This window comes from Manacus vitellinus, unplaced genomic scaffold, assembly GCF_001715985.3.
Source record: "Manacus vitellinus isolate BGI_N305 unplaced genomic scaffold, ASM171598v3 scaffold_4_pilon, whole genome shotgun sequence".
NCBI classification, from domain to species: Eukaryota; Metazoa; Chordata; class Aves; order Passeriformes; family Pipridae; genus Manacus; species Manacus vitellinus.
The window spans coordinates 22,183,600-22,471,957 of NW_021940604.1; the positions used below are offsets into that span (position 1 = coordinate 22,183,600).

Below are 288,358 nucleotides of genomic sequence, written 5' to 3' on the forward strand. Positions count from 1 at the left end.
TAATTTCAGTATTTACTTTATAAATAACATTACTAACTCTTTCCATATATATGCGAATTTTACAAGTAAAATAATAGATTTTTCTTAAATGATCACATTGTTTTAAATTTATTTACATCTTTAAGTGTGAAGCACTGCTAAAAGTAAATAATGTCAGCTGTAGAAATCTGGCAGTTTTTAAAAGAATATGTATTTTAGCATTTATGTGGTTCTTTTTTGAAATGCTGATACACAGTACAGCTCTGATGTATAGTGCATTGAAGTATTGGAAAATAGTTGTGTATCACTCAGAAATAAATACTATCAGGGCAGAAGCAAAATTCATAAACTCAGAGTTTATCAGAATATTTTGGTATCAATTTAGTGGCTCTTTAAATATAAGCCACCTAATTCTATTTAAATCTCAAACCACAGTATTTTAATCTCAAAGGGCAGTGTATCAAATTTTTGATTTTTTAGTAGCATATCTGTTACAAGCAACTTAACGGCAGAAGTGCTATGGGAGAGCAGCCTGGCATACTTCAGGGAAGGAATCAGTGTTGTGAATTGTTTTTCAGTAGGCTCCTGGCTTTGAGGACATGCTTGGTTTTTTTTCTAGACATTCTATAAATGTTTAGAATTCTATAAATATAAAATTCTAATATATATAAATTCTGTAATTCTATTAAACTGGTAGTAGTTCAGAAGTTTAGCTGAACTAATGCTAAAGAGAGATTTTACATTTTGCTATAGCAAAAAAGATGGCATTTGTTGGATAGAAACCAAAACAGCCTAACAGCTCCTTGTGGTCTGTATGCTTTTGGATACTATGAAAACGGGAGACTCATTCAACTTTAAAATCAGGACATTCAGCCCACTGTGTGACTTATAAGGTAAAGGTAGTAAATCCCAGTTTAAGGGGCAGATTGCTGTCTCTAGCCTTGAAGCTAGAGGAACTTGGTGACTTGAGTATAAATGTAATCAAAGTTAAGGACAAGGAGAACATGAAAATTTGGTCATGATCTCCACTTGTAATATGTTAAGTGGAGAATAACACCATTGTCAATTCATTCATTAGAATTTCTACCCCCAAAGGCAAATAAAGAAAAAGACTCTTAAATTAAATTGCATAGTAGATCACTTTTCCTTGTGCATCTCCACTCAAAAAAGGTTGGATTTGGGTGTATCTCCCTCTCAAGAATCTGTGCCGGTGGGCTGAGCCCCAATTGCTCTCCATACTCCTTTTCTAATTTTCTTAGGCCCTTAATTAAATTTATGGGTTATTTAGTTAGTAGTTCAGTTTTAAATTAGTATGTTCAAGGCTTAATAATCCATCATAAGGGCATGATATTGCATATTTTGTGTATAAAAAGAGAAATCTGGACAAAATGTCATTTGTTAAACAATGTGGTGGTTTTGTTGAGACAGCAGATTCAGTGCTTGATGCTGCTGGTTCTTAACAGGCTGCATGGGGCTCCATGGTTCTACATGCTGCATTTAAAGCAGCTTCTAAGTCCTCTTAAAATGATTGCACTAATGTTTACATCTGCTTTTTGTTTACCTGTGGTAGTTAAGCTACGTACATTCTCTCCAAAAAGAGCTTGAGCTGTTTCAACTCAATTTTTTAAAACAGTATTTCAGAAAATTTCTATTTCATATGTGGAGGACAAGCCCAAAGGAGAATATTGTGTGATCTACAGAAGTAGTCTCTCTCAGCAACTATTAAACCTGCAGTGACCAGTCAGAAGTACTCTAATGGCAGAGAAACCTAATATGTGTGCAATTCTAATCGTTGTTGAAGTGGATAATAATTAAAAAGATGAAAAAAATAAAGTAAACATAAGATTTAAGATTGCAGTGTCTTTGGGAACTGAATCAACAAGTCTTTAGCTTAAGAGAATTTTCAACAGCACTACCTCCTCCCAATTAATTATCTTTAAGTGGAAACTTACTCATAAGATATTCATTCAATAGTGTTGTTCTTTCCTCCCTGCACTTTTCAAGTTGCTGGGTAAGATTTTGAAAAGAGAAAGAGAATTGTGGGCAACTGATTCCATTGCTTTGTATATAATTTCCCCTAGTTATTTAGTTCTGCAAGGAGTCACAGCTGTAAGTTCATGGCCTTGAAAGATGTCAAGATCAAATTCTGCAGAAAGCATTAAGAGAGTGAGCTTTTAAAAGGAATATGTTATTTATTTGTTTGCCGCCTTCACCTTTATTTACCAGTATTTTTTGCCCTAGAACCTAATCATAAATTACATATTTGAGTGAGTGTACATGAATAAAAAAAAAAAATCTAGTAACTTTTTTCCTTCTGATGAGGTAAAATGTAGTATTAAATATATTTGAAAGGTTAAAAGTAGCAACTTTCTGTCAGTATGCTGATGTGCTCCATACTTGACTTTTACTACAGACTGGGGATTGCAGTTTAATGAGAGGCTTACCTAGAGGTAAAATGTTATTTAGTATATTGATTACAGATGTGTTATTGTATCGCATTAGAGTTTGTTGTTGATTACAAGTAAAAATGGACTGACATCTCTTTTTCAAAACCAAATGTACAAACGATTGGCAATTCAGCTTTCTGACAGATAATTGTAACTTAAGTGGAAAATATTGTTGTATACAGAAGGTTAGACTGGCTGATATGTCTTTTCATACAATCAAAACAACAGTCACAATAAAAATAAACAGGCATTTGTTTAGATTGTTGAATGAATGTTTAAATTAAATTGTGACTATCTCAGCATTTAAGGAAATTATTTAAGACCCCATTTTTTATTCATTCAATAAACACAAGTGGTGTAGCAGATGGACTTCAGACAAATATATTCCTATGAAATTTAGGATGTTGGCGTATACAAAGATTTTGGTGCTAGTTAGGAATTAAGCAACTGGAAGCTTAAATTTAACATCAAGTCAAATTTAGCATCAAGTGAAATGCCTGCAGCTTTTCCATCTCCTCCTTCAGCCCCTTGTCTCTTCTCACACCTGAATTCATAAACACATCCAATTTGTCTGACCCGTCCTCTTGCTGTGCCAGTTTGTCAATCAGCCAAAGCTGAATGGCTGGATGACCAGCCAGGTTTTCACGTATCCCTACACTGAGGTGGTGAGCCAGGAGGGTGTCTGTCTCTTAGCCAGCTGGCAAACTAAACAAGCGGCTTTGTGAGCCAAACCGTGCACAGCCCAGGATTATGCTGTGCTTGCAACGTGGGATTTACCTGATCCCTACATGTAGCCAAGTTGTATCTGTGTCGTGATTCTCAGTTGTTTTGTGTGCCACATCCTTTCATTTCCTGAGTAACGTTGTCCTAAGGTAGTCAGTTGTTTGGAATAATGGTATGCTTTTTAGGGAACACCTGTTACTGGATATCAGCACAGGAAATGCGGCTTGAAATTCTACAGTGTATGTTTTCTGTGAAGACCTTTACTGTGTATATTAGGTTTAGAAAGTAATTATGCTTATTGTTGTTATGATTGATTATCCTCAGGTGTGTTACCCCTTGTACATGTTTACAAAAAGTGGAGTTTTAAGCAAGAAAATGGAAATTATGAACTAGACTGGCTGTAATTTGCTCATTGAAGAGATTAAGGAATGCTAATAGTTTAGATAGCAGTGTACTCTGTGAGCATTTTAATATTAAACCGAAGAACTGTATTTATTTATTGGAATAAATTAATTTACTTAATTGTCTTCAGAATGCGCACAGGTTCAGAGGAAAGTATACTAAGTTTTAGCTTTTGTTGGAAAAGTCTCCAATAAGTGACAGTTAAAAAACTTGCAGGATTGTCAAGCACCTCTGAACAAGTACATTTGGTGTGATTTGTATAACAAATAACCCAAAGGAAAAGTAGCTGAAGTATAAAAGAATCTAAGACTTAAGTTTTAAATGAGGTAAACCACAGTGAAATTTTGCCAGCAAATAACAACTTGTAATTCATGACAGGTACAAAATATATAGGGTTATTTATGAATGCAAAAATACCTACAGAAATTGAGATGCCCAGCTGACATTCATACATTATAATACTTCTTTCATGCTCTTAAAAAGACTTCTGAGCAGCTAATTAAAGGTATTAAAAAGAATAAAAGACACTGTGATGAATTAGAACCTAAGGGTAAAAAGGAAAAAACTTCTCCAGGAATACACAACCTTGCCAACTGCAATAAACTTCAAAAGCCAAGCTGAGAATCAGATAAGTCCTGTCTTTAGCCTCACAATGGATGCTGTCAGTATGCTTAGGTAAGAAGACAGAACACTGCAGAATTGCAAGCCCTCCAGAAAAAAGTCCTGCCTTCTGCCCCTTTTTGATCATAGAAGAGAAATCCAGGTCTCTGCGTGTGTGTGTGTACATATGTGTAAAAATGCAGTTTTCAACTTAAACAAATATTTTCAAAAAATTGTTGCCAAAGACCCTAGTGATATGGAGGGGGTGGGGGAAAAGATGTCTTCTCATTTTGCGTAAAGGGACACTACTATCAACCTGTTTCTATAAAATAAACATAATTATTTATAGATAAAATGCATGTGCTGAAAATACTCTCTTTGCTAGTATGTCTTAAAACTGTTTTCAGTATTGTTTGTGATTTTTAAAAAAAAGAACCCAAACCAGTGGAAAGATCTGCTGCTTTATCTAATGGAAGTCTAATGCTGGCTGCAAAGTTAGCTTTGAGATACACTTGGACTTCAGAGATGTAGTAACCGAAGATCAGGGAGGGAAAGAAATATGAGACTAAATAGGTATACTGTTTCCAGAATTAAAAGTGCAAAGCTTATCAGTTGTGGTCACTTTTCCATTAATCTTTATCTAAATTTTAATGATTTTGAAATAGAAAAAGATATGTGGGGTTTAACAGGAGTAGGTAAAATATTTGAAACCACTGTTTAATCTGTTGTGTTCATGTGTTGTTTTCCTTCGAGTCTTACATAAAGATAATTGATTATTCCTAACTAATGTGTTAAAAAAGTCAGTGGTTTGCCTAAATTAAACAGAGAAGTCTTCTCAGTTAAACAGATTAAAAAACATCATTTGACTAGTTTCATGTGTTGGAACATAGAATAGCCTCCCATTAAAACTCATTGATCTCACTAGCATAAGTGGTTTGGCATCTCAGTGGGCCTTTAGTGGAACTGCTGCATACATGCAAGGAATGCAAAGTTTGGCTTGCTGATGGCATAAAGATAAAATCCATACTGAGAGAGAGAGAGTAGTTTTTAGTACAAAAAGGATTGTGAAATGGAGTTGGTAAATGTTATTAGGTACTTCTGAACTATCAGAGGGAATTTTATAGTTACAGTAAGCAATTTGTTGAACTACTTAGAGACAGAGTTCTGATATCTATCCAGGTGAGAAAAATGTCCTGTGAAGCCAAAAAGAGGATAATGTGGTAGAACATTACAAACATGTTTTTCACGTAGTCTGACAGTACTTTGCCATGGTAGTAGTGCTAGATGAATTTATATTTGCTGTAAAATGCCTAAGATGTAAGTAGTAATGCTTAATATTTATTTTTTAACCAACATTAAGCAATTCCAGATTAATCCAAATCAAATATATTTGGGATTTTTCTTTTAAATGGCAATATCCCTTTTCAGTGTCACTGCAGGACATTACAATGAGAAAAGCTTTCCGGAGTTCCACAATTCAAGATCAACAGCTGTTTGACCGCAAAACTCTGCCTATTCCTTTGCAAGAAACTTATGATATTTGTGAACAGCCTCCTCCACTTAACATTCTCACCCCTTACAGGTTGGTAACATAAAATTAATCAAAACCAATTTCTGGCTTATTTTATGTAATAGAGTGGCTATATCCACGCACCTTGCTCATGGTGAGTAGCACTTGAATATTTAAGGAGCCAGACTAGAAAATTGTGAAGCTGCTGGAGGAATGAAGGCAGCAGAAGACATTATAAGCATTAAAACTTTACTCCATTTTACTAAAATTTTAATGCAGTGTAACAATGTTAAGAAAAAGCCATTTTTATTCCCTGTATTTAGTAAACTGTGTAATGTTCTTGGATGAGAAGTGAAGAAAATAAACAGTTAAATATGTAGAAAGAAAGGTCTTTAATGGAAATCAGTTGATTAGAACCTGGTGCTATTAACACCAAGGTTGTGGGTTTGATCCCTGTATGGCCATTCATTAAGAGTAGGACTTGCGGGTCTCTTCCAACTCAGAATATTCTGTGATGCTGTGAATGTTGTTCACTGTCCCAGAGTCAGTTTGAATCAGTAGCTGAACACAAGCAGCCACACAATTTTGCTCAATATTTTAAGAGAAAGATTTGAGTCATTGGAGCGGGAGTTTTCTGATTTATGATACTCTTTATTTGTCTACAGCTTGCATTCAAGTTACCTTTCTAAAATTAGGACCTTGGATGCCAGGAAAGACAGTAAAGACTGATGGCACAGGAGGTCAATGATCATCTCTTTTATGTTCCTCAGTAAAATATTTCAGAGTCTGAGATACTGAGTGTTCCTTAATATGCCTTTCTTTTGTCTTAATATTTGGATTCAGATGTTGTCAAATAAATACCATGCCCATTTTGTGTCATTGTATTTCAGGGATGATGGAAAAGAGGGTTTGAAGTTCTATACCAATCCTTCATATTTCTTTGATCTGTGGAAGGAAAAAATGTTGCAGGACACCGAGGACAAAAGAAAGGAAAAGAGGAAGCAGAAGGTATGTATGTTAACTTTATAGAGCTTCTGGTTGTTTTTTCCTGAAAGGGCTTTGCTTGCAGATATGGTACTTGAATAACAATCTAAACTTTACAGAGTCATCTTTATTCAACTAAAACTACTTGTAGTAATTCAATTCCATCAACTTTAACGAATAACTAAATAGTAATAATAATAATAGGAGGAGGAGGAGTAAAATAATATAGAAGAATCTAAAGCTTTCATGTTTTAGTCTTAGTAAAAGCAACATCAGGTTTGTCAAAACTTTGAAGTATACTAACAATGACTCAACGAAGAGGAATACACCAAGAATAAAGAATTTTACTTGAATATTTATTTGTAATAAAAGTTTTTTACAATCTTACAGGTGAAAAGGCTTGAATGACGTTCCAATAGATATATTTACTCTAAATTAGAAAGCAAGTAGTAGGAAAAAAGCACTTTGCTTATAATTTTCTTTAAATTGAACAAGCGCTTTTGCGAAAGGTAGTGCTTTTTTGTTTCACCATTATTCTGTGTATTTCATACATAATAGAGAGAGTAAATATGTGCGAAATTCATAACTTTATTTCAGACTTAGAATAAAAAGCTACTTATACAGTTATTTTTCTCTGTATTATTCAGCTACTTATCCACTAGACTGAAGTTTCTGGCTCTTACAAGTCTTTGGTTTACATATCTTTAGCCTGAAAGTAAATTTTTCTTGCACTTGAATTGGGATTGTTTTCCATTATTTGGTGGCTGATGTTTATATGCAACTAGTTAAAAAACACTGTCTAAGTTGTCAATTTTGTTTGCACAACTCTCCTACAGCAGAAAAATCTGGATCGTCCTCACGAACCGGAAAAAGTGCCAAGGGCACCTCATGACAGACGGAGAGAGTGGCAGAAGTTAGCCCAAGGTCCAGAACTTGCAGAAGATGATGCTAACCTCTTACATAAACACATTGAAGTTGCAAATGGCCCAGCTTCACATTTTGAATCAAGGTTCCTTGATTTATTCTTTCTATCCTTTATTATGTATATCCGAACTGCACAGCGAACATGCTTGAGAAATGGTCAGTGATGAGATGCTACTGCTATTCTTGAAATGCACTGGAAATCATTGACTTAGCTTAATCAAAACTCAGTTTTTAAATACTTAGTGTGTTCTTAAAGGAGTAGTTATTATGTTATTTTCAAGAGTAGCGTGAATCCTCATGGTATCCGTGGGGATATTGTTGTCATCTGCAGCTTGAAGAAGATGTGGTGTCACTGCTGCAAGCTTACACCCACGTGCAGCACTACATTCCTCTGGTCTTGACCTATAGAATCCCTATTATTCCAGTCTCTTGATTTTTCTTAAGCAGACACTGCCAAGACTATATGTTGGGTGTGATAGGAACAAATGTCCACTTGGAACTCAAATGAGAATGCTGAGCTTCTCTTTACTCTTGAACAAGTCCAAGATTTGATTGACATTTCTGGTTATAGCCTATTACAAAATCCAACCTGTTGAATTCTCATTTCACAGCACGTATTTGCTGGTGGCTAAAAGTATCATTTCACATGGGAAACACCTGCTGTGTTTATGCTTCTGGTGTTTGTGCAAAACCAAGTCCATTTTACCAGCCAGGAAACATCTGATAGCAAAGAGGGCTGATGATTAATATTAGGAGATTTGGGGTATGGTTTTCCTGGGTTTTTTTGTTTGTTTTGTTTTTTTAAATTCGAAAGTATTCATTGTCCTCCAGAAAAGTTAAATTTTTTCCCCCGTCCTTCTCTTGCCCAAAGTGCACTGTAAGAGAGTATTTTGTTTAGCTTTGTAAGGCCTTCAAACAAATTCAGTAGTGATGGTGAATAATACCCTCTAGGAGAGGGTGTTTGCTGTCTGAAAAATGGAAAAACCTGCTCATTGAAAACTTAGTTCAGAATGTGAAAATGGTTTCAGTGCATTTCACTCAGTTGGGGTACAGCTTAAGTTATGGTGCTTAGCATATCTCTAGGAACAGCTGTATAGTATCTCTGTAAAGTGCTGTGTCAAGTCATTGGCAGAAACATCTGCTTTCCTTCTGCCCTTCTGTTGTGTTGTACGTTGGATTCCACTTCAGACACACTTGTTGGTGGTATCCTTTTATATCCAGGATCCTGCCCTAAACCTTGATTATCTCATTACCAGTAATGCAATTCTGAATAACACTGAAGTGGTTGGGAGCACTGCATGTGCAGAGCATGTTGTTCAGATACAGAATAGCACTGGGCTTTGGAATAATGGAGTAGAAACTTCACCCCTTAGGAATTTAATAGGCTTAAATACTACAGTGCAGTATGTGGAAATGTAGAGTATTGCTCTACTTATTGGAAAATGTTCTGCAAACACTTTTGTGAATTTAATAGAGATTAAAAAAAAATATGTAATTGAGTAGTTAATTAAAATTTCCTGATTGAGTCCTTGAGGTGTATCTAAAGTTGTCATTAACAACTAAGTTGAATCATCTTTATTTATTGCTACTACTCAATAACAGATATTTATCAAATCTTATGTCTATTAAAGTAGTGAGATCTCTGTATGTATTGGAATATAGATCCTCTGACAGAAGTTTAGCTAAATTATTCAGTTGTAAATTCGACCATTCTAACATCGATGGATGTTTCATGATTTATAAAAGAGTAGTAGTTCTGATTGCATTGCTATCACTATATAATGTGACTAATAAACACTAAGGTCACACACATGCTGTAGAAACTATGTGATATACCTGTCATAATCAAACCCTTGAACTGCCAGAAGCAATGACAGAGAAAGTGGGATGAATTACTGAAAAGCCATGATGTACAATACATGCAACCCTAGTGCAGAGAAGATACTTGTATTCAGAAATCAAACCAAAGTATAGAACAGTAGCTGAGGGCACCAATACTTACTGAAGGCTAAATTGGATCATTTTTCACTGTTTTTCTACAGATCTCAAGCATATGTGGACCATATGGATGGATCATATTCACTTTCTGCATTACCCTATAGCCAGATGTCTGAACTTCTGAACAGAGCTGAGGAGCGAGTGTTGGTCAGACCACACGAACCACCGCCGCCACCTCCAATGCATGGAGCAGGAGATGTGAAACCTGTGCCTCCTTGTGTTAGGTACAAAGCAGTCAAGCAAGTTTATTGAGGCGTTTTAGTTTTCCAGCTCTCATCGTTTGTATGATTTCCATGCTGCCCAAGCAGTACACATGTCCTGGGGGCTGTGCCGTTCCACAGCCCCGACGTGTCTGCAGCATCAAGGGCACACAGGAGCTGGACAGAAGGCCAGCATCTAAATCCTGTAGGGTGCCATTGTGGAGTTAGGCCTCATCTTGCCATTAATACTGCAGTTGTGTTGCCTTCGGAGTTAAATGGCAGGACAAATAACTGTATGGAAAATGTTCCTGTGAAATATGTTGGCATCTCAGGACGTAGCTTTGGAGTTTTGGAAATTTGTACAACTGAACTGTGTTTCAGCGTACATGAAAGGAAGAATATATCACAGTAAGACAGTCACCTGTCAAAGCTATATATTCATCCTATTTGCTAAATTGCAAGTGCTTCCTCCCACCACCCCGAAGTGATTTTATTTTCTATATCTCTGCCTTTCCAGAAGTGGATGCGTATTTAGAATATTTTCTAGAGTGAGGCTTTGGTTGTCACTCCCCTGTTGTTTTAAACCCAAAATCTTATATTATGCTCGAGTACATACAAGTTGGAATAGAGGATGGTTAATTCAAATACAGTTGTTACATGAGCAAGATGGTAGTCTCTTGAAAAGAATGACTTTATACTGTTTAGGGGATCATAGACAAAAATGCATAACTCTTTAGATTAATTTTCCACAACAGCTGAAAGAAATACTCTGTGGTCTTTCAGGAAAGTAATTTTACTGTTTCCTTCTGTTTTCTTCAGTTCACCTATGCATTGCACCTATGCATTCACCTAGCATCCTATGCATTCACCTAGCATATAACGGTACCTCTCTGTACATAGAGTTGATGACCTTTGATATTAGCCTCACTCATTTTGCTGTCACGCTTTAAACATGTATTTCAAATCTGACTTGTCCTCGTTGGTACTGTTTTGTTTTGTTTTTAAAGTTCTGTGAATCAAAGCAGTTAATCAACTGCTAGTTCCCTTACTTCAGAAAAATAATTTGGATCTACTTAGGGACGACAGGGAAGAATTATACTAGTATAGGAAACCTTTGATAAAGATGCAGGTTTGTGTAAGAACACAAATTTGGTTAGTAGCTGAACGTGAGCAGAGGTCTGTTGGAAAACTGATTCATACCCCATACTGCAAATTATATTTCCTTGTATGTGAGATATGAATGAATACCTTGAAATCATCACAGTACATAATGCTCTTTAATGCCCGGGGTTCAGTGTTCTTAAGTTGCAGAAGTGAATCTGTTGCTATTTTTTCCACTCTCTAATGACTTTGTTCTGTTATTGGATGTTGCAGTTCTACTCCTGGCTTGGTAGAAAATCGTCCTCAGTCACCAGCAACAGGCAGAACACCAGTGTTTGTGAGCCCCACTCCTCCTCCTCCACCACCACCACCTCTTCCATCTGCTTTGTCAACTTCATCATTAAGAGCTGCAATGACTTCCACCCCTCCACCCCCAGTCCCACCCCCACCACCCCCTCCCACAGCTGCTCTGCAGGCCCCAGCTGTGCCACCTCCACCAGCTCCTCTCCAGATAGCTCCTGGAGTTCTACATCCAGCTCCACCTCCAGTTGCTCCTCCCATAGCACAACCCTCTCCCCCTGTCACTAGAGCTGCCCAAGTGTGTGAAACTGTACCTGTTCACCCAGTTCCTCCACAAGCTGAAGTACAGGGACTTCCTCCACCACCCCCACCTCCTCCCTTGCCACCTCCGGGCATTCGACCCTCCTCCCCTGTCACAGTTGCAAACCTTTCTCACCCTCCTCCCGTTCTTCACCCTCCTCCCACAACCATTGTTCCTGGCCCCCATGCACCCCTAATGCCTCCATCTCCACCATCCCAAGTTATTCCTGCTCCTGAACCCAAACGCCATCCTTCAACTCTTCCTGTCATCAGTGATGCTAGAAGCGTTCTGCTGGAAGCAATACGGAAAGGTAATGTTTGGCTATTAAGGGGCAAAAAGAACTGTCTCAGAAACTTGCTAAATACACATTAGCCTTGAGAGATTGGATATTTCACATGTGTAAGAAATTAAAGGAATGCCTCCTAAATCTGTTCCTGACTTCTATTCTCTACAGCATATGCATTGCAAAGTAGACAGATTTTTTTTAATTTGTAATTGCACTTATCAGATGTTTAGTTTGGATGGCATAACTGATTATTTGTGGAAGTTAATTTAAAAAAAAAAGAGTACATCTGTTTGTCAATGATGTGTGGAGATTATCTTTTCATTTCTGTTTGCTTGAAAATGTAGTTGTTTCTGATAACCTACAGATTGTGTAGGAGACAAAAACATTGTTTTTCCTCAGACTATTAGATAAAAGCAGAAAAGATTGGCATTGGAATTTTGATCGTATGTCACTGTATGACAACAACATATAAATGACATTCAGAAATTGTTGCTGAAGACTTAAAGCTGTTTAGTATCTAATCTCAACACGTCTCAGCGCAGCAGTGAAGCAGCCTTTGCATTGCAAGGTGCCCACTGGCAGAGTGCAAGTGAACAGTGGAGCTGCAGGGCAGTGTTTTACTGATGAGGAGCTCTGTGCAAGCTGTACCTTTCAGCTTAACATGCCCATGGCCAGAAAAATCCCCACTGCACCATGAGTGCTGCTGCCTGATGGTGGAGTATGTGTCAACAACAGTTGAGTACAACAGGGGTGAATGAACATTTGTAGAGAATGTCAGCAAAAAAAAAAAAAACAACTAAGAAAGGAGAGCCTGCTGGTTTAATTTACGTGACTGCTTAAAACACTTCTGACCAAGTCATACCCAAGAAACAACAGCTTGAGTTACCACTGCTTAAATTCAACCTCAGGTCCTGTGCTTGGGTTATCTGCCAGTTGACAATGGGGAATATTAAGTATAGGATGTAGGTCATATTTAGTCTGTGTCAGTCTGGGATGTTGTGAGTGCAAAACCAAAATATATGATGTCTGTCGTGTCAGTAACTAAGTTAGTGGATTTAACTTTCTCGTACTGTTGGTATGTATTAGTTCTCCATTGTGTTTGATCTTTAAGTAATACGTTATCTCAAAACAGACCATTACATGATGAAAACTGGGTTACAAGAGGTCCTGTCTTGTTGGGATCCTCAAAATAGCTCTAACTCTTAATTGAGATCATGAAGAGGGAGTATAAAAAGTGTATGGAAATGCAAATAGCAAAATGGCTTAATCACTTAAAGAGGTACTAAAAATGTAGGTGTATTTTTAATGGGAAATCAGAACCACAATATTATAGCAGAAGGGCTCTTGATCTGGTCTGCCACTGCAATTCTGACATTCCCCTCTTAAAAAACTTGACGAAAGAGTTTCTATCTGAGGAGGACAGTGTCCTCAGTCTTCGTTTTTGCTTGCGAAGCATTTTATGAATCATGACCTAAATGTCTTTACAGTGATAAAGGAGGAGAATAACATGTTTGTGATTTGGTGTTCTTTAGGTATTCAGCTACGCAAAGTTGAAGAGCAACGTGAACAAGAAGCTAAACACGAGCGCATTGAGAATGATGTTGCTACTATACTCTCTCGTCGCATTGCTGTGGAATACAGTGATTCAGAAGATGATTCAGAATTTGATGAAGTAGATTGGCTGGAGTAAAATTATTACATTGCTGTACACTGCAAAATTGAATGCTAATGTCCATTGTGGTGCTTGTTCTTTGGAAGTTTGATGGTCATTTCTAGTGTTTTTTGTATTCTTTTCTTTACATTATTAATCCATGTTTTTCTACTTTTCGGTTTACAAAAAGCTCCTAGTGCATCTTTGAAACTAAATGTTTTACAGTGGCTTTTCTTACACATCTTTTTTGAAGGAACATACTTTGTTCCAATAGACCACTAAGTATTAAGCATGGGCAGCTGTTGGTAGAGTAGCAGTTTAAATTTTTTGGCATATCTTAACTGTGCACTTTGTGAATTTTAAGTTGATGAAGGCAACTGAGATTGACATTCCAAGGGCAACTGTATGTACTAATGAGCCTTATTCCAGTTCTGATAGTGTTTTAAAAGATTAAACCTAGCTGTCAAGATATCACTGCCTCGATTACACCTGTACACTAAAAGTACATATAGTTAGCAGCACTGAACACACTGAAAAGAAAATGGATCTTTGGGGGGGGGTTATTATTGTTTTATTGTTGTTTTTAAATAATTATGGCCTTATTTGAATGTTTAGAGTTTCCCCTTCCCTTCTTCCCTCCCAGGTACATATTGTGTGGTACTATTTTTGCCTGCATAATTACAAGTTTAATTTTTCTTTTCCTTGTGAAATCTTTTGACTTAAACATGCTGTGTAACTTATGTAACTGTTAAAATAACAGTTTGATTTAATAAATGGTTCATTTTAAATGGTCCTGGGTGTTGCTTTTTCAATGAAGCCTGCTTTTCACTGGTATACCTGAGGGATCCTTGGATTTCAAGTGTTTAATCTGTGGGCTACAAAGTTACAGTAAATATTCTTCATCTAACAAGAAAACTATCAATAAATGATATCTATATGCACATCTACACAAAAAAAAATCTGAAATCTTACTGCGATCTTAGTTTTTAAAAAAGTACAAATACAGAATGGGGAGCTTGTGGCCTTAGGGTTGTTTTTTAAAAAAAAGCCACACTTTAGCATCAGTGTATCTTGAGGAGATGCAGCAGTCAAAATTATGGTTAATGAAAGATAAGAAAGAATATGGGTCAGTTTTTAAGTGCTATCTAGCAGTGTAGTGCATGTTGTGCAGGGCTTTCATTTTTCTCTTCCCTGGAATAACTCCTTCAAATCTGAGCACATGGTCGAAAGCCTATTGAGAAGGGAAACGTGAGAGAGTGCAAGAGCACTCTTGTCCTGTGATCTTGTTCCTGAAAGGTGGAACTGTATAATAGAAGAAAATAAGTTTGGAATGTCAGAATGAGATTTCTGAAGGTGGAACATTAGGTGTTCTACAGGCTACAGAACAAGTTACAGGGACATGTGATTGTTAGCCTGCTCTTGGGACTGGGCAAAACTCCAGAGGCATAGACTGGGGTAGGAATAGTGTACAGCAACCCTTCCAACTTTGCTGTCACCATCTCAGCCTCCACTGCAATTTTTTAACATGGCCTGCTATGCTCAAGACTTTATCCACTGCAACAATGTTGTGTTTGTGGGAGAAAAAAATCACTGTTTGTGAATCTGCATCTTTACAACTGTGGATCCCATTCTCTATACACTGTTCTCTTTGATAGTTGTCTTCACAGTAACACCATCTGGTTTGTTCTTCCATTCTCTGTTAACTTTCAAAGTGCATGTTCTTCTTAATGGCTCATTGTAATGTTAAAGAAAAGATGTTAGAAGCACTGCTGAATGAGCATTTGACCTGTCTAGGTGTTTCCTTGGATCTCAGTAATCCTACAGGCCAAATCCGGTCCAGTAACTAAATGCGAGAGATCTCATTTACACAGCTTTAAAGGATTGAGATCTTCAAGCCAAAGTGCACTATATGCACCTGCAGCTACCCTGTAAGCAGGCGGCTAAAGGAAAGCTTGTCTCTAAATTCCGTGTGTAGGTAGTTCTGCCATTCACAAAATTACTTTTCAACCGGCATTTGTACATGTTCCTTACTGAAAGCCTCTACACTCTTAATTTTTCTGGCGGATAATAGAGACAGTGCCCTATGTGGTCATTTAAATGGAGGAGCAGCATTCCTGTGCCGAGGCAGTAACTGTTGAAATTAGAGGATCTCCTCACTATCAGACTTGCACTGGGGTGTGCTCTGAGTGCATCCAGGAGCTGTGAACTGGGTATAACTTGCCCAAAGTAAAGAAGAAAGAAATTAAAGAAAAAAAAAAGGCCCTTACATGACTGCAGCTATCACATATCAGACTTGAAGGTATAAAAAAAATCCTTATTGGCAAATGGTTCATATTTGACCTGCTTTGCTGTCCTGGTGATTAATAATATCCCTTCCAAGCTGGTACTCAGGGCAGACAGAGCACTCATTTAATATGACACAGTCACACAAAGTAATGAACCTTGTCTGAGAAAAGTCAAGAGTTAAATTCAGTTAACATTTCAAAGGCGGGATTCTTGGCCTTCTGCCACTGCTACAGCTTTCTGCCATAGCAACTAGTCTCCAGATAGCAATGGCATGATTCACTAGTAGTGAGAGGTGATTGCTGAACTTGAATATTTGCATTTATAGGTCGACTCTGAATGATGCATTTGCAATCTCAGTGATTTGTGTCCCTTTTACTGTGGTCTCCAACTGCCCTTCTCATTTGGTGGAATGCTGTGCAGTGAGCTGCTGGGCTATTCGTGCCTGTGATTAGATGTGTAATAGATTATTGATTGCTTTGTCTTGTAAGGTACTAAATCAAGTCTTCTGTATTGAACTGTTTACAGAGTCTGTTGTTTACTTCTGTACATTTACAGCAGCTGGTTAAAACCAAGGCTAAAAGTCTGCCACAAAAACAATGTGTCAGTAATGTACCATATAAGTGAAGAGAAACCTTTGTTCATCTTCACGCCTTTCTCAAACTAATCTGGGACAGTTAAAAATTATCTACCTCTCCTACTGAGAAATTGGGGGGTCGGGGATGGAAAGGACAACATGAAAAGCAAAGAAAGAAGAAACAAAAGTTACTTGGTGGCAGAACCAGAGCAGAAGACTGGAGATGTGCAAAATTGGTCACTCAGGGGTTTTATCAAAAGATAAAACAGTAACAATGCAACCATCATGAACAGACCAAAAATAAATAGGTAAATGGAAGAGAACAGGGGCTAAAGAAACAAAAATTACAAGGAGACATAATTCTGGTTCTTTTTTTAGTGTTGTGTTGTGAACAGTAACCATTAAATACTAGATATCATTAAGGGATTATGTTATCTCCCAGTAAATTAGGATTTAAAAAGCAGGAAGCATATTAAAATGACCTTTAGTCAATAAAATTATCCTTTACTGCACGTGGCACGGGCGCACTCCTCAGCATTCAGGTGGACGCTGACACACCATCTCCTGTCTGATGCACAGACATGTTCTTCAAAAGATGCTGTGGTACCTGAGTGTGCAAACCTGATAGCCCCAGATGCATTGCAACAGGTTTTCTTCAGGATACTGGGACCATCTTGGCTTGGGTGCAGATGCCACCCCTGAAATGCATCCCCACGGGATTTACCTGGAGGTCATGAGCCCTTGACCAGCTCCGAGGATGCAAACAGGAACACAGTCTGCAGTGGGCTGTCACATCTGTCTCCCCAGCCCATGGATTGCCACAGGGAGGGGGTGTCCTCAGTAGCTTCAGAGCATAGTGTAGAAACTCTTGCTTGACAGCGGGGCACAGCTCACAGCAGCATACCCACAGCAGTGCAGGGTTATGCTAGCAACCAGAGCTCTGAAATCCAGCATTTCCACAAACCAGAGCAGTTCCAAAAGGAGACACGGAGGCAAAGTGGCAGCACAGGCTCTGCTCCCCAGGGCTGCATCAGCAAAAGATCTGACAGAAATTCGACTCGAGCTCCATCAAGTGTCTGCTCTGTCTCTTCAGCTACAGGCCAGAATGAGTTTCAATCTTACCAATTCTCTTTTGCAAGTGGTAACATTAAACACCAGGAGAGGAATCACAACCAGAGGCTGGGGCAGCAATAGTCATCTCCCTTTTTGGAGCCACTCTGCCGATTTTCCCCTTTCCCTCCCTCCTGACTACTTTTCACTCTTGAGTGATTCTCAGGGGTGGTAGCCTGCCCATGGGAAACTTTTCACACACTCTTTGTGGCTGCAGCTGGGACAGACCTTGCTGATTCCTAGACTACTTCTTGGATATATCACCACCCCTTGGTAGATGTTAGTTCCCTCCATCCGCCCCTTGAGCTGCTTGGGACAGCTCTCCCTTCCCTGATTCAGCCATAATGAGCTGGGTCAGGTTTAACTACTTAAAAAGCAGGTTCCCATCAGCTTGGGAACCTGCTTTTTTGCCAGCATGTATGCAGGGAGTGCTCCTGTGAGTGACTGACTTGGCTGTCAGGTCTGAGGGCTTAATGAATGCCTGGCAGCACACCACCAGGCAGCTGTGGAGGAGCAGGCAAGGGATGGGAACCTCATCCCCATCCCAGCTGCTGCTAGAAGAGGTTACATGGACAAGCCTCAGGAAATGGGCCCTGAGGTAGAGAGCAGACCCTGTGAGGCTGGAGCTGTGCACCCCATTCCACTCTGTTGGAGTGACAGACCCAATACTGCACAGCCCATGCTTTTTCTTTAATACATGCCTGCTGCAAGCAGACATCTTTCCCCCTGCTAATTCCTTTACCTGGAGAATGGATTCTGCCACACTAGTCATCACTTGTGCTCCCCAACTGCCAGCAGCCCCTGACAGCAGCATCAGTGACAGCCTCAGAAAATTGCACCCATGCCATTTCTTCTTATTTTTACAGTATTTGTAGGCTCCAGGCAGTGGCTCCAGCTACCTTCCTTTTGGCAGCTGGGAACATTTGGGTATAGATTAGAGCAGGTATCAAGCATCTCTTGACAAATAAGGCTGAATATTCCTATTCTTATGTTTCTTTCTGTGGTGGTTCAATAGCTTCACTTTCAGACACAGAACAGCTGAGGGCCCCCTACAGACAGGTTGTTTCCATTTTCCCACTCCCCCGTTTTAAATCCTTTAACATCAGAGGGTTATTTACTGCAAAACTTGTGATGTTTTCTTACAACTCCATGGTAGTGTCACTTCAAGAAAAACTTACTTCAGTGGGATTTTATGCTGTGTTTTACCGACTTCTACTCCTCTGTGTGGCATTTCCCTCATCACAATTTTAAAATCTCAGATCTCCTTCCCAATCCACCCCAAATGCTCCTGCTGAGCAAGGATCCATGCCAAGTGTTATATTACCACAGCTTAATTTTACACCCCAGTACCAGCGAGAAATAACTCCAGCAAATTGCCCAAGACTTCTAACCTCATGAAAAAGCAGCTCATAGCCCAGGTCATAGCATGCTGATGTAGTTTAGCAATTTCTTCTCATGCCAAGCAAACACCATAGGCTGGATTTTTCCCACTTGCATTTTGGCAAAGCCAAAACCAGTTTGTAAGCATCGCCAGCAGGACACATGGCCAGCACAGCCCCACGCAGGGATGTAGGAGGCCATCACACAGCCTGGGCTAGAAGTTGCCCTCCCTCACTACACCCCAGAGAAGGATGCATCTTCTGGGTTTTAAAAGCACAAAGAAGTTAGCAATGCTCCCAAACAGGACAGGTGTTCCCCATAGGCCTGCATCGTTTGCTGGTCAATAGGTTTTCTGGAAGTAATTCAGCTGCGGTTAATTAGAGGAAAACATTAGGATAACTCCTTGTATACTTTGTTCTCTCCAGGGGAATTTTTGGTGCCAATGATTCATCTTCAGATGAATCAGAGATAGAAATCAGCAACTCAGCCCCTGTCCCCACAGCAGAGACAGCCTGGTTCTGGGACCAATCAAATGTATCTGGGTTTCCCAAGCAGCTCCTGCAACTCACTGTCTGTAGATCTCTCTGATGGAGATCTCTAAGGTCACATGGAAGAGTTACCACCCTAAATCTCAGGGATTTTCAGGACAGGTTTGGATGCCCCTTCGGGTTTTGAAACCTTCCAGTGACTTGCCACATCTCTGCAGCTTGCAAAATCCCAGGATGTGAGGGTCTCCAGAGGAACCTGCAAGTGTGGGGTACAGCCAGCCCTGTCCCCACAGTTGTGGTAATGCTGACTTCACAGCCTCTGCAACCAGGAGATATTTTTGGGAACATGTGGACTGAAGCTCTGCCCCAGTGGTGGCCACTGTGCCCTCTGCCACAAGGACTGAGAAGATCCCACAAGGGCAGGCTGAAGGGGCTCTCATGGCTGCAGCCACACATGACCATCACCCTGCATTTGTGCTACACAAAATTCCTGCTGGAGCACTCTGCCATTATCCACATCAACTCACAGTGTAGATCGGTCAGTGACACCTGTCAGATGTTTAACAGACATCTGCTGGCAAGGTAGCCTCCCCTCCCAACACACAAGGGAGTGATTACTTTTTCAGGTTTCTCTGTTTTTAATAGTCCTTATATTCCCCATAAATTTCATTAGCTGGATTTATGTGGTCACTAAACTGCTTGATACGGTATTATAGTCACAGCAGGAAATTATTTGCTATTCTGGTGAAAATGAGCATTTCCTAGTTTTGTCAGTGCAGGGAATTATATTATCAGGGAAATAATAACCAGCTGAACTGAAGGATGGTTTGATTCGTGGTAATTACTGATTATATGCAGATTACTTTATGGCTTTAATTCTTTGGTCTCCCACTGTTTGCTTGCTAAACCTCTAAAATAGAAAAGGCAGTGAGCACATGTGAGTCTTATTTGTAAGGCGAATTACAGAAGCTAATTTGTTGATTAATGTGAAAGGAAGCAGAGCTCTGCACAGACCAGGACAGCGGCGGGAAGGAGTCGGCAGGGAGCTGCACTTGCATCCATCTTCAGCTGCAGCCACTTCTGTGCTGCTCTTGAGCACCTGGTTCTCATTCCCAAGGTTGCAGCCCTCACCTGAGCTTGTGGCAGGTTTTACTCAAGCTGAAGGTGGCTCTTTGCTTCTCCAGTCCATAGCCCCCCAAGTCTGTCCGCTTTCTGTTTTCACTGCTGCTCATCAGCTGGAGATAAGAGGATGTATCAATTCATTTGTGCTCAGTATGCCTCAAAACATTTCTTCCAATTCAGTGCAACAACAAGGCCCTTGCAAACCTTCACTTTTAACTAGCACTATGTGTTATAACATCAGAAGCCGGTTAGCAAACTACAGGCTGCTTTTGACAGAAAGCTATCCAAAAATAGAGTGCCGCATCACCACCACTTCCCAGCCACTCCAGCCTTTCCAAAACAACTTTCCTATTCTTATTACCTACAGCAAACCTTCAGCAGGCTTGCAATCCCCAGGGATGCAAACAGCCTTTTGATTTTATATATTATTCTTAGCATCGCTGGAGCAAAATTTCAGCCCCTGCTGTCTGTGTAATGGAGAGATGGAGAGTGAAACCCTGCTCCCTCTGTCTCTGGCTGCCTTCCTAGCTAGGTAGCATGGCCATTCCCATTCTGCCCAGGGCAGCATGCTGACTGCATGCTGCATTTATTCTTAAAATACATAGCTACACCCTCTTAAATAAAAAGCATAAGCTGGGATTTGCATCCAAAATTATCAGCCCGTGTTGGAGCAAGCTCAGAGGCATAGCTATGTGCTCCATAGTGGCTGGGTGCATTTGTCTGGGCTCTGACATGCATGCCAGCTGGGATCTTTCAGCTGTGAGCACTTTATCTAATAGATGAATGGGAGAAAGAGGTAAGGAGCTGTAATTGCCAGCCCAAAAGACAGCCCTCTGTGTCAGGCATGCCTGCCTGCACCCCTGGGGATGACAGTGCAGAGGAGCAGGGTCAAGTAGCAGCTGCCAAATCCACCAAGGAGGAATGGCACTTGCAGCCCGTGTGGATGCTGTCCTCATCGCAACAAGGTGCAGGACCAAATCTGGGCTCTGGGATGAAGGATTGGCACCACCAGCACCCTTTTGGGAGCCTTCAGAAGAGTACCCTGTCCCCTAGGTTAGTACCAGCCATGATGGTTTCCCCAGCCCAGCTATGGGGCAATGTGGTTCCTTCTTAGAATAACAGAACCATAGAGTGGTTCTATTACAGTGGTTTGGAAGGGACCTTAAAGATCATCTAGTTCCAGTTCCCCTACAATGGGCAGAGACACCTTCTGCTAGACCAAGTTGCTCAAGGTCCCATCCAACCTGGCCTTGAACACTTCTTGGAATGGGGCAGCCACATCTTCCCTAGGCAACCAGTTTCAGTGCCTCACCACCCTCACAGTGAAGAATTTCTTCCTTATATATAATCTGTACCTACCCTCTTTCAGTTTGAAGTCATTACCCTTGGCCTAAGTCCACATTACTTCTGTCCTCAAGTTCATGTTACCTCCCTCGTTAGCAGAGTCCCCTCCTGGATGCAAAATGGGATCCTCTCCTGTTCATGAGCTCCCCAGCACATGAAACACTCTGACTCTGCGCCCTGCTTGCTGCAATGGACTCCACTGGAGGGACAGTGTCTTCAGAAGTCATCCCCATTCCTGCCATAATGTCAACAGGGTATTTCAGCCTTTCTATTTTGGGCAGGTGGATCCACTAGCAGACTTTTGTCTGCCTGCAGGCTGGCCACGCTTTTGATTTCTGAACTTTTCCTTCTCCCTTTGTCAATCATAAGTCTTTAGAAGAACGATACATGCCACTTTGTGCTGATCAGTAACAGCTATTCATTTCCCCCCTTATTTCTCTTATTTCACGGCAAGAATAATAATTAAACAGCGATCATCATGAAATAAATATGTCTAAAAGCTGTTTGCTGCGGAAAGGTTGCTTCTTCCCTGTCTGCCCCTGTTGTTTTACTAACACCTACCATCAGATAACGTTTGATCGACCACCGCAAATTAGCGGGATGCAGATGACGGCTCGCCTCTGCGCTGTTTCTGCCTGGAGACGGCGTGTGCAGTTTTGCTTTATCACGTAGCTGGCTGCCCCCGGGGCTAACCATAAACCACTTCAGATCGTGTCGCAAACCTCCTGGGTGACGGCGTTTCACGCGCACCGAATAAACCCCCCGAATTCCTGCCCGGAGGAGCCGGGCGCGAGGCCGCGCCGGGGATGTGCATCAGGAGGTGGCAGCATTTATCCGTCGCGCTGAGCCCGGCTCGGGCCGGGGGACGGGAACAGCCCCTTGCCCAGCCACGGTGCTCTGTTCGAGAGAAAAGCAGCAGTTTTTAATCAGTTTGCTTTCAAGGCTCAAGTTTGGCATACTTTCCTTTTACTACTTATTCCGTTTTTAGCTCTCCCCTCTCCCCTCCCTCCCCTCCCCTCCCTCCCCTCCCCTCCCCCTCCCCTTCCCTCCCTCCTCCCCCCTCTCGACCCTCTCCGACCCCTCCCGACCGCTCCCCTCCCTCGCCCTCCCCTCTCCTCCCCTCTCCTCTCCTCCTCTCTCCTCTCCTCTCCTCTCCCCCGCCCCAGCAAGGATGAGCATCAAAGGAGAGTGATCTCAGGTCAACTGTGTAACCCGTGGGAAGCTCACTGCAGGACCAGGGCCTCCACCTGCTCAAGGGGATGCGGACTGTGGTGGGGCTCCCCACATCCTCCTGCTCCCCAGGGAAAAAGTCCTGCAGAAGCCCTGTGAAAGCCTCCAGAGTGATTGAGAAATCCCTCTCCTTTGGTCATCTCGGAAAGGGAAGATGGCACTGCTACTGCTCTGTGAGCAGCTCTGTGCCACAGGTGGCACAAAACCCTTCCTTTACAGCAGGCAGCAGCCTGATGCAGCAGCAATGCCTGTCTGCTCCTCCCTGATGCAGAACTATTGCTCCTCTGGGTGATTTGATCAATCAGTTCATGTTATATCAGCTGCACAAAATGCTCTGAAAACCCAAAGCATTTCCTTGCCCTCATTGTGCTAGACTCTGACTCCTGCAGACCACAGATCAGTTGAGATCCAAGGGAGTTTGAGAGCTCTTTAAAAAAAAACACCCAGATGACTTTGGATAACCCAAGTTCTCATTCCAAAAAGAGCCACGGTGCTTCAGAGCCCAGGAGGTCACCCAGAAGTGCCTGTGCCATTTCTGCCACTGGGGCATAGCTGGGTCAAGAATATATCCCCTTGTTTGTAGAAAGTTCTTGAGTGGAAAAACACTCTGCTATGGGAAGGGGCATGAGCAGCCATTCTGCTAACCCACAGCCAAGGTCCAGCATTGGTGGGCACTGGCCAAAGTCACTGGTAGTCCTCAAGCACTACCAAAAAAAAAAAGAAAACAACCTCATCGCTTAATTCAAGAATCTGCCAGGACATTTACAAAGGCCTTCTCAAAAAAACTGTGGCTGTGACCCTTTCCACAGACCTAGTCCAGCACTGTTAATCTCTAGGGTTTGGGTATAGGAAGGCAGGCGGGACAATGGGACGTTTAAAGGTACAAGAGCAGCACAGAGCCAGAGGACACACATTGTTGTAAACCAGTCATAAACTGGCTGTGGGGGATGCTGGTTCCAGTAGAACAGCAGCACAATCCTCAGGCACTGGAAAAGGCACCGGGAATTTGCCCAAATGCTAATTACTAAATAAACCAAATTGGCCAGAAATGGCAGAAGGCATGTAATGTAGGGTAAAAGAGCTGTTGCCTAGGAATGAGCAAAGCACCACTTCTACACACCTATTTCTCTGCACTGAGATGGTGTTTCTGCAGGGGCCCCTACCTGTTAGAAAGCTGTGATCTTCACAGCGTAACTGGGGAAACACAGGGGAATTAAGGAAGGTATAATTTCTAATATGTTGACATCAGTTTTTACAAATAAAGATAGAGGTTCTGTCTCACTGTCAAGTGACATAATTGACAGTAGTGCATTTGTTAATTTGTTACATTGTGGTGTTGCTGTATGGGACTTTACTTACACATCCTCACCATGATGTGTTTGTGGGGTACCAGGGCACACCAGATCCCTGTTGGTGTGCCCTGTGCCTCTGTACCCCTCTAAAACCAACACCTTTCCAAACTGAACCCTTCCTCCAGGGCTGACTCGGGAGAAGGAACTGAGGGGAAATGTCCATTGACTCTCCCCCTTTTCTGTTTTCTTTTCCAGCATTATTTTTGGCAGGGAGCTGGTGGTACAGCCTGGCCCCAGCAATCTCCCTGGCACAGCTCTGACAGCACTGGCACTCAGTGTGTCTCTAGATGGCTTCAGTCTTGAGCAAAAGCATGCAGGATGCTTCTCTCACTTGAAGGCCCAGGCCCAGGACCCTGGTTGTAGTCCCCTGGTGACTTCATGCTGCGTAAACATTTCCTCCTTGATGTGGAACCAAACACCCCAATGGACCAAATGCTCTAACACCAGCATCTGCACAGGCTTGGTGGTGTCCCGTATCCAAATACTGTCTGTGTTGGCTGCAATGACACCAATTATTAGGCAATGCCAAGGCAAGGTGAACCCTTCCAGCTCTCAGGTACTACACAGCAGTACAAGTCCCCAAGGCTTAGAAAGTCACTTTTTTCCCAATGAGTTTCCCTGGGCTTTCCGCACCCTGTATGACCCCTGAGCGCTGTCTGGGGTCAACCACCAGAGCTGTCACCACAGGCCACGGCTGCTGTGCTGGAGCACTGTGGTCCCAGTGACAAACCCTTCTTTGTTTGCATGAAGATGGTGGCGTGGTTCATACGACTAGTGGAGATTGGAGCTAGTTGAGGCTGCTCAGGGATTTTGGTCTCCATACAGACCAAGAAACCAAAGTAGGAGCTTGGTGTGTTGCCTCTGCAATCTGGCATTTCCTCGAGGAACAGGATTCAGTGGGGCAGCCCAGAGAAGGCAGGTCACTGTGCTGGGGCCTCTGAGGAGTTCTTCCCCACCACAGCTAGCACTTTTGGACACCCCATCCAGGTTGTGCCTAGAGCTGGCACTGGGTCTGGCTGTCTCACCTGCTGTGGCAGTTTGTCTAGTCCTGGTGATTTGTCAGGTCAGGCAGCAGGAGACATTCCTCACCAAGCCCCCCAGGGCTCCCTTTTGGGGGCATCCCCTCTGTACCAGGGCTGTGAACAATTACACACACCTGCCAACCCTCAAGTTGTTTTATGGTGTACTGGATCATTACCATCACATACATGTTTGTATCAGGGCAGCAGAGAATTAGGTCCTGGCCCCTGCTGCATTAAACACCACACAACCTACTTGAAGATGTCCAAAGCTGAGCTCACAGTTCCTGTTTTAAGCATTTATAAGGAACAGCTTGAGAAGTGGTTTTGATTCTTCTATGGAAATGCTGAAAAGCAGGAAAGCATAGTTTGACTTAAAAAAATTGAGTAGTCAAGAAAACTAAAGGCTACAAATGAATTTTTGAAAATCCATTTTGTCTGTAACCATGAGCACTGCAAGAAAATGCATATATTTTATCACGTGTTGGAGGACAGATGGGCTGCCACAGGGCCATTTCCCAGGAACATCACTCAGGTTAAAATGAGCATCCTACAGGCAAGCATACCATGAAACCCCCAGGCTTTCACCCATTGCTGCTGCATTCACCTCCTAATGCACGCCCAGGGCTGGGGAGGAGCAGCCTGCACAGAGTGGCTATTTCCACTACTGGGAAGGAGAGGAGGAATGGTAGGGATGACACCAAGACTTCTTTGTGTCTCAGATTTGCAGGACAAGCCCCGACCTCCATCTGAGCAGAGCTGCTTGTCCATGGTGTCCAGCTCACAGAGGCACTTCTCTGTGGAGAACCAGCAGAATAAGCTATTTCACAAAAGGAAACCACTGAATGTGTAAATCCAGAGCCTGCTGTCTCACAAGAGCATCCATGTGCATGTGGGGTGGTGTTGCTCCCTGGTTTGTGCCTCTCCTGCCCCTTTCAGTGACCCTGGGCAAGTGGAACAGGGCTGAGCTGCTGCACAAGGCAACATGGCTTCAGCCAAGAAGCTAGACTGCTCAGGAATAAATGTGGCTGGCAAGGCAAACATGAGTCTCTTTAAATTAAGCAACTGATCCCCCTCTCATAAATGTTTTCATTCAAACAGCAGGGCTGTACCTTTATTAGTGACCGGATATTGAGGTATCAGTGCCCATGATTTCGGCAACTTAAGTGTAGAATCTCCTTTTACAGGCTGCAATAAATCAGGCTGGTGATGTTGACTAAATTACTAGTTTTCTTTTGGCTCATTGTCTGTGGATCAGCTATCGCTGCTAACTGCACATATTCCTGCATCATATACCTTCCTAATGGGAATATTTTTAATACTATGGAATGAAAATGCTCTAAGAGTCTTCCCTCTCCTTCTCCTCTAGGCAAAACTGACATGAAGAGCCAGCTATAAAACAACATTAACTCTTCTTGCAAGCACATGGCTGTACTAAATATCTGTACTAACCTGATGTTCACAGAAAAGCAAATACTCTGGGAGAATATCAACAAGGGTAACACATTTTATTTGGCAGTCAATCCCACATGTCTGCTATGTGCTTTGCTACGACCATTTTAAAGCTGGTTCTCAGAACCCCTGGGTGTGCACAGCGGAGACAGTACAAAGAGAGTGTTACAGGTGTGCACTGCCAAAAATGAAAGACCGATGAGTCAAGTCCATAACCCTAACCCAAACCCAGGCCATGGAGCAGGACCATGTACGAGGGACTTCGACAACCTACTCATCATTGAGGAAGTAACATCTGTAGTCCTGTGGCAAACCCTGCTGTGAATCTTGTATCCAGGTGCACCCACAGCAGAAATATCCTTTTCAGGTAACAACCATGTCTGTGCAGGCACTTGCTGCTGCATGCTGCCTTGCCAGCCCCAGAAACAAACATCTCCATGCCCCTTCACACCATTCCCACTGCCCAAGGTGTGTTCTTTTTCTTCATTCATTCCTTCAGTTCTTGCATGTCTTTGCTCACTGTGTCCATGGCACAGTCTTGGGGCTCACATATCCTTGGAAAGATGCATCCAAGTGACGCTGGTTATAGCGAACTTGCTCTGTAACACAGATCTTCAAAGCCATAGAAAGGTTTTCAGCCAACAATTACTTAGGATAGTGAATGACTAGAGTTTCTGTATGCCATGATCAGTGCACCATGCAGCTCTATGGGCTTAAGACAACATCTGGTCCCTGATCCTTATTCAAAATGTGTCCTCTCAGCATCCCTGGAAGGGTCTAGAAAACTGAACTCTTGTCTTTTTTTGTAGCTAATAAAGTTTGACTAATTCAAACTCAGCAGCATGATTACCTGAACAAGTTTTCTCTCTCCAGGTTTTTTACAAGGTTCTTTGTAGAAAGTTACTGTAATTTAGATAAATGTCTGCTGCAGTCACCAAGCCTATAGCTTTGACAAAGGCAGCTATTGATTTTGTCTGATGTGATCTATCCCATAAGAACACACACAGCTTCTCACTCATCAGCTTATCTGCTACATTATTACTTATCGATTCCCCTATTTGCTTTTATTTACCAGATGTAGAAGTTGCTTCAAGAAGACGCTTTGCTTTACTCCAGTTTTCTCAACAAAACTTGGCCAAAGTTTGTCGCAGGGATGGCATTGTTTTCTGCTACTTTCCACAGGTTGTCTGAATGGCCTGAGCAAAAAGGAAACTGGGTGATTCCTCAAGATCCCTCTTACCCTGGCCTTTCTGCCAAAGTCATAAGGCCTGTCTTCTGAGGCTGCAGACACTGACTTGTGCACATATGCACATACACACCTACCTTAGTTCTGCTGTCAAACATCATTGTGTTACAATTACCATTAACTAAAATTGATGTCTCTGTCCTAGTGACATGGACTAGAATTTGACCCCTTTTGTTTATCCACATTGTTATGATTTAATTTGCAGGCTCTATAGTGCTATCTCAGTTGCTGCAGAGCATACAGCAGACATGAGCATCTCAAGGAGGTTTCCTTCCACCCCCTGCTATTTTGGGTAGCACCAGCCCCCACTCACTTTGCCTGGCAAGCAATCACTCATACCACATCAGTGGGAAGGGTTCAGGTCAGGGGCCGGCAATCTGGTGTTAGGAGCTTGCAGTGATTCAGTAACCCTTCCCTCCCATAATTTGTAGATAACCTGGAATAAAGAACATTTTATAGAAAACACTTTACCTGGGACACTTTTCCCAGACTGCTATTTGTTTGTCACTAGTTTCCAAACCCATCTTTAGCTAAAATGATTTACTCCATAATATTTTTGCATGGCATCTCAATGAAATAGAGCACTTTGGCTGGTACCTGCAGGTACAGCTATCCTCAGAAGACTCCAGTCATTTCTCTATAACATCATGGAGGTCAGCTGGGTGCAATAATTATAGGAAGTGTACCAAAGCACCTCCTATGGTGAGGAATGATTTGTAGCACTCCCTCCTGGAAATGGGCTTGCACAGAAGGAGTGCAACAAAAACCCCCTTGATTTAAAAAGATGTGTATATACGTACATACAGACAAACTCAGAGTTTAATGTTTGTTTAAGGAGATGCTGACACTGTGCAGGAAATATTCAGGGGGAAAGGCCTTCCATATGTATTCATAAATATTGTATGAACTGGGAGAAGAATTGCTGGCCCTTGAAAGCCAGCAATACATAACAAGGTATTCACAAAGTCTGGACTAAACAGAAGGCAGAGCACTGTAGCATCTGCAGCACCTGACTACCTGCTACTCACGTATTTGCAAACACCAAATTAAAGAAGTACATGTAACTGTAACAGCGACATACTAAAACAGCAGTGGTAGAGACCACATAAGTTTATTCATCTGGTCACTCTGTCTGAAGACGGGGTCATTATTCCTGTGCTGTTGCAGATGGATGTTTGCAACTTGCTGTGAGAGGTGTCCAGTTATGAAGTTCCCACAACCCCCCTGCAAAGATTGTTCCAGTGTACTTTGTTTCTGGCAATTTTCTGGTGTCAAGCCTGACTCTTTCTTGCTGTCATTTAATCTCATCATTCATCGTTCTACAAAACATGGATGCTAGATGCACCAGATTTTCTTTTATTTTTACAGCAGCTTTCACATACTGAAGGATCTCCCCTGAGCCTTCACAAATGGTGAAAAGCTGTTGATCAAGCTCAGCTCAAGATACTCCTCCATGAGTTTGCTACATGACTGTTCGCTCCCTATCCTGGATTTGCACTGCTGATTTTCCTGCTGAGTTGCTGTGCTTACCTCTAATAGACTACCTATTGGGTTTTTTTCAGACTCTCCTTCACACTTGATAAGACTGTGTTGAACACCAAGCCAGTCCTCCAAGGTAACTGCAGCCCCTCCCAGATGTCTGACAGCCGCCCACTGAGTAAGTACTGTCCCTGCTCCGTCACCCAAATAATTTATGAAAAAATTGAATCACAGTTTGTCTGAGACAGGCACCTGTGACTCAGTACATCCTCCACTCTGGCAGCACACTCCAGTGAGTGCTCTCATAGGGGGCTTTACAAAGAAATTTCACCCAAATGAAGCTCTCCTCCCTTGCTTTTGAGAGGTTACACAGAAGTAGTGGGGATTGAGTTAGGCTTTCTTCTTCACTGTAGCTATGAAGGACATTTTCATAAAGCAACTGTCATATTTGTGGAAAGAAAAATAAATACAAATAAGGCAGAAACAAGCAATAATAAGGCTCTCAGGCACTGTAGATTCCCTAGTCACGCTGCCTACATCAGCTCCAGGTAAGACCTCGACAATTAAATCCAGGGAAGGAGTAATATAAACCATAGAGGTTTTTGCTGTATCTGTCTACAAAGGAACATCTTCAAAAGTTAGAAACCTCCACTGTTGGGCCATGGCATAAAGAAGCTTGCAGAAAGACAACACCTCTCTGATGGATGGAGTGTGCAAACAGCTCATGGGAAATGCAGCTCGACGAGAAACCGCACCGAGCAATAGTTCTTCTTTCGCCTTTACTTGGGGTGAACCAGGGGTATGAACCTGGTTAACCACAGCACAGCAAGCACATCATAGCCAATCGATAGCCCGAAGTGCTGGAACAGCCGAGAAATTGTTGCTATGGATTTATATAGGGTTATACATTTTAAAGGGAGGCCATCTGAGAGTAATCTTGAGAAGCAGGAACAGCTTCTGTACGGAAACAAAGAGAGGTGATACCAGGACAGGCAAAGTTATAAACATCATATTAAGGCTTTTGGGAACAGGGTAAACACAAGAAGATGTAAAAGCTGCCTTAGGTTGTTTAAAAGACATTTTTATTGCTTGTAGATGAAATGTGTAAGGACATAAATGTGTATTTCTCAGTCTCAGTTTCTGATTAGGAAAGCCAGTAAACTCCAGACAGTGACTGGAACCTCTCTGAGAGGCAGCAAGATAGAGTTGGGAGGAAGGTCTCCAAGTGGCACAGCATTACCACCTGCCCCAGACTTGGAGTTTGTGTAATCCAAGTGGGAGAGAAAAGATGCACACTTCCCCGGGGGAGCCTCAGTCAGGCTTGCAGCGGAGCTGGAAGCTGCAGCTCCCTGAGCTTGGTTGCCCTCCCCATCTTACCCAGTTTGCCCCCTCCCCTCTGCTTCAGCCAGGCTTGCCTGTCCATATTAAAAGGGAGCCATTACCAGAAGAGCTGCCGCAGGGTAAGAATGTTTACTTCCATCAAAGGGTCTGATTGACCTCTCTGATGTGTGTAAAAGCAGCTTGGTTTGTATTTTTAGAACAACCTGAATGCACCTGCATATTGGCTGTGCTCTGTCAGTGGGACTACACCACTGCACCCACTGTTCTGCTCCTCCCTTGGTGCCTGGAAAAAATGATCCACAGGTCATTGCTCTGCCTATTGCACTCCAAAGGCAAGTCTTGAAGATGTCCTTCAGGTAGTCCAATGGCATGACATGCCATTTAGGACTATCCTGGCCATAAAACAGCACATATTAGAGAGGTGGGCTAAGCCTTCAGTGCTCACTCTGAAGCCCTTAGTAGTGTAATATACTGGGTAAGTTGAAAAATGCCACTCTTGTTGTGTCTTTTCACTTCTCATGAAGTTGTAGGTGACTTTCAAAAAGCAGAGAATAAACTCCACCAGTCACAGATGCTTCTCTGGAGCGCTGTGAGACAAGCAAGCTGCAGGTCTGATGGATCCAGTCATTTTTCCCTGGAGAATAACTGGAGAAATAGAAAGAGCCACATATCTTGGCAGGCACATGGGATAGGCAACTGGTTGGGCAGAAAATCAGTTCTGCTGCCTGCATGATAGAGAGGCTGGAAGTGTTCAAGGCCAGGTTGGGTAGGGCTTGGAGCAACCTGATCTAGTGAAAGGTGCCCCTGCCCATGGCAGGGGAATTGGAACTAGATGATCTTTAAAGTCCCTTCCAGCCCAAACCATTCTATGGTTTTGTGATTCTATGATTTTTGTTTGCATCACTGCCAGACTGGCCCATAGACCTCTATTATCTGTAGTATTTCTGGGTGCAGCAAGAGCAGAACTGGCACAGACATAACACTGTCCCCCTTGGAGCAATCCCCTCCAAGGCGACATCCATCCAACTCCTCACATGTGAAACCCCTACGAGGGAAGCCACAGCAGCACCATGTGAAAAGAAAGGAAAATGGAGATGTGTTTGAGGAAAGGCAGCTCATACCAAGAGCAGGAAACATACCACTGTCACAGGGTCTTCAAGGAAGAGAGAAGGAAAAGCCACCTCTGGGACAGAAAGGAAGGTGAAAAGGGTGTCAGGGTAAGAATACAGAGGAATGGGAATAACAGATGCATATGGATGTTGTCAAAATGGGAACTGGAGACTTGCATCCTATCTATGTTTTATATGCAAATACCTTGTTCCAGGACAAAAATTACTTTTCTGATGTTCTTTGGTAGCTCCCAACCAAATGCTACCTCATTTTCTCATGTCCTCATTTTCTGCGCTGCAGAAGAGGAGGATCACAAGGCACAGATTTTCATGCAGGTATTCAGCTCTCACCTGCTACTACATAGGTATGCTTTGCATAGCAACATGAGACACCTTCCATGCCTTGCACTGTCCAGGGTTGTGTTGTACTCATGAGAATTGGGAAGCACCCCCAGCACTGAGTGCCACCAACACACGCCTCAGTTTGTAGCAGGGATAAAGTGGGGAGGGGTGTCAGGGAACTCATGCCCTGCTTAGTACTGATTAAGGCACCAGGAATCACCAGAGAGGTGGAAGCAGTCACATAGCTTGCCATTCAAAGGGGATAAGCAACCAGCTGGGCAGAAAATAAGTTCTGCATTATAGAAAAGCTGGACTGACATCACCAGCTCAAGTATCAGAGACATTCAGCATGTTTCTGTCTTCTCAGATAAAGTGGCAAGTGCTCATTTCAGACCAAGCGTGGCAGGATGGGAGAATATTATTAGGAAGCTGTTATGGATCTGACCAATACTATGGACACTGTGATTAGATACAAGGTCCCAGTTTTAATGACAGCAAAGGCAGAGACAGAGCCTTTTCTAACTCCTAAAAATGTCCAGTGAAAGAAGAAAATGTTCTGGTTGACACAATTAGAGCTGTGTGCTGCTAACGTAGCGGTGGGTTTCAGGAGGCCAGCTGGCAGCAGGGCATTTACCTTAACATAGCTGGGAGTGTTGTTGGGATTTACAGAGTCTTTATTTCCTGCAAACACGTCTGGTGTGGAACTAACGCTGTGACAGCAACTGCAGCAGAGTATTCTAATCTTTTCAATTTCATTCAAAATAAAAATAATGCAATTAGCTGTTCTCATTCATGAATAGGCAGTATCTGATTACTCTTAGAGCTCATTATTACAGTGTTACAAGTAAGGCCTCATACAATGGACTTCTCTGCAAATGCCTGTCTCCCACGTGACGGCCTTTGTCTGTCACGGAGCAGCTCAGACCCCTGGGAGAAAGGAGTCCATCTTCAGCTGCATCAAGTAGGGGATCCACTCAAAGTCTTGGGTTTATGCTTGGTGCACAGATCACACTTCATGCCCAAACTCTCCCTGCGAAAGGTTTTCTGATGCATTTATTCTGACAGCATAATTCAATACAATTTATTATTATTTTCTTTGGGCCTTTTACAGAACCGCAAGCATACAGAAAGGGGGAGCCCTTAACTTATTTGTCTCCCATTTTCTTTATTTGCCACTGAATAATGACATTTAAAACAAAATACACCCCTGCTTGGAAAAATGATAAACTCTTTAGGAAAACCTAACTTCCTACTGACTAACAAAAATTAGCCACAGAATCAGAAGTCAGAGACTGATACTGGAATACATCATGGTCCCCGTATTTACTGACACATTGATTTTCCCACAGAAAAGATTTCTTTTGACAACATCTTAATACTACCTAGGTGTACTTCTTTTATAAAAAGTGACAAATTGTATCTATCTGCAGGTATACAGTTACCTTATCTCACTGCTATGCAAAGGATAACATGTCACAGAAGGTGCTGGTTAAAATAAATAATTAAGTCATTCAAAGAGTGTCGTAGATCTAATTACTTTTTATTGGAGACTAAATATTTGTTTAAACAATCTACATGTAGGAGAATGTTTCCAGAAACTCTCTTTCGGCCTTGGTTTTAGATGTAATTATTAATATGCATATGGAAATATGCATAACACCACCATCTTGGTGGTGATAAAATGAGCACTGATCCACACAAAACATGCCTTATCTCAAAAAAGACAGAAGGTTCAAGCTAATTTTTAAATCCTTTTTTCCAATCCATTCCTGAAAAATCTCAGTCTTTCAATTAAGCTACAAAATAAAGCAACTACACAACAAGCAGGCCACTTGGAGAAAACCTTCCCTGGAAAAACAACTTTTTTTAAATTAGCCCGGAGCTAGACAGTGAGCAGCATGGAAAACAAAACAAAACAAAACAAAACAAAACAACAAAACCCAAACAACAATAACAAAAACCCCACCAAACCCAAACAAAAACAAACAAAAAAACCCCACTCCTGCACTAAAATATTCCCCTAGCTCAGAATTTCTTTCCTTTCCCAAGAGACAATTCACCTCCTCCTGACCCCATCCATCCCCTGTACCTGAATCATTGCAGCCAGTTCATCCCTGCTAGGGAAATAAGTGTTTCCAACAGTGCTGATAAACATCCACTGCATAAAACCCCTCTCCCTGCCAGTATCCTGGACTCAGCCCCTTTCTCTGCTGGAGCAAATCTAAGCCTGTGGAACATAGGCCAGTGCAGAGACAAAAGGTCTGGATCATTTTTATTCAATGTGGTATCCCTGTGCTTTCCTAGCAAGCGAAGCCATGTGGAAAACACAGGTGTAAGGACACAAACTCCCTCAATCCCCACCAAGTGTAGGGGGACAAAGCAGTTTCTGGGCTGCTTGGGCAAAGCAGCCTATGTGTGTGCTCCTGCCTGGTTATAAGGGCACAAAGGATAAAATTGTAAAGCAGCTGAGTGATTTGGTACTTGTAGGTCCAATCAGCAAGCAAGATAGCCGAGACATCCACCTTTAGGAATACTGGTGATTAAATCCTTCTGGTAATTTTGATCCTAAACATCTAATTCGCACTTTTAAGTGCTGACAATCTTAATAAAATATGCCATGGTATAGCTTTTACTCCAGTCTTGCCTGGGTAGAAAAAGCCTGTGCCACAGAGGAAGATGTGAGGGACAGTGCAAGGATGCTCTTCCCCAACACCTTGTGTCAGGGGCACAGAGACAGCACCAAATGGAAAAGATAAATTGTCTTGTAGGTAGCCATCAAGTCTGGCCTTGCAGCTAGAGGTTTAATTGTGTTCAAAAACAGGGCAAAAGGTGAATCTGGACTATGTTTTATCCCTTTACTGGCTGAACGATCGGTTGGGCAGCTCTGCCTGCACTTGCAGTTGTCTGCTTGAGGTGTCCAGGATCGATGATAACTCAGACAATGCCACAGTGAAGAAATATTTTTGATCTTTTGTCTTGTGTGCAGCACCAACCCATTGCTGGAAGGGTACGCTGCAGCCAGCTGATGCATCCAAGGTACCTGCCAGAGGAGCTGTTCCCACAACGTGAGTCATAGTGTGAACCACTGTGCTCTTTCCCTTATGCAAATACTAGCACATTTATCTTTTCTCTTGCCCTTTCTCTCCCACCACTTCTGTTATGATGCCAAAAAAGTAGAATCATAAAAAAAGGGTGGGAATCTGCTGAAAAATACCCATCACTATTGGACTTTGCTGCAACATGTGGAGCCTGCACAGGGACCTCACCGTTGCTTCACCTCCTTCTGCCTTCTGTCACTTCTTTGCAGCCGACAGAGCTGACACGAGCAGACCTGCCTCTGCTGAACCGGCTGCCACCTCTACTGTCAGCACTGAGTCAGCGCTTACATTTCTCCAGCTGTCCCAGCAGCAGCTGGGTTATTTCCAGGGCACTGAGTTCCTGCCCTCAATAAACGAATTTGCCCCTGGGGGAATGTTTTTCCTGGGAGAAAGGGAAAGCAGAAAGAAACATCGAGAGAGCAGGGTAAGGCATAGTGGTTTTCTAGCCGGGGGAGTTTTGTGAGGCGCTCCTGAGGCCAGGAGCTCCTCTGTGGACTTTCAGCTGCAGCAGGTCCCAGGGAGGAGCTCACTTGATGAGGACCTGGTGATGAGGAGACACCTCACAACAGTGTCCCTCCAACAAGCAAACTCAGCAAGGGTTAAGGTGAGATTCAGATGTGCTCATCCTCCTTGCAGAGCTCAATCACATCCACTCATCACTCCTTGCCATCCAATCACACATCTCCATCATGAAGCAGCAAGAAGGAGAAAACCACCTTGTTTGTTTTCCCCCTTGTCTTTTTTTTCTTTTTAAATGACTGCCACAAAAGCTAGTTGAAATGCTGAGGAGCAGTTGCACTATTAGAAATTATTTTTACCTCATTATAAAAATTGATCCTTTTTGAAATGAGAGAGGCAGAATGGAAATTAGAGACACTAGTGCTTCGCTGAGTATTACTTAGTACCTGGGGATTATCACATTGATAAAAATATGTACAGACTCACTTTTCAGGTTTAAAAGTGTTCTGTCCTTTTGTTTGCTTAGCTAAATAAAGAGGTTTTGGTTGACCTGTGATTTTGAATCCAGCTGGCTTTTTAATATACAGTGACTCATACAAAGCAGCCTGCAGAGTCAGTCTCATTTCCACTGTTCTACCACTGATTTAGGTAGAAGCTCCACAGAAAATCCAGCAGTGTGGGGTGCTTTCAGCCCAGCTCCCAATCAGGCCTTCCTTATCAGAGCTATGCCCTTTTTTCTGTAATTGCTCCTCCTGAAACAAGGGAGCTAATCCCAGTGACAGGTACTTCATGCAAGCCACATTGCCGGGATTTGGTCTTGCAAGGCACTGCAAGTCCTGTAACTTTCAAGGCGAAGACTTTCAAAGCTGGTAATAACTAATGGAAACATTAGTTTCCAATGAAAATTGGAGCTGAGGCCAAGGACTGCCTGCCTTAAAAAGGTAGTTTTTTGTAATGAGATACTGCTGTTATTGTGACTGATGTGGAATAGAGCACCACTGGTTTCAGTGGGAACAAACTGGGAGCTATTTAGACCAGGTCTGATACTATTTCACCCCAGAATAAGGCAAAGAATTTTTAAGAGTGGTAAAGCAGGAAATCTCATTTCCAGTTCCAGTAAAAGCTACAGAGAATATACCATTACCAAATGTTAGGCCTGATACTTGCACCTAACTCAGTGTGTGTTTTCTCCCCTCATAGCGTTGATGTGAGAACATAAAAACAAATCTGCAGGGACAAGGAAAGATCTGTGCTCACGAACAGTAATGGCAATTGCCATTGCAGTTCTGGTCTCTATGCAGACAAAGTTGCCCCTTGACTCTTGGAACTAGAAGATCAGACACAGTCCCTCTTAATCAGACACATGGTTGTCCCCTGAGGTGGCTTCCTGTCGTGGCTGTGTGAGGGTCACAGCCATGCCCTGCTCAGGGACTGGAAATGGGGACTCTGGGAATTTTTGTCACCCCAAATCATTTCATGACCAAGGTAAAAGTGCCATCATCTGACAACCGGAGGAGTCTGTGGGTCCAGATACTGCAAATGTAACACCATTTTCTCAAATACATCTCTGCTGTTGTAACAAAAAACTCAGCAAGGAAAATACAGGCATCGTGCTATACACAGTTCCTGCATTTCCTCCATCAGGAAGTGCAGCTTTTCTTTTTCTAAAGTGAAATGTTGTTTGGGGAGAGAAGAGATTATGTAGTCTGCTCTTTGTTATTCTGCTCAGACATTCCTGGAGATCCAGACTCACTTTAAAAATTAAAAGCTATATTTTACTTCAAGTTGGTTGATGTCAATTCCATTGTCAGGGCTAAACAAAACCCATCAAAATACTCTCTCCTCTTTTGCCTTAGTTTTTCTGAGAAATTATGAGTCAGCAAATCTTTCTGAAGGTGGTATATAGAAAAAGCTCTCTCATTTGTATTGTCCTAGGAAAATGAATGGCCAAGATCACTGTAATACAAGTTTGTTTCTTAGAAGAGAGGAATGCTTCGGGAAATACTTTAAAAGTGTCACATGTTTAAAAGGAGGGATCCAGCTTTATTTTGTAGTGACAGTAAATCATTGGGGAAAGTGGTTAACTGAATATGTGATCATGTAACAGAAAATAGGAAGAGGAACTCGCTCAAGTCCTTTCCATTCATCGAATAAGTGTTTTATTACTGAAGTAGGATTCTATTCAACTAAGTTTTCCTTATCTAATTTTTATACAGGTTGTCACTGCGTAACGAATCCATGGTGAAAATCCCCAATGCTCAGTGCCTGAAAGAGTTAAAAGATGGAGGTTGCATTAGGGGTGGTCTGTAGCAGATTCTGCCTAACTTCAAGGACTAAAAGTAAGGGTAAGAAGTTTCTCTTAGGGGATTTTAGAGCCAATGCTGGTCTTCAGAGCCTGCACAGGGCTCCCAGAAGCCTGTTCAGGTCCCACTCAGCATCTCATAGCTGGGTGCAGGGTCAGCGACGACCTGCATCTGGCAACCCTCCCCTGTGGATTTACAAAGATTTATGATCCTAAGGCCTAGCAGATGGCAAGTTTTTCAGTTTTATCAGAAAGTTTTGCAAGGTTTCACCCGTCTGGGGCACTCAATGGTCTTTTCTCTCAGCAGTTACTATTGTGGGTGATGCAGCATCTTTGCCTGAGTCTACGCAGGTGATCAGAGCAGGGCCAGGATGCCCCAGCCTGGCCTTGGTCCCTGGCTTTGCAAGGGGAAGGAAACTTAAGCATACTCTGTGCCACCCAGTTGCAGGGATAGAGAGAAGGCCTTGCCCTCTTTTATTTACTACCTTAGACGTAGCAATTGAGAAGGGGGATTAAAAAGGGGGGGGTTAGTCTTTTTTACAAGCAGTTAGAGAGTTCTTAATTTGAGCACCATTTCGACCTATAATAAAACCTGCTTTGAATTCTACTTGTAACATCACTGCAACAGTTCCCTGATGAACTGCATGCCTTAAAGTATTAATCATTTACGATGTCACATTTGTGATTATCAGAACCGACAAAAATAGTGGAACTAGCAGAGTCTTGAATACCAATTTTTCTGTTAAATTAAATCTCTTTGTATTATCAGTGAAATGACACTAGTTTGCATAATACTTGCATTCACAGCATTACTGATTCACAGCCTCTCTGAGGCTTGTTGGATCCTTGTGGTCCCAGCTACTCCAGCAGGCAGATGCTGGATGCACTGCCAGTCATAAGCTGGGAAGCACATTAGTCCAAACTTTTTATATGGTACCATGCATATATACATAATCTGTTTTAGTCCTTAAATACAAAATTGAAATGATAGCAATAAACCATAACATAACCTGGATGCAAGTGTAGCATAACTACAAATAAATAAGTAGCAACACTGCTTCTAAAATCTGCTGCAAATGTTATTGCTCTAAATAAATCAGTTGCTAGTGAATTTGAAGCTGAGTGAAGGAGTGTTCCAAACTCTGAATAACATTGACCTCCGATGGACTCTTTGAAGCCACTAAGCCATGGGATTATCAGAAAACTGTATACTGCTCCAAGACAGGCAGGAAGCAAAGATGCACTTAAATGATTTTTCTACGGCACACCGTCCAAAAAAAAAAAGGAGAGGGAGAAACAATTCAGATTCCCCTCAGAACTGCAGATGATAAAGAAAGTCAATTTATCGTGGCATTTTACAGGCTTTTAGGAAAGAAGACCGTGCCTTTTTTTTCTTTTTCCTCTTTTTTTTTTCTCTTCCAGTGTTAGATTAAAACAGGGGGAAAAAAGCCCGGTTTAGAGAATGATTTTTCCCCACAATTAGATAATTTTTAAATGGATCAGTGGATCGTAAAGGGCTAACTTATAATGTGAAAATAAAAGCTACTGGAAACCTGGTGAATAACTGTAATGAGCAGCTTATTTGATCAGGCTTTTTGTTTCTTGGGTTTCTGGAGAGAAAAAAAAAAAGGAGTTTGTTCTCTTTGTTACTCTTTGCCAGACTAAAGAAGAGAACAAACAAATAAGCAAGCAGAAGGTGCCTTTGTTGGTGCAGTATTTCATCTCTATAGTGAATGATGATCTCTTTAGGCAGAATTAGATGGGGAGCTTTCAAGTGTCTTTGTTCAACAGGCAAATTTGCCAACTCTCCTATGTCTAAAAAGCATCTAAACACACAAAGTTATATTACATTTTACATATTTTTATTTGTATACAAAATGTTATAATTTATCAATATTGTGCAGCAAGGTATTGACACACACATACATACATACACTCCCAGCCCCGTCTCCCCCCCAGACACACACACGTATAAATACAACACAAACACAACTTTCTTTCTATCTGCCCTTCCGAAAGGCAACACTGTTTTGGCAGGTGAGCAGCTAGAAATAAGGTGCTATAATTAAGCGGTACCAGACTGTCTTCACTTCACAAATGTGATGTGCAGATTTATATACAACCACATTGTTATTATTTTGATGGAACCCAAAACTCCACACCCTGAACCACTCTCAGAGATACAAATATGTATAAAGTGCTAATACTTAAGCATGTTTCCAATGATTTCACAATGTAGTTTGAAGTTTAGAACAGGCACTGTAATAGTCCACTCGGGAGATTGTCACTCTGTGCAGTGCGGCAGAGAAAAGTCACTCAGACATCGCTGGGGGACCGGGAACGAAAGGACACTTTAGTCTGAAAGCAGCCGCAGAGGAGCACCCACATGGACCTCTGGATTTCCTGGTTTCTGTAGGCATAAATGATGGGGTTGATCATGGAATTGTAGGTAGCGGGTAGAAGCGTGGCATACGTGTACACAGAAGGGTAGTCAGGATCCCCCACCACGCAGTAGATGGCAAAAGGCAGCCAGCTGGCTCCGAAAGTCCCGAGGATTATAGCCAGGGTAGCGACTCCTTTTTTGGTGGCGACATAGTGGGAAGCAGTCAGAAAGTGCTGCTGGAGAGCTATCTGGTGGGCATGCCTGCAGACGATCTTGCAGATCTCGATGTAGAGATGGAGCATGATGAGGAAAATGAGAAAGAAAGAGGCAGACAGCAGCGTCACGTTACTCTTGGTCAAGGGTCTGACGACGCTGCAGGCGGCACGGTCGTGGAGGCAGTTCCAGCCCAGGACGGGCAGCAGCCCCAGGCAGAGGGAGACCCCCCAGGCACCCGCCAGCATGGTGTGAATGCAGAGCACCGTCCTCTCCGAGTAGTAGGTGAGGGCATTGTAGAGGGAGAGGTAGCGATCGACCGTGATAGCCAGCAAGCTACTCACGGAGGCGGCGAAGGAGGCCACGAGGAAGCCCACCGTCAGCAGGCTGATCGTCTCCGAGCGGATCACGTACTGGAAAACGAAGTTGAGGATGAGGCCGAGACCGGCCAGGAGGTCAGCCGTGGCCAGGCTGCCCACCAGCACGAACATGGGGGTGCGCAGGGCGGGCGAGTAGCAGATGATGGCAACCACCAGGGCGTTCTCGCAGGCGATGGCGGTGCCGGACACGCAGAGCATCACATCCCAGGGATTCAGGGCGGCGGGCGCGGGGGGTCGCGACGAGAGCTCCAGCGAGGCGTTGCCGCCGGCCCGGCCGGCCGCCGGGGGCTGCGCGTCCGCTCGTCGTTTCAGACGCCTGCTGGCCGCGCCTCCATCGCGCCGGAGCGGCTGGGGCTCGTGCCGGGCGAGCGCGGAGCGCGGGGGCGAACCGGGCGGCGGGCTGGGGCGGCGGCCGGGCTGGCGGGGCGCTCCATGCCTGGGCGGCGGCACCGCGTCCGCCCCGTCTGTGGTGCTGAACCCGCAGAAAGTTTCCCCGCCGGCTCCGGTCGCTCCCCGCGCTCCGCCCGCTGCAGCCCCCGCCCGCGCACCACGTCAGAGGCGACGGGGAGCCGGGGGGGGCTTCTCAGGCGTAGGGGTGGGCTTGGGGAGCTCCGTGATGCCGAAAACAGGGGGCCCCCTGGAGGGTCCATTGCGCTGGCCCGGCTTCCCCCGCCCGGCTCACGGGCGGGAGGTCCTCCCGGGGCACGGGGGAGGAGCCGCTCCTCCCATGGCTGCTTCCCCCCCCGCTCGCCGTCCGCTTCTCCCGCGATGGGTGCCGTCCGTGCAGCGCTTGGCTGGAAGGGCTCTGAGCCCAGCGGGAGCTCTGTGCACCGCCGGAGGGAAACGTGTCAGGGTAGCGCTAGAAATAGCTGTGAAAAAGCCTGTTCCACAGTTACACTGTCTGAACAGTGTATACCCTGGGGTTAACAGCCTGTTCACCACCGAAAGGATGGGTCTGCGCTGTTTTCTAAGGTCTCCCAAATGATAAGGTCAAACCACAGAAGATCTAATCCCATGGGCGTAAAAGATACCAGCTCTCTTCTTGTCTCACAATTAACCAGCAGCCAGGGTGTTTCCTCTCTAAAGCACATGAATAATTGAAGCAGAATCACAGAATCCTTCGGATTGGAAAGGGCCTCTAGAGATCATCTAGTCCAATCCCCCTGCCAAAGCAGAGTCACCTAGAGCAGGTGACATAGGAACACGTCCAGGTGGGTTTTAAATGTCTCCAGAGAGGGAAATTCCACGGCCTCCTTGGGCAGCCTGTTCCAGTGCTCTGCCATCCTCAATGTAAGTAAGTTCTTCATGTTGAGGTGGAACTTCTTGTGTTTTAGTTTATGACCACTGCTCCTTGTCCTGTTGCTGGGCACACCAAAAGAGCCTGGCACCATCTTCTTGACAACTACCTTTGAGCTATTTATATGTATTGATGAGATCAAGGGATAACTGCCTCATGACCCTTGCTACCAGAACTGGTATCGAACAAATGTGTGCAGTGGGTACTTTCCCCCCTTGTAGCAATGTGGCTTTCCTAGAAGATAAGGTGCCTCCGCCCCAATCTGGGAGGGTCTGTTCATTCTGTCACTGACAATCGAAAGAATGTGGAAACAAAATACCCTCTTGGTTATGGGAACAGCATGCAAACCATTTAGAAACAACTTTGAAAAATTCATTAGAAGAAAATGTGTTTACTGTCTTCAACAGTCCAAATGAAGAAGTGTGCCATGTGCCATGGTAAAAGGTGGGCACACTCAAAGGGAATTAGAGTGTCAGCATTCATTACATCCATTACCATCGTGTCCTCCTGCTAAACACTATTATTAAGACAAGCTGCAGACACTGTATCTCCGTAAAAAAGTGAAGCCATTGCTTCCCAGGATTTCTGAAGCACAAATCTCAGAATTGCTTAATTTGAAAGGGACCATTGGAGGTCAGATCTGGGGCATCTCTCTGGTCCCACCACCTGCAACCATGCAAAGGTTTTCCTCAGGGTTTCGTTCAGTCAAGTCTGAATATTCCCACGGAAGGAGATTTTACATCCTCTCTGGGAAACCTGTGCCCATGCTTTGCCCTCAGCTATAAAGATTTTTCTTTTTTATTTAGTAATTACCTTCGCTGCAACTTGTGCCTGCAGGCCCTGTGTGGTGTCCCAGTGTCTGTATGTTTTCCCATGTCTTTCCAGGCATTACAACAGCATTAGTAACTGCAATTAGGAAAAGCAGTTTCAAGCAGGTTTAAGAAGGGCTTGTAAGTCTACATAGCTCAAGCACTTGGTCAAGTACCCCCACTACAGTTCAGAACACAGCAGTTACCATATTTCTTTTGCCAAGCAGAGAGGGGGTATAGCCAACATAAACTTGGATTAAGACTGAGAACACAAGAATCCTAGTGTGGAAACACATGCTATAGACCAAGTCAAGTGGAGGCAAGGAAAAATCCAAGGTAAAATGAAATTTTGGACTTGCACAGAGGAAATCCTCCAACCTAGCCCCAAACAGATGGTTTATTTCAACATTCATTAAAATGCCTGTGGCAGAGTAACTTATTTAAAACTTTTTCCAAAATCGATTAAAAATGGTGCCATTCAAATTTAGCAAGTCAGGTTTGCAAACATGAATGAGCTGGGCTCCACAATGAAGCTGTAAGATCTGCAGTATTTTTATGGCATCTATAAAGCACAGAGAGAAACATGTAATCAATCTACTTTTCAGTAATGAGATGTGATGTGGAAAGTCTTGGTTGTGAGTAATTTGTCACATCTGTGACCAACCTGTTACCTCTGGGAAACAAGTTTGTTGCAGGTCTTGGTTATGATAGCATGTATATCAGAAGTCAGTCTATGGATATATGGCATTTTAAATCTCTCTGTTCTTGAATACTTTTTCCTTAACTGAAAACATTAAAAGCCCATGCTTCTGAGACAGAAGTCATTTCATGTGTGGTGGAACCCTGTGAGAGTGTTAGGATCTGAAAGACATAGGAAGAGTTTTCAACCTATGAGCAGTCTAATCTCACACCCCTTACTTGTGGTATTCACTCAGTGAAAGAATTGCTCAAGCACCGTACTGTGTCTCTGAAAGGGAGATGTGTGTGTCCAGCTTGACTTTGCTCTTTGTTGTCAGGTGTTTTCTGAGTTCTTCTGGCTCTTTAGTTCCTGCATTTCTCTTGACTTTTACCTTTTCAAGAGAAGGATACTCTTACAGTCCTTGTGGGGTTCTTACTGAGCTCAGCGAGCAGTGCTGTGCATCTTCCTCATCTCCCTCACATTGCCAAGTATTGATGGGCAGGGTTATTGACCAACTCCAAGCTTATTAAAATGGTTACACCTCCTTGGGAACTGTTTATATTTCCAGAGCTGCCATTAAAGGCCTTTTATCTTCCTAGTAGAGCTTCTTGCATCAGTCATTCCAACAAAAGGTGAGCCATATGGATTGCTCTTAATTTTAACTGGCTGTGGGGAAAAAGGAGGAATCAAAGAGTAGATAAAGCTGATGCCTAAGAGTGGCTACAGTTACTGCAGCACCGTAAAGGAGCAACAGGGAGAGAAGTCTGGTCAGACCTCCTGCACTGTCATCAAGATGTTTTCATCTTGCCTTCCTAGCTGAGAGTGGATCTGCAGATCTCACAGGTGAATATAAATATAAAAAGCTATATTTTCAGCAGTGCATACCTAAGCACAGAGTATGATATGTCAGTAATTATCTTAGTGAGTTTCTGAAAATTAAGCAGCAACAAAATTAAAAAGTTACTGAAACAAATTATTTAAAAACTCTCTGCTTGACTTCTCCATCTGTTCTGAGATTTGAGCAATATTGTGGTGTAATTTTAGTATGTGATTACTTAATTTCAGTTAACTATGGATTATTTTGATAGTTGGTATTCTTTAATGATTAATAAGTAGGCTGAGTAAATGTTAAGTATTATTAAATGTGCTTTATATAGCACGAGTTGGAACCAACAAAAATTTCACTTCAAAATTTATCTTTCCAATAACACGCCAAGAATATTGAAGAGTCATTTTTCTTCTGGCAACATAAAGAAGCCTCAAAATAAAGGCTGAAAGAGGAGAAGAGACGGAGGGATAACACAGATGGTGAGCTAACCAGCACTGGCATTTCAGAGATTTCTATGCAGCTGGTGTGAAAAGATGTTTTAAACGCTAAGCAATACATTTAGGAATCTCTTCAAGTTTATAATTTTCCTGACTTGGTGAACTCAGCCTAGTTACCTAGTGACACCAATTACTAGGTTTTTACTAACAATACCCTCTGATTGATCCTTCAGATTTGGACAGGTGTCCACCTGAAAACATGCTGTATTGCAAAACTTACTGATGACATAAACCTCAGAGAGGGTCAGACACCATTTAGAATTTCAGACTCATCCTTCACAGTCTTGTTTCTCCATCACACATTGTGTTTCTCATGAGGACCTTGACTGTGCTTCTTGATGGAGCACCCAGGGTGCCATCACTCCCTTTTGCTTGGCTGCTCTGTCCCTCATGCAACTATAGTCCAGAAAACAGCCTATATGTCTGTAAAATCTATTTTACTTGCACAGTTAGGGTACATGGGACTGCATAAACTCATGAAAACAACTGTTATACTTTTTCTAGAACATGCTTGGGTTGAAAATCCTGGTTTACACTGTTGCATTCACAAAGCTGCATTTCTCCAATGGATTTTATGTGCGCTTTGGAAAGTGGTATTGTGTCTTATGTGATCTCTTAATCACTAGCAGAAAGTTCAGGGACAAATCTCATATAAGCAGGTGAAAATCTGCTTTCCATACTGTAAGAAACATTGGTCATTAGAAATGGATTCAGGCTGAATCTTAGGTTGAATCCCACAGAGTTTGAGCCCTCATTAATTTCTTTTTCAGTGAGAAGAAGATGTAAATGCAGGTATGTACAGAAAAACAGAAGCACAGCAAATACTATTTTGAGCTTGCACTTATGACTCTCAAAGGATTTTGGAAAACTTTCAAGGGAGAGTCTCCCTTTTCCTTTGTGGGGTAGCATTTCTGCTTAGCACAATCTACACATCTGCTTAGCAATCTCCACATCTGTCAGCCCACTGCCACCAGCCAACCAGGCTAAGCCAGAGGACCTGGCTTAGTTTCTGAAGGAATAATGCTGGCCAGCAACTCTTGGATGCTTAAAGAGCTGCACATGGGTTTGTATAGAATTCATTAGGAAAGGCATGGTCATCGCTTACCTTTATTGAAAAAGATAGTCACTGGTCCACTCTGTTTATTTCTAAGATTAGGGATGAATATACTGAAGCTAAATACACATATTTTGCAGCCTTTCCTTCCTTGCCCTGCTTGTTCTGTTGATGGAAAGCAAGCAGCAGCAAGAAAGGTCATTCATCATTAGATGTGTCATCGAGTGCAGTGGAACAAGATCTTTTATTGTTCTCATTCTTTCAAACTTTTCCCAAACCTTTTTGCTTAAGTTTTTAAATAGCTTCAAACTAGCCTTTAATTTGTTCCAGGGCTTTTCTGCACATCTGAGAGAGAGAATCCAGAGTTCACCTAACCAATGTCTTTTTGCAGCTTTGTAAAAAGAAACTGCAAATTTATTTCACTAAGATGTTTGTGTTTCATGTGATCCTATAAGTTGCTGAACAGTGACTACACAGGAGGGTGTAGATACATTTTTTTCATTGCAGTTAAAAGTGAGTTTGAGAACAATTTTTCCAGATACTAGAATGCAAGCTAAAAATAAATTTAATAGTGGAAAAAGCACCATGCTCATCTTCTTCTCTGAAACTGCTTTCTTAGAAATCACAAGAAGACAGCCCCATCATCACCCACGAGCAATTTCCATGTCTGCAGCACAGAACTGGCTCTGCAGGCCAGTCCATATAAGGGTTTGGGGAACTGCAGTAAGGTACGTGCTTCCCCAAAAATGGGAAAAAGTCTATTTCTAAGCTAGGAATCCCAATGCTGAGGATCCCTTGAGCAGGTAGAGCTCAGAATAGGATCCAAATGTGTAGTGGTGCATCCTGATCGCCTCCTGCCCCTCCTCCCCACCACAGACCACACTATGATTTGAGAAAATGGAATAAGCTCAGTCTTGATCTCTGTGGAGATGGCCAGAGAGATGTGCTGAGACAGCAGATCTGCACCTTTGACCAAGAAGCATCTGCCCTAGAACCCCTTCCCAAAAATTGGTTGCCATATCTTTGCTTTTAGAGACCTGAGCAGGGCTTATTCATCCTTTTTTTTTTAAATCTAGGAGAGAATATTTGGCCAGACACAGCTTTTTAGGGACTTACCTCATGACTGAACGAGTCCCTAAGGAAATGGTGGAGGAGATCTGATTTTCTGCCACCCACCTCTCACAGGAATGAATTAGCTATATGCCCTACCAAGAATGTGGGCCAACAGCTATATGGCATTAAGCAGTCACTGCATGTAAGACAGAAACATTCTCTTTGAGACAGGACCAAATCTCTATCTTCACTCACCGTATGAGGCTGTAGTCAAGCTTTCTTTCCTGTGCTTGCTCTGGTACCTCTCCACACAGTCTCAGTAAAAAATGAACTGTACTTAAGCTATCCCCTTTAGATGGTTTTCCAATTTTCTCTTAAAACAACACCCTTAAAATTGCCCGTAAACTTCAGTGCTGGAGTTTGTCTCATCTCCATAGGCAATTTCTTCTAGGGGTCAACTAAAGTCTTTAATTACAAGGAGGTAGTCAAGAAATGCTGGTTGGTCTTGAGTCACTAAACTAAAAGAAATCCCAGGCATCCGAGAAGATTGCATTCTAGTGTCATAGGTAGGATCTTTTCTGTTAATGACAGGAAAGTGAATAGAGAGCTACTGCTCTCTTCTTCAAAGAGGAAGGCTGTAGCTTCAGCAGAGGAGCACAGTACAGGGAGAAAGTAAGGTCCTTGCCCACCAGTGGGAATGTTGTCCTGGGGTGCTTGGCCCAGGAATTCAACATCACAGGCACAAATTCATACATCCCAGCCAAACATATTATATGTCAAATTAGATATTACTCAGAGACATTAGTAACTCAGGTATAAACCAATAGCATCAACATATGTATACCCTTATTATTATAAAGTTTAGTGTTCTACCTGTCTTACAGAAACAAATATAGTTTCATATTTCTTTACGTGTCAGCTTGGCAAACATCAGCAAAGACATTTCCTCTAAGACAACAAATTAAAGTAACTTCAAAACAAGCCAGTCACTGCTCAAAAGCCTGGCTCCCTGCCAGCAAGAAACAAATTGATGATTATTTAGCTGTGGCAGTAAAAAAGAATTGCAAATTCTCAGAAAACCTTTTTTCTTTTTTTTTTTTTTTTTTCTGGTGATGTCAGCTTTACAGGAGTAAATCAAAAGTAGAGCTGGCAAGGCTGAAGTTATTACCATCTCAGGGTGCTTAGAGAGCAAAGCATAGGGTCTGGGATGATTACATCTCCCAGGGCAGCAGTAAAGGCTAGGAAAAATCCATGGACAAAGCAATACTCAGGTGTCAGTAGCAAGCAAAACCCATTGCCCTCCTGTAGGCATCCAGCCCACCCTCCTCCTCCTTATCCCACAGGTGAACACATACTCAGCTTGGCAGCACCAAATGTAGGAACAGGGCCCAGTGGTGTAATGTCCACAGGTCTGGACTCCTCCAAACAAATGCTCATGCTGATGTAGATCACAAATGAGTATTTCTCCAGGCAGGATGATTGCTTAACCTCTGTAATCCCTGCAGAACAGTTTGCTTCCTGAGATGACCACTAGAAGGACCTTCTAATATATGAGGTTTTCAGTTTTATTTCCAAAAAGCCTTATGAGATAGCAGAATGGGTTTGAAATACAGTGCTAGAACATAGAGAGTTTTAAACTCAAAATTATAGGTTGACTCACTAGCTAGAAGTTAATAAAAAAATGAGGGATTTTGAAGAGCTGAAGGTAGCAAAGTGCTCTGGGAAGGGAAAGAGCAAAATTCAAGTTGAGCATCAATCCCTCTCTGTTGGTATATGTTCTAATTGGTAGCATTCACTTTTTGTCTAATCAAGGAAGTGTGTATATGTGCCATAGAAAATAAAAATTGATTGCTCCCTGCTACAGCCATAAACACTGCAGCATGGTGTGCAGTGGCTGAGCTCAGCCTTCGGTTCCTCTTCTTGGGAATCCTGGAGTAGGGAGTCATTGTCCCTAAGAGACTGCTTCCCTCATGGACATCAGTATTTTGACCAGGAGAAAATGCAACAAACATCACTTGCCACCATCAATAATGGCTCTCAGTGTCTTAATATAGCAAGAAGACCTCTTTTAGTCCAGAAAGTGCTATATTCAGCTAGAGATAATTTGATGGTAAATTGTGTTCTGATGAAGAAGAGTTAATCACTGACCTCAAAATTAGCTGTTGCCTAGGTACTCCTAGTCAGGCTCTGTTGACATTTATATTGTGCAAACAGAATGCAATACCAACCACTCAGATGTATATTTAGGGCTTTAAAATAGCCAGTTTTCCAAAGTGTAATGCAGTGGCTGTGACTGTGAGTTTAATGGTGGAAATGTTGGTGCCACCTGGATATCATTCAGATCCTTCTATGGGTGCTCCTACAGATACAGTTCCAGAAATGCTGCAAAAAGCTCAAAAGACCCCAACCCAACTCCTCCCCTACCCCCAAAACAAAACCAAACCCACCCACCCAACCAACCAAAAAAACCCCTCCACAATATGTTTTGTTGATGAGAAATCATGTTGGTTAAAAGAAGATGCACAGGTAGCTTCAGCAGCTAAGTATGAAAAGTAGACTGAAAACCTAAGTAATGTGATTATCATGGCTTCTCAGAAGACAGATCACAGTAGATAACTCTTTTCTTTCCCTCTGTGATGGGATTAAACCCCTCCATGGAGGGGACCAACAACTCTATGCAGAAAAATATACTTGGACTTCTCCAAAGCATGTGACTTGCTACTGTGTGACCTTGTGATGTCAGCCATTTTTGTGACATGGTGTTAACAAGGCATACGGGGTCAAAAACAGACTGGCTGTCAGATCTCAGCAAGTAGTGCAAAACGGGGGTAAGGGAGAATCAAAGCTTGTGCCTTCACTGATGTCTTCTAATTATTATTATTATTATTATTATTATTATTATTATTATTATTATTATTATTATTATTATTATTATTATGGTTCTCTAGATCATACGATGTCAACAAATCAGAAAAATTATAAAAAAACCACCAAATCCCAGCTACTACTGTTAAAGTCAGCATAAAGATTAGTGGTGTTGTAAGGAGCAAGAAGACAAGCTCCTGCTCTATGTAGAATGGGATTCTCTAGTTGAAGGATTGCAGCTGAGTAGATGCATTTCAGTTGTGATTAAAGGATAGGTGAGTCATTTGGGAACAACTCCCAGGAATTCTCCCTGGAGAGTACAGCCCTGTCTAGGAAAGCTGTGACTCCAAGGGAGAGTTGGCAGTTGACACGGATAATCACACTTGCATCTAAGTTTTGGATGAGAAATTGCTTTGTTAAACTGGAAATCAGTAATAATTTAAAGCTACCTGATAAGTCAGGCTCTGAAGAGTGTGGAGGGATGAGTGGGTTAAATTGGATGAGTGTGGGTATCTGCAGTGGAGCAGAGGGTCCTTCCAGCATTTGTGTTGCTTCACACCTTTCTGATCTTCATTAAGATTGTAAAGTGATTGATTGTAAAGAGAATAGCAAATCAAATGTGATGAAATGTGATTTTGAAAAGCAAGTGATAAAGAATGTTAAAACCCTTAAAACCTCCAAGCCTCCTAACTCACTGATGTGCCATAGCATGGACAGGCAGAGCTGGGAAAACTCTTCCAAAGCTGTTCTTGCACAGACTCTGCAGCCAGCAGAGTGGCGATGGGTGTCCCTGGCTCCAGTTCAGACTCCCTCTCTGGGGCAGAGAGCTGCTTGCTGGAGGGGAGCTCAGATTTGGACTAGAAATCAAAAGATTTCTAGTGAGAAAGGTAGCAAGTATTCCTGAGATGACCTGCCCATCTCAGAAAGAGGGGTCTTACCTGTGCATCACAAGGAGAAAGCTATACAGCCTTGCCAGTGAAGTTTTGGGTAAATACCATTCTCTCTACTGCAAACAGAGCAGGAGGAAGCTGAGGTTGCTGCTGTGAGATCTCCCAGCCCCTCAGCATGGGGGGCAGTGGTGGTGGTCAGGGCAGGATACCTTTTGTACCATGATGCCCCCAAAATAGTGCCCATTGATATGGGACGGCTGTGTGCACATTTGCCATACAGCATAGGGATGCTGATTTGAGAGCACAGATAGTTTGGGAGCAAATCCTGCCTGGCATGGGGAAGTGTGACTTCAGGATCCTTAGATGCCCTACAAGCCTTTTCTCGTTGGATGGGTTTTGGGGCTTGGGTTTTTTCTCCTCCAGCCCCATGAATCACTGGGAAGTGTTGAAAGAGCCAATGCTCTGCGTTGCCCACTCCTGCCACCCTGTCAGTCCACTGCTCATCTCCTTGGGAACCAGCCCCAGGTGCAGGATGGCATGCCAGGTGGGGCTTGCTAATATTAGGTGTGAAGACTGGTTCATTTGCAAGCTGGGAAAAGACTGACAATTCCTGGTTTGCACATCCTGGCTTCAGGCGCTCCAGTCCAATTTTTTCCCAGTCTACTTTGAAAAAAACCACAACATTTTAGAAGATAAACTCAAAGATCTGCTCTGATATCAGCCATAGCACCTACCTCTGCTGCACACACTTGATGAAATAGTTTATGTTCCCATAGCAACAGAAGGAATTAATTTAATGGTATTATTAGGCCTTATTTACATGCATGCACACACATTCACACACCTGCCTGCTGTGTGCACACACACACATATGCGCACAGAGAAAAGGAAAATGAGCAAATCGTCCTTTTCAAGAAGATCTCTATGAAAGTCAGTCTAGTACATGAAGTTCACAGTGACTGCAAGATCCTGTTTTTCAATTTAAAGGCACAAACCCAAAAGCTGACCAACCAGCCAAACCAAATTCAGCTGCACAGCCCTATGGCAGTGGGGTCCAACCTCGTGCCAGTGATAGAGCTGGGAGCAGGTATCCCATCAGTGGGGGCAGGAGGACCTCCCCTCTCAATGCCCACCCCTCAGTGCCACCTCTCACCATACAGGTGGGGCCAGGCAGGAGGCAAAGCCCCTCTCTGTGTGTGCTGCCTGCAGAGGAGTGGATTAGTGGCAGCATTTTTGTCCCATCCGAGTTTCCTCTGCACGGGGGGAGGATGCTGCACACCGAGCTTCACGGTGTTTTGTTTACTTCATCCCACAGCCCGTGGCTTTTGGACAGCCTCTGTATCATCAAACATGAGTCAGCGATTTCCATGAGCCTTGAAGCTCTTTTTGTTTATTGCCCTTCTGCTGTTTGCAGTTACATATTAGCCAAAAAAAAATCCAGATAGAGTGTCACCTCTCTTTGCATTTTAAAACACTGGCACTGTACCTGAGAATATATCACAAAAAGCTATTAATTGAGGGAAAGGACAACACCATTTATTCTCAGATACCATTTATTCTCTGAGCAAATTGTTTAGTAACTTTGGTATTTAGACCAAACCGTTCAGAAAACCATGTGAATCCCTTGTGGAAGTCAAAAGATGTAAAAAACCAGCTACTTTGTAAGAGCTTTCCAAAAATGATGCTTCCTTATCTTTGTGACATTTAAAACACTAATATGACTTTTGCTTGTGTTTATTATCTAAGCACATAGAAACATTTATTTTAACATATCTGAAAGGTCAGAGCTGAGCTCCAGTTAAAGACATTTTGCAGGTCATTAAGATCAGACTTTCTAAATTAGTTTGCATTTTCAATGTGAAAAAGTTGATCTTCATTAATTTATCTGAAAGTATCCCAGTACAATTTTAGAGATTAATCTCTCCTGCATTCCCATACATCCCCGTGGCAAGACCAACTACTGCCTTGCTCTGGGAGCAGGGGAAGATTTCTGATCTGGCTTGAAAAAGTCATGAAGATGATTTTCAGGGGAGCATCCCGTAGTGCATTTGTAATGGCCTCCTTTCTGCTGGTTTTGAGTTCATGTGCAGTGTCAAAATAAAGCACAAGCCTTTTTTTTTTGTGCATATGGCACTGATGGACTTCTAATGGGGTTTTCATTATTGGTTATCTCTCAGCTTTCTCCAACAATATTCACAGTTAAACCACTTTTTTTTTATTCTACCCAGTAAGTGATCAATAGATCTAATCTTTGAAAGTGGGGATGCCCAGCTCTAGCATGTATCTGAACATTATCAGAGTTGCTGGTCCAGTGATGCTCTTCTGGGTTGAATATCTAACCACCCAAATTAATTTTTATTCCTTTCTTGGCTAGCACCAGGGACCTGTAAAAAATCCTGGAATTGAACAGCTGAATGACTGTAGAAGAAAATGCAGTTGCTGGTCAAGGGAAGGAATGTGATGCAAAGGTGATTGGCACAGAAAAACATTCTGTTTCCTCGGGCACTTGAGGTTTTATCCCGTTGGACTTCTCCAAATGCAGGAGTTGCAGCTTGGCAGCCTGTTGCAGATGGGCAACCACTGCACCCATATGCAGGGACACTTCATCCTCTGCTCATAACCCATTGCTCTTGTACTTCCCAGAGGAGAGGAAAGAGCAACAGGGGCCGATATCTCTGGGGTGTTCTCACCCACCACTCTCACTGTGGCGGGGAGAGCCTGTGCTGTGCTGCCCTTGCATTTTCAAGGAATTGCTTGAAACTCCTGTATGGGGATAATGATCTCCATCTGAGTAGCAGCAAGCCAAGAGCCAACAAACCTCCATACATGCCCTCCCACTGCCCCCTCCTGGACCTCGGGCAGATCCTGAGTGTCACCAAGCTCCCTCAGATGACACCTTGTCTCTTTGCAAAGCTCTGCAGACAATCAAGATTTGAAAGCTTTCCTGCTTAACATATCCAGGTTATTTCAGATCATATTGTAGGGAAGGAAGGAAGCAGAGATGCGTGATGAGTTTGAACACCAAAGGGACTTCATAAAATAACTCTGCTGTACCAGTAGGACCCCACACAGGTGCCGTTGCCTTCATCACACTGGGAAGGTGTGGACTCCCAACCTCTAAAACACCTAGGGTTTTAAAAGGTCAAGCCCCAGATTGCAGACCAAGAAGCGTTAATAAACTGTTTGTTCCTGGTGAGTGGAAATAATGGCCATGTATATTTTTAAACACAGAAGCAGACACAGGATCATCAGTCTTGCAGGTCTGCACCATGGATGCCAGCTGTCCAAGCAGCTATACAAAGGCACATGGAACAGAGATTTTTGGGTCATAGCTATCCCAGGGCAGCTTTTCAGTGGGTTTTAATCTTCCTGTATGACATGGTTACTGAGAAGGGCAGCAATGGCTGCACCAGGAGGAGGAAGCTGCAAATGCTCACTCAATAGTACATGAGGAAAAACAGCCTGTCCCAGCTGTGGCTGCTATACCCTGACCTCCCGAGAGCAGGGACTCAAAATGCTAAGGCAGAAAAGGAGGAACCATCTTCATCAAAGCAGCTGATAGAAATTTTGCCTTTATTTTGGTCACTTCCCCAACCTGCTGTGATCTCTTTTGTCCTGTCTAAATTGAGATTTCATATTTGGAATTCATCCATGCTCCAAAAATATCTGAATACAGAGAGAAGGGCAGATCATCTGGATACAGATGAGTCATCAAAAATCCAAGCTCAAGAATTTAAGAATGCATTTTAATTACAGTTAGCATTAATTTAATGCTAACTATAATGCCTTTCATTACACAGTCATCTATTTTTAGCACCAAAATACACAAAATAAACTTTCTTTTTGGGTATTTGACTGTTAGCATATGCAAGATTCATATGGGAGACCCAACTGTGACCATCATGATGTAGTTCATGATATTATTGATTCCTAAATATGTTTGGGTCTCACAAGGTCACAAGTGGGACACCTGAAAAACCCAGACAATTAATTTGCTGGATGTCAAAAATTGAGGGTGTCAGTGCTCAGCAATGAACTCAGTTCAGGTGAATATGAGGCAATATACAATGAAAGGCAAAGCTGCTGCGTTTTAGAAAACTATTTGCAGGTCACTTTTAAAAAACAGCTCTGGTCATGTCTATTTCCAAAAAATCTACTTTTGAACCTGATGGCTTAGCAAATAATCATCTCATATCAAATATCCCTTTCAAAGCCTTCATACTGGAACAGGCAGTGCTGATATGGCTGAATATAAGCACTTAAATAAAGGTTATTATTTCCAGATCTGTGGTAAAAAAAAAAAAAGGCAGCAATAAGGCAGCTGTGTTCAAAAGATGCTGAATAAACTCATTATATGCTGATTCCGGTCATCTTTTCCCTTCCCTTTTCCCTATTAGATTGCTGCAAGCCTGAGAACCCCTTCCTGCTGCAACAGTGCTGACAGTACCTCTGTCAACAGCCCTTTGGGGCAATTGTGCCTCATTTCCAGTGCCAGTGAACTCCCTTCTCTGCTCTCCCAGGCAGTGCTTCAAGCATCTCATTTCAAAATCCATTGACATAGTCAGCTCAGAGAAATCAGTCTTTTGTGGTTTAGTCTCTCGCTTCAATGCAGGTGAAATTTTGATCTGTTGCTTGATCCCCTGTTAGGAAATAAAAAATTAAAACCCCTCATGATATTGTCCTTTCATGTGTTTGCTGCAGTCAGGGGCAGCTGCAGACGTTTCCTTTGATGCTTCTGTTGTTTCAAGCTATCACTATACATTGTGCATTGCATTAAGTGCCTTTGAGGTCTGCACCTGGTAGTGCTCCTGTCTCTCTATCTGGAAAATCACCCCCAGAGATATATGCATGGTGTTCAGGGAACCCAACCCATACCAAATGCAGCTGCTGAGTGGCCTGAACATTCCTTCTAATGGCCAAATAGTTAAATTCCCTTCTTATATTTGAATAGCATTCAAAGAAGGCTATGAAGAAAAAGATATGCTCACTGGCCTGGCCATCAGGACCATAGTCTGGATCTTTGGAATTTAGATGGATTTTGGACTTCTTTGTAGTCATCTTCAAGTTACTTTCTGTCAGTTCATACCTCTTTACCTACCCTACTATGAATGATCTATGATCGTTTACACTGATTTTTGTCATGGCCACAGTCTGCTAAATATACATGAAAGAACAGCCTAGTCCACTGAAATCAGTATAATTACTAGGGCGTAAAGATGGTCAGAGGAGAATAAAGGTGACAGAAGTACCTCTTCAAAGTGTTCCCACTGCCTGTTGGCTGGTTTGGTTTCTCTCCCCTCCCTTTCATTTTTTAAAATAGTTCTGACTGAAGGACATAGCTGAGTTCTTTCCCTCCCAGCACCATGCTGTGCAGAGAGGGGAGGGTTCTCCCCAGGAGGCTGCCAAGTTGTCTGGCCTTCCATCAGCAAAGCACTTAAGGATATGCTTGTTTGTAGGTATTTAAGCAGTACCACTGACAGAAAAACCCATAGTACAGAGCCCTCAGGATCCAAATCAAGGCTAAATGACACATGTTGAGATCTCGAAATGCCTTTTTTCATCCTTCCCAGCAATGATGCAAGAATCACCCGAATGAACAAACAGAACTGTCCTACTGAAAGGCTGCTCATCTGGCTCCTCTCCTAGGAGTGCTAGGGCAAAAAATATGTCTTATCTAGTTTGGGTTACAATTATAAAAACACATTATAAAACATATTACAACACAGTGCAGTATAGCATATTGTAGTATAGTATAAATGTAGTATCTAACATGTATATTGTATTATATTATTTAATAAATGTATTATATGTATTATATTATATATATATATATATAAAAGGTGGACCCTGTCCTCCTCATATCAGACAGTAACATATGTTGAAGGGATAGCATGAAAATAACAGCAACTCTGAGTTTCTTGCTGTCCTGCCATAAAAAATTTCAACCCAAACAGTGAAGTTCGGCAAAGGCGTAGCAACCGAACTCAGGATTCTGGAAACTGTCAGGGAAGCATAATGGATTCACTGTCACTTAGGCTGCTGCTGAGAAGACAGCTGGAAACAAAACCATAGTTGGAGATGCACGTGCCTCTGAGTGTTTCATAAATGTGCACAATTCCTGGGATACAGAGGAAAATGCATAGGGGCTATGACAGGTTGCATGCTCTGCTAATTATAATACCTGTGTGCATCATGTACCCTGGATGATGGATAATGTGTCACAGATTCTGTAGGATAAACACTCTAAAATAAACACATTTTCAGCTCAAAATAAGTGAAAGGTAAGCCAAACCACTCAAAATTCAAACCAAATGCAGGTCAGTGCTTTTTTATTGTGTAATCTTAAAAATAAATGTAATTTCTGTCATTAACTCATGATGATTCATCTTTAATCCAGACTATTTCTTCCAGGGTTCTACTGACATTTTCCACTGTGGTGGGTTGACTCTGCCTGGATGCCAGATGCCCACCAGAGCCACTTTGTAATTCCTCTTCTCAGCTGGACAGGGAAGAGAGAATATGACAAAAGGCTCATGGGTTGAGATCGGGACAGGGAGAGATCACTCACCAGTTACCATTGAGGGCAAAACAGACTCTATTTATGGGAAATTAACAATTTATTACCGATCAAATCAGAGTAGGATATTGAGAAATAAAAAATCAAATCTCAAACACCTTCCTCCTCCTCCCCCTGCTTCTTCTGGACTCAATTACTTTTCCATTTCTTTACCTTCTCCCCCACAGCAGCACAGGGGGATGGGAAAGGGGATTGCAGTCAGTTCATCTCAGGTTATTTCTGCCTTTGCTTCTTCCTCATGGGGAGATCTCCTTATGCTGTTCCCATGCTCCAGTGGGGGGTCCCTCCCACAGAAGACAATTCTCTATGAACTTCTCCAATGTGAGTCTTTCCCACAGTTCTTCATGAACTGCTCCAGCATGGATCCCTTCCATGGGGTGCAGTCCTTCAGGAAGGGTCTCCAATGTGGGTCCCCCCAGGGTCACAAGTCCTGCCAGCAAACCTGCTCTAGTGTGGGCTCCTCTCTCCATGGGTCCATAAGTCCTGTCAGGTACCCCCTCCAGCGTAAGCTTCCCACAGGGTCACAGCCTCCTTTGGGCATAAACCTGCTCCAGTATGGGGTCCTCCATGGGCTGCAGGTGGATCTCTGCTCCACTGTGGACCTCCAAGGGCTGCAGGGGCACAGCTGCCTCACCATGGCCTTCACCATAGGCAGCAGGTGAATCTCTGCTCCGGTACCTGGAGTATCTAATCTCTCCTTCCCTGATCTTGGTGCCTGCACAGCTGTTTCTCTCACATATTCTCACTCCTCTCTCTAGCTGCAATTGCTATTGCACAGGTTTCCCCCCACCTTCTCAAATCTGTTAACCCAGAGGCTCTACCACCATCTCTGATGGGCTCGCTCTTGGCCAGCAGTGGGTCTGTCTTGGAGCTGGCTGGTGTTGGCTCTGTTGAACATAGGGAAAACTTCTGGCAACTTCTCACAGAAGCCACCCCTGTAGTCCTCTGCTACCAAAACCTGGCCACGCAAACTCAGTGCATCCACAATGGCCTTTGTCTTCTTGTGTTTAAATCAACAGTGCCTGTATTCCCTGACATGGTTTGTTAAACTATTGACCAGACCCTACCTTCCGTGTGCTTTCAAAACCAGTAGAGGTCAATTTATCTCAGATCAGACTCAGCAGTAATGTAACTAACTCCAGATCAGAAAAATATATACCTTGTTTCTTGAAGTTAATGGTCTTCTTCTCAGATCAATGTATGGTTAATTGAACTCTCTGCTCTGAGAGTAAGTTATGTTCCTTATTGCTTGAGCAGAAAGTTATTTATTTCATGGTTGATAAGACTGTGCCTTGTCTCATTCAACTTGAAAAATACGGTTGTTCTGTAGACTTATGGTTAATGGTTGGATAGGAAGAAACAAGAAATTTCTCTTGCAAATCCATCCTGGAGTCTTCATCCAATCTAAATGTACTTCAGCATTGTTCACCTAAATCTAAACCACCTAACTGAGCCAGAGACCACACTATTGGTCTTCCCTCCCTGTGTCCTCTTACAAGTCCAGGTATATCACTGCACCCCAATGCCTGCCTTCCCCATGAGCACACCCCAGGTGGGTGACACAAGGGGCCAGCATCACTTGACAGTGATATAGAGAATAACAGGGAGATGTTAGGACAACAGAGTGTAAATATGCGGGTGAAAGCAAGTGAGTTGTTAACACCAGGCAGATGAGAGGAAGACATGGTGTAAAAAAAGATGGGGAGAACAATTATACCACATTCCCACCAGAATCTGAAATAAACACAGGATTCTCCAGACCTGGCACCCCTGTGCCAGAGGATATGAGGGAAACATCTATTTCATGCTGTCCTTGTGGTTAGTTGGTGCAGAAAGTCCCAACTTGCAGCACTGTTGGTTACTCTGCAGTATGAAGCAGTGAAGACCAGGGCCATGGATCCACTGACTCAGCGCTGGCCATGGACCACCTAAACAACGTGTCAAAATTACACTGTTTGAGAGCCAACAAAATTGTTACTTGTCAGTTGAGGGAGAACATGAGGCTTCCTTTCACTTGCTTCAAAAGGCAGTGCCTGCAGAAACAATGGGACTCTGGGCAATTGTTTTCACTTCCTTCTGGTTCCCACATGGTCTTTCTTCCCTGCCTACATATCCACATAGAAATGGCAGGTTTGGCATCTAGCCACTGTGCTCTGCCCACAGGTGAGCACAGCAGAGGAAATAATTTTGAGATGGCATGGTAGGAAGAGAGGAAGGTGGGAAACAAAGTGCGCAGAAAACAATGACTAAAGAGCTGTGAGTCTGGCTCGGAAGAGGTCACTTTTTTAAAAAAAATACCTCTCTGAGGGAAATTGCTTTTGTTGGCTCTATTTTCCAGTAAACTAAGTAAATGAAAGATAGGATTTGCAATGTATACTTTCAGTTATTCTTGCCTAACATAGGCTGAAAAGTCAACACTTTTAAAGACAACAAAAGATGTCTATAGTCCAGGAAATCTTCAGGGTGTCACTGGAATGATGTCCCTGGTTAAACTGTAACCTTACTGCTGCTAAATGTGTGTTGCTGGACAATGTGAGGAGAATACTGTGCATGTACAGTATGGCATAATTCTACCCAGGTACCACAGGGCTTAGAAAGTTTTTATGCTCGCTTTTAGGCCTGATGTTATTGCCACTGAACTAAAAGCAGTATTCCCACAAAGCTCCATGTGAGAAAGACTTGGCCCTAGACATCAATGTCCTTAAAAATACATTGTTATTGATGAAGCAGAGACAAAGCAATGTGTACACTTTCCTTCTGCCATCCTGTTTCCAGTGTTGAAACTCCACCGTAGCCTTTGTAGCTGAAGCAACAAGCACCTCTCTTCATGTTGATGTAATTTTAAATGAAGGATATTCTGCCCAGACTGAAATGAGAGCAACAGCTTTTAGGCATGTTAAAGCAAGTAGAAAATCTTCAAAACTCCCTTGAGGTTATTGGAAGACTATCTGAGAGGGAGCCCATGGAGCATGGCATGCCAGCATGATCAAACTACAAAGCAGATGAGGGAAAAGGGAGTGAGGGAGTGAGGAAAGGAGCATGAGCATTAGGAAGCTTAAAAGCCATGCTGGTAAAAAGCAGACTGTCAGCAAAGAGGATGTTTACAATCTTGAAGTTCGGATTCAAAGAGCAAGTGCCTGGCCGAGTCTGCACTATGGCTCCTTGCAGCAGGGTAAGGCTGAGAATACAAATCCCCCAGGACCAGTGCTCAGATAAGAACTGGAGACTTCCTGCTTGTGCTCCTGGTCATGCAGTTGTTGAGTTACAAACAGGACAATGTGCAAAAGGACTCTAATGTATGCTGAATGCAAATGTATGCTCTAAAATCACAGCATTTAATAGAAAAGCATTGGCAAACCTTTTGTTGTTTTGTTTTTTTTTTTTCTTTTGTCAATAACAAGAAAGGAACTGAGAAATAGAGAAATATTCATTACATCGAAATATTAAAGTTTGTTAATATCTTTATAGGGGTGTTTGTGATTGCTCCATAGCTCAAAGCTGAAAAGCATCTCATGCTCATGAAGAATATAAGCATATCCTTCTCAAAATCATTGCACTTATATTGAGGATAAACATTTCTCAGGGGATTTACAGACTGAGCTAATAATCAGCTTGAGTTAAGCAGTGCCTTTCAAAAAATTCATACTGTACCGAACACTGTAGTACTGAAAATGTTTTAATAGTATTTATATTTTGTACCGGAAAACTTATCCTCTAACAGGAAATAAACCAGTTCAACTTCAGGGAGTGCAGTGGGAAAAGCAATGCTCTTTCAAAATGCTACCCATCTCCTGTTGTGAGTGAGCGTAAGCCGGTCCAAGGCAGCATATCTCCCTTGCCTCTGCCTGTGCACTGACATACAGCTGTGCAGATATGCTCAGCCTGAAATACATTCATAGCGTTGAGAATACAGGTGGGATCTGGGAACATTTTCCATCTTCTGTGTGAGTGGACTAGGGGGCTGCCTGCACGTGCATAGGAGTGAAGAGCTGTCAGAGATTTCAAGTGGCAGTAGGAGGGAGCTGAGACAGTTGCAAGAGACAAGTGTTTGATGAAGTTCAAGTAGGAAAAGAGACACTTTGTATTTATGTCTCTTCAGGTTTTTTCTGAATAGCCTTTCCTCTTATAAGGAAGTGACGCAGTGGCCCTAGAAGGGCATTTTGGGACTGCACCCTCAGCACTTGGACCTTTCTGCAATTTCAGGCAGTGACAGACTGTTGAGAGCATGGAAAGGATGTTAACTGCCTTTGTGAACTGCAGCCTCTAGTTCTACAGGCATAGCTAATAGACAAATCAATGAAAAAGAAAAAAAAATTAAACAGAAGGAAAATATTGTGGGATATAATCAGAGACATCTATTTCCAAGTCAGCCCAAATCTGCAGTACAGAAACAATAATGCCTAGAGGAAGAATTAGCAAGAAACACTTGACTAAATTTTTCAGCTTCACATATGCAACTACACAGCTGGAAGGTGAAGGGCAGTTTTGTCATTGCTCAGAGCAGGAATTGTGGCCCTGTGCTCAGCCCCATGATACGCAAGATGTGCAGAAAGATGGATAAGATGGATAAAGTGGCAAAGATATGCAGAATGAAAGCAGGCAACGAAGATGTCTGTAAGTTAGAACTTATAAGAGAAGAAATTTAAAGGGTCTATCTGGGCAACAACTAAAGCAATGCAGTATTTGTGCTACCACTGTATGCTCTGCATTTAATAAATGGGAGTATAATAATTCACCAACATTTAATAAACAGGAGCATGGAGGAGATGAGTGGTGATGATTAAAAAAGAGCAGCAGATTCCATGATCTGTGGGGCACATACAGTATTGAGCAACCAAAAGCAGAATGCACAAGGTAGGTGAGAGTCAGGTAGTATTTATATGGTAGACAAGTGAAGATTCCTAATTGTGACCAATTACTTCTGATCAAAAAAGCAGGTAACTCATCTTCAGGCTGTGGACACTTTCCTGTGCTTTGGGCAGAGGAAAGTGCTTCCATTTGGTTTTTGCTCAGCAGGCTGAAGTGCGAACTAACACTCTCCAAAACCAATCTCTGAAGGAAAAGCATTTATTGAATGGGAAGTGGATAGGTCCGTGGATACTCTAATGGTATAAATGTTACTGGAAAAGCCATTCCTTAACATAATGTTCATTAGAGATCCAAGACCAAGCAGCAGATGGAGAACATGATGATAGCAGGCAGAGGAGAAGCAGAGCTAAGCTTTGTGAGTCCCAGGGGAGTCAGGGAGAGCTGGTCCCTGCATGAGGCTCCTGACATGGCTAAAGAGGTGATCATGACTCATTAGCAATGGAGACACAGACAAATGCTGTTTTGGTTAAAGTTATTGATGATTGACAAGCTCTTCCCTGCATGAGGCTCCTGACATGTCTAAAGAGGTGATCATGACTCATTAGCAATGGAGACACAGACAAATGCTGTTTTGGTTAAAGTTATTGATGATTGACAAGCTCTTCCCTGCATGAGGCTCCTGACATGTCTAAAGAGGTGATCATGACTCATTAGCAATGGAGACACAGACAAATGCTGTTTTGGTTAAAGTTATTGATGATTGACAAGCTCCTCTGAGCCTCAGCAGCCCATTCTCTGCCCTGGTTGGTGACAGATCGTAAGTCCCATCGACTCATGACAACATGGGGTAGCTTTGAAGTGGCATATGCCCCTATTTTAGAGAAGCATTGTGTCAGAGGTGTACCTAGCTGTGTCTGGAGTAGTTGAGACAGAGGTTAAAGCCCTAAAATCCTTTTGCAAGGGACCCATTGTTGACTGTAACGTTAGAACTCTGTTCATGTATCTCAGAGCTTTGCCAGGTTTTATAAAGACTGACAAGGGACTCATCTAATTTTAGTTTTTTAAATGCAGTATTTTGGCTAAGCCAGTTGTGTATGTTCCTCCAAGGTGGCACAATGGGAAGAAATAAGCATCTGCATAATTCTTCCTATCCTAAGAGAGGTGATCTGACTCGCCTGTGGAAGCCTTCCTCTCTGTTTACAGTCTACCTGGCTTTGATGCCACTGCTATCAGGTAAGATGGAATTCAATCGGGTGGTGCTACAAACTCCAGAAAGCTGCTCTACGGGTTTTGTGCCGCACTGAGCAAGACATGTCTGCTAGGTCAAAATTTGGTCACTTATTTAGTGTGTCCAGTACAGAACCCCCTCTCCCACAGCACCCCTTAAGCGGAGAGCAGAACAGACAAGCCTAAAGCCTCAGTGGAAGCCCCGTGCTGCTTGGTTACAACAGCATGTCCTGAGGCCATTGCACAGGACCAGCTGGAAACGCTTGTTAATGAGGATCCTGGTACATCAAGAATGACAAATGTGACCTTTGGAAATGCAAATTAGGCTTGGCACATGTGTCTTCCAAATGACTGCTGTGACTCCCGTCAGGGATCATGTGGATATGGGGTATGTCTCAACTGCAGGCTTGCTGCTTGTTTTACATGTGCTGTGACCCAGCCTCCTCCCTGCCGTAGCAGCACAAGCCCTGTGCTCCACGTGTCTCTGTGCATGCTGGACCCATGCTCACACACTCAGCTGGGGCTCTGCGACACGGTGTGCTCCAGCTTTGTTACTTCAACCTGCCCACCTGCCTGACAACGTGAGAGCAAAGGATGTGCATGTGCCCAGGCTCATGCACAGGTTTTCTGCACTTCCTAGCAACCAAATTACAGCCTCCCCACCTATCTCCTCTTCCCTCTACTTCAGGTTGCTTATTCAAATACACCTTACTGAGGTCCAACCCTCTATTTTCACCCAGACAGCTCTAGCTCTTCCCTTATTTGCCCTTTTCCTTTCACCTTCCCTCACTGTTAACTCTTGCTCACCCCTGGTAATAAGTCCGCTGTAAAGAACTGTGATTTCTGTGGAGAGAAGGGAGACCAAAAGGAAAAATACCTAAAAATCTCCCTTAGGACATACTGCTTAAATGTTATGACAGTTTTTGATAAAAAGGATTCTCTACCAGAGGACAGGTCTAACTCTTCCTTAAAATCCTGCCTCTGTTAGGAAAGGTTTTACTGAGTTGTTCCTCTCTTGCTAAGGAGTTCACGAGCCTACAAAATACCCTTGTAAGCTGTGGAGGACAAAACCAAAAACTCTTGAAATAGAGTGCAGAGCCTTAAATCCAGCATCAGGTTTCATAGCTTGGACTTGTGAGTATCCGAGTCAATTATCCAATAGTTTGATCAGGGAAAAACATAGGAAGAGGGTGGCACAGAGCATTTAATTTTATTATGGGAGAAGTTATTATGGGATTTCTGGGCTGTGAAGAATGTCTGCGTGCAATGAGATGGGTTTAAATTTGATTGAGAGTTGAAAGCTTACCATTTTCCTTAGTTTCTCCTCTTGTTTTCTCTTTCATCCTTACACGATCCACATTGTATTTCCAGGGAAGTATGTGGAAAATCAAAAAAGTTAAACTGTCTCATTGATGCTTATGTCAAGGAATAGGCACAGGAGGGAACAGAGTCATCAAAATGGAATGGTTAAAAACCTGAAGGGACCTAAGCCAGGTTTATCACTGTAAAATCTCACACTGAACCACACCAGGGAGCCTTGATATGTGCCAGCACTGGCTTATTCAAACAGGCTGGATGCACCTTATTGGGAGCATGAGCAAAAGAACCACCTGCCTCCACCTTGGATAGCTCCACGCAGTAGGATGCAGAGTGCTGCTGCAGCAGGGCTAGAGACAGCCATGAGGGAAACACTTTAAATGCTCTCTTCAATAACTAGAGCAGCGCTTGATTTCTCTAGAGGAAAAGACTGGAAGTGATGCCTACAACTTGTTCAAGCACTAACATCCTGTACCCAAGCACAGCACTTCTCAAGAATACCAAGACACAGAACCCAAGAGAGAGACACGTCCGTTGCCACCACAGGAGGCAGGAAATCAGGCAGGGCAGATGATGGCACAGCCTGCATTTAAAAAGGAGAGATATGGATTGCTGAAGAAAACATTAGAGTTTTTCAACAGAAGTATAAAATTTACAGAGTTTTGCTTCAAGAAGTGGTAACTCCAGAAGGAGGAGATGGGTATCATGGGAAAACTACAACTTGTGGCACAGTTCTGTGAGAGGAACAGGATTCTGAAAAACAGACAGTGAAAAAAATCAAACAAGCTACCAAAAATCAGATGAAAAAGAAAGGAAATAGACAAAAGATAACTCCTACCAAAAAAAAAAAAAGAATACTTGAGCTGTAGAGAATACAAAACAACAGTGGTCTCTCAAGGCCCAGGTTTTTTGAGAGGATTTGGATGTTGCAAGCATTCACATGATCTTTTACATGCAGCCTGCTAAAAATGGGAATACAACCACAAACACATAGGTTGTGGCTACCACAATGGCTAAAAACCACACTGGGCTTCAGTGCTGGTAGCACAACTACATCTGAATGGGAAAATGCAAATGGAACATCAGAGATGGCTCATTAAATGCTACTGCCTGTCCTACCTTTATTACACTAGCTCTCTGTTCTTCAAAGATTAATATATTTACAAAATGGAATTTAAATGTTCTGGTCAACCCTTGGGTCAGATGCAGCAAAGATAATGTACTTCTGGAGGAGCAATACATAGTAACACTAAACATTGTTTTTCCTGCCTTTTCTCAGCACTCTCTTACTTCGTTCCAGTGGACAGATTAGCAGCTGCAATGGTTTTCTTTGTAGCACGTAGATTTAAGAACTCCAGAAGGGAACTGCTGATTATCGATATTTGCAAGGATTGTAATTTCAATGTATGATTTTTTTAATTAATATTTTGTAACTTATTGCACTAGTTCCACATTACTTTTAAATCATCACCAAGAGTGACAGTTTTAATTAGATTTTTAAATATATACAAAACAGAGGGAGGCATTTGGGAGCCAAGCACACGGTATTTTTTCCAATCAGGCTCCAGGCAATCACTTGGATTGAAACTACGCCAGCAAATGGAATACTGCTGTGTACCTACCTTAGTTTTGTCCTCAGTGAACTGGACTTGTTCATGTAATTATTCAGTGACCACTGATAGGGTGAAACCCCTGCGGAGAATGAAATTATCTCCTGAATGAAGCTGATATTTCCTCTGACTGTAAAATGTGACTGTTTGACAGTTTGACTCCAAGTGCTTTGGAGTTTATACAAGTGAAGGCTGGCTTGAGTCTGTGAATGCCAACAGAACCTTCCTGGGATCCTGTGCAAAAACCTCAAAAAGTCAGGAACAAAATAAAGAGCTGTCCCAGGTGTCACCCCAGAACTACACACAGCTCTTTTGCTTTCTTCCCCTGGTAGCTGGCAGCTGTGTGAATGTTAGAAGGGTCCTATTTCAGGGCCACAGCTGAGACCCTCTGGAAAATGAGAGGAAGAGAACAAAAGGTCAGCAGGCTTTGCAAGTGGAGACAAAACTCACAAGGAGGGAAAACTACCAATGAAAGTGTTGGAAAATAATCGCTACTGATGGCACAGGGTCACAGCACGAAGCTTAAGCTGTTGGACTGCCATTAAAAACCATTGGCAGAGAAATGACACAGTCAGTCCTAATCCGATATTTGTGCTTCCTGATTCCAAAAGACATTAATCCAAAGCCATTATTCTCCAGGTGTACATTTTGTAATTGTATGTCAATGCAACCTTCAAACACATTGAAACAAACTAACTATATTTTGAAGGAAAATCAACACATTTCTCAAATATTTTATTTGTCCACATAGTTTAAGGTTAAAGGTGATCAACAGAACTTAAGAGTGAAAAAGAGCACCATGTTACTCTTCAGACCCAACATAGCCCACTCTTTTTGTGTTTATACTTATTTTACACACTTTTTCCTCAGCTTCTGAAACTTCTGAACTTCTAACACTCTTGAGAACTGAACCTTATTATCACAAGAACAGGATAAAGTAGATAGATGCAGAGGCAGCATCTCTGGAATCCTTCATCCAAATGAACTTGTTAGATGAGCGATTGAGTGTATTTTCTTTTTAAAATAATCATTTACATGCATTAAGCAGCAGATTGACTCAGACCGATGAGTTTAGCCAGGGTTAAGCTGTGAGTCTAAGTTTCTGCATTGCCTTTTTTTTTTTTAACAAACCTACTAAAAGTTGACATTGGTACCCTGAAGTTTTCTTAACAGCTGCTATGAGTACAGTGACAGTAGATCATACTGAATATTCAGTCATCACCTGAATATTAATACCCAAGCATCTTATCATAGAAAGTAAAGCTCAAGGCTTAAATGCCTATAAGCAGCTATGAGAAACAAGCAGCAGTTGTACATACTAAAAAATTCCAAGCGATGCCACAACAGGACTGTCACAGCACACATTTAGTGAGACACTGAAAAGCTTGGCATTGTATTACAGATAATGGACTGAGATGTCATTCATCTCTCAGAACTGTAAAACAAGCTCCTTTAATCCTCTTCTCCTGAGGAATGCTTGAATTGCTGAGGGCTGAACATATTTTCCCTTAGAGCTGCAAAATTATTCCAATTCCTACATTTGGCAACAACATCACCGGTTGTTGAAAAACAGACTATCATCTTTTGCGTTATCTGTGGTTAAGTGGTGTGCTTTCAAGGATAACTTCTATGAACTACCAGTAGCTATGAACAACGACAGTAAGGACTGTGAGAGTCTAGAAAACATTCTTTGCAGTAGTTTAAGAGCAGTAAGAAAAGTGTGCATTTGTCTCATTGAGACATGGACTCCAGCTCTACATTTTTTCAAAGCAAGCATTTATTCCTTCAAATTATTTTTATACTGGACAAAATAATTCAGTACAGAGTTTTTTTCAGAGAAGAAAAACCATTGACAGGTGCAATCAAGTATTATCTAAGGTGACAATTTGTTCTTATATCTCAAAAATACAACAATTTGTCTCAAAATAATATTAATCGATTAACAAAAGAGAATGTACACTAAAACGCTTTGGTAGCTCAAGGTATACCATGTTCTCTCACTGACTGCACACAAGTCATTCCCTGAAACACACAAACTTCTATCACAAGAAACCTTTTTTCCCTTTATCCACTGCATCTTTTCTTACATTGAATTACTAACAGAGTTGCAACTTACTGCATAAAATATTCAAACATATTCAGATCATATTTGCAGCACACAGCCAAGAATCTACAACAACTGCCTGAAAAACAATTTACTATGAACACAAACATGTTCGCTACATCTGCTACATGCAGTTGGTTACATCCCTAAAACAGTTATTTCGCTACTCCAGAAAATTCTGAAATATGGTCTGTACAAGCTTCTGGAATAACATGGTTTGTCAAGGATGCTGCTGATACTGTCAGTATTCTTCAAGGCAAGGGGCTAGAAAGTGTTGGGAATTTTAGCTTGCAATTGCAAATAGTAGGCTCCCCCCCTCTCTTTTTTTTTAGTTTGAGAAATGTTTTACTTACAAGCCCAAATGAGTCTATTTCCTGGGAGGCTGTAGGCTTGAACCTGAAGGCATCTCACAGGAGCACAAATACAGGGATGGAAAGAGCATGCTGCAAAAATGATCATTTTTGTCATACAGAAAAATGACAGGATGGTTTTGCATCCTCTGAGAGTCCAAACCCAGTAAAGTGGAGAGCATTCCTTCATTTGGAGATGCAGTCAGTATATGGCTCACCTCAGACTCCTACCAGAAGCCTATGATAATTAGTCACAAACCATCTTCACCCTGCATGTGGCACAGATTCTGTAGCTACTAGAACTACAGAGAGTTTATTTTTGACCCATATTAGGGTTACAAAGTTGATTAGTCTTGATGCAAATTTTGGTTTTGACATCAGCCAAATATTTTTCACTTTTGCTCAAGACGGCAGCAAATTACAAGCAGTCATTCCACCACTAACTACTAAAAATCTGAAGAAATATCAGAAAATACTCTGCTGTAAAGAAGATTGTTTATTGCCATGGAACAAAGAGGAAGGAAATTATTCTCTTCTGATTCTTGTGTACAAATCACTTCTGTTGTATTAGCAAACATAACAACGTAAGAAATTAAAATAAAAAACTAAAGATGTAATATTCTCTTTGCCATAAATCGCTACATACTCTTCAGTGACTGTAAGTGCTCTGATTATTCACTTAATCTCTTAAGAAGCACTTTCTCTTTCAACTAATGGCACATATTAAATCACTTTTTTCCCTAAAGCACAATGCAATAAATGGATAACAGTAAAGAATAATAAATAGAAAAGTTAGATAATAAATTCATTACTGCAAAAGAACAAAACTTGATTTCCTTTCTAAAATTATTTTTATGACCTATCAGTACAGTAGACTTGGCGGGAGAATCCAGCTTAGATTTACATGTATCTGTTTCGAATGTACTCTCTGTACATGAGGAAGTCATCTTTTCCCAGGGGTTGCATGTTTCCTCTTCCAGCCTGAATGTGTGCATGAAAAATCTCTATTGATTTCCTATCAGTTCTTGGAGGTTGGACTTCATAAATATTGTCTTGAGAAAAGGAGGAGATTGGTGTTCTGGAAAAAGACAAACATGCAGAATATTTAGACCTTTAGGTAAAAATTTTCCACGGAGAGAGAAGAGTATTTCTTTGCCTTGAAATATACATGAAAGAGTCAATGAAAGGGCAACTTCCCACTAGATAATTCATTTACCTAGATTTTTATCACTATTGCAGACCTGATAACACCCAGTTTCCCAAGTAGGGTAATTAGGTAAGTTGTCATTAATCGCATTACGGAATACTTTCTCACTTCCCTCCACCCTGCCCTCATTTCTTCATCCTTTCTCAGATCTCCCATGGTCAGTAAGTACCCCAGCTGAAACAGATCTGTGCCATGCATTATGGCAGATAATAGAAAGATTTTATTGAGCTATCCACTTAGTAGCAATTACAACAAGTAAGTGATTATGCTCTGAACCAAAACGGAGAAAGGATTTATCAGGTAAGAAATTTCCATATAATTATTAGGGTAATAATATTGCTGACAATTTATTATCAGCAACAGCACTCAGATACTTTAAGAAAATATTTTTAAATCATCTTCACACAATAAATGCCATATTTGAATGCTAATATTTAAACCTCTCATGAGAAACACACAAAGTTTGAAAGTTTACAAGAACTTGAGTTTGTCAGATCTTTTCTAAACACTGTTGTCAGAGTCACTCATGAGGTAGAAGCTGGTTTTTCAACTGTTAGTTCTTGAAAACTGCATAGCCAGCAGGTCAAGGAGAGTAGTTGTTTCTCTCTATTCAGGGCTCAAGAGACCATATTGAGAGTAATGGGCCCACTTCAAGGCTCTCCAACACAGACAACAAAATATTTGGATGAGTCCAGCAGAGGTCACCAAGATGACTGGAGAGCTGGAGCACATGGTATATGAAGAGATACTGGAAGTACTGGGGTTGTTCAGCCAGGAGAAAAGAAGCTAAAGGGGTCTTATTGCCATCTGTAGCTACCCAGTGGGAAGGCGTCTGTGCGGTGCCAGACTCTTTTTGGAGTGTGTGATGAAAAGACCAATTCCAAAAAGGAAATGCAAACTGCATCATGGGTTGTTCTGATCAGATAAAAGGGAACTTTTTTCTACCATGAAGGTTGTCAATCACTGTTGTTGCTCAGAAAGGCTGTGGAATTTCCCTCCCTAAGGATATTCAACAGTCAAATGTATGTAGGCCCGAGTAACCTCATCTAATTTAGTCCCCCTCTGAGCAGGGGGGAAAGATGACCTTTAGAATGCTTTCCTGTTTCTAATATTCTACAGCTCTAAGCCAAACTCTTCAGCAGCAATGTGTTCTCCACAATGAACTCCACAACCAACTGAAGGTAGCAATAGAACTATTTATACTCCATATATAATAAATGAATAAACACTGGAAGTACCTGTACAGTAAGTAACTTTATTTTAAAGCAGTTCAGGAATTGTGAAAGCTGCATTCATAAGTACAGTCTGTACATTTCCAGCAATATTTTAGTAATTTATTTATAAAATACTCCCAAAGTTGAACAGTACAGATGTTTTACCTGTGTGATAGCATATCAGTTTGGATTACATGACAAGACATTCAATGATATTCAACTGATACGTTTCAATATATCATTCAACTGAATGATTCAACATTCAACTGATATGTTGCTATCTGAAGGTAACCTGTACATTAACTTTTCCTTCTGTCAATACTATTTGCTTTAAAGGAAATCAAAGTTTGAAACTAACTCCAAGAAAAAAAAACCTGACAGAACTATGATTATCTACAACAGCACATGCAGTGCATGTAGAAAACACTAAACAGGAGAAATTATTGACTTCTCAATTTACAAAGAAAAATTACATACAGGTTTTAAAGAGTTCTCTAAATCATCAGTTTCATACATTTTTAGTTCACATTTCAGCTGGAGAAGCTAGTTTCTGCATAGCTATATCTACTTTCTAGATAGCTATTAAAATACTTCTACTTTATAAATTATATAAACAAAGCTGCCCTGGTATTCAGTACAACACAAAGATTTCAATTCTGGAAATTGTGAACTCACTTTCCGACAACCACAGACACTGAACATTTTCCTACATTCGATCATTCCTCATAGGTGGACCCAAAATTCCATTGGGCCCAGTAGTTGTCTCATGGAGTAATTAGCAGAAAGGTTTGAGGACAGTCTGTTAAGACAGAACAGGTACTAACCAATCCCTTCTCTAGTATATCTTCCTGGATTTTAGCAATCAATAGAATCCTGTGGGAATAAATTCCATGCCTTAATTGTGTCTGATGTGACACTCATTTCATTGTCATCACAGACTTGGGTTGCTCATAATTCCTACCCTGGGAGAAACAGTGATCAGTCATTCTCTGCTTGCCTCCTCTACATCACTATCAGACAACCAAGTGTATTTATCTCTACTCATACACCAGTTATTTTCTGACCAACCTTGTAACCTTGCCATTAATGTACAGCTCCAAGCTCTACCAAAACTGTGTTTAATACCTGAGATTTTTTAACTAGCTTCTCGTTTGTCATCTATTATTTTGGCTACTGAAGAGAAATTTTCTAAGTACTCTACATAAGAGCATATTGGAGTAGTAGACAGTGCCAGTGGCTGAAAAAAAGTCAGAATGCTATTGTTAAATATTGTATTAGTGTATGCACATATTTTTGGGCTCAAAACTTCTCAGGTAAAGAGTGCAGTGGCAACTTACTGTCAAATCTCACTATTTCCAAAAGCAAACACTGACCAGCCCAATTGCAACAGAGATTTGGATATTAGCATCATTGTCATATTCCACAGAAGCCACAGTCATGACTCTCTATCTGGGTGCTCTTCAAGAGACATGAAGTTATTTTTGTGTGTAGAATCTTTTAAAGGGAAGAAACAAGGAAGACCTGTAACACTTCAGCAATGGCAAAGCCCTTCTAGAAATGAAATGCCATAATAATGCCAACTTCTAGTTGCATTATGAGCACAAACTAATATTTTACACTGTTTCTAAATCTGGATCTCCATTAAAACTGTCAAAAAATCTTGTTCCCTTTTTTTCCTCCAGCCTTTTATTTTATTAAAATATGTTGTATTTTGGATGTTTCATCAGGATAGTTCATTAGTCTAAAAAAATGACTCTAGTGTGCCATGCAGTACAGTATGCCTAGTATTCCACTACAACTGGAATATGGCATATCAAAATGGTTTCCAGATTAAAATAATAGTCTTCAATTTCATATTTCAGCTTTGCATAGCTATAAATTCATTTGATTATATTTTGACTGCAATGATAGAATTACTTACACAAGAATACTATTGAACTTGAGACAATCACTACTCACCCATAGAGTTTGGCTGCATACTTAAAACTCAAATTTTTTTTCTCAACAATGTGCTAGTTTCTTCTCATTATCATTTCTTCTAGTTTACTTAAGGTAGGTGTTTTCAAAACTGGTAAAAAACAGTAGTCTATCTAACTTTATATATAGATGCTTTAAAAGTAGATTGCTTTTCAAAGCATCCATAGTTTCCCCAGGTACTTATTTAACTAGTGTAAAGCATCCAAGCTGAGACTGTAGCAATGGTATCTGACACTAGCACACTGTACTAACTTACCAGTGTCACTATCTAACACCAAAAGATGGCACTTACTCAAATGTAGCTGGTCTGTCTAGTCCACTAGAAGGTGGACAATTAAATAAAAGAACAAAACAGAGCCATAACACTCATTTGATGCCTTCTCTATTTATTGACTGGTTTCTAAAGACATGACATTTCTGAAGCACTAATGAATCAAAAGTCCTTTCCTTAGGCACAATGGAAGCATTTAGCAACTAAATCTCAATTTTCCACCTACTTGCTTCAACATGATAAAAATATATTGAAAGAACCGCATGTTCATGCATGACAATTTTGATTAATAACCCTGTATTAAGCTGTAGCTATTTGCAGAGTGCTTGTATTATCCAGTCATTTAATTAAAAGTAATTTCTCTAACACTATTCATGTAAAAATCTATTCTACTTAATAAGTTCAATATCTTACAATAGTCATGAAGGAGAGCACATTATTTATGACTTGGCTATCAGATTTCCCTAGAGACCTATAGCTTTATGGCCTCCCAGTGAAAATTACACAGATAGGAACATAAATGCTATGTCATGAAGGACATGCAACTTTCAATTATTTTCATCCCACTTGTAAGCATGCTTGCTTCACAGTGTTATGTTTTCACCAAGAGTACCCACTGACTCTAAAGTAGAAGACGACACAGTTAAAATCTTCAATTACATTGATGATGATCCATACTCTGAAGAAAAAGTGCATGGTGATGTGTGTAGCTCTCAGAAAAATAGAGGTCGCCAGAAAGCCACCATTTATTTCAACATTGATTAGTTCTCCTCAAGTCTCTAAAGTATATCTAAAGAAGGAAACAAAATGCACTCTTTCGCCTTGTTGGAATCTTAAGCAAATATCCATGAAGATGAACAGAGGGCTGGAGCACCTCTCCTACGAAGACAGGCTTAGAGAGTTGGGGTTCTTCAGCCTGGAGAAGGTTCTGAGGAGACCTTACAACAGCCTTCCAGTAACTAAAGGGTGCTGCAAGAAAGCTGGAGAGGGACTTTTTACAAGGGCATATAGTGAGACTACAAGGGGTAATGGCTTTAAACTGAAAGAAGGTGGGTTTAGATTAGACATTAGGAAGAAATTCTTTACCGTGAGTGCAGTGAGGAATTGAAACAGGTTGCCCAGAGAAAATGCGGATGCCCTGTCCTGGGAAGTGTTCAAGGCCAGGTTGGATGGGGCTTTGAGCAACCTGGTCCAGTGGAAGATGACCCGGCCCATGGCAGGGGCTCTTGGAACTAGATGGCCTTCAAGGTCCCTTCCAACCCAAAGCATTCTACGATGTCATGATATTTGACTTACAAAACTCTGGCAAATCCAGAGGGGCTGCTTTTTTGGTTTGTTTGTTTTTGGTTTTTTTTTTAATTATTATTTTTTTTACCATAAATGGTATCCCTTTAAATTGCTTGCTGTGCTCCTTCAACAAGCCTTCAAAGAGCCTTCAACAGAATTATCCTTCCTTAGACACCAACACCTCCACACAACAGAGTTTCAGTCACATTCTTTGTGAATGGAGAGGGCTGAAAAACAGAAAACTTCTACGCCCAATAATACTGCAACTTGTATCTTGCAGAACCAAGCAGGAGCAAAAACTGGACTACATCCAGGTCCCACAACAATTAACTGAAATTCTAAAGGTATGTACAATTTCAAGGGTTAGAGAAAAGACAGAGTCTCCTTATACAGGTATGCAGTTAAATAAGCATTTTACAATCCAAATTAGAAGCAGCTTCTCTACAGAGCAGACAGAAGGAATATGAGAAAAGGAAAGAACATCTGATACAGAAAGATGATATCCAAGGAAAGATAAATCTTTTAAGTAAGAATGATTTACACTGACCACAAGCTAATTCAAAATTTAAAGATCGAACACACAAGGGAACCTAAAGATAGGACAGGAAAAACAAGTATCAAAAGAACTCATAAGTAAAAAAAAAAAAAAAAAAGAAAGAGGAATATTGTGTTTCTTTAAGGAAAAGTTTAGACTTACTTTTTCAAATAGACTAATTGAGGAAGACAGTTACCTTATACTGATGAATAGAAATTTATCACATCACAGAGAAGACAGAGCGACAGGCTAAAGAAGGGTCAGAGAATTTTCTCTAGAATGTCTAAAAGCAGATGGGATAAGGTGGCATACCTTTCAGTACTTTCTGGTTTTTTGCTAGAGACTGTCAATACTACAAAATCCCAAATTCAACAAAACCATAATATCCTATGTAGGAACAACTAAATTTCCTCCATATTTCAAAGGAATTTGTTATGGTCATATTTTCAGAGGATATGATTCCAATGCTGCTGACATTAGGATCCAAATGAGACTTCAAAGGCAAAAGAAAGAACACCAGCCCACTAAGCTGGTGATTATAGAATCACAGAATCTGCTGAATTGGAAGGGACCCATCAGGATCACTGAGTCCAACTCCTGGCCCTGCGCAGGACTCCCCAAGAGTCACACAATGTGCCTGAGAACATTGTCCAAACACTTCTTGGACTCTGACGCTTTATTTTAACTTTTATATTTTATAGTGGTATTATAGACTAAAATGCCCCAGTAGAGCATTTAACTTGTACAGGCTACACTTAGTTCAGGCACTGAAGACAGCTTGGACTCTGACATATGCACCACCTACTCTTCTATTATAAGGACATTCAGACGTGTCCACACTCTTCTTTAGTGCTGCAGTGAATCCAAACACTCAATTCCCTCTTCAGCAGGTAATAAAATTTCTTGTACTCCCAGACAAATGCATGAAGTACATTTGAAAAGGTTCTGACAGTATGTTTTTACAACAGTATATTTATATCACACCACAATGAATACTAGGGAATTAGAAACAGGTGCATTGTGTCAGCCCACAGTAATTATACTATAGTACTCCAAGTATCTCTTCACATACAATACAATAGATTGTGCTAATAGTCGTCCAGCTCTGCTTAGTTCTATTTAGCTCTAAGTAAAATTCTATCCTTCATTCCTTCATAGAATTTCTAAGAACAAAAAGAAGGATTTCAATATCCTTCCACATTCTCCACTCAACTTCAGTATTATTTCACTGCATCACTGCAGTCCCTGTTCAAGTATCCACTTTTTATTTCTAATCTCTACTTACAGTTTCTAAATTTAGACCAGAACTTTCTCTTCAGCCTTTCTACAATGCATATATGAGCTCATAGATATCACTGAAGTGACACTATAAAAATAAGAAGTATTTCTTTTTGTATTGGCTTAATGTATTTGATAAAAATGGCCAAGTGTTTTAAGGTTGTGAGGTGTGGGGTTATTCGAAAAGATTTTTCTTGTGAAGTGTGGAAATGTCAGCAACTAATCTAAGTCTAAATTATATCTCACGTCTGATGAGAAACCAAAGTTTTGGATTGAGTACTTCATTTTACTATGAAAAGAATGGGGGTTTAATTGCATTTGCATCTAGAAGGAACCACTGGAAAATTAAATTTGCCATATTTTTTTCTATTTAAAATGCACTTAGCATCAAATTAATACAAGTTACCATAATTTTTCAATTTCTTCAAGAGCTCCTTGCAAAACAAGTGCAGAATGTGTCTCAGCTGCTGTTACTGAAAACCCTCCCTCTCTCCCTAATCTTAGTTCATTCTATTTTATCTCTAAAAAGTTAGCATTCTCCAAGGAAATTTCTGATTCAGAGGAGCAATTCCACCTCTGTAAGAGAAAGCTTCCTTGTTTCAGAATTTAACAACATGCCTTTAAAGAATGCCTACATTTATGACTTTTATTGAAAGAATAATCTGTTACCATCCAAACAGTATTTAAACATCTTTAAAAAGCTACAGAACAAAACCCAAAGGAAATTTTCAAGTTGTATAAAAATACACTTTTAGAAAAAAGAAATTATCAACTCTAAGATACCCTATTTCCTCCCAGATCCGCACAGAGGAGTATATTTGGTAGAACTGGCAGAGAAAGATGATCTACATGACTACAAGAGGAGGAGTGACAGAAAGCACAGATTTGTGCGCTCTATGACTTTTACACTTTTACTATTCAGAAATACAGGGAAAATACACTTGGGAAAAGAAAAAACTTAACATCTGACTACCAAAAGCCTCCAGAGTTCTGTGTATAGATTCTATTTAATGTGTTTATTTTGCAGCAGCAAAGCATGGAGGGAAAATTTACCCTACTTTTGAAGGGTTAGGAAGGGAATTATTACCTCTTACACTGTCTAACATGCCAGGAGATTTTGCAATTACAAAAAAAGAAATTGCCATCATAAAAAAATATTCTTATAAAATATTTTCTTAATAAGCATTTCCCTTTTAAAACATTCAGGCTTGCTCCCTCTTATGAAAAACAATTTTACACTTTGCCCATCTAATTTACTACCTTAATACCCATGAGATATATTTTATTATAAAACTACAGGCTCACTTACCTACAAATGTGGTATCATCACTTTAAATACAGATAACACTAAATCACTGATATTAGACAATATTGTCCCATACACAGCATTACATCTGTTTCATGTTATTCTACTCAGCCCAACTGAGACACTCACAGTCTCTATCCCCGCTTGGACAAATGCTGTGTCCAAGCTTCCCTCACTTCAATGGACTGGAGTTCTATGAAGTGGCCATGCTGTTGGATAAAAGATCAGGTACCCCAGAGACAAAAATAAATAAAAATCTGCCTTGCCTTGGTGAAACTTTAAGCTGCCTACAGTACAGGAAGATGTCAACTGGGAAGTTAGGACTTGATCATCTAAACTCTAAGACTTGCTTCAATAATAGTATAACATTTGGATAATATCACGACCCTTTTTTTCTACTAACACTAAGAAGATTCAAATGCAACTTTGAATTTTTTTAATGACGAATATGCAACCAGTCTTTCAAACTGTCTCTTTCAAAAGTAATCACAGTAAGAAGAAATTGCCTTTTAAACTTAGTAGCTTCAGCACTTTGTGTTAACTCAGCATTGTTAAGACTTTTGAACACAAAATCCCTTATACTACAAAAACTAAAAAACAAACAAAAAGCAACACCCCCCAAAAGAACACAAACAAAAAACAACCCTCCAAAACCCCAAACCAAACAAACCAAAAACCCAGTTCTTCATGCTACGCATTAAATCTCTTTACGCAGTAAAAAAACGGAAGTGTGACTCAAACAATTTAGCATCAAATTTACCTGACGTTTTTTCAGGCCTAGTTACAAAAGCAAAATCAGGCTAAAGGGATAAAGAAGAATAACACTTACAAATTTATAACCCTATCCACGTGGTGTTTTGAGGAAAATGGCTGGCTGCCCTTGTCTTGTTTATGCTGCCCCTGTCCCAGCTGAACAAACCTGTAAAAAGCAGTAGATAGAAAAATAAATCAAAGAAATAAAAGAACTATCACAAAAAAATTCATCAAATGAAAGAAACTGACACTAAAAAATGAGGTTCTGAGTTGTGCTATAAAAGTCACCGATCATGGCGTACCTCTCTGGTGAACAAGAGGGATTTTTAAAAGTTCACAGTGGATGCATGTGTGAACTCCCAACCTCCTTTGAAAACAGACTTGCTTATCAATTGGTATCATCTAGTATGTCATGAGATAGAAGCAGGCCTTCCTGAAGAAACAGATAGCCCTCTACAGTCAACTTCCTATGTCTTTTTCAAAACAATCATTTAGATGAAATCAGGAAAAGAGGTAAAGTCTCTCAAGTTTCAGATTTAAGTCAGTCCTCTGCCAAATTCAATCCAGTTTATTCATCTGAAATGCTGTTAGTCCAGATCACTTATTTACAAGCACAACCTTTTGGGACAATTCCCCCATCTTCAAATATTTGCTGGAAGACATTGCCAAAGGTAAATACTGTCATGGCTTTTTTTCTTGGCAATGAAGTGGAGCAAAGTTTTTTAAAAAGTTGTTTATCACTCATCTTAGTCATTCAGCCTAAAAGGAAAAGTCAGAGAGTTTCAAATATATGTATATGTAGTTATCTTGCACTCAATTTGTTCACCCTCCAACACATCTGTGTGACGGAAAAGAGAAGTAAATGTTAGTTGTGATCTAATACTTTAATTTTCTGAGGCAAAGGGTTTTTCTTAGTAGTTGGCTTCCATTTAGCTTAAAAAGTCTCACTGGTCTATTTCAGGAATATTTACTACATTTTAACAAGCAGCAACTACCAGTGTAAAACCAACTGCATGAAAGAACGTACAGAAGTCAAATGAGCAATACATTTCTAAACAACTTACTGCAGCTTTGCTTTCTGCTCCATTCAGATTCTATATTGTAGAAACAAGAGCCTCAGAAACACACAACATCACTTTGGATGTTGAAGGAATGAATATTTACATTTCTAAATAAGAGAATTATAAGTGGAAACCAAGATAATTAAGACCTAGTGCAGGAGTTTGCTATTGAAACCAGCTTAAAAAGCAAAAACCAAAGGCAAACTACTGGCATAAGTATTTTAATTAATTGCTTTAAATTATTCAATATTTTGAAACAAACAAGACCTAAATGTACACAAGCAAGTTACCAGATATCAGTAAGGTACCATGCACAGTTGATCTGCAGTATACATCTTCAAATTATTTTAGGGACCTCCTGTCCCTTCCAACCTCAACAAATCTGTGCTTCTGTGATTTCTGTTTTGAAGAGAATTAAGTTATCTCAGCCATCAGTGAAAACGGGCTGAATAGATTCAAATTACTTTCAATTTGCATTTACAAATAGGCTTATAATATAGATCAGTTGATGTAAAGTAACTTAACCTGAAGTACTTTAAATCTGCGAGACCCTAATATTAATAAAGAAAAAAAACATGTAACATGGCCAAGGATATCATGTAAAGTCAGGATCCTACATCTCCATTTCCCTTATTACAATAACAGAAAAAGACTCGATGTGATAACTGTAATCATACTGTGAGAGAAATTGCTGCTATTCTCAAGTGATGTACATTTTGGGAAGTATAGATTTTACTGACATCCTTTATTACATAAATCAGCACATCAGACCAGAAATAGCACAATGTCTTGTTAGCTAAAAGAGGTAAGGAATTTGTAATTGTTTTATTTTTAAAACCTGCATTGCTTGAAGGAAATTAAATAAATGCAAGCTTTTTTTTTTTTTGGTCTTAAAAAAATATGAATAGGGAGCTTCAAAGCCCCCATGGGGTTTATAGTGTTACGATTACAATAGACTGAAGGCTAGTCCAGCCTGAAAAATTATAAAATGGGAAGTAGCTGCAATTCTGGATGTTATCACAGAGTCGTTCATCTACACAGAGAGACTCAAGAGTAGACACCAGCTTCCACTGTGCCATTTGCAGAACCACAATAATTATCAGCTATATCAAAGGAAAATTGGCAAATTGGCACCCATTTTCTAGTGGTTAAAATAAAAAACTAAAGTTAGAGGCATAGGTGAAGTTAAAAATTTTAGAGATAATGAGAAACATCCTCTTCAGCCCTACTCAAGTGTTCTATCTTCAAATGATTCAGGATTTAGGAAATAGGTTGAAATGGGAATTTCAAAGAACTAAAGACTGCAAGAGAAGTAGCTACACCTGAAGAAAAATTAACACAAAAAGACTTTTAAATAAAAAGAAAAAATATTTCAGTGGATTAATGAACTAAGTCAGGATGAAACATCACATATCACCAAATCAGAAGACAGTATAGTGAATTAAAATTCCCCTCAAAAACTGAAAATGTTTCAAATACAATAAGGTAGCCCCTGCTATTACACATTAGAAAATAAACAGAAGTGCACATAAGGCCATTTCAACATGTTTCACAAGTATTCACTTCAACATATGTACAGTGTTTTTCCGAGATGATGTGTAGGTTTCTTATATCTCTTTTCTCAAACATCATTAATTCTACATTCTAAGCAGGTGTTTGAAACATTAGTTTAATAAGCAAATGTCATTGATTAGCCCTCCTGATGTCTTGCATAAGCAACTGCTCTCTTGACAACAGTGTTACAAGACTTTAGGAACTAAGAGGGTGTTCAATTTGTATCTAAATTTCTCCAACTGATCTCCAGTACTTAATTCTCATTATTCTGACTAGTTTTTGAAGAAAAACACTGCAGTTCAGGAAAGAATCTCCTCCACCAGGGAATAGAGTAAATGACTTTTTGGCTCAGCTCTAGTTCATCCGTAACTTATATTATTCTAGTTCACTTTTGGTTCGAGTTAAAAAAAAACCAAAATGTTCAAATTAATTTTCTGGTTTAAGAAAAAACGAAAATTTGAACCAGTTTCTTTTTGGCCTTAGTATTATTCTGTGATATTGAGGAGAGTATTTGAGAACAACAGTGTAACTACACAGTTTTTAACAAGAGCGACATGTAGCCAGTGCTCTGTATGAGGTTATGGCAATTCAGAAAATCAATCTGCTGATTGCTCTTGGGGAGCAGATAGTTCATGGCTCCTGTAGGAATGTGACAACTGTTTTCTAGAGGAGAACAGTCTAAGTTACTTCAAACTCAGAAGACCAAGATGTTTCAAGAAAAAAAGCTGAATATTATTCAGAAAAGTAATTTTCCTTCAAAAGTCACAGATTATTTCCTTCCAAAAGTCACACAACTATTTAAATTTGAGTAAAAGCTAACAGTTAACACATCTCTATGAATAAGACATTATGTTAAAAAAAGGAAAACTTCTATTGTTTTGTATGCATTTTTACAGAATAAGCTATTTCACTTATGACTGATTTGAATTACTGTAATTCAACATTTGAAAAATGCAAAACCCACAGACTACAAAGCTTACAATCATGGGACCACTCCTATGGAATTTATTTAACTTCTACTGAAATCAGAGTTGACACGGACATCCAAAACCAGTTTGATTTTAAAAAGAGAATAGTATATATATCCAAATATCCTCTAAAATTTATAAGTTACATAAGTTTGATCAAAGGCAGCACTTTGAAAAACTGCATTTAACTACCTCAAATTATTTTTTACTGATTACTACTGGAAATTTATCTCACCTGGTATATATTGCGAGATCATCTTCTGAAGGAATATCTGAAAGATTGACTCCATACACATCTTTTGTTGATTGCACTACATTCTGGAACATAAGAAGAAAGATTCAAACTGAGAATACCATAACAACATCCAAAGAAATTTGGTTTTAAGCACAGAACTCTTTCTAAACTTAATTTCAAAAGCACACAAAACCAAATAAGTTTCTTATATAAATATTAATCTTAGCTTCTGCATATTTTTATATTAAAACCATTATTCAACACAGAAAGAATTCTTTAAAGATAACATCAGATAAAACAACATATTAGGAGAATAAATTATATTCCTAGAACGTAATGATGTAGTTATTAAATTATGTTCTGTGTTGAAACTTAATATAGAATAAATCATATTCGTTCAGAACATGCTCCCACATTTGCTTTCACAGTTCCTGCTGTCAATTCTGAAATAATTACAAACCTCAGGTTGAACAAAACTATTTTTATTTAATACATTACGCAATCATGTCAGTCAACTATAACAAGGAACCAACGCACCTTCAATACTGCACTTTGTCTAAGGATTCAGTGCCAAACTGAGGGGGTTTACTGACAAGACACAAATGTCTGCAAGTCAACTATAAAGACAGTTTTCTTCTAGTTCAAAAAGATCCAAAGTCAAAGAACTCCAGAAAGATATGGGCTGACCAGAAGTATAAAAGTGTTTTTTTAATAACTTCTCAGAGACGTGGATAGGAACTAGCTATTTGGGTTCTCCAAATAACAAGGAATAGCATGAATTAACAATGCAAATTGTGACTAAAATTCAGTGCATCAAAAGGTGCTAATAAATTGGAATATATTTCTTCATATGCATTACTAAAAAAATCAAAATAACTCACTGAATTGAAAGCCACTGACATTCGATAATATTTTAAATCATACTTTGTGTTTACATACATTTTTCATTTAAGCATCTTAGAAATCTAAAAAAGTTACCTTAGGTATGAGTGTTGAAGTGTGTTCAAAACAGAGGGGAAAAATGACATGAGATAAATTGTGCAATACTAGGAATCAAGAGTAAAATTTAAGCTTGGATTTCTGTTTAAAAAAAATCTATAAATCTGATTTGCTGGACAACAGGTACTCTATTATTCAGAGATAATGGAAAACTTTCAGATAAAATATCTTGCATAAACAGAAAAATGCACTTGTATTGGCTTAATCCAAAATGTCCAAAATGAATACCACATAAATTCACAGTTATTTTATTGAAAGTGCTTCGTTATGATTAGGAGGAAGGCGCTGTTGAACAGAAGGCTGAAAATCTACTATCTGAGAACACAAATCCTAGGCTAAGGACTGAAGAGAATGAAAATCTGTATGGTGGCAGAAAAAAAACCAAAACAAAACCAACAGATTTATTGTCTGTTGCCTATCAGGCACTACATTTTATATTGACTAAGATCATAAATACTCAGTTTTCTTCAAAAGTGGTAACATGTACAAGCACAACACTCTAACCATTTAAATTAGTTGTGACTAAAAAAAAAATCAACCCTCCTCTCAGACAATGTAAGTATTTTCCAAATTTCTGTAGTCTCCATTAGCATATCCTTTTGCTAAGACAGTTTCAGTGGTATAAGAAAGAATTTGAAGAATGATTACATGAATTAATAAAATAGGTATTTCCATAATACTTCATACAACTCAATATTTTCATTAAATTAGTACCCAAGGGATTCCAAGAAAGTGGAGTTACATTAGTAAAAAAACTGAGAATACACATTCTTTCCATTTCACTGTGCTTCTGCAACTTATTTCACTATTTTATTCACTGCTAATATCTTCAACTTGAGTAGGAGTAATATCATAGGACCAATGAGATAACATTATCATGTACATTTTTGGAGTCAGTTTAATTTTTTTTAAATGTCAGACCATATAATTATGAAACAGTAATTTAAAAGTGTTCACATAAATCTGGTTGAAATTTATACAGATTGATCATTAATTTACAGTTATGTTGACCTGAGCAAGTGGCATCATCCAAAAGGAATTGCTTTGTAATTCAAAGATGTGGTGCTCAGATCTCAGGTCCATACTACAAGTCTTTCAGGGTATTTGCTCCAAATTAGCTCCCATGGACTAAATGTTGATTGGGTAGGTAGATCAAGTACATTCCTGAAGAAAAGGAATCCTATTTGCATGCTCCAAGACCATCTGGATGTGTGCCAGAGAATGGCAAGTAACAATAATAAGAAGTATACTATTGCTCTGAATTAACACAGATGTATTTTATGTTTTATGTAATGACCTGAATACCTTTCAAATACCGTAGATTTCTTTGCTTTTAGTGCTATTTTCTTTTGTGTTTCACTAATACACAACAAGAAGAACAGAGAAGGTTTATAAACAGCTGTGTAATATCTACACACAAAAATTACCTTGGAGACCTTTTCCACTAAATGCCTCAGAGCTTTACTTTTGACTGTTCTATAATGTTTACTGTTTTTTCCCTAAGGAAATATGAATTTTAAGCCTTCTTGCCTATCACAGTAATTTCTTACCTCTGTGATTTTTGTATTGTCTCCTGTATCAGTCACCTTTACCGGAGTTGAACGTTGAGAAACAGCACCCTCATCTTCTTTATCTGTCCCAGAATCATCTTCAGAACTACTTGAGACTGCTTCCTCACTTGGGGGTGGAGGAGCACTAGCAGCTGTTTTGCGCTGCAGAACGGTTTCTTCTCTATTATTTTTGTTCCTATTAGGAAAGGCAGTGTGTATGTATGAAATCAGCAAGACATTAACAATGAATACTTTAAATTCCTAATCTTGGTTACAGTCTTTCTGGGGAAATAAATTCTATCCTCTGGAATAAGCTGTTGCTCATCTTTTGAAATCCCCAATTGATTTCTTTTCTTCAATTTCTTTTTATTCTGGGTCATTTAAAGAGAGTCCAAAGGATTATGTCAGATTTTCTCCACCAATCCTCTGATTCATTACTAAAATCCCTCCCCCCAACTGAATAAATAAAAAGGAATAAAAATTAATTGAGACATAATATCTTCGGTTTTGATCCAGGAATATCCATAATATCCACTCCAGTAGCTTTCTTAATCTTGGTCCCAAATCCTAATGATAATGTCACTTTTTTCCTTTCTTTTCCATACCTCTCCCCTCAATTTATTTCTTTAATCAGTAACATTTCTTTATGTAGTATTTCTCACTCCAGAAATTCCAGTCAATATAAAAGGTGCCTTATTTGTACGAAGGCTTCAAGAGGCAGTGTTTAAACAAAAGTAGGCTAACACTGTGTTTAACAGTATACGCTCTGAAAGGTATACATTACCCATCAGAAAGTATACTACATCCTTTGCATCCTTTCCTACTGGCCATAGAAGGGTATGTGGTTGCACTTTCCTCTCAGACACTCTCAGAATCTTTCAGGGAAGGCAGTTAATGAATAGATATTAACTAATGAATAGATAGTTTATAGACAAATCTCTGTAAACAAGAAAGAAACCTCTCCTTGCTGCAATGGCTGTCCACATGTCATTGACACTGTGCATGACTTAACTCCAAAGGAAGACAGGAGCATGCTATGAGGCTATGAAAACAGCACACAGTGTGGTGCAAATGCTATTTTGAGTTGCAGGTCTAGTGTTCTCATGAGCATCACTTGAGCTCTAGAGGAGCACACTAAGACTGTTACAAAGATGTCAAACTCATACAGCAGTTTACCCCTGTACTGAATTACCTAAACTTTATATGCTCAAGGAACATGTACAAGCAAGCAGGAGAGTCCTCCCAAAGGAGGTCTGAGAGCATATCCCACCCCCAAGAATTCTTACACAGGAACTTACCACAGCAAGTTTAATTTCTGACTAAGTAGAACCTGACATTTTGTTAGATTGAAGTTTACAGAAAGTTATGAAGACATAAGCATTCTTTTTAGAGAAAATTAAGGTTATCTTCCCTACTTTTCTAACTGAGGTGAAGGTCACAAGAAAAGCAGTCCTTTCTGAAAACTGAAGAATGGAGCTAGTAGCCAAACACTGGTAACAGTGTTCATAGAATCACAGAATCACAGAATATGCCGAGTTGGAAGGGATCCATCAGAATCATCAAGTCCAATTCCTGGCCCTGTGCAGGACACCCCAAGAGTCACACCATGTGCCTGAGAGCGTTATTCAAACACTTCTTGAATTTAGGCAGGCTTGGTGCTGTGACACTACCCTGGGGAGCCTGTTCTAGCGCCACCCAGTGTTATCCCCACCCCACTCCCAGCACATATTCAGAAGAGGCCAAGATCTAAATGTCCTAGGGACCAGAACACTTACGGACAAGAAGAGATAAACAAACCCTTCAGAAACGTCATAGATCAAAAGATGATGACAAATGTGCAAGGCAAAGGTACCACCTCTACCAAAGGTTAAATATGGGTAAGGCAGAAGAGTGAAGCCACCTTTTACCCTACTATACAGCCAATGCAGAGCAAGCTTTATGAGTAATACCAGGGAGTCCGGGAATGTGGCTTTAACTGAGATGATTCTCTGTGTTGTAACAATCCCTAAAAATCACAGCAGAGACATTAAGGCAAAGTGCCTGATAAAAAGGTAAAATAGTCAAGTATTTAATGTAATATCTGAAGACAAATTAGTCCAAAATCTGACATTATACCAAAGCGGAAGAATAAAGCTGCTCCTCAAAGTACCCATAAACTCACAATTCTTAGCAGAGATAAACTGTACAACAATTGAATAGTCTTCCTGTTTATTCCCAGGGAACATCGGTAGCATGAAATTAGGTTCTACTAATGATAAGCATAGTCTACTTTCAACATTTATTGGCAATGAGATCAGAGCACAACATGAGACAGTCAAATGTTCTAGTGTTCAACCGAACAGCAAGTTTCCAGAGGAACTTATAATGTTATGACTGCACAGGGACAGTCATTACTGACAAAAGGTTTCCTTCATATCAGGTACCAAAGACAGAATGAATTCAGGAAGAGTCCACATAGCCCTTGTGTGATACAGCAGATCAAACACAGCAATGGAATAAACAGAGTAACAAAGCAAGTCCAGGATGCAAAAGCAGCTAAATGAAGCATTCATTTGTCCCCAAAACTGCTGCTGAACTGTTTTATATAATTTTACCTGTAAATATTTTAATAACCCTTTTAATAAAAAAACTATACTGAAATTGGCATTTATTGCTGTTTCAGGATATGTTCTATTTATGAAAAAATTATAATTCCTAAAGACAAGAAGAATATGCGCATTCCTGTCATCTCCAATAGAGAAAGAAGTTGCCGCCAATATGAAGTGATGATCAAATTTTAATAACTTCTGTATATTATAAATAAAAATTTTCTCATGAACTTCACTTACAGGAATATGAGAAAACAGAAAATATTAAACAAGTCTGAATTAAGAATTCCTAGTGTCAAATAAAAATCTCAAATTAGACGTGATTTTCAAAGTGTACAATTACACATTGGTGTATAACACCAATGAATTATTTCCCATGTAACACAGAATGTGCTACACAGAGACACACACAGAGTTTATATATTTTCTTTAAAATTTCATTACTATTAAATCAAAACAAAATTTCCCATTTCACACTTACCCTAACACGGATTTTCCAGTTTCATCAGGTTTACGAACAGTAAATGGACTGGGATCAATTCCCACATTCTTAGGCATAAAATCTCTGCCAAAATAGTAAGGCAAAACTGTTCATGAGCAAAGTTCAACACATAAAATTTTTAAGTTTTCTGGAAGAACAACCTCTAACATCTATCTTTGATTTAAAAAAAATCCTTATAAAAAGAGATATCAAGTTCTAACTTCATCTTTGCAAGTTACGTATATTAGGTATTTAAAAAGCTTTCAGTTGCATTATTTAGTCCCATAAAACAGCTGCAAATAGCACCACTTGCCAAAGATGCTAAAACAATGTGCTTCATTCCTGTGCTGAAGAAGCCCTGTAACTCAGGGCTTCATATATTGTTTTCAAAATGCTGCCAGCACTCAAATAGGGTCAAAAAGGTACATGAAACATAATCTCCCTAGAAGTCTTTAGCTAAAGCATGATTCAGATTATTCTCAGAATATCCAGCTGATTGCTGACAACAAAAAACCCCAAAAATATCTGGCCAGCTGTGAGAACCAGATGAACTGAAGAAAACGACTGTAAAATGAGAGCAGAACAACTAGAAAACAATTGTGTTGAAGGTAGGGTCTGTGATCAGAGTCCACAGAGAAAAGTTAATTTGTCAGCCTTCAAGTGCTCAAACATCAGACACTCCATAATGGAAAATAATTGGAAATTTAAGCACTATTTTAACAGACTTTTTTTAGAGTAACATTTCCATGTAGTACTGTGACTTAGTTTCGAGAACTTTGCTAAATTTGAAGTTACACATATTTAACCAAAAAAAATCAAATGTATGTTTAATTCACACCAAATCAACTTCTAGTCAAGGATTTAGAGCCACAAAACATCCTAATATACCGTGTAGAATTGGTCATTGCCAAGCAGAAGGTCTCATCAAAACTGGTCAACTCATATGGCCTAAAAAACTCATTGTGGATATCAATTTCCTCTTCATATTTGTGGAACTTCTTCACTGTCAATTTGCGTCTGTTTTCAGCACATATCACTGGCGAGAAAAAAAATAATATTTTTACAAACCATTACTGACTCTTGCAAAAATCTAAAAAAGCCTGCTCACCTAGCCACCCTACCAGGCATTTTTTTCTACAGTCATATACCCCCTGAGACAAGAAAATATGACATGAAGAAGATGCATTGCACATCTTCAATAAATATACATTATCAAACATCATAATTTGATTTCCCTTCATGATGACAGTTCCTAATAAAAGATGCTTCACAGTACCCCAGAGAACTAAGACATACTAGCTCTACCATGTCATCTGCAACAGGAATGTAACCACCAGCATAGACTATAAATATATGTTAGTATGGAAGCAAAAAGAAAAAAAGAATCAAGTGTGCCCTGGCTCATAAACAGACGGAGGTCAAGTTCTTGCAACCTGCAGTTGGAAAATCATGTCTCATTAGGAGGAAAAGATAAAAAAGTATTTAGCAATCATTATTTGGAAAGTTTTGGTTTTTTTCAGATTTGGGATCCAATACAGTTAAAAATCATTAGTAATTAAAAGTTCTTTTTCAAGATACTCTTGCAAGGCAAGGAGAAAATACAGTTCCTACCTTCATCAAAAGGAAGAGGTAAATGCTTTAGCACACCTGCGGTCCACCAGTAAGTATAGCTACAGGAAAAACAGAAAGATGGTTGATACAGAAGATTTAATCTTGTATCCAGTCTAAACATTTGCACATAACATTTACCCATCCATACAGTGTCACTTCAGCAAATGCAGCTTTAAAATTCAAGCATGAAAGAAAGTAAAGAATTATCCTTGGATGGAGGATTTCAACAGGCCCTTATTCGATTACTTTGCTCTCAGGTTAGGAAATTTAAACACATGAAGCTCTGTACAGGTATGGAGGGAACAGTAGTTTTGTTCCATTAAAGAAATACATATCAGGTGCCTACTCCTACAGTACTGAAAATTAAAGTCTTAATACATATAGAAGGTATTTATGTATTTCTTTTGTTCTGGTCTTTGGGGAGGGGGAAAAGAGGCATTTCCTCCCACTTGTTATTCAGATCCTAAAATTTAGAAAAAGTGTATGAAGAAATGAAGGTCAACGATAATAAAATCAGATGATGGTCAAAACACCTGATTTCTACACATAGAAATACGTTTTGATGTAACAGCTGTCCTACATCTGAGAACTGTATGTTGGCATATCTAACAGCAAAATTCAAGCCCTACTGGAAGCTTATACAGGATTTCTGTAAAACAACAAAGGAAGTCAAGGAACATTCATAAAATAAAGCATGTTTTATCTTTCATTCATGTTTACACATTTTTATTATCTCTTCTCAAATATACTTTAATTTCTTCTCTAAATTATTCTGATAGATTCTTCTATTTCATTATATGGAATGAAAAGACAATTGTCTTCACTGATTTTTATTTCAAATATGCATGCATTCACAATACTGTGAAGGCTGTAGTCAGAGTATTAATGTGGTTATCTCCTACTCATGTCAATGTAGCCATCTGGATCAAACACAATGGATATATTCCCATACCCAGAGATAGACTTGTTAGTGAGATTAAGCAGACAGTAAGAACAGGCAGGGAAACACACTTCAGTTCCAAGAACTGTGTGTGTCCTAGACAGAAAGGAATGGTCCTGCCTCTCCTCCAAGTCCTGTATCAGGCCATGCTAAGTAAGTTATTTTCTCTGGTACCTTCAGAAGCTATGCAGACATACCCGGTTCTGCTGCCCGCATAAACGATAAGTAACATGGCAACACAAAGCCTCCTTTTCGATATTCAGTGTGCTCTCACGTGAGTCACAAATTATATAAAAGTAATATATGAAGCTCATTATTAAATCTCTTCTTTTTAATGGAGAGGTAAATACAATATAGAAAAAGCACAGATAGTCAAAAGAAGTTTCAATGACAGGAAACATCATCTTCCCTCTCTTTCTATATCCTTGATATCATTATGAGTTTTCTTTATTTCTTTTCCTGCTGTGCCCAAGGAATCCAAAACAGAGACTGCACATACAAGCAGGAAGAAGTTACATGAAGTACATGTCCAATAGTTTAGTAGAAACAAAATATTACTTAGAAGAGTTTTTTCCGCCTATTTATTTCACCTAGTTATTACACGGAGGTATCATTTTGTTCATAGGAGGAAACATCTTTGTTTTATACTGTAACTGCTCAGAAGAAATTCTGCCAGAGTGAAAGGTAAAACTAATTAACAAGTACCCAAAGAGTATCAATAATTTTTTTTAATATTCCACCTCATTTGAGAACAGTATCTGTGACAAATAAGAGACAGCTGTTTAACAGAGAACAGATAAAAGGGAGACCAGAACATTCTCACATTTGCGATGTATCAACAGAAATAATTTTTGACACACAATAATGTTCAGAACCAGTGGGCAAGAAAATTAATATTGCATGTTTCATGTATGCCTGAAATAGCACTTGGTTGTACGGCTCATATGAGCTATCATCAAGAGAAGCCTCAGGAGCCAATACAAAAGGACTGAAATTTAGGAACAGCCACATCATATGCCAGCTGCCGCGACGGGTTAATGGAATAAGCAGCCAACAGGGATTGATCGCACTGTTTAAACACTTGCAATTTTCCCCAGACAGAAATCTAAATGCAGATATTCAGATCAGCTCTTTGTAATAAGGAGCTTTAAGACTCGTGGCATGAACAAAGATAAAACTGTCAAAATTCCTAAGAGATTATTTAGTTGAAAGTCTAGTGCTGCCCTTTTTGTTAAAATGGATTTTTCTTAATGCACAGTATTTATAATCCTCAACAAAATAATTTCACATTGTGAAGCACTCAAACTACTTTAAAATTTTTATACTTTATTACTTCCGTGTATTACCATGCAACTACAGTGGAATGCAAATAAAGAAAAGTAGTCTTCAAAACAGGCTAGACATGGCTGAAAGGAAGGTAGAAAATCATGGGTTTCTTGGTATGCACAGCTGCAAACTAAGTGCAGTACACAGAAAAATAAATAAATGTTATCCTTATCACCTAATCTCAAATTCAACAATTAATAAATCTGAAAATCAAGAACGCACCTGAATATTGCTTAATGAAAGTGTAGTAACTGTACTTCAGTAAATTAGTGAAGCATTTTGCACTACAGGATAGAAATTCATATGAAATTAAACTTCTTTTTCCAGTGCAATAGCAAAAGAACACATTAAAGAAGATCCTTCAAAACACTAACATTCAACATTTTTTTGTAATCTCTTGAAGGTTTTTTCTAAGCTATTGTAAAAACTTAAAAAACAGTAAGCAAGTTTTTGACAGGCTGACTAAATTACTTGATTAACAACAGATGTCTTTTAAAATTTATTAGAGCAATATCAAACAAAACAAAAAACAGAACAGCAAAATACCTTTGCCTGGTCTGTGATGGACTGAGGGTGTTCTTGTGATGCAGATAAAAATCAGTGGGAAGTTCCCAGAGATGTGGTTTTCCTTCTGAAGGCTTGAATACTCCCAGAAAGAGATTGATAGAATCTTGCCTGTCTGCATCTGTTAGACAAGAGGTACAATTAACACCAGCAACATTGCAGAGCTCAAGCCCATTCAGACATTGGTCCTCAGAGTGTGTATACACTCTGTGTATACAGAGAAGCCCCTGTGACCTCTGGACTTCAAGCAACATAAATGGAATCTCATTTAGACCAGACTTTCTGCCACACTGCAGTGCATGTGGGGCTGGTGGCAGCACTGCCTCCTTCCTTGGCTTCTCTCCCAGGAGCCAAGGTTTTGCAGAAGTAAGACCTCATGCTGCAGCTCCATCTCCCACCTCTGTATATTAGTGTATGCATGAAGAATGTGCATGTATTTATGCATGTTTCAGGAAATCTGACACATTGTGCTGAACTTACTGCAACCTAAATAACTGAAGAATGATTTAATGAAATTAAATGGTATCCATACAATACAAGTTTACAACAAAACACAAAAATTATGAATTCTTTGGGGTTTTCTAGCCAAAACATAGTCAGTAAAATGATTAAAATTCACAAACACCTTTTAGTAATTTGGACTTTTTTCCTGTTGGTTTAAATTATTAATTTCTCTTGTCATCTTTTGAGCACCACCAAATAAAATAAGGCAGGTACTAAAATCCAGAAGCACGTACCACTGTAGATGAAGCATGGTAAGGAATATCATTCATTTATTTCTTTGAAATCCCTCTTCCTGCCGACCCGCAGACAGGATGAGTTACAACAGATATGAAGAAACACTAGAGTCAAATGAGGGCTCAGGGATGGTGAACTGTATAAAGACAACTTTGCAAGCAGAGTCATAAGGGCAGAAGAAGGCTTGCACTCAAAGGATCTTCAGGTATGGGGGAACGTGTGGAGAATTGTGCTCTGTTTGTGCATGTGGAAAGCTCTTCACTCTTATTTGCATGTCAGTGATCATCAGACAAGGAATAGTTCAGACTAGATCAATAGACAGGGTTACTCCTTCAGTTTTCTCCACATTTCAAAAAGAATACTATGAGAGTTGAGTGTTCCTTTACCAATACACTCCATCAAAAACATAAAGTCTCAGTACACCAGAAAGCAGGTAAAAAAATAGGCAGAGTCCACAAAACAGTGGTGTGACAGAAGAAAGTTGATTCCTGGCTACCACCCAGGTTTCAGTCAATACCTCTTTCTCCTCAGAATTCAAACATCTCTTCCCTCTGTGCAACAAAAAGCATTTTTTACAAACACAAAAGCAGCTGACAAATTAAGTGCTGTGTAGAAATGTGATGACAACAGGATTATAAACAGTCACATGATGTAAGAGGGTAAGACATCAGGAAAAGGGAAAGAAAGGGGAACCTCCTGATGTTGCTTAGCTTTCTTCACTATTTAGAGGACCCTTCATCTGGATTTGGGCCTTTTATTCCTTTTCTATCCACTCATATTTCCTCCAGATACATTTATTGTCTCCAGAGCACTGTTCCAAGAAGACACTTATTTTTCTTTCTTTATTGCTCCTCACCTTCCCATTTTTCTTAAGAGGATCAACTTATAAACATAAACTCTTCTATACAGTAATACTCAAAAGCATATGGTAGGTCCTTATAGTTTGCAGGCTGTATTGTTTCTGCAAAACAGTGTCACAATTTAACCAAGACGTAAGGAGAGAATGAGGAAGGCCAAGAATACAGTAAGAAAGTTGTGCAGAAAGAAAACTCAGTAAAAAGGTCTGAGCCCCCCCCCCCCCAAACAACCTTGTTGAGAATATTAAGAATTAAAAAGAAAGTAAATGTCACAAACAGTAAAGTGTATTTTTTCTTCCTGATAAGATATTTAGTATGTGGCTTAAAGAAAGTGCTGAACAAACCCTTAAAAAAGCTCTCAAAGTGTAGAAACTGGAGGAGCCTTAAAGACAAAATTAATTAACAGGAGCAAACAGGTCAACACTCGTGGTAATTTCTGAAAGCCAAAAGGATAGATGAGCTTCCTTTGTTCATTTTACTGTTTCATCTGCCAGGAGCAGAAGGTATACTGAAATTGTAAAATAATTAGACTGAAACAAGGTAATACAGTTCACAAACCATCTCACTAGTTATATGACAGATGCTAAAATGAAATAAATCTAAATGAAATTTGTTGTGTGAAAACCAGGTTGAATTTAAACTCATATCGATTGAATTAATTAATTCATTGTCTGAAATGGTGTATAGCAGCAGTTCATTAAAGCAATCTTACCTTTCTTTCATAGCAAAAAATGACTGCTGTTAAATGTTACATTGCTGAAGGACTCAAACTTTCCTCTGCATTTAATGTTTCAATTATGGAGTTGTGTTTTAAACTTAACAGAATTACAGGACAATGTCTTTCTACCATCTTACTTCTCAACTTATAATTTAAAAGTAGGTAAAACCCCATAATATTAAAGATTCTTTGTGCATAAGTCTTCAAGCTGGCACAAATGTATATGTGATAGTTAACTTGAAAGGTCATAATCCTCCCACTGCATTACATTAATGGTTGAACAATTTAATCACTTAATTTTGAACAGAAATAGTGAAAGCTTTTGTCTTGCTTTGAAATACTAGCCCAAGAAAAGAGAATACTCAGTTTTTCAGATCAATTTTCTTATCTAGACAATAAAAAAAGAGAACATGTCAGTGTACTAGGGAATGTAAAAGGACAAACAGGTTTTCTCCCTTCATTGCTAGCACTGAATGCTATAATTATATGCAAGCAAGTAGAAAGACTGCACTGATTTTTCAAAAGATACTGTAATGTACGTGTATACTAGCACATATTTAAGACCATTTGAGAAATTAGGAATTGAAAGGGCCAGTTAATTGAATTAGCTTAAAATAATTTACTGCTCTCAATTTGAGTTTGCAACTGCACCACATGACAAATTACTAAATCATGAGAGATTCAGCACATATGGGACTGTAATGTCCCATGACTAAAAGGTTATGGTAATTAAGTTTACTTTCTTACAGTACTACAAGGTAGTTTTCTGCGTTGAGTCCTGTTTGTGGATAAATAGATTGTTCCAGATTTCAGAAGTTTATGCATGTTGCAACTCTTAACACTGAAGTTTATGACATCACATTACTTTCTAAAAGGCATAAAAGCTAGAAGAATATTATTTGGAACACTATTTCCTAATTTCTCTGACAATTACAAATTAAAGAAAAATGTTAGAATTCAGCTTACATCTATTTCAGTGACTGGCATAAAGGTGAACAGCTTCAGAGATTTCTTCCATCTTCTATGTATCATGACAGGTGACACTGCAAGTGTGCTACCTTTTGCTCATAACAATTGATGAATTCATATCTTATTGCCAATGCAAACAGTAAGAGGCCATATCACTGAAATAAACAAGCTCTGCATTTCTCAGGCAAATATGATACACGAATTACATGATTTATATTCAGAAAAGTACTCTGAATGGTGAGCTCTCACATTATGTTACATATACAGAAGCAATAATTTCAGCCAAAAAAACCAGAGATTACTAAAGTATTTCTAGCCTTTGTTCAACTTATTGTTTTAAAGTTCACATAGTCTAATAATTGCAGCCTACTAGGAAGAGGAAAAAAAAGTACTTCCATCCCTGGCTATGCAGCTTTTGTGAAAAAGAGTAATAGAGGACTGACAGTATTTATAACACAGTAGCACTCAATATTTTCCCTTTTGACATGTCTTACACTGTCCTTTGATCAATCTTTTAGACCTTTTTCATGGCTTCTAAAAACACTAACTTTTCTTGTTTTGTTTGTTATTTTGCAAAAGGTATGGCTCAGCATTTTTAAAAGAGGTTTCTCCTTAGCAGTGTTTCTCAAAAGAAGGTAGAATACTATCAGTGCTCCAATGACGAGTGATACAAGCTAGTAATGGAGTAAGTTAATGTTTTACAACTTATTTAACTGAAAAAAACAGCTTATTTACTCGGTGGACCTTGATTTTTGAATTTAATTTTGTCTTTTCTACCACAGATTTAAAGTTTGTAGCTCCTATTCATACAAAATAATACATGCATTACAGCTTATTTTTTGTTTTAAGCCTCCAGAAACATCACAAGAAATACTACACATGGAGCCTTCTACTTATGTTTAGATTTACCAATTTTCCTTCTATTTGCTGAAAACATTCTGTCCAACATTTTAACAGCTCTGTAAAAGCTACCTGCTTCTCTACTGATCTACAAATGCCACTGACAGATTCAGCGCTATATTTGTACATTTTCTAAATAATCCTTATATCAATTCACTAACTTTTAACAAATAAGGCTGCATGCCTTTCATCAAATCAGAATACCTATTTGATATCCATCAGATGTTACTGAATTATTTGGAAATTTTAATATAGAGGCTCTCTGTCATAAGATCATAGTATAGATTATTGAAACATCACAAGTAAGATACTTTTAATTTTAAGTGTATTCTTTTAAGGCATTATTTTCAATTTACCTGAGAAAGCATTACTGTAATATCTTGAGAGCGTTTGCATAATATCTTTGGAATGCTGAGTCCATGGAGCTATCTTTCTGTATGTTTTTACTCTGTGGACAAGCTGAGACCCTCCATATTGCAGAGAAAGTGTGTCTCCATGATCTTCATATAATTCTTCAAATAATCTGAAGGAAAAATGTGTCATCTATCAAACTTCTAAATAGAATTTTTTAAAGAGAAAATATAATAAAGTTTTGCAATAATAAAGTCTTTCTGCAAATGCAATAAATTTTCTTCTCCTTTATTCAGATAAATATGTGGAAATTTTATTCAGACAATAATTACTAAGAAGGTTTAGACGTTGAGATTTTCATTAATTTTTAACATAACAGAACACATTCACACTACAGAGTATGCAGTGCTGTAGATTCAGGGAAAAGATTAACACATCCCACTAGTCCATGGGGAGAAAACAAACAACATACCTCCCCAAAGCAGGGTATTTTAAAAACACTAAATGGGACAGAACATGTCAATATCTCAAGGGTACATTTTCTGTCAAGTCCACTGGGACTGAAGTTCGCGTAACCTTCCAAAAATCTCCCTAGAGACAACAATGATGGCTCAGAGTACAAACCAAATAAACTTGACTTGTTGGAAAAGCATACAGAAGCCAGATAACATTTGCTGTAGCTGGAAGATCACGACGTAAGAAGAAGGCAGAAAGAGCTGGCTAAGAACTAACTTGACTGAGGAGAGCTGGCTAAAAAGTAACACAGTCCTCTCGCATCAGGAAGTTGGCAGTATCCAAACTGGAAGCAGTCCAAATAGCAAAAATTAAAGAAGCTTCCCATCAATGACAAAAATAAGACAACAGCCTCAGAAAACAAGACTCTCCTAAACAGATGACACCCAGTCTAAAACCAACAGATCGAGAAGTGCTTCTCAGAAATGCAGAGTATGGCCTTGCTTGGGCAAGACAATGACAAGGATGACATTTTGCTAAAAGAAGCTGGAATTTTAGTTAGGAGACAAAAAACCAAAAAGGAAAACCAAAAACAAAACCCAGAAAATGTAACCATCAAACCTGGGGAAAAGTATTTCCCATCAGTATAGGAAGACACGGTAACTCAGGCATCTGCACGTAATACCTGTAGAAGAAGGAAGTCCTTAAGAAGTGAAAAGGAAGATAGAAACAAACAAAAATAAAATAAAATACCCACCAAAACAAAAAAGAAAAGTATTTCCTTAAGAAAGTTTCCAACAAAGGGACAGTATTGCATAAGTAACCTAGCAACCATCTGACCGAAGTTCTCTTCAAAAGGTTCTGGATGAAGAACACTTATCTGAGCAGTAAATCAATTTCTGTAAAAACCAAATAGCTGTCCAGCAAATTTTCTGCCCAAGGTCAAGTAAAATAATATCAATTAGGAGGAAACATCTGCTAAGTAATTTTTAAAAAAAGAAAAAAACTACAAAACAACAGACAAAAAACCCCAAAGAAATAATTCCAAACCCACTTGCCTCCACACAATTTGTTTAGAGTTCATGACACCACGTATGAAACTCTCATTTGTTTTTTTGGGTTTGGTGGGTTGGTTTGTTCTTGTTTGACCAGCAATGCTAGTCAACTGAAAGTTAAAAAACTGGCTGAAGATAAGAACTGGCAGGTAAAAGGATAACTCTCAAAAATTTCCCAGTCAGGAATGGGGGATTGATGAACAGAGTTCCAATGACCTCGCAACAGAGGTTCATAAAAAGCAGACAACTTTAAATTCATTAAGGACGCTGATCCAGTTGATTTGGAAAGGATTCACAGAATTAAATTACCCTTCCACAGCCTCAACACATTAAGCCTGCAGTCACACAAAGACTAGTCTTCCACAGAGAGAAAAGTTAACTATATATGATAAAATAAGTTGCTAAGGTAGACCCTGTTGTCTTATCTAGGAAATTTCCTAGACAATTACACTGAAGGAATCACTAAGAAACAGAGCTTTCAGAAATGATCCCATGCAACAATGTCATTAAGAAAATTAGTCTTGCTAGACACACAGTTTCTTTATCTATCAGGCTGGCAAACCAAAAGAAATTGCTGACTTCAAATACTAGTTCAATGGAAACTCCGGACTGTAGCCAGCCAGTGAGACCACATGAGAAAAATAAGAGTTATAAGAAGGACAGTTGAAGAATGTGATGAAAAAAATTTAGTTTTTAAGACATGTTATCTAAATTAAGGAAGACAGGTGGTTTAAGATTATCCTCTTTGGCCAGTTAGAAGATTGTAAATGAAGAGGTAACATACACAGGAAGCAGATACCTGATGTGAGGCAGTGCAAGAAACAAGAATGCAGGAGGTCAAAAAGTGAAAGACTGCACTGCATTGCACTGAACAGAGAGACAGTATAATACATGCTTGTCTTTGGAATCTGCTGCACTATGAAGCAGGATTTCTTAATTATTCTGAATACAGTAATTCAGAAAACAAGTATTAAGAGATGACAGAATCTGTTTCAGACAAGCACACATCTAGTGCAATGGAGGAGAAAAAATAAATCAAATGTGGCCATATAAAGGTAGCTTTTTATGTCAGACTAATAACTACATTTCAGAGAGATAATTAGAAATAGGGTATCAGGAAAATCAGAGACAAAGCAACTACTATAATCATAAGAGATAGTGGTAAGAAATTGAAATCTGGGTGGTTGGGACATAAAGAAGAAAGAGGAAGGAGAGAAAACAGACAGGAAACACGAGACTGTTGCAGCAGAAAGCAACAGAAGAAATCTGGGCTCCCAAAATAAGGGTAGGAAGGGGGGAAGGTAGTGACACTTAAGGAAAGACTGTAAAATGCAGCCTGAGGTGCCAAAGTAAGTTGTAGCTGTAGAGGATACCACAGAGTGGATGTAAGAGATCTGTCCACCTCCTAATCCCCACTAGTTAGAACCCAAGAGTCCTGATTGCTGAGGCCCCATGAGGCTGCACAGCAACTGGTATTAGCAGGAAAAATACTTGTCTTTTCTGACTATGAGTTACATCTCCGTGTTCTAAAACTATCAAAGCACTAGTCAAAATCAGCAATGAAGCCATAAGTTTCACAGTCGTGACAAAAGCTTTAAGGAATAAAAACAGAGCTCCTAAAGGACTCTTTACTTGTAAATATGCTTCAAACATTAATGTAAGTAGCTCAGTTCACTCTGACTCCCAAAGCATTTCAATATAAATACTGAGTTTTCTTAAATGGTTTGAGGATGCTTGAATAAGTACCACTGATACTTGATCTGAAAGAACAATTTTGCTGAAAAATCTTTCTTCAATAAATCAAAACCAACAAAATTTTTGCAAAGAAAACATAGGAGATAGCAGGATAAGGTATTCTATATGAACACCAGCTTGGCATTCTCCATAAAAGTGTGTTTTTATTTTCACTTTTAGTCAGCATTTTGCCCCAGGTAATTCAAGCAAGTGTAAAAGACTGGAGTGAGGTTTTGTTACATTTTTTTCAAAGAAAAACTCTTACCTTTAAGATTAGGCATGTAAAAAGAATAAAGTCAAGTGGTTGTCTTGTAAGAAGACTTGTTAGAAGACTAACTAACATACCTTTCCACAAGCGTGAACTTTCAGCATGACTGGATTTTCTCAAGCTTTCAAGTACAGAAGATTTTTTTAAACTTCAATGAATAAATATTATTTATTCATTTCAGTAGAAATAACTATACTTTTCCTCTACATAGATATAATCCTCCTATATCTCTTGACTCCAAATTAAAAGTTAAAGCCATGACACACATGGTTTTATTATTAACATATCTTACCTTACAGCATCCGTATCAAATTGTAAATTTGGTTTATCAATCAATCCCAATGAATAGAGTTGGTATGCCAAAGCACATTTCCCCACCATAAACTGGGCCGTGTTAGTGCGATCTAAACAGTCCACACAATTGGTTCGGAGAACTCCAGTCTGGTAAAGCAATCCAAACAAAAGTTTTATCTTAATTAAAAAGTTACTACATTCACAATTATTACTTTTTTCCTACTATCCAAGTCTTACCAAATCTCAAACTATGTTTTCACAAAAATTTGAGAAAAGACATTTCTAAAAAATGTTAAAAAGCAGTTCATCTCTAGCAAGCTACATCAGATTGCTGCAATGCCTACTTCCAAAATATTCTTACTTTTATCAACACACAAACTGCATGTCTCCATGCCCTGAAGAAGTAGTTTTTGGGTGTGAGTCACAAAATGTCTTTTCAGAGATGAACTGTGATCCAAATGCTTACATGTATGCCACTGGTGACTATTTCAAATCACTAAAGAAAAAATAATCATTCTCCTAATACAGGTAAATCTGCAAGACTAACATTAAAAAAATCTAACTAGGGTTGATTTCTCTTTTTAAACAGATCAAACTCTGTCTGCTTTGCTGTTTATCTGCCTTCAACAAACATTTACCAGTGACTGGTTAGTAAAGGAATGGTCATGTGCTCTCAAACTTACATGAACTACAAAACTATGAATGGCAAGTCAAAAGCAACTAATGCTTCTTAAGAATACACCCTGTGTTCAGAGTATATCCAGGTACAAATTTGGGACTGTATGGTTTACAGTTTAGTCAGTACTTTTCTGACCTTAAAGAAAGACATGTTTACAGTTCTATTTTCTTTTAGTCATAGAAACTGTAACAATGTGCAGAATATTCATCACTGGTGAAAATGCTTCTAGTAACCCATGTTCATGTGTATGAATATGTTACCAGGGTTAGGCATTCTTATTCATTACTTCTGAATGATGCAGTTTGCTGAAATGCTGCTGTTTTAACTATCATTGCACTGCACACATTACAGACTAAATAATAATAGAAAGTAGTTAAAATACAAGCATTTTTCAGACAACCTTCAGCAAAAATAGAAGTCCAACACCATACAAGAACTTTACACCCTAATCCCCAACTGGACTTCTAGGACGGACAGTAGTAATACTGCGTACTAAAATATTAACTTAAGAGCAGTCTGTGAGTCATTAATCAGGTCTTTGAGTGAAACAGTTCACTGGATCTTTGAGAGTGATGATCTATATCATTATCACTATGAACTAAAAAAATGTGGTTTAGTACCTGCAAGCGACCAGTGGAAACAACACAACCTCCCAGTTCATTCCACCTGAATGACAAACAGAACAGAATGACTTAAAAAAATTTAAAAAAATAACATCATATCATGTATTGATCTACTCAGTGAAAAATGGTGACAATTAAAAACCTGACATAAAGCAAAATTGATATCCCTGAATAACAGAAAGCAATGAGAGCTTTATGCAGCAGTAAGATGTCGTATTTAAACCACACTGAAAAATAAAATAAAGGATCTAGTCTTAAAGTAGAAATATTCCAAAATCATACAAAATATTTCCTTTCTCCCCATAAAAAAGAGTAAGAGCAATGCAAGTGCACAAAAACTTAAGTAGGTACAACATCAATGACTGGAAAGTAGAGGTATAACATACACTGTAGGACAAGCTGGTTGATTTAAATCTTCTCCCTCATACTGATCCCAGGCATATGCGCTGGATACATCAATACATACAGGTATATTGTCCAGGTCTTGCAATTCTGTATAGGCCTTAACTGTACCCCAGAGCTAGAGAACATGATCCAGAAATCAAAGGTATTTTGAGGTAGAAGAGAAGTTATGCTTGGTGCAAGTAACCCCTGAACTACTGAATATTTTCAAGTTAGTTAGTCTGACTAGAGAACTGCTATGGTAAGCCTATACACTACATTTGAGACTCACCAGACTACCTCTACAGAACAGGGCACTGATGTTAGATCTTGCTCCTGGTAGTTCATCACATCTGCTATACTGCATGGCAGAGAAAAGCTCTAAGAGAGTTTGAGTTCAAACTGTTTCTAAACGAAAATAGGCTAAAATAGCAAGGATGCTCTTCATGTGAAATATGAACATCCATTTGGGTAGTGATGAATTAGATCCACAATACGAAAATGTGAATCAAAGTCTTACTGAACTTCCAATGTACAAGTTATTTTATTTCTGGATTTTCAGAGACTTGAGAGACTTCATCTGCAGCAGTCTAAGCAAATATTTTTTTTTAAAAAGTTTTAAATTTTTTATTTACTAATACCATAAAATCCATAGGTAAACACCGGCAACATTCAGATGACAATTATCTTATTACTATGCCTCAAAAGAAGTCACTTATTAATTTCCAAATTAGTAAGTCTTAAAATGAGAAATAATCTAATAGACAGAAATTCCAAACAGCTTTCCAAGGAACAGATGTTATTCAGTAAGCATCAAATAAATTATAGGTACTTCTCATCTGGACGCAAGATACTGCAGTAGGAATCAGGTCGATTTACAAAAAAACCAGTCTTCTTTACTACACTTTCTGCAATCACATTCAGTCTGTCAAGGACATTGCAAAGTTTGCTGAGGAGAGAAAAAAAAAAAAGACAGTCGAGATACATTAACACGAAAAAACGTTTCACTATGTGAAGTTTTTCCATAACAAAAATGATTTAAAGACAGACCCACATCACATTTTTATTCATCTAACAGTAATTATGTCTATAATTTTACTAGATTTTACAGACTTAGGAAACAGAAACTGACCATATCTGAGAAATTTTCTTTTTGATAAAACATATTACATAAACTGGAAGTGGAAGATTTAAAAAGTCTAACACTACTTGACTTTTACATCACGCTGATTTTTCTCTACAAAACTTCCTTTGATTCACAAAATATGAATGAGGCAGAAAAGGATACACGATTATGCTAAATCACATTCCCTTGTTTTGTTTGCAAGGTACTGTTTTGTTCAGTAACATTGGCTTCCATGTGCGGCCTTCATGGTGTCCTGCACCTTCTGCTCAGATCAGGGTGTCCATTTGTTCATTATGGGGGACTTTAACTTCTGTTTACTCATAATTTCATTTTCCAGGGTTTTATTGCAGTGTTTAAATTTCAAGTAGCAAAACCAATTATTTATTTTTTAAAGACTGCTAATACTGAGATAGAAGAAATATTTTGGAACATTTCCAACAGTATTACTTTCCAACACTTACTTCAAAATTACATCTTAAAACAAATACATCCTCAGTATTCCTGAAACTGTCAATTTTGTACATAATTTTGTTCCAAGCTCTCAGGTATTTTTTATATCTGTACTAGAGTGAACATACTTACATCTAGCATATCTTCTGAAAGGATATCAAGCCTTATTTTGAGTGTTGTTATTTAATCATAACACAAACAATTGCATATACACTTAACTGTGCACAGTGCCATTTTATAATACAAAAAGTAGTGTGAAACCATGTCAACTTTCAATGTAACATTTTCATGACCTACATGACCAGCCCTATCAACCAACTACTAATTGCAAACAGCAGATTGTTTTCCACAGCTTTTTTTCCCCAAAAATTTTAACTGACAAACATTAATTATATTCATGCCTTTTGACCCAAAAGAGTTTTTCCATTGTTTTGCTCAGATTCATATAGTAACAGACACCTGAAATATGATCTAACAATTCTTGTCTTTCTTCATGAATTTCTGGCAATATAAGATACGGTAGACATACGCATATCAGAGAGCTTTAAAACTGAATTGTATGCAACTTAAGAACAGTAAACTATACTTGTAGGTTTAAAATTTTTATGCCTTGTAAATATTTCTACTTTTTGGGAAACGTTAATCCTTTTCACATGATCTTACTACAGCATTGTATAGTCAAAAATTATTGAATAAAAAGTTACTGAATTTATTTGTCTTTCTAAGATACATGCTTCTAATAAACTAAAGGTTTTGTAGTATTGAACTTAATGCCCTCATTTCCCTTTGGAAGAGAAAATAGAAAAGGCTCATTTATATGAATTCATCTGTTTTACTAAATTTGTGCAACTCAATAAATTCAATGACTGAAATGGAACACTAACAGAACGCAGTGTTTTGACTAATTCAAAATGAAAAGTGAATGTTGATTTTTTTTTTATTATGACTTTTCTCTAAAATTTTCCTGTGCAGAGAATTTCAAAGTTTTCAGGTTTTGTTCCACTTTGCTAAGAAACCACAGAAAACCTTAAAATTCCTTCAAAAAGCTGAGGTTTTATTCTGTTCATCATCTTAATAAAGTTCTCCCAACATTCTAAGCTACACTGAACTGAAAAGTGACACACTCAGCAGCACACAGTCATTTGTATTGTGGCTACAAGCACTAGTACGAAAAAGGATCTTTTCTACCTTTTTGTGTATTTGGCCATATCCCATGGTATATATATAATTGCATGCTCTGGGGGTAAAAACTGGTTGAGATATGTTACAGCAGCAACAAGTTCTTCACTAAGAATCCTTTCGTGCTTTCTTTTTTCACGTTCCTTTAGCAAAAAGAAAAAAGTTAACATCATAATTTTTATTAACAAATGTATGTAACCCATACACATAAACAAATACATGTATGTATATATATAGGAAATTAAAAGTGGAAGCTGTAATAAGGGCAGATGATTCTTCATAACTAGTACAATTAAATTAACAATAGAAGAGAGAGAAAAATCTGAGCATTCTAGGTCTTTAACAATCTATCTGTATTAGTAGTAAAAGTCACCTGTTTCAATGACTGTGCATAGTCATTGGCTGAAAAATGGAATGCTGTAAGAGCAAAGAAGAGCACACAGAAACAAAAGTGGTAATACAGGTGAAATGGACAAAGATGAAAGAAAAGGAAAAAAGGCAGAAAGGGAAGCATCCCATTCAATTCTGGGGTAAAAGCGTACCAAGATAAATTCTTTTCTACTACTGACAGGAAATGGTGAACAACAGCTCCCATCTCCCAGTCTTGCAATAATTTTTAAAAATAAGAATTTTGTTGCCATTGTCTGAATATACAACATGCTTTCACAGAACCAGAGAATGGTTTGGGTTGGAAGGGACCTTAAAGGTCATCGAGCTCCAACTCCCTGCCATAGGCAGGGATGCAACTCACTAGAACAGTTGCTCGGGGCATTATCCAACTTGGTGTTGAACCAGTCACTCTGTACATTAATATGGTTTGCCTCTCACTCCATCCAAACTAAAACCTATGCTGAATGTGTACTATAGAAACTGCCTTGTCTGTGTTAACAGCAGTCTTAAACAAATAAACCCAAAGAAGTCTAATATATTCATTACTAATTAACAAGCTTCTAGAACAGACAGATATAAGAGGGTATGGATTTAAAGAAAGAGATGCATTGCCAGCCACTGCATCAGAAGCCCAATGTGAATAAAAGCATATAATGATTCATGAGTCAAGGTCACGTCAGCCCAGACTCACACAACCACAATGGGTTTTAAAAGCTATGGCTCCAAGAGACAAAAGTTTTCATGTCCACAAATACTATCCTAAGTTGATCCCACAGACTTCTGGACAGTCTTAAAAGCACTCCTACACAGGAATGCTTCTAGAAATAGAAATAGAATAGAAATAGAAAATAGGTTATTTAGTTGCCATTTATTACAACTTAGAGCTTTAAAAGCCTTCCTTTTGTATTTTACCTATATTTTTATACTAAGAACAGATACTACAAACACAGAAAATATGTTTTTTTTCAACTGAATACAGTTGTATAATATGATAAATTAAATTACCTTTTTTAAAGACGACAAGAAATAAGATATTATTCAAGCAAAACAAATCAATATATTAAATTCAAATGTTGGAACATGCACCACCACAGAAATTGGCTGGATCAAAACAGAAGAAACCACCCCAAAACAAAAACAACTTTAACACAAATACAAGATGTAATGAGCAAAATTACAGTGCCACTCAGAATCCAGGCTTTGTACCACAGCCTCTCACACAGCAGTGAACTCTGCAGCAAATGTGAAGCTCCCCCCAATAATCCAGCCCTGCTGCTGGCATTTCCTGTTAGTAAGCAGCAGATGCTTCAGTTTTCTCTCCCACTCATACTTCCATGACTCTATCAGAGCAGAGTCTTGGAAGCAAAAAACAGAAGATAAGTCTTTACCATAATATTTCAAATAACCACCTCTGTCAAGAAGTCTACAAACCTTGCTTTGCATGGAATCATTATATTTTGGTATTTTTTAGTGGTAAATTAAATTTAGTGATAAATTTATTCGGACTTACATGTAAAGGGTAATAGCAAAAATCTGAAAACAACAGTGAAAGGTTACAGTAAGAAGTCTGTAAATGTGGGACTTTTTTTTTTTTTGCAGGCTGTAGTGGAAGCAACTATGCACTAAATCATGTAGGATGGGATTTATGAACAAAATATTCCATTTATAAGCTAATATTAGTTTCAAACATAACCAGAATTACAGAGAGACTCTACAGAAATAAGCATACTCAAAATATTGTACCTTCACAAGATTCAATATAATAATAGGAGAGCCAAATCTCTGAAGCATTTGATCGAAGTGAAGAGCAGCAACATGTGCAAAAGGATCTGCTTGGTCCACTGCAACAAATACATATATTCAGGATGATAGTAAGCAATCATTTTGCCTTACAAGTACTCTTCACAAAAGACATACTAATTATCTGGTAGTAATGATACAATTACATACTTTCCCCTCTTTCCATGCAAAACCTCTCAAAAAAAAATTCCCTTTTCCAAATTGGAGGTGACTTTTTAAACTTTCACAAGATACTTACAAAGAACAATTATTCTGGCCCCATTAATCTTAGCCCAGACATTTTCCACCATTTTCAACAGGTTTAATATTTTATCCCCAATACTAAGACAAATGTAGCTAACTTTGTACACAAAATAAGCACAAAGAAATCTCTCATCTTCAAGTAGAAACTTTTTGTATTCCATTTCTGAATGTGAAGTCTAAGATGGAGATTTTTTTCCTAATTTTTTTTTTATCCTAAGTTATGGCTTCCCAAAGCACAAGTGCATAGACAATTACTTCATTTTTGCAACTTCAGTTTTCCCTTATTCTCTCAGATCTTTCTTTAGGTCACAGCACTACCCATCATCTATCACAAAGAATAACTTGTACATACATGTTATGGGTGGTTTAGGCATCATAGTCGAAATATCTTGAGACCAGTACAGAGGGACAGATCCTCGAACCTGAACATAAGAAGAATAACTCCCCACAGAAAATGACATAACTGAAGCATCATAAAGTATTTGTTCAGTCTCCACTTCATTAGCAACATCTCCCTAAACCAAAGAGAAATACACATATGATGTAGACACAACGCACTTCAGAGCTGCCTGCATTACACAGAACTGATCATTACAAACAGAGCACAATTAAACTGTAAGATACCTAATCACAGTCGTGAGAACAACACTGAAGGTTAAATTCCTATTTGTCCCTAAATGTGTATTATCAAGGGGTTTTTTCCTCTGTTTGGGAAATAACATTATCTCTAAGTGTAAAAAAACCAAAACAACGGCCAATTCAGAATTATTAAATTTATTACTATTACAACTTCATTATCTCAATTAATAACGTAATGATACCTGTGATAACGTTATCTAAGAGCATAATTTATAGCCAAAACCCTAATAACCCTCTAAACCATTTCCATTCTTCAGTCAGTCAAACTCAAGCTTTCATACTGTGGAGGCAGGGGGAAACAACCCCCAAAATCATATTTGATTTACCTCAGAGTTTGATCCTCGTTTCAGAAAGCGTGTTCCAGCAAATTTGCTTGATCTTCTGGCTATCAGAGTGACATATATAGGGCGACCATATATTAACAGTTCTTGAAAGAGAAGTTAAGGTTTAAGTGCCACATGCAATTTTTTGTTCACTTACTTTATGCAAGAAAAATAAATTCTAACAGAGGTGTATGGAACTGTAATAGCTAATTTACTAAAATCACCTTAACGGTGATGAGTATCACGATTTATTTTGCAGTTGGGAGAGAACATTGTCCTTTTCAACAATCAGTTTTAAGAACTTTGACAAGGGAATCTACATTACAATACATCAACCACATACACAACATACAGATGAGAAGACGCATTTCTATTTTATGAAGTGCCAACGGAGGTGAAATAGGTACAAGATACACGTAACACTGCAGATGCTGCTTTAGTGAATACTGGAATTAAAGCTTGGGAGCTTCTATTTTCAGATCAAGTATATTAGTCACCCTCTAATTACTTGTGTGGAAAAATAGATAAATTCACAACTACTTAAATAACAACAACTGGAAGCCAGAGGCAAACAGGCTACAGATGCAGTGGTGGATTTTTATGGGCTTTTTATATTTTACTAAAAACAAACAGATAGATGCCTAGGGTGACTATCGCTTCCTTAGCATAAGGGAGATGCAAGGAAGAGGAAAGAAGGCATTTGCTCACACATTAAGCAGCTGCAGGCATAACGCTGCTGTGGTCAGATCCACAGCTACTACTTTGTTTAAGTAAGACCACAAATAAATAGCAGCATATAAAAACAGATCTAACTTTCTGCCTGGGGACTAAGCCAATGACCAATAGCCTTACAATTTTAAAAAGGCAAAACTAAATTTTGCAGACATCACTAACCTTAACTTCATAATTGTATTTCCTTCCCCCTAGAAATTTTATTGACAGGCTTTTAAACTAACATGATACTGTTGATGAATAAATTAGAATGTCATTGTAATACACTGAATTCTTATCATGTAAGATGTTGAGATGACATTTCTTTGGACTGTGACATACATTTGGGTTTTTTCTCCTCCTGCTGCAATATACATAGACCCATGTAACCATTTAAAATAATATATAGTCAAGAAAAAAGGCTTTCAGATATCTTAGTGATCTTCACACAGCAGAGCTGAAGTTCTATCATCATCTTCACAGAAACAGAGTAAATAAAAGCATTTCTGCAAATCTCAGATACTAAAAAATGTTTTAGAGAAGATTAGTAAGCGAACATTTCTATGTCAGCAATCCAGTTTTTCCTCAAACATCTGAAAAAATACAGCTGAGCCTTAAAATCCTCTCAAGCTCTTAACTGCTAAACACCATGCTTATAAACAGAGCCTCACCGAAAATGCAGTCTACCTGTCAGGCCTTGTTATAAGAGCATAATCACATTTCTTGTTTAGCATAATACCTAGAAAAGTACTGAAAATAAAAGCCAGACAATAATTCTAAAATTGAACGGTATTTATATGACAAAGAAATAACTCAATGTTCAAACTTTTTTTAAAAAAATGATAAACCAACATTTATTGCAACGGTAAAAGGATACTTGATTGCCCACAGAATCCATGAATAATATACAGCAGCCAGTCACGATGAACAGTATCTCTTACTGCTTCCAGAAGCTTGCCATTCCAGACGTACTTTTCGTAAGGTTTACTGCAAATCCCAAAGACACCTAGGAGGTTGTTCCAATGAAAATGCTTAGCAATCAAGAAACAAGTTTACCTGCACTGGACTGTTTTAAAATGCAGATCATTGGATCTCTGTTTTGATTTTCTCTTGACTGTAGCTCAGTGTATCATTTACTCACAGCCCTGAAGTTTGGCAAAAACAGATAAAGCACATGCTGAAGTCCAGCATTTAGGAGGATTTGCAGTTTTGCTATAGTCACTGTCGTGGTTAAGTGCTTTCATACAGATGTTACTGATACTTCAGTACTGAAAAGAAATCTTTGCACAGTAGCACAAAGGGATCTGATAACAAGGGAAATAAAGTTGTGAATTCCAGTTAATGCTCTTACAGGAGGACTTAACAAGATTTTCAATTCTGGGTCACCTCTGAAGTTACCCACTAGGTTCTGTAAGATCATGCATAACCCTGTTCCCCTTTACAAAAAGCACATCAATCCATTTTCACATAATTTAGCGTGGTTTTCCTAATTTACACTAACAGCAAAAAAACACAGCTATTGCAGACCTGCAAATTAAAATTCCATTTCTGATAGATCTGGAACCTGAGTCTTTTTCAAAAATCAGGACCGAGATTATAACTGTTAATGAATGGTGGTAGAGGGAATTGAATGAAATCTGAAACTTAAAAGAGAAGAAAGAGGACAAGAACTCTTTTCCTATATTTTTTGCATACTTTTTTCAAATGAAATTTCTGGCAGGAGGAATTATATTGCCATAATATGTATGTCAATTATAGCAGACAATTACAGCAGTCAAATGTTCTCCTGCAGGAAAAAGAGGAATTTCCTACTAGAATGCAGGTGAAAATGCAACTTTTGAACAAACTGTTGATGAAGGAGTTAACACATTCAGAAGAACCTGGTCACAAGCACTTAGCCAGCAGTTTGTCCTCTTTCTTATTGCTAGCAGCATTACTTTGGGAAGAATTAGTTCTTAAAGAACAGGCCACTGTCTTCACATATTCTGTGAACAGATATGTGACTAGCACACACTGCTTATGGCATTGTCTTAATTTCCTAATGTTTTCACAAAGACAAAGAAGAGATGATGTGCTTGTAGGGATTCCTGCAGAATCTTGCAGATGAAGAGTCTTTGCAGAGGAGGAATTATTGCTCCTTTCACTCCTTAATGGTCCTTTCTGACATTGCAGTATTTGATAACCAATTCCTGATATCTTGATATATATGTGGGGGTTTCATTCAACAGAATAAAATCCAATATTAAGAATTTCAGAGGAAACTTTGTGTGCATGTGTACGAAGGAAAAGGAAGAGAAAGTAGTTTTTCTGTCTGGTTGCTCATCTTGGCACTCTTAGGAATATGTTACATCCAAACTGAAGTCTGTAGTTTTCAACTGAAATCAGTAATTTTTCTCAGACTTCCTGACAGGGATTACTACATCAAGATGATACTAACTTCACACAGTTTCTCTGTTACCAGTATTCTCCAACATGAAACAAAAAAGATTTATTAGTACTTAATCAGTTATTGCTTCCCCTTCTCTTTGTAACTCATTCCTACTGGGAGACTTACAAGTCAGCTGAGTAATCAATTGCTGAAAAACGTCAGCATGCTCAATCATCTCCCTGAGTTGCAATGTAACTTAAAACAATTATTATACAACTCTAGAAATTGCATTACTCAAATTAAAATGTCTGTAATTGGCACTTTACAAAATATTTTATTGACTCACCACTGCTAGGAAACTACTGACCAATAACAGAAGGCCTGAATGTTCCTCAGAAGTAAACTTAAGTGGAACATATTTTAAATGTAGTCACGAGCAACAACATCAGCTTAATTAGGTGTATTTTCTTACCACTTCCCCCCTGTGTTGAAAGTCCTTCATCTTCAAATATATCAAAACTCTCTTGCCGGGTCTGGGTTGTTACAGTTTTTAATGTCTCAAGTGGCATTCTCAGGACAGTAAGATTATACTGAAGCGAGTGAGATAGATCATAGCTGTAACTGATAGACAGTTAACATTTATTAGTAATTGTAGACGCAGAGGAATTTTCTGGAAGCCCTTACTCTCCATCTGTATTTACATTTAACACCGTACTATTTTCTCCATTAGAAAAGACTTCTAAACAAGATACACGGGTTCTGATTCTATAATGGCAAATCATACAAATGATTTCCAAAAGAAGCATTACAAATATAGCAACTGTTTCCAGTTTACAAAGGCTGAAAATGTGTTTATATATTCTTCTTATAACTGAAAACTAAACATGACTTTTGAACTTAAATCCAAACCCAACCTGAACCATTTTATGATTCATTTTATGGTAAATGTGTTAGAGTCATATAAGAAGTTTCTCCTTCCCTCTCTACAAACAACCACAGAAACAGCACAAATTCATCATCTCCAAGCACAGGGAGTGGGCTGGGGGAAGTTATATAATGTTAGGGCTGGGAGACAAAGCATGGAAAAAAAATTCAGGTTTTATACTGTGAAAGAGTTTCCCCATACAAAAGCATGAAATACATATAAAGCTTTGGAAGGTTTTGTCTTCATAGATCCAGCTGTGACAAAAAGCCTTAATTTTCCAAGAGGAAGCATTTCTAGACTAATACACTTTTTGATATTTGCAAGAGGGATTTATTTTGTTTATTTTTTTAAAGTCTTTGGGTCTTCTAACTACTATTGGCAGGTTTATCACCACACTTCTCCCATTTTTTTGTTGTCCCAAAAATCTCATGTAATAGTAGCTGGGACATAGAAATTTGTCTTAGGTACAGCATTTATGAAACAATAAGCAAGAGAATTGGTAATGCCTAAAAGACCCTATGAAAGATATATCCCATACAGGGTATATCTTAAATAAGGACCTATTTCCTCTATCTTCATTTCTGAATCAGGGCAAAGGTTTATTTTCGGAAAATGAGATCAAGAAATAAAAATGACAGGACAAGTAAACCCCTGAAATATAATAATTTTCCAAGACAGAACTTCTGCATACCCTGGCAAGACTAAACAGTCAGTGAAAACAGCAGTATCAGTGCCAACTTTTTACCAAGCCACTAATAGTTCTCTATTTTTTAACCTAATAGAAACTAAAATCCTAACTAATTGGTTGAAGGAGAAAGCAGGTTCAAAACACACAGACAAAAATGGACAAGCAGCATGATCATGTGTCTTATTTCCCCGGAATATCAACCTAAGGATCTTGGGTATCAAAATCAAAACCTTAACTTACAGCAAGTATAAGCACACATTTTTTTTAAAGGAACAGTAACTAATACCTACCTAAAATAGAAGTTGCTAGAAAGGTCCACATTTTGAAAAATTCTCAGATACCTAGCGAAATAATGCAAGTTATAGGAAAAATTATTACTCAAACAAGATAGACCACAAGAAGTCATTCAGAGGATCTTAGAAATTAAACTACATATAAATATTGACTCTTGCTCTATGTTCCCTTCCTATCTTACTGTAATTGTTTTGACAGGTAATTTCACTAGAATGTCAGCATTTGGATTAAATAAATCAAATAGCTCTGGGGTTTTTTTTAAATCTACTGTCTTCTCATGGACATACTCTGTTTCTTTAGGTAGTTGTAGATAAAGTTGTAGTTCTATTTTCCACAATTTTTCAGAACTTAAACAAACAAACTCTTAGCAATACTATACAAGAAATAAAATTTTTCAGTTATTCTCAAATAAATAAGAAAAAAATATCTACCTCAACTTGACATAGCATTGCAAATTCCCATAAGAAACTATAACACTGTCTATGAATGATAAAATGGTTGACATAAATATGTAGGTTATGATCCACTGCACACTAAGAGGGGAGACTGAGGTCTATGATCAATCTGACCTTAAAGTGGAAGCTCTTTTAATATTTACCATCAGTTTATCATAAGCCATCATTTTTCGACTATTCATACTTGGTACAGACTGAAAAGCAGTTTATTCATACCAGTTGCCTGGTATTTCATAGCAGTAAAGTTACCTTAGCCTGATAAAAACACCACTATGACACAGTTGTACATTTCAGACAAGATTCCCTGATGATCAAAGGCTCAAATTTCTGTCTTCAGAAAAAAAGCACCCAAAAAGAAAGAAGCAGCTAAACTTACCAGTGAGTCAATCCATCACCCTTTACAACAGCAACATTCGCAAGATTCTGACAGCACAGAATCATTTAATGATCTATTCAGCACTTTTTGAAGGGCACAAAAGATCTCTTCAGGTGAGATTAACATCATGCTAGAGCTACTAAAAAAAGAACAGTGTCCCAAACAATACAAACCAGCATAAGTATTACTTTGCCCTTGTAGGAACATTGCTTATATTTGATGCTTCCTGCAGATTTGCTAAGCTGTAGCTCTGACATGTAGGTGACATGGAGATGCGGACGAAAAACGCTAGAAGACTGTAACAGTTGTATTTACTCTCCAGGTCAGAGGCCACAGCACTTGTAGCCTATTTTCCATCCAAGTAAGACAAAAAGGCTTTAATAACATACTAATACAAAGGAATCCATTACTGAAATTTCTAGTTGCAGTTATACATGACTTAGAAAATATTCAAAAAGTACACACTGATTACCAGCATTATTTACCTGGCCTCATCAGGATGACTGACTCTTACAGAGTCATTTGGAATGTAGATCATATTTGTATCTTCTATTTTATATATTGAATGACCTCCAATATCTGCCATTTTTCTTCTTTTTGTTATTAATACAATGTAGTAGCCTTCTAAAAACCTGACAAAACCTGTCAAAACAGCATTAAAATACTTTTAGTTGCATGTTTGGGTTGACTTGATAAAACATATTTAGAAAAACAGTATCAGAATTGTTTCAAGACTTCATATAATTTTTGTTTGTTCTTAGTGTTACAAGTATAATGTGCATATATATACACACATACCATGATATATATATATACAAAGACATACAGTCTTAAAATTCACCCACAGTAAGTGTTAATCAATGAAGTACATAGTTTTTGCTTATTTTCCCTTCCACTGTGCATATTTTTAATATTAGGTAGCAGAGTTAAGACACTGAAAATCTGGAGTAAGTTTCTGTCTACTTAGAGTACTTATATTTGCTTTTTATAGAACTCTCATTTTTCAGAGTAAGGCATACTCTAATTACTTCAGATACCAAAAGGTTAATTTTCCAGGACAAGGAAGAATCCAAATTTCCAATTTTCTTTTCAGGTTTATGTATTCTCTGCTGGGGAGGGACAGAGAACAGCAAAGGGAATTGTGGGTATTACAACACCTCTGTGCTCTCTCTTCTTAACAGGGAATTTAGTTCCGTGATTAAAGCAGCATCTCCCCAGAATCAGCCACTCAGAGCATCAGGGGTAATCCTTTTTTCCTATTTCCTCTCTCAGATACCACACCTGACCTTAGTGAAGTCCATGATGGGGAATGACAACACGACACACACGGACACTCACAATTCACATTTTTACTCGCATTTATATTCAGTTCTTTTAGCTCTTTTAGCTTTGCATTACAAAGTAGAGAAGAAGGATGAGCAGAGCACATATTTTCCTCCCTGTCACTGCTGGAGACTGCAATGTGATTGAGTGAACTGCAATCTTTTCTTCTACCTTATTAGCCCCCCTTGGAAAAACGCTCTCACCTGCACAAGGACAGGAGGCCCTGCTGACAGTAAGAAACAAATCTTCCATTTGAAGCAGTCAGATTATTGAATTTCATTTGTTACATAGTAGTCACAGTTCTGCCTGTATCCTCCAGGTACAAAAATCACTGATGTGAATAGCCTCTATCCTTTGAATTTCACCAAACATAAGGAACCTGATAAGGAACCCAGCCTTTCTCCTTGGCCTGGTTCCCTCCCTTTAAAAGCAATTTCTACTGTTAAACACTATACAGTAAACAGAACTCAGCTTATTAGCACCCCCATTCTGAGTGCACTGCATGTACTGCATCTGATTAACAAAATAACTACAGAACAGGACAGAACAGAACAAAGCTGTCCTTTACAATTTTACAAAAAATAGCCCTGTTCTCCTCACCTGAGTCGAGAGGCAGAAATAAACAACCAGTTGCATTCTCTCAAATTACATGTTTATACAGATATGATTAGGTAGAATCTAGACTGGAAGATGTCTAAACCATATACTTTGGAAGTATATAATCTGTTACAGAGTGCTTTACTTCTAAAAAGGCATCTAGAAATACATATCCCATATCTGTTGGCCAATATATTTGTCCAGCTACAGAATAGAAACTCTTCTGTTATGAAGAGTACATATAAACAATCATACAATTGGGATGCGAAATTTTAATTGATCACAACCAGTTTCCAACTGAATATATTATCATGTACTTAGACAGTGAGCAGTGATGGCTTGTTCAAAAAAACCCCAATGCTGCAAAACTGTTAGCAGCTTCTTTAGGTTTACCCACATTATGAATACTCTTAAATTAATAAGGAACATAAGCCCCATCTGAGGAATTTCTGAAAAGTGGATGCATTGATAAATTCCAAAATGCTTCATGGGCAAAAAGAATACAGAAGAAAGTCTATTTTGCCACTTTTGATTGGAATAAAATTTTTATTATGTTTTGATTGCTAAGCAAAATGCAGGGGCATCTTTTAGAGTAATTGCATTCTCCAGCTTCTCTGTAGCTTCAGATTTAGATGTTCAGGTATATATTGACTCTAATAAACCACAAAGTACTCTTGAGGCCTGCCACAGCACACGTTAACATTTACTTTAGAGATATCACCCATCAATATATTGACCTCGGTATCAGATAACAGGCAGGAAAGTAGTGACTTTCAGATGAAGTTAGAAGCTATTAAATCATCGAAGCAATGCTTCAGGATTATGGACAGCTGAGCAGCATTATAAAATTCAGTTGATGTGCCAGTCAGCTAAACAAACATGAAAAAGAAATCTTTAAATATGTCACTGCAAAAAGTTAACCAAAAAGAAAATTAAGTCTTCTTTCTGAATAGTGTCTGATAAAGAAATATAGCCTAACAAAGAATGGCAATTTCCATTTTCTTTTTTAAAAGTATTCTGTGAGCTCTGGATTTCAGGAACCAGGTTCCACCTGGCTTGCATAATTTGTATCCTAAGATCAGCTGAGTTTGGTGAGATCTTCAGCCAAGTTTCTAGAGTTTGGCTATTTCCTAGTTCTCTCCCCTAGTGACAAAGAGACTGGTTACAGCAGAACTATCACCCCTGTACTGGCCATCGTTTTCACAAAGTACACAAAAACCTATCTCTGAGCATGAAAAATCTCTAAATCCTCTTCAGTTCTAAAAATAAATAAAATCAAGGGGAGACAGAAAGATATACAGCATGACACAGTAAGCTTCACCTCCCAAGAAAACAAAAGATTTTATAAAATCAATCAAAACACTTACCTACAATACCAAAAGCAGAGACAGCTCGAGATAACCCAGAAGAGCCCTTCTGCCCAATCTTTGTTCTGTTTCCCAGGTCTAAACGTCCAAGAAGTTCCCTCACCTCTTGTTGTGTATACACATGCTTTAAAATAAAAAGTCACTTAAGTTACTGCTTTGGTAGTTAAATGTTATTTCATGTCAGAGACCAGCAGAATTTACTTAATATACAATAAACTAAAGGCCTCCCCTACATCGTCTGTTTCCTGTTTCAGTGCTATCAACAAGTAGCCAGTATTATTTGGAATAATGAACCAACACAACAAAATAAATACACTCACCTTATCATCAATTATAACCAAATCCTTTGGTTCAGTGCGATCTATTTTCAAAACACGGTACTTGGTTTCTGCAGGATTACTTCCAACTAGAAAATACCGCTACATAAAAAAAGAAAAAATGTCAGAATATTGTACAAGATAAAGCAACCAGAGCCCAGTGTAACACAAGGCATCAACAATGCCATTTACACAGCTTCTAGACTAGATCCATGTCACCTAACAAGTATGTAATAGTCTGTATGGACTCTTAATGAACTGGTTTAGTCACCATACTTTAGGTAAGGACATTTATATACAATCAGCCTTTACAACTTAAAAGACCTCCTCCACTCTTCTGTACAAGGAGGGAAAAAAAATTAGAAATTGAAGAAAGGTGAAACCTGTTTAGAGAGGCAAAAATATAACTTACACTAGGTACTGTCCAACGGCACCCTGCCCCAGCCATTACTGTCTTCCCACTTGCTTTGTAAAATTTAGCAGAAGCTTATATATGTTTGTAACTTTTCATGATCTAAAACTAATGTTGTTACACTGTAGTCAACTATTTCTGACAACTAGTCTTTCGTGATCCATACTAAACCCAGAAAAATTTTCAGCACTTCAGTACTACAAGTTTTTTTTAATTTTTATTCATATTTGATATGATAAGACTTCTCATTAATGTTCCTCCACCATACTCAAATTTGCTGATTAACAATACTACTGTTTAAAAAAATACTAGCTTTACTTCACATTTAAAATATGAAAGAAAGACCAGAGATAAACATATAATATGTCCATTTCTCATGTAAGGGAATCAAACTATAAATTAATTTTTACATTTAGAGGAATAAACAAGCACAGGTTGTAGGACTGACTTGCTAAAAGCAGCTCTCATTTTACTAACTCATTTAATCAGTGTGGTGCTACCACACAGCAAGGTGTAACTCATTAATAATGCTTAGCCTAGTAGGAAAGCATGGTAAATTTATGTGGATCTATGCAGTCAGCTCTTAACTTTAGAAGTCACATGGACTTCAGATGTGAGAGAGGAAATCAATAATAACATTTATATGAACCTCACAGTTTCATAATTTATACAATTAGATGTTAAGAAACATCTTTACAGCCAAAATACTTAAGGTGAAAGAAGAATTCAAAGCCCTCTTCGGCTTCCCTTAATTCACAAAAGCATCTACATAGCCACTAAGTTCTAAAAAAGAAAATAAAATATTTAACTTTGAAAGCCATAAAAGCATAAAGGAAACAGCATCAACTTCTGGCTCCACCTAGTACACTGACATTACAGTGCTTACTGAGTGTCAAGTTTTGCTCTTTACTCGTAAATGATAGTAAGAAGGCCCTTCAAAGTCATATTCCATCAGAGTACTCCCTCACTGAAGCCTCTGAAACAGCACTTTGGCACAGGAAAATGTTTCCTACAGGTTTTTTAGCAGCGATGTGCTGCTGTGCACAGCCAGGCTCCCCAGCCTGCCCCCTCAGAGAGCAGCCTCAGCAGGAGATCCCTTAGTGCCAAGATCTGTGCTTCCCAGGAGGGAAATCATAATGACAGTGCATGGCACTAAATGACACAAAGGTGGAGGATGGAGCTCTTCCGCTGTTATCATCCACCAGCAAGAAACACCAAGACAGACACTTCCTTTGACCATGCCATCGTACCACCTTTTTCTTCAGGCAGCAGTAGGTGAATGGGCAGAGAGAAATATTTTCATCTGTAATACACATGATAAATTAGCTTATGTTTTAAGAGTGCTGCTTCTTTATTTGTAGAAAACTAAAATTAAAACTAAAATTAAAGCTAAACAATTTTAAGTAGCCCACAATACTGCAACACAGCTCAGGGATGCCTCACCATGTCCATCCAGACTGCTAAATGAGTGCAATTTCTTCCCAAAGTGACACCTATGGTTACCAACAAATAATCCTGAATAAAAACAGAACTGCACAACTTTAAGATGCTTATCCAAACAGCTGTTTGTACCAAGGACCACATTTAAAACTGGAACACGGCACATGACACACAGGAAGGGAGAAAGAGAGAGAGAGAGAGAGAGATGCATAGGAGGTTGCAAATGCTATTACTAAGGAAGTTCAGCTGGATACTTCTCCATTTCTATTTTAATGAACTGATAAAACATAAAGAAGTACTATGAGGAATGCATCACTTGCATCACCTTAGCAGCTGCTACAGTGGGTTATGCCCAGCTGCAGGGCCAGCTTTAGGCGCTGCTGCAGCTGCTGCTTAGAACCGCAGCAGAGTTAGATTAGAGGAGGAGTAATTGTATCTGCAGACCATGGAAGCAACTACCATAATTAATGGTACTTAACAGGCTCTCTTTGAAGTCCTTTAAGGACTAATTTACGGGTTTTAAGTTAGATAGGCTGTATAATATATTAAGTAAGGTCAGTTGAGAACAGCCTCAAAACTGAGCGTCAAGGGACTTAAAGTAAGCCAGGTACTGGGAAATCTCTATTTGGCTAATGGGAATCTTATCCACTGCATGTTAGAGGATATTCCTGTGGAAGTAATAAAGAAGTAGTAAAGTAATCTGCAAAAACTTTTGAATTTAGACTAGTGTTCAAAACTAAGAACCCAAAATTAGACTTCTATCTGGGAAATTTTCAGGACTGGCTAAAACCAACCCCATAATTACTTGAAAAACAGCATGATATGCCAACTCATATTCGATTTACAAGATCTAAAAGGGAAACAAATATTGTATGAAAACTAACAATGCAAGACAATATACAAAAAAGACACTTCAACATTAGCTGTTTATGCTACCTAATTTATGCATCTAATGAATAAATAAGTCTGTCTTACTGGATGACATGGAGTACAAATAAAACCGTATCAGTGACATGTTCCACAATTAAATTTACCATCACATGAATACTAGGAAAGTATAAAGACTACCAAATCAACACTCAGAATGTAACATAAAATAAATTAATTTCTGAGGTTGCAATATAATTGTAAAATTAATAAAAGCTAAAATGTGCTTATTGATTACAACTCTTTTGATTAAGAGAAATTATTGCAGTAAAAAAAAAAAAGAGAATCCACAGGTAAGCTACGGAAACAGAAACCTTTCTGTGAGTTTCTATCCTTATTATCTCATTCCATTTATTACTAAGGTGAACTGAATAAATTTAAGCTTTTTCCAACTGTCTCAAACAACTCCACAGCAAAGCCAGTGCATTCAGATAAATGGACAACCTTGACCAAAGTACTTTTACCGGAGAACAGTACACAAGTAGAAACTGTGTAGGCTCCCTCATTCTGCTCTGGCCAGAGCCCTTCAACCATCACCTGAGGTGACACATGCTGCTTCCAGGTTTAGTCTGCCCTTGGCCTTCGCTGAAACTTGTTAACAAGAGCGCTTTACCAACCAAGGCAGTGCACCATGCAGCTACAAGATCTGCACTGAAGCTTAATGTATTGCACAATTATCACTAAACAACTACAGGATAGGAATAATCATCAGTCACTTCCACCTGGGACTTAGCTTTAACCAAAACAATCTAATTGAAAGGCTTTACACCCTCTTTAATCAATCTTTTGATTCAGCCAAGCCAAACAAAACATCTTCTAAAAGGAGTCTAAACAAAATAAAAAACTTCTTACTGCAAATTGTTGCTTTTAATGGCAAGATAATAGTTCTGAAATCAAACAATCTGCTCACAATTTTTTTATTATATTTTTTTTCTTTAAGATTACTTCTTATAACTCCTGGTCTGAAAATATGCTTTCTTTCTTTCTTTGTATAAACTAATTAGCATTAAGAAATGTTAGCACTGCAAAAAACTTCTTTCACTTCTCAGTTAAAAAGCTACAGACAGCTTAATTGGCAAGAAAAAAAAGTGAAAATACACTAAAAGTTACTTGAAAAGCGCACTACCACAGCCAATTTTAAATCTGCAAGGAGCATAAAGAAAACCCTTAAAATCTTAAACAAAATGCTTGCAAAAGATACATGTTAGGACCATGGATATATCTAAAAACACAAAGCCCTGAAGAAGCATGGTGCATTGACCTTGTCCAGCTGCCAGACCTCCACCCAGCCGCTCTCTTGCTCTCCCTCCTCAAGAGGACAGGCACAGAAAATAAGATGGAAAAGCTGATGGGTCAAGGTGAGGACAGAAAGATTGCCTAAGATTTACCATTATGGGCAAAACAGACTTGACCTGGGGAAAATGTATGTAATTTATTGACAATTAAAATGGAATCACAGCATAATTACACCTCGATGTAAGATACAGCAAAAACTCCACTATGTTCTTTCTTTCTACAGAACCTAAAGCAATTCAGGAAGTGTCGGTCTGTCATCTCTCACAGAAACTGGCAGAATGACATGAAGAAAGGAAGATAAGAAGCTGAGAGATACCTGAAAAGAGCAAAAATTGGATTGGCATGCCATCTGCTTCCCGTAATCTTTTGAAACTCTTCAAAAGAAGCACTTTCAACATGACAAATTTATATTACCAATAAACCAATAAACTTTTATTGGTATGTAATCTATCATAAGGTACATAAAGTTTCATAGTATGCCATCCTATTTCAAATTATTATCTATTCCCGAGGGTCAACATAATTTCTTGCTTTCTTGTGCTCTGATTATCCTCTTTATTTCCAGTATTTCAAAAGTCTAATAAGAGCTGGCCCACATTTTGGGCTAATAACATTACTGAAAATGCTGAAGTACATCATCAATTGAAAAAAATCATCCCTATCAGATGATTCCTCATTCACTCCACACTAATTTATCTATTAACTTCCCTCCTTCCATAACAAAGCCAGAGATTTTCCTTGTGGCACTGCACCTCCACAGAAGATTTGATTTAAATACATAAGGCCATCTAATTTTTAGATGAAGATGTGCAATACAACCAGGTTAATCTGATAGCACCTTTGTAAGTCTAGACTCTGTTTTATGTCATTTGCCTCAATTTTCAATTACTTTCCTATGGATAATTATGTGTGGGACTTCATAATGCATTAAATATTCCATTTGTCATGTTCCAGTCACAGCACCACCCTTGACTTGAGCAACTTGAAAATATTTACATTCATTCCACTGTTTAGTATATTTAATTTTATTTCTATCTCAACACTGATTGATTCCCTTTTCGTAATCCCATTCTTGTTACTCATTTGGTTTTCACCCCTTGTTCAGTACATTCATACTCAAAGTAAATTCTTACTTTAAACAAGGAAAAACGTCCATTTAGTTTTAGGGCTATAACAAACTTATTTTTGATAATAAAAAATAGCAATAGAAGATGCTTATTTTTATTCATCCTTTGTTACATTTAAATAAATACCTTTTTTTTTATATAGAATCCTCACATTTAAATACATCAATTTACAACCATTTATCCGCAAGCCCCTCATCACCATCCCATCCAGAAAGGTGGATTCACAATAAAATCAAATCTCCAAGTTTATCTCCCTCCAGTTAATCTAGTGATTAAATGATGACACCTAGGACAATACAGGACAAAAGAAATCAAAAATATGTTACCAGAACAACTTTAGGCAGACATTTGAAGGCACATCTTTCACATACAGTGTGGTGCTATCACTTTTGAACTTTATTTTTGTTCTTCCTGAATGGCACACATTCTTCAAAACTTGTGGTGTTCTCATTACTGCTATTCCACCAAGTACCTGCCCTACTCATAAATGCTCTCAGATCCCACATTCACCAGTTAATTAAGTTTCTCTATTTTATTGCCATATATCTGTCAGTATATCAAGACATTTAAGACAGAAACAGAGCTTTCCTGATTTTCACAAAACTCCTTTTCTTGTGCAAACTCCATCCTCTGCTCCACTACATAATTACCATTCCTAGAAAGCCATGACACAGGGAATAGGACGGTCAGCTGAAAGGGGCCATCTTCTGCTAATGAAACTGCTACAGAGAGAACAAATTTCACAGCCACTTCTAGCTAGAAGTTATGATATCTAATGGTTGTCCAGCTATTCACTACTTCCAATATTTTCTAAATGTACCAGATAACCATCTATATGAATCAGTCCACTTCCTAATTCAGTAAAAATTCTGCAGCTATTTCTGTAAAGTCATATTCAACATTACAGTTTCTCCGATTTGATCACAGACTAAGTTCAGCATTAAATAAGCAAACCTTGGTTTTGTTACCATAACAATGTTTACATTTATTATTATTAAAATAAATTAAATTTAAAACAAATGCACAGAGTTTTCCCTGGGGAAAAAAAGGGCAGAAAAACCTACAGGTATCTATGCAGGTCACATTCCTTAATAAGCTTGTGCAAGTCATTTGAATACTGTGGAGATGGAGACTGTAGAAAAACCTGATTAGAATAAAATATTATTAATTAAGCCTCATAATATCCTGAAAGATAGGTAAGTGATATGCCTTTATAGAGATGACACAAATTGACTTGTTCAATGTCACACTGCCTCAGGGAAATGATAATTTCCAATGAACTAACCTACAGCTTTCAGGTGGGCTTCATTTGGGGGAATACACAAAAGTTCCATCTTCTTCTGAAAAAGGGAGGAAAATATCTTTCATCTCTTATTAGTCATAGTGCTGAAATATCTTTAGTGCCCTCTGGTGTGCCTTTCAGCAACAATATATGCATAAAATGAAAATTAATTGACATTGATCTGAATACAACCTTCTAAACAAGCCTTCAATTTCCCAGGACAAACAGGAGATACAGTTAACATCTCCATGGCATTTACTGACCCAAACCATCAGTTTAAAAGGTAGGTTTTAGCAAGTATCCTAAATATAAACATTAACAGAAAATATAGAATTTCACTCTCTGTTGATTCAATTGACACTGTGAATTCAGTTCTCCACACCTCTAGCAGTCTCACATTTGACTCCAATAACACTACCAGAGCCTTTCCTGTTTGACTTAATACTACTATATTTTTAACTAAAAAAAAACCAAAAAAACCAAACCAAAACAAAAAAAATAAAAAACCCCTCCCTAAACCATTTTCACTTTTTCTACTTTCTCATCCATTTCATCTCTTCCTGCTTTAATACAGAGGAGTTTTACAGAAATAAGTCGTACGACCAGTGTAAACCTCACTGTTTCTCCCACTGCTGACAACTTAAGTCATTGCTTCTTTGCCCACTAAAGGTCTCCACCAGGAATCCTAGGATACAGTTTCATGTTACCCTGTATCTGATACAACTCCGGATCCCATATGCTCAATCTAGCAAGCCTTTGGCCTTAGGAAAATCAGAAGAGTACCCCAAACCAGGAGAAAGCTACTGATTTTTATGTCTGGGTGACACTTATGCCATACCAGTGACTGTCAGAGCTGGCAACTGCATGATTATGAGATTTCATGCAAAGGACATCACACAAGGGATACCTCGGGGAGAAGAAGTGGGAACTTCTGTCAGCAGCCCAATGTGACACTGAATCAGCTGCAACGGCAACCGTGACCTATTCAAATCTCCAGTCCAGTTTTGGGCTCCCCAGCACAAGATGGACATCAGCATAGTGAATGAGTCCAGCAGAGAGCTACCCAGATGATTCGGAGGACAGAGCACATGATGCACTGGGAGAGACTGAGAGAACTGGGTTTGTTCAGCCTTCAGAAAGCTCTGGCAGCATCTTACTACTGTCTAAATTGATGTAATGGGAAGGTGTAGATAACAGAGACAAATTCTTTCAAGTGGATGGAACAAGATTCAGTGGATACAACTTGAAACAGGCAAAATTTCAATTTAATATAAGGAATTTCTCACTTTTTTTTTAAACAATAAGGGTGGTCAAGCTCAGAACATGTTGTCTGCAAAGGCAGTACAATCTATGTATTTGGAAGTATTCAAAATTCAGCTGCATGCAGCCCTGAGCAACATGCTCTTGTTTAAGCTGCTTTGTGCACTGGGCTGGACTAGATGATCTCCAGAAGTCCCTTCTAATGTACCTCAGTCTATGAGTTTATTAAGTGCATTGACTCTTTTTGTATAATCACATCAAAATGATTCCTATTGTATTTTTCCTTCTGAAAAAAGGACTAGAATTTGAATATCAAAACACAATGTGCTTTAATTCACACTTTTTATTTTTTTAAATAAGAACATAACCATACTCAGGGAAAACATTCCATTTCTATCACTCACAAGAAGTGACTAAAGGAACAGCTTTGAGACACCCTTGCTCAGCTGAGACATTTCAAATGGCACACGTTCATCCACAAACCACTGCCTTTACTAGCTGATGGAAACCATCCTGCCTCCTGGAGTGATCAGGACTGCTGGATCTGACCCTTACTGAATTCTGAATAGAACAGAGCATGGACAAACACACCCATTCAGGTAGGTACTGCCAGCTACCACTGGCCAGATGTAAAAGACTGTGGTTCCCAAACTAAGAGGATCAACCTGAGACACCTAAAGAATTGCAGCAAGCTGACAGAACTCCAAAGCACAATATTGACCCTGCACACCCCCCCCCCCCCGTTGTCTCTCAGGAACTGAGTTTTACAGCTCAGAGAGGAGCAGGCCAGATATCCATGCATGCCAGTCACAAGAAGCCAAAACTCAGCTGAGAGGCAGCATGAGTTATGAGCCAAGAACAACCAAATTCAGTAATTTAGGACCTGATTCAGAAATCACATTTTCCCATTGCCCTCCTCACACACAGTGATAATTTAGCTGAAAATAAAACAACAATCAGCCGTTTCCAGCAACAGTGAGAAAGATGAATAAGGCAGCCATCAAAATTCCTTCAGGTATAGGAAAAAAGTAACATTCTGGAAAGATTTTCTGGAGTGTAAACTTCATTTTTTTTATTTACTTATACTGTTAACTCTGCATGCTTTAATCCTTCTCTGTTTCACAGGCTGTTTAATGAGGAATTAGCACAAAAGTACAAACCTACTTCTGACAGAACAAAAGCTGCAAGTCAGATTTTTCTTCATATTGAGACTATTCAGGCAGACCAAACTGCATCCCCTTCATCAGATCCATGCCATTTTGGTAAGTTTCCAGGAGGCAACACTGACTTCAGTGTACAAAATATCTTTCTGTTATCACTACAGATAACATCTGAACTTAAAATAGAGCTAATTGTTGCATTTAAAGCCATGGTACCTGACCCCATCCAAAACTACCTCAAGTTAAAAAAAACAACATACTATAAAACAAGGGAAACTACACAAAGAAATTTGATTTGGAGTTAAAGTAATAAACACAGTGGTATTATCTTAGGCTGTTTACATCAAGAAATTGGATTCTGACTCACATGCTGCTCATCACATGGCTAAAGCAGAAATTACCACTTAAGCCTCCAATCCATTTTGCCCATGGCAAAGAAGTACTGTGAATAACACATCCTTACAGTTTCCACAACAGGACATAAGGAATGCTAAAAATCTTTGACTGAAAACTCTGGAAACCCTTTCACCAGCCGTTCATGCGAGGAGGACTGAAATCTGCCAGAAGTAGCAAACAGATCAGTGGGAGTGGTAACCACTTCAGCCATCCTGCTTAAAGTCTTAATTCAAATCTGAAATCTGTAGTTCTGGACACCTTCAGCTGCCCAGTTTTAACTCCACCTGGCACGAGTGAGCACTGTGAGCCTGGCTGTGTGACACAGCCACACGACACAACAAGCAAGGCCCAGCCTTCCCTGCCACCCTGGTAGCGCCTAGCACCGCAGGGCCCTCCGCTGACCTGCGTGTCAGGGGCCCTTCCTTCGCTTAAGTCACGAGCCTCAGACACGGTGAAGGCAAGAACTTTAAACACTTCTTTTCCTTTCTTCTTTTTTTTTAAAGTTATTAGGATGTTTTGAATGTGACCAAAACGAACCAAACCTCGGCAAAAGAGAAGGAAGGCAACGAGCAGTTTTTGACAAGCTACAGCCCAGCCGAGGCAGCAGCCCCGGGCAGAGCCGAGCCAGCACGCCAGGGGAGCCAGGACACTCCCAGCCCCGGGAGCGGCGGCGGGGCGGACGCTACTTACAGCCCTGGTCTCATACAGCACCAGCTTCTGCACGGAGCTGATCAGGGGGACGGCCGCCGCCGGCATGGCGGCCCCGAGGCAGGGCCGGGGCGGGAGCGGCGGGGGCTGCCCGGGGACAGCGCAGGAAACAGGCGATGAGGCCCCGTCAGAGTGGGGGGGACACACCGGGAATGAGCTAGGACCACACCCCCGGCAACGGGGGAACCCGGAAGTACCCGCGCGCGCCACCGCGCCGGCGCACCCACGGGAGGGAGAGGGAGCGCGCCTGCGCCGCCGCCGCCACTGCCGGAGGGGCCGGGGGAGCAGCGTCACGCGCCCGCTCCTCGGCAGCGGCGGCTCCCGGCAGCGGCACCGGGGGCGGGCGAGGCGGCCGCAGCCGTAGCCGCAGCCGCTGCTCCCACCGGGACGCGCTCCCTGCGAGGGGAGCATGGTCAGCACCAGGAACAGCTCCGCAGCCCCGTGGGGGCCTCCGCCTCACCCGCCTCTGAGGGGCGGGGCCAATGTCAGAGGGCGGGGCCTCTGCCTCACCCTCCCTGACAGGGCGGGGCTCCATCTCCCTGGGGGCGGGGCCAGGTGCAGGGGGCGGGGCTCGGCAGTTGCCCGGGTACCGGAGCGCGCGCGGAGGTAGCGGCGCCCTCGCTCAGGCCTTGAGCGCGTGCGATGTAAGTGCCCCTCCGATCCGACCCCAGGGAGGCGCCCACCGGGACATGGTCCTGGGAGCGGGGAGGGTGTCCGTCTGTCTGGTTTAACTCTTTGCTTTGGTTGTGGTGTTTTTGTGAATTTGGAAATTGACCCTCAACTGTGAAGGTTTGGAAAGGGGCGAAACTGCGGGGAACGGCACGTAAAGCTCAGCCGGTGCGTTTCCCGTGAGAGAAATCGGGTGTTGGTTCGCACGTGGAGGCCTTTTTTTTTTTATATTAAAATACTTATTGCGAAGGTGTCTGAATGTTTCAGTTTGACGTTTCAAGACTCTTTTCAGATTTTTTTTTTTTCAGACTTTTCAGGTTCTCAGTAGAATTTAAAAATTCAGTTATTTAATTTAAAAATGACTGGGGGTTTTGTGGGGTTGTACTGGGTTGTATGGAGGTTGTACTGGGGCGGTATGGGTGAGACTGAAGTGGCCCTCTAAAGAAAGCTGGAGGGGTTTTTTGCCTTCTTCAAACAAGCTTAAACAAGCTCCTCACATTTTTGGCCTCCCTTTGTGTGAAAGGCCCACCCAAATTTTCTTCCAACTTACCTTAATTAGAAGTTTGTTTGGGTTTTAATTCGTTGTATAGTACTGGATGTGCGGCTTCTGGCAGTCCTGGAAAACCTGGGATTTGTGAGTGGACAGATTATGAACCGTGATTTGATTCTGCAAAGCCTTATTCATGTACCTGCGTGTGGTCCCACTGACCATGACGGGGGTCTTCTGTGTCTGAAGCTCAAAAGCGAAGGTCTCAGCACGCCCACCGTACATTTCAGGGACCAGAGAGACTGTGTGGTAATTGGAGCAGGAAGGACCAGGCAATGAAACAACTAAAAAAGAGCAACAGGCAGTTTGAGAGTCCGGAAAAAGTTGTTATCAGCTGCCGTAAAGTCCCAGCTGAGGGTCAGGGGCAGTTCCGACAGGCTCTTATTTTTCACAAGTGGCTTTTCTCTTAGTAATGGGTATGTTCTCAATTGTGTACATTCTCTAAATGCTTTTTCTTCTTATAACAGTTTGTGGGTTTTTTTTACAAAGCCATTTACCTTGTAATTCAGTTCCACTTGAAAGTCATTTTACACATATGTAACTACTGTATTTTTCTCCCAGTCTTAGATAATACATGGCTTCGCAGGAGGAAAAACAAGCTCAGCCCTTTACAGACATCTTTGATGAAGATGAGGCTGAAAAATCCTTTCTGCTGTCCAAGCCCACTTGCTTAATTATCTTTGGAAAGCCAGTAAGATGTCAGATAGAAATTTTTTCTTCAGATATTTTGCTAACAATTTTACTTTTCCTTTCAAAACATTAGTTTAGCGATGCTGCCAAAAGGATCAAACACCTACTTTTTCACCTTTTCCACTCTTCAAATCCTTCAGAGTGTGGTAAAGATTCTGATCTCATTTAATGAGGCCAATTTTTGGCCTGAGTGATCGGTCAGGTACAATTAAAAGTGTTAAAAGTTACATGTTGCTCAAAAAATTTCTTTTCACATTGGCAACTGGATGGTTTTTATTTTTGTGGTGGTTTAACCCCAGCCAGCAACCAAATCCCACGCAGCCACTCACTAGCCCCAGTGGGATGGGACAGAGAATCAGAAGGGTAAAAGTGAGAAAAGTCATGGGTTGAGATAAAGACGGTTTAACAGATAAAGCAAAAACCACACATGTGAGCAAAGCCAAAGAAGGAATTAATTCACTGCTTCCCATGGGCAGGCACCCCCAGGAGAGCCCCATCATGTGAAACGGTTACTTAGGAAGACAAACACCGTCACTCTGAATGTCCCCTCTTCCTTCTTCTTCCCAGCTTTATAAGCTGAGCATGATGCTGTATAGTATCCCTTTGGTCAGCTGGGGTCAGCTGTCCCAGCCGTGTCTGCTCCCAACTCCTTGTGCACCTCCAGTCTCTTCACCAGCATGGCATTATGAGAAGTAGAAAATGCCTTGTCTCCGTGTAAGCGCTGCTCAGCAGCAGCAAAAACATCTCTATATTAAGAACACTTTTTTTCAGCACAAATCCAAAACATGGCCCATACTTGCTACTATGAAAAAGAAATTAACTCTACCCCAGCCAAAACCAGAACAATGTTATTAAGTATTCTAACTTTTAAAAAACTTGATGGATTAAAGACATAAATAGCCATAAAAGAACCTTAAGGTTAATGTACTGACTTACAGACATGCAGTGAGATATTACATATCTTAACCTTAATATTAAAATTCTGACATAGTTATATATCATGTATTTGGGAACATCTGAAATCCAACAAGGTGTCCCAATAAGGTTTGTACCTCATTTCAACTATAATTCAAGATCTCTCTTTTTCTCAAATAATTTGTGGCCTCCCATACTTAGGAAAATGCAATGTTTTATAATCCTAAACTTCTCAGATTTTTCTCTTTTACCAAATGTAGGAGACTTTGTGGGGGGGTGCATTACTCCCTTAGTTTGCTGAAGGGAGTTCTTTTTTTGGTACAAGTTTGCTGTATAACATGTCGTATGGCTATATGCAGTTAAAATGCACTCAGCTCAGTAGAAAACTACACTGGACTAGCTTGTCTAATTTTATACAAACATTAAATTTCTAACCTCACATGAAAAAGGTAACTTTACATTTTTTAGACTAAACCAGCATAAAATGCTCATTGAAAAACAATAAAAAAATATTCTCATATTCTCAATCATTGCTTTCAGTAGATGCTTTACATTAATACAAATTTAAGAAAGGGTTAAAACTGTACAGTCCTTACCAGGAAAACAGAGAATTAAATAGTCTATTTTTATGATAATATTTTTTATTTATATGACTGATGTGTAGAGCACCTATCTTATTTAAGATAGATCTTTTTAAGTTAAAAACATAGTGCCATTAAACCAAAAACAAATACATATACTTACATCACATCTGTAAGATTTAAGGTGTGAGAAGCTGGAGTATTTGCTGATACACGGTTAACTGGGAATTGTGATTTATTTGTGGATTTTTACTATGTTTTAATCACAAAATTTATCTGGGGCAAGCAAACTGTCAAAAGAGGTCTTCGTATATGCCCTTGGAAAAAAGGGGCACAATCCTAAGGGTGGAAGATGGTGAGTTACAAAAAATCCCATTCAGGTAGCTGTACTCTTAGATGCCTCATTTTTCTTGATTGTGTCGGTTCCTCAAGACTCATATAAATGATAAAATAAACATTTTGTCAGTATAAAACCAAATTTGTGGACTAACAAGGGCAACTTTTAAGCATTTGTTGTTTTAGTCAAAGAATATTATCCCTATGTATCCTACTCAAGCTTGAGCAGGTTTGCATCGTAATAGGCTTTGAGGCTGAAGATAATAAATTTCAGTCCTAAAGGGTTTCTCATAGGAATATGTGGGCAAACCATAGCTGAGTTTTAGATAGAGTTACTCAGAAACAATCTTTGATGATAATTAACTGCAAAGGGCAGTAGCAGTATACTAGCAATGCTAGGCAGTATACAATAGAGGATGGTAATAAAAGAGTGTTCTGTGTTTGCCCAGTGCATAACTCAGAGGCCCTAATCCCAATGGTAGCTTGTAGTTGTTTTTATCATATGAAAATATATTCTTTATTGTGTGATATGTTTGCGGGTTTTTTTTGTTTTCGTTCAGCCTGTTTTTCTTTTAAAAGTGTATTTTTTGTTTTAAGGGTTCTGGAAAGAAAACATTAGCTAGAAAACTAGCACAGAGATGGAATTCCATTTTCATAGAAGGTAAACATACACTGTGTTTGGAACATTGCAATTGTTTCACAGTATCTTTTGGTTTAGAATGTCCTCGCTGTTCCCTGTAACTCAATAAGGCATGTTTCTGATTCCAGCAAAGGCTTCTGATAAGGACCAAGTAACCATTTTGCCAGAAATACAATTGCTGATAATGGCTTTTTAGTTATTGAAAGTCTTAGAAAATCACTGTGTTTTTTTTTTCATCATAATCAAATTCTATTCCCAATCCTGTAAGGTGATTCATGTGACCCTTCTTGTTCACATGGAGGCAACTCATTCAACTCCAGGGAGCAGAGACATTTTCCAATACAGACCATGAAAAAATAGAAGGATCTTTCTTTTCTTTTTTGGGGCATTCAGTGCAAGGTGGTTGTCCTCCAGGAAACAGAAGCATAGCTTTTGTATCACTACAAGTAGTAAAGGAAGTAATGGGAACTGGCATTTTCAAATTTCTAAACCAAAAATATCCCATGGCTTATTTCAGAAGGTGTAGTTTATTTCTCCCACCATGCATTTACCAGAATAAAAGGTGTCATTTAATTTTTTAAGCTATTGAGCTACATTTCTGACAGTCCCTCTCATCAAAGATTTTTGAAGATTTATAGAGTAAAACCTGTTATGTATTACATTATCTTATTCCCTATAAACACATTGCTTGAGATTTCCTTTTCATTTTGAGTCATCTCAGAAAGAAAGTTCCTACAGAAAAGAATTAAGTCTCTGGAAGTTGTTCGGGGTTTTTTTGGTCCTAATTTTGTCAGCAGTAAGTAAAGAAACGCTAAAAAAGATGTAATTTTTTTAAAGCCCTGATAATATTTTTATATCTATGACATTATAATTCACAAATCTTGATTCTTTCACTGTAGTTTTATGAAAGAAAGAAAACTTTTACACCACATATGTCCTACCAGTTTGAAGAGTAATACAATATTTTTAAGTAAAAGAAGCACAATATAACCTTAACTATGAAGCAATTTCTTGAGTACCTCTTTGAGAACACCAAATTATAAATCAGATGTTATGGTATATATGTGTAAATTGTTCTGATTATGAACTTATTCTTTACATATCATTTATGCTTAAGTTTTGTCATTTAAATTTGCCCCCTGGTATTTTTTTATTGTTCTAATGAAAACCCTCTAGTGGACAGGGTAACACTTCATATTCCTGTGAGTATGTAGTTATTTATCAAATGAAGCATCTTTATCTTCTTTTGAAGGTTTGGAACTCTAACATGGTACAATTCAGTTTTAATAAAGTGCTTTTTGGACTTATGTAACTATAGAATTTTAAATTCATATTATTGTATAACAAAAAATTAATACCTGTTCCAAAACATAGATCAGACCAAAATCAGAAGGCACCTCAGAAATGTACTTAAGCCAATCCACTCTGTTTGAAAGTATTTAAACCATTACTGACAAATGTCCATCAGATATGTTTTTAGAATCTCTAGGCAGTCTATCTCTGTAACACAGCCTTTGCCATTAGAAAGTTTTTCTTATGACTGATTAAATCTCACTTCCTGCATTTTTAAGCCTTATTTCTACTAGATTCAGAGAATTATTCTTTTCTAATTTTGCTCATGATATTTCTTTTAATCTTTTGGTTAGTGTACCCACACAATATGTGTACACACATATTCCTTCAACTTTTGCTAATAATTTTTTTTTCACTTTCTATATCAAAAAAGAAAGAAATGAAGAAATTCAACATATATGAACACGAATAATTGAGTTCAGAAAGGACCTCCAGAAATGACTGAGTCTCAAACTTCCTCTCAAAGCAGAGTCAACTAGAGAGGGTTGCTCAGTTGAGTCTGGAATATTTCCAAGGATGGAGACTCTATGTCCTCTCAGAGGAACACTTTACAATATTTGACTACCTTCACAATGAAGAATTGCTTCCTAATTACCCCATTCAGATTTCTCACGTTCCTACTTATGTCTGTTGCCTCCTGTCCTAATTGCACTTCTGTGAAGACAGTGGTTCTGAGTTTGTGATCTCCCAGTAAGTTTTAGACAACAGTAAGATTTGTCTGTTTTTCTTCAGGCTGAACAAGGCCAGTTCTTTTGGGCTTCCTAGTACATTCAACACTTCTAATCATATTGGTGCCCACTTCTGGACTTGCTCCAGTGTAAAAATATCTGTCCTGTGTTGTGTTAAAAATAAACCAAGATAGAGAATTATTAAATAGGAAAGGTGTTTGCAGTCTTTTTAATTATAATACTTTCTATCTATTTATCCAATGAATAGGTCAGTACTCATAAATAAAACAGGGCCAGGATGCACACAGATTGCTGATTTTCAGTTGTCTGTATCGTTTATTAGCACATTCCCTGTCTCAGCTTTGGCCCGTGGCAAATGCTGTTCTCCCAAGCACAGCATTGTATGAAGGATGGTATGTGCAACAGTCAGCATTAATAGTAGGAACAGCTGGAAAAAACAGCCACTGTGTTTGAGAAGAAAGACTACGGCCGTATAGGCATGAGCCACCTGGTTTCAGACATTTCCCTGACCTGGTTTATTAGTAATATAAATGTAGCCTTAAGGGTCATTCTTGAAAACTTTTGTAAAGTGTCTGCTTATTTAATTTGTACAGAAGTGTGAAAGACTTCCAGGATCGTTCTGCTATGATGCCACTGTCCACATAGACAGAGGGCAGGTCTTTGAATTTAATGAATGTCAAATTTAGTATTTATTTAATTTTAGATAATTAAACTATGTAAGAAATAGGTTGTTAATGACTTTTTTTAAGTAGATGGTTTTGTGTGTCTAAGCAGTTCTGCTACATCTTGCTTTTAAAATTTAGGAAGGGATTGAGCTGAAATACTTATCTATGGATTACAAAGGAATAATGCTGATTTAATATAAATCAGTAGTTAAAATAATCCTGCAAAACTGCTGTTGTGCATTTTTCTGTAGTATGTACAGGGTTAAATTGTAGGGAGAAACACCTACCCAAACCTTGCCAGAAGGCTCCAAGTTCTGGGTGGGCAAAGTACAATAATGGCCCTAATTATAATGGCTGTTCATTCAAAAGTAGTCTGATTGCTTGGAACACACATACATACTCTGGTGTGTGTATGTGTATGTATTTATGTATCTGCATCTACCTGTCTGTATAGAAAATACTTTTTATTAACTATTTTAATTTTCTTCTCTCTGATGTGCTCTGTCAGCTTCAGAAGTAATTCAAACAAATATTCATGAAGAAACAGAATATGGACTTAAGGTAAAAGTCTAACCTTCTAGTGAGTTTTTCACATTCTAGACAAATCCTTATTGTATAATGCTATGTTTTGCATTTTACCTTAGTGTCAAGAATTGCTTTTTAAAGGTGAAAGTATTTCTGAGGAACTGGTTACCGAAATGGTTCTGCAAAAGCTTGAGTCACCAGAAGTTGCTCATTTTGGTAAGTATGTTCATAGCCTAAACTTCTTAGAATGTGCTAGCTGTAATTTTCATAGAATCGTAGAATATGCTGAGTTGCAAGGGACCCATCAGGATCATCGAGTCCAGTTCCTGGCCCTGCATGGAACCATCCCCAAGAATCATACCATCTGTGTCAGAATATTGTCCGGATGCTTCTTGAACTCTCTCAGGCTTGGTGCTGTGACCCCTTGCCTGGGGAGCCTCTTCCAGTACCCAGTCACCCTCTGTGTGAAGAACCTTTTTCTAATGTCCAACCTAAACCTCCCCTGGCACAATGTCAGGCCATTCCCTCAGGTCCTGTCACTGGTCACCACAGAGAAGAGATCAGTGCCTGCCCTTCCTCTTCCCTTGAGGAAGTTGTAGACTGCAAAGAGGTCTCCCCTCAACCTCCTCCAGACTGACCAAACCAAGGGACCTCAGCCACTGCTCAGCAGGCTTACCCTCTTTCCACACTTTACATCCATTGGTGCTCAAATATGATTTATTTTGTATTTGATGGCAACACCTTTTTTTGTGCTCTTCAGGTTGTGAAATATCAATAAAATGAATGTGTTTAGGGATTAGCTTACCAATATGGGAGATCAGAAGGTGTCATACTAGTCCTATGTTGTGTTAATTTTGAGAAAATTATTTTGCCCCAAATTTTAAGTGTTGCTATGACTCTCACTTGAGGCTGTCAAGACTAGTGCTGCAGATCTTGCTAGTCTGAACCTGCTTTCCTGAAGAAAAAACAAATACACTGCTAAGTGGAAAGAAAGTAAAAAGGAAATGTAGTTTTTTTCCTCATTCTGACTTTTATTTGAAATTTCCATTATAGGAGAGAGACAGGTGTAGTGGCAAGAAAATTTTAAGTTCCTTCGGCTCTGAAAACTAGCATGCTTTTTAAGCTTTCAGTTGCAATGGGTTTTTTTTTCTTCTCTAGTCCAAGACCCAACAGTTTTTCAAAATATGCAGCCTTAACTGATGAAGCCAGGCTTTTAAAACAGTATAAAAAAAGACAGAGAAATAGGGAATAAATGAAAAAAAAAAAGGTATGATGTGGACAGAAAATTTGCTGGAAGAGTTATCAGCAGAAATGCCAGTCTCTTAATCCATATGTTAGGACTTTAATAAAGGCATAAGGAGGTATCTCTGTTATTGGAGTTCCCCTTTTTGAGTCTGCCTGAAGATGTGTGTATCACAGAGGACACAGAGATTCCTAGAGACTGTAAAGTTGATAAAAGTTTGGTTCTTGTAGCCAAGACATTTTCTGTATTACAGATACCCCAAAGTAGCAAGGAATAGAACAGCCAACATTTTCACTATTTTTCCTACCAACTAGAACTGATCTCCAAAACCAGTTTTGTTAAATATTTTGTAGTTCTAATAACTTTTTGTTTAATCAACTACTATCGTAGTATAATCCTTGGGAAGCTTAAGCTTTCAGCAGGAACTAATCAGTCAATTCTCTGTTAATTATTCATTAAAGATTTAAGAAACTGTTTTATGAGAGGCTGAGTTTTTACTTTTAATGTTTGAAAAATACAAGTTTCTAAACACTACACACAATAAGGTATTCTTTCAAGTTATAATCTTCTGTCTTAAATAATAAACATATCATATTGGAGACTGATGTGCCAGAGGTATCCACAGGTGCTAATGCAAATGATAATATTTAAAAATTGTAAGACGCTAAAACCAGATTTTTTTCTTTACTTCCGAAGTAGGTCAGATATGGATCTTGAAAGCTACTTCTTGAAACAAACAGTGTCTCTTATTAAAATAACATAGACACTGTACAATAACAAGCAAACTTGTATTTTAGGGCATTGTAGGTAAGAAAATACAGAATTATAACCTCTGTGTAATTGATACACTTGCTCTTTTCTTTCTTTTTTTTTTTTTCAAGAGAAAGAAAACCAGAAGTTCATATCAGGTTAACCTAAATAATATTTGCAAAGGAAAAATCTATGTCATTATCACAGGAGGGAATTACTCTATTAGCATGCTCTAAATCAAACCAGAAGCAAAGTTGTTTATTGATTTCTTAACTGACAATCAGCAAACTGGTGATCAGTGAAAAGATTCAATATCAGCCACAAAACAGACAAGCCACAGCACTAGGCCCTTGCCAAATATAATGAACACCTACAAATTTTTGAACATCCTCATAAAACTAATTCCAGGGAGTATACTCAAACTGGCATGGTTATGCACACAAACCCTCTCTCAAAGCTGTGTGGAAGTTAGAAGCACACATTCCCTTTTCTGAGAGTACATGTTCACCTATTTAAGCAGGCTTTCTGTTGGAAATGCAGGCACATCTTTGTGTGCCATTTCCTGCAGTCTGCTAAGCCGCACACCAGTGAGAAAGCTCCCTGTGAGCTCACATACACACACTGGGGGTGTGGGTCACTGTGTGTTTAACCTTGTTCTGTCAGTCCAGTAGTTGAAATGCAGATTACTCAGAGCATCCAAGAAGGAGGCTGTTCTGCCAGGCTTAGCCAGAAGGCTGTGGTGCTGGCACACCAAACCTGGTTAGGCTCCTGTTCTTTTGCCTTGCTCTAAGATCTCTTGCCGTGGCACAAATTTTAATGCTTCTCTTCAAGGTGGCTCCTTATCCCCTCAAAAGTTTCTTGGTAATCCCCTGGTTGCTATTTGATCTGGTTGATGGTTGCCATAGCTGTACCTCATCATTGTTAGTCTCCCCACATTATTGGTTTGGGAGCAAACACTCTGTCAGAGAACAAACAGTTTCCCATGTTACACTGCCATTCTCATCATATGAGCTATTGTTGTCTGGGATGTGCTGGTAAGCAGAGACTGTGCAGACTCTTCACACCTACCAGTTAGAATTCTCTAAAGGTATCGACAACTTAGAATCCAGGATTTTAATTTCCTAGAGGAATGACTATATATTATGCTCTCTCTTGCTTATCCTTTTCTATAAATTTTGCATCTATGGATAGTAATTCCCCAAAGAAGGAGGAGTCTTCACTCCTAATACCTCTTGCAAAGACTGCTATGTTTTTGTGCTGCCCAGACTTGCATTTAAATGTTAGCACATAAAATTCTAAGCATGCACCATTTCTCTAAGGGAATATTATCATTATTTGGCTAAAAAAAAATCCACCCAATTCTTTTTAGTCTCTCCTTCTGGCCTTATAAATATTGATTTTCTTGCTGTAATAGTAGTTCTTGCTGCACCAGATGCAACCGTTAGTAGTTACAGTACTATCCTAGGAACTTGAAGCCACAATTTCATCTGTGGGGCTGAGCACTGTAATAATACTAGGAAAAAAAGTACTATTACCACTATGCTTGTCATATATAGCCAATGTCTGCTTGCCAAACAGGACTCGGCATTGTGAATCCCGAGTGAACAGATGCTTACCAAGTTGGGTGTCTCTGTGTGCATACCGTGTGCATAGTGCCTCCTTTTGAGAGGCACGAGTGTGGTTCAGACTCCCTTCCTTGTCCATAGAAGCAAAGACCTTCCAAGGTTGTAGAAAGCAGGTGGTCTGAGTATGATCTTTAACGTCCTCGTAATTCTTGAGTTAACAAATTTTGGGAGTACTCTGTAAAGTTGAAAACAACACACTTTTCTGTATTTCATCGGAAGTAGACATGGGTGCACAATTTTTTTTAGTAGTGTTATATCATGTACATGGTTTAAAATTGTGCCACTAAATGTATTGTTTAAAGACAAGTAAAACTAGCTTTATATTTGACATAAGCTTCTAAAAAATATGTTTCATAAAATGTATTTGTCAGGTTATGTTCTCAGTGGATTTCCTTCTCTCTCGGAGGAATACATGACTATTTCACAGCAAATAGAGAAAATAAAGAATCTAAAATTAAAACCGGATTTCCTGATTAACATTAAGGTAATGTCATCTTCATTAACTTGCTCATAATTTTCTTAATTATTAGTAGACTCATATGCCACGTATGCCAAAAGATCATATTTTCCTCTGTGCACTTGAGTATAGTATTTATTGAGGAGCGATAAATTGTTCTCTTTTATATTGGAATGGAATTTCACTATTTTATTCCATTATAAGCATTGCTCAGGTAAAATAATGAACATTTCCTAAAACTTCAGCAGCAGTTACAGTCTTTGCACCTCTACCAATTAGAAGATAGAGGTTTTCAAGAAAAGGAAATTCTGAGTAACATGATTATTATGGGATTTTGGATAAATGTACATCCACCATCCACATATTGCAGGAAAAAATTTCCCACATATGGAAGTTAGAAAGCAAATTGTTTTATTTTTCACTCACTAATTGTGAAACTACTTCTTATTCATTATTCATTCATCTTGTTTACAAATCTCAATTTGTAGTGGGACATACCAGATATTTTACAGAAGTGACTCTGATATAACCAAAGAACCATAAATTGTTGGAAGTGTAGGATTAAGAGGACTTTCTCATTTTAACTTAAAAGAATGGACTTGCTTTCTACTTCCATATTAGTAAAAAAACAAGGCAACAGGGACTCTTCAGACATCAGGCTGACTGCTTTGGCCAAACATCACTAACCTGTCTTATTAGTAAGAATGGGATGGCCATGCCCAAACTGTCCACTGGGAAAGGCCCTAGGCCTGTGCCATTCTCCAGATTGTGCCCAGCTATTCACTGGGGAGGATACTAGCTGGCCCATACCAAACTGCCAGATTCCATGCAGATAAAATAACAGTATATATAGTCATGAACAAAGTTTCAGACCCTTCTTCTTGTAATGTTTTGTTTATTATCAACTAGATTATTTCTCTCTTTTACTTTGAATGGCAGAATGAGCTACTGAGGTAGCTCTGAATAGTCAGCCTCTGGTCTTGTGCTCCATTCTCATTGGGATTTTGATTCTGGTTGTCATATCTATGTGTTTTTTCAGATGCTAAGCTTCAGGGTATGGATCTATTCTATGGCTTTGCAGATTTAACTGCATGTTTGTTTTAATCCTATACTTTTAAGACTTAATTTGGTTGAATATGCATAGTAAAAAATTGTGAATGCGTACTTCAAACCTTTTTTCTATGGTCATGGAAAGATCTTAAAATACTAGAGAAACATATTTTTGTGCTACTTTTCAGAAAGTCAGTCTTTGTTTTAATACCAAGTAGTGAGAGATTCCAGTTCTTGAGAATATGTCCTGTATAGTTTCATATGCAGCAGTACAAATGGATATACTAACTGCACTGGAAAGAAAAATGTAATTCTTGACTTCTTGTAGTAACATCATCATCTTCTCCTCTGAGAAAAAGACTGAGACGAAATGTGCATTAAAAATCCTTGTCCCAAAGTTGAATGAATAATTTTGCCTTTTATTTCAGTTTATTCAAGCTGCTTTCACAGATATGTCAGAAATGTAACTATTTTCATTAGATTAAAAGAAACAGAAGAATGGAGATTCTACATAACTCTGGGAATAATAAAATACTGTTATTAGTAGACCAATTTAGAGAAATTTTGTCTCTCTGAGAAAAAGATGTTATAGCAGGACAATAAACACATGATTTCTTTTTACCTATTCCTTGCTAGTATCCAGACTGTGACTTATGCCAAAGAATATCAGGACAAAGGCAACACCCTGATTCAGGGCAGGTATATCAGAGGAGCCAGTGGGATCCTAAAGTTACCGCGAAGCATAAGAAAGAGAAAAATCAGCATGAAGAAGAGGATGAAGAAGAGGAGCAGGAAGAGGAAGAAGAAGAAAAAGGAGGGGAAGAAGAGGTAAATATTGCTAATTTCTAAACAATGCAAAGTATTATAATTTAGACAAAGCGGAACAAATTCTGATACTCTAAAATATCACTACACTACATTATGAATTAATTTTGCTCAACTTTAATCTTAATTCTGTTTCTGTTCTGCTTTAAGAGATGTGAGATAATACTTAAATGGTAGGTTTCAATGACAGCAAGTGCTGATGATTGTATAGCTTAACCTGGATTCATTCTTTAACGCAGAAGTCACTGAACTGTTCCTTGCCATAAGTTAAGAGAGTGCATCAGGAGGAAAAAGGCGACTCTCCATTGCCTGTTTTTGATCTAGGCAAATAAAAGAGTTCTTAAATTTTGTTTATTGTAACAAGTTTTACTGGTATTTGCAGGACACTAGCTCATTTTCTGGTTTTGGTATTACATTACTACAAATGAATTTTCTTTTTTTTTTTCACGATGGTATTAATTTTGAATTCAGGTTGAATTTTTATAAGAGTGGCCAGAGACTTATCAATGCAAGTTCTAGGCACATTGCTTTCCATTTGTGATAACTATACATCATCAGGAAAGGATCATGGTCAGCAATCACTGGACTGATACTCATTGCCATACTCTGCAAAGCTACTTTATTTACCTTTGAGTGAAGACAAAAATTATTTCAATATACTATTTCTGTATCTTTAAATTTTGTTCTGCAGACTGCAGAAGATCTACGTAAGAAAGCAGAATCTTTTCATCAATTAGTGCAGAGGCCTGAAGATATTCTTGAAAATGCAGAGAAAAGAGTTGGAACATATAAGGATATAATGCTTCATCCTCTAGAAGTAAGAAAAAACAAAGTACTATGATCGTGTATAACAGAAGATTTCTAAAACTATCTTGCAGTGTTTTAATTGGGTTTTTTAGTTTGAGATTTGTTGTATGGAGGTGGTCATGCTACAGCATATCCCCAAATTCTGGAATGCATTCTGAAATCAATGATACAAAGTTGTCATCTGTCAGTGAGGTTTGCACTCTGGGATCAAGATCAAGTTTGAGTTTTAAAAGTTGAGTTTTAAAAGGGAAACCATACCTACCACCACAGACGCTTTCTGAGTCTAGTAAGTGAAGAATTTGAAGACTCCAGTGTTTCATCACAATTACCAGAGTCCATTCCAGAATGCAATCCCATAAGTAATCTGCCCTTTACATCAATTGCCTTCCACTCCAATAGATTCCCTTCCTCACCTGCTTCATTGTCTGCAGATCCATATACACAGTAATTATCCCATCAGTTTGCTTTGTTGCCTCTTTTGTTTCTGCAGCTATGACATTGTTTTTTCCTTTCCCTGTTGTGTTCAGGAAGGTGGATGTACTATGTGTCTTTTTTTTTTTTTTTCAATTAAAAAAAAAACCAGAACGGGTCCAAAGCAATAATTTGTTCTTTTATTTTTTTTCCCTATCTCCTGGTATAAGCAACTGCAAAATCCTCATGTTTGATGCCCACTTGACAATTACTGATTATGCCCTATGGATTATTACTGATTATTTCCCTATGGATTATTTAATCCTATAGATAAAATTGTGTAAAACTGGTATAACCCTCATCGCTACAGTAACAAACTTGTTACTGCTGTGAAGGGGAAAACAAAAGATGTGATATCTTTAATCATTACACAGTCTCACATGGATTTCTCTTGATCAAACTAATGGAAAGTTGTTTGGAATAAATTACCATAGGATGTGTACGAAACTTCAACAGGTTCAACACATTCCACTAGTTGGTAGGTCTTACTTAGGCTTCGCTAGTGGTGAATGTATTAGTGAAGATGTTTAGTGGTCCACTAATACATTAAAAGAACATAGGGTTTTGTTATGTTGAGGTTGAGATGATAAACTGGAAATAAAAGCTTTTAGGATGCGCAGTTGGTGCTGAGCTGGGATAGGTTGAATGAACTTTGGAGAACACACTTTGATTGCTTGATGAATTGTTAGGATGCAATTGACTGGAAATAAATGTGAGGAAGGAAACCTAATGAACAATTAACGTGAAATAATTGGCTAGACCTCAGTACTGCAGACAATCTGCAATCTGTGGGGGTTTAGTTAGTCAAAACTGAGTTAATAAATTAGATGTTATTGTATTAATGCAAATATTATGGATGTACGAATAAGACCATAGGAGCATTGTATATTAGAGAAATGCAAACTATTATCTTCTTTGTAGAAGAGTATTAGAAAGAAGTAATTAGTTATGATCTATTTTTACTAAAGGTAGGATAGATAATTTAATTTATTGTATAGAAGACAGACTAGATGCCAGGAAATGAACTGTGACCATAAATGTAGTGAAGAACTGGAACAGATTATCTACAAAGTTATCAAGTCAGCTTCACTAAGCTTTTTCAGGGCTGAGGTTAGACCAACATACGTCAGGAATGGACTGAGTATTCTCAATCCTCAGAGAGAGGCATTAACGATGGACGTGGGAGGTTTGTTTTAGTCTAATGCCTTACTTACTAATGGGAAAATTAAAAATAAGAAAAATCAAATATATTGTTCAAATTTTAAAGAAATTAGGAGTCAGGACCAAAATGAAAACATTGGTCTCATGGCTGGTATTTCCAGGAAATGTGTTATTCACATTGTCATCATTTTCCAGCAAAGAATTAAGGTAGTTAGACAATTAGAAGTTGAACTCATACACAAAATGTTACTGTATCTTGATATTTTTTAACTCTTCTGCATTTGAGCTAAGACATCTGAGCTTTTTTCTGAACCCATTTTAATTCCGGTTTTGGAACTCTTTCTATATTTATCTGTCACCAAATAAAAGTTTCTCTCCAGAAGATTTTATAAGCCATCAGTACAATAAATCTTGATTTTGCTGAAGTCCACAGGAGTCCATCCGTAGATATGTATAGGCACAGAATTAACTTCATTAACTGTCATTATGTGGTTAACAATACTCAGTTGATGAGTATGTCTTTGTTCTTAAACAGGAATTGATGGCTGAACAGAATTGTCAATATCTTATTGAAGTGGATGGAAATCAGCAACCAGATGATCTCTTTGAGGTAAGTAAACTATGCACCAAGTTAACCTCCACTAGAAAATAATTTCTCAATTCTGTTTTCCTGTCAGCAGAATTTTAAGTTGTTTAAAACTTATTAATTTACTATTAGAAAACATGACCTTTGAAATACTTGCTTTCCTTGCTCTGTTATAAGATTCACTGCACTGCCTTCAGATTTATGTATATGTTACATGAGAATATTTTCAGGAAGGCTACAGACTCTTTTGAATTGTGTCCATCTGGTTTAGCTCTTTTTCTGACGTGTATTAGTGTAAAATATAATGAGAAATTAAAACATTTTCAGTACTATATATCTACAGAACTGGCCTATTTTGTGTTTGTGTCTAAAATAATAACAGAATTTTTATGAATTTTGATATTGTTTTGCAATGTAATAGAAGACACTTCATTCCTGTAACAGTTCTGCTGAGTGCTTGTGTCTATATTTTTAACTTATAACATAGCAGCTCATTCTCCCTATTCAAAAACCTACAGTGGTAAGTCTTGAAAATAAATAATCTTATCCTCTGCCTCAGAACTAAGAGTTGCTTCAAATCAGAACCTTAAGTATGGGGTTGAAAATTAAGTAGGAGGTCGTCTTTGACAATGTAGAAAGTGAGCTGCTCCTGCATTTTCTCCTCTGTTGTTTGAAACAGATTGTATCAATTATAATTCTGTAAGTACTATTTCAGTTTATGCTGAACTTCACTACCAAGACTGGTCCTATGGACAAAAAACCCCAGGGCTGGAACATAAAATTTCCTCATTTATGATCTCTTCGTGAACATTACAACACAAAATTTGTAGCAAATGCAATCAAGTTATGTAATGATTCCAGCCATTTTACCTACAAGTAAGGTAGAAACAGAAAGAAACAAACAAAGACCTATTATGCAACTATTCCAAACATGACAGAATTGGCTTTTTCATTCCAAGAACACTTGTATTCAGAAAATACTTCATTTAAACTTAATATCATCTGATTCTCATTGGTAGACATCTGGTTTAAATATCTTTTAAAATAAACTACCCAAAGTTGTATTACTTCTGAATGTGCATAATCTGATTTCCTAAAGAGACTTGCCTCTTTTTCAGATTGGAGCTCATCTGAGTAGTTCCACTGATTTGATCCTTCGCAGCCTATTCCTTTAGGAGACTTGGGATTCACAGCATAATGAGGAGATATAAAGACTGTGATTTGGCATTTTGCACTGCCTGTATCTACAAAATAGCTTGTTAAAACTATAAACTGGGCCTCAGTATATATTTAACCATTATATAAATAATAAGTTACAATTTTAAATATGGTTTGGGGGCCCTTTCAGAGGACAAAAGCAGTTTTGATTGGTACTGAGTTGGTATTTTCTCTTCAGTCAGTGGTAATTCAACTTCAGTCTATGGATGTTCGAAATGCAGCTCCTATAATTCGACTGCAAAGTGAACAAGAAGAAGAAACGCTGGGGGGAAAGAAAAACGTAGGTGGGCTTTTCTGAACTGTGATTGACTGTAATAACTAGATTTTTTTCGGTATAAGCTTATATTGTAACATCTTTGCTTCACAGGAGCTAGTTTGTTTTACCGTGCAATAAGGGCATTTTTTAAACCTTGATTTTTCAGAAATGAGAATTTAAGATAAATCTGGAACTGAAATCCACTTTAAAAGTATGAAAATAAAAAGTCTGTCATTACCAAAAAAAAGTTGAGATGATTATAATAAAATTTTGAACAAAATTATTGTTTTAGCAATTAAGAATTAATTCCTTCCAAGAAAATAAAGAAACTTTAGCCAAAGGAAAACAATCTCAGCAACTGACACTTAGCTCAGTCTTTACTCTTTTCCTGAATGCAAAACAATGAGCTAATAGAAGTCTGGCAACATTCTGCCTAACTGAAATCACATTCATTCTATTTCCTGTAATTAATTAGAAAAATGGCAAGTTAGTGCTGAATTTTGCTGAATCATGACAATTATACTTTGTGTCCCTTCCAAATAAAACTGAAAACCAGAAGTCTCTGTATGAATGTCTTCACCTGTATTTAGTTGCACTCATCTTTCCTGCTTCTTAACTAAACTTTGAATATATGAACCATACTCTAACTGGGAGACTCCACCACACATTTTCAGAGAAACATCCCTCCCTTCCTTTTCTGTTTTCTCCATTGCTGACAAATTCACAAGTGAAAGACAGGTCATCTGTATTTATTATTTAGTTGGTTTGTGTGTTTGTTTTGGTTTGTGTGTAAGCTTTTAGTAACCACAGTATTTGGGGCAAGGAGTTCTTCATCTTAGCTGGACATTATATACAGAATTGCTTCCCTTCATGTTGCATCTGCAGCCTTTTAACTCTGTGTCCTCCAGGTGTTGATATGCAGAAGTCAGTGCATACTTTGTTCTCTACATCTGTCCTCTAATAACTCACAATTTCAGACTTCTGTCCTGCTTTTATGTAGCCATACTGAAGACTTTCAGTCTACATAATCTTATCCACAGAAGTATGTATTCCAGGATCTATTCCTGAGTAGTCACAGTCAATGAAAATTCATAAATCCTAATTTTCTGTGTAAAACTGCTATTTTACTGCCTGACTTTGTTGATTCTGAAGGTTTTTCTGCAGTTCTTCACAGCCAGCGCTTGTCTGTACTATTCTGAATAATTTAGAGTCACCATAACTTTAGGATTCACTCACTATTCACCTATAAGAGGTCTATTAAACTTACTTTATCACATGATATTTCTGCATATCTAAAACACGTATTTTGACCTTGCTATTCCCCGCCACAGACTTTGGTCCTTTTTTTCATCCCCTTTGGAAGAATTCTTGGCCATTTTCTGCCATCTTCAGTATGTGCCTCATTATAATTTTAAACTTCTGAAAATAATAAGTAAAGGCTACAGAAACTATTTTAAGTACTATTTTTGTTAAATAAAGCTGAAAAAATGAAGAATTATATATTCTGAAATATATAATTTTAAAAAAAAAAATTCTAAAAAGCATGATGTGGTTTTCTTTTTAGGTTTGCATATTTTCCATCAATATGTTTCAAAAAAATGTAAGAAAAAGGCATATGTAGCTTCAGACAAAAATTACATATGCTGTTATTGCTGTTTTAATAAACAGGATGAACTTTTCCGTGTTCTGTCATCTTACAATCCAATAGCACCCAGATACCGGTGGCGTAGAAGCAGATGGGGACAAGCATGTCCTGTGGCTCTAAAGGAAGGTGACATTGTAATGGGAAACCCAGATTTTGCTGTCAGGTTAGCAGAATTTGATACTCAGTTTTCACTTCTATTTAATGAGATAACTGTCCATATCTGTTAGCTTCTCTTCTATTTGAAGTTTTCTAGGTAAAATGTACGTGCTGTCATCCCCAGAGGCACTGAAAACATTTATGTTGAATCCACGGCCTTATCTCTTACCACCAATGCCACTTCCTCCTTGCAAAGTATTAGTATTTGGTCCTCCATTCTCTGGAAGAACAACTATTTGTAACCTACTTGCACACAAATATAAAGGAAAGGTAGGTTTATAAATGTCTTATGTAGCAAGGGTATCAACTGAGGCTTGGGAATCAGTTAAGCACATTCCTATTCCTGTTGTGTTATTAACATACACATTACAAATATATGGATTACAGAGGAAATATCATATTTCAGAGAAATTCATTTATATGAAAGTAGCTGCATTTCAAAAATACTTTTAGTATTAGAATAATTATTAATTAGCATTAGAATATTATTAATAACTTTTGTATCTAGGATAATTAAATATAAATGCAAATTAAAAATAACCCTGCACTGGAATTATATGTAGATTTTTATGGATCAGATGTTATATTTCTTTTCTGTGATATTTGTATTTTTTCAAATAATTTCACTAGGTCCTTGATATGGCTGAACTCATTCAACCCCATATAGAAGAATCAAGAGAAAAAAACGCTGAGCAAGTGCAAAGGGATGCAGTAGAAAAGGCTATAACAGCAGTGAAAAATAGGTTGGAATTAGAAGAACAGTCAGGAGAAACAGGTGAACAAAGTGTTCTATAGTCTTTGAAGCTATCTTATTTGATTTAGGTTATTTAACTGAAGCAGCTGCTGCCACTTTACTTAAAAAGTTACAGTTGTTACGGTTCGTGTGCATTAAATATGAACTAAAAGAACACACAGTGAGGGGGATAGCTTAGTAGTATTCAGTATATATATACATATAAATCCTCTGAATTTGAGGACCATTAGTATTAAGAAAGAGTTTTCTGAGCTCTGAGCTAAAAGAAGAAATTGGTTCTGACTGATACTTTTTGAAAACTTTCCATTTGAATGACTTCCAGTTAAGTTAAATCTCTACAAAATTGAAATTCTCTTCAAGAAAGAAGCTTGTCAGCTAGGCTGATGTGAATCCACAATCTACAGATTTTACACTCTGGAGCAGCTTCCAAGTATGCTGTCTCAGATGGCACATTCACAAGTCACTCCAGCTCCAGTCACATTTAGACTCCTTAAGCTGCCCAGGTTTTTGCAGCTTGAATTCAGAAAATATTTTGAAAAGGTGAAATTGTTAAATTGTTAAATATCTTTAAAACAAAATTTGTGGTTTTTTCCCAGGAAATTTAATGGGGACTTTTCAAAATAGTTTTTTTTTTTAATGAAAATTCTCCACTGAATTAGAATTGCCTTTTCCAGTTAGCTCTCGTTATGGTTCAAAGGGACAACCAGGCCATTTTGCCTTATTCAAATAAGCAAGGAATCACTATGTTTGACTTTCTTATGGGTTGATACATATCTAACAAGGATTCAGTATATTCCTCTGGTGCTGCAAAACAGAGGCTGACAGTGATGAAAAACCTTTGGCCTTGCAATAAGAATAATGGTGAGCTATCACACCAAAATTAAAATCATTAACAGTGTCATGTTCCAGATTCTTGGCTATGTAAAGACTTTTCAGGACAGGTATGTGAAATGATATCAGGATTAAAGAGAATCCTAATTAATAACCTGGGAGAGCTCAGGCAATTTTATTGCAAAACAGAACTACAAACAGATGATGTGTTTTCACTTAAATATCTTTTTATAGGATAAGATTGTTTCAGAATTTTTTAATAGATAAGAATAGGTGCTAATTCACACACAAAAACTAAAGGAAGAGAGGATCTGGATTCAGAAGTAGGAGTATTTGCCACCTGAATATGAGAAACTTAAAAGTATGCTAAGTTTTAACTTGTTGAAATGCTTAAACAGATGAAATATGTTTGTAAACCTATTATGGTTTAAAAATAATAGTAGTTTTTGCATACAGAGCAGACTTTTATTTCATCTCAAACAAGATAGGTTGTTAGGTAAATCCAATTATGAACATTAATGAAATATATAGAGAGGGAGCTAAAATCAAAGTTAAATAAATGTGGATTGTGAGGTAGTTTTTGCAAGTTTCTTTGACTTTTTAAAGAAAAACATTTGTTCTTTCAATGATATTCTTCCTTTAATTTATGACATCCTGTATCAGAAAAATATACCAAAGGGAGCACTAAAGAAAGATGCAGAACTGCAGAAGTAGAATATAATATCTTTAGCTATGATAACTGTAAAGTCTGCTCCGTTTGGGGTTTGGGCTGCATTGAGGTTTTTTGCAGAATGGAAATTAGTAAGTTATTGTCCCTTACCCAGGGACTTTGTAACTTGGCAAAAATAACCTGATAAATTGTGCATGTAAAAAGTAACAACATAATCATGGAAACATCTTGACATAATCACAGAAAGTAAATATGAGCTTTTTTCCAAATTATACTGTTAGTAGATAATGCAGTTGGCTAAAACAGTTCTTCATCAAATTTTATCAAATTAGTATGTTAACTGTAAAAAGAGTGTTCCTTAATTTTTTTTAAAATAATTACAGTTGTTGTGTCAGCCATTAATAACAAAATATGGGTCCAATATGAACATTTTGTACATCTTAGGTAATGCAGGCTTCTTGATTGTTGAAAATACACTGCCTTGATCTGTGATTTGTATTGATTTTAGAATTAATCTGGTCAAACTTTTGATTCAGAAATCAAAGAGAAATCAAATCCAGGGAAATTCTCAGGTGCTGCAAGTGCCCGACTGTGATTGTTCTAGTACATAAATGTCATTCTATTCATATTGAAAAAACATTTCACTTAGTGGTAAAAAAACCTGAACAGCTAAAATGGTTGAGTTTTTTATCATGAGAGAGCAAACCAAGATCCTAGAATTTATCTTTATGAAACATTTCCTAGAACTGCATTCAGAAGAACTGGTGTTTGATTCTTTCTCATCATAATTGTGTAGTATTGCTTAAAAATGACTACTGGGCTGTAGTTATGATTTAACCTTTTATTTGATTCCCATTAATTTGGGAAGTGCTTTAAAAAAATCTGTATTGTTAGAAATATCAGAGATAACTGCTGACCACCCAGAAGTTCAAGCGATGGTAGAAGAAGCTATGAAAAGTGCATCAGTCTCTGAAGCTACACTGTCACCTCAAATATATGCTGAAGTATTGGAGGGAGCTATTGCAGAGGTAAGACTACAAGTACTATATAGCAAAACATTTTTTTCCTAAGAGCAACTTTTAACAGTTTATACATTATTGATATATGTTCCTAATTTTTCTGTTTGAAAGATCAGTTTAGTTTATAACACAATGCCTGGAAGCCTTCATACGATTAAGAGAAACTGAGCAGAATCATGAAAGACAAATCTATTGAGGACTAGTTTATATATGTGTATATACACACACAAACTATTTCTGTCTTGCAAATTACTTGGGCTACAAATTGTTAAAACCTGGGAGAATTATCTGAGGGATCACTGTATGATTGCCCTAGTCTTACATTCTTAGTCACTATTAAACAGCTCAACACCAGATACAAGGGTTTAAAAATAATTGTTTATGAAGGTTTATCCAAGAATCTTGAATTGTTTTAAATCTGTTCAATTGTTTGTAACTACTGAAATTGGAATCTAAGTTCTTTATAGCAAGCTTAAAAATCACTATCACAGTTATCTCTTTTTGTTTAAAATGCTTTTAATTTTCATTCAGAAAATGTCTTATTTTTTATTGACCTGAAATGACAAAAAGGAAAAATCATAACATTTAGAAAATCATTTTGTGTTGTACAGTCTTTTTTGTACAGCTGATAGACTTAGTCTTTTTATATCACTGAACCTGATGTTCTGTTACAGCTAATGAAGAAGAACAAAGACAGGTTTCCTGGCGCTCCGGAAAAAGGAGGATGGGTAGTGGATAACTACCCTCTGTCAGTAGATCACTGGTCAGCTTTATCAGAAAAGCAACTCCTACCTGACACTGTTATCTGTCTGAAGCATACAGAAAAAGATGGTTAGTAAATGCATACTAGTGCAATTTAATATTTTCTTTTTTTTTCCATGTTGATATCTGTATATAAAGCACACAAGAAAAACTACCAGTTATGTTCCATTTATAAAGCGTCAGGGATCTAGAGAAGAAATAATTCGGTGAATCAACAGGAGTACCCCAAATTCTTACAATTTGGATTAAGGGAATTACACAGAATTGAAAACCAGAATGCTTTGCAAAAGCAGTAAAGAAAATTTCTCCTACTTATAATCAATTTTCAATTTTCTCCTATTTGCAGTCATTAGTAAATACCAGGGGACTCTGGTACTTTCAGATTTTTGCATTCTGTGTCTGGCTGGCCACTAGCTTGCGATGTGGCTCTCTGTCAAATTCCCCTGTGCATTAGTTTCCCTACTTGAAAAATCATGTATGAAATTTCTGTGCTTGAGAGAAAAGGGGGAGAGAAACACCTGTATGTAGATGTATCCTGTTCTCCATCCTGAAATCAAAAAAAAAGAATAACTTCTTACCCAGATTGATACAATAGCTTAGTATCCATGAATTCAGAGGAAGGGATTTTTACTTCATTGTTTCAAGCAGGAAGGAAGGCTGGTATCAGGCATGAATAACTGAACAGATTCATATACTGTTAGAAATTTTGCCTGCCAAATCAGGTCTTAATGGATTATGGCTGCCTAATTCATACTACAACACAAGTTTAATTGACCTTTGGGAATGTTTGGTCATTGCCTGTCCAACCCAGTCCATTATGAAAAGGTCTTTCAGTGGCAGAAACTTCCATTCAAGAAAGGCGTGATGGATCTATTCATATGTTGTTCAAGAAAGCTCGGTAACTGCCCAACACTGGAATCAGTGCAGAGAGCTTTTCAAAACCTTGTTCCTGGATATAAAAATCAACCTGAGCACATGAAGGTTATACTGTTTACTCAGAACAGATTTCTTATTAAAAAAAAAGGTTTTCAGAAGCATGTCATCTGATCAGCTAATCATTCTCACAACTCAGGTACCATACCTAAAACTACTTAGTCATGTAGCTTTCGTAACACCTTAAACATCTTAACTGGAAGTCTTTCAGTGTGGTTGGAGCTCATATACAGACTAAATACAGAGTGAATATTTCTATGAGAAAGTTCTAGATCCAGTGTTTGTCAGAAAATTGTATTTGCTATATCTATCATTCAAGACCTCATCTCAGATACTTTCAGAGTGAATTTAAGGGCAAATTACATTTCAATGCCTCATCTCTGCTTCCCAGACATTCCAAGCTGCAGAAGAATACCAAGACTAAATTATCTAAAGGTGGCTTTATGAACTATATTCTTTTAAATTCCTTTCAGTTATCCTCTGTTTTTCAAAAATACATTTAATTGAAAGTATTGGTTTGAAATATAAACCCTTCACACAGAAATGTCATCGCTTCAAATCAACACCAATGTTTCTAACAGTTAAGTGACATCTTTCTCACAGATAAAATTTAGATAAAAACACATTTTATGTTAGTTGATTATGTAAGATATGGGAGGAACAAGTATGAGTAAAGTGAGATAAAAGAGATGATGTCTGCTGTAGCCTTTGGCTAAAAGTGTAGCTTTTTGCTTATGGATACACTTACTTGAATTTAGCTATTTTGTTTCATTTTGTTCAGTTTATTCTTTATTTTTATTTGGGCAATTGTGTTAGCTCTTTGTTTGATTCCCACTAATTTCTGTCATTTAAATAACCATGTAGTTGTGGATTTTACATTTTCACAGTATTTGAGTCATTACTTTGTAAGGTATTCCCTGAACTACTCTAAACTGTCTTAAGTGCACTGATGAAAATGAATTTTAGCCACACAGCCATATATCATAAATCTATTTGCCAAGGTAACTAAGTCAGTAGAGTTCCTAGTAGGAACAGCATATTCTTCATTTCTGTCAACCAGCTGTAGTAGTAGAGGTATGTACATTATTTATATTTTATTTGAATATTTTTCATTTATTTCTTCATAGTTTTCTTCATACACATGCAAACAAAATAAATGTTGGAGTAATGTGTGATATATATAACGCATGATAAATAAAGCCTTTCAGTTCTGTCTCCCCTTACAGCCTTCATCATAACCTTCCAGTATCCCAGACTCAGTTTACTAGGTGCTTGAAATTGAAAACAAAGCTCTAAAACCATAGAAATCAACAGTATAACAACATTTCAGCAGTATATATGCTTTTTGTTGACTTTAAAAAGAAGTAAGATAGTTGTCTATAATTTATTAAATAATATTCCTAACTCAATAACTTTTGTTTTATTCAGATGCCTAAAACTCATTACTGTTATGTAATTGTACTGCAGAAGTCTGTATACTGTGTAGACCATACTTAGCAAATAGGAAAGAAAATAATTTTGTTATTATTTAACTTTTATTTTACCTATCTATAACAAGGCCTAAGTCATAAAGGTACTATAAGATAGACTGAATATGATAACATGCTTTTAATTTTTAATGATGTAACATTTCACCTGCTCTCTGAAAGAAATACTCTAGCCTTGTAGGGTTCTTTAAATTACATAGAAGCTTTTTAAAAAGTCCACATTGTAATTTTCTACAGTTTCTAATAAAACACACAGCTCTTCTCCAAAATGAATGAGTTCTATAGTATTGCCTATAAAGGCTCTATCATCAGTGTCTGAAACAACAAAGTGCATCTTAGTTTTGAATATCTAACTAATTTTGATCTGAGTACATCAAAATAACATTTATTAATGATAGAAGTAATAATGTGATGTACACACTTGTGCTCTTAACATGTGCTAAGTCCTTGTTCAGAGTAAATCATGTTTTCCTATGCCTACATTTTATTTCAATAATCAAACTGACTCACCGAAACACTTCAGTCACACTGCTCTTCACCTGACATCTGTTTTATTTCTCATGTAGTGCCATCAACACATTGCTGCAGCTTTTCTCCCATGTGACATGTCTTTACACCAATATAAATGAATGATATGTTCACAGTTTTGGTTGTTTGGTTTGGAGTTTTTTTATATGTGACAGTTATGATATAAAAATGATTAATCAGAAAAATAGTCCAGAGTCCAAATCATACACTTTTGGTCTCTCATGTATGAAATCATCTGGGAATGGCTCAAAGCTGCACCAGGAGAGGTTTAGACTGGACTTTAGGAAGCCTTTCTTTAACAAGAAGGTGGTCAAACACCCGTGTCAAACACTGTGACAGGCTTCTTACAGAGATGGTTGATGCCCCAAGCCTGTCAGCATTTCAGGAGCATTTAGACAATTCCATTAATAACATGATTTAACTTTTGGTCAGCCCTGAATTGCTCAGGCAGTTGATGAGAAGTAGATGATCATTGTAGGTCCCTTCCACCTGAAATAGTTCTATTCTATATAAATAGATTCACATTTTAATAATCATGATACTTGTAACCTTAGTGGGACCTGGCATTGCCTGAGGACTGAACATATTCAAATTTATAATATTGTTTGTGTTTAAAAGGAAAAAGTGGTTCCAGTAATGTCTTAATGAGAGTGAAAGTATATGGCGAAGGAGACTTCAGGTAAATGTAACAAATGTATTTAAATGAGTTAAGAAGCTAAGTTCAATGCTGAAGTGTCTATTGAGGGTACACAAATCAATTTATGAGGTAACTCTTGCTTGTAATGTCTTGCTGAAAATTAAAGCCTTTATGTTCCTTGACACAATTTTTCTGAGCCTAAATTATTTTCAGGAATTTGTTACTGTAGTTAAGCATTTTTTCAGAAGCTTCACATGGATATGTATTTATTTATACTAGGAGACAGTTATATCACTTCATGAGAATCTATTTCAGACATTGTAAAAGAGTTACCAGCTTCAAGTAGATCTGTGGGTTCATTCCAATCTTCCTGAAGTAAAATTTGCCGTATTCCTTTCCTGCCACATTTCTGCCAGAGATTACTCCCTTTCTGTAAGAAACTCCACTGGAGCACACATGCCTACACCTCAGTAGCTCAGGGTGGTGTGTTAGTACAACCCCATCTTCACTGATGTCTCTTCTGCTGCTCTTGTTATTTGGGCAGAAGTTCTTGCCAAAAATAAATGGGTAGCTGGGGCTGATAATTCCAGCCATCATCTCTTACGCTTGTCTTTCACAGCTGTTAACATCAATTAGTTATAAGCTCTTTAATAATGGTTCCAATCCCCCCTTTCCTATATTACAGATGGTGGAGGGTTGAATTAATATGCATCTCTTTGGCTTTTATTTTATGTTCTTGCTTTTTTATTCATATTATCATGTTAAAATCAGTAAGATATTTGAAACAACAAGAGAAAAAATAATTAAACCTGTCATTTTAGGACATTTCCTCTTTAGTCTTTGAAGAGAAATGCTTTTTGGAATCAATTGTAATTATAAAATTTATGCTTTTCAGAATCAATTGTAATTATAACATTTACCAGGCAGATGATGTGTACTTAGTCCTACAGCCTCTAAATATATTTCCTTTGTTTTCCTTGGATGGCTTTCAACCTCATTTGTGTTGGTTTTTTTTCCCTCAAACTGAAGGCTTTTCAATGAGAGAGTTTGGGCAAGGACAGTTAATTAAACTGCAGACAAGACATAGCAAATTGCTTGTTCTCTAAACTTCAAAGCAAGCTCTAGCGATATTAACTTCACAGTTTGTTCAGTCTTTGAGGAAAACTGCATGATCTTCAAAGCCAATTTCTGCCCTCCTTCATAAGCCAGATGTGATAATTACATTTTAATACCTGTAATCACAGCATTCTAGGCAGAAAAAAATCAAAATTTGAAACAGAAAAGTTAAGAACAACTTTCTCAATTAAATCCAAATACCTTCAGTTCTTAAACTCTTTTAGTCTCTCATTCAGAGGGATAAAGGCTCAGGGATATTGATGTAGTACACCTATGCAATTCTTTGCAGAAAAAAAAGAACAAAAGCCTATAATTAGAGCTATCAGTCTCTCTGAAAGCTCTTGTCACTTTCTAAACATAATAAGAAAAAGGACATTGTAATTTACTTTGCTTAATGTCTGTCTGTCTGTCTGTCCTCCTTGAGTCTATCCAACACCAGTCTTGTAAATGCAATAGAACCAAAAGCTAACGAAAAGATATCCGAAATCCTATAGCAGCTTTCTCTCAAAAAACCCTTTGAAGGCAACTCATCTTTAAGTCTGCTTCAGTTTTTAAAAATATACATTTTAGCTTTTATCTACTAGGATTTTTAGAATATTTTAAAGTGCAAAACAGAAATAAATCCAGTACAAACCATTTTATTTTAATAGCAAGTTGTTAAGTATACACATTTATATGCATTAGAAAGAACCAACTTAATCTCTAAACCAAACTTTTCTTTCCAAATACCATAAATTGGTACGCAGAATGTAAGTTTGTCTATTAAGTACATTGCACTGTAATATGCTTAAAATTATTTGGCAGTATATGTTTATAAATAAGTAATGAAAAATCTGTATAAACAAACTATGTGGTCTGTTTCAAAAAGACAACTGAAAATATGTTCATAATGAAATATGTATCAGTTCCAAGAAATGGAAGTGTAACTGTTATCCTACATTTTGCCTTTCTCTTTATTTTGATAGTTAAGCTCTAATGAAGAAGACATGCTAGCTTCGGTATCTCTGTCTCAGCTTTGGTGGGGTTTGAGAGGGGAGGAGAGAAGGATTTTTTTTTCATCTTTTTTTGTTGCTGAATATGGACTGAGGGCAGAAAATGTCATATCTAATACAGTCAGAACACTGGGGAAAAAAGACATTAAAGCCTCTCCTTCTCCAGCAATTCACTTAGAGAATGTGGGGGCAGAAAGCCTTTGAGGATTGTTTATCTCTATGGTAACTATGCTCAGTAAGAGCAAAGACACAGAGAAAAAGAGGATGAGAGATTGCCATATAGGCATTACCTATGAAAGCCCAAGATTTAAGGCTGGGAAGGATTGTTTCCTATCACCTCTATGATAAGAAAATGAAGTTAAGAACAGCACTGTTAGATGGACCACCAACTTCTCGGAAAGAAACTTGTTTATATTTTTATATTGTTTATTTTAAAACCATTACTGTCTTTTCAAGGGTTTTTCTTGACTATGTTTTTAATTTCTTTAAAAATATCTTCTCACCATAAATAATCTCTCCAAGCAGAATTATTATAATTTACACCTAATGACAAAGGTATAGTTGCCTTACAGAAAAATATTTTCTTTTTTTTCAGTACCTGAGACCCAGTTGGAAACAAACTAAATGCCAGGGAGGCAACATTTTTGTAATAATAAGGTTCAAATACCTGAATCAAACCTAAATAAAGTTTGGATTGTCTGATTTTTGGGTTATCCCTTTTCCCTAGGAATGTAAACCTTTTCTCTTTTGTTACTTCTCCTCTCTTTTGAGGGGAAAGTTTCTCCAATTCACTTAGGCCTGGGTAATTTAATTAAAAACTCTGTAAGTATGCAATAATTGCTGCTGGATATGTTTCCTCAAGCAAAAACCCTCCCAGATAGAGGTAATCTGATGGAATTATGTGCCTACAGTAGCAAAACAAAGCTGGATCTCATGCTGATCCATCATTTGCTAAATATTGTATCAGGAGAGGTATGCTTCTGAGATAAAGTTTCTAACAGGAAACATTCTATTGAGTGGATTTGTTACCATGCTCAACATTGTGTCTCAGATGATGCCAAATATTCATTTAAATCCATTATTCTGTCTCTATATTTCCAAAGTTTCATAAGCTACTCAGAATTGAGAGGTTTTTAGAAGGGCTGAACTATAGGAGATGATCTGTTGAAAGCTAGATCCAGACAGCCCTCATCCCTGTCTTCCATGTGTTATTGCTGTGAATAGGGCTGTGGTTCACAAGGCAGCACATGTGATTTCTACAGTGTGACTGTGCCAGGGATAACACGTGGAACAGGCAGTTAGCATAACCTAGTTATTAATGTATCCTTTGCTTATTTTCTTAAAATCTGTGTTCCTAGTGGAGTCATCATTACATATTGCATTAGAGCTGCCCAAATTTAAGCAGGTTTTACCTGGCTACATCTCTGTCTCGCTTGGAATACATCACTGCAGAATGCAACATAATTAATGGTACCATTTGCACAACAATTTTTTTTAAAGCACAAAAAAGGTATTTTCACTTTCCTCTTTAAAATCACAGCAAGAGAAAAATGTCACTGAAGAGTATAGTAACGATATATATAGAATGAAAGTATAGTTTAGTAAGATGCAAATGTTCATAAACATTTTCAAGAAAAAAATACTTTCTAATTCAAGGTCAGACTATTTGAAATTTGCAAGGTGTTTCTGCTTAATTACATGCCCTTTTGCACTTTTAGTTTATGTTTAGACTAATAATCATTCAAACAGGAGGAAGGTTAGCCACTGAGGCATCAGTCTGATAGCTGTGTTTTTCAAGCTTTAAAAAAAGGGGGAAAGGCATTAAGTATTCTTTGTTATTAAAGATTGCAAAAATACATAACAAAATGCTTATTTGTTAATAAAGTTTTGCAGTTCACCTTGGGGGCAACATGTCAGACACTGAGAGGGCAAACTGCTCCCAAAGGAACAGAGCTGGTGGTGCAATATATTAGCATGGCCATCTGGACAGTGCACTAGTCAGGAGCAGGGGAGCTCTGGCCCTTGGCTCTAGCAGCTCCCTGGGGATAGCAACAAGCTGAGACCAGGCTGGGATATCAGCCTGTGGGTTGGCCCAGCTTTTCAGAGCCCGTGGCTGGGCAGGGCTGTCAGGAGCTGCAGATTGGCCCAGCAGCAGCATTGCTGGGGTAGCAGCTGATGGCCCCGAGGGCTGACATGGAGTCCTGGGCAGGTTAGGGGAGCCCCAGGGGCCACATGGAGACAGCCAGGCCCAGGAGTGCCCTCAGGCCCGTGAGCCAGCATATGAATTGCTATAGAGCACCTGACTTATTTCAAATCTCAGTTTATCATATATATAGTACAGGTAATTTGAGAGAATAAAAGTTTCAGCCTCAAAAGTAGAAGAATAAAATTATTAAAAGCACTGAAGTATTTAGAAATTTAGTATTGAAGGACTAGACATTGAGATCGAGACCCATAAGAAGATGTAGACATTGCAGTACCCAAAACTGCCATACTAACTTCTAAGTGCCTGACTTCAAATATGGAATAAAGAGCTGTAGAAATAGGCACAACAAGTAGCAAACTAGCAAGGGGGGCCAACCTTAGTGAGCCATTAAGGGATGTCAAAAGGAGGCATGTATTTGAAATCCTACATCTTTTTAAATTTGGCCAATTACAAAAGAATGGAAATCCTTAACTTTACCTCTTTGTCAGTTAAAGCCCTGAAGGCAGGGCACTGGCTTGGTTTCTTCTAGAGGCAATAGTGGCACTGCTCTTTGATACAATACCTTCATGAATAGCTTAGCCGTCCAAGTCAGAAAAATGTTACATATCTTCCTTGTCCTGCAGGCACTCACACATCCCAGCTATTCCAGGTGATGCTTTAGTTGGTAGCATTTCAGACAAAAATTAGGCATCATATCTACTTTGACCATTATATTTAGTCGTTTCCTGCCAAATCTTGTTGGTACCTAATCACTGAAATCCAGCTACATTGTACTTAGCATTTTTTTATCTGCCTCTGTTATGGAAAACTAAATGTGTCATTTGTGCATTTCTTCAGCAATCCCTAAGGAGGAAATACTAGTTTGCTTAATGAAGAAAATTGTAACAGGGCAGTCTAACTCTTCATAAGAAAAATTGTTTGGATTTTTCAGGTTAGGATAAACTCAAAATGAATATTACAGTGCTGCAATTTGACATAGTGAGTGTTGGCCTGCTTAATGCCAGGGAGTAACCATAAAACATTGAGTTTTTAATACTTTGGAGGTTTGTATTGATGAGAAAGTAGTCAAAGCTTTTAACATACAAGGCATTGTGTAAGGCTTTCATTTGTAATAATACCTCTCCTTTGTATGTGTAGGAAGTTATATAAGGAAAACTTGTAGTAATGATCCTTTGATTTTTAAAAAATCATAAAAGCTCATTGGAATAGACTGCATATGTTGTTATTTGTGTCAAAATCTGTTCCTGCTCTTTCAAACTTAAGACAAAATACCAAGAGAATGGGAACATTATAGCAAAGTAGAAAATCACTCCATCTGCTCCTCAAGGTTTTTCTTGCATCTTCATTTCTGGAAAGGGACAAACACAACACACACTATGTCCCAGCAAACTTATAGTAATATCAGACTATTGAAGTCATTGTTCTCAACTGCTTTTCTGTCTGTTAGCTGAAGGCATTAATGTCAGACTTATTAAACAGAACACAAAAGAAAAAATGGTAAGAAAAAGAAGAAATTCAGAGTTGAAAATTATATGAGCGCAGGAAGTGGGAATAGCAGCAACATCACCACACTGTTGCCTACCACTGTAATCCAGAGGAAGACCACTCCACTAGTCTTCCTTGTGGAGGTGGTCAGGATACAGGGGGTAGGCCTTTGACCCTGCCAACATCTCTGGTGTAGATGGACCTTCATCCACATTATCTGTTGACTGGCCTTCCACATCTAAGTCTCTGGCTGTGGCACATACCAGAACCTGTCACTTGTAGCACTCTTTCTCAGAGTCTCTGATGCAACCTTTCCACCTCCTCTCATAGCTCTGCCATCAGGCTGAGCACATAATCCACCTGTTTGCACCTCACATAGCTGTTCTCATGTTACCAGTGCCAGGGCTCTGTCTGGGTTGCCACATCCGTGCTGGTGAGTGCAGAGGACATAGCTTTTTACCCGGTAGACATTGTAGCTAAGCTCTGAGAGGACGATGACCACCAGCTGAACTCACCTCTTGAGCTGGTGGGGGGACTGTGCCCCCCCTGCGTGCCCTGCCACACAAACTGCTGCACAAACAGCTGTGCCATGCCCCAGCTGATGCACCATCCTCTGTTTGCAGCGCTCCTGGTTGCTCGGTTCCCTAGGCTGCTTTTTGTGGGTGTGTCTTGCCTCATTTGTTAGTTATGGCTAGAGGCATCATAGAATATCTTCAGTTGGAAGGGACCTACAAGGTTCACTGAGTCCAACTCCTGTCCCTGCACAGAACAGTCCCACAGTTGTAATTGGTTTAAGAAATCTTGCACTGCATGGTTTAGTGTTTTAGCTCACTGCTTTGCCTTTATCAATTTAGGATTTCAGTCTTCAATACCTTCTTTCATATCCTTGATATTTACACTGGCCTTCTCTTTTAGTCCTTTCTTTTTCCTTTTTCCTCTAAATCTTCTATTTCCTCTGCAATATTTTGCTATGTTGATCTTTATACATCTATGTGCTGTTGTTTGCATAAATGAAGGTTTAATTCATTAACATCTGTATATTGAGATGCCATAGAGAAATAACACCTAGGAGTATTATATTTCTAGTCCTGTAAAGAGAACATGCTCCACTTGAAAAAGAACAAATACCTAACACACAACCTGAACACTCCACAACAGCTTCTGTAACGGAACCTGAACCAGGTCAGAACATGAGGTTGCTTCTTCAGTGTATGCTAGTTTTCCTACTCTTTATTTTTTCTATGCTTGCATGAGGCATGACTATATGGATAGCTTGTCAAAAGCTGTTATCATGAAATCATAATTTTTAAATTAATGTATTCTATATTATATTTCTTTGGAGAAAGAGTAATTATATTTATCTGAGAGACGATTTAAATAACCATATGGAAATATAGTTAAGCAATTTGACCTCATTTATTTTCCTGGAGATGGCTCAGTATATACAACATCAACATAGTTAAATTGGGAGTTTACAAAGTGTCTTTGTAAAATACTAATATAATAATTCATAATTACGTGAGAGAAGAAGCTTTAAAAAATATGCCACCATATTTGAGCAAAATAAAAATAATCCTAAAGCATAATGATAATTTTTAAATGTAAAACATTTTAGAGGAGCATTGCCTATTATATGATTTGATTTTCAGAAATCACGCTACCCAAGTTTGCAGAGGATGCTTTTCCAGATACACAAGAGATGGATACAATTAAAAAGAAGATTGAACTTTTCATGCATGATTGGCAAACAGTGGAATCAGAAATCAAGAAGTCATCTCTAGTTCAGGTTGTTGTTCTAGAGATCGCTGAGCAAACTCCAGAAAGTCTGCTCAATCAAACAGTGCTGGTTATGGAACGTAAGTAATACTGTTTTTGTGACTGGCACTTAAACTGTCAAGGGGGATTTTGGAGAGCTTATGTGATGAATAAATTGGGGGTTAGGTTATACTCAGTTTGATATTACTAACGTGAAATGGCTCATGGTGTGTTCTGAGGGTCAGCTGAAAAGCACAATAGCACCCTTTAAGACATAGGAAGAGTGAGGAATATGTATATTTGAAATATATATAGAGAGGTAGGCTATGCAAATATGTACATAATAGCTCCCTAAACATTCTGACAGCACATTTCCCCAGTTACTTGCTCTATTCTGTTCATGTCAGGATACTGGTTTGAGAAATGGAGAGATATTGAAGGTTCACTAATGTACAGTATTTACTGGGTTAATGTATACTAATCTAACCTACCCACCTGCACAGACTGTATTTCAAGACTGAATTTTACACAGAATTTTTTTTTTTTTGCAAAGTACATTCCTTTACTCATGTGCTCAAATCTCTTAGAATTTTGAGCACTGGATAAATAATATTAATATTACATTTTTCCTATCATTACTACAATGGAAGTGTTTTATTAACCATAACATCTATTGTGCTGGCTTTATAATCAATTAAAATTTAAGTGATGATTTTTCCCACCAAATAACCACCAAAAAAACAAAACAAAAAACTTGTTGAAAACAGTAATGTCCCTTTCTGCATGTGCTTGTATACTTTTGTAATACAAGTTCCCATTGAAAATACAAATTTACTTCAACCAAAAACAACCAGTAGAATTTCCATTTTTGGACGAGGCAATTCCTACATCTGGGAAGAACATTTTGTTCTATGAGTAGAAGAAATGCAATATACAGTTGGCTTTATTTTCTTTCACATATGCACTTACTTTTATGGACAGAGAATCTGTTCTGGCACAAACAAATGAAAAATATTGAAACAGGAAAAAACCCTAACCTTTTCAGAACCTTTTAAGTATCATGGTTGGGAATTATCTGCTGAAGACTTAGCAGAGGAAGCAGAAGATCTGGCTGCTGAACAGGAAAATGAGGTAGATGAAGACGAAGCTGAAGAAGAGGAAGAGGAAAATGAAGAAGTAAGCATGCCAGCTTTATTTGTTTGTGCTTTTATTGTAACTTGTTTATTTTCAGTTTGAACATAACCCCAGAGAAGTTATATTTTGCACCTGATTTTGTATCATAGAATCATAGAATCAGCTGGGTTGGAAGGGACCTCCGAGATCATCAAGTCCAACCCTTGATCCACTTACCACTGTGGTTGCTAGACCATGGCACTAAGCGCCACATCCAGTCTCTTTTTAAAAATCTCCGGGGACAGAGAATCCACTGCTTCCCTGGGCAGCCCATTCCAGTGTCTGATCACCCTCTCTGTAAAGAAATTCTTTCTAATATCTAACCTAAACCTCCCCTGGCACAACTTGAGACCATGCCCTCTGTATGATCCAGTTTAAGCCTTCTTACAGAATAAATACTAGCATATGCTTCAAGAACACTTTCATTATATTTCTATGTTTTGGCTGATAGTAGTTTTACTGCAGCAAGAAGCTTAAATATCCCCCATGCTAATAGAGAGAATGAATGTACCTAGTTTTGCCAGATGGCAAAGAGGAGCTTTATTAAAGAAAGAAATATGAACTTTGATTTCTGTCAACTAACAATGATCTGTGAGCCATCATGTAAACATCAGAAGATGCAGAGTCCTAATATGCAATCCCCTGTTTCATCTCAGCTATTGATAATTTTCAAACACCCACTTTAATGACATTAGAGAGGTCTAGCTTTGCCTTTCTTTTATTTTCATCCTATATTGGAAGATTCCCATCCTCAAATTTAACAGTACAGGATATCCATATACTGTAGTAACGCAGTATTGAATAGATTTTTTAGAAATTAATTTTATTGGATAAATAATCTGACTTCATAACACCAGCTCTCATTGTCTTTTCTGAAGAAGTCTACATTTAGAAGCAAGAGAAAATCAGTTTCAAGAACATGGTAGGAAAAGGTTTTATTATAGATACTTCTACCCTAGTTTTGGTCTTCCACAGCTAACTACGATATTATAATTTCAAATTTAAAATGGTTACTCTGTTCTGAATAATTCTCTTGGACAGTTTGTTTTCTGACTCAGAATCTAAAAAGTGTGTATTTTCATAGATTTATTTTTGGCTTACAAACTACTTTGAGAATACAGTACTCATTCAGTCCTCTGTTAATGTGTTTGGCGTTACTTTATCTGATCTACTCGGTATACTTAATCTCTGTAAATACTGAATTCTAAGAGTTTTTGAAAATTTTCATATTTTCAGGATGAAGAAACAATTAAGCAAAAGAAAAGGCACATGGGAGATACAAAACACTTTTGTCCAGTCAGTCTGAAAGAGCACTATGTCCTCCACCCTGGACTCCAGGAACATGCAGCTAAATACAAAGAAAATATTTATTACTTTTCAACTTCTGAGTACAGAGATAAATTTTTGAAGAACCCTGAAGAATATGTGGCTCACAATAAACCGATACAAGTGAGAATCTTAATAATTATTTAAAGTAGATAATAGCAGATTAAAATCACTATTTTTCATTCCCATTTAGAATTGTTTATTATCGCTGATTTTTTTTTCTAGGTAACAATATATTAAGCAAGTCCTTGAAGAAAATAAAACATATGTTTTCCCTAGTGACTTTTTAGTGTACATTTAAATTAACACATTGAATTAATTATGCAAATATAGCAGAAAAGAGGAAGATTATAAAGACTTACAATAATCTTAAAATTGATTAACAGATCACACATACTGGGGGGCTTTTTATTATATTTTCTTTTTTTTTGTAAGTAGAAGAATGGTAAAAGAAGGGAAGATTTACCAGAATTCTCTAATGAAGTTTCTGACATCTACTGTTGTAGTATATTTGTTCAGTGTTTCCAGAAAGCAGGTAGTCTGGTTGGAACAGCAATAGAAAGTCTGGAAAAATTAAAATGTATAATTACGGACTGGTTTTGGAATTTTTATTATGATACTTTAGAAGTTAAAAACAGTAGGAGATGCACTGTACACTCCAAAATGTTACAGAATATTCAATTTTTTTCCTACAGGCTCCTCCTTTACGGGTGTGTTTACTTGGGACTCATGGAGCAGGTAAAACTACTTGTGCACGACAGATAGCAGACAAATTGGGCATTTTTCATATTCAGTTTGAAGAATATCTACAGGAATTGATCTTACCCAAAACTAGAAGGAAAGTTGGGCCCCAGTTTGATGAAGAAGATGACAATAAAATACCAGTTCTATCAGAGGAACTAGAAGACTTCTCTCAGATGATTACTAAAACTGAGACAGAAAAAAGCAAACAGGTAACAATAATATTTTTTATGTCCATACACAAAATAACCATTTTCAGGCCAGAATAGGAATTTCCTATAAAATTATAAACCCCATCTCTTAGACGGTGTAATTTTCCTGAAGAACAAACATTTACATAAATGTTTATCAGAGGAGAATGATAGCTTTTACTAGGCAGTGATATATCCTGGGGAAAAAACCCTTAAGCTTTTCATGCAAATGAATTCTTCTTTAGACAGCAATGGATATATGTGATCAAGTTCCAACACACGTACACAGCATATAAATCTTTCCAGAAATGGGTAGCATAAAGAAACTGAAAACTACTTCCTAGACAACAGAAATAAGTATTTATCCAACTCTCAAAGCTTCAGGAAGAAACAAGTTTCTGCATCACATTTTAAGAGCCTTTCTTTTTGGTACGTGCTCCTGATACCTGCCATGTTCCGTCACATTACTAGCTAGTCATCAAAGATCTTCAAACATTTCCTGCTATAGGATTTAAGGAAGCATGCAGGAGAGGAAGCAGGCTACAGAAACAACATTCAGGCACAGTATTAGGAAGATGAGCACTCCATGGAAGTGTAAACTGAAGGGTAGCAAGAAAAATTTCTGCAGAACAACAGTAGTAAAAGGAAGATCTAGAAAATATAAGTCTGCCACCTGGGCAGGTGACCTTTCAATACTGAAAAGGCTGAGATGCCCAATGCCTTTTTTACTGTGGCCTTCTAGGTCTCTGTGTCTAATAGGAAAGCATGGGTAAAAAGTGGTACTACTCACAGCAGAATAGGATAAAATTTGGGATTATTTATGTAAACTGCACATATACAAGTCCATGGAGTGCATTCACAGGTGCTGAGGAAGCTGCCAAAGGTGCATCCAAGGCCACTCTGTATTGTCTTGAAAAGCAGAGCAGGTCTCTGTTAACTGGGAGGTAGTTCTGATGAAATAATGCAAGAGCAGGTAATATTAGAAGGAAATGCTTCAATACGGAGTACAGATCAAAATCACAGATGTCAGAACAAAAAATCAGGTTTTCATCAGTTGAAATTTGGCAAATCACATTACAACTTGGTCATCATAGCCAAAATATGGCAGGTGTACCTGGCACTAATGGTTATGGCTGACTCTCACTCAGCTTTATTTTTTTGGCGTCAATATGTCTGACACCAAGGCACTATTGTTAGTATTTTTTGCTTTATATCTGCAGGTAAACAATTTGCTACCTTTTTTTTCTCATATTTCTTGTAAAGTACTTTATCTGATGGCATGACCTAAGCACGGGATACAGTTTCAGTTTGGTTTAGAAATACATTCATTGGTCCAGGCACAAAACTCCAGAGGATAATTTCCAAGATTGTGGACTCCTCAAGCATTTCTCTGAGTATGAGTACCACTGGACCATCTGACTATCCTGTTTTTTCACCGAACCACCACCTCTCCAAAATTTCATTTAATTCCATTTATATAATTCACTTTGGCACAAGACACTAGAAGTGTATCTATCAAAGCTTAAGGTAAAGGTCAGCTATAACATTCAAAGCAAGACCACTAAAGGCAAAGAAAACATGCCATGCAGTCTGGGAAGTTTATCAAAAAGATACTATTCTGGTTGTTTTAATATATATCAGCCAAAGCCTTCACAACATTGACAGGTCTGGGGGCCAACCTTGTCCTTCAAATCCCTGCTAAGTGGGGTGTTCTCTTCTGTACCTGGAATATACGTCTTGTGTTTCTTTTCTTTTATCAGATGCAAATGCCATTCCAACAGCTCATTGGCAGTGGTGATGTCAGTGATACATTTTTATATGTGTTTTACTGTTTTCTCCCACTTCACACATTTCTTTCAAGATGTCTCCGTATTACAGATCTGGCTACCACTTTTGTCTTAGGTATCTTCTGTCATACAAACATCTTTTAATATATATGCTGTCTCAGGCACTAGAGAAACTATTATTCACACACACACTACATTAAACCTGTGACTTCCAACATATTCTCAAGTTCTTTTGGCTACATTATCAAAATAGATGTCAGCATCTTATTCAGACATGGCCTATCAGCAAGCAGCTCCCTACCATCATTTTGGAGGTTCCTGAATCACTTTGGATCAGTATTTTCTTCTGTGAATATTACCATGAAAAAAGTAACACAGCAGGTCAGAAAGAGTGATATTTTCTGACTTTAATATTGCATTTTATTCAGTCTTCTTGTAAAAATGTGTGTTTTAATATCATGACTTATGTAAACTCATCCAGAGGCACCCATCTGTACCCTCTTTTCATTCTTTTTTACAACAGTCTGTGTCAGGAAGCTTCTATGAGAATTGCATACTCAGCCAAATCAATCTTACAGTGTTACATATTCTGGAAAAAAAAAACACAACAGTTTTTCATCAGAATTCAATAGCTAGATTTGGTATTTGCATGCTCTGCACTTGATTAGTCATTAATATTACTACTATTCTGTAGAACAATACTATCTGTCTGGTGTCTGTTCCTGTGCCTGTACCCAATGACCTTATATATCCTTCTTTAACTTGTTTTTTTGGATTGCATTAAAAGAGTTGTTTTTAAAAGGTGAAAAAACATTCTGATGTAGTGCAGATAGTCTTCCAGCATGAAAACACGTATAACTAAGTGGAAAACTTCTTGTAGGCAACTAGGAGAGACTATGCTCATTTCAGTTTCTGTTCCTCTGAATTGAGCATAAGTAGAATTAAATACTTAACTGTTGTGCTTGCTTTTAGGTTTTATGAAAACTAATGCAGCAGCAATTGCCCTAATTCTACAGCCTTACCTAAAATGTATAATGTAGTATGGTGAAATGTGGCAAATTGAGTTTGTTTCTCCCGGTTTAAGTCAAATGAAGACAGTACCTTACTTAGCCAAAAACCAATAAATGAGTCAAGGAGATATTTCTTTCTTTCTGGTTTTTGTTTGTTTGTTCTCTTGGGGTATGTTTTTCATTTTCCAGTTGATTTTCTTTACATAAAGGAAGAGGTGTTAACTGATGAGGAAGAGGCAATCAAAGCAAATCTAATGGATAGTAAGGAACTGCCTCCAGAAGTCCTTGATAACATTGTTTTTGACTGGTGGAAGAAAGAGCCATTCCGGTAACTGTAATTAGATTCTCTCTTTCTTTAATTAATCTTGGGAAGTGTATCATCCATTTGGTCCACAATTGTAAATAACTATGCCAGAGATTATTTCAGTGCTCTTGTACTTTTTATGAGTTATGGCCTACCTCTCAGTCTTGGTTTTGTTGTACTATTTTGAATGATATTTTGACAGTAATATCATGTCTCATATGTTGTACACAGTTCTGGACAAAAGTACTTAGCACACTTGAATTGGATTAAATCTCCTAAATAGCTGGGTAGTTTTCATGGGCTTACAGGATAGATACGTAAACAAATCTTTTATATTTTTATGTAATTTTTATCCTGTCAGACTACAGATAGGGGACATTCTCCAAATGGTATAAAAACAAGGACACTAGTTTTAGGAAAAAAAGAATGCCCCAAGACTAAAAATTACCCAGCATTACACATGATGTTGTGATGTTATATTGTATTATATCACATTACAATACATAACATTAGACTATACTGTACTATACTACACTATGTTACACACTCCTTTCACACAGCATCTAGGGCTATCTATTCTTCCCTCCACTCCTTGTAGCTTCTTTGTTTTTTTGCAATTTTACAATGTATCCTATTAAGGTCTAAAGTAATAAAAATAAATATTCACTTCTTATCAACACACATTCAGCCTTACATAACTACTGATCTAATCTGAAATTGTGAGAGGTCCAACAAGCCATAGAGCCTTCCAGGCATCCGTCTTGTTTTTAATATCTGCAGGAAGACAGATCTAAGTCACACTGAGTAGCAAATTTCTCATCCTATACTAGAGGACAAACTGTCAGGCATTTCTGAAACATAAATTTTCAGGCACAAGCTTTCTTTGGCATATTTATATATATATTTGGCAAATAATATTTGGGTAACAATAATTTTTTTTTGAGAGCAGTACCTAAGAAATATTGGTTTTAAGGTTACACAAGCAAGTCTGAAGACACAATTTATTTTGTTTTTTTTACGTTCTTTTAAAATAATTAAGCTTTGCACATTAAAACCTTGGAAGAAATTAATTTTTAAGTACGTAATTAAAATACATACTGAAATATCAGTTTTACATTGTAAAAAGACAGTAGCTGAAAGTATTTTTTTAATTTTACTCTTAACATATGCATTTAATATGGGAGGCTTTGGGGGTTTTTTCCAAATAATTACATGTTCATTGTCATCATCATCATCATCATGGCTGGGCTTCGCGAACGAAGATTTGGGAAGGGCTCTACCCACATTTGCTACGAGTGCACTGGTGGCTAAAGAGGCCAGTGCGAGATAGTTCATTGATAGTTCATTGTGTTGCACTTTAAACTACACTGTGTAATGATAAATATCTCATTTTCCAATTAGGTCCACAGGCTTTATACTGGATGGTTTCCCTCGTACTGCAGATGAAGCCCAATATTTGTCAGAACGAGGACTCTGTCCTGATGTTGCAGTTTATATTCAAGTAGAAGACAGTGACATTCTTGAACGTCTTTTTCCTCCACGTCTGAAAAAATGGAAAGACAAACGGCTTAAAAAAAAGGAATATAAAAAGAAGCTGAAGGACCTGAAAACAAAAATGAGAGTAAGTTTTCAGTCCTACATTTTTTTTTTGTTGTTTCAACAGCATAAATACAGATTCTAAAACTCCCAAAGCTGTGAAGAGCACACAGAGTAATAGATATGGGAGCCAGGAGACACAGTCCAATACATTCATAGCATTCCCAGACTTACCATAGGAATGAAAAATAATTTAGAGCTCCTTTCCTCTTCTGTGCAACTGATTTATGAAGCAGTTTAGCCACCTTGCACCCAAGAGAAGTAGCTGTGCTGCCAAACAAATGGCAGTCTGACAGAATGCCAGACATCTGGAAAGTGCTGGACAAGAGGCAACTAGATGGAGGGAGTGAATGTGGCCATAAAAAATAAAATAAACAGCTCATGCACTGTAATATTGTTGCATCCCAGATTCCCTGAGCATGTGCTGTTGAGTTGATCAGCATCTCCCATAGGCTGACTTCACAGGTACTGTATGGTGTGTGCATGTGTGTCTGTGTTTCCATCTATGATACTCTGCACAGAAATGTAATAGCTCTAAGCCACATTCTAGTGCTGTTGTGGCTGCACAGTCTCCTGTTCAAACAACGCCATGTCTACTGTCGATAAAGTTACAAATTATTTGAAGTAACCTGAAGCCTCTATGCAGACATTTACAATTGGTACATGTAATATATTCAAGATTATTAACTTTCTATAAAAGTGAGATAAAGTACTTCATATGTACTATCAGAAAAAGTCTGAATATAAGTTACTAAAGAGCAGCTGAAACATAGGAAGTTAGGACAATGGAATTTGGGACAAGACTCATACAATACCATTAACATCACTAAACTGTCAAAGGGAACAGCACACATTTAATACTGCCTTCAGTCACTCCTTTGCCAAATGACAGAAAACACCTATAAGTTCAGGAACTCTGTAGTTAACCAATAAAAATATCACTATATTTTCAGTGTGATAAGAACACAGTATTTTTTCCACCTCTAATGTCAATCTCAAAAGTTGCCAAATTAGTTTTACTAAAATTAAATTACATGTTTGCTTAGTAGAGAGGTATATCTGGTCTGCAAAATTTCAAACTGTAGGTAGTATTTTTTAACATTAGAATCAACTGGAAATAGAATTTCAAGGTGGAAAGAACAATGTTAAATACAGGCCACGTTACCAATTCTCAGAGATCTTCTATTAGCAAATATCAGTCTTCTTACATCTTTTTTTCACTAACAGAATGAGAAGATTGCTAAAAGAAGGGAAGAACTTTTAGCAGAACGAAAACAAAAGAAACAGGAGGTAAGAAAACAAGCTAATAAGAAAGATTTTAGATAGAAGTGTTTGCATTCATACCTTAGAAATTTTTAGTCAAAGACTTCAGGACAATGTAGAATAGTAAAAATGGGATAGACTGTGAAGAAGCTTCTACTTTCAAAAATAATTTGATGTGATGTTTGAATTTGTTGTAAAAATTATTGATTTGTGAAGACTAAAAACAATTTTAAAAGAATTCTCAATATGTGCTCCAAGTCAGCAAAATACTTATGAATGTGTTTAATGAATCTAATTGGTGACCATAAGAGTAGCCCCATTAATTGGATTAGGCATGTACCTTAAGTACCCTGTCAAATCCAGGGTCAATCCAGAATAGGATTGTACCGGAATTTCTGCCCGAAGTCAATTACATAGTATATTTATAAATGTATTAATGTACTACTTGACTGCTCAAGAAATTCTGTCAGCTACACTTTCAGTAAACATGCCTGTTTAAAACAAAGTCCTGTCAAACTACAATGCCACGTATGAAAAAAATACACCTCTTACCAAAACTGCGGTTTTGACATTGCTTCACTGTATGCACGATGCAATACCCCTGTATTTTCTTCTGAAATAAGATTCTAGGATCTACTAGATTTTTGCTTACAATAAAGAATACCCCAAAATTAGGGGTTTTTTAATTAATGATTTTTCTAATTAAAAAGGAGACAAGAATGCCGTATGTTCCTTCATCTGTATGAGACATGAAACAACAAAATATTTTGCCTTTATAGGCTGTAGCAAATGAGGAGAATTTTGAAGCCACTGAGGAGGAGGATGAGAATGAAATTGAAGAAATTGAAGCTATACTTAAAGAAGAGTTTTTAGAAGAAGAAGAAGAAGAGGAAGAAGAAGAAGAAGCAGAAGAAGATGCTGTTGAACGCATACAAAATGAAATTGCAGAAAAGTTTGATTCAGAAGTAGAGAGATTACAAAGTGTACAGGTACTGATACCACTGCTTATTTTTTTCAATTATATGATCACATAATGCAAGAATTTTCAAGTTTATTTTTCACATTTAAAAGTTATAGTGCTTAAACAACTGTGCGGCTGTACTCATGATCTAAATATGTGAGCAAGATGAAGGCTGTACTGAGAAGGCATAGACTTTATAGAGTATGTAATTTATATGACTAATATCGTAGGGGGAGAAAAGGAAACGTTTGGTTAGGCCTACCCAGTCTTGGTGTCCTTATTTCCTTTTTGATAGGTCAGTTGATACAGGCAACCAAACTAGAGAGTTATAAATATATGAACAGTATTTCAAAATAATTTTTGAGACAGAAGTCTTACTGGACAGCTCTATTTTTTAATACAGTTCCTAGTAACATAATTTTCTTGGAATCAGTTACTTGTGTTAGATGTCTGCAATGATAATGCCACATCTAAAGCAGTGAGCAGATGGGTGACATTTGTTTACTATGTACAAAGTGTCTTACTTCAGGAAGAAACTAAATCATGATTCAGATTCTATCCACTGATCAGAGAGAAAGTTTACAAAAGCAGATAATATTATAATATTGTAATTGTATGATACTTAATATATACTGGGTACTGGGTAGTTTAAACTTCAGTGGGCAGGAAGACCAATTCTCCTCTCCAATCAAATTTTGCTGATTATGGTGACATGCTCAAGAAATCTTTGATAGTTGACAGAAAATCTTGCTGTCAGTCTTTATTATAAATCTGATTGTGTTTACGATTCTAATATTTCATTATGTTTTCATAACCAGGAAGAACTTGAAAAATTACTAATACCACCAATTGAGATCAATGGAGGACGGAAGCCTCATGTTGTGCGCTACCAAGTGTATAGCAAGCTGAAATCTCTAACAGAAAACCGGGAAAGCATTTTTGAGAAATGTTACCCCATCAGTTTACCACTTGCAGAGAAGATGCTATTTCTCTCATATAAATTTCCAAGTTCTTTTGGTCAGTGGGATCCAATCAAGGTAATGTTCTTAAATGGCTGAAGAATATTTTCAAGAGGTAACACTTTTTAAAAATGTATTCTACATTAAAAAGATGTTATGAGACTAGCAATTAATACCAGAACAACTGAATGAAAACTACATTACTGAATCAAAATGACACCACTGAATAAAGAAAAAATACAGCAAGCATTTATAATAAAAGGTGTTAGTCTTTTCAGTGTTGCATCTAATTTAAGGCTGAGAAGCATTTAGTGAAATTTTTTACACTATCATTGGTGACACAATTAAAGGTGGCATTGAATCAGAAAGAAATGCCTATCTCTTAATGATACACAAAACATAGGACAACAGAGAAGATCCTAAAGCCTTCCAAAGTGGTGAAAACAAACTGAAAGGCTTTGGAGTATAAATTCATAAGAAGCCACACACACAAGTGGTCACCAACCCTGGCAGTGGTGAAAAAGTAAACGAAAAAATGTTAGATGTATGTAATTCATCAGCAATAATTCTTTCTTGTGAAAATTTACAAATTTTGAAAAGCAACAAATGTATTCCCATAGTATTTTACTAGACATGTGGAAAGTTGAGGTCAGAAAGTACTCATATCTATCCCTAAAAGTGGGCTGATACAGTTTTATAGGCAGGAAGTGAAATGTCAGCAGGTAATTTTTGTAGTTTAATGGAAGAAATAAAAGCAGGTTGGACTGTGAATAAATCAAAAATAGAAAGGAAGATTCATTAAAGAAAAAGTCCAGTGAACACCATATAGAAAGCAGAAAAGCCCTGAGAGAAACACACTTTGGCCTTCATTTTACTATGCCAATTAATCAAGCAACTTTTATTCCCTTTTGTATAGTCATCATGTTGGGTCTTCACCTCTTCCAGATCGTGTTTGTCTTTCTTTAACAGTAGGATCAAAATCTTCATTCTTTTTCATGGCTGCATCAAATTGGCATCCAATAATCTAGGGACATATTAATAGAAGCAGGCATTTCTACTCTTCTGTCATTTCCAACTACTGAACCAGTTTATGTGTTTAATTCTAATTAGTCCCTACACTCTAGTCCTTGCACTTTGTTCTATCAGATTTCACTACATTTTTGTCATTCTGTTTCTCCAGTTCATTCATTTCTTCTATGCAGTGTTTTTATTTGCCAATAAAAAGTGCAATTCAGTAAGAAAAAAGTCATAGGAAGCTATTAGATAAAATCAGAGGTGTGTGCTGACAGTGAAAATGTATGAGCCGGTAATAATGACAGGGAAATAGGATCATTTTGCAGGTACTTTAGGATATAATAGAAATTATGAAACTGATTACAAACTGGAAGTTTTGGAGTAGAAAGGCAGATAAGAATATATGCCAATTACTTTTAGATTAAATCTGGGGGGGAGGAAAGTAGTAATGCGACTGATTAGATAAGCAGATAATAAAAATGATGAGCTGAGGGAGGAATGGAAGCAGACATGTAGTAGAACAGAGTCATGATATCTCATAAATTGAGGGCAAGAATCCTGAAATGACTTCATGCAGGAATAGGAACCTAAGAATATGAGAAGAGTCTGGCAAGGCAATGCCATACAGTAGAACAGTCCCATCTCTTTCTGTAATAACCAGATCAACTTCATGGATTCCTTCAAAGAATAGCAATTAATTTGTGAGGTATGATTTCCCTCTACAAGAAGCTGAGTCGGCTTTTCCCCATTATTTTATATGTATGCATGTAACTACTTTCCTTAATATATTTCAATTTGCTCAATACAGAGTCAGATTTACTGGACTATGTTTGCCAGGATCCACCGTGAAGGCCCTTTAAAAAAAGGGTAACTTTCTCCACCTTTATTTTTGTTGAAGGAAGGCCAGTGTTACACATTTCTCAGTAAAAATTTCTCTTCTGAGTCCCTTTAGAAATATAAGGTGAATGCCATCTGGTCTGGGCAATTTTTTCTACAGATGTCAACATTTAGTTTTAAAACATCTTTTATTGACACTTTAAGGCAGTTCCTCCAAGAAGGGCTGCAACAGGGACATGACTTAAGTTCTTCTACAGAAAACAGTGGTGCAACGAATTCAATTTAGTATTACTGCAGTGACCATTTCTGACAATGATCCATCAACACTACAGACTTTCTAGTGGGCTGTCTAATGTGTTTGAAAACATTTAATCAGTGGTGCATGTATTTTACCAAAAACTTTTTTGGCTTACTTGCTGTGGTTTTACACTTGACCATAATGTAACTACTGATATCCTTTCACGTTTTCTTCATTTGTACATGACTTCTGCTAATACAATATTCTCAGTGTATCTTCTACTGTCAGGCAGGTAAGCAAGTTTAATTCACTGAGGAATAAAATTATTTTCTTTATTCTCTGAAAATTAGAAAAGGTATTATGTTAATCCTCTCTGACCAGTATTTTGATGGACATAAAGTGTTACAGTACCACCTACTGGAAATAGTGAATATTCTTTCTGTCTTCATTGTTTATTTCATCTTTTTGTACAATAATTGCGTATGTATGGAATTTTCTCAGACTTGGACAAAATATTATGTCCATATGTATGAATTTCAGAATGCTTTGATGATTTGTTTCATATGATTGGTACTTCTCTACCTGCCTACAAAGCCACTTCTCTTGGATGGAGGGAGAAGAGGTTTTGTCAAACCTAATGAACTAATTCCCATTTTGTGTACACTACAGCTAAGCGAAGGAGATGTAATCAGGCCTCACCAAAGCCTTGGAAAAGAAGTCTTTCCTGTAATCCATCGACAATATATTTATTTCTTTTCAAGTAAAGAAAATAAAGAAACATTTATGACAAATCCCATCAAATATATTCGTCAGCCAAAACCTAAACCGGCTGCACCAGTTAAGATTGCAATTGTGGGACCTCCAAAATCTGGAAAGACTACAGGTATGGGCCAGTTACCTGTACAGCAAAATCTTATTTAATGAACTGAAGCTGTATCTGTCATTACTATTGAAAAATCATAAACCATTAATATTGTTGGTCTTCCTGCTATTCTTACTGGGCATAAATTCCTTTAGTTACATTCTCTAGTGTCTCCTTTGATAGTCAGATACTCCCCATTCCCCAGTCTGTTTCCAAATTTCTAAATTAAAAAAACCCAAGATTTCCATCTTTCTCTCCTCTCCTCCATGACTCTGTCAATCCACTTCTCTGCCTTTTACTGGAGGAGGAGAAAATTCATCTTGTACCATATGATTATATTTTAATGATTGTAAGAGGATGTTAGAAAAAGAAGAGACAGGTTCAAATTATATTTAGGAGGAAATTTTAACCCTATTTCCCATTTTCTGAATAAGTGATCTTACTGCTGGGCTGTTCTGTAAAAGGGGCAGCAGTGGAAGCATATTTTTTAAGACATTTTATAATAATATGGACTATTGCTCCTGAGGTTTGTGCTGACTTGAAGAGCGTAAGCGCACTGGGTGTGCTATGTGCACATGCACGGTCTGGGCCCTACAGGGGCCTTAGCAGGGTAAGGTACACACTTACCAAGATTATGCAGTGGAAATGACCAGGGAAATGAGCTGAGCAGTTAGCTTCTGAGACCAAGGACATACTTCAATAGGCTGCCAGGCTGTGATGTTGCTTACGTTAAAAGTGGTGAGTTGAAATCCAAATGTTTTGCAGTTGCCGAGAAGCTTGCCAGTGTGTATGGATTGCTGCGCCTGTGCATGGGAGATGCCATACGGCTGGTGATAGACAGCCAGCCAGAGAGTGACCTGGCACTTAAAATAAAGGAGAACCTTCACAAAGGACTGACTGTACCTGATGAACTGGCCATCCAGGCTCTAGATGTGGCTCTGCTAAACCCCATGTGTAGCATGGCCGGGTAAGAGTCTTGTCTGCATTTGGGGGGTTTCTTCAAGACATGCCAGTCCCTTCATAGGCATGGATTCCCATGTTATCACTGTAAAACAATTTCAATAAAACACATCGCTGGTTTCTGCATTAAGAAAATCATCTGAAAAAGGGGGTCCTTCACACTACTCTGGGAAATGAAACTGAAGCATAATTTTCTCAATTTTCAAGTAAGTATATTCCAGTCAATCCAGGTAATATGCTTTATGAAAGTTACCTTTTTTCAGTCAATAAGCCAATACTTTCTACTGTCCTTTGAGAACTACCATTTTGTCTCTCTTATACCAACTCCAGAACCAACTTGAACACATTGGATTCCCTTTGATCATGCAGACTGGTTCAGTATTCAAGTTTTTTTTCTGGTTTTGTTAACAACCAGTTATGAAGGAGGAATTGAAACCAGTGAGTTTTTCCACCTCATTCATATGTGATCCTGATTTCCTAGGCTCTTTCTCTGTAACTGAAACACCTTCAAAACTAGGCAGACTTAAAAAGCTTGACGATCATGATTTCATGACATTCACCTCTTCTCCCCAAAAAGAATTGCTACAGGGAAAGGCAATTCTGGAATAATCTCTGAAAACTATTTGAGCTTGAGATAGAATTCTTTCAACTTTTCTTTCATGTTAAATACTGGAATATTGTTTCAGTATATTTTGTTCCAGTATCGCCTAATATATGAAAAGCATTTCTTCTTCAATATGATTTTAAAAATTCTTCAAGTACAGTAGTAAATCATTTTACTTACCACTTTGAAAACTGCTCCTTCCAATCCATATGGAGATTTCTCTTAATTAAAATGATGTTTCTGAATTATTGATGTGTCAAAATTTTAAAATCCACCATTTTTTTAAGTCACAGCCCTCCACTTACCTGTTGCCCCTTGTGCATTTCCTTTTCCCTTTACTATTTTATATTCTATCTACTTGATTTTTTTAATCTGATTTTAAATTCTTAGGAGTGAAGATTGTGTCTATCAAGTCAGAGCAGTGATAACTTCATGTCATGGGTGTAGACTTTGCCTTTATGGAGAATGTAGTAGGAATATACATAGTCTTACTGACTGACTAGAAACTCACTTTTTAGGAAAACTTTTTCCGTTCCTGTTTGTATGCAGAGTTGTAATTGATGGATATCCTCTAACAAGAAAACAAGTAAACCTCTTGGAATCAGTGAAGATAATTCCAGTGAAAATCTTTGAATTAGAAATGGATACAAAGGAAGTGTTCAGAAGAGCACTGTTGGATAAGGAAAGCACAAAAAGGTAGTGATGCTCTCTGATAGAAATACTTTTTTCTACAGGATATGGTAATTTCTCTAATTATGTGCCTCAGTGCTGTACCCAGAGAGGCTGTATCTAAGTTGGAGCATTACTCAGCTGTCTCTGAACTCCACATATGAAAAGACAGGGGAACTAGTCCCTCTGTGTGCTAATGCTTTGACTTCCACAGACCAGAAACGGAGACGTCAGGTATCTGTGGCATTCTCTGGCCACATCCCTCGATTTGTGAGGGAGATCACAAATGTGCAATGCTGTTCACCCACTGCTGAGTTAAACTGCTTTAATGAGACTTATGCCAGAAATGTTACCAGTTCTCTCTGCTGCTGAAGTTTATGTTGCAATTTAATTCAATTATTGTAAGAGAAATTGATACTTCATCTAATAAGCTGTCTTTTAAGTCTTAATTATAGTTCTTTTTAAAATACAGAAATAATGCATAGTTTAGTAACATACAGAATTCATGAGTTACTCATCTAAACCTTTCAATTCAGCTCACTCCCCTTTGTTTTTCTGAGGAAGAGCTGTTTTTCTGTTTAAAGAGCTGCTGGTTGTTTTTGAGGAAGAACAGTAAGCAGAGAATGAAAAAGAACAGAACATTCACCTTAAAATTAAATTGTATAAGAACCTGGTTCTCATTAGATGAAGTGTTTCTAAGAAGTTCCAGATAGCTTGGAGCATTATTGCATATCTCTTTCATTTTGTCTCTTTCTTTTTATCAAGTAATCAGTACAATGCTAAATTGTTTACCAAGAGACTAAAGAGAATTTGCATTGCAAAAAAATTAAATTAATGATGACTTTTTGAAAGTATTTACTTTAAACTTCATTTTAACTTTAAACTAATTACATTTCATAGGCTTAAATACAAATCAAATGTGCAATATCAGGGTGCCATTTAATAGTATATCTGTGGTGTGTGTCAGTTAATATGTGCTGATACATTCCAAATCCTTTACAAAATAATTTTTGAGTTGTATTTGGGACATAAGTAGAAAAGGTTTTGTTCTTTGTTTCTGAACATGGCTATCTAATCATAAGTATGCTCCTTTTCACATGTACTTGGTAATATTCTTAATATGAAATTTGTACTTGTACAGTGTCAAGCAAGCAGAATTCTGTAAAAAGAACTTAAAGTGAACTCTAGAATTTACATTTGAAATTCAATGAAATTATCTAATCTTCAGATGTAAATGAGTGTTATTTTTCATTGTCTTCAGCTCTCCCTATCCTGAACATGACAGCTCACAGATTCTAGCCATTAAAAATTCCTGCTATAAACAGCACATTGATGCAATTAGGACTTACTATATGGAGGAGCGTCAGAACTGGTGTGTGATTGATGCTGTTCAGAGCAAGTGGAAGATCTGGAACAAAGTCACGCAGGAAATTCAAGTGGTTGTTAAACAAATACAGATATACCTGGAAAGAATAAGAGAAGGTAAAAGAAAAACAAACTTTCCCAGAGTAATATGGGCATTCCCATTACATTCCCATTGTAATATTGTAAAATGGGCATTTCGACTTTCTTTGGATGAAGCTAATTCTTGGGCACGTACATATCCTCAAATTCTTCAATCTCATCTGCAGAGATCTTGAAGAGATCTCTTGAAGAAAGTGAAGACAAAACCAACTACTGAAGTAGTCTGGGGCCATCCTCCAAACAACAGAGTAACAGAAATATGCTGGAAGAAGTCAGAGTCCATGGTAGATTCTGCAACACTGGGGGATAAACCACAAAGGCTGTCCCAGAGTATCCAAGGGGAACTATGACTTGCAACTTCACTTTAGTGTTAGTAGAGTAAGAGGATAAGAGAGGGAAGATGTTAATTAAAAGTTCAGAATTAAGCTTAAATATGCCATCTGAGTTAATTTCTGTGCTTTGGGAAGAAAACCACTTTAGTCTAAAATGACACAGTTCCCACTTGACTTTTTTGTATGTCAGCATTGGTCAGGATTAAATATGCCTTTTAAAACATGTCTGTACTATTGAACTAGAATTCCTCTGAAGGGCAAACAGGCTTCCTTATCTTATATCCACCTTTTGGTTTCAACTTTTACAGCTCTGTGGCTGCACCCTTCTTAAAAACCAGAGCCATAATCAAACATATTAAAATACTTTTAACTTTTTTCACGTCAAGCTTGAAAAGTACAATTTTTAAATAGTTTGGGTTTGAGATGACATTCAGGATTTTGAATATATTTCATGCAGATAGACTGTAGCATTTGCAAGACATGGATGAATAAAGGGGAGGCTTTCATCACACCTTGTACTCTTTTTCACTAATGCAATGAAATAAAATAATAGCTGAAATGTTCCTTAGTAACACAGAGGAGTAAAACAATAAATCATAAATAAAACCATCCCAGGGAAAGTAGACTAATAAGTTGAGCATGCACAATAGCCTACATCATTAATAATCATTATATTTCTTACCTGCTACAAAAATGTCATTAAAATTAATTGGTAAAATGAGTTGCAATTTCATTTTATTATCAATCTATTAAAAATTGCTATTTTAGTTCTCATTATTTCATATCACTTTCAAATTATGAATTACCTTCTAAACTGTAACATTTCTGATTAGAATTGTTTGATGTTTATATGTCTTTCATAAATAAAACATTATCATTAATTGCTTTTATTAACAGGCAAAGCTGCCAGCATTGCTGATTTATGTATCACTTACAAAGAGCTGCAGGAGCGGCTGGGGGAGTTTGGGCAATACTGTCCCGTCAGCCTTGCAGAGAAGGGTGAATTGGTCGACTGCTCTGTAACCTCCTCCTTGCAGTTTGCTGCGGAATTTGAAGGGCGCTATTACAAAATGGCTTCACGGGAAGAACTGGATGTAAGTGTCAAAAAGCACGTCAGGAGGGGATTATGGGAAGGGGGAACGTGGTTGTTTAGATTCTTTAATTCCATACAGAAATAAGTAATATGCAACCTGAATTAGACCGCTCTTCTTAGTATTCAAGCTTTTGTTCTGTATACTTCTGCTATCAAACATCTAGGCAGATAAAATGCAGCACAGAGTCCATTAAACCAAAGCTCCTCTTACAACTTGTCACAGATCAAACGTTAATTTTGAACCACTAATTTCCTCCTTTCTCCACCTGTTTTAGGGAGACTGGGTGTAGAGAGTGGCTAACGATAGCAATGGATATTGATGGATGGTGGGTGGATAGTGATGACTTCAACTGAGAGTGGGTTGGAAAAGAAATTACTTATCCAAGAGCAGCAGCAGTGCCAACACACTGTTGTGTTGTAGAAGAACTAAGTATCTAAACTGTGTGAGCCAGCCCTCTGTAGTTTGACTAACAGTCTTACAGTGCTTCTTTCATTATAAAAATGTTTCCTTTTCTGCAGAAATTCTTGATCACACCAGAGATTTATGTATCATCACTGGCACCTCACCCTCTCCCACCCCCCCATATGCTACCAAAGAAACTGACTGTGGAAGAAATTAAGGCCTCATTCCCTCTAAGGCCTGAAATGCAGGGATACTGTCCAGTCACTTACCTAGATGGAAAACAGAGGTAGGTCACTGGAGTTTTCATAATCTGAATTACAGACTATGTGTTCCATATTAACACATTAATGAGAAAACACTTTCAAAATACTTTTCAATAGTATTCAGGGTTTGGACAGGAAGCGATTGCAATTCTCTATATTGTGCCTGTGGCTTTGGAAATCAATATAAAATCATTTTTTAAAACTTATATGGCTACAGGTTCTACAAGGATCTGTATTGGCTTGCTCTCTTTCATGATGAAGATGGACAGAATTCTCTCTATCATAAGCCTTAAATGGTTCAAAGAAATCTCATAACATCCTAGTAGACGCAAAACAAGCTATTATGATTTTTGTAAGAGATCCATAAAGCTCCAGTATAAAGTCCCACTGATTTCCTCAGTGTGCAAGAATTTCTCATCAGAACAGAACCGTACTAGCCAATTCTATGCTATCCCTTCTTAATCTCCTGAACAACCATGATTGGCATTTTAAATGAAGTAGCTCTAAAGAAGCACTGTAAAAGTTCCTTAATAAGCAAATTTTGAGGCAGAGGCTTTCTCAGATTTTGAGCCTTGTAACTGTCAGTCGTCATGTAGTGGAAAGTTGGATGATCCAATTGCTACTTTTTTGGTGTTTCTATACTTGTTAATAATCAGAAGGCTTCCAATAGCTTGTGAATTTACACCGCACAAATTCTGTTTTACATTTCCTGGGAATGAATAGATGTTCTTGCTCTGTCTCTTCAGATATGAAGCCTTGGTGCCTGGCAATATTGAGTATGCAGCAAAATATCAAGATAAAGTATATATTTTTGAAAGTGAAGAAAAACTTCAGAAGTTTATGAGGTGAATATACCAATTGCATTTTAAGCTTCAATCATGTCACAGTTTATACATGTTAGAAGTGCTTACTTTTTATCTGGTTAGGTTACCAGAGAAGTACTGGAATCTGAAGCTTCCCCATAAACTCCCTCCAAAAAAGGAGCCAATTCTACTAACTGCACTTCCTTTGGCTGGATACCTTGAACAGGCCAGTTTTTGCTTTTCTATTTTAAAACATGATTTTGTGATGTATAGTATGTCCTACTCAGTTTACTTAATTTTTAAGGCAATATGAGTCTTATGTTTATCAATGGGATTATATTAAATTGAAAATTTAATATACTTACAATTGAGAGGAATTTTTAAAAGCTTTAAAATAATAGATATTTGTAGCTTTAAGGGAAAAAATACAAGTAAATCCATCAGAGGGGGATAATTAACTGCAGTATTAAATGATGGATCTTCTTACTTAGTTTTTTATGATATCATGTAAGATTACATTTTTGTTTGATTTTTAACACTAGAATAGACATAAGCTTATCTGGAATCATCTAAGGATAGTTTGTTACATTTTGACACAGGAATAAATAAAAAAATGATTCATGGTCACTGCCCTACCTATTTTATACTATTAGTTATCTTCTACTCTTTACCATCTTAGGGTGTCATCCTATATTGTTAGGTCTGCATGACAACAGGATAAGGCTTTGAATATATTTTTGTTCAAGATTTCTGTAATGGTCTTCTAAAACTGTTTTCTTCCTTTAGGGAGTAGCAACTTCTCTAATAAAAGCTCTGCATGAAGTAGGCAGCCTTAAGCCAAAATTTCCATTCCTAAGTGTAAAAGAAACTGCTCTGCTGTTTGTCTCCTTCCATTTAAAAGGTAGTGTATAAAATAATGTGCTATAAAAATAATTAAATATAAAAATTATATAAATAATCTGATACAACATTTATAGCTAATCAGTGTTGTTTTCTTATGTCCAACATGGAAAAACACTATTATATACTGATCTAAGTTTCTTGGAAATGTGCAAGGACCAGGGAGGAAAGTAAGGTTAACAGAATAGGTAGATAGGTAAGTGATCTCTCACAAATCACGAGACTTTAATAATGCTTTATCACCAACAACCTGATGGCCTTGAAAACATTTCTAACAGGAATTGTTGGAGTTTTTAAACAAGAAGTAAAATGATACATTTCAGGTGGTACTACATTTTAAACTAGTCATAGACAACCTGAATTGTCTTAAAAATTGGCTTATATTACTGTATCGAAAGGCTGCTGAAATACTATCTGAGGCATAGTTTAGGTGCCTGAATGCTTGCCTTTTTTCAATGGCATCATGTGGCCAAATAACACTTAGTAAGAAACCTTGCCTTGCAGAATCCCTGAAGACAACGCTATGATTTTTAAGTTTTTAGCAGAGAAATGAAATAGTATTTATCAGTCTGTTTATTTGTAAAATTATCTGGGAAGATCTCAATATTAATGTAATTCAGAGTAATGTGTTGATTATTTTTGACTTCTTAATTTAATCGATAGTCCAAATGACCTTACTTTTCCATAACAAAGATAAACAGTCCAAAATTAAAAATTAGGTGTTTCTACTCAGCCCACAAGGATAAAGTTAAACTTCTAACAGAGCTACCAGAGGTTAGGACTACTCCTGCACTGAGGAAAGTTGCTCTAGTTTTATCTTCCGTGTTCATAGTTGCTGTTTTTTAGAATTTTGGGGGGTTTTTAATCCAAGATACGAGTTACAGATAGTAATCTTTAATAGTTTACAATCAGCTTAAATGGTGCCAGTTTTCTCGATTTCAACATCCTTGTTTGCAGCTCTGCTGTAGCTTTGGTCTGGTTTCCAGTACTGCTGGAGATTTCTGGAGCAAGACTGACATTTCTTTCAACCCACCAGTTTTGTCTTACAGAAGTCAACCTGTTCAGTGGGTGTACTTTACCTCGTCTTTTGTATTTTACATTTTTGCTTATTCTTTTAGATAATACCAATCTTTATTATTTGTTAAAAGTTCTTCACATCCTGTGTTTCCTCATGCAGTTTCCAGAGTACTCCAGAATTTTCTTGAACTATCACAGATTTTTTTACTAGCATAGCTTTGTTAAGGAAAACCAGTCAAGAGGGTAGGCACATGGTAAATGTGCATAAATATACAGTTAAGATGCCAAACTGCATTTATCCTAGTAGTTTGTTCCATCCACAAAGGCTGTTTTCATCCTATTGTTAGAACAGCTTTGCTAACGCAACAATGCTGACTCTAGGAAATGCTTTGCTCAAATATTGCAACATTAAATCATTATTAGCACTGCATGATGAACCAGAAGGGTTATGCAAGCACACAAATCTCTTCTCCTCATGCAGTGCTGAACAGTTTGACCACAGGAATCCAGGAAAACAAGTTATCTTCTTCTAACACCAGGTAGAACTGCTTCCAGCTTTAAAATACAGCATTCCTGTACACTGACGAGTCGCCTGAACACGAAGAAGAACATCTTTACTGTGCAGGTGACTGTGCACTGAACAGGTTGCTCAGGGAGGCTGTGGAGTGTCCCTCACTGGAGATACTCAAGAACCTCCTGGATACAATCCTGTGCCATGTGCTCTAGGATGACCCTGCTTGAGCAGAGAGGTTGGACCAGAGGACTCATTGTGGTACCTCCTAGCCTGACCCATTCTGTGATTGTTCCAAATATTGCATTGTTTATTATTGTGCATCTCTTCAGAGTAGTCGTGCCATCCTTGATCAAAATTTGATCAAAGTGCTTCACGTTGTGGTCCCCTGGAAATTTATTTCATCCTATTTCTGTCTAAAGTAAGACTTTCTTATCTTTAACTTATGTCACTCTCTAATCTCACATTTAAATAGGGGACAAGAAACAGTGGTTTAGTTGCTCCTTCAGCTTTTCTCACAACAACACTGGATTGCTTTCAGTATCTGAGAAGGTACAGGTGATCAACCATAAATGCAGAGAGATTTACTTCTGAGAAAAGTGTTAAACCATACATCACTAGAGTGATGGAGTGCCCTTCAAGCTTGACTCCTGGAAGAGCTCTACATGCAGCTATGCTTGAAAAATCTCTCAGAAGCTGTTAAATGCAGCTGTCTGCAATTTAAAGCTAGTGGGCTGAAGTGTCTCATAGCATAGTTCTTCATGCTGTCCAGTTTTTATAATGAGATATGAAGTAGTGTCCACAGGAAAAAATTGGTTATGATTTGGCTGTCACTTCTTCCCCTTTGCTGCAGGGTAACAATTAAAATAATAGTGTACTCTGAAGATTGGCACTCAATACTAATGTAAAATAGGGCTTAGGGCAGAGAGAAACCCTTCCTCCTCTACACTGTTGATCAGCTCTTCACTTTTTATGGGCAAAGCATTTAGGTCACAGAACAGCTGTGCCAAGGACACAGTAGCCTGGTGCCAGCCACACCAGGCCTGGGCTATCCCCAGGCTGGTCCACTTCAGGGTATCTGCTGCGCTACCCAAATTTGTCATTGCCTGGAGTCTCACCAGTACCTCATGCCCTGAGGAATGGGAAGTTGACAGCAGCTGAGCATGTTTGTTGTGTCTTTGTTTACAAAAGCCTGATCTTTCCAAGTGTCCTTACCCTTTGGAGTCAGGAACTTTCTGAAACACCAGTCTTGATCTTTTGGTTTGGCACCAATGGGCACAGCCCACAGAAGGTTTATCTGTACCACAGGTAACATCATCGGGGTAGACTTGGTCCCTTTGAAAATTCTGTAATGTAATTGCACAAAGTTGACAGGGGACACTAACATGCTGTTTAACTTCTTGCAGCATACAACCCCCGGAGCTCAGAGCCAGTGCGACAAATGTACAAGAGGAAGCTGGAGCAGTTCTTGAAGCACTGCCAGCTCATACCCTACCTGGGGACTGCCATGGCAGGCCCATACCAGGAGCCAAGAGATCGGCCCCTTGGCCTTGATGACAAGGTGCAGACTTTCTTTTCCCTGAAAGACACGCGTCCCAGTTTTGTGTAGTGTGGGCTGTTCTCCCCCTCCAATTTCCATGGATTAACGTCTGGAGCGTTGCCATGAGCCACCAGCATGGCTGCAACATGACCCATGAACGTCACACCTTCTCAGACCAGTTTCTTAATCACAAAATCTTAGAAATAAAATCTTTTGTCTGAAGTTGAAAGATATTCAGCTATTAGAGAGCGTCCAAAGGAGGGCTGAAAAGATGGTGAAGGGCCTTGAGGGGAAGCCATATGGAGAGTGGCTGAGGTTGCTTAGCTTTCTCAGCCTGGAGGAGACTGAGGGGAGACATCGCTGTCTACAGCTTCCTCACGAGGGAAAGTGGAGAGGTAGACAATGATCTCTCTGGTGACCAGTGACACAACCAGTGACAGGAGAGGTTTAGATTAGATATTAGGAAAAAGTTCTTCACCCATAGGGTGGTTGGGCACTGGAACAGGCCCCCCGGGGAAGTGACCGCAGCACCAAGGCTGACAGAGTTCAAGAAGCCTTTGGACAACGCTCTCAGGCACATGGTGTGATCCCTGCAGCTGTCCTGCTCAGGGCCGGGAGCTGGAAGCCAACGACCCCCGCGTATCCAGCTCAGGCCGTTCTGTGACTCTGCGACTCCAAGTCCCGCCTCGTGTATCGCTCCTCGCGGCAGCGCACGCGCGGCGCCAGCCCCGGCCCGGCCCCGCCCTGTTGCTAGCATGTTATAACGTGGCCGGAAGTGGCGGCGGAGGCGGCGGGGCTGGCGGCGGAGCCGGGAGTTGCGGGGCGGGCAGCCGGGTGAGTGCCGGGCGGGCCGCGCGGCTGCGGCGCTGGGGGAGCGCGGCCGCGCGCTCTGCGGGGGCAAGCGGCCGGCCTCCTTCTCCGGCGCGCGGCGCAGAGGGACGAGCGGCCTCGCCGGGGGCGGCCGAACGGCTGCGAGCGAGTCAGCGGATCCCCCCCCCCCCCCCCCGCGAGTCTGCGGGGCTCACACACGTTATTCCTGAAGTCGATACGGCGCTGGGAAGGCGGCCGCTTGCGGTGCCGCCAGTGCCCTCCCGGCCCCGCTCCCGCCGAGGCTGTTCGGGCTGTTCCCGCGCGGTGTCCTTGGCCGTGCCGGTGTTGGGACCCATCCCTGGGCCGTGCGCTGCGCCCCGGGGTCACTCCCGGGCGCTCCTGAGCCCTTCCACGGCTGGAGCGGAGCCTCCCGCTTGTGCGCAGCCTCACTCTAAAATTGTTAGGGCTTTTTAGGAAAGGCAGACGGGTGTGTTGGATTTTGCGGTCAAAATACTAATGGTGTCACCTCCTGATTAAAGGCCAAAGTCTTTGATGTGATCGAAAGCCACAAAACACCCACTGTCCCGTCTAAGACGTGTGGGTGTCAGGGGATGCCTGCAGGCAGGGTTGGCAGCAGCTCTTCGGGAGTTCTTGGAATGCACGGGAAGGCAGAGTTGGATCACACCTGCAGCTGTGCCTTCAGGTGTCCCAGCAACAAACATCAGGCTCACATCCTCCAGAAATTAAAGCTCCCAGATAAAACAATTTGACTCCACCATGAACTGTTTGGTAGATGATTTGGGCTAAAGAATCACTTTTTCACCACCGCAGCAGCATTTAGGTATCATCTGTAGGTAGTGTTATGTTGATACATGCAGTATTTGTTCAGGTGCTTGAAACTACTGCATTCACTAATTACAAATATGCAAATTTTTTTGTGTTTGATATGACACTTGTATAAATTAAGATGGCAGGTACCTAATCTGTTTTATCTTTGGCTCAGCTGAGCCTTGTAAATTGGGCATTTTGGGCACATCTCTTCCATAATAATATTTTGTGGACTTTTCAGAAATTTTTAGATTTTTTTTTTGTTTGTTATTAATTTTTCAAATTTACAATTCTTAGCAAGTCAAATTGATGGTTAATAATTACCATAATCAACCCTATTTTAGACAGAGTGCTTTAAAGTGGTGTTGTTTTTCTGCTTTTATTGCCTGCCTCCATAGGCTGAAGCTTAGTAGGTAGAGTGTTATGAAAAAGAAACTTTTAGAATTATATAAGTGGGTAAAAGAAGTCATGAAGTTCTGCCATACTGATACCAGTGAAGTTTTATCATCAATTACAGGATTTCATAGCCTTATCCCTGAATAATCTGCAATGACGAAACTGCAGTTGACCTTTTTTGTTCCCAGTGCGGTGGGTTGACACTGGGTGGATGCCAGGTGCCCACCAAAGCCCACTCCATCACTCCCATCCTGAGCTGGACCAGGGACAGAGAATATAATAAAAAGCTCATGGGTCAAGACAAGGACAGGGAGAGATGAGTCAGCAATTACCGTCACAGGCAAAACACACTTGACTTGGGGAAATCAGTTTATTGAATCAATGAAATCAGAGCAGCATAATGAAAAATAAAACCAAATCTTAAAACAGGTGGTCACCCCACTCCTCCCTTCTTTCCAGGCTTAGCTTTACTCATACTTTTCTCTGCCTTATCCCCCTTCAGTGGTGCAAGGGGATGGGAAATGGGGGCTATGGTCAGTTCATCATGCATTGTCTCTGCCACTGCTTCCACTGCAGTGAGAGGACTCCTCACATGCTTGCTCTGCTCCAGCATGGGGTCCTTCCCACAGGCTACAGTTCTTCACAAACTGCTCCAGTGTGGGTCCCTTCCAGGGATGCAGTCCTTCAGGAACAGGCTGCTCCAGTGTGGGCCCCCCACACGGTCTTTCCAGAAAAGTCTTGCCAGAAAATTTGTTCCAGTGTGGGCTTCTCTGAAGGACTACAAGTCCTGCCAGGAGCCTGCTCCAGCAGGGCTTCCCAAATGGTCCCAGCCTGCTTTGGTCATCCACCTGCTCTGGTATGGGGTTTTCCATGGGCTGCAGTGGGACAGTCTGCTTCACCATGGTCTGCACCATGAGCTGCAGGGGAACCTCTGCTCCAGCGCCTGGAACACCTCCTCTCTCCCTCCTTCACTGACCTTGGTGTCTGCAGGGCTGTTTCTCACTCCTCTCTCTAGCTCAGTTGTGGAGGTATTTTTCACCCTTCTTAAATCTTTTATCCCAGAGGCGTTACCACTGTTTCTGATGAGCTCAGCCTTGGCCAGCAGCTGGTCCGTCCTGGATCCAAATGGTGGTGTCTCTGTAGGACATGGAGGAAGCTTCTAACAGCTCCTAACTGAAGCCACCCCTGTAGCTGCCTCACTAACAAAATTTTGCCATGCAAACCCAGTACTCTACTAAGGAGCCATGAACAAACAATTCTTTTTGTCCGATTATTTTAGTTAGGAAAGGAGATTTCAGAACGGGTTGCAATTTTTTTAGATAATACAGAGTTCTCAGTACATCAGAGATAAACAAATGATAGGCAGTGATTCAGATCAAAGAAACTATCTGTAGCCATTCCATGGGATTTAAAAGCACTTTTTGAAGAAAATCTGTGTCAGCAATAGTGTTTCTTTTTCAAAAGTTCAGAGGATTCAGAATTGCTTCAGAAACTCTTGAACTCTGTTACTGGTAAAGCAGATAATATTTGGTGTCTTATAATGCAGATTGCTAAAATAATTATTTATTAAAATTATTCTGTTTTTGTAGGCACCTCCTTTATATTCGTAATTAAAATGGCAAAAGCAACTCCTGATGGTTCTGAGAAACTGGTCATCATCCACTCCAAAGCTCACAAAGATACTATTCTAGCTAATTTTGAAGAACAGAGGAAAAAGGGTTTTCTTTGCGACATTACTTTGATAGTGGAGAATGTGCAGTTCAGAGCCCATAAAGCCTTGCTGGCTGCCAGCAGTGAATACTTCTCAATGATGTTTGTAAATGAGGGTGAAATAGGACAGTCAGTTTACATGTTGGAGGGAATGGTTGCAGACATCTTTGGAGTTCTGCTAGAATTTATCTACACTGGTTGCCTCTGTGCCAGTGAGAAAAGCACAGAACAAATCCTGGCTACTGCACAGCTGCTGAAGGTGACTGACTTGGTATGGGTCTGTACAGACTACCTGGCCAGCTGTAGCCCAGGTAATGTGTTGCCAGCTCCAGCAAACAGTGGAGCCTCTGTAGCTGTTGTTGCAAGTGACAACAAAAATGAAGATCCACCAAAGCGAAAACGAGGGCGACCGAGGAAAATCAAGGTTGTCCAAGAAGAAGAAGAATCAGGAGCAAATTCTGCCGAAGATGTGCAGCTGAGAGAGAACAACTCCATGCAAAATAAGCAGAATTTTGTGAAAAAGGACACTGCAGCAGAAGAAGCAGTCACCAGTGAACAGGCTCCAGTGAGGAAAGATGGAGAAGAAACTGAACCTGCTCGTGGCTCAGAGGCTGCTGTTGATCTGTCAGCTGAGAAAGATGAAAACTATGATCCCAAATCTGAAGGAATACAGAGTACTCAGAGCCGTTACAGCAAACGTAGAATAAGGAGATCAATCAAACTAAAGGATTATAAACTTCTTGGGGATGAGGATGAAAAAGGACTGGCAAAGAGAACCGATGGAAAAAGAAGACGTGTGGGTTCTGAAGCTCGCTGTAAAGACTGTGGCAAAGTATTTAAGTATAATCACTTCTTAGCTATTCACCAACGAAGTCATACAGGTAGGCATTAAAAGACTGCTGGTTTTGGATTAGGGTTTAGTGATGGTGCTAATTGCGAGCAAGTAGTTGAAATGTTGGCTGTTTTCTAGAGCAAGAGCTATCCAAAATAACTGATCCAAATTCTGGTGTGTCTCCTGTGTTCGCTGTTTTATTCTTGCCAGCAGATCTCAGGGTCTTTATGTCTCATCTTGACTGCAGTTTAGTTAATAATTTTGCTGTTTAAAGACTGAATTATATGGCAATAGTTAAAGAATTATTGTTATGTGAAGCTTGTCTCAATTCTTCTCACCACTACTCAGGAGTAATTGTTTTGTAGCTACTACATTGCAATGCATCCTACTGTCAGCTTAGAATATCGAGTGAGAAATAATGCATCTATACCAAAAAATGTCATCTTTTGCTTTCAGGAGAGCGCCCTTTTAAGTGCAGTGAGTGTGGCAAAGGCTTTTCCCAGAAGCATTCTCTTCAGGTCCATGAGCGGATGCACACTGGGGAACGGCCATACACATGCACTGTCTGCAGTAAGGCTCTGACAACAAAGCATTCTCTTCTGGAGCATATGAGCCTACATACAGGTAAATAGTTCAAGGCAAATGTAGCCTCTCTGCTCCAAGAATTTGCCTTTCTGAAAATAAAGGTATTTCTGCTCTGTCTCGTGTGTGCTGGCTTATGTATTTATTTATTTTCTTACTCTTGCTTTGGACGTGGCTTACTTTTTAATAAGTGATTTTTTTTGCAGGGCAGAAGGCTTTCACGTGCGATCAGTGTGGGAAATACTTCAGCCAAAAGAGACAGCTCAAGAGCCACTATCGAGTACACACAGGTATAACAAATTTGGGTTGAGGAGCTGGCTTACAGTCCATGCTGATTTGTCTTCCCAAAGATTGACTAAGGCTGAAAGTTTTTCCTCAGTGATGTATTAAGTGCCTGATGTGTCACATCTTGATATAACAGTGGATAGAGTGAAAAAAGATAAAACGGTGTGTAGTAAATGGAATGTGTAAAAAAAGTATTTCATTGAGAAGGGCTCTTACAACGATTAAAAATTAGTAGTGCTGTATTTGACATACAGCTGTATTATTTTAGCCCTCCTGTCCATGTTACATCAAAGCTAGGAATTGTATAAATAATTGTGTCTGCTACCTGGTGTGCAAATTGCCTTGGACTAGTAATGGCAAACAAGCTTTAGGAAGTGTCGTACTCACTTCTGGAGCAGGTTGGAGATTAAGTTACACACACAGGAAGTGGTGGAGAAAATCAGAATTTACAAAGCTTCAAGAGAAGATGTGTTTGGGCAGGAGCAGGTGTCAGTCCTCTCTTTTCCTATGGTAATATTTAATAGAGGAACAGGAGTGTGACAGTTAAGATAGGGAGGAGGCAGTGAAAAAACCCTTTTGTTTTATCTTTATATTATATCAAAGTGGTTATTTTACAGGAAAGTGCTTTAACAAAGATCACTGAAGAGATAGAGGGGATGACTTATGCACTGACACTTTTTTTATTATTGCGACAAGGCCGTTCGCTGCCGGAATGTAACCAGTGTCGTCGCAAATTCATGGACGCAGCTCAGTTAAAGAAACATCTAAGAACACATACAGGTAACGTTGTTCCTTGTCTTTTGTGGGTTTTGTGGTTTGTTTTTTCTTGAAGTTACATAGACAAAACAATATTAGGCAAATGACAGTTGTCTCTGTGGAACTTCTGCTCTACTTGTACATAATGAAGCCTGTATTGCTAATGAAGAGATTTGACGTCAAGAATGCAGGAGCACAAAAAAGCTTGGTTTACAGCAGCAGAAGCAGTGCCTATTACAGGAAGAGGAGTTATCCCCCATTTTTACACAGCCTGCTGCGGAAAATGCCAGTTAGCTCTCCTGTGATAAAATCCTAGACCAGGAATTCAGTTTGTCAGGAGAGCTGCATCCAGCATCTATGGGGCTTTCATTGAGCTAATTAGTAACAGAAAGTGTATGTCCTAAATGAGTTGGGCACCTCTGTCTGTGAGGGATGGGTGCTTATGGAAAGGGCTGTGTCCAGAAAAATAATTATTTCCATTTACCTTTTTATTGCACTGTAATTAACCAGATATTGAGAGGAGGTGGGCTGGGAGGGAGTATGTCAGAGGGTGTTTTAAAAGTTTTAGAGGGCAAGGTGGTAGTGAATGACTGGAGAACAAATAAAAATGTTGATCTACCCTCTTGTAATAACAAGGCGTAAACTTCTTAAAATAGTTTTCTTTGAAGAGTAAGTCCATAAGGTGATGTGTGAATAATTTTGTCTTTTAGAATAACTGTAAACAGTGGCAATTGTTTCCTCACGAAATAAAATTATTCTTTCACATGTTGTCTGCAGTTGTAATACATAACTCAGTCTCGAGCATACTATTGACACACGCACCAGGTTTGAAGCTGAAGGTGTTAAAGCTCTCTAAATGTAGCGGGAAGTGAATTTGGTGTGGGAAATGAGAAGAGGAAGCATACTCGAAAAGGAAATTGCAAAAATAGATGAAGCTGAATTCTAGCAGAAACTGGCTTGCAATATATTTTGCTTCCAGAAAAGATACCAGTATTAATTATGCAGAAATAATAATTGATCTGTCCCATCTCAGAAGCAAAAAGTAAAATTCCAAAGCATTTTGGAGACAGGTATTAAAATCGATATGACTGTTCTGCTTTGGCAGCAGTTTGGTAACACTGTCATAATAATACAGTCTCCCTGGGAAATTACTCCTGTTTTCAGTAATAGGTTGGGACTAGATGATTAGAGGTCCCTTCTGACAAATGTTTCTTGTTATCTCATCCTTTATCCCTGCCCTCCAAAGCAATATGAAGGCAGGTAAGCATTGCAGTTCTATGCTACATATGAAGCTTCCTTGGAAACTGGCTGCTGTCAAATCCCTGGGTTTAGTGTGCTTTGATGGTGTGAATTAACGCAGTGGTGATCTGGATTCTCATGTCTGGTGTCTTAAAGAACCTCAACACAATCCCGGGGATTTGTTATGGTGTGAATTAGGATTTGCTTTGGTTGGGTAGTATCTGTTTCTTATGAACCTTCTTATAAGTTAATTTGGTCTTTCTGCTTCTACTCAGTTAGACACAAAAATTCCAAATGTAGTAAAAAAAACCCCAAACAAATAAACAAACAAAAAAACCCCAAACAAACTCACAGTTTATTCAACCCATGATAATTTAATTTTTTTTCAACTGGTGTTCCCAGAATATCATAGGCCCAGTGTGATGGAGCCTTAGAGAAAGCCAGCCAACTTGTTAAGATAATGGATTCACTTTCCAGCTGTGGAAATTCAGGTTTACTTATCTGTGTGGTGCTGCACGTGATCCTAGCATTAATGCCTACTGGTTCAGGGCCATCCTTTTTCAAAACATTTTTGTTCTATGTGGAACACCTGCTTCTGTGTCATAGGTACAGCTTTTGGTTGCACTGAGGGCTTGGATCACCTAATTCTTTATCTTCAAAGGGGAGAAGTGCCAGAGGTGTACGTTTAAAATACTATACCCTCATTTTGAGTAAATGAATTAATTCAGCTTTGGATATCTATCCTGACCCATGTCAGAATGTGAGGAACTGACAGTGCTCACTTGATGCTGTGTATGGTAAAATATAAAATGTTTTTAATATATTGATGAGAAGTGCTATATTAAAAGTGATGTCACATTTCTTTTCGATAGGTGAGAAGCCCTTCACTTGTGAGATTTGTGGCAAATCATTTACAGCTAAAAGTTCACTTCAGACTCACATTAGAATTCACAGGTAGAGTATGTCTAATTTTCATTACATTCTTTAAAAATGTAACTTCTAATCTGATAACCTGTGTGTAGTGCTTGTTCAGGTATAGAATGGTCAGGACTTTATTGCATTTTGGGTGGATGGGTAAAGACTAAAATTTTTTCTTAATCTATATAAGGAAATAAGTGGTAATGAAAAGTATTGAACTGCTAAATACTCGTGTGGCAAGACATTGTAAGAGTCTCCTTTGGTGTTTTGTGTCTGTTCAATGACAAGGTACTTACTGCTACATAATTTATGTGAAAATTTTACTGTGAATTTTTGTGTGACAGCAGAACAGTAGGCATGGTGTAACAAGGTTATTGGAGCATTGTCCTGTTACTCTGTAATCTGTCATGTCTCATTAATACCATTAGTTGTCTTTTACCCTTGTCAGTGTGATGCATTGCATAAAGGCATGTTAGATTTCAAATCTCTGGGGAACTGTTGTATAAAAAAACATTTCCAGTAAAATTTCTTGCTGCCTGAGTCCCTTTGACTCAGGCAGCGAGTTAGGATTTGGACACGACACTTTGTTTTAAAGCCCACCCTGTTAGTAAATGTTCTTAAAATAGTCAGTGCTTAGAGTTGTGCAGAGTAAGCTGTTGCATTCTTGGCAAGGTCTAGCAGCACGAAGCTTGTACCTCTGGGGTTATGACGTGAGGGCAGGTACCTCTGAGCTCTTGAGTATATACTAATCGAAGAGTTGTACAGTTTGTGAAGTCAAGTAGAAATAATCAGGAAGCCAAATGGAGAACATTTTTAATGTCACTATTCTTAAGAGCTTATGATTTTAGCAAAACTTAAAAGGTAATCTTTTAAGTATTTAATTATAGAACAAGTTGCAGAAAGCAGCACTAAGTGAATATTTTAATGAGATCAGACTGTCTTCTTTTGCAGAGGAGAAAAGCCATATTCTTGTGGTATATGCGGAAAATCCTTCTCTGATTCCAGTGCTAAGAGAAGACACTGTATCTTACACACAGGCAAGAAGCCTTTCTCCTGTCCAGAATGTAGTTTGCAGTTTGCTCGTCTGGACAACCTGAAGTCTCATTTGAAAATTCATAGCAAGGAAAAGCAGTTTCAGGAAGCCAGTGCTGCCCGGAGCACCAACACTCACCCAGAAGTGAGAAACATACTCCAGCTGCAGCAGTACCAACTTGCCACCTCTGGAGGGCAGGAAATTCAACTGCTGGTTACAGATGCAGTGCACAACATCAACTTCATGCCTAGCCATAATCAAGGCATTAGTATCGTGACTGCAGAAGATGCCCCAAACATGACAACAGAGCAGGCTGCAAACCTCACGCTGCTTGCGCAGCCACCACAGCAGCTGCAAAACTTGTTGCTTTCAGCTCAGCAGGAGCAAGCAGAACAAATCCAAAGTATCAATATGATTGCAAACCAAATAGAGGCTGCCCAACCTGAACAAATGCATGTAATCACTCTTTCCAAGGAAGCACTAGAACATCTCCATGCTCATCAAGGACAAAATGAACAAATCCACTTAGCAGGATCTTCACATCCAGCTCAACGTGTGCAGCTGGCTCAGGAATCAAGTCAACAACCTCACTCTAGCCACGATACAGTTTCTTCCCATCAAATCAGTGAAGAACAGAATCAAAGTGTACATGTTTCTGAATCCCATCAGCAGTCTCTGTCAGTAAATGAGTCATCTTGTGAGCATCCTATCCAAGGACAGGCTTTCTGAAACGCTTGTTTGCCATCAGACAGCTAAGCCATAGCATACTTCTCATCCAGGCAGGGATTACATGTATCATTCTTATTTTTCTGCAGTGTAATCTCTCTGAGGATGCATTTCTTGGTGATTTTAGATGGGTGACTCAGTTTTCTTAGCCTTATTTATTTTAGATTTTTTCATTTTTCCACATTGGTATTTCTTTACCACTTAGTCCATACCTCACAAATGTGAGGTTTTGTGCCTGATACCCATCCATGCCTACTGAGGAGATATTTGGCTCCTTATTTCCATTTCTCTGTGACTCTCTAGAGAAGTGCACCTTGCTGGTAGAAGAAGAGTGTTTAAGACGTCTGTGGGTCAGAAAGTACCACTGACAAAGTCGACATTACCTGAGCTGCTGTTAAGCTTAAGATAACCGGTACTTTTTGCAAAGCTAACACCATATGTCTTATGTTTAATGAGCTTTCTCTTTGCAGGTTAGTGTATAATTTTCTGTGTGATCATTCCCTGAAGTGCATTATGATTTACTGGCTACCAAATTAATTTGGTTTGGGTTGAAACTGTTGCAGCCTTTAACTGGCCCTGGCTTTTCCCTTCTGTTCACTGTATGCTGTACAAGTTTTGCTCCTCAGAAATGCTTAAGCCATTGCATTTGAACAGTGGCAGTGTGTTGTGGTGGTTACACTGGAGAATTGAAAAGCCCTAATTCTGCTCTATTAGTTCTACCACCCACTCTCTGTGTGACTGTGGGCAAAGTAGTTGACCTCTGTGCCTTATTTCATCATCTAGTAAGTGGGGATAGTGTTCACACACTCTGCCAAGCACTTTGAAGAGCTCTTGATGTTGAAGGCACTGTCTATAGAAGTGCAAAATTCTCTTCCTGACAGGATTTTGTCTAAGCTTAGGAGCCAGTGTGTATTTTAAAGTGTTATTTTTTGTACTTTTGAGAGAAGAATGTAATCGTACTTTATATGTTAAGACTGGTAATTGTTTATGTGAGGACTTAAACAATGAAGAGCATCACTTAAGAACTTAATGAGCTACATAAATGGGGCACATCACTTAAATTTGTACAGCTATTTTGTTGACTAAATTAAATGTGTACAGATGGTTTTCAATGACTGGCTGCTAACAAAAAAGATTTGACATCTTAATAAAATGCCTTGCCAAAATACATGCTTTGTGTTTCCAAGTTTGGCTACTGGTAACATCTCACATAGTGGACTGGTGTGTTAAAATCCAGATAAAATGCCGCTGTTACTTAAAACAACATGCTCAACAAATGAAAAATCTAAAAATTAAGATGAATATAAAAGCAAAATTATCCAAATTGTGGATAATATTCCTCGTTCCAAGTCCAAACTACTTGGCCAGCTCCTGACTGCATGCTGCAGAACTTTGGGTATCTTCATTTTTTCAAAGTACTAGATCACTTTTATGATAAAGGGTAGTCAGTGAGAACAAATAAATAAATAAATAAATAAAACCATCCCAAAACAGAACTCTATTTCCTCTCAGAATGGAGAAATAAAATTTGTATACTTCCTGCTACCAAAGCAAACCAGCATATTCTGCAGTCCTACTTGAGAAGCTTGAAGTCTTGATGCTGTAAGAACACATTACTAAATACATTAAAGCCTTTATAACATCTATGAAAATCTCACTGATTAATTGTATAAGTTTACAGTAAATATTTTGTCAGTTTCATCCTAATAACTTCTGGTTTTATCTAAAACACTGTACGGTGCAGCCAGAACACTGTCAGGTCATAAGTTTACAGGAGCTTGCACTGAATTCATTCTCTGCCGTATATTTATGAATCCTGAAATGCTTAAAAATCGGTTACAAGCTAAATTCTAAGACTACCAGTAAAGTAACTGTTCAGTTGTTTCCTTTTTTTTGAACTTTATTTTGTTCATTATGCAGTTATCCTTGCAGGATTCAGTTCAGTGCTACAGTTACGCATCAGACACTGAAGTTTTGTGTTTGGAATTTTTTATGCATTTCTGTAAATTGCCAGTGAAGAAACGAGCATCTGTGAATAGAAGATCAGTGAATAATCTTGCACCCTGCATTGCTTAAGCTGTCAGCACATATTGTAACCTGCACTCGAGAAGCTGGCAGGGCTTCTCATATCACAAATGTTGCTTTTTGGACACCATTTGCTTCCTTTCTAGTGAATGCATTTCTGTTAAAGCTGAAAAAGAATCCTTTTTCTGTGTGTGTGTTTTTAAGGCTATGGCTGAAGCCTACGATTGCTTTGCATTTGAAAGGAAACCCTTCAGCTTTGTTTTTCAGTCCAGCTGCTACTGAGAACTATTTAGGAGAAAAAAAGCATCCCTTAAAAACTAAGTTTCAAAGCAGCTCTCTAAATATCTTTACTCCTTAGCCAGTAAACACCTTAACTTCTCCTTTTCTCATATAGACTAATCTTAAGAAATCCATCTCGCTGCTTAGTATGTTTAAATGAGATTAGGGTTTTAGACATAAATGCATGATGGTAAGAGGACTACAGAGAGATCCATTTTTTGAGCAATTAACACCATTGTGTGTCTTCTGCTGCATGTGTAAGTTGCCCAGTGTAGTTGAACTCTAATACGATTTTACTTTTTTGGGTTTTTTTTGTTTTTCAAATGCAAATTTACCTGATTTTGGCTTTTTCTGAAAATTTTGGTTGGTTCTCAAGGTGCAAGTTGAAACAAATCCTCAAGAGGCAGAGCAAACACACTGTGAACTGCGTATCTGACTACTGTATGTGTATTTCCCCTGCTTGGCCTTCCAGCCCAACATCTCATTTTTGATAGATGAATATCAGAGTATTTATTTCATATGAGCTGTGAAAGCAAATTACCCTACCAATAGGAAAAGCTTCATCCTGGCAGGTGTAACTTTTCAAGGGTCATTTAAATACTTTAAATTTAACACATTTAAATACTTGGTTTATGCTCTCCCTTCTGCTCAGGGGAACTAAAAAAAAAGCACTACTAGGGGTTGTGCAGCAATTACCTCTTAGTATCTAAGAGGAAGGAGATGACTCCCTACCCCACCACAAACTTTCCAACTGAACACCTATTCACAGGTTAAAGTTATGGGCATTGAGCCTGATATAGATCTTGCCCGTTGTTCAGGAAAAGAGTTTTGCTTGCATCTCTTTATTGTGAAAGACTTGTTTTACTATTATAGCTGCTTAGTCATTGTGACGAAGGTCAGGGTTTGCTAAGATCTATCCTAGTATGCTGGGATGTGGGTTTTTTCAGTCTTTTCCCACTTCACCTTAACTGAAAGTTAGTATGGAATTCATTCCAAATCACTGAGCCAGTGCCTGTGTGAGCACAACAGCCCGCTTGCTATCTTTCCTGTCTTCCATCTCTGCAGCACACTGCCTCCCTGACTTGTAAGTATCCTTATTCAGGAGGAGCTGAGTCTGACTTGGGGAGTGGCTGGGAGGAGGCTGGTTTGCACAGCAGGCGTTAAGTACCCTGGAGGCTGGGAGTGGTCAAGGGTGCTTCCTGTGTATGCTTATCTCCACATTGTCAGAAGTCTGGCCATGCAGACTTTTTCCCAGCCCTACTGCACTGCAGGTTCTCTCTAAGGGCAGAAGAAGAAGAGATAAAGCCATACTCTCCATAGCTACGATTTTAAGACCTCTTTTATCTATTCATTAGAGACATTAAAGAGTCTGTTTCTTGCAGAGCTGCAATCCTGCGAGCTATGGCAGTTCTCTGTGTTCTATCCCTTTTCAGATCCTCTGTAAAACAGGGCGAACAATAAATGGCTTTCCACAACAGAGGGATGACTGTTCATATTTGTCCCAAGAAATTCTTCCAAATGGAAAAAACCATCCAGGCATCTTCTAGGTGAACCAGCATCTCACTGTACTACACTTACTGCTCATTTCTGAGTAATATTTTAATCCTACCCAATTGAAAGTATCTTTGGAATAGCAAGAAGCAGAGTTTTGTTTTAGTTAGCAAACTCCCTACCCTGTCCTTCAAGTTTTTCTGACACCTGCAACTACATCCCACTGTTTGTGCCTTCCCTGAGGGGACCGACTATTATATGTTCATGGGTCTTCCCGTCAAACCACTGGATCCTCCTTGCCCTTGAGAGTAACATGCCTCGTGGCTATTACAGCAGTCACCTGGAGAGCTTCAGGGTGTTGTGGACATCCCATTTAGTATACTGTCATTGTCAATGGCCTTGCTTTGAATTTCTTGATAAAGTGGTGTCACTTTCTTCCTTTCACCTGGAAGATGAAGCTCATAGAGGTCTTCCTTCTTTCTGGAGCTGAATCTGTCCCTTGTTTCCTGGCAGTAGGAAGCCCTCTGTAGAAGTCTCCTTTGATGTTTAATTTGACTGCTGGGTGATCTAACAGCTGTGATTTCTGTGCATAGTATGCCTCAGAAAGGACTGGTGGCAACCAAAGGGCCTGGAACAGTGCTGGTGGCCATCCCACTAGTCATCACATCACATTGTTGCAGTTCAGCAGCTTCTTCAGATAGGCCGTACAGTGTTTCCTCTCCAGGTATTTGCTGGGAAGTTGTTTGGCATTTGTGTCTTTAACAAGCGCAGAGTTATTCTTTATGCAGCTTTTAGCAAGGCAATGCTGCAGTCGTTTGTATATAAGTATCCAAAGGGAGGGTATCAACAGAGCCAGGCTCTGCTTGGTTGTGCCAAGCAATAGGACAAGAGGTAACAGGCAGAAACTGATGCACAGGAAATTCCACCTGAACATGACAAAGAATTTCTTTACTGTGCAGGTGATCACACACTGAACAGATTGCCCAGAGAAGCTGTGGAGTCTCCCTCACTGGAGAAACTTATCTGAAAACCATCTGGATGCAATCCTGTGTCATGTGCTCTGTGATCACCCTGCTTGAGCTGGAAGGTTGGATCGGATGCCCGCAGCCATCCTGTGATTCTGTGATTTCACTTGCCCTTCATCAAGATGTCTCCAGGTTTCCCCGAGCAGCTCCCCTTTAGTATCTTCATGTGGGGGATCTCCGTCAAAATTTTTTTTTAATCAACTTACTCTGCTTTTCTGTTCTGTTTCTCAGTCCCTTTCAGATGCTATTTTGGACTGAAAGGAACTGAAATAGCTGCAGGTGGAGAGGTTTAGAGTGAGGAAACCCTCCGAGAATCACACAGAAGCAAAACTTTTGGGTCTTGTGTCAGGCCATGTGTGTGCTTTTCAAAGGACTTCAAATGATGATACAAAATTGGGAGGAGCTGTTGACTCCCTCGAAGGCAAGGGAGGCCCTACAGAGAGACCTCAACAAATTAGAGGACTGGGCAATCACCAACCATATGAAGTTCAACAAGGAAAAGTGCCAGATTCTGCAGCTGGTATGGGGCAACCCTGGATGTTTGTACAGACTGGGGAATGAGAGCCTGGAAAGCAGTGCCATGGAAAGGGACCGGGGGTCCTGGTTGATGACAAGTTGAATATGAGTCAGCAGTGCCCTGGCAGCCAGGAGGGCCAACCGTGCCCGGGGGGGCATCAGGCAAAGCACTGCCAGCTGGTCTAGGGAGGTGATTGTCCTGCTCTGCTCTGCACTGGTGATTCTGTAATTCTGTTTCCAAGAACATTAGCTGTGTGACCTGCATGACCTTTGAGAGGTTTTCAGTATCGTTGTTTAAATGTACTGTACAGTCTCTCATGTTTTCCATATTTTCTTTCATGGCAATTGTTTTTCTCTCCAAACTGAATGCACTATGGCATGTCTGCCACAGCTGGTAAGCAGAGCAGCACCAGCAAACTCACCTCATTTATGCTCATCTACATAGTACGAACAGGCTTGCAGAACAGTATCATGTTGTCATAAACAGTAATAGAAAGAGTCCGAAATAATTATTAGTCATCCAGTTCGAGATTTTAACAAATATCATTTTCATAATTGGCAACCTGTTGAATGGTATTTAATGTACCTGAATTACAAAGTGATGAGAAAAGGAGAGAAATAAAAACCAGAACAGATAGAGACAGCAAGTAATTGGTGGCTTTGGCTTGCTCTTTCTTTTTCTTAAAAAAGCCCATCCTAAATTTTCAGAAAACAGTCCTGTTGAGCAAAAAAGTTATGCTTGTTAGGCTGATTGTTGCTTTTCTTTTTGACTTTGACTGTCAGTTGACTATTAGCAGTATGCTTATAGTTAATCCCCTTTCTTGTCCACAATGAAAGTAAGAATTTCCATGCCTAGAAATTATCAGTGAAAGCAAAAAAGCTTTTCTTTTTTTTTTCAAAGAAGAAAGATTAACAGGAACCAGTCATATGTATGTGCAGAATGAAATTTCAGGAACAGAATTTGTGTGTAAATTCAAGCACATTTACAAAACGCGGACATCAGTCTCAGGGTTTTTTTTAAATAACATTCAGTGGATTGCTCTGGTTCTAATACTTACATTTTGTAGTGCGAAAGGAGAAAAGAGATGTTACAAAAGGCCCAATAAACTTCAGTTGTATTAATCTGTATCAGAGATGAAAAGTGACCTGGCCCAGCCATGCTGACAGAAACCCAAGTTGAGCCTACAACTGTCCCACAAAGCAGCTTTTGCATGTGCTGCATGAGTCTAAAGAGAGCAAACCTGCCGTGGTGGCACAAAGCTTTGCTGTGGGAGCTGCGACCCCTCTGGAACTGCTCCATCCACACACTGTCGCGCTCTGCCTGGGCTGCTGGCAGGAATGATGTCTCAGCATTGCCCAGCAAATACAGCTGTGGGTAGGAGTTTCTGCGTCACAAGGAGACACACACTTTACACAGGGTGTAATTAAGCTGTAAATCTCCTTGCCACAGAAATGCGTGGATGCCAGATTTTTACATTTGTCTGAAAAGCAAAGAAATTCACATGACAAAGAGACACCAAGGCCAATTAAACACAAAGATACCGGGAAATCCTTGAGCAGAGGCTCACTGGTGGCTGGGAGAGTAAAGGGGAAGTAGCGTTCTTGTTTGCTTTTTCTTACCACTTCTTGCTGCTCTTAGATACCATTAGCAACAGGCTCTTCATCCTTTCTTTTGAACGATCCTGTACTGAGAGATCTCTCATGAGCTCTGGAAAGAGCTGGCTTCAGTCCTCTGCTCTGCCACATGCTTTCTGTGTAACCTTGTTTTCCTTCCTTCAGGAGAAAACAGAAATTGGAGCATTTCCCAATCTCTGATAGGGTTTAAACCTGCTTATGTTAGGCTTGGGGAGTGATTAGAAATGCGGGGTGGGGTGTGTGTGTTGGTGTCTGGTGTTGCTGTGGGGCCAGACTGTTGACAGACTCAAACTCTTGGTGGCCAGAGCGCCATGGGCCCACAGCTGGTGCCTGTGGCAGTGACAGTGATGGGGCTCCTTCGGGACTCAGTTTTCTATGTGGCCAAGTGCATGGCAAAAGTTTACCCTGGTTTTCAGCCCTAGAATCAGGTTGGGAGCAGCAGGAGCTGTGTGGACTGGAAGTAAATAAGCAGAGCAACGTCTGTGCCTGGCAGCAGCTCTTGGGAAGAAAATATTCTGAATTCTGTGTTTCTGTTTTCCTCTGGCACTGCCAGGTGCAGGCACCAGAACTGAGGCTTTATGGACTCCTGGCTTGCTGCTGCCTGAGGCAGGGGTCTGCACTGCAGCATCCTTACCTCCTTATTCCTACCTCTCCCAAGAAATGTTACAGCTGTGCAATGCTGTACAAGATGACACGCGCATCGCAGCTCAGCCCTGAACGTAGCTTTTCAGGCTTGAGCACACCACAAGCATTCCTGCCAGCAGCTATAACTCTGCAGAGGGAAGGGGAATTCTGAATCTCACAAAAAACTGTGAAAGTCAAGAAATGACAGTTAATGAACATAAGCTAAGTTTAACAAAAAATGTTCCCTCATACTGGTATAAAGTAATAAAATGTAAATAAAAAAGAACATTCTAGCTTTCAATATTTAAGAAAATCAACCCATAAAATTGACATAGGCATTTGGGATCTTAAATGCTACCCATCAAGAGGTTTTATGACAGTTAAAGCACTTTTGAAACTGATTTATGTTCCCTTATATAAAAGCTTTCCTACTGCCGATGGTGCAAACCATTTGAGCAGGCTGGGCAGCAGCCAACACTGAGATCAGAAATGCCAAGTATAGCTGAAAACTTCCTTTCCCAAGATGCTGAAGAGCTTGCCTGTGATGAGAAGCTGCTCTCACCTCAAGGTCCTAGTTGGACAGAGCCAAACATAGTGGCAGTGGCAGGCAGGAAGGCTGATGGAGGTGGAAGCCCAGTGTGCAAGATTTAAGGCAGCAAATGCTATGGGCTGCCTAGAGTGGACAGAAAAGGCCAAAAGTCACTTTTTTTGTGCTGGAGTTCCTGGAAGAGCAGCAAGCCTAGCCCCTTGGGACACACACATCTCTGAAAGAACATAAGCTGGTACTGGAAAACAATAGGACCGGATGTTAAATTGTTCGCAAAGTGGATGTCACCAAGGATTTAAAATTATGTGAATCCTCCTTTCCAGCAATGTTATCCAATGGATTTGTTAGTGCCCATCTCGCACCCTTTGCACTTTCTGTTTGGGTAGAAATTACCACTTTTTATGGCCCATAGATATACCTGATCTACATGTTAGATAGAAATGAGTTTGGGCATGCACAAGCACCTCTGTACAAAGGAGAGCTGTGGCACTACACAATTCCTGGGCTGCAGCACAAAGCCCCAGCCCATCTGCAGCATTTTGCTCTGGCTACATCCTTCTCCAAGCAGAGCTTGTGTTTTCCCTATGCTACCCAGGAAAGAAGCAGCCATGTCATGTGGGAAGGGGACAACACACCAAAAACTGCTTTGGTAATTTTAAGGTGCATTTAATTTGGAATTTGTCAACCCTGAAAGTGTCCCTGGAAGAGCTTTGTTATCTATACTGCACATACTCCATGTGTTGATGTATTAAAGAAGAGGGTTGCTAGTTCTTGCCCTCTCCCTCTTTAATTAAAAGTTGCTTTTCACCGTTGAGAAAGGTGTTCCCTTGGGTATGCCTTTCTATTTTAAGGCTTAGATTGCTATCCTAATACTCCCTGCAAAACTACTTTATGTCGCTGTTAAAGTCGGAACGGCCAAAGTGACACAGATATCAGACGTAGTCCAGGTATAAGGTGGTCAGGAAGCTGTTTATTGTTCTCAAGTGTTTCTTTGATACTCTTTGCATACTATCATGCTACAACATAATTGGTTAAAAGTTTCTAGCATAAGACACTATACATACTTTCATTGGAGACACAGAAGACACTGTGCTTGCTGTCATTGGTGACCTGAGGACACTGTGCACACTGTCATTGGTGATATTATGCACATTTTGATTGGTGACCTTTGGTCTGGGCTGCATTATGTTTGTTCCATCCAGCATTACAGTAAATATTTCCTTAGAGTTGTTTACATTCCTCGTCACTGAATGCCAGGCTGCTGACAGGTTCTCTGTCAACCCCGTCAACTTTACACTCAGGGCAGGGGACAAATATCTTTGATACCTGAAAAGGGTGAGAGATGCCCGTGTCAGCCAGTAATGTTCTGGGAGACTCCGTGCGTGGCATGTGTCTGGGCACTGCAACCAGCACCTGCTGAAATTAATGGGACACAACCTCATTTTACTGTAATGAGATGAAAGGACTAAGGCAAGTACACAGAATCACTTGGACTGGAGCATTATGTCATAGGACAAAGCACCCCCCTCCAAAATCAGTCTGCTGAAGTAATTTTGCAAACCACAAGGCAGCAGACAGGGAGAAACTGTTCAGTTAAAATTTAATTACCATTTTTATGACTCAGTTTCTGAGAAGGGCATTCAAACAGGGTAACAAGAATTGGAAAAAATAATCAGAGAACAATAAAATCTAAAATTTTTACAGTTTCCTTAAGGCTTGTTGAGAGCTCAATGGAGCTCTCAGTGTGATCTGATCAGATAGTGATGGAGGATGACAGGATCAGTGAACTCCCTGCTCCCCACCTCATAGCCAGGCTCCCCTCCACAGAGAAGGAATCAAGTTCTTGCCATCATACTCCAAACTCAAGCATGCCTAAAGCCTCTTCTTCACCAGTCATTCCTCTTGAGAGCCATTTCTTCTCTCCCTCACCAGTTCTTCCTCAGACAGCATGCAGTATCCTCCTCACCTTCTCACAGCTCTTGTTTCCATTGTCTGCCTTCTCTCCTTGTCCTGGAAAGAAGTTTCCACTCTGGGAGCACCCTGACCTCCTTAACTAAATATCTGCTCTCCATTTATTCAGCTCTGTCATATTGCTTGGATAAAGAAGTCTTCTGCTCACCCTCCTGTGTGAGTCACCAAGCGCTGGGAGCAGCCAGGGAGCCTGCCCCAGCCAGCCAAGTCCTGTCCTCACAGCCCTGACTGTGCTCATGGGGGATCTTGTCCCCTTCACTTCAGACAGAGGCATGAGGGTAGGCAGAGCAGAGGCTGTGCTTGGAGTATCTGCTCTGCCTCCCACCTTCCTCATCCATACAGTGGGAATAATCACAAGCAGCCATGGGGAATTGCCATGCTAAGTACCCAGAGCTCCTCTGGCAAGAGGCATTACAGACTAACAACAGGGAGCCAAAAATACCTAGAGTGCTTCTCTATGGATATTTTTTCATTAGCTTCTTTACTGGCTGAAGCACTAAACAGGAGCAGGAAGCTCTTTGTAGAAATAACATTGATTCAAAGCAAACTTTGCTGGCATGAGACTTGATGAGACCTTTCAGGAAAAAGAAGGGAGAGTGGGAAGGAGGAAAGGGGAGCTTCTGGGAGCTGGCAAAAGGGACTTGTATGGTGAATAGCAGCAAAGGGAAGAACACAACTGTGGCCCTTCATCCCCCAACTCTTTCCCTAGATGAAAGCATCTCCATCCATCACAAAGGAGGGGAGGCCAACAAGGGTTGCCACAGCAACAGCTCACAATTCTACATCTGCTTCCAGCCAACTCCCCATCTGGATAAAAAAATATGTGGCTTTTGGGCAGGTACACACAAGCTTGACATCATTGTACTGTGCAGGATGTCACCCTGGCCCTGCAGGACATTGCTGCCCAGGAGAAAGCATCCCTGAAATCCCTTTGGCAGCTACAACACAAATGCCTCCAGCCTGAGAGAGGAACTGAAGTACTAATGACCACCATTCCTTCCTTCTCTGCCCTGGTCTGGCTTGCTCAAGCTTGAAAACCCTTTTGCAAAATTAAGAAAGCTGCCAGGGCATCTCCAGGACCAAGGGTACAAACTTGTGGCTGCATAGCTTGGTGTCAGCTGAAGACAGGCCCTGACAGACAGGGAGGCATTTCACGAAACCTCCAGGCTCTACTCAGCCCTCAAGAGCTGAAAGAAACTATTTTAGTGAACGCATACCAGGAGTTTGTTCCCAGTAGGTTAATGTATAGGACTGGCCCTGTTAAAATTTTTAGTTTTCAGGAATATAATAAGCAAGATTATTGCTCTGAGCAGTTTGTTTGATGGAAGAGAACAAAATATGTAAGTATTACCATAAAGAGAGAAATTCACAGTGCAGTTTCCATTTTACTATCATGCAGAAAGACAACATTTTCAAAGGTAGCTAAAAGCATTGCTGCCAAACATACAGAGAACAAACCAAAAGCCAGATATATTTATAACCAGTGACATTCACCTCAAGTTTCCACCTTGTCCGGCTCTGTGCAATCTGAAAAGTGTTGGATCCATGATCTTTCAGTAAGGCTCTCCTAAATCTGAGTGGGAGTTTAATTGTGAGGAAGCAAATAGTAGCCACAGCATGACAAGGACAGATGTGCACTTTCCAGCTCTGCTCTGCTCAGTCTTTCTGATGTCCCCACTTGGACAAGGAACACCTGCAGTGTCCTCTGTGCTTGGTACCACTCTTCTGGATGGGATGGGGTGAGGTGAGATGGGATACAGTGCAAAGCTTTATGGAGCACTGCTGGCATCCACTGCCATGCTGGCACCTGCAGGAGGTTCAGCTCATCCTCCCACAGCGTAGGAGCAGGATAGGCTGAAAATCATAAAGATTGCAAAACGTTGGACTGTTTTCAGGATTCAGATCGGCACAGTGAAGGAAGAAAACAAAAAGATATTTCTCAGGGAGTCACTTCTAACACTGTCACTTCTGACAGTGTGTTTCCTGACTTCTTTTTTCTCAAAAGTAAAGGCCATTTGTAGCTGGGACACATGTTCTTTAAATAAATGTAGCTCCATGATATTTTCATCTCTCCTAAAATACCAGTTAGAGGCTACTTAGTCAAGAACTGATGGCATTTGCAATTCCATTGAGAAGAACAACTTTTTGAAGAGCTGAGTGTAGCCTGTCAGTTGGAAACAGGTGCCTGGGTTTGTTATGGCCCTGCACAAGGCAGAGGCAGCAGAGCTTGGCTTTGGATGGAGACAGATCCCATGTGCACTTTCTCCCTCCTGTAGGCAACTGATCGAGGGCACGGAGATCCTCTGAAGACTGGAAGTTGTACCTACATATAAAAAAAGGCCTACTGTAGCCTGCAAGATTGTTAACTCTGGGACCTTTGAGCCATGATTGCCAGCTGGTTTTCCTGCCTGCTGTAAGGTAGAGAATTACTTCCTACTCAGCTTTTTACAGACCTTCATGGCTTTCCCTTACGGCAAAAATAAAACTGCTTCTTGCAGTTGGAAACATTCCTTTAGCTTAAAAAGAAATGTCCATAAGGTGTTAAAAATTACTTTTACAGGAGTATAGAAAAAGACCTGTGAACATATCTCAGTGCATTTACAATTTATGGGAAATAGCATTAATAGGATTATATAGAGACAAGGGGATATGGTGAAATGCACATATGGCTAAAGCACAGGTGGACAGATGGATACACACCCATAGGGATAAAGCTAACTGTTTCTGACTAAATTCTGCCTCTATCACAACCTCTATCAACACTGTCCTGCCAGGTTTGCCCTATATAGAATCATAGAATAGTTTGGGCTGGATGTTTAAAGTTCACCTAGTCCAAACCCCCTGCAGTAAGCAACGACTTCTTCAACCACAACAGATTGCTCAGAGGCCCATATAGCTCAGACACCAGATGGAGTCTGCATATGGTAATTCAGACATCTCAGAGAAAAAGAGAAAAAATATGTTTGCAGGACTGTGGTCTCTGTGAAGGCCAAACATTTGATCCTGTGCTGACTACTATAATCTAGAAGTAATGCCCTCTGGCTGGGTTGGGCTGCATCAGGCTAAAACCAGGAAATGGTAGTGCACGCATAAGCTTTAAGAAATTATTTTTAGCAGATGGTCTCAAATGCAAAAAAGTGACTGAAACAGAGAAAAATATTGTTTATAAAGTTACTGCAAAACAGGAAATGTTAAGGTTATGTGTGGATATAAATACACAAGGATTGCTAGTGTAAGTGATTTCTTACATGCAAGATCTCTGACCTGCAGTGCAGAGCTGAGGCACAGACGGCTTCAGCAGAGGATAGCAGGTGAGCATTAGAAGAAGAGATAATGTGTGGAAGATCAAAACGCAGGCTGGAAAGAGAGGCCATAACCAAGTGCACTGGAAGTTCAAAGGAAACAACACTCATTCGTTGAGCTTGGATGCAGACACAAAGCTAAACCAGCCCTGCTGTGCCAGGGCAACCCAGACACTGTCAGAGTGCAGCTCTCCCACCTCTATTTCCAGTGCTGCCAAGAGCACTGTGCTGAGTGACCTTTGCTCCTGGGCTCACTGTATGAGCCACTAAACCTCACAAAACAGTGCCAGTGTAAGATAGGTAAGGCTGAATTAGGTAAATATTAGGATAAAGAAAAGAAAATTAGGAGAGACCTAATTTTGTCTGAGCTTAAAATCCATGGATTTCATGAAAAGTAATGATCTTAAGTTTACTTGTTAAATGGGAATGAATCTAACAAATCAGCAGATGTTTAACTGAATGCCTGAAGAGGGCATAGACCCAGAGTGATCTCCACAGGCTCTGAGTATGGAGATCATCTTAATTTTAGCAAGGGGATTTAGGTTTTTTTTTCTTATGCTACAAAACCCAAAAAGATTATTTAAGCTAAAATGCCTTTGTATGTCTGTAGCCAGTGAAGGAGCCGAGCCTTTAATGCATTTCATCCTTCCATTTTCTACAGCATTCTGCAATCTATACATAGATCACTATGTAGGAACTAAGTCTCCTGTAGGAACATTTCAAATCAATCTGCCTAGAGAGTAATTATTTTCACTTCATAGTTCTGGGTCAAAGATGAAAATAGAGTGTTGTATTTTCTTCATAAAACCCCCACATTTCCGGACAAATTACTTTTTATAAATAACAGAGATTTGCTATGAAAGGATATGATTTTCAAACTCAGTATTGAGACACAAGTTAGTGGCTCTTATTTTTGGCAAGAATTTTAAATTATATTGAGATGTTTAAAGTCAGGAAAGCAATTTCAGTTCTGCAGGTTATAAAGGACAATGCTAAAAGACCAATTAATTGATTCTTTATTTGCTGTTAGCTTGGTCACCTATGGCAGGTCTGCTATGTGGCATGGCTGCCACCTCAGTAACTCCAGTGTCCCATGAGGGACCAAGCCAGAACACAGCGTGTTCTTTGAGTCCAAATGACCCAATCTGAGCAGCTGTCAGGGCCCAGAAACTCAAGCTCTGGCAATGGGCAGTGTTCAGGGACGCTCAGGGCAGGCAAACGCCTGATCACATCAAGTATCAGAAAACTGATCCCATGCCAAGTCATAGACCTGGTAACAAGTATGATGACTGGACATACAGCTGGGCATCATATACTCAGGATTTAGGAGAGCCATGCAAGGGGACAACTGGCTGCAGTTATACCACATCAAAAAAAGTTATAACGAGAAGAGGAAAGTACAACCAGGAAATATTTTTAATTTCAGGCATAACAATTCTCCAGGCAAGCCATAATTACTGTATTTGCATTGGTCACAACAGGACACTATGCCAGAAAAAACGGGCTAAAATCTTTCATCTAGTATTAAGAGGTCACCTAAAAGAAAGAGTGTCTTTTAAGCCTGGTTCCCCAGTGCCTGCAAGATGGATACACTTCAGGAGCTCAAGGCAATGAACAATGAAACAGGAAAGAAATATTCATTTTAACCTCAATCCAAAATGATGTTTTGTGCCATATTTTCTACTGTAACTTACATCTCTGATCAAGTCACCAGGAATGCATTGCTGCCTCTGAGAGAGCCAGACCAGAGAAGTAGCATGTGCAAGCATCCAGAAGACATGCAAGTCCAGAGGCAAGCCATGGGGTCTCCACAAAGCCAGGAAATTCAGGGGCAGTCTGCAGACGGGAAGATGAAGACTTCCATTGCCAGCTGCTGGTTTTGGAGAAGTTCCCTTCCCGGCAACCATATAAAAAACCTCCCTTTTATAAAGAACAGCTGGCAGCAACATGCCTTCTGAGAAAACTATTATCTTACCGGATTACACAGTGTTTTATTTATGTAATGTGTCACTGCTGTAAGAAAAATCATTATCTTTCAAGTTTTGCATTATTAGACTCTCATGCTGAGCTTCTTACTCCAGCAAAACACTCTCTTAGATACTGCTTTAAATGAGAAGTGATGAAATAAGCCCTCAGACTATACACAAATTTTCTTTGCACAGGTACAAGGACACTGTCAGTAGGCTCCAATCACTACCCCTTACTTATTCAAGCACTGATCAGACTAAAGTTGGAGGCTGAAGTCATTAACTACGAGGTAGTTTACCTAATCTAAGGTCAGAGGGTTTCTAAATCTGATCCAGGAGGGCTGCTAAAGTCAGTAGAAATTGTTAGTGTGGCTCCTCAGCTATGTAGGTACTCCACACTGATCTGGGGAAGCCCTGAGATCTTTAAGATATATGTTCATTTTCATGGTATCAGACAGGCCTTAGACAACATATTTCACCTTCCTAGAGACCAGCCTCACTTTTCTTTTTAGACTGTCATGGCTACAGCTCTCTGCTATTGCCCTTCACATACTTTATTGCTTGGGATACACTGCACTAATTCAGTGCTGTCCTCCAGCTGTAAGGCAGAGACAAAAAAGAGCTTGCCACCAATTCCAGGGAGAAAAAAAAAAGTATTACAAGGGCCTGACTTTGAAAAAAACTTTACTGAAAATAACAACTACGCAGCATATCAAATGGCTCAGAATGATGTGATACAGCTATTGCATGAAGCCAATGGGTAAGCAGAATGATTTTACAAAATTAATAGGAAAAATCTTGATACTGTAATTCTGATAAGATTTAGGATCTTAAAAGGCAGTAATGGGTGGCCAGATCAACAGAGCTCAGTTGTGCCTGTACCTCAGATGCTGTGAGGGAAGAAGCACTGGTCCAGGCCAGCAAGAGTGGACACAAGGACCGTGTGACCCAAGAAGAGGCACAGTCAAGCCACAGGTGTTACAGCTCAGGCAGGGGTCACATGCAAGAGTCTCAATCTAAAAACATCTACCAAGAAAAAGTTGGGGAGCTCCTGCTGAGGTTCCTTCTCTTGAAAACTCCCAGGCTGACCTAGGCATCTTTTATCAGCCAGCCAGCCTTGAGCACACAGCTAAACTCCTAGGAGCAGGGGGTATGCTCCTGCCCGACACAGACCAGAGCCCACCGCTGTATTACACCATTGCCAACCAAAAAATGCATGTTACAAATACAGTAAATGGATGTACTGTTGCCAGAACTCCATCTCAACATGAGCCTTGTTTTCCTTTGGTTACCTAAACCAGCCTAACCGTGTTCTGTGGTTAGTTCCAGCTGCACAGGTGAAATGTTTAGTCCTTCCACCCCATCTTACCTCTACCTGTTGCCTTCCATTCTTCTTCTCAATACATGTCCCTTTGGCTTGCCTTAGGCTAAAAGCATCAGCCTGTACCACTGTCTCTAAAAGAGCTCAGAAAAACCTTTTAGCATTATTATATCATCACTATGACTATATTGTTTTATTTGTCCCTTATGTTAAAAGCAGCCTTTCCACTCCACCTGGTGGAGCTGAGCACGTGCCTGTAACACAGCATGCAGGTGTACCAGACACAGTTCCACCTTGCTTGCCCCAGGCAAGCGGCTTTTACAGTACAGGTACCAATGTCCTCACCCAGAATTCCTGCTGAGGTCAGACATATGGGCACACTTTGATGTCATACAACACAGCGTGCACAACCCTTGGGTATGTGCCTTGGGACTGTATGCAGCCCTGATCAGACACACCTCTATAGTAGGATTTCCTACTGTACCTGTCTCATGATGCAAGGACTAACTAAGGTTACAAAGCTCTGAGCACAGGCATCGATGTATTATTTCTGAACAATTACAAAGTTGGTGAATGGCACCAGAACCCAATAATGCATCATTATGTAGTGGTATCAAATACCCCAAAAACTCTTTGGATGCTGTATTTTCCCTGTTAAAACATTCACCATGTATTTACACTTCACACATGCTTCTCTTTCCATGTAGTTGAAATGCCAATATGGAAATGAGAACAAATGTTTACGAATTGAAAGAAATACATGTTCCCTTCAGTTTATCTACTAAGTTTTGTTTTTTATTTATTGTTATTATCCCAAGTGCTTCTATGGAACCTCTTCAAAGCCTTACCACATTTTGCCAAGCACCAATTGACACAACACATCTGCTTCAAGTCCTGGGTATTTACTACATTTAAAATGTGAGACATCTGCAGACCCTTACGTTTTACCCATTTTTGTCAAGACTTTTACATAATTTTCCAGTAATGGTGTGCTTGGAACTCCTTATAGATTTAAAACAGAGGTAAATGCCTTACTAACCACTAAGTATATAAAAGCACAATGAAAACTGAATACAGTGATGAATGTGATATTTTAAATCCAACAACAACTCAGACTGCCATGATCCTGCCAACTGTATGCTACAACGAAGTCCCAAGATGCTGACTTTAAGAAAAAACAGACAAACCACATTTATCATTCCCTTGGATTCTCACCAGTCCCCAGGATTACATGATAAACAATTTCACTCGCTTGTGGAGATGTGCTGTAATTCTTGCCTTGCTTGTAATCTTAGTTCTGTTTTATTATGTACTTCATTTCCTTCCACTTTTTCCATATATATAAACACTGATTAGAGTCTTGTCTTTTATCAACCCCATTTAACTTATATCCTATTTGTTTTCCTTCTCAAAAGAAGAGATTTTTAGTATGCAGTCCTCATGAAATGCAGATTGCAGCAACCATGACACTTCACGTATCCCACATATCAACAGAACTGCCACTGCATCCCTCATAAAACACTATGATAACTGATGAAGATATATTTAATATCATAACCCACAAAACCTGCAAAAAATAAAACCTGAGTTCAAATAATACCATGTCCAGTGAAATCACAAGAGATCCTGTGAATTAAGCCCTGATCCCAGCAGAAGACCCTTGTTCCAGAAGGCCCTAAAATTTCTGCAGGTATGGCAAGCATATTCCAAGCAGTTTTGGTTACATTGCAGTATCTATTTATACTGCTTCTCAATTTATTCTGCTTATTCAAGGGTAGATCAGAAACACAGTATTTTAATAAGGAATGTGAAAATTATTTCTTCTTAAAAAGCCAGCATCTTTCATCATACTGCAGAAATAACTCAACTTACACAAACACTCCAGTAAAAAGTACATGCAGAGTTAGAGATAACTAAAGATAGTGTGTGACTTCAGTCTCATCACTTTTCAGAACTAAATTCAGATGTTACTAACATTCACATCCATCAGAATATGTTTGGTCATTTCACTGCAGCTGCTACCTTTTTTTTAACGTTTTCATTCTAAGATTCCTTTTCAGGAAGACAGAGCATTAGTCATCCTGCCTGCTAGGAGCACCACAATATATGGCAGTACAGAAGCTTGTCAAAAACCTTGGTACCCAAGTTATGTGTTACCAACAGCCCTAAAGACCTTTCCAGAGCTCACTCAGTAAACACGACAGGAAGCTTGCCTTAAAGTTTCTGCATTTTTATTGGTCTCTTGACAGTAAAACACCTTCAGGAAAGAAAGTAAAATGGAAGATTAATCTAGGGATTTATTTGGTGGTTTCCTCTTTACTGCCCAAGTCCAGCTCACACTTAGGAAAAACAAGGGTGAATTTTCCTGATTATAACTTTTCCCTTCCATTTGTCCTTTCACCAGGACCATGCTAAAATATGCTTTATAGCTCTAGCTTAGCTCTCCTTGAATTCGAGCAGCCGTGAATGTTTGCCTTGGTTTCCCAACATTCACCTGTGTTGGCATTGCACAAAAATGCTGAGGCAGATTTACACAAACAAACATTTATTTGCAGAGTCCACTACTGATGACATACATCGACTCAAGCTGCCTTAGGGAAAAACAAAGGACAGAGAGGCAGGAAATGTGATAGGCAGAGGGGGAACTCTTCCCAGGGGTCAGGAGGGAATTACAGATTCTTAGAATCGAGTCCAACTGCAAACCTAACACTGCCAAGACCAGCAAAAGAAGTGGCCGGATGACCTGAGCCTTCTCCAGGTGCTCTCTCCAGTGCAGCGGGAGGAGAAGATAAGGGTTACAGACTGTACCATGCTTGCCTTCTAGTAACGCAGCCATTTTATCCTGGACCTAGCCCAACTCCCAGTCTGCAGCTTCCTGCAGTGCTAGCACACTAGTGCTGCCAGGAGCACAGTTGACCATCACTTTTAAAGTATTGCACACTGACTGCTAAGGTTCATGTGATTTATTACTACGTAAAATGAAATTAACTATTATGTATGTAGTCACCAAGTTCTTTCACGGCAGGGAAAGGGGTAAGAGGTGAACCCCACACCACTGACAACCACTGTCGGAGAGAGATCCACCGCAAAAAAATAGGCGTGGTGAGAGGTACAAGTCCCAGTGCCTGAGGGCAACGAGGCGGAAGCAGCTCGGCCTCGGCAACTTCAGGGAAGTCGCAGACAGCCGAGGCGACAGGCTGCATCCCCGAGATCCGGGGTACGGCTACGGAGCGGCGAGCAGCTGTCCCCAGGCATGGGCAACGCAGACAAGCACAAACCCCTCAGCCACGAGGGAGCGACCTCGGCCCCGACCTGCACCGCCTATCCGCTCCCTCCCCATGCTGGAGCGGCCGCAGGGGCGGACCGCCATAGCCAGCTGCCGGCCCGCGGGGGGAGGGAGAGGCGCCACGCCACGCCACGGCCGTGCCTCCCCAGGCGGCTGGTGCTGGTAGGGTGGGACAGTCTCGCCTGGGGATGGCGCGCAGCGAGCCCATGCACCCACCGCAGCTCCCGGGAAATAACATCGACCACGTGTCATCGCACCGCCCGCGGGAAACGCGAGCCCGCGCGCCCCAGCCCCGCCCCCGCTTCGCCCCAGCCAATGAGCGGACGTAGCGGAAAAGTGGGCGGGACCTCCGTGGTGACGTCCAGCATTCGGGGAGCGCGTGACACACGGGAAACGGTCCTTCCTGGGGAGTGCTGTGGTCACGTGGGATAGTGGCTCGGCGTCGCCGCGGTGCGGACCGTTCCATTACCCGCCGGATGGGGGGGGGAGGCTGGGCTGGAACCACCGCGGCGCGGGGCGGGGTCGGCCCGGAGGCGCTCCCGTGACGCTGCGTGGGCGGGACGGCGGGCGCGCGGAGGGTGCGCGCAGGCAGCGGGAGCGGGACCCGGAGCCACTCGTTTCTACCGCACCGAAACCGCCATGGGCCGGACACTCGCGTTTCTCCCTCGCCGCCCTTTCCCTGGCGTGCTGCCTCTGCGAGCTGGCCGCGGGCGTCGCGCAGAGCGGCGGCAACGCGCCCGTAGGTGAGTGATTCGCGTATCCCCCCTTTTCCCCGGGAGCTGCTGACGGGGCAGCCCCGCCCGCTGGCCGGGCGCCTGGGGGAGCGGGGCGGCTCCGCGCACCGAGCCCTGCCGGCCCTCCCTCCGTGCCGCTGTCGAACCCGCCGCGGCCGGCGGGGCGGGAGCGCCGCTGCGCCGCCCGGAGCCCGCCCTGCGCTCCCTCAGCGCTCGCAGCCGCCGCCGCTTCCGCAGAGGCGGCAGCGCTGCCGCCCGCCCCGGGCGCCGCGGCCGCAGCCCGCTGGGCGTTTGGCCCGCTGTCCCGATTGGCGCGGGTTTGGGTCCGTTATCCCGGTTGGACGCCGCCTGCGGTGCCCCCTTAGCATGCAGTACCCTGTACGCGGGTGGTTCTTGTGTACTCGGTGCGGGTCTGATAGCGAGGGTTCCCTGACTCAGCGGTGGTGGTCTGTCCCTCCCGCCGCTCGTTCCTTATCCGGGTGCGAGCCCCATTAGCCGTCTTGTGGGTTTGCCCACTATTGCCCACAGCTCTGGCCCCATGAGCTCTGTGCTGGAGTGTTTGCCTGGCCGAGAACCACGACATGTGCCGTGCTCCAGGAAGCGAAGGGGAGCAGTTGCGTGGAAGTACTTCGGTGTTCCGTGGCCGCGTTGCACGGTGGCGCTGGAGGCAACTGGGTTTGAGGCTGCCCGGTCCCCGCTGCCGCAGCCCTTCTAGGTTTCCTCTCCAGCCCTACTCTGACGGCGGGATGCAGGGCGGTGTGGGACACCTGGTGGGAACCGAGAGCTGCTCCGTGACTGCTCAGCCCGGGGTTAATAGCCGGGAGAGGAGAGCGCAGCGGGAGAGGGCACTGTTGGTCCAGCAGGACGAACTCTTGTTTCCAAGTTTCCTCCTCGAGTGTTAGGGCAATATCCGAATTTACCCCGTGTGAGAGCCAGTACAACAGGTTTATCTTGGGAGCAAACGTCAGCTCGCTTGGTCTGAAGAGCTGAGTTTGTGATACCAGAGTAATTTTTTTTCAGTAAAGAGTAGGCATCTTCTGATGGGGAGAGCTGGGAAACTTGCAGTTATCCCATATAAAAGACCCTGAGAGACAATGTCTGAGACCCTGCCACAGATTCTGAAGTTAACAGCTCATTGATAAAAGCTCTTCTGATCCTTTACTCTTGCACATCAGATCCTTCTCCACGATAGTCTGGGAAAGCTGTTTTTGAAACTAAACTAAAAGCGCTTGTGCATCTGGTATTAGTTAACTGCACTGACTGTCTTCCTGTCTCCACAGATGTACTGTGCTACATTTTCTGTGTACCAGTGAGGAATTTGCAAAAGTCAGGGTTGTTCATTTGTCAGAAGTCGGTGGTGTGTGTGCTGTGATCATTCCTCAGATGTATATCCAGAATAATAATTGACTGACTTCTTTTTTCCCCAGAATTTTTTTGACCCCTGAGATCTATTATCCAAAAACTGTCATATAGCTCTTGAAGTGGTTTGAGTGCTGCCTTCCCAAAGGGAACAGTGCAGCTGTTGCATACCTCACTGATGCAAACTGACAAAGGTCTTTTCATATCTTATGTGAAAGGGAAGAAATAGTGCCATCATTTCTGACCTGATCCTAACATTACCAAGAGAAAGACCAGGTAGATTCAGGCTTAATTCGGATTGTCAGATTACTGAAGTTACTTAATGTATTTGTAGTTGTTATCTGAGAGGTAAATTACCATGCTGATTGCCAGAGATCTGTGGATGAAAGTGTTCCCTTCACGGAGAAGAGGGAAAGGTCACCCAAGGGTGGATAGGTGGGTATAGTGTGAAATGTGGTGGAGAGCATGCAACATGTGGGTTGCAGGTGGGTTTTCCAAGTATGATGGCTGTATGAGAAAGTATTAATTAAAACTAATGCAGTCAAACTGTAGATTTGGAGATCTTATTTGAGCCAGATAGTGGATGTGTTGTCATTGTGGTTTTAAGGCAACAATATTTGACTGAGATTGACATAAAAAAGCATCTGGACTAGTTAGATTGCTGGCTTTTGCTGTGATCAGAATATGAATAGATTGACTTCCTTTCTGCTCTCCTTTTTTATGCATGTGAATATGAATTCCTTTAGGTTCTAGCAATCTTTATTTGATTGCTTTCTACTGTAGGGTTATAGATAGCTGGCTGTATTACATAAAGGAAAAAATAAAATCAAAAGGAAACAGGCTTTTACCACCTGAGGTTTCAACAAACTTCTGCAAAATTAATTTAGTGAACTTTGGTAACTTCACTAGACTAGTATATCCACTATTATCTGAGTTTACTGTAGTTAGATGTTGCATGAAGCAGAATCATGGTTTACATGTGGGGGTCTGGTTTAGCAATATCACTGTTATCTAGAGGAAAATGTGTTTACTTCATGTTAAAAGCATTCAAAAGTTGTAGTTTTCACTTGTAGTTAGTTCAGTGTAAAGGATTGTGCCTTAACCTGGGAGATGTACATATGGGAGAGTGCAGATCTAAGACTTGTTTCTGTGGGTGAAGTTGCTCTTTTGACAGTGGTCATTTTGTCCTAATCAGTGCTTGCCTTTTTTTTTTTTTTTTTTTTTTTTTTTTAAGACGTCTGTGGAAACTTCTCTGACTGCGATTCGTGTATTGCTAATGGCACAGATACAGGAGTCTGCGTGTGGATCACATGTAAAGGTAAGGAGTACTACATAGCGCAGATCCGTACTTTGCCATTGTTAAGGAAACTTCCCTGTGTGACAATTCAGGAGACTTGGGCAGGCACACTCCCACCACTGGAAATTTTCACTGCCAGGACTGAAGCCCCTTTGCAGGGGTCACCTCACGACAGGTGCCCCGCTTGACTCCCTGCACACCCCACACTCACACAGTCAAACCAGGTTTCCTTACCAGTTCAACCCAGGTTTCCCTTCGCAGTCTCAGGTGTCTTGTTCCATAAAGCAGTTTATTCACAATGCAGTAACACAGAAACAGCCCAAGCTGGTGCCTCCAAGGAGGGACCTCCAGTAAAGGAATCCCTGGGTTTTATACCGTCACAGTCTTAAATGGGTGATAGTCTGGGGTCATTGGCTCCATGGTGTCTCTGAGTCCCTTGGCTGGGACACAGGTCCCTGTGCCCTTTTGTGCACCTAGTTCCCAGCTCAAGCTGCAGCTCATACTGCAGCTGCACACTGAGCTACCTGCACTGAATGTGTTCCTCAACACTGTGGAGAGCCTTAAACCCAGCTAAACCTACTTCATCTATATTGATGTTCATCACACAAATACTCTGTTCTGTTTGATAACCTAATAAAGCATTAACTCATAATTTGTATCTGTCATTCAGCTGTCTTCACCTGAGAACTTTAAATGTTTGATGTGTTCAAAATATTCCCAGATTTTTTTGGCTTCTGATTTAAATCTGTGCTGTTGATAAAGTAATATTTTCCAGGTGGTTCAGAATGTTTTTAGGACAAACTAGTCACTTGAATTTGCTGTTAAGGGATCACAAGTAGATTCTGACATGCAAGCACAACTCTGTCCTTCAGTCCCTTTTGAGGTCTTGTCATGGACCTGGTGGTCGCAACCACTGCTCCTGAACTGAAGTGCAATACAGGTAGAGGAGTCCATTAAATAGTTAACAGCAATGTTCATAAAACTACAAATTGCAGGCCACTGAAGGGAAGGTGACAGAGTTGAAGAAGCATTAGTTGTTTTCTAATTTAGAGCCGTATTTTTCCAATTATAGGTGAGTTGGATGTAACTACATTTAGTTGACATCTGGTATTCAGTCCTGGAGGAGATGAAATTGCTGTTGACAAAGTCATACAAAGACTAAGTAAGCAGGCCTCAGTTGGACTATTTGTACTTCTTATGTGAGGTGAAAACAGAGTAAGAGGAGAGAATGACTTGACTATCATAATGATTTTTGTAACACTTGATTGTAGATAACCAAGAAGGGTTATATATGAAGGTTAAGGTGCTTTGGAACTAATGAAATCAATTTTGGATACAACTTATCGTTCAGAAAGCTCTTTTTCTGAATTCTGCTTGTGGTGTTGGACCAACAGGCATATACTGCAAACACCCAAGAGATCTGTGTAGCTTCTTTCAGAGAGAGGTTGAAATCTCCATCAAGGGAGAATAAGTCAAGGCAGAGAATAAGAAACTGTATTCAACCATTTCAAGGTCAAGGACCATTTTGAAAAGCTGGAACTAAGTTTTGCTTTTTAAGACAGTAAGATACTTTTTTTATGATGCTACCATAGAGGTGGAAATGTTTAACTTAGAAAATGCCACAAATAGAAACACTGTTTTAATTTTATCAGCTCTGAAGAAAAAACATCAGGCTATACTGTTACAACAAAATATGTAAGTTTTACCTAAGTGTTGATTTGAGTGGTGGAGTAACTAGTGAAAAAAAATACTAAGAAGTCTGAAATTATTAATATAATACCGAAGTCTTGTATACTAAAGTGGCTGTCTTGGCTAGCAGATGGTGTTTGGTTTGTCCTATGAACAGTTTATTAGTATCTAGGAGCAATGTCTCAAACACTTTATACTTCGGCTACTGTAAATATCTTTTTTCTTCTTTTCTAACAGAAGGTAAAGAGATGTGTGTAAATGAAACAGAAGCATCTGTGAAGGCTGAAGAATGTTCACCTGTACAACGGTGTTCCTGTGAGTATTTAGATACTCAGCTTTCACATTGTTTAATGTGAGGCAGTTGTGTTTACAACTCTTTTGTCTGTTGGCCTTTTGTTGATATGCCTTCTACAATTTATATAATCATTTACAAATATGTAAATAAGCCCTTTGGTTTCTACTTAAACAGAAAATATATGATACTAGAATACACAGTTTTGTTGTGCATCCATTTAACTGCTTACTGTTGCTGTTTTAAGAAGCCTGACATATTTTAGTAGACACGTCTTTCGATACTACCTTGCTTTCTTGGATTAAAACGGATGTTTCCTGTTAGATACAGCATATCCCAAGGAACTTGTCAGTGTCGTCAAGGCAGTAAGCTGCATATTGAACAAAAAAGTTTCACCTGCTAAGTCATCTGAGATGCGGTAAATAGGAAGAACTTATGAACCTTCCAGTTTTAATAATTAACTAGCACAGCTCTTCATGCAGTTCTGAAGTACAGGGTCTGGGATATGGAGCTGCGTAAGATAAATCCTTCATGCTAGGAACGTGCTCGGTCGCTTATCTGCTTCAGGCTTAATTTGTGCTTGCTGTGCAAAACTGATTTGCAGGATATGAATAATTTAGATTAGATCTTGAATTTCAGTTTTGTGGAAGCCCCCGAATTTTAGTTTTTCTGAAAACTGACAAGAAATGGACTTTAAAATAGGATTTCCTGGTTTTAAGATCTAGAACAGCAAGTGAAAATTCTGAATAATCTTGTCCAGCTGAATTCAACAGTGTGGCTAAAGTGGCTGGCTCACAGCAACAGAGGTGAAACTTCCATGCTGCGATGGGCTATATTGTGATGGCAGCCAGTCAGAAATAATTCCTTTTGACTTGGACTTTTGTGTTGTTTCTAAAATTGTAACAGTCACCTCTTAATCAGGAGTGCTAAAAGTACTATTTTTTTATTGCTTTCCAAAGAGAGCATGATGTTATGATGCCTTTCTTCTGTATCTAAGAGAAGTGTTTTTACAATCTACTCCTGGTAAACTTTTAGTGACTCTGTCAGGTTGTTGTGTTTTTGCTTGTGCATATTCAAGGAAATTAATTGTCACCCTTAGTAGGGGGTCTTTGTAGGTGTAAGAGCATTGTCCAAACACTCCTTGAACTCTCTCAGGGTTGATACTGTGACCACTTCCATGGAGAGCCTGTTCACCCTCACCTTTATAGACTCTCACTTCTCGTGGCTCAACACTACATTCAGGACCGACATGGGAAAATGTGGGCCAGTTTTTAGGTGGCCCTAAATGGACTGGGTGCCAATGGGACTCAAGAGAAGGTCGATTCTGATATATCCGGCCTATCTCTGTAGAAACAGTTGGCTCTGGTTTCCCAGCATGCTGAATTATGTTCAAGGTGTGAATAACCACATCTGAATGAGCCCTGAGTATTAAAGGCTTCTGGATGTCATGGTATTTCAACAGGAGGCTTGCTGATGTATCAGTGTATGATTAACCAACAGTTTAGACAAGCTGTCTATGTGTGATTAACTTGGATGATACAGTAAGTTGCAGAAGACTTCACAGTTCTGCATTTTGGGTGAGGTGTATTTTTGTGGTTTTTTTGTACAGCACATACTAAAGCTGAGAGTACCTACATCCAGCAGCAGGTCTCGGAACAGGAAGCTTTAGCTAGCTTTCAAATTCTTGATGAGGTCTTGGTTTTCCCTTTATTCTGATTCAGTTGTCTAATCACTCTGATTTATAGTTGAACTTGGTAGGTCAGGTTCAGTCTAAGTTGCAGTGAGGTTGGGAAGCAGTACTGTATGCCTAGTTCCCTATTGTGTAAAGCTTGTACAGTAGGGCTCTTCTCACTCCTGTTTGCTTTGAGGAATCATGAGTTGCCAGTTGAACGCTGGCTTGACTGGGCTCCCTGTGACAAGATTTTTCATGTATTCATTCATGTAACTTCTGATGTTAGTATGGTGGAGTCAACTGCTTTGTAATTTCATACTAAAACTACAGTAGAACTCAGTGCTATATGAAATAGCTAAAACTATGCCTGCTTATGCTGGGTTGTTTTTTAGCTAAATACCATCATTAATCTCTTTAATGTAACTCTTATTTTTTCATAGCTTCCAGTACTACTGTACCACCTTCCATTGCTACCACAGGGTCTTCCAATGCTACCACAGGATCTTCCAATGTTACCACAGCGTCTTCCAATGCTACCACAGCAATCTCCAATGTGACCACAACCAGTTCTGCTACCACAGCTCATACTACTATAGGTAATACAGTAGCACTGAACATAGAATGGCAGTAAACTAGGAACTGGTGAATAAAATGAAGGATAAGGACTTCTTCCACAGTTCAGTGTAGTAGCTTGAGTACTAAACATCTGATGTACAGAATACATAAATGGTTCCAAGGTTTGGAAGAGGTGGATTTTAAAAAACTCTTAATTATATTGGCAAGAAGCATTTTCTCTGTTAAACATTGGGCCAGTGGTAATTGTTTGAATTAATCATTTCCACTAATCTTTCCATTAATCATGAATTCTTAAGAGGGTTTTTTTTGTTGTTATTCAGAAATTTCTCTGCCATCTTAACAGTGAAGTTCTTAAAAAAATGAATCTAATCTTTAAAAGCATCTGCTTGTCAAGTGAGCTGGGAGGTAAAAGGTTGGTACTTGATTAGTCTTAGTACAGCCTAATGTACAGTAGGGTGATGTTTAGCTTTGAGTAAACCTACAAATGTTGGCACTCGTTCGAGGCACATAGTGAAATAGTGATTCATTTTTAGTAATCCTAATTGGTAGGGGAGGAATGGTCAGAGACCCAGTGTTCTGACCTGATAATGAAAGAGTTTTTAGGAGGCAGTTTAGCTATAGGTGGGTGGTTTTATTCCAATGATGGCATTCACAGTTAGGGTTTTGGGGCAGGAGGAGTATGTATGTCCTGTCTAGAGATACTATATTAAGTACTTTTTTAGTACAATTAATAGTAACTGACTGTAAGGGCTGTTTAATGAAGGTCCTTTGCCTTGATGCAGGTACTCAGTTGTCTTGAAGCAGCTGTCTTGGTTCTTGTTCAAATACCAGTATTTATACTAGCACTTGAAAGAGAAGTGGTTTTGCCGGAATGAAGAATCACTGTCTGATCTGTGGAGAACCTTGAAATATTTGGATAACAATGTTATGCAAGTTTGAAAATAATCCTTATTGCAGAAACTTGGCGTAGCACCACACAGCTGAACACCTAAGTTGTGTGGGATAGTCTGAGGGCAAAGCTTATCCTTGTTAAAACAAAACAAGAAAAATAATTTGCATAAGAACTTCAGTGCTTGCAAATTTTGCTGTTGAGGTTTATGGTATGCACGTGCTGTCTTCTCTCAAACAGCTAATGTCACCAATGCAACTACACATGCTCCTCTGCCTACAACTCCCGTTACTTCACCTACCACAACACCTACTACTCCAGGTAACTGCTACTACTACCGTAATTAAAGCATAAAATACTTAAAAATTAGTGTTGCTTTAAAAGTTATCTGGAAAGACTTACCAACTGGCAGCATCAAAGCAGTATTGCTGTATCTGTTGTTGTCACTTCTAACTTTATGGCAAGTCTAATTTTGTTAAGGTGATGTATGTATGTAGCAAGGTAATAGCCCAAGAATCAGAGCTAGTTGGTGAGATATTAAAAGTGGGAAACATTTTGGTCAAAAAAAATTAGCTGGACTATTTTAATAGTGTGGCTGGAATTCACTTGTTAACTCACCTGTCCTTGGGAGGTAATATTTTGGCTTTCAGTTGCAGCATAATAATGGGATGCCTTTTTTTTTTTTTTTTTTAAATGAAATTGAACTATGGTGATGGGAATAAGCTGAAGTATTTTATTTCTGTGTCAGTCCTAAATATGCTATTTCATGAAAAGCTTTCACAAAGTAAAGCTCTTTAAAACTAGCCTTCTGCAGATGGCTGTTATTTCCAGACTCATTCGTTGGGATTTCAGCTGATTTCTTTAAGCACAACTCTTGCGGTAAAATACAGTAGATGGAAGATAATAATTTATTTTGAATTAAGCAAAAAAAACCTGAGCAAGGAGCAGAGACTGTAAATGTGTCTTGAATGTGAACATATCAATAATATGCTTCTATGTAAAGGAGGAAGGCTTTGGCTCTTTGAAGTACAAATAAAGTTCAACTGGGTATTGCTCAGTATTGAGGTCCAGAGCAATTTGTCTATAAATAGCTCTAGTCTTGTACAATCAGTATTTAATCAGAATTTCAGTATCACTAATCTAAATGCAGATGCTGATGTGTCTTTACTTTTGATTTTTTTTCCTATGATGTTCTGAGTAATCTTAATACAGGGAAGCCAGCACTAAAATCTGTAAAACTGTTGTGAGCATTGTGCACTTACAGTTTCTAATGTGGTGTTTAACAGGTACGAGTGCTACTGTGACTCCTGCACCTGCTGCACGCAAATCTACATTTGATGCTGCAAGTTTCATAGGTGGAATTGTCCTTGTTCTGGGTCTGCAGGCTGTTATTTTCTTTCTGTACAAATTCTGCAAGTCAAAAGACCGAAACTATCACACACTTTAGGATCTGCCACTTTGTATTGGACTAGTAGCCCAACACCTGTAGTTCACTGAACCAAAATATTTTCTGTTGCTCATGGAAGACAGCAGTTCATAATATCCTTTAAATCTCTAAAAGAAGACTTTAAATGAATATTTTTGCAACATTATACTTGGCAAGAGGTGATATGAATCTCTTCAACAGGATTACTTGCAATATGCTGCATGGGTTCTAATGGCTGTTTTATTTTCCTTTAGTGGCTGCTGCTGTGGGACTTTTCTTGATATGCCAAATGTAGATGTTCAGAGATTCTTATTCAGTGGTAACACTGTTGAGTAGACAATCTCATGATGACTTATTGTGAAGGCTGATTTAATCCACATTTGATACAATATCCCTTCAGTTCTATCAAGATGTGAATTATTGGTGACTAAATTCAGGGAGTGAAATACCGTTTATACTAGCTTATGGCTCTTACAGCATGTTGCTAGAAAGATGAACAAAAATGTAGAATTAGATAATGTGTTAATAGAATGACATAACCCTTTTTATTTTTTTTACACAAGAATAAGGTTGCTTCATAAAATAGTTCATTCCAAACAGAATTTCTATGCCCTTCTCAATTAATGTTAAGGGTGGATGTAAGGATAATTCTTCTAATAGGAAAAAAAATATTAGTGCCTTAAAGACTAAATTTCAGTAGGCTGCAAATGTGTCCCACCTATCTCAAAGATAAATAAAACTTTTAATTACTAGCTTTACATAGAAAAATAGAATACATGTGACTTGAGCATTCCAGTTTAAAAAATTTTTCACTAGAATAACTGTCCCTTATTGACCTTGTTTTATAGTGAGGAGCATGGTACAGTGATGTTCAGCTACAAACAGAAACTTTGACTTGTTTACCTTTTGTTCTGACCCACAAAGACCAACCATAAAACTAGTGATAAAATACAGTTCACTCCCGGTATATAAAGGCAAGAACTCACATTTATACTTGAAATACTGATGTTTAGGAAGTTCTGAGGTTTTTGTTGTTCAAATGGTTCTTAAACTCATTGCAGTTAATTTCAGGGGTTTGGGTTGTTTTTTTCTTTTTTACTCTCCTGTATGTCTGCTTGCTGACGGAGTAGTTAAGGGTAGTTCAGAGGATCTGCTGATTTGATCCTAGTCTGGGTTGCTGTAGTCCTGTGACTGCAGGCTACATCTTTTTTTCTTTCCTCTTCCCACTTCCTGGCATCAGGTTTGTGTCTCCCTGCAGTGAACTGGTTAAGGAGATCTATTCAGCCAAGTAGTTGGTTTTTTTTTACTTGGCTGAATCAGCCATGTGATCTGAGTATCAAAGGTACGTCATCTCCAATGCAGACTGACTTGAGCACCTGTGAAAATAAACCCACAGGAAAAATGGAAGTAAAGATAAAATCAAATGGTGTATGTAGCACATAATGCATAGCTTCTGATGATATCCCTTGATCATCAATTTTGGGATAATCTGTAGTACTGTCTTATTAGCTCTGACTTGACTGGAACTTGGCACCCAAAACAAAATAGCATCAATAGCAGATAATACTCATGGCAATGGAACTTGAAATATGAAGCAAATTAAGTGCACTTCAGTTGGAAATTTAAAGTGTACCGTGTCGCTTTCTTGTGTTCTTTTAGTTTGAATGGCATTGTTTCTGTTATGCTGCATAGAAAACTCAAATTGCTACAAAATGCAGAGGTTACTCACCAGTACTGTATCTTTGAGTTCATTAGCTTTTGGTTTTCTAAACAAAACTAAGACAATCAGCTCAGGTTTATGAAAACAGCAGTGAGCAGCCAGTTTCCAGCAACAATATGTGTGTGAGTTAGATGATATATCCTTGGCCTTATTGTGAAATCACTTAAATCTGTCCTTTCCCTATCTAAGAACTGTTTTATTCCATTTGTTTCAAACAATATCCATGAGCTTGTGTTCTGTACTTTGAAGTGAACGAAATACTCTTCTAAAATATGACAGTTCGCTTTTAGCTCAGCAAAGCAAACTATGCCTAATGTATAATATTTGGCCTCAAAGGGCTCTCTTTTGGGAAACTTGCAGAAAAGTCCTGCAGAACACTTCACAGCATGGGAGTCATTGGCACAAAAAGAGTTGCTTTATAAAATGTTGCTGAAATGCTTATTCATGAGCTATGCTGATCCTGATTTAGGTTGCTGATAAAGTATGCTGGTAAAGCGAACTAAAAATAGTGTTTAAAGTGCCTTAAAATTGCTTAATCGTTTGCCTCAAATTTTGTTTAAAAGGGGAGAAAGGATACCTTGCCTTAGTTACTAAATTTTCTGTGGTGCCAGCAATTGCTATTTTCCAAGAATTTAAGAAACCCAGGATCTCTGACATGTTCAGATGCCTATCTGAAAAACTCAAGTTTGTGCTATATCAATTTAGTCATGTTCCAAAGGGCCCGCACTACACACCTCTTGCTCATTAGCCTTGCCAGCAAGGTATAAGTCCACAGGTTAGAGTTGTGGCTGGAATTGTTTCCCTTTTAGTTGTTTGTGGGGAGGGGAGGCTGGGTTATACATCTTCTCCATGTGCTTGGCTGCCTCACTGTTGAAAGTAATTACTCCTTTGTGAAATGGCAGTATCAGCTGATCTGTGCTGTGTAGTAGCAAAAAACCTGAAGTAACAACTTACAGTTTTTCTTGGCCTTGTGTTTTGAAGTGGAAGGTAACTCATAGATCTGTATTTGTACTTGCCCCTTAATCACTGAATTGTGATTTTTAGGCACTGAATTGTAGTGACTCTTCAAGTTACCTGGCTTTTTCTTGAGGCCAACTTGTGCAGATATCAAGCTGTTACCTTATGAATGTTCTCTGCAAGTGTTGCTGTAAAAGTTTGTATTTTGTCTTCAGTGGAAGAAAACTGAAGCAGTTGTAATTGCAAAACCAAATTGATAAATAAAATCTGTTGAATGGAATTTTACCTGTAAACTTTCTTTAATGTGGATCGTAGAATGGCTGTGGTTGGAAGGGACTTTAAAGATCTAGTTCCAGCTCCTCTGCCCTGGGGAGGGACACCTTCCACTAGCCCAGGTTGCTCCAAGGCCAGGTTGGGTGTTTCAACACTTTCAGGGATGGGGTGTCCATAGCTGCTCTGGGCAACCTGTGCCAGTGCCTCACAGTAAAGAATTTCTTCCTAATACCTAATCTAAGCCCACACTCTTTCAGTTTAAAGCCATTCAGTTTAAAGCCTCGTCCTATCACTACATGCCCATGTAAAAAGTGTCTCTCATCTCTCTTGTAGCCCCCTTTAGGTACTGGAAGGTGCTATAAGGTCTCTCCAAAGCCGCCTTTTCAGGTTGAACAGTGCCATCTCTCTCAGCCTGTCTTCATGGGAGAGGTGCTCCAGCCCTCAGACCGTTTTTGTAACTGTCTGGACTCACTTCTACATGTCCAAATCCTTATGTTGGGGAACCCGGATGCAGTATTACAGGTGGGGTTTCACAAGAGCAGGATGGAGAGTGAGAATCACCTTCCTTGACTTGCTGATCAGCTTCTCTTGATGCAGCCCAGGACACAGTTGGCTTTTTGAGCTATGAGCACACATTTCCAGCTCATGTTGAGCTTCTCATTCCCCAAAACCCCCAACTCTTTCTCAGGGCTGTTCTCAATCCATTCTCTATCCAGCCTATATTTTTGCTTAGGATTACCTTCACCCAGGTGCAGGACCTGACACTTGGCCTTGTTGAACTTTATGAGATTCACACAGTCCCACCTCTCAAGCCTGTCAAGGTCCCTCTGGATGGCATCCCTTCCCTCCAGTGTTTTGACTGCACCACACACCTTGGTGTTGTCAGCAAACTTGCTAAGAGTGCACTCAATCCCACTGGCCAGGTCACTGACAAAGATGTTAAAACAGCACTTGTCCCAATATTGACCCCTGAGGAATATGACTCATCACTGGTCTCCACTTGGACATTGAGCCGTTGACCATCCAGCCAAATTCTTATCCACTGAGTGATCCATATGTCAAATCTGTGTCTCTCCAGTTTAGAGACAAGGATGTCATGCAGGACAGCATCAAATGCTTTGCACAGGTCCAGGTAGGTGGTGTCTGTCACTCTTCCCTTGTGCACCAGTGCTGTAACCCCACTGTGGAAAGCTACCAAATTGGTCAGGTGTGATTTGCCCTTAGTGAGTCTGTGTTGGCTGTCACAAATTGCCTCCTTATTTTCTGTGTGCGTTAGCCTTAGTTCCTGGAGGATCTGCTCTGTCTTGCCAGGCACTGAGGTGGGACTGACCTGCCTGTAGTTCCTTGGGTCTTCCTTTTTTGTTTGTTTGTTTGTTTTTGTTTGTTTTGGAGTGTTTGTTTTTTTGGTTTTGTTGATGTTTTGGGGTTGATTTTTTTGTTTGTTTGTCTGGGGGTTTTTTTGTTTTTAAAGGTGGGGTTACATTTCCCCTTTTTCAGTCAGTGGCAACTAAACTAGACTGCCATGACTTCTCAAATATGATGGACAGTGGCTTAGTAACTTCATCTGCCAGTTCCCTCAGTACCCACGTGGGTAGGGAATTTGCTAGGGAATAACTGTCAGTATGTTTGAACAGGAGAACAGAGAGCGTGCAGTTCTGTGGTTGCTGACGGACTGAAATGATAACCAGCTCTGAGGGAAGGAACCTCAGTTTCACACCATGACCTTGATGCTTATGTGGGTAGTGAATGAAGTGTGAATGTGTATTGACATAACTAAGTCTCATATGATGAGAAATTGCAAAAAATTTAGTCCCGTTTCTGGACATGTATGGAAATGAAGAGCTTTCTTATGTGCTTAAAATTGCTATGCCTTCCAGAAAATCATCCAGCTACTGCACACAGTTAAGGACTGAATTAAGTTTTTGTTACAATGCAGCACTGAAAGTCTCTGCACAGTTGTTTATCCCTGTAGTACTAGTTTTGTGTTTCTGCTTTTCTTTGAAATTAATCCGTAGCTATAACATTTGTTCAAAAATAGTCTTTGAATTTTGCTTTGTTGAGTAATACTAAAATTATTTTAACAAAAGGTTGTAATTAGATGGAGACAGCTGTTTCCTTTCTGCTACTGCAATGGCACATGAGTGCTTCATACTGATGCTATCGCTCTACTTCCAAATTGGCATCTGGTTCCTGGAATGTGCTAAAATCACATTTGATGGCTTCCCTGGTGACAACTATCCTTTGATTGTTATCACTCACCTTGTCCTTCATTTATGCCATACAGTATTATTCAATAGCCAAATAACAGCATTCTGAGTATACTGCGACTGGTTTGGATATAGCAGCAAGCTTGAATGAAATAAAGCTTGTTTCAGTAATGGTGAAGGATGTCAGCCTTATTCTAGGAATCCTGCATATCTACGTAATTGGTGTTTAGTCAATGCAGTGCTGTTAAGGTTTGCCTGAATGTAATTCTAGGTTTTAGTTAGTTATAGAAATAGTGCTGAAGTGTTTGATTGTTCGTGTTCACAAGCATCCAGGGACATGGATGATGCCAAAAGGCACATGGGTTAGTATTTTAACTGCTCCACAGCTGCAGTACAATTTGCACACCCCTGAAAGACACTTTTGAGTCCTTTGCTGGCTAGGCTATAGAAACAAGCTTTTTTGCTGTGCAAGATAAATGCAGATAAACTTCTGTGTTTTCTCTATTTTCTTCTAAATAGTGTAGCACTGGGGAAGGAGTTGCACTTCCTCTCTGCTGTAGGGGGAGGGCAGAGAGGGTGCTAGGGAGGGTCAAGACAACACTTTTGATGAGTCATCTTTGAACAGTCAGAAAAGGTTTAATGTACAGGCAGCAGCCTCGGAGGGTGAGAACACTGCATTGGGCAGGATGTGGAGGGCAAGGGTTCCAACAAGGAAAGCAGTTTAAAAAAAAAACAGATAAAATACCAGACACCAATGTTTTTGCTCTAAGCACTTAGCTGTGTTTTGCACCATCATGTTCCAGTGTTACCATAATCAAAGAAAGCTTTTTAGTTTTGACTGATGTCCTTGCCTTTCTCTGCTGTGCTGCATTGTCTGTGAAAGGAGGACATGCAGTGCTGCTCTTGCTCAGGAGGAGGAGGAGGATCTAAATCACCCAGTACCAAAAAAGGATTAGCAGATTAAATTATGTTGAAGTATATATGCAGGACACCGGCTATTACTGCCTCTCTTTGATTTGTGTATAAATTATTCTTCTCTTATTTCAATCACAGGTTGCCTGTTCAATGGCATTTTCTAAAGTGACTTGGACTGATTAAAAATACATTTTAGTTTACTTCTGGATCAGCCTTTGTTGCTGTAGCCATGTGAAGACAGTAGGAAGAGACTTTTCATTTAGGTGTGGTGATAGCCATTCTCTCCTTTCATCTGCTAGGCACCTGAAAGCTTAAGTAACATATAAAAAGTGTCAGCAACTAAGGCACGGTACTCAAAAAAAATTACTTCCTAGACCACTGTTAACTAAATACCTCCCTCCTGCTCCCTTTCCTTAGTCAATTTTTGGAACTATTTTCCACCCCATTCACTAGCAATACATCCTGTCACCTTCTGTCTCACATTGGCCTCTTTAGCCAACAGCACGCTTGTATCAAATGTGGGTAGAGTCCTTCCTAAATCTTCGTTTGGGAAGCCTAGCCATGATGATGATGATCCTGTCACCTTGCTCTGAAAGATCAGTCTTCAAAGGGATTTGACTTAATGTCCACATGAAACCTGCCTGGGTGTGTATACACACACAAACTAGCAAAAAATTTGCTCATTCTCCAACCATACCAAGCAATTACCAGTGGCATCATTACTTACTATCTTTGGTCTTAGAATGTCTCCTCCTGTGACACTGCTGCTTCTTGTGTCAAAATTGAAAGGATGTTTGCTGGTAATGCTGAGAGCTTGTTGAAATACCTGAGTTGCAGAGCCTGAAGAGTTATTAACAACACGGAGTTAAAGCAGAACTCAGGTAAATGCAAAAGCTGTTGTTTCTGATCTCTAGGAGAAGTTTCAGGGTGAAAGGAAAAAAAAAGAATGAACCCCAAGTTGTGAAGACTCAGCATAGTAGTAATTGAATTGTATTTTGTTTAGTCTGCAAAAAGCAGTTCAGGGACAATCTTGACAGAAAGCAGAACAAAACTATTTGCAAATAGTTCCAACTACTTACAAAAATTGCCATTTTCCCCAATTTTTGCAGCTCACTCCATGCCCTTTCAATTCACAGTAATGAGTGTATTGGCATTCATTCCTGCAGCAGGAGATACCTCAGTGAAGCAAAAGATTCCTGCTCCCCTAAGTCTACCTTATGATATGTGACTATCTTCCCCACAACTATGTATTGCCAAGATTGAAAGCTGTTGGCTGTTGAAAGCCAAGATTAAAAGGTGTGGATGGGTGCTAATGATCTGTTCCCTAAATCCCCTAGTGAATTCCAGTCTTCAGTTTGATAGATTTCTAAAAAGCAGAGTTGCAGCCACTCAATGCCAACCTTTCAAACCCTAAAAAAAAAAAAATCCCCACTGACTCAAAGAATTGGCTTGCCATCAGCCTTGGTGTGATTTAGCCCTGATTAGTATCTGTACAGTGTGGTGTGACTGTACCACTTCTTAACCCTATGCTAATCTTTCTCACTAACTTTAGCTAAAAAGGTGAGGGTATTTTTGCTGTGTAGCTGTAACCGTGCACTTAATTCGTTAATTGAGACGAGGTTCCTCCTCCTTCTCAGATATGGTCCAAGGTGTTAGCTGTGGTTAGCTGGTTCCGGCATTATTTCAGGGTGCATGTCCAAGGGACTCTGGCCTTCTGCTGAAGCAGCAGGAGAGCAGCTGGCAGCTGCCCAGAGTGTGCAGCTACCCAGTTTGGGCAGATGCATCAGATGTCCATGCGTCCTGAGGCAGGGGCTTGAGAGGACTGCCTGCACCAACATCACATGACCCCAGAAAGAAGCGCAGAAACAGTTCTACATTAGTGAGACAGGCCATGACCAAGTGCATTGGAGACAGAAGAAAATGTGAAAATGGAGAAGAAGGAATGGAGAAAACACCTAGAGTACGTGGCTTAGGCTACTAATCTACAGATTATTCTTACAAACTGGCTGAAGGTTTAGTCTACCTGGGCAATTCCTGAAGTTCACACAACCTGTTTCAAAAATGCCTTCCCTTTTACAGTCAAAACACAGCTATTGCAAGTCAGAGTTGCCACCCCTATACAGATAGGTCTGACCAAATGCTATAAGTCTGAAGTCAGGCCAGTGGCATAGTGCAACTCAGTTTAACAGAAAAGGCAAATCTTTACATGATGCAAGTCTGGATTGCCTTATCAGAAATACTAGGATTAATGCTTTTAAAAAAATAATATATCTATTTGATATTGACTTGTTATCTAGAAAACAACTTCTTATACTACTTGTACTGTAACAACTCTGCAGTCTTCTGCCTTTTTGAAAGGAAAACCAGAAGCAGACGTAAATAGTACAGATGTAGGAATTAAAATAACACAAGTGAAAAGGTAGTTACAATACATTGCAGAGTTTTAACGCGTTTCAGACTAGGTGTCTGTAGTTTGATGGAGCTCCTGTGTTGAGCATAGAGAAATCCAAGCTCCTCAGCCAGATTTTCCAGCTCTGCATCATCTTTAACACTAGTAACTCACTGCAGGAAAAAAAAAATCATTTCCTTTCTGTCACAGCTGCTCTCCTTGTGCTCAGTAGCATCAATGTGACTTACAAGTTTTGCACCAATTTTTCCCCTGAACTTGATTGGCTTAAAGCCAGAGAAACCAAGTATATTTTTGCATTAATTAAAGATATCTCCCACTTCTTTATTTTTCCACATTGACTTTGTGTCTTGTCTTCAGCAGTGTGCTAATGAGCATTTCTCCATTTCCTGTTGCAGGAACAACTAAAATTTTCCTGCAGAAGAAAACTATAATTAAATTTGCAGTACTTCATACTCTTCATAGCATGGAAATGAACCTTGAAAGATCATTGGAGTTTTTTCCTGTTAAGTTACTAGGCATTTATGTATTGCCTATCAATTTTTCTACATGTGTTTGTCAGACTGAAAGTAGGATTTTAATAATAAAGAGAAAAGCAGTAACTTCAGACAGTTAGGAGTAGAAATCCCTAATCAAGCTTTTTAAAACTACATGAATTACATAAGCATTACATTTAAAAGTTACCTAACAAACAGCTGAGAAGAAAGATTTTTGTTAAAGGTTTAAGTTGTTCCAGGTTAATTCAATTAAGGACTAGAGAGCTCTCACTGCTGTCTTGATAGCCTCTAAAAGCACCTGCAATCGTAGGCATATATCTAATTGAATTAGAAGGGTAAAGTCTTGTTTGACAGCCCCACGATTTCCAATTTAGCTATTCCAAGGACAGAACCACTCCTGAAGCCTGTTTTCCTACTACTTGGGATCCTTTGTTTCCCAGTTGCCTCTTCACCTAAATGCAGCTTCCCTTTTATTTCCCATGATATCCCCACAAAGCAAAAGACAGCACAAGTTACGGTTTAAAGTTGTTAACTGGAGAGTCACTGTGTTGTGCTGCTTCAGTAGCTGTGGTGTAAGAAGGCATATATATATGGCTTTTGAGTTTTCTGACTTTTCCTGAAGGTTGTTTTAGGTCTTTCTCTTCTACCTAAATGCTTCCATTACAGATGAGGTCTTCTCTTTTATATTTGGCTTAAGTTGCCTATTGCTTCAAAGATTAAGGAGGGATTCAGAGACATAGACACATAGCTCACAACCTGTCTTTACCTGCAGTCACATTCCTCTGGGTTACTGCAGCTTCCAGGTCATAAACTTGACATTGCAGTTCATCAACCTGCCTCCCATTTTAAACTGCACTCTTGGGTTAACTGGCTTCCTATCTAAAAGATGATAAAAGGATTTGTGGCAGCAACAAAAATTCATCTTCCAACAGTTCTGCCTCAAGGCAGGGACCTAGATTTAAAGGAAAAGGTATTGTTGCCCTGTGCACTTGTGAATGAGAGGCCATCTGTTCTTTCTAGTTGAAATAATCCATAATTACAGCTTTGCTAAACATACCCATAATCCCTCTGAATGCAAAATACAGCGTGAGTAGTGCAAATTGACATTCTCATTATTGTTTAATAGGAATCTGCATTTCAGGCATTGCTGGAGGAAGACAATAGAGAGGCCTTTTCTCAATGTTCTCTGTGTATAGCCCTAATTATACAAGGTTCTGCTTCCATTTTCAGGGCAGAGGTATATTAAAAAAACAGCAGCTCTTCCTTCACCTCTCACACACAGAATCTGTAATTTGCTAACTAAATTTATATTTAAAGTTTCTTAGTGTTAATGATCATGTAGGTGCTAGCTGCAGCTGGGGCTTTTGTGTAGCAGTAACTGTTTTCCTTTCTGCTCTCCTGAAAGGCTGATACAGGTGTTGACACTCCTGAACTCTGGAAGGGTTATTTTGTAAACACAGCAAAACAGTTCAGAGCCACCAATGAAATCAGTGGCCTCGTGTGTCTGCACCAACTGCTATGGCTGTGTAAAGTCTCTCATGATTTTGTTTAGAAAACATGCCAACAGCCTGAGAAATTATTCCCAGCAGAATGGCGTTTGTCATCCTGACTCAGGCAAAACAAACAGCTCATGCTTTTTCACCTTGATGCTTGAGAATATTGAAGACAGAATATACTTTGCTTGGTTTAGAGGAGAGGCAATTCAGTTACGTTTACCAACCTCTTTTTTCTATAGACCAAGAAAGCAAGGGTAAGAGGAAGCAAAGTTGTCAGTAGATGGATTAATCTAGTTAAAGTCTAATCAACTGGTTTCTAAACAGTATGTTTTTTCTGCAGGCTATACTGCACATTTCACAGCCAAGGGCCCACTCCACCAGCTGTGCTAAACAGAGATTGTATTTACTTGGCCAAGTCAGTTTTAAAATCGAAGTAGTTAAAGCTCTACAGCTCCTTTTATATCCTTTAAGAGTGGGTCCGATTTCAGTTAGACTAAATCAATGATTAGCAATGCAATAAAAGATTTAAACTCAATACATCAGTTCAGTACAACGGCATCAGTTTAGTGGAAGCTAACGCCGTTTCTGTGTCCAGACTAGATTGAAGTAGTTCCCTTCCCAACACAGTCCAGAACTTGGGGAACAGTGTTGTAATGTTGTATTGTATCTGAAACAATGTGGAACAGAGATAAGGGCAGAGGGTTTATGTCCAGTGCAGAATATATAAAGCAAAAGGACAGCAGTTTGTCAGCTCTGCAACATTGGTGCCAAAGCCCTGCCTGGAAAATGTCACAGAGAGAGTCAGGAAAATGACAGGCACTACAGACCCAGGAACATGGCCACAGCAGGGAGGCAGAGCCCGAGCGAGGCTCCAAAGCTCCTTGTTTAGTCTGGTCACAAGAGTGGTGGTTATGGCAGAGGCCTGGGGCACACAGCTGGGAGACATCCAGATCCTCCAGAGCCACTGAACCCAGCCAGTTGCTGCTCTAGCTGCTGCACCTCAAGAGTTGCCAGCATGTTCCATCCGACATTGTACACCCATTCCCTCTGCACCAGCACCTTACACAACTTCTTAGGCAGATTACCTGTAAAATATGGAGAATAGTCCTTACTTTCTAGAGCAAAGGCACTGAAATGGGCTCAGGAAGGCCCTGAGAAGTATCAGAAACACAAGATGCCACCAACAGGTGGACCATGACCCTAAAGACCCCACCAGGCAGGGCCCAGCACAGTGCTAAAGTTCCTACTGCAAGACATTCATCCATAGCACTCAGATGGCTACAGTGAAGCTCTGAAGTTCAGATACTTGAAGGGATACTCTCAGATATGTGGTCAGGCAGTATTAAACCTTGAGACCTCTCTCCAGAAATGCTAATGCTTCTATATTTCAATTATTTGTTAAGAGTTTACCTGCTACAGTTTTTTCATGACCCCTCTTTTGTTGAAGATAGTATGTTTTAGGAGGTTCTTCAGCCTCCTGGTTGGGCATTTTACTCTCTGCTCTTTTTCTTCCATTTGGGAGCATCTTCTCCATGTTTTTAGCTTTCATTGCATGGACTACTTGTGTCTTGAAAGTTCTTGGCTTCTTGTATGTTCCTCTGTACTACTTCCAACAGCATTATTTTCTACAACATACAGTTATAAAATCTTCAGAGTTAGGTTGCATTCCCCCAATTCCTGAACACACCGTTTTAGATTTCCTTTTAAACCCTGATGACCAGTCCTCAGCTGTCATGCTCAGCTACACTGAATGAGGAAAGACCCAGTCGCACATGGCTTGGTACTGAAGATAATGAAGCGTTGGTAAACAAATCTGAATTGTCCTAATATCTAATGAAAGGACGCTAGTCAGACCTAAACCCAAAATAAAATCGGGGTTGTGGGAACAGAGAGCACAAGGGAAGGGTAGGATGAGTAGGAACAGAATGCTGTATTCATACTATTGCTTGTTAGAGAGAGAAGCCTCAAAACAACATTCATGTGTACAGCTCATTCAGTTGCAAATAAACAAGAAGGCAATTGCTTTCAGTTTCCTCAGTCTGCTGTAATCTGCTTTCTGCAGCCACTTTCTGTTCTGCACGTGAAAGTTGTTTTTAAAACAACATACAAACAAGGAAAGAGAGGGGAGAAATGGGCACAACTTTTTCAAACGTTGTTTATATGTGGTTTCTAGAGACAGACAGACAGTATGGCTACATGTTGGAATCTGTACCACATCAAATGCAATGGTATTATTAGCCACTCAGATCAGATTAAACCCTCCTGTACAGCCAAGGGTTGTGTAATGGAACTTGCTATTGATAAACACCATCATCACAATGGTGAGAAAGAAATTAGGAAGAAAAGAAAGAACCAGAAGCTGATGTCAGTAACCAAAAGAAAAGAAAAACAACAACAAAAACTGCTGCTAGAAAGATGGCAGATCCAGGGAAGAAAACCCATCTATTACCCAAGGGCAACTCCACTCTGCTGAAAAATCTGAACACAAAGAGATAAAAGTAGTCACGGTCCAAACATTTTTCACTGGTGAGCTCTCTAAGCCTTACTAAGGTTGGAGTTTCATAGACTGAAAAGCTCAAAATGGAACAATCGAGCCATTGGACGTGATTTTTTAATATCGTGTTTACCTTTACTACCCTTGTACTGGAATGAGCAAGTTGGTTTGGCTAAACCATGTTTCCCAGAAAGTCATCAGGTCTTAATGATACTCAGTCATATTCTCAATTTCTCTGGCCTCAGCTTTGAGGCATCACCTCTTGTTATAGCTTCCCCTAAGAACCTTTTAATGTTGGATTTTCTCTCCCAATAGAATTGATTACCTGTAGACTGTAATCATGTCGCTCTTCTTTCAGGTGGGCTAAACAGACTGAGCCCTCTGTTAGAAAGCATTTCCTACAGTCCTCAAATAATTTTTGGAACTCTTCTCTGCATTCTCTCATTTTTTCCTTCGTCTGTTTCAGGTGGTACACTCTGGAACCAGCAACAGTATTTCTGTGTTGTACACAGAGCTATCAACTAATTTTAAATACATGTGTACTGTTCACCTTTTTATAAACTAAGAGATTGCAGCATCCATCCTTTCCAGCACCACACTACATGGCCAGTCATCTGTTACTATCCCTGTCCTGTCCAGGGATGCAGTTACCCTGTGCTGTGCAAGCCTTGCTTCCATCTTGTTCTTCATCTAACCAGGCACTGAAATATTTCTCAGAGGGATAACCAAGTCTTCTGTGTGATTCTGTACTCCTGCTCTGCCCATATAGTTATCCACAAAATGTGCCTTATCAAATTCACTAATTTGCTCCCCAAATATGTCATTGGTTGTTTTTATAATCTATAATTTTATATTTATTTCCAGTCTACTTACAAAAATGTTGGATACTGATAGTTCTGCTATCAACCCCTTTAGGAACCCATTAGAAACCAACTTAATGAAAATCATGCATTTTCAGTTGTCAAAAAAATCTAGCTCTCAATCCATTTAGCATTTTTATTGGTATTGTGTAATACTAAAATTTAAAAATACAGAAGTTATATGCTGCTAACCCACAGGGCCCTTCCAAATATATATTACATATCTAGCATTATGTTTATGTATCTAACTTGTAATCTTATCAGCAGAATGAAATGAGATTGGTTTGACAAGACATTTTCCATATAATCATGTTGCCTGGTGTTAAATATATTGTAAGTGAAGGGTGTGCTTTTCAGTCTGACTTTGAGGAATGGGCCATTTCAGCATGGACAGCCATATGTAGAAGTGAAAGGCAGTTTGCTGTGACAGTGATATATCCATGAAGGTGTTTGGGAAAAAAAAAACAGAAACATGTAATGAATTTTTTCTGGATTTAATGACAACACCTCTGAATGTTTCCTTGAAATTTAATGACTGGCTAGAAGACTAATAACCTCAGGATCTGTAACTTTTTTTTTTTTTTTAAATCTGTGGAATAAAATATTAATAGTGTCTTTTGCTCTACTAAAACATATATCTGACACTGTTGATGACATACATAAATGTAATGCCTGTAAATTGTTGTTTTGGTATGTGACTCAGACTTTTTCCAAGATGCTACAGTTTCTTCCCTAGTTCTCTCTGCCTGTGATGGTGAAAACACTCATATGAACATGTGGTTTCAATGCCATAAAATACACATCCAGCTTTAGTAACTATATTATGCAGTTAGGTTTTAATCCATCTCTCCTAGAATAACAGTAGTCAAATTCTTCATTAAAACAAGTAAGATGGAGAGGAGAATCCAGGAACTGTTGATTTCTGATGCCAGTTTATGTGGCCTTTTCTTTAGCTTGGCAATGTCTGTTTCAGATTTTGCAAGAGCTCTCCTTACAAACTTGAGCTACCCCTAAAACAAAGTCACCTTCAAAGTTCTGGCATCATCACAGAATTCATACACTCTTTCTTTTTTGTTTTGAAGAGCTTACTAAAAGCAGAAAGCTCATAGCAAAAACAATGATGAGAGCAGTCGTTTTCTCTCTTTTATAGAGAAGTGAGTTTCTTGAAAGGTAAATCTCAGAGATTTTGACTAAAGTGGGATTGAATGGTTCCTATCTTCTAACAAAAACTGGATCTTTTCTAAAGCGAAGTGGGGAAGAGGATGGACAAGAAGGGTCATTTAAAGTAGAAAACGTGGGAAATTCTTTCGTATGGGTACAACTGCACATCTGTAATTATATTCATATTTCAGCAATTCAGGTTCTTGTGTGCAAACAAGCTCAGAGCAGTGCAAAACTTGCTCTTTCTTATGCATTAGAAAGACCTGTCCATCTACTAATCTGTTTATTCCTTCATTGTCTCTGAAGTAAAAATGTGTGTGATGAAGCTTGTTTTCCTTCTGGGCGGAGTCTCTTTCTTTTAGACACAAACATAAATGTGTAAGAAGGGACTGGAGCACAGGCTCTGTGAGGAGCGGCTGAGGGAGCTGGGGCTGTTTAGTCAGGAGAAGAGGAGGCTCAGGGGAGAGACTTTATTGCTATCTACAACTACCTGAAAGGAGGTTGTAGCCAGGTGGGGGTTGGTCTCTTCCCCCAGGCAATCAGCAGTAGGACAAGAGGACACAGTCTTAAGCTGTGCCAGGGAAGCTTTAGGTTAGACATTAAAAAGAAATTCTTTACAAAGAGTGATCAGACATTGGAATGGGCTGCCCAAGGAGGTGGTGGAGTCTCTGGAGGTATTTAAGAAGAGACTGGATGTGGCACTTAGTGCCATGGTCTACTTGACAGGGTGGTGTGGGGTCATGGGTTGGACTCAATGATCTCAGAGGTCTTTTCCAACCTGGTTGATTCTGTGATTGTGTGATTGTGTATATACATCTTACTATGTCATGTACAGATTCAGCAGCCCTTTCTCCTTTTCCAGCTGTTTGAATTGAAAAAAGCAAGGTCCAGGATCCTCTGCACTTGTAGTGGGGGACAGTGAAATACAAGTTCTTAGATCTTTGGGATCATTCTAAAGTCAAACACAGAAAACTCTGTCAGAATGAGATGAGCTACTTTCTAATTTTTAAAAAGCCAAATTTTCCCATTTATTTTTCTCAGTTTCAGGCTTTTCTTTTAGATCTCATGAAGATAGCTCTTATTTAAATCCACAAACTTGCAATAATTCAATCCATTTTTGACTGAGCTGTTTAATAAAATATTCTGATGATTTAGCATCTCCTTGATACAGCACATCCAGTTTTAGTAAAGTTTAAAATTAACAATCATGCAAACTCCATTTTGTTTTCACCTTTTTTTAAGTTACCAAATAAGCTCCATTCTGCCTTGCCTTTTCTTGACATGTGCAGCTAATTAACCTCTATAACAATCAATAATCTGTTTTTTCCATCCTAATCAGACTCATTTAAAGCAATGAGGCACTTTTCTTTCCATCCATCTTCACTTCAATTTAGTAATTTTGGCTTTCATCTTATATTTCTGTAATTATATTTATAAACCTCATGCTGTGTTCTACTTTGTTTAATCAGATACCAGTTTAAAAAAAGAAGACAAACTCAGCCACTCCCAAGATGACAATCTAGTTCATTGTCACTTCATGTCTGCCTGTCTTTTTTATCATGCTTTTTGGTTAGTTATGAAGTAGCAGATTTTGATACAATGTCATAAATCATCTTCTGAGTTAACAACAGAATTAGAATATTATAGGTGACTCACACTTACTAAACTCTTGCTTCAAGCAAGCATCAGGAATTTTTTTCACTTTCTTTCCACTTGAAGATTACCACTATATCCATAATATAGTGGGGAAAAAATTTAAATTTTTTACCTAAAATGTGCAGTTACCAAGAGCTCCTGTAGGCTCACCATTATTTCACAAGCCCCTCCAATGTGACCACCAGTTTTGCTGAAAATTAGACACTAATAACAGATGAAATTATAAGGAAATATCATCTTCTCAGCATCTCTAAGCTTAGCAGAGAGCTGTGCCTACTGAGTGGTTTGTTTCCAACAGTTCACAGCCTTTAGCTTATCTACCAGCTTGCTAAGCCTGGTATTTTCATCCTGCAAGAGCTGCAGCTGTTCCTGCTAAGGAAGACGTTGGTAAGAGTAGACACACCAGGGTTAATTTCCCCAAGAAGAAATGTGGTTTGGAAGGAAATACAATTGTAAAAGCATGCAACTATTTGCATTTTGTTTTAACTTCCAAATGCTCAAACTTTGCAGTTTGAAACAGTGCAGCCATTGGCAATAACTTTTTGTTACAATGTCTCTGCAGAAACAGGAAATATGAACAGGAAAAAAATTGAAGAAATTTAATACAAAAAAGCAAGCAGTGAACCCCTCCAAAATGGAGCACTATAAACGGTGGTGAACACTGTTATGCCAAATGGGGATTCTGGTTCATACCTTAATTACAATGTCCTTTAATAAAAACAAAATTAGTGGATTCATGGTCATCAGGTTTTCTTCTTCTTTGTTCAAAATAGCAGACTTGCCTAGGGAGATTGTGGATGTCCCAACCCTGGTAGTGTTCAAAGCCAGGTTGGATAAGGCCTTGAGCAACCTGGTCTAGTGGGAAGTATCCCTGTCTGTGGCAGAGGGGGTTGGGAGTATATGATCTTTAAGGTCCATTCCAACCCCTTAACGTTCTGTGATTCTATGTGTTCCTCCTCAGAACTGTTAAAGAGGTTACAGAGGACCGCTGGAAGTCCTGCCCCTCCTGCCAGAAGGGTCTCTGCAGAGAAGCTCTACCATTCATTGTCAACTTACCTTCTTAGCCTTTGTGCCCCATATTAATTTTATCTGCAGCTGGATTTTGGCCTTCCTAATTTCATTACTATCGGTCTGAACTCTGATACTCTAACTCTGTGCTCTGTCGACATTTCTACTGCTTGCAATCTTACACAGAATCCCACAGAATCACAGAGTATTCTGAGTTGGAAGGGACCCACAAGGATCACCAAGTCCAACTATTAAGTGAGTGGCCCATACAGGGATTGAGCCCATGACCTTGGTGTTATTAGCGCCAAGTTTTAACCAACTGAGCTAATCTCAAATTCAAGAAGCTTCTTGCTAAGGCAAGCAAGGCCAAATTTCTGCTAAACTCCCTGGTCTTCTTACATAACAGGGTAGTTGATTGTGAAATCTCTTCAGTTTATTTAAAAATCAACCATCTTCCATCTGCACTTTTCCTCTCTTGGCAGTTTCTCAGGGATTTTGCCTATTCTCACTGCAGCCTCAGATGACATTCACTACCTTGTTTTCCCTGTTTGTGAGCAGCTGAAGTAGAGATTTACCACAGTTGGCTCTTCTAGCATTTGCTTTTAAGATATTATCACTAATGGTGTCTAGGAACCTCCTAGGCTTTCACAATGCTGTTTTCCCTTTCCAGTAGATTTCCAGATGACCACCAAGACCTCAAATCAAAAACACTTTTCTTATCCCTCTATAGACAAACCCATCCAATTTCTCTCTTGACCAGGCAGTCTGTCACAGATTCCCCACCACAGTCATTATTCTTCACTAACGTTCCTCCTTCTTCTGACCTTGACTCATAGGCTTGCAGCAGTACGTCTCCACATTCACACACGAGCTCTGGGCAGGGAAAGAACCCCTTACACAGAAGGCAATCCTCACTCCTCTTCTTCCCCACCCATCCTTCTTAAACACTTTGTAACCACCCATGACTGTGATGTGCACCAGCCCACCAAGTTCCCATGGCTCTGCTCAAACTGCAGCTCTTTAGCTGTAAATGAGCTCTCCACTCTTCATGTTCACTGCACTTCATGTGCCCTGTCCCTTTCAAGTGGGGACATGGAAGTCTCCCTTCAGTCTTCTGACGTATACACCTCTTCCCTTTCCACTGATTACTCATTTACTTCTGGGTGTCCCTATCTCCCAGTTCTTTGGGGGTGTTGAAAGCCCTTGTCACTCTGTTGGCATTGCAGTTATATCCTGCTTCACAAAATTCTCTGCTTTAGAGATCTGCAGACATATTTGCTTTAGACAGAAGGATTTAGCCATTATTCATTTGATCTCATTTGTATTCACTGACTGACTAACATAATTTCAGTACCAACTGAACTTTGCTGAGGAGGAAGGGATTGATTTGGAAGTACAGCTTGGAAATTACTTTCCAGGCTTTATTTTATAATTCCCGGAAGATCAGTTTTGGCGTTGCTTTTTCAAAACATAAAGCTGAATATATTTTTTTTTCTGAATAATCTCAAGTGGAAAAAAGGATTCTGCCCCCATTATTTTATGTGACCAGGTTGCACAAGAAGAAGATAAAACTCCCATCAACACTTTTGTCAAGGTCACTGAAGCATCACAGTCTTTTTGCCCTGCCCAGAAAAGGGACAATGGCAATAGATGAAAATGCTGATATATGATTGAATGTTCATGTGTATACTTCCTCAAATCCAAGTTCAACCTCTCTGATGTTCACCTGTGTAGAAAGCATGGTGTTGGTTTCATTCAGAACTGTCTGAAACTAGAGTTGCTAAGTTTAGAACCAAATTCAGTTCAAATGCATGTAGTTATTCAGGGTCTATGGGCTGAGTTTGGCCCAACATTTCTGCACTTGGAGCATTAACACTGTGACAGCCTGACAAATGAGTAATCATTAACAGAGTCTAGTAATGGATCACCTCCATGCTCTTCACCCAACCAATGTCCCAGACAGTGAAATAACGTAAGCTATCTTCAGCAAGCTCAACCAGGATATTATCCTTGTCTTTGTTTACTGACACACTTATGTATTTCTTTACTTTAGACAAATGTTCTTTCAAGTCACCATTATTTTTACTGGAGCCAACATTTTCTTCTGATAAATCATGTTATCAACTCCTTCCCTTCTCACTTGACTGATGATTTCAAACACTGGTTGCTCAGTGCTAAGATGATAGACATCCAACTTTCCCTGTAATTACAAACAGAACCCATAAAAGATGAAATGTGCACATATGGGAAAGCAACATTCAGAAGATTTCAAAAGTCTCAACTACAACCAAATGGTCCTTCATAATTGTTTTCCTAGCATCAATGTATCAGGAAGACAGAACAATATTCCTCTTGCATCCAGGCACTACAAGAAATGGAAATTCAATTCTATCATTTACAGGCAACCTATTGGAAATCCTGGGATGTATGTATTTAATGGAAGTAGCAGCACCATGGTGAAAAAGTAGGCTCTCTGGTGAAAACTGGACTCACTCTCAGGACTGAAAAAGAAATCACAACATTCCACAAGTCACTGTTGACATTAATGGGCTCTTGGACCATCAGATCAAAACCCTGAGGATCTGATGCAGGTAGTTGCTCTAAGGTCACAATCAGGTGAGTTTTTACAGACTAGATTGGGATGTCTTATTTTTGTAAAGTAATGACACAGTAGCCTCAAAGAAATCAGTGGACTACTTGAAAAAAAAGGCATTGTTAGAGTGAGCAATACAATTTTGCAGTGGACATAAAGTTTACAAGAAAAATAATGCAGAATATTACAAGCTGAGGTATTATATCCAAAATGTTCCCTCCACTGTAACTAAAAAGAGCTTTCATCACTCTCTCTAATGTGGTACCTGTTCCATCGAGAATACGCCTCCTCTCTCAGAGAAGGCACACTATTTTTCCACCAGACGTTTTTACAAGATGCTTCTAGCAGCAGGAGACAAATGATTCACCCATTCGTCCACCTGGCACACTGCAGCAATTTATTCCTTTGAGTGCTACACTTGTGGTGAATTATACAGCAGCACAAAAAGACTGATCAAGTATCCCCTCATATTCTGTACCTACTTTTAGATGGACATAAGTCACAAATGGGTTCTGCACTGGTGATTCATAGTTATCCTGTCCTTCTTTTCTAATTTTCTCTTTGAGACCAAGGTTTTCTTTCTCTAAATCGGTGAGCTGGGCTCTAAGAGCTGTTATTTCCATAATTATCCTATGGCACAGCCCCACAATCTAACAGAGCAGAAAAAGTGAGTGAGCAAAGCTAGGGATGAGCAAACACCATAGCCTAGGAGTAAATGATCCAGAGTTCTGAATATGTTGTATGATACCTAATTAATCGTAGCACAAATATTTTCCTAACTGAATGGTTTTTTTGAAAATAATCCATTGATGATATGGAATAATCCATTTTGTACATCGCTGTTGGTTTTAGAAACATTTATTCCCTGGAAACAGTAGGAAGTTCACAACCAATATTTGAAGGTGGCAAATGCTTGAGCAGGGAGGTTGGACCAGATGATCCACTGTGGTTCCTTCCAACCTTACCCATTCTGTGATTTGATGGTTCTGTAATTCTGTGAACTGTGTTAAGTTTCATATATACTCTTAAAAACGTCTGTTTCTGGTCATCAGAAAAGAAAGATTTCCTCACTAATAGGTATGAGAATTGACAGAAGAAAATGTATGCAGAGGACAGAAGAGTAGAAAGATTGGGAAGCAGGATTAGGAAATCCAGTTTTAGGAGAAGGTCCTGTGCCTGGCTCTGCTACGTCAGTGAGCCTGGCCTCCCACAGCATAATGTCCCCTGCCTCCAGAAAGTCAGAACAACTGCGACCAGGCTTCCTTCAGTAAGCTGTGAGGTAATGCATTTATCAGAACAAATATGCTGTCTGCTGATAACCGTGTACATACAGACCATTTAATATATGATAAAAACAATTGCGTGTTCCATTTGTTGATATTTGACAATCTACGTACCCTCAGAAAGGGCACACAGGTTAGCACAAATAGGAAGGTACATAATAGAACTTAAACAGATTTAAATGACAGAATTTAAATTTCACATAGTTAGGTAGGTATTGCTAGGTGTAAATGTTTGGTTATTTTCATACTGCTGAACAGCACTTGCAACCAGATTAGCACAATGGAGGAAAGCTAAAAGTCATTCTTAGCATATTACATTATTCAGATAAGAAATAGGCACAAATGCAGACTGTAGGCTCAGCCAACAGAACAGTCTGCTTTCAAGGTTGCCTGGCACCTCTGCATGCCAGATCTAAGCAGTAAATGCTAATGACTTCATTGGGTTCTTGGTAAAATTTCTTGTGTTAAATTTTTTGTCTTACATAAACATTACTGAGAGATTTCTGAAAAATGAATGTTGGGGGAAAATACAAGTATTTTAGCCCTGCTTAAAAGTTCTGGTCATCTTTATTCAGAGCAGCACTAGCTTTCTTCTGATCTATGTTTCTCTTTTGTAAAGAAAAGTTGGTCAAATCCTATGACTCTATTGGAGAAAAAAGAACAATGCACAGGGTTAGACACTTTTTAGTTTTTAACTGTCTGCCATCCCATTTTAGCTGATCATGCCTGAATCTTTCTTGTGGCTTCTGACACCTCCACTGAGCATCTGAGCTTGCTCTTCAGACCTGCAGTGGCCTCTGTTAATTGCTTTAGGCTAACGAGAAGTGGAATTGGGAGTGGGACATCTCTTATGAGGTTGAAGCAGAGCCCAGTGACATTAAGTAGCTCCTGACCCTGAGCCACTTCTGCGAGTACAAACACAGATGATACAGAATTTGGTGGTGATGGACTAGCAAAGTGGAGGGAGAGGGTGCAGACTCCACTGCCCACAGGCTTCAGGAAAGTCCGATTGACTCCTTCTGTATCTTTCCGCCCAGCTGAAACCTCACATGCATTTTTCATTTTCTCTCTCATTCCAACCTTCTCAAACATATGGATAGGACAGTGAAATCAGGCAAGAAGGGATGTTGCTGACCAGATACTATGCAGAAAAGGATGTAGGGGAGAAAAAGAATAAAATGGAAAAAGCATGAGAAAATGGGGCAAAAAAGTTATAAGAAACCCAGAGGAGAACTGAAATCACAGATAGATGAAAATAGGACCCAAGAATGAAATCCGAAGTGCAGGTGTTCTAACACTGCTGTGCCAACATCCTTGAAACCCAAGCAGTCTTCTCCCTAGTGTAGGTTTCTGTAGAAGCTGACATGCCTCAAGCAGTGGAGTTTGTTTTGATGGAGCCCTGCCTTCAAGTCAGCTAAGAGATTACATGGATATCACGATTCCACAAGATTGCATTTCTGATTTATTGGCTGGGCTTACTTCTTTTCAAAATTCCACCCCCACACACCAGCTATCCTAAAAAACATAGCTGAAGCTGCAAAGTCAAGTGCTCAGAGCTTAAGAAGAGTTGGTTACACAGCCACGATGCAGCAAACCTGGTATTAACATTGTGGCACAACCTGCATGCCCGACCCACTTCTGTTTTCTATCTCAGTCAATGCATAAGACTGAATTGCTCTGGGGAAATGCCTTGCATAGGAAGAGACCCATCAGTAGAAGTTTAAGATAGAAGGTTACCAGTGTATCATCCATTGTGAACATGAACGACAGAACAGCAGGCCACTATCTTTGCCTTCAGGTTATCTTTGTTTTACCAGTCCTTCTAGCATAACTTTTGGCACTGAGCACAGAAACAGGAGCCCTAGAGCCTCCCTACCTTCCTTCTCAAAGGCTGTCGCAATGTGTCTATACAGTGAGTCTCTGTCCCAAATGAAACCACTAAGTACTGCCACTCAACAGACCACCACCATCACCAGTCTGTGTCAGAGCCCTATCACTTTGGGGCTGCCAGCTCCTAAAGCAAAGCGCAAAGGTGCGTGGTGACTGTGCTTGTGTAGCCCAGCTCCACTTCAGCAAATTCCCAGCCAAACAGCTTGGCTTTATTTTTTACTTAGCAACTACCTCCCACACAGAGAAACCCTTCCCCTGTTTCAGAGAGTAGAATCAATGCTCTGGGCATGGTAATACTTGTTCTTTTTTGGTAAAGTAGATGATGCTACTGCTGGAGCATATTTTCATGAAACATGGAGTAGGGCTTCAAGTTGCTGCACACTCTGGCCATGATATCACAGCCCAGTACAGTGAGACGCTCCTCTAAATGACTTTTTTACAAAAGTGACCTAGGAAAACAAAATAAGAAACCTTGTGGGTGGCCTGAGTCACAAGGGTTGCTATATACAGCATACGTCAAAAAGAAACATGGTCACTTTATTGTAAATAAAATGCTTCTGCAATACCAAAATGAAGCAAAAATCAAATCATTCAGTGTGAAAGTTTTTGGTCAATCTACAGTTTCAATGAACTAATGGAAAACAGATTTGTCTTTTTTTTTTTTTGGCTGGTTCTAGCTACAGCTGTATAATGATTGGTTTTTTTCCATCTGAAGCTAAAAGAGAATTTTCAGTAGAGAAATTAAATCACCAGCTCAGAAACTGCCTGAATTGTAGTTGGGACCCAACATCCCTTCTCTCACAGAAAAGCATGGTTTGTGTTTTTTAAGTGGGAGTGGTCATATTTCATAAATATTTTCTTTAATTTTCACTGAAAAAAACAAAACCACCTTCCTAACATTGTGATTGACCCCTGATTTAGCAATGACTCAGGAAGAACAGTTCCCACAACAGATTCTGTGAATAAAGTCCTGCAATCCTTCACTGCGGTTTCATATAAACCTCCAGCCCTAACTCATCTTCACATTATTACAGTCCTCAGAGCTGAAATAAACCTGTCAGAAGGCAGCAGGGCACTACACAAGTTTGCTGCCAATGCTGCTATTACAAACCAACATAATCTGCATCTAAGCTCATAAGCTTAAGAAATGTGTTTCTTTTTTAGGTCACTGATTTACAAGAGCTTTAAGAAATAAAGATGTAAACATGATTTAGCTATTGCTTAGACAGAAATGCAGAGTCTGTACCTCTGTATCTGATTCTTGGTAGTTTTCCATCAGCTGTTGAACAAATGTTTCAACTATCTGTGGTTGTACAACTGAGAGATTTTCTTGCATTATGCTGTTTCCAGAGCTCTGCGGGTACAGAGGAAGAAAACAAAAAACTAGAATAAACCCCCACATCAGTGGATATCACTGTCACAAAATATTGATCCTTCAGTAATCCTTGGGATTTGACAATGGGTATGCTTTATAGCTTAGGGCATCTTAGCTTTCCTAAAATGTTTACAACAAAAAGTAAATGTCATTGCAAACAGATTGCAAAGCCAGTGTTGAGCAGTGATATCAAATTTGTTCTCATATCCAAGCCAAAATGCAATTTCATTACAGACCAGTTCTGTCAATAATGACCTGGCCCACAATTGTGTATTGGAGTTTTCTGTAAATATTGAGTAAAGAATATGGCTTTTTCATGAAATTGAACATTTATGTACACTAATTATTGCTACCTGCAACCAGAACCAGTGGCAGTAGGGCACATTTTTCTTATCTTTTGTTTCCACTTTTTCTTTTTTTACTGTTTCTGTCTGTAAATATCCAAATTGCCCATATCCATGCAGTAATTGTACCAGCACAACATACCCAAAATACTAAAAAGTCTGACATTTAAATTGCCTAAGATGTTAACACTCCAGCACAGAGGAGTAGAGAAGTAAGCCCAGTCTCAGGCATCACCACGAGAAAGCTCTGGCTGTGGAGGGACTGGGAGACGCTGAGGACCTGGGGGTCTCCTGCCCAACCCCATGGTGAAAGCACAAGCTGTTGCTCACTCCACATGGAGAATTTGCATCCCTGACTCCCAGCCCTCCTGCAACCCAGTCCTGCTCTGTCCCAGAGCTGCTCTCTCAGCAGAGTTCAATGAATTAGTTAGAGGTAAGGACCATGGGTCCCCACTAATGGACTGGGCTCCTTCCGCTCTGGTGGTAATGATGGGAAATAGCACTGGGATACAGATACATGGAGACCAGAATGGAGCAAACCTGATACCAGCTCTTTACATACACATAGGTTTTCTGTGATGGATTCAGACTTGTCAGTCTAAAACACCTTGGCCTTGTAGGGACAGGCCCACTGAGCATTGCTTCCTCCATTGCATGACAACAGTGCTTTCCAGTGCCTTCATGCACGGATTTCACCCTCACTGTGTCATCTTGCTCTTTCACTTCCTTTCTCGTGGTTTTCAGGGACAAGGTTTTTTAAAAAGCAGTGTTCCATTTTCCGCTTTCAGAAGGACCTCTCTGATGGCAACCTTCGAGTTTTCTATTCTTAACTGCTCAAAATTGAGCCAAATAGGAAGGTTAAGAATAATTCTGCTACAATTCATCTAGCAGGCTTCTCAAATTTCCATTTATTCAAGTACTGTATTTCACATTGTTTATGGAACCTGAAATACAGGGGCGGGTCACACAACTGAGAATAATGCACTTGGAAAACATCACCCACAAACAGTCTGAATAGACATTGAAAGAGGGTAAAAAACAACTGTACTGAAACAAAGAAACAGAAGGTAACGAGCCTTTAGAGGAAAGTGAAAGTACGAGGCTAATTATAAGCAAAACTAAAGAAAGGTAGACACTGCAAGAGAAAAGAAAGGTAAATGAAAGATGAAGACAGGAGGAAAATAGATGGAGAAGGCAGTGACATTACTTATTTTTCCTCTTTTCAGCCACTCTGGAATATTCTAAGGTAACTTATCCTTATTGCTCACAGAATTCATTGTAGAGAGGAACTGTATTGATTCCCTCAATTCTCAGCTTCAGCACACTCTCTTCTGCCTTTAATATTTCTAGTTACTTTCACAGTAGCAGAGAAGATCCCAGCAAGTTAAGTGATACAACCAGATCATGATGCCTCAGCAAAATTTGCGGCCCTTTTGCTATTATGCAGCCAGTTAGCACTTGAGTGTCAACTGTTTCTGCCTAATTCTGCTGGAAGTCTCAGGGAAATGTTTTGTTTCAGAAAGCTGTGTCAAGCTTTTCACATGATTTTCTGTGCTTAATATCCTCTCATGAGATACACAGTGAGACAAGACATGCAACAAGCTATTGTGCAATTGGAACTTGCAACAGAGCCTCAGCGTTCAGAGCACAATACAGGAAAAAAGGGGCCTATTTTTTGACTGCAATGGGTACTCGCATACATCAGAGATGGGGATAAAATTTCACAGATGTTAAATCCTTTGTTTTATTGCTGCTTTCTTCAAGACGATCACTTCAACAGCATCAGTCTCTCCTTGGTCGCTAGTAAGAGTGCTGTTAAAGAAATCAGACTCTTAGGTCAGATCATGAAGGAAGCAGACCCTAAAACAGGTAAATTTGTCCTTTCCACTCATTTTACATTACAAATCAATCAGTACATTTGTTTCCCATCACAAACAGCTTGAATCATTCCCCATTCCTTGAAACAAATCTTTATGTAGTTTCTGGCAGGCTTTAGGTGCCCCCAGCAGCCATTCCTCACAAACACATCCACTCAGGGAAGTACAGCCTGGAAGTACCTTTCCTCTCCTCGATTAGATTCAGCTTTAGAGAGTGGCCAGGCTGTTGCTTTTCCCTTTGCACTGAAAAGAAAGAGCTGGTCCTTCACTGGGGTGTGGGAGGAAGTCAGGACAGTCACTGGTTTCTCCAGAAGTCTGAAGATACCAAAAGGTCCTCAAGGGGCGTCTACCACTAGGGCTTCTCTCAAGAGCACTCAGGATTGATGAGACAACACTGTTCCCTTTGCTTCTCACGAGCTGACCAGGAGTAGGTGAGGTTATTATGGCACGCCTCAGGTCTAGGTCACTTACGTTCACAGAGATATGGTTGCAAAAACTAAGAGGAGTCCTGCATAGAAGCTGTATAGTCCCAAACAAACTGAACTGTTAGAAGCACCTTCTGGTTCTGAGCTAATGAAACTTGACAGTCAGTGCCTCCTTCACAGCACAGCCATGGCTGTTCTGTAGTACATCCTCCATTGGAAACTGCATCATCACCACCTCTGCACGAGCAACCCTTTGGCCTGGATCACTCAGGCTGCACAGGCACAGCTGGAGAGGAAGGGAAGGTCTCGTAAATTCTGGTGTCAGAGCTTCACCAGTAATAACAAACCTCAGATAACCGCCAGCACAAATTTTTTTGTGTTAGAAACATAAATGGGTATCAAGTTTTTAGCACCATGGTCCTAAAACATATGTGCCCGTGCATGAAAGTTATGCAATTCTCTGGTTCTAGCACACTAGAAAAAGGCTAGGTATAGGCTCATTATCAATAAAAATACTCACTTCTACTTGAAGAAAGGTCAGATGTGAAGCAAATGGTAAGATGGGCTTTTGGACAGAAAAAGGGGAGATTTTTTTTTAACTTCTGTTTTTTAAAAACAGAAAAGAAATGAGATAGTATTAGCTTGCTTTATTCCTGCATCATAGAATCATCTTATCTTTATGTCTTTGGGCGTAAGCACAAGGCTGCTGTCTCACTGTACCTGTATGTTGTAATTTATATTAATTGCATTGTTGATAGTGACTGGAAACAATCCTCCATCCATTAGGAATGTCCTTCAAGGAAAATGTATGAGTGAGATGACTGTTCATAAATAAGAACAACATTCAATTAGTTCTGAGAATCCCATCTAATATGATGAGGAAAAGGCAACTCAGAGGTCAAGCTGATATTTGATATGTGTTACACTCTGCTCTGACTTTGAAAGTAGGCCATGTATTAGAAAAGAGAGGAGCATCTGTTATCACTCCTTGGGAAAGAAACAATAAGATTAATTCCTTTAAGAATTAATTAAGAATACATTTCCTACCAAGATACTGTGCTACTTCTGCCTCCACGGAATAGCTCCTATGTCCTTACCCACCTACTCTCAATCATTTATTGCTGGTCCTACCTCAGAGGCATCAGACATCTTATTCATCAGACATCCAGATTTTGCATGCCAGTACAAATCTTGCTTCTCAGTTATGCTAAGTAGGTCCTATGTGTCATTGTCACCTAAATCAAGGCAGAAAATTATATTCCTATATGTCATTATTTGGGAAAGGCATTATTAAAGGTGAATAATGGTAGTATGTAATATTGGATAATTAGCAGGATGGCATTAAAATGAAGAATCATGAGGTCAGAATGATTATTTAAAACTGCCTATTACCTTGGAACATGCTAATATTGTCAGCAAGACTCATCTTTACTTTCCCTGACGTGACACCAGCTTTTTTTGCTGGTGTCATTCAAGGTGCCTCTTGAGCACATAGGTATGTAATTTGGCATTATGTAACTCCATGTGGTGCTGTATCTAAGAATACTACTCCACCTAAATATCTTGCACACAACCATGACAGACACGTTGGGCTAACAAAACTGTGCTGCCAGGTGATAAGAGAGCTCAGAAGGGTAATTACTCAAAACTGAAAGTTGGGAGAATCACCGACATCTATCATGCAGAATAATTCCATTTTGGTGACATCAGTGTGTTTACATTCCATATCAAGTTTTTATTATTCACTTCTGTAGACAGTGCTTTTTAGAACTCCTACTGGAGAATCAAGTTAATAAGCTGTGATCATGGGAATTTTTTAATTAGCTGTTAGTGGTTAGATTCTTTGCACCATAGTAGGGAAGGAGTAAGAACACCAAAAAGAAGTGGACACTGTTCTCCAAGAAACTCAAGGCAAATGGAGGAAGGAAGAGTGCATCTGAGAGTACACTTTACTCACCCTGCAGATTTGAGGATCCAGAAGGTGTGGGAGTCACAGCTGTGAAGCAAATGCACTCTGAATCACGGAGTTACCCAATGGAGGCAGCGCATGTGTATTCTGTCTGTAATACTCTGGTAGGCTGAAATATTCCCCAAGGACAAAAATGTCTCTCTGTTTGTATTAAAAAAGAAGTAAGATGACTTCAAAATTCTCCAAATGGTCTATAACAAAATTACTTGCACCTCATCATAACCAGCATGGTAGCAACTCAGAGGGGTAGTGGCAGACTTGATTAAAACAAATAGGTGCAAATAGTAATGATATAGATACACGTGTGAAAGTGCCTCTGACTGAGGACATTTACAGCAAAACATATGTCTGAGATATTGGAGAGGAATACTCATGTAGACTGGATAATAATCCAGAAGCTCTACTGCATCCTATTTCAGATATTAAGAAAATTTTCCATACAAAGTGGGAGAGCCACTAAAACCTTTCAAAGTTTTCAAAAGTGCTTGTGAAGCTTTGGAACCTAAATTAAAGAATGCTTGGAGTCCAGAACCAGGTTTAGTAGCAACACTCCCCACTGATTTTATGAGACCTGGGCTCACACAGCAGCGCAGGGGCTCCAGCACCCAATTAAATTGTCAAATGCTCTTCCTACACAGCTGTACAACACTTTTGGAACCCAGCTGGCTCCTCATGCTTGGATTGCATTGTGCTGTGCAATCCCACACATAAGGCTACCTTTTACTGCACTCTATGTGTCATGTACATGTATTACTCAACCAAGATTTGACATGACTTTGTCATTTCATTACACCCTCTTTGTCACCCTTGTTTCTCCTGTAGTTCATTCTCATGATCTAAAAAAAAAAAAAAAAGAAGAAAGAAAAAAGAGCCCCTGTTCAACCAGTTCTTGAAATATAAGAAGCAATCTAGACTGCAATTCTTTCTGTAGCTGCACATCCTCCTTTGAATGGCAACTCTAAGGCAAGGATCTTGTTCTTTTGTTTTTGTCAAACACACACAAGTGTTTTTAAAAATTACGTGGAGTTTGTATCAGTTGCAGGACTAACTGAAGAATTATAGGGACAAATAACAGCTTCTGAGATTGAACTTGGCACAGAAGTTCAAAAGAGGTTAAATGTGATTTAGTGTCACACTGTGAGCCCTGATGTGAAGAATATGGAAACTAATTGCACTGGCAGTAAGGAACAAGAAAGGTGAAACAGCTGATATTCTGAATTTCTTCTTACTTCCTGTTAACACACAATTCCTTATTTGAGGAAAACATTTCCCCTCATCAATTGCCTTTACAGTATTTTAATCAGGAAAAAATAGAAGTTAAAGCACTAGGTAATTTTATATCCTTGCAAATCTCCAGAAGAATCTTCCGTTTACAAATACATTCTGAACAGCACAAGCGTGGTCATACTGGGTCAGAGCAAAGGTCCATCAGCTCAGAGTCCTGCCTCCCACAGTGATCAAAAGCAGATTCATGAGAAGATTACAAAAATCTCCAGAACAAGCTTATGATGATATTTCCCACCGATGTTCTCACGACCCCCCTGAATTTGTAGCTCGGGCATTTCCCCAGCCAGAGGTGATTGCTAAATGTTTAATAATCCTTGGCAGATTTGTCTTCCACGAGCCTGTGCAGGCTCTCTCTGTGTTCTACAGCCTGATTACAAGTCATGTGCAAGAAACCCCTTTTTGGTTTTGTTGTTCAGAGCTGCCTACCTGCTGTTCACCTGTGCATGTTACACTGGAAAAGACCTTGAGCAAACACTCCTTGTTCATTCACTGCCTTTGACTGACAGTTTTATGGGGCTCTCCATACCTCTTGTTTCAACCAGCAACTGTATGGCTCTTTACCAAGTTCTCTGTCCTTCCTCAGGTGGGGACCAGAACTGTGTAGGCTCATCAACACAGACTTATTCAGTGGTGTAGTGGTGTTCTTATTTTTCCTCACATAAAGGGAATCAATTTGATTTTTTTTTTATCACTACTGAGTTGAAGTTTTGACAGAATTTTCTGTTGTAACTTCGAGGTTTCATTACTACATGGTCAATATACTGATCAAGTCAGAGGTTATAATTTTATACATTGGGATTGCTTTTTTTCCCCCAGATGCGTCATTTTACCAACATGCTGAACTTCATCTGCTGTTTTGTTTTGCAGCCACTCTATTTTGTAAGATCCTTCTGCAGCCAGCTCTTGCCCTTGATATCCTTGGTATCAAAGTACCATGCACACACAGCACCACTGGAGCTTCAGTGTCTTTATCTATGAGCACCTGAATAGCACAGGAGAAAGCTCAAACTCCTGTGGGAAGCCACTGGGAGCCTTCCTTATCCACTACTAAAGTTGTCCGTTTACAGCCTTCTCCTTCCTAAATCTCAACAACCATCTCCTCACATATCCAATGGCTGCTCAGACTCCTTAAGAGCCTCTGTTGAGGCTATTCAAATTTTCAAGGAATCCAGACAAACTGTATCAACCCTTTGGCTGTGCTTGTTAACACCATCAGAGAACCCCAATATGTTTGTAAGGCATGACTGCACTTTCTAAAAGTGGTGCCGACTCTTCCCAAATACATGATATTTGCCCATGCATCCATTCTTTCATTAACCTTTCATATTAAAAAGTTAATTATTATAAAATGCTAGCAAGGATAGTGGTATATCAAGATTAGGTTTGCCAGACACAAGCAGAATCAGGTCCTGAGACAGCATTTTACTTACTCCAGAGACCTAAGCTAGTTACTGTCTGATAAGAAATGAGAGGCACAACTTTTCCAATGTTTTTTTAATAAAATATTATTGTAACTCAATCCTGCAAGGTAACAAGCCTCCTGCAGAGGCTCTAAAGTTTTTTTATTCCCTTTAAACTTAGCAAAAAAAATTCTCAAAGCAATTGGTCTCTACAAGTCATTACCCTTACAAGAGTACCTACTCTTACTTGGTGTTTGTAGGAAATGTGTGCACAGGGCTGGACTACCTCCCGAGACAGTCATTGCAGAAGTGATTTAACTTGGAAGTACCTGTTATAGAAACCCAGTGTTCTCTCTGTCAGACTGAAGGGCCTGCCGTCATTGAGGGAAGTTAAATGGAGGAGAGCGAAATTATTCCTCAGCAGCGGCAACCCAAAAGATCTCTTCGTCATGAGCAACGCAGTAAAACTATCTGTACAAAATGTGTTATAGAGACAGCAGAGCACTGAGGGCTCTATCGTTGTCCATATTTTCTGTTTTAAAAGTGTGGTAGCTAAGCACACATTAGATATGTCTGAAATTGAAATACATTGCACATGATATTCCTCCTACATCTGGTTATGTTGTTTCTCACTGATCACTGAGCTCAGCCTTTGATTGTTTCAAAGCTCATTAAGCATGCTAATTTACGTGAGCTTTCTCAGTCATATACAAATGAAGTTACTGATATGCACTTGGCACAATGAGCTCAAACCATCTAACAGGCAGTGGTTTTTGTCAAAGAAAATAAACCCACTTCAAAATCAAACATTCACAAGGACAGTAGTAAAATAAAAGCTGTTACAAGCACTTATGATTCACTGACTCCTTCCTTCCTTCCAAAATGAAAATTTAAGATGATAAATTCAGAAGTGATAATAAAAATCTTACTCACAAAAGAGAAAAATACATAAGGGAAAAAATCTGGAGATATTAAAAGACAAAGCTGGTCCTCCACAATCTGGGGTCAGAGGCTCTGGGTTTAAGACACAAAAGCAGTTTGGGGAATTTCCTAACTGAGTAAAAGCCAGGAGATATGAAACCATGTGGTGAAATGCATCAACCATTTCTAAGCTAAGGTGGGGAGCTCTGAGAGCAGCCTGCAGACAAGATAAAGGCACAAATAAAATCTTTCAGGTAATCATTCCTAAGCAAATCCATCAAAGTAGCAAATATTTTTTTTCTCGGGACACAACTGCTCCCAGACACCAAACAAGACCTCCATAAGATGACACTGGGGACCCCAGAGCAAGGTCAGCCACTGGATTTTGTTCAGGCTCAGGATATCACTCCCAGCTAGTGTCACAGACTCTGGTTAAAAAACTGCTTCCCCAGTGCCTCTTACAACTACTTTTTTCAGTATTTATATCTATCCAAACAGATAGACACGGTCAGGCAGCCTTCCCTCTGCAGTCCTTTCTCCCAGCTCCTGCACTTCCAGGACCAGCCCAGGTACCTCCTACCTTCTGTTCCCTCTCCTCCTTATTTCCACAGAAATAAGTTAAAAGGTCTGACGCTTCTGTATACGCAGGGACGGGGACAATACTACACAAACTGGTGGGATGGGGAATAATTTCATAAATAGGAAATATTTGTGTGGCTGGGTGGCTGGGTTTTGGTTTAATAACTTCAGATTTTAAACTAAAGGATCCTTCCTTTTCTTTTACTTTCATTGCTACCTCTAAACCAAGAGGACCAAGACTTTGTGGTTTCTGGCAGGTACTCCACATCAACACCATTTATCAGTGGCACATGCTGGCTTCATCCAGATTATAACTGCTGATGGTTATTTCCTCGTCTCCAGTGACAAGCTCAATTGTAATGCATGTGAAAAGATGTGCATGGCTTAGTGCCTAGAACAGAATCTCTTTTAGCATTAGCAAACGCTGACCTTCTCTGGAAGTGTTTTGAGCATGATCAGCCCTTTGGTAGGGTGAGGGATGATCCACAAGTTAAGGGAAGTGCATCCATCTTGAGACAGCAGAGACTGTGGTTGAGAATGAAAGGATCTGAGTTACTGTAAGAACGGAGAAATGTTCAGTATTTTGGGGCTTCTTTCTGCTTGTCATTTACCAGAAAGACTTTAAAAAAAAAAATAAAAATGTTGCTTGAACATAAGATTTGCCTCTAAGATTTGGATCAAGAGTGTTTTAGACATAACATGATTTAGCTTTGATGTGTAGAGTACAAGGTAAAGGTTTGACCTTTAAAATTCACTGAATTTGAGAGACATTTGGAAGAAACTTTCTTAAAGCATCTAATTTATAAAGCAAGGATGTGAGCTGCTGTGCCAAGGGCATTCAGGGTCTCTTCCCCTAGGAACATGCTTTTGCTGGCTAGAGCAGGAAACAGGCAGGGCAATGCAACTGACACATTAAAAATCTGTATCATTATTTTAAAATAGGATGTGCAATTACTAGTAGGCAGCCCACTTTTTTTTTTTTTGCCAGAAGACATGAAAATACAACATTTAATACATGAATAATGTACTTTTCTGTTTTTATATACAATGTACCATTTCTTGTCTTCATATACATGAAGATGAAGTACAATATGAAGTTAGTACATTCTGAAATAAGAGATATAAATTCACCTTGGAGATTAGGTTCATGTCTTTCTGAAGTGAATTTTACAGGAGTTTTAATCTTTTTTTTTCCTTTTCCTTGGGGAAAAAAAAAAGCATAATGCTGAATGCAAAAAATAGACCTTTGGTTTAGGTGGGAAGGAGTAATGAAAGGTTAAATACTCTGTTGTAAGCATGGAAATCATAATTGGGGAGTGTTTATTTAACCAACTGTGACCTACTAACTTTTGCACAAGAATGATAAGCACAAATTGTACCTAAGGAAACCAGATCCTTTCTAGGGTGAGATCAGTATTCACACTCTCCATTTCCTCTGCTTTACGTCACAACACATAAACGATACCAGCACGGCAAGAGAAAACAGGGTGACCACAGTTTCCTCCAAAGGCAGAAACACACCTGCCATCCAGATGCGCTTTATCTTTACTGATTTCGGCAGTCAAGGACTGTGAACTGCCTGTCACAGGTGCTGTACTTCCCCACCTCATCACAGGATATTAAGGGTGACTTCTCCGCAGCCGTTTTTGCAACACGATGTCACCCTGGTGTGAGCAAGCACCTAACTCCTTCAGAGAGAAAAGGACAGCCTGCTGCATCTAGATAAGCCCAGGTACCGCCTACCTCAGAAACAGCTGAACAATTTGCACTGTCGTTTCCCAAGAAACAGCTAAAACAGAGTTTAATCACTAATAGAACAGATTTTCTACACTGTGTAAAAAAAACCCTAAAACACCCCAAAAATGCTTCATCATGCTCACAGAGTGACTAGTACTTTTAAGACTTGTATGGCTAAGAGCCTTGACCTAGTTTCATATGCCAAATCTAGGAACAAAAAAAAGGGCTAGGAGAAGGGAAGAACAGGATGGTACCACTGAACAAAAACTGCTGTCCTTCACTGTCCTCTTTCTTCATGCTTCCAACACTTACTTTTAAGACAGCAGTTGCTGCAGGAGTCTTTTACTATCTTCTGTAAGATAACATTCCTGGTATACCCAGCCAGTGCTTGTGCCTTTTTCTAAGGGATACTGGCTTAGGTAAGCCAGCAGGAGTGGACACAGACTACTATCCACAGCCTTCCCTTCATCCTGCTGATCTTTTTTCTTCCCTGCATTTCCTCTGCTGTAACCAGCCACCTTCCTCTCATCCACCACATCCACTACTTCTTCCACCCAGTTGCAGGTCTTTCTCAGAGGGAGAGAAGGAGGAAGGGAGGGAGGGACAGGGAAGGCAGGGCCTGCTCACCACCAGAAGCACCAGGCAGCCACAAATGCAGGCAGCAGGAACAGTTCACAAGATAGGAAAGTAATTGAATTAACTCCTGGTGTACAAGATGGAAGCTACATTTCTGCTTTCATCATAACTAATTGACAGTTGCTATCTACAAGGTGCTTCTTGGCATTGGTTAAACAAAACCAGAAAGTGAAACATTAACTCGTAATAACTGATTAAGTGGGGACAAAAGAAGACCAGAGGAGCTGAAAGGACCGGAGCCATTTTTAATTAAAACCTTTTCTCAAGCTGCCTGCAGATCCCTTTCTGGCATGAATGCCAGTTTCTGTAGCAGCCTGTGCAGGGCAGGTTGATGCAGATGAGAAGAGCCCCACGCTTCAGTGGTCTCTGGTCCCCGTGCTGCAGCCATCCCCATGCTGCAGCCATCCCCAGGTCCCAAGCTGTCCCCACACTCACTGCTCTCTGGACACCTTCACATCTGTCTACCTCCAGTACATAAGGTTTTGCTCTTGGCTTCCTTTGTATATGAAGCACAGAAAAGCAGCATAAAAGTGATATGGAAGTGATATGGAAGTGAATGTGGGTCACAAGCTGAGGGAGAGACACAGGCAAGTGTCGAAGGAGGAGAAAAGACAACTTCAGAAACTTCAGTGCTATTAGGGAAATAAAAAAGAATACATATGTATACATGCTTATTTTCTAGGATATTTCATTGTCTTGAATGTTTCATTTTAACATGTAGAAGTGAATATGTTTATACTAACTGTTTTGAAGAAGTGTAACAGTGTAACTCTACAAAGTATTTTAGGGTACTGAAATATTTTCCTGCTGTTGAAAAGTTACAGGTCCAAAAGGCACAAGCCAATACCTAATCTGGGTGCACAATGCAATGACTTGCAGCTCTGTGTGTTGATTATCCCAGCAGAGTCAATGCCCTGGAGGGCCTTCTCTGTCACAAGTTGGATGCTCCTGAGATGCACCATTGCTTTATTCTTTGCATGACATCCCCGTGACTCCAAGAGTAGCAGGCAGTGCATGAACTGCAGATCTTTAAGTTTTGCAGCTGAACTCAGTGTACAACTCCTTATGATAATATGCAAAATACTCTACAGCTTAAAAGCTTCTCAGGGCATCTGAAACAGGAGTACAAAATACAGTGTTTTAATCACCCAATAAAAATAGGTAGATATAGGAAAACAATCAGCCTGTAGCATGAGCCTGTGATGGGGTTACTTCCCAGCAACTACTAGCCAGATAAGAACTAGCCCAAAACTGGCATGCAGCTAAACCACAGGGGAGGGGTGACAATCACCTTCTCAACTTTCATGATTTGTTGGGCTCATAACTACAACTTCCAGCTTTTGTCATCGACACAAGCTTCTGCTTGAACCTTAACACGTTTTTTTCTGTGTTTCCTGATGAACCTCTCTGTTGCTGGGGAACAAGATGACCAAAAGCAAAACCAGTGTCCTGGGGGAGTAGTAGTTCTAAAACCATCTGTCTGCTGGTGCTAACATGGGGAACCCGGAGATATACAAGGAGTCAGCAGAAGGACACAAGTTTTGAGGAAGGAGGTCCTTGTGACATGGCCAAAAAATTGTGCTTTCTGAAAGGAGCAGATGATACAGGGTCATCTTGTTAGCTGTTGCGTGCTCTTTCTCTCCTTTCCTAACTTCTGACAAGTCACATGTCTGCAACTTATTAACAGGTTCCATTTAAATCTCAAATAAATAAAATTTTAAGGGCAGAACAACCCTCACTGCCTAGGTTTAATCATTAAAGCAGAGGATTTACATCCTAAAAATGAGATTATCTATTTGTTTTCCCCTTATATGTAGTGCTTATTATTAGAAACAAGCACATTTTCAAAGTTTTCCTTCTCTGTATGCCAGCTTTCGCAGGAGACTCTGGCCGTACACATTCTTCATCCATGAAAAATTGCCTGAACACTGGCAGAACACACTGCTCACGGCACTTTCAGACTATCATTCCCTTTACAAACATGTATTCACCTTTACATAGTAATATTCACTGACTGAGGACTCTGGCCCTCAGGAAGACTCTTGCAAACATAATACAAACCTGGTATCAGCTGCAAGGTTTTTCTTTAAGTCATGCTCCTCTTTTTTTTTCTTGAGATAGTCCAGTTATGAAGTACTTGTCTCTGATGACAGGGAAATCATCTAAGAGGATTCTTAGGGTGTTATAATACCCAGTGAGCTGATCTCTCAGGGAATGTTGGGACACACATTGATTCAACCTAAAAAAAATTTAATTTAAATATGTAGTGTTGTGCAGGGTGTCATCAGCCCAGATAAGCTCTACCTTTGTTGAACCTCTTTCTGTATAGACATTTTTGGCATCTTCTACAGCCAAATTTAGCTCAGTTGATTACAGCATGGTGCTAATAATGCCAAGATCATGAGTTCGATCTCTGTATGGATCTTCCATTTAAGAGTTGGACACAATGATCTTTGTGGGTCCAACTTCCAACTGAGAATGTTCTGTGAAACAAACAAAAGCAATCTGTGAAGCTGACAGGCTATGATTCCTCTGCACTGTGATGAGCAGTGCAATAAAATTTGTGAAAGTGGCATTTAAGAACCAGGGTAAATTTCAGATTTCATGCTTTTCATCACACTGGTGTCTTTATAATGCTTTAGAAATACCCACAAATTAATACAGGAGCCACTTTGTGGTAGCTGGTGATACTTACATTACCACAAGGAAGCAGAAGCAGGAAGGAGCTAAGTGAGATGATGAGTTAAATGCAGACCTGGAATTCGACAGTGTGACCCTGAGTCAGATTTCATCATCACTGAGCTACACTTGATCAGCTGTACCTGGGTTAAAAGTAGTCTGAATCTTCAGCACAACACAAACCCACATTGTTTACAAAACATGGCTTACTGGAACAGCTGTTCTACTCACAGCTCTCTCCTTGCTCTGCTCTTTCCCAGGGCTGCTCAGATGCACCTTTGCATGCCTGGGCATATGAGATGACAGACCTAGATGCTGGCCACAGGCCATGTTCTTACCAAGTCTTTTGACAGAGTGGAACATACAGCTCTAGGTGGCTTCACAACAGGCTACACACTCAGTAGAAAGGAAACACATAAACTAGCCTAAGGCGCTTATCAAGTATGGTCTGTTTCTTAGTGGAAAAAGCTCATTTCCTTTACTTTTTCTTCTTTATTGGCATTTGCACCTAATCTCATGACATTGTGTCAAAGAGAAAAGTCCCAAAAATGTAAACTTATCTGGGAAGATAAACAATAAAATACTACACACTTACGTATGATCGAAGAGTTCGAAAAATAAAATCAAGTCTGACAGTCTTTGAACCTCTGTTTCCTCCCAAATTGTTTCACAAACTAGATCGAATTCACAGGATAGTACATCCCACTCATTCATTCTCTGATCTACTGCATGTTATTTCCACTACAATTCATCACTCATAAATTATGTTTATCTGGTATTTCTGCTGAAATACTAAAAAAGTGTTGGTGTTGTGTGCCTCTGCTTAACATCCCATCATCAATCCTTTCTCCTCATAAAGAGACCTATTAATCTAGCAACATGGCTTGTACCACCTGTAATGTTATCCCCCCAGACCATTGAAAATGTTCTTTTCCTCAGCTTGCAAAATGGCTTACAGGTATATTAATAATATTCACAATACAGAGTCTGTAAGTTCATATCATCCACAGGAAAAAGATGCCCTCAGAACAAAAGGTATGTTTAAAATACGAAATGTTTGTATGGAAATGTCTATACCAGATCTGTATTAAACATATATTAGACAGATAGTAAACACCTATACCAGATATACTTACTTATGGTAATATTCAACAATTAGATCTCTCTTCCTATAGAAGAAGTTTTAGAACTTGCTCCTATAATGAGACAATATTTTCTTAGTGTCCTGTAGGACTTGCTTGTACTGTGAATCTAATAAAGCCAGAACACTCATAACATCTTCTATTAATATAATTTTAAAAGCCCCTCCAGATTATGTGCAGTATTGCAAATATCTGAACTATGAAATTCCAAAACTTTAAGGAGGTTAAACATCAAGGAAGATTTCAACCAGTACACCAGGTCCAGCAGACAGTTGTCAGTCTTGTAAATAAATTCAGAATTATTTTATTAAAGTTTGGTTTATATAATTTTGTTCACAAATTCTGTAGTATTTCCCAAAAGAGTCTGGCAGTTATTTCCTCATGCACTCACATAGCCTACTAAGCTGGCAAGAAGCTTAGAAGTACATTAAACTATATAATTTATGCTGGCTATTTCAAAAACAAAATAACCATTAAGGGTTTGTGTAGAAGGAGTTTGATTTTACTACTTGGTAAATTCATAAAGCCTGTGCCTAACCTGTAATATATTCAGCAAAAGATTCAGAATCACAGGCAGTTTAATACACGATCTATGTTTTCATCTTTAGACACTGGATAAAGTATAATTTGCAAAAGACAAACTCTGTACTCATGTATCCTTACATTTATTATTTTTTTATAATTCTTACATCTTCTTCTAAAATAAAAAAAATTAAAATTGCAAGAAATATTTATTAAAGAAGCCTTCCTCACAAAGGAATGCTCTAATTAGGACCACTGTTGGACACCTCATGTGCAAAAGCCCAGAACAGTCTTGCACCTATAAGTATAAATATAGACAGAATTTACCTCCTTACCTAGGCTGGAAATACTTTAGGAGCAATATCAGTTAGCATCCATAACCTCAGTCAGCCAACAGTCTGCAAAATGCTGCTGTTTTCCATGCACCTCCCTGACACAGGCCTTGCAGTCATGCCCATGGGAGACCACAGGAGGGTACAGTGGAAGAAGAAGCCAGGCCACTGTCTGCACCTGACTTGCACACCCTGGCCACATCCCAGCCTCCTCCCTTCTGCTGGGTTTTCCACACCTGCCACTGGCTTACCTTTCTCCCTAAAGTAACAACTGAGTAAGAATAAGTACAATGCTAACTCAAAGCTTTACCTACATGCCAAAACCTAACAGAGCCTCCTGATGAGTGAAAATGTTCCGCATCCTATCTTAGGGTCCCTGTATTTCCAGCTAAATGGAAAAAAAAGCATGGCAGCTGAGAAGAGTCACCTCTTGAAAGGTGAACTGCTAACCTATTTCTGAACCACTTAAATAACTTCTTTAAATTAAACGCAACTTCAACAACATTCTTTTTATTCATTACTTATATACAACAGGTACACATACACTAGATCTTGTGGATCAGCTGTTGGAGATGAGATGAGATGAGCTCTGGGGAAAGTCACCCACTCTACATATTTTTAATTTTGGTGCAAGTGAAATACATGGTGAAAGAAATAGTGACAAATAATTTAAAAAAAAAATATATACCTCCTCATACTGGCATTAAGGTAGTAATAGGAACCATGAGTCTGCCTGGGCCAAGCTAGACACATTGAATGCCCTTTTATTTGTACCTTCAAATCACAGGTTGTTCAATTAGCACAGTTTTCAGTGCTCAGCTTCCAGCTAATCAGCACTGAGTAGTATAAAAAATAGCTCTGTACCTTGTTAGTGCAGCACCTCACATAAAATCCAGGAGTTAGTAAGTGGGCATACAAGCCCTGAGACTAAGTTCTGTTCTATAGGAGGAGCAAAGTCATGTTTAATGGCCTTATCCTGGCCCACTTAGTATTTGTCATAATTTTGCAATGTTTTCAACTGTAAACTTGTTGATGCTTAGAAACTCCTGAGAGGTATCTGGATTTTCTCCTTTAGCTAATTAAAGGTTATCTCCATAGGGTTTGATGTGAAACCAGAGTCATATAGAAGGGTTTGGGTTGGAAAGGACCTTAAGGATCATCTAGTTACAACCCATAGCCATGGGCAGGGACAGCTTTCACTGGACCAGCTTGCTCAAAGCCCCATCCAACCTGGTCTTGAATGCCACCAACAGGGTATGGTGAGACAGCCAGAACTCTCAGACCACCAATTCACACATGAAACAGGGTGTTTGGGAACATGCCCTTACGACTGAGAGCCCATCAATATGTTTTTCATGGTGAAGACCCAGTGCAATGTAAAGCAGGTGGTGCTTGGGGATTTGCACGTGCACCTGACTGACTCCTACCCAGCAGAGTGGGCTCGGTCGGTGTGTAACAATTACCTTTACAAGGCATGGAATAAATCTGGAGAATGCTGAGGAGAAAATGAAGTAGCTGATGTGGTTGCTTGCAGCAGACAATCTTCTGTTTCACTCCCAGACGCTGAATTTCCTCCACTTGCTTGCTGAACTGCTCTGACTTGTTAGACTTACATTTCCTCCCTAAAATATCATGAATATCAATTCTGTGCTTGGTCTCATAAAGACTGGCAGCTCTTCCTACTAAATGAATGCAGATTTGCAATTCTGTATGCTTTCATTTACTCTAGTTTTATGCTATAATAATTCACTGGGATCACTGAAAGTCACAGAAAAAGAACATTTCTCATTGAGCACAGGCATAATGAAACTGTAGCAGCAGCAGACTTAGAGACAGTACCCGATCTATAAATCAGACAACATTCACAACATTTACAACATTTGATCATCTGCAAATAAAATATGAATATTCACAGATAGTCACATTTTCAAATATGTACAAATAATTGCATATCTACATCACTTGTCTGGAAAATCAGTTTGCCTCCCCAAAACCATAAAAAACTACATACATTCCCCCACACCTCCTGTGTAAGTTCCAGTGGCTCCTGCTATGAAGGAACCTCAGAAATGTCTGTGCATTTATATAAAAAAAATCCTAATTTTCAAGTAGGAACAAGTGGTACTTTTCCAAGTTGTTGAAGTCATATTTCAAAAGCGGCACAGGCACTTTGAAGTCCAGGGGTACTAAAAAAGCACACTAATTCAACTGCAGATCAAGGAGAACTGTTATCTCTTGTGTATAGTGGGAATAGGAAAGACCAAAGTGGTGAAAAAAAGCCATGTTTTGAGGGCTGAGTTCTTTCTCTTAATTAAGTATTAACTTGGCTTGGGTTAGTGATAGCTTGTAGACAGGTCTACCAAAGAGCACCTTGGCTCTGTTGTAGTAGAAAATGGATTTATTGCCCAGAGAAAAATTCTTCTGAGCACAGAGAACATCCTACATATATTAAAAAAACAGTGGTCAGCAACTGCCTTAGAAGTAAATGGGCAGACATGAGCAATGTCCTTGTTGCTGAGAAATACTTCAGCCTATAAACAAAGTATAGAAAAGTTGGGCACTGATGTTTCAGATACATGGAGTTCATAATTCTGAAAGTCTTAGACTGCTATCAGACAGACTGGTCTGCCTGAGGACTTACTGCACAATGAGTCTGGCATGGTTAAGCCTCTGCCCTTCACAACACTGTCCATGGGTGTTGGCGATCAACCAACCAGCTTGTGGCAGGTGCTGCAAAGCACACAGCTCCCTTGGCATCACACAACCTTCACACAGGCTGAAGGGAGACACCATGAAATTTGCCCTGTTCTGTGTGGGCAGTCATACTACCCACAGCACTGGTGGGTCCCTCAGTGCAGATACAGCCTCTGACATCCTGCAACCATCTCCTTTTGCGATGTGAGGAGGTTTTACAAGATTATTTCCCAGTTTTATGTGTTATTCTGGCATAACAGATGCATGACCACCTTATCACTGCCTCTGTTGGTTGTATTGATCGCCCTCTGTGTGTGAGTTTGATAAATAAGCTAATATCCACTGACTGTAAATCAGCAAAAACTGATTCAGAATGGATGCAGCAGCCATTGAATGATTTACAGAGGAGAGGAGACATCTGAAAACAAAAAATACAGTTACTGCCATTCTGTGGGAAAGAAACCATTCAGCATTTAGACAGTAAGAGAGCTCCAAATGTTTGGAAGATCAATCCTTTTCAACTGGTTGCTCAGTTCCACTGAAGACTTCAGTGCTGCAGGATCTGATTAGAAATGAAGACAGGCAATCTCAAACTTGTCTGTGTTGGGACAGGGTACAAACCATGTAGTGGTAAAACAAGTTTGTTCTGGTGTAGTTAACAGTCTCTGGGGTGAGTGTTGACCCTAGAACCTCCTTTAAATTCATCCCCAATGTAAGCAAAGAAAGTGTATAGGACACTGCTCTAGGAACAGCAATTCATCCTCACAAGCTTGCAAGTCACAGCTGCAGCTGCATGTGATGTCTTTCCCTCCTCTCCCCACGCTACATCTCCCAAAAGGAGACAACAGAGAGTCATGATAACATCTATTTTTTGGTTTTGAACTTAGAAAGAAACTGGTGTTGTGTCACACAGGAAATGTTTTGGCCTCATTCCCTCAGCTAGTTCATGTCTAACAACTTTTGAATCCTCCGACTAATTTTAAATACATTTGACATAAGAACAGAGGTCTCAAGGGTAAAAACATCCTTCCAGTTTTGCAAAATCAGCATTCGGCTAGTGAATTTTCTGCTCAGGGAAAAAGCAAGGAGGGGTTGATCCCTAGCTATTTTGTTTGCTATTTTGCTCAGCTCTCAGGAGGCAGCAGCCAGCTGGGCTCCCAGCATCACAGCCAGACAGTCAGCACGTGCACAGCCACAAACCTGCAAAACACAGTGTTTCTTGCTTAGCTAGACAGCAAACCACAGGCACTTCCCATTCACAGGAATGGGCTGAGGATACCGCCTGGTGGTGAGGGATTGAGCACAGCGTGTATCAGGGATGCAAGAGGGGACTGAGGAGAGACAGAAGAGGTGTACTAAGGAACTTGGAAAGAGATGGCAATATAAGCACAGAGAAGGCACAACAAGCCTTAAAGAATCTCTTTTTGCTTATGAATTCAGTATTGCATACGAGTTCACTTAGCTCACCACTGTAATGCATCTGTCTCTGGTGGAGTCACAAAACAGCTGCGAAAGAAAATGCAGGACAGAGCCCAACAAAAATTTAGCATGTATGAAGCAAGAGCAGCTCCTGAACATCATATATTAAACACAGACTGGGACAAAAAAAAAAATCCAAATATAAAATGAGATGAGACACATGCTGGTGACCTTGGCAGTTGAACCAACTTTATGGCATCAGGCTGGCATTAATGTTTCCCATAGCAAATAGTCTTGAGCCTACTTCTCTTTTCAGAAGATAGAACAAATGAGACTAGTGGGAACTCATGGTTTCACTATCCCAGAAGAATGCACGTTTCAAGGTCAGGTTGTGATTGCTAGCCTTAATGAATGCCACAGGCTTTTAAGATTTCACCTATGCCTTTTGAATTCCATTCATCTCCAACCTCTTTCAGTCCTCTCTTGGGTATTTTTAGCTGTGCTTCATCACTTACCCAATTAACAGACTTTGAATAAATCAGTGATGTGACACCATTTATTTTTATGTCATATGCTAATACACAACCACTGCAGTTCCTGTAGCCATCAGTGATGCTGTTCCAAGTGTTGTGCAGGACTGCCGTCCAATTGATTCTAAGCAGAACTAACAAATAGCCTCTTAGGTCTAGGTCTGAGGAACCTTATTATTACTAGTGCAATGTGAGGAAGAGGATCCTGCTAACCTTTATGTCCAGGGTATAGGGAGACTGGATCAAGTAACAAAAGAGGCTTACTGAATGTCTGCCAAAATAGCATTTTTCTGAATGATCTGACAGGCCAGGATAAGTTGCATCCTCCTTATTCCAGATGGACACAGGAGTGAAGAAAGGGAAAACAATGTGTTAGGCATTTCCTCTGCTACTCACTTCACAGACATCACTCCCTGTTTTGTAGTACTTCAGCAGCTTCATTTAAAGAAAGGAGGAGTAAGGGATAGCAAGTAAGGGAGAGCATTCTATTGTATTTGTATACAATGTTATCATTGAAACATGACTAAATGTGGAGATCAAGGAAACATTTCATTCATTTGTGCTTAGCGAGTTGAATTCTCAGCTCTACTCTGTAGAGCAGGACGCTGCCAGACAGCGCAGCCAAGTGCAAACAGGTTGGAAAAGGAATAGATACCAAATAAAACATTTGTTTTTCTTTGGTAAATTTTTAATTACATGCCAATGTGCTCCAGAGCAAAGGCCATGACTGTGTAGGTGGCAAGAAGGATACTTTGTGGAGAGCTTTAATGTCCATGGCCAGGCAGCCTGTGATACTGCTTTTATACATTTGTACAAAGAGGAAAGGACTAAGTATGCAAAAAAGCATTGAAGACTAAGGTAGTTTTCTTTCATTACAGAACGATTAACACCAAATATTGTTGTTATATCTGCATACAACCACACACAGGTATCCTGCTTTATTTAAAAAAGTTTCTCAGACTAAATTTTGCTGAGTTAAACACTTTCATCCCAATAAGGATACCTGGATTAGGCCACATTAACAAACAAATTTTCAGTGCAATTTTATAACTTAAGTATAACCAGTAGATTATATCATATAATATCATATCATCCCTCAGAGAAAGAAAAACAATAGAGAATTTTATAGTGTCTACTAAACCCATGACTGAGACCTTGACATACGTTAGCAAACAAATAGTAATGTAATACACTTTTTTTCGCTTGTTCTGCAAATTAAATTGTTCACTTGCATTACACCGTCTCTTGTACAGACACTAAACTCTCCAGTATGACTGTCCATTTCTTGAATGCTTAATGATAAGCTAGATGGAATATATCTGTAAGAAAAGCAAAATTATTTATCAACATGGAGTATGACACAGAAATAAGCCAAACTGATGATAGATGGAAAATAATGATAAATTCAGAAATACTTTTTTTTCCTCCTTTAAATTTGCAACAGTAATGGAATTGGTCACTCTAGCCCTTACTTTAGTGATTTTAGGACGTTGCTCTAGTGTTTAAAGGAATCTTGTAAGAAAATTAATATAATCTCGTGACTTTTTATTGTTGCCTTTACAATGCCTCATAAGCTCTTCCAAGATAAGCTTGATCTGTGCCAGTGAAAAATTCGCTTGTTCAGTTTCTTTAAGTATTGGTTACTGATGTGGGGGTTTGTGCTTGTCGTGGTTTGAGCTCCCCAAAAATCCAATTTCCAAGCTTCCCCACAATTTGCTTCAGTATGAGAGGGTTTTCAGACATAACACAACTGCTAGCATGGGGAAATTATATCACAATTTATTACTAACACAATAAATACTATAGAAACTAAAAAGCAAATAAATACACAGTATTAATACAATCTCTACCACCCCTGAGGCTCTCCCACATCAAATCAGAAGAAGAAAAACCATCAGGGCGATAGCTAAAGTCTCTCTCTCATTGGGGTATTGGGGAAGGGGTCTTTTGCACCCCCACCAGCTCCTCAGCCTCTGCCAAGGTCTCCTGCTGGACTGCAAGGGAAGACGTGCTGCACCAGGTCTTCATCATGAGCTACAGGGAGTCAGCTTTTGAGTCCTTTCCCCCTGGTTCATGAAGATTCCTCCCAGGAAGTAAGACTCAGGGAATTCTCCACTTCGAGTCCACTCTTCTCCCCAGGTTGCAGGATTCTCTGTGGTTTTGCTCAGTCTTTATACCACAAATAGTTTTCACCAAAAGTCTTTACCCAGAAAAAACCTGCTTGGTTTGGTTTCTCTCTGTTTCAGCTGCAGCTTCAGCTCGACTTCTACATGTCACGGGAGGCATTCCTCCCCCCGCATTCCTCTTTCGGTTTTCAGCTGCTCCCACCCAAACCTTGCATAGGGCCTCCTCCAAGCCCCTCAGACCTTCTCTCTGTTGCTCAGTCTCTACTCAGGGTCGCCTCCTCCACCGCTGTTGTGTGTGGTGGAAAGTGGCAGCGAGATTGCTTGAAGTCTTTCTCTCCTCCTCTGCCTGGAATTCTTCCAACTCTGCACGATCTCTGCTGCTTCTGCAGCTCCAGGCCACCCCTCGGCCCATCTCTGGCTCGGCTCCAATGCCGTGCCTGCCTGCCGGGGGGGCTGGTTCCAACCCTCGGCTGACCTCTCAAGCCCCGCGCCACCGTCTCTTCAGGGCAGTGGGGGGAAGTGGCAAAGAAACCACTCTGGCCCTGGCCAAACCAAGGCTGTGGAGGCCCAGGGGCTCCCCAGATTTGGGGGTCCCTTGCCACCCCCTGTGGCTCTGATTCTCTCTGCCAACCACTTCCTTCTGGCTTTTGTAATATCCTAATTTCACAGGGGCGAAACGCAGCTCTGATTGGCCCCGATTGGAAACTCACCTGGGACCAACCACTTCCAGCCCCGCCAGGGCAGGGGGAGCAGCTCAAACCACGACAGTGCTGCTGTACTGTCTTCTGGGCTCTGATATCCATTGCTGCCCCAATTAGCAGCTGAAGTTTCATTCCAGATTGCTTGCCAGTGGTAAACTTGTTTGGAACAGCCCAGTTTACACAGCAGACTAGACTGTATGCAAGCGAAGAGGATGCAAACAACAGCACAGGACTGCAGATGGTATATGTACAGGTCGAAAGGGAGTTCTGCTGCCCATGCTTAGCCACAGGGAATGACTGAGAGGATGCCCTCCCCAAACATAGAGATAGAATTCACAAGTTGTTTCTTTTCTTCCTCCTAAACCCTGGTCTAAAATACACACAAAACACACACATAGGCAAACTGGTGTATTTATGTATGCTTTTACACACATGTTTATCAACCCTTTAAAGAGTAAATCACAGTAAAATCTACTTATACCAGTCACTTTCCCCAGAGGAAAAGGGAAGATAATAAATAGCCTTTTCCTTGTTCAGAGATTGGGTCCAGTAGTCACTGAGCTGAAAAACAAAGATCAAAGAGGTCACTTCATGAAGTGCAGTATAACTCTAGGAAAATAAGCTTTCTTTGTGCTCAGAATTAGGAATTTATCACAACAGTTTCTGAGGTCCTGTTTCAGTACCTATGGGGTTTGGGGCAGTTGCTTCCAGGTCAGCCCCATTAGGAATAGCTCACTTTGAATGAAAACGCACTTTAGTCGCAAAATTGTCAGCATTCTACACAAATTCAGTGTTTTCCTCATTTTCACTACTCAACAGCTTCAAAGGAGCATTATTCAATCCCAGACTCTATAAAAACAGGAAACAATTGATGCAGCATTTTAAATTTTATGCATGAATCATTTTATGTATTTTACACACTGAAGTTTTTGTGGCTTATGTGCAAGCCTAAGACTAAAGGCTTGATCCCATCTAATCTAAAGAGATTTTGCCTCGTGGAACACAAAAAAGTTCAGTCTACCTATCAACACTGCTGTCATCTCCCAGGAGAGAAGTAATGAGTATTGGTGGGATGTGGTCTGCTTTCTCCATGTGAGATGCTGATCCAAAGAGCATGGGCCTCAGGTACATATACAATTCCCCAAAACCTGCTTTCACTGCAAAAGCCTTATATAACTTAGAGACAAATCCACATGGATGCATTTGAAAAATTTTCTTTCCTTCTGCTGTAAGCAGTACACATCTAGAACCTACATCCATCAAGTTAGTTTCAATTAGACGCCTGCATTCAACTTAAAACATTTCTTGGCATCTGAAAGGGTATGATGGATACAAAGTAAGTGAGTGTTGTACCCAGATGGCTGATGGTTGCTTAGTATTGCCCATTCAACTGAAACAGACAGCACTTACAAAGGACAGTCAGCTGGGAGCCTGTAATATCATAAGGGAAAATAAAAGGAAATAGGCTAACTGTTCCTATTTAGAAGGACTGCATTTGGCAGAGAGATGAATAATATTATTTTAGACTAGAAATTGGTCAGAGAAGTGACTGCCAGAAGGGAAGCTTCAATAGACAAGCAGAGCTCATACACATTATTACTATTTAAACAGTGACTTCATGACTTAAGAAATGTTTATTCTAGATGCCCCCAGTAAGACACAGCCCTAATACAACCTCCCTCATTTAATGAGTTACTAGAACAGTCCATCAAGAGACAGTAAACACATGGTATAGATGCAGCCACTAGCTCAGGAAACCTCTGAAGAACCAAGTGTCAGAAGTCAGGCACTGTTCTGCTTTTAGCATTCCCTCCCTACAGATCCATCACTGCACTCCTTCAGATGTAAGACCACAGAAATATTGATCTGGCCTGTGATGGTTCTTCTCATATAGTGTAAGAAGATGTTAAAAAAGAAGGCTTTGACTTTTTGGTACAGAGTACAAAGTAGTAAGATATTCCCTTGCTTCCTCCCAGCATCAAACAAGGTGTTTTATCAGTCAAGCAATCAGGTCACAGAGAATGTATGTTGTGAGAATGTGACAAAGACACAAACAGGACCTAGAATACATAGCTCCTAATCTTTTAAAATCAGGTGTCATTCTCTGCCTGCAAAGTAAGGGCAAAAAAGGGGGAGGAGGCAAAATAATGTATGATAGACACCATATGCATCAATCAATAATAATATGGACCAAAGCCAAAATCAACTCCAGAGTCTTAAAACAAAGAATTCTATATAATTATTATAAATGTTGCTCTCAGTTGACCAGTGTAGACATACAAAGGGCCTGTACAGAACAGTCATGGACGCACAAATCGGTTTATTGTTGCCATGTAAAGGGGAAAAACAGAGAAAATTAAAAGATATTGAAAAGGTGACTGTGTCAAACAAAACCAGAAAGAAGTAAAATTCATATTAAAGCTACACTGTCTAGCTCTAGTTTCCTATAAAAGATGTCACTTTTCATCAAACAGTAGAAGACAAACACTGAGAATCTGAGAACTGGGGAAACACTGGGGAACAAAGAGAAGCTGTAAGGAACAGTACATACAGCATAGAGGATGTAAGGAACAGTATATACAGCATAAATGTGTGCTTTTAAATGTAAATGACCTTCCACTCCAAGAATGGAGAGACAGTCAAGTAATGGGAGTAATTCTGGCAGAGTCCCCCTGCAAAAGTCTGACAGGAGCTGTGGTGTGAGGTGGAGGAATCCACAAATGTGGGTACACTCACTACATTGAACAACGCGTAACAGGAAAAGAGATCACTAACCTTTCTGATGTTTCAGTCTGAGTCTGAGTCTCTATCAGCTCATACGATAATGAACTGTGAACATCACATCAAAAGAAGATGTAAAAATATCACCTCCAAGTAACCCATTAAAGAAACTATATATATGGTATTTAGATTGACTGAACCATCGTCTATTAAATGAAGATAACATTATGCTTTATGGCTTTCATATTTGTCATGAGGTCTTACTTTCTGTCATAACTTTCCACTGAATTCTTATCCTGGAAAATGACAGTTTACTGCTATTTTTAAGGGTTTTCTAAGTATGTAATCTCAAATAAGTATGCCCTCCTAGTCCTGCTCCCCCAAAAAAATGCAGCCATGCGATGATCTGGACTGCCCATCTGTCTTCTCTAGATAACTTTTAAATCAGTTGGTGAATATTAATGAAATCTGACAGAGACAGGACTTTCAAGATACCAAGTTCTGACAGATTTTGTGAAAAAAAAAAGGGTAATTGGATATTGATTTTTTAAGCTAAGTGAAAAGTTGTAGTGTAACCTTACCCCTTATTAATTACCAGAAAATATCCGTGAGTGTATGTATGCATGTGTATAAGTAAAGGCATACAAAGATAACCAACAGAAGTTTAATTAGAATTTCTATTTCATTAGAAAGCTGAGTATCCAAACAAGAAACACAAATTGCCAGGAAAGGAGACCTCCTTGCATCATGGAATTGCTCAGGTTGAAATAGGTTAACCTGTTGGTTAGTTTGATCAAGAAAGTTCCACATATCAAATTATAGATCAAGGAGTTCTTGTTTCAATGGAAAAGAATTGTGACAGAAAATTAGGTTTTCCACTAAACTAAGTTAAATCATCATGGCTCACATATCTTAAAGATGTCTAGGTTTTCAGCTGCTGAAAATAAAAGCTGCTGACTTTTTGATACAGATGCTGAATTTTCAAGAAGAAAGCTAGAGAAAGGGTTAAGACCAAGTAAAACCATGACTGAAATGTCACCCATCCTACACACCCAACTTTGCTATTGCAAGCAATCATGTCTCACAAATCTTTTCCATAAATGAATCAAGCCCCACTTTAAAACTGTTGATTTTCTACCCTTTGCTCTTTCTCTTCCAGAACTTTACTGTCTGATTCTTAGAAATCACCTATTAATTTCAAGCTTAAATTTATTCACAGTGATTAGATCCATTTGTTCTGCTGCCAAAATTGGCCTTTAGCTTAAACAGCCTCTTTCCATTCCCAGTGCTTATCTTCCTGGTGTATTTATAGAGAACAATCTTATCTTCTCTCAGCCTTCATTTTCGCTAGGATAAACAAGCCAAGCTATTTAATTTGATTTTGTAAAATACATTCTTCATTTGCCCTCAGCGTACTAGTATATCTATATTTGCCCTTGTTCCAGTCTGAATTTATCTTATCTGAATACAAATCTCCAAATTATACTTATTAATCCAGGTAAAGTCTTACCAGAATGACATACATGGCATCAATTTTCCCTCTATTTACTCATTACAAAACTCATTGCCTGACAAAGTAAGAAATAATGTCTTTCCCCTCATCAGAGTTGCAATATGTTGGCAGTTTACAGTCATCCCATGGCCAGCTAAACAGCCAGTTCTTTCTCCTCCTCTGTTACTTCCAAGCAATAAACTCAAAGCCCACAGGAGAATTTCCTAATATTTTGCATAACCTTAAGCCTTGTGTTATTGATGTTAATCTCCTTTCTATTAGTCCAATCCTTAGAACTGGGAATTCTTCCTGTAAGATATTTCCAATTATTTTCTTTATCAGTTTTGTCTGCCAACACTACAATGTCTTGGATTTAATAAGAGACCCTTTTACGTTTTCTACTGAGATCATTAATAAAAATGTCAAGTAATATGGAGCTGAACAATGGGAATTTCACCAATAACCTACTTCAAAGAAAGTAGTTCAACATTAGGCTTTGTAGCCTTCCCATTATCTCAGTCCTTATCTTTGTCTTCTGGTACGAATTGTCATCTCCTCCAGCTGATAACTCCATAAATGCATGACACTGACTTTCCTTGTACAGATTATTTCATTATCATTGTAAAGATCAGCAGAGCCAGAGCAATTTTGATACTTTCCTACCTCTGGGGATGAAAAAACCTTGTACCTCGTGTGCCTTTTCTTATATTGCACTACTTCTCATAAGAAGTCTCTTAAAATAATTACCTGTGTAAAACTCTGCAGGAGGCATCTTTGTGTTCATTCGATCAGTGAATTCCTCCTGCTCCTTTTGACAAAATTTTGGTATTTTTACTGGGAAAGGGTCTCTTCTGGCAAGCTTTGAGGAGCAGCATGTCCTTAACTTTTGGAATGATGAGCATCTGCAAACCCCATTTCCCCATCTGTAAAGACTCCATCTCTGCATCCAGGCAAACACATCTCTTACAACACAAATGCAGGCACTCTCCCTCTGTATTTTTTTTCCAGCTATAGTAGGTGGCTTATTTAAAATAAGTTACTTTTCCCCCTACAAACCACACTTCTCTGAAGCTCTAGTCTCTAGTCTAGAGCTAGAACAGCACTAATCTAGCTAACTGCGCACTCCCTACTGCCACCTCCATTAGCCAATAGCAGAGCATGAAAAGCTCCAGGAGGGTGGAGAAGGAATTCAGGATAAAGAGCTGGTTTTCTCTGCCTGTCTTTTTCCCTTCATTTGGTCCCGTCTCTAATAGTGACAAAGCAATCTATTGTACCAACACAGGGTCTTCTATCAGTACCCCAGCAAATAATTGCAAAGAAAGATAGGAAAAGAGAAGGAAACAGAGAAATCACTTACATACAGGTAACAAAGGCCTTTAAATACTTCGAGGGACCATCCAAAAAGCAGTTGTAAATCATGACTGGATTTGTTTCTGGCTTGCAACCCATGCAAATCCAGAAATGTGCCCACCCTCACCTATCCTGACCCTAAAAATACAATAGCATTTTGTCTTTTGCTTTGAAGGTAAAGACACTGAATCTATAAACCTGTCTTTACTCAAAGGACATAGCAATGTTTATTTTATTTCTTTTTATATCTAACACAAAATATTTACCTTTTTTATTATAATCAAAATTCAGAAGGCTTTCAAGATGTATATTCCCCTTTAAAGCAGGAGCTTTGTAAATTGGTTCACTGAGGCCATTCCTCCTCTAAAGACTGTGGAGATCCCACCACATGTGCCACTGTATGTACAATGGGGGCAGCAAACACCTATACTCATCTAACTCAGCAGAGCCGGACCCCTTTTCTACTGGAATGATGGAAGCCTCGAAAAGAACAAAAACCCCAGGAAAGAAAAGTGATCAAAAACTGCAGATGGGTAATGTGGAGAGCTGGAAAGAAGACAACAGGACATCAGCTCCTGTGCTGTGGAAGTGGTAGCAGGAACAGCTACCTGGCTCTTTGTGCATGGAAAAATGCTCCTTTTCTCCATCTGTCCCAACCTGTATAACTGTGCCACCTTGCTCTTGTCAGATGGGACACTGCTATAGCTGAGTGGCTCCACACTTTGCTGCTTGTGACCAGTGAATCACAGATCATGAGAAAATCTGAACACAGCCACACAGTTATTGGTAATAAAGGTCTAGATTTCAACCCCAGCCATTCCCCACACCTTCACAGCTACACTGAAAAAAAAAAAGTTTGAAAAGACGACACCCCAATGTCCAGTGTCAGAAGTTGTACAACTTTATTTTATCCCTCTTTTCCAGTACTTCACAATGTGCTTTTGTGATTCTATTACTCTGGATGGGTGGGACATGACAACCCATCTTTATATGCTTCTTCACCGAGCTGCTACCAGGAGAACAACATCTTCCCTATTTCCAATGAGGACAGGAGATGAGGTAGCAAGCTTAGACTGTTTTAGTGCACATCTGTGCTAGACTTTAGGGGAACTTCATAATGGTGAAGCTGGTAAAGCACTGTGACAGACTGCTTGGAAAAGTCTATCACATGGTGTGTTTAAGAACAGGAGAGGTACCTTACCTCATAGGAAAACATAAGTGTAGCTGCCCCTTGCTTGGGGTGAGAGGGAAAGATCTCACAGCTTCCCAAGGATCATTTAGTCTGGTAATCACAGAATTCACTTTTCTTTTTATATGACCTCTCTGGTGTCTCCACATAGAAAAATCACCTGTTCTCAGGCAGGCAGCATCAGTACCTCACCCCTGGACAATTTGTTTTTTATGAAGTTTATCTACAAAGATGTTTAGAAAGTCAGTTGGGGAATAAAAATTGGATCTTGAAAAACCATTCTTAGAGAATGGCTGGAAAAACCTGAAAGAATGAGTTCCAGGGTCACAAAAGGAGCAGTCCAGAAAAGACATAAATGTTGATTTTAGCACAACAAGTCATAAAGAAAAACAATATGTGATCATGTGAAGACTGCTTCATCATATTCATGCAGAAGTAAACCAAATTAGATCTGCTCTGGCAAAACTAAATTTCCTAAAATCTAAATGCTGGACTTCTACAACTTTAGTGTCTTAGAAACATTGCCTGACTGCATCTGTTTGTCTCATCTCCAGCTTCTGTTGGAGGAAAAGGAAGGGGACAGAGGTAAACACAACAAAATCCCTCCCTTCCCCCTTGGCAACCATAGTATAACTTTCTGATCCATGCACAGATCTCTGATGCTGACCTCTAGGATTTAAAATTTAAAAAGAAAATAATTGTTTGTGATCTGCTGTGGATGAGAGAGTAGTAGGACACTCCCAGTGGATTTTATTGGCAATGGAGAGATACTGGATCAGTAATTCATGTATTTAGTTCTAGGGCAGGGAGGGGAGCATTCTGTGAGGCTGTGCCCTTCTGCCTTTGGTTTGCCTCTATACTTTCTTGCCTGTCACTGTCTTCACAGTCTCTTCATCTAACCAGTTCTGCCTCCACGCCTCAACGTTTTCATTTTTATCCCCACTTCCTTGATTAGCAAGTCCTGCTATGACTGGTTTGGGACAGCTTGAGACAATCTCTATACCAAATCACTCTCAATCCTCTGCCACCTCCCGAGGTCTGTTCTTGCCCCACCCCAATTTGCTGTGCACCTTTTTCCCCCATATTTTTTCTTTCCAAAAGCAAGAAATCCACTGGATTTTAGTTCTAGTCCCTGTCTCCCAGCTTTACAGCTACCTCAACCGTCTTTCCCATTCACTGTCTGTCACCACACTTAACAAGCCAGCTGTATCTTCACTGCACTCCAGCCCAGCTCCTGCTCCAGTAATAGAGCTGCCACTTCTTTGCAATCTGCTCAGCCAGCTTCCATTGCTGCCTCCAGTGAAGGCAACACAAGTGACAGTGCAGGAAAACAGCTCCAGGTACTCATTTTCAATGGTCAGACCCAAATCAAACATGGATCATTTGGACCAGCGCTATTACTGCAGTGGAAAGTCCTGATTTGCCTTAGGTTATAGATATTTCAGGGCACACAAACTTCAGATAATGTCTGCAATAATGTTGCAAGAACGTAGTTCAGTTTAGTTTATGTTGGCCAAACTTGGCAGGAATGAAAGCATAGTGTATCACTACCTAATGAGCCTTCACAAACTTGAAAAGTATGCTCCAAAGCATACCTGTATTACAATCTTGTAGAGAAATCAGATCAAATTATTTATTTTTCATTTCCTGCAACAACTAAGTTGACTAATTAAAAAAAACCAACCTGCTAGTGACATCCAACATCAGTAATTTCATTCACAATAATTATCAAAATTATAACCAACCAAATTTGGAGTCCTCTACCAGGAAATGGTGGACATTATAGAAATAACTGGATTCAACTGTAACAATATTTGCTCTAATGTCCAGTCTTTTTTTTCTTTGCAGACTGCACACAGGCACAAATGTAAAGGCTAGAGACTTATCGTGATCTCACTTCAGTTTTAATTATGCATATTTTCTTTTTCATTAAGCTGGTTGTTCCTACTTTCTATCATAATGAGGTCAAGAGTTCCACCTTTCTGTGTTAATTCATAGAAAAAAAATCTTGTTTTAAAGGTGGATAGAATGGATCTTCATTCATCTTAAGCAAAAATTAAATAAATTAAGAATCATATAACTAGAACTTTAACCATCAAGTGTAATTGAACTAGCAAGACCACACTCTTAGGCATTCTACTTGAAAGAGCTACTACTACCATAAGCAAAAGTGGAACTTACATCCTTTTGAATCTGAGAGTTGTAGAAAGTTTCTGGTTTTTTTACATAGTTAGCCACTTGTCAGCTATTAGCTGAAGTACTTATTTTTCTGGATTACTTGCTTTGCTGCCTGTTTTTAGTCTGCAGATGTTGTGGAATTCCGGGTAGACACACTCAAGAGCCTGCCCATTAAAACGCCCTGCACTTGGAAATAAGCCCTCAGATAACGAACACAAAATCACAATGTCTGTGTGGGGAGGAATAAGGGCAAGGGGCTTAAGACATGGGCAAGAAGCAAGAAGGGACCTAAGGCAAGGAGCTCTTGTCTTCTGGGTGCGTAGCAGCTGCTGTGTGACCCCCTTTGTACAACACAGAGTGTTGTTGCAGGATGAAAAACGTGGGGCAGGTCTGTACCGTCCCTGTACTGCAGGTAATGTGTGAATTCCACATGTGACTTCACAGTGCACACACATCCATCCATCCACCTATCCATATATACAGCTGGGCAGCTGTACTCAAATGGGTAACAGACCATGGCCAAAGGGTGGGGAAAGTGTTAACACCAGGTCAGGATACTGCAACAATCCTGAGGCAAGGCTAACCTCAGTAATTACTTTCACCATTACTGTTTAATATTCAGTACCCATAGGAATACTAATGTCCAGTGCACTGCAAGATGCAATTATCAAATGCATTGTCATGAAAGGGCAGTGTAAAGGTGGTGGGAGAGCAATCACTTTTTTTCCTTTTTTTTTTTTCTGGATATCTAAATAGTATGAGAATTTTATCTATTTCTTGGTTCACCTTAAGACTGTCATTTTTTCAAATAGTCTTACTTTCAGGTGTTGGATCCTGAATTTTTTACAATCAATGTGGTGACTGGATGGCAGGTGCTGACCAAGCAGCTCTATCATTCCTCTCCTCAGTAGGACAGGAAAGAGTGAATCTAACAAAAGTCTCATGAGTTGAGAGAGGGGCCAGGAGAGATCACTCACCAATCACTGTCACAGGTAAAACAGACTTGACTTGGAGAAAATTAATTTATTGCCAATCAAAATCAGAGTACAATAATGAGATATAAACCCAAATCTTAAAACAGCTTCCTCCCACCCCTCCCTTCTTCCTGGTCTCAATTTCAGTCCTGATTTTCTCTATCTCCCCTGGCCAGTGGGGCAGAAGGATGGAGAATGGGAGTTACAATCAGTTCATCACATGTTGTCTTTGCCGCTCCTTCCTTTTCAGTGGGAGGACAGCTCATGCTCTTCCCCTCTTCCCTCCCACAGGAAACAGTCCTCCACAAACTTCTCCAACCTGAGTCCTTCCCACAGGTTGCAGTTCTTTTCAAACTGCTCCAGCACGGGTCCCTTCCATGGGGTGCAGTCCATCATGAACAGGCTGCTCTAGCGTAGGTCCCCCGCAGCATCAGAAGTCCTGCCAGCACACCTGCTCCAGTGTGGGCTCCTGTCCTACTAGGAGCCTGCTCCAGCACAGGCTTTTCATGGGATCACAGCCTCCTTTTGGCATTCACCTTCTCCGGTGTGGGGTGCTCCACGTTCTGCAGGTGGATCTCTATTCCCCCATGGACCTCCATGGGCTGCAGTGGGACAACCTGTCTCACCGTGATCTGCATGATGGGCTGCAGGGGAACCTCTGCTCTGGTGCCTGAAGCACTTCCTCCCCCTTCTTCTACACTGACCCTGGTGTCTGCAGGGCTGTTTCTTCTCACTCATCTCTCTGAACGCAGTTACTGTTGCACAGGTTTTTTCCCTCCTTCTTAAATCTTTAATCCCAGAGGTGCTGCCACCGTCACTGCTGGGCTCAGCACTGGCCAGCAGTGGGTCCATCTTGGGCCCAGCTGCAATTGACTCTGTCGGACGTGGGGGAAGCTTCTAACAGAAGCAAACAAGTCTTGTGGCGTATTCCCTCTGGGCATCTGCCTAAAACTTATAAATAAACACAAGTGACATTAGCCAGTAAAATCCACATATAGCTAGAGTACAAGTCAAAAATCAACTATTCTTTATTAAAACATAAGCTGGAAAAAATTCTCTCTCTATATATACATATATATATTTACAGGTTTTCAAATCAATTATCTCTATACCCACTCTCGATGAATCATTCATGCAAAAATTATTTTTAGTCTTTCATATTCATTCAAAACAAAACTTGAGCTCCAATGATGCTGACAATGTTCCATTTTTATTGCTAGCAATATGGTAGCACTAGTGGCAACATCAGCACAACAGTAGCCTCTTGTACCAAACCCCAAACTTCCATCTGTGGACTAAAAGACAAGTTACAAAAGCTAGCTAATTAAACTTCCCAACTTGCAACCTCTGAAATCAAAGCTCAGAGAAAGAAAATATCCTGTGGCAGGATATAGAGGAAAGCTGAGGCAGATTTTTAGACCAGAGGAAAAACACGAGGATTTGAAATGCTGTGCTTTAATTATAAGTGCAGTAATTCACAGCTATCATTTTATTTACCTTCCATGCCTCTCAACTATTATTTCCAGTTGTCACAAACAACACCAGATGTGGCATGACATATGAAGCTCTGCAATTTTCCAACATTTTATTTCTTATGCTGAGGAAATCATAGCTTTCTCTTGAGCATCAGGCCTTCTATTTACAAAACATCCATAGGCTTCATTTTTATATTAGTAGTGACCCATCTTAACACTGTAAAACTGTGCAGGCTTTAATCAAAGTTTCCCATTATGGATTTCACCTCCTACTCACCCAACGTGGCTGTACCGTAAATTCAACCTACTTATTGTTTTACTGTGTCCCTCAGCAGCTTGAGGTGAAGTTGCAAACACATACATTCATCTGTGTAGGTGTTGATATACACTGAAGCTTGAGATCAAACTGTGGATGTTTATACGTGATCTCGATCTTCACCTGTGCCAAAGTGAATCTTTCCTCTGGGTTTCAAAGCATGCTGGTGAGCTTCAAAGTAAACATATAGAAGCACATTTAGTAATGTTTATTTACCTAAATATTCATTCTTTGCTGGGGAGAGATTTCTGAACATGGTGGTTGCTGCCTG

At 39.5% G+C, this 288,358-nt stretch overlaps 6 protein-coding genes and 1 long non-coding RNA gene across 11 annotated transcripts in view; 4 read left to right on the forward strand and 3 right to left on the reverse strand.

Annotated features, from left to right (window-relative positions):
* WASF1 (WASP family member 1) overlaps window positions 1-14,196 on the forward strand; it is a 38,102-nt gene extending 23,906 nt beyond the window's left edge. The window contains exons 3-8 of the mRNA XM_029962767.1: window positions 5,580-5,733; window positions 6,552-6,669; window positions 7,482-7,654; window positions 9,612-9,791; window positions 11,142-11,779; window positions 13,288-14,196. Of these exons, the coding sequence (XP_029818627.1) occupies window positions 5,580-5,733; window positions 6,552-6,669; window positions 7,482-7,654; window positions 9,612-9,791; window positions 11,142-11,779; window positions 13,288-13,445 (1,421 nt within the window). The 3' untranslated portion in view covers window positions 13,446-14,196. The remainder of the gene's footprint in view (window positions 1-5,579; window positions 5,734-6,551; window positions 6,670-7,481; window positions 7,655-9,611; window positions 9,792-11,141; window positions 11,780-13,287) is intronic.
* Window positions 14,197-40,109: 25,913 nt separating this feature from the next.
* GPR6 (G protein-coupled receptor 6) lies at window positions 40,110-42,910 on the reverse strand. The gene is made up of 2 exons (XM_029962747.1): window positions 42,808-42,910; window positions 40,110-41,579 (listed from the first exon to the last, which is right to left on the reverse strand). Exons 1-2 carry the CDS (start codon window positions 42,908-42,910, stop codon window positions 40,456-40,458), a joined length of 1,227 nt encoding a protein of 408 aa, XP_029818607.1. The 3' UTR covers window positions 40,110-40,455.
* Window positions 42,911-68,386: 25,476 nt separating this feature from the next.
* Window positions 68,387-128,468, reverse strand: FIG4 (FIG4 phosphoinositide 5-phosphatase). Of its 2 annotated transcripts, none has more exons than XM_008927852.3 (23): window positions 128,369-128,468; window positions 118,382-118,480; window positions 118,062-118,185; window positions 115,260-115,416; window positions 113,940-113,990; window positions 112,509-112,657; window positions 110,546-110,674; window positions 108,961-109,061; window positions 108,348-108,510; window positions 107,696-107,793; window positions 105,572-105,705; window positions 103,640-103,756; window positions 102,424-102,469; window positions 101,123-101,271; window positions 97,326-97,492; window positions 92,770-92,908; window positions 89,958-90,016; window positions 89,235-89,382; window positions 88,347-88,430; window positions 85,278-85,473; window positions 82,729-82,811; window positions 78,987-79,076; window positions 68,387-70,160 (listed from the first exon to the last, which is right to left on the reverse strand). In XM_008927852.3, exons 1-23 carry the CDS (start codon window positions 128,432-128,434, stop codon window positions 69,983-69,985), a joined length of 2,727 nt encoding a protein of 908 aa, XP_008926100.2. In that variant the 5' UTR covers window positions 128,435-128,468; the 3' UTR covers window positions 68,387-69,982. The 2 variants fall into 2 exon arrangements, with proteins under 2 accessions (XP_008926100.2, XP_017933753.1); XM_018078264.2 differs by lacking the exon at window positions 128,369-128,468 and adding an exon at window positions 124,866-124,884.
* A 1,700-nt stretch (window positions 128,469-130,168) lies between these two features.
* AK9 (adenylate kinase 9) lies at window positions 130,169-188,428 on the forward strand. The gene is made up of 33 exons (XM_018078365.2): window positions 130,169-130,293; window positions 132,722-132,785; window positions 135,980-136,032; window positions 136,116-136,212; window positions 139,986-140,098; window positions 141,758-141,949; window positions 142,638-142,763; window positions 144,921-144,995; window positions 146,368-146,469; window positions 148,114-148,253; window positions 148,336-148,516; window positions 148,877-149,021; window positions 151,396-151,529; window positions 152,195-152,351; window positions 163,316-163,522; window positions 164,467-164,597; window positions 165,831-166,043; window positions 166,616-166,873; window positions 169,859-169,977; window positions 171,355-171,574; window positions 172,777-172,839; window positions 173,592-173,801; window positions 174,592-174,810; window positions 177,491-177,704; window positions 178,449-178,650; window positions 179,797-179,943; window positions 181,178-181,398; window positions 182,610-182,806; window positions 183,325-183,494; window positions 184,218-184,316; window positions 184,398-184,500; window positions 185,061-185,175; window positions 188,109-188,428. Exons 1-33 carry the CDS (start codon window positions 130,177-130,179, stop codon window positions 188,309-188,311), a joined length of 5,007 nt encoding a protein of 1,668 aa, XP_017933854.1. The 5' UTR covers window positions 130,169-130,176; the 3' UTR covers window positions 188,312-188,428.
* Window positions 188,429-189,016: 588 nt separating this feature from the next.
* On the forward strand, window positions 189,017-199,523 carry ZBTB24 (zinc finger and BTB domain containing 24). 4 transcript variants are annotated; one of them, XM_029962852.1, is made up of 7 exons: window positions 189,017-189,052; window positions 191,866-192,867; window positions 193,275-193,442; window positions 193,607-193,690; window positions 194,382-194,465; window positions 196,553-196,634; window positions 197,550-199,523. In XM_029962852.1, exons 2-7 carry the CDS (start codon window positions 191,892-191,894, stop codon window positions 198,358-198,360), a joined length of 2,205 nt encoding a protein of 734 aa, XP_029818712.1. In that variant the 5' UTR covers window positions 189,017-189,052; window positions 191,866-191,891; the 3' UTR covers window positions 198,361-199,523. The 4 variants fall into 4 exon arrangements, 3 of the variants coding, with proteins under 3 accessions (XP_029818712.1, XP_029818713.1, XP_029818714.1); XR_003916116.1 differs by lacking the exon at window positions 197,550-199,523 and having other exon boundaries at window positions 193,612-193,690; XM_029962853.1 differs by lacking the exons at window positions 196,553-196,634; window positions 197,550-199,523 and having other exon boundaries at window positions 194,303-194,411.
* Window positions 199,524-218,985: 19,462 nt separating this feature from the next.
* On the forward strand, window positions 218,986-231,237 carry CD164 (CD164 molecule). Its single transcript, XM_018078252.2, is given in 7 exon segments — window positions 218,986-219,003; window positions 219,005-219,089; window positions 221,674-221,757; window positions 223,663-223,740; window positions 225,830-225,985; window positions 227,095-227,175; window positions 228,141-231,237. Coding segments are annotated over 7 exon segments (663 nt in total). The 3' UTR covers window positions 228,302-231,237.
* A 55,188-nt stretch (window positions 231,238-286,425) lies between these two features.
* Window positions 286,426-288,358, reverse strand: part of LOC108640644 — a 4,183-nt gene continuing 2,250 nt past the window's right edge. Inside the window, exons 2-3 of the long non-coding RNA XR_001921327.1 lie at window positions 288,080-288,258; window positions 286,426-287,247 (exon numbers count right to left, since the gene is read on the reverse strand). This is a non-coding gene — a long non-coding RNA (uncharacterized LOC108640644). The remainder of the gene's footprint in view (window positions 287,248-288,079; window positions 288,259-288,358) is intronic.

Bases quoted from the DNA above. Each gene is read 5' to 3' on its own strand.
- GPR6 (XM_029962747.1), bottom strand. From the start codon at position 42,910: ATGGTAATGGATGTAATGAATGCTGACACTCTAATTCCCTTTGAGTGT. The intron at 41,580-42,807 runs GTAAACACATTT...TCAGCACCACAG, and splicing joins CATTTGGACTGTTGAAGACA to ACGGGGCGGACGCGGTGCCG.
- FIG4 (XM_008927852.3), bottom strand. From the start codon at position 128,434: ATGCCGGCGGCGGCCGTCCCCCTGATCAGCTCCGTGCAGAAGCTGGTG. The intron at 110,675-112,508 runs GTAAGAAAATAC...ACAACCTCCTAG, and splicing joins TTCAACACAGGGGGGAAGTG to GTGTCTTTGGGATTTGCAGT. The intron at 90,017-92,769 runs GTATTTTGCTGT...TTTTTCCTGTAG, and splicing joins CCATCACAGACCAGGCAAAG to CTATACTTACTGGTGGACCG.
- AK9 (XM_018078365.2), top strand. From the start codon at position 130,177: ATGGCTTCGCAGGAGGAAAAACAAGCTCAGCCCTTTACAGACATCTTT. The intron at 184,317-184,397 runs GTGAATATACCA...TTATCTGGTTAG, and splicing joins AAACTTCAGAAGTTTATGAG to GTTACCAGAGAAGTACTGGA. The intron at 184,501-185,060 runs GCCAGTTTTTGC...TTCTTCCTTTAG, and splicing joins TGGCTGGATACCTTGAACAG to GGAGTAGCAACTTCTCTAAT.
- ZBTB24 (XM_029962852.1), top strand. From the start codon at position 191,892: ATGGCAAAAGCAACTCCTGATGGTTCTGAGAAACTGGTCATCATCCAC. The intron at 192,868-193,274 runs GTAGGCATTAAA...TTTTGCTTTCAG, and splicing joins TCACCAACGAAGTCATACAG to GAGAGCGCCCTTTTAAGTGC. The intron at 194,466-196,552 runs GTAACGTTGTTC...TCTTTTCGATAG, and splicing joins ACATCTAAGAACACATACAG to GTGAGAAGCCCTTCACTTGT.